This window comes from Gossypium raimondii, chromosome 1 (assembly GCF_025698545.1).
Source record: "Gossypium raimondii isolate GPD5lz chromosome 1, ASM2569854v1, whole genome shotgun sequence".
NCBI lineage: Eukaryota > Viridiplantae > Streptophyta > Magnoliopsida > Malvales > Malvaceae > Gossypium > Gossypium raimondii.
In genome coordinates this window covers 49,786,875-50,075,232 of record NC_068565.1, presented here as the reverse complement: position 1 = coordinate 50,075,232, position 288,358 = coordinate 49,786,875, and the positions used below count along the sequence as shown (strand labels likewise).

The following is a 288,358-nucleotide window of genomic DNA, read 5'->3' as shown; positions in this document are numbered from 1 at the left end:
TTCTTTTTATAAATTACAATTAAGAAAAAGATTTATTATTGTTGTTAATTTTTGTCCTATTATTATTATTAATTTATGGCGTTGTATTGCCGAAGAAGAGAGGCTTGACATTAGAATGAGGCAATGAATGACGAGAGTGTTACGTAGCTGCTCAGTGCTCACCTGGCATTATCAATGTAGATAAGGCCCATTGACCTTTATAATGTTTCCTATCAAACACCTTATCTGCACCCACATTTCCACAATTTAATTCACATCTTTTTAAACATTTTTTTTTTCGATTTAGAGGTGAAAAGAGATTATAGGTGAAATTAATTTTGTGTATTAAAAAAATTATCCAATTGGTGATATCTATTTAAAGATTTCATTATAGTGATATCTTTTAAACCGTAGGTTAAAATAAAAGGAGAAAAATATCAATTTATCATTAATCATGTCACGTAGGATTTGTATTGAGAAGTTAGAATTTACTTTTTAACCAATTCAAATGGTTTCAACACTAAAGGAGAGAAACGAATTTCTAAAGAAAAGCAACATATTCGATAATCAGTTAAACATGTTTCAGGTCATCAAATGATTACAATCTTTCCATTTCTGTCTTTTGATCACAATCATTAATTTAAAAAATACCCATGGAATCCCAGATATCATCTTAGACTTACTAATTATATACATAAAACAAACTTTGATTTTCTTTTGATGCATGTTTCAAAGTTTCATTGGAGGTAATTAATCATTATTTTAGGCATGTTATTGAAGTATGAATATTTAAGGGTCATCTAATTTTCATAAACTTTCATTTTCGGACGAGGAAATAAAAATCTTGCACTATGGGCACTATCCTTACATTTTTTTTTATCATTTTAGTCATTGTAATCATATACTTGTATTATTTTAATTACTAAGAGATCATGATTATTTGGAGGCCAATCCACTTGTGACATGCTGAGAGTCGTAAGAAAGGGAGGAGTTAGGGAGATTTGAAGAGAAGGTCGTGCGAGTCTAGGTTATTAGGTAGAATACTTGGGGCCACAAAAGAATATTTGATATCTCGTGTGTTAGGGTATATATAGGAGAGGTCCCTTTGTCATGTAGTGCCTGTATAATTGGTTAGGTGGTAAATTTGTTATATGTCAGTTATTGTCAAATGTAATATTGTATAATCCTACTCTGATATTTTTTTTACTGATGTAGTACAAAATTGTTGTACTTTGGTGATCCTTCAATGGTCCCCTTGGAGGATAAAAGTGAGTAGCCATGAGTGGGTGGCCTGTTGGAGACCAAAAGTGGGTTGTGTGAGATGTACACATTATTGGCATGACTAGTCGGGTGGTTACCATTGAGGATACAAGGTAGAGGGCTACTAGAGATCCCCTCCTACTACCATTGTCGAAACCTCTTTTTTTGAAAATCGGGGATTGATTTTGAAAATAAAATAGGAGTCGCCATCCTTTATTGAGGTATGATCGGTTCACCTTTAAAAATAATTTTGGTCTGCGAATTTTGAGAAAATAGGTTCGGGAGTCGGTTACGCACGAGGAAGGGTTTGCACCCTCGTAACACCCATAATTGGTACCGAATCGATTGTTCAATGTCTTAATGTCGAAATTTTTAAAAGATTTTAAAATACGATCCTTTGAAAAGAAAATTTGCATTACTTAATCAGATGATAAGACATACACATTTCAAAGTAATAAACGTCACACTCAGTGAGTTAGGGTGCAACAACATAATCTTCAGAATTAGGTATGTCTTTTAAATTTTAAAAAGAATATTATATTTTGAGAAGGATATTTGGTTATTTGGGTCAATCGAGAAACCAGAATCCAGTAAGTTAGAATTCAATTTCTAGACATTCCTAAACACCAAATGTTGCCTTTATTTTAAAATCCTTAACTCGAGATAGCAAAATGTAATATCCAGTAAGTTAGGATCCAACATTTTGAAATCTCTAAAAGCTTTATTTAGAAATCCAATGGTCTTATCACAGAAAAGGTGCTCGACTATCTAAATTCATCAAATAAATGAAGCCCAGTGAGTTAGGGCACACTTCTCTAGAGAATCATGAATAACGGTATTTTGTTAAAAAGGTGGTTCTAATGCTTTTATCGAATAAAAAAAACAGTAATTAAATAAACAATGAATCATGAAAAATTTGAATAGCAAATACGCTCCAATGGATAACGAATCAATAAGTAAACATGAATAAACATAATAACAATAATTTCAACTATACATTATGCAAATATTATCATCAACATTCAAAACTTATTAATCTAAAAGGAAGATAAAATACAACTCCTAAAACAAAAATGAGAGCAAATAAATTAAGGATTTTAAAAATGTAAAAAATATATAAAAGAGTAATTAATATAAAAATTTGAAACCATTTTATAACCTAACTAAAAATACAATGTTTAAATGAATTTTAAAGAGAAAATTGTAAGTAAAAGAATAAAAGTGAATAAATCTTAAAATTAATATGTATATTTTCGATCTAGATAAATAAAAATAAAAAATTAATGTAAACAATAGTATATGTATAATAATGTATATAAAAAAAGGATAGCAAGTTTAGAAAGAATAAAATATTTGTGTCTAAAAAATAAAATTTACGATTTGAAGTTAATAACATTATATTACGTACATATGTGCAATAAAATACTTTTAATATAAATTATATATACATATATGAAAGGATCATGAAATGTTTCTATGTGATTTTAAATCCAAACGAATATATATATATATAAAGATCTAAAATAAAACATTTGCAATATTTCAGTAATAATAATAAAATAAAATATTGTACATGTATAGAAATAAATAAACATGTAAACTAACATAGTAATACCAATAATAACGACAGTAAATAGGGCACTTAAATAATTTTAGCGACAATACAAAACAAAGGACTTAATTGACATTAAAACAGTAATTCAGGGAGGAAATCTAAAATAAATTAAAGGTTGGGACCAAATTACAAAGCACGAATAACATGGGGGACCAGAATAAGGAATATCCTATCTCCCAAAACGCTTCATTGCATAATGGACCCAAATGAAATCAATGACAAATTGCATTGCTCGAAATTAAAGAAATTCAAAAGACCAAATAGAAATACAACACAAAATGAGGACTTTGAGCGAAATTAATCCCTCCCCACACCAAACACGCGGATCTAGCCGCAGTTGGACCGGGTCATCGGGCATAGCTCTATACGGCGCCGTTTGACCATGGATTTAAATGAAAATGAGGTTAAGTATGCGATACAAATTAAAAAAATGAAAGAAATCCGATTGAAACTGAGCAAAACATAAAAGGACTCTCAGCGCAAGTAAACCGATAGGTCAGAACGCGCGAATCCTCCCTGGGTCAGGTCACCGCACGCATTTTGGCCTTCAAATGACGCTGTTTTCAGAGCCATCAAATCGGCCTTAAACGACGCCGTTCATTACCCCGCTTATAATCCCAAAAACCTTAACAGATAGCTATCATTTTCTAAAAAAAATAAAGATAAAAAAAAACTAAAGAACCCTAAAGGTTCTCTGCGTCGCTCCATGCCTAGGCTAACCGAAGGCCACTTTCTTCCAACTGACCCCGATTACGACGGAGTAGAAGAAGAGTCGGCCACCAGGTAAGCTTTGACCCTTTAACTCCTATTTTCTTTTATTTTTGCACCGAATATGGAATAGGTATAAAAAACGAAGCAGAAGAAAGAAATGAAAAGAAAAAGGGAATCTGCAATCACCTTTTAAGTTTTTTGATTTTTCTGAATTTTTTTGTATTCAATATGTCCCCTAAAAGGGTACATCCCTGGGGTTTTTATAACCTAAAAGAAAAATAATAAAAGAATACAAATTTTCTTTCTGTTTTTCTTTTTTTCTTTTTTCTTTTTGCTGCCGATTTCTGCCCCTCCTTTCGTTTGTTGTTTGCTTTTTTGCTGCGCGTTTGCTCCTCTCTTGCAGGTACGGTGTGCAGAGTGCAGGCGTGCACGTCTGGAGAAAGGCGCCGCAGCGTCTGAGGCTCAAATCACGTCGGAGGAGGAGCGAGGACATCTCTGTTGTGGCGCTAGGAACCCTTACTGCTAGGGTTTTCGGTGAGGAAAGTCTTGGGCCGAGTTGGGTTCTGGGCTAGGTTAGCGTTTGGGCTTGCACTGGGCCATTTGTAAATGGACTGTTTTTTTGGACTGCTTATTGGTTTTTATTTTATTTTTGGTTTATCTGTGTTTGTGCTTTTGGGCCTGGGCAAATTGGGCCTATTACAACCATCATCCATCACCTCTGCCCATCTTTGGTTTCTTTTCCATTTTTTTTCTAAATAAAAATACATGAAAAGCTCCAAAGCCAGCATCCATAAACACCAAACACATTAAAGGAATCAAAGACCGCATAAAGCCATGAAAAAACAAAGCATAAAAGCAAAATCAAACAACATCCTTGAAGAGCATTAAAAACGTGTGGCCTCACATAAAAAACAAAATGAAGCAAAAATGCCATGCATTTCCAAATCGATAGACATAAAAATAAATCATTCAAACACCATGATGCCTTCACCAAGCCATGACCCACAGCCACCAATAGCTAGTAGCAAAGGCTACCCAAGACACACCACTCTCACCCTTCATCAATCACAAAATCAATCCCAGAAAAATCAAAACGCCTTAACATTTCCTCTGCTTCTAATCTTAACAGCCAATACACCTAGAACATGGTTTTCAGTCCTATCACACAACTAAACTTACCACCAAATTCAAGTTCTCCAACAATGCCGAACTCACCTGGCAAGGCTGAAGATCCATTCAAATGATCATAAAACAGATCAACCAGCATCCATAGATCAGAGATTCTCAAAATGACATAAATTTGGCTTGAAGCTGCTTTGATCCCACAATAATAGAAAACAATCAACAAAAAATTACATTTCTTTCTATTTCTTTTGCCACTCTTTTGGCCCTTTAGGTTTCTTTGTATTGGAACTGAACCAAGCCTACAATTTGGAACAACTTAAGATTTACCTAAAATAAAATTTAACCTAATCATATACTTCAATATCTTAACTACCCCTCCAATATGACTTTAAGACCAAACTTAGGGATGGCAACGAGGCGGGGTGAAACGGATTTTTTTGTCCTTTTCGACTTCAATTTGAAGCTTGACCAATTCGTTTCGATTTTGATTTGACCCTGACTCTTAAGAAAAAAATCCGTTATAAATCCGAACTCAAAATTTAATAGGAGACCTAATTTCGACCCGACCCGACTCGACTCGACTCGAATTTAATTTAATTATTTAATTATTTTTTATTTTGAAGCAAATAAGATTTATTTTTTTAAGTTTAGACTTAAAACTTAATATATTTATTTATTGAAAGTAAAAATTTAATATATATATATTAAGGTTATTTTTGTAAATATTTCGAGACAGGTGGAGCAAATTTACTTTAAACCCGATCCCAACCTGACTAATTTTCTCCTAATTTGGTTCACCCCGAACTTGATTTTCTAAAAAATTCTGATCATAACAGATCAAGTTGGATCGAAACCCGTCAAATTCAAATTTTTTTTGCGATTCACAGCTATGACCTAAGCATGCAGTCTAAATCTCAAATTAAGCCATGAGCTGTGGCGAAGCTAAGGGGAGTTGGCAGGCCTCGCCCTCCCATAAAATAGAAAATTTTCTATTTAGGCCCTTTATAATTTATAAAATTTTGAATTAATAATGATAAAATTGCATTTTGGCTCCCCAAAAATAATAAAAATTTGATTTAATCCTCTAAAAATAATAAAGATATAGACTATTAAAATGATAAAATTACATTTTACTATCGTAAAAATATACAATTTAATTTTGCCCCAAAATTTTTTCTAGCTTAGCCACTAGTCATGAGAATGCATTACGACAACTTTTAAGAATTATATAGATTCATGTATATATTGTAAACAAATGTATATATAATTTTAAAATGGTATTTTATAAATTTGAAATTTAATATATGTAAATTTGGAGCAAAATTATGCTTCAGATTAAAGGAAGTGAGATATATGTACTATTTATATATATAAAAGAACAGACATTATTGTTGTTGATTTTTCTTCAATTATTCTGATTCTGTAAAAATGCAAATAGTATGGCAGAATCACGTGAATGAATGGCAAATACTTATTTTTTTTGAGGGGGAATGGGGTAACATATTGCAAACCCGACATAATTTACATATTTTAGAGCTTCATCGTCCTATTGAAAATTTTTTGGCATAAGTTCATATGTGACATCTATGATGACAAAATTAAAAGTCATTTGAGATTTGGTTACTGTCTCAGAAAGAAGATGAAAGCATTCCATTAAATATATTTTATGTTATTATGTGTGCTTATCATCACTAAGACAATTTGAAGATATGCTTTCTGGGATAATTTTTATTAAGGATTGTCTCTTTGAAATATTTGACAAATTTATTTAAATTGAGACATGAATTTGATTGATGGAGTTCGAGATAATCCAGGCCAGAAATACTAAAAACTATCTAGCATGAAGTACAGATTTTCATAGTCTGACAGAAAGGGGTGTAAATACATAGCAATAGATCTCGATGAAAATGAAAATGTTGAGGCGTTGATATTTAGGCATTATGCAAGTGGATCAAGGATCCCTATGCATATATATCGACTATATATTTCATCATTGCTAGACAGGACTATTGCTTTCAGCTCCGTGATGTCGGATAATCTAAAAATGCTGAACATTCCTAGCACCTTTCCCACTTATTAAACTCTAGGGTTTGAAACATTTATCTTGATATTTACATTAATAAATTTGATCAAACTATAGTAGTTGGGTTGTGGGCCAAAGGGAAGTCTAAATCTAGAAGAATATTTTACATGTATGATGGGATTCACTTTTTTTTTTCTCAATCAAATATAATATTATAAGGTCCAAAGCAAAGTACAAGTAGAGACCTAGGCCAAAAGTACGAGGTGGAGATGAATCCATCAGTTAGTCAATTAGTCTCCTTTCCCGTATGAATGAAACTGACATCTTTTATTTCACTATGAAACGCGTCAATATCGGAAAATAACTTTCAAAAGTTCTAAGGCAAAATTCATTTAACAAAGTTTAAAGAATCAATCTCAGTAATAAGATGTGTCTTGCCAGTCCAAATGCAAGGCAATTGACACTACCATCAGCTCGACTTTAGCAGGATTCAATGCTGCAAACTGCCTATAAAAACACGCCTCGAACCAGCCCCTCGTGATTCCTTAGTACACTCCCTACACCAGCATAAATAGAGCCTGCCCTTCAAGCACCATTAACTTGAAGGGTTGAAATTTTGTATTTTGAGGTATATAAGATATTTAGCACTAAAGCCCGAAGAAGGAAAGGGCGCAACCAACGAAATTCCAGAAAATTTATATGGTGAGCCAAATCTGACACCACCAAAATGGTTGCAATAGGAGTAATTCGACAAGAAACATTAACAGTTTAAACCATATAAAAGGTAACACAAACAATCACTGAAACTATTTTAAACAATTAAGCAAGAAATTTGAGAGAGTGCAAGACATTGCTTTTTTTTTTTTCTTTTTCTCACTCCATATGAATATATTAATAATAGAAAAATGTTGATAAATATTGACCTCTTTCTTAAAAAAATATTATAAAACACTCGGATAAACAATATATTACAAAACGACCTTCACCTATGTAAACTACTAATAGAGAAAAAAAATATATATATATATATATATATCACCATCAAGCTTTAAATACCACTTATTTTCTCACCCCTACTATTGCCAACGCTGCAGCCATACTATTACCTTGCCTATAAACCAATGTGAAGTGAATACTAACCAGCTGGTTAATACAACGATCAATAACTATGAGAAAATTCTGGAACAACCAAGGTTTAGAATTCTTATTTAACAACCACTCCAAAACAACCTGAACTAAATTCAATAATAAAAGGGACTTTCACATGCCACCCCATGCCAATATACATTTCCAAGGCAGTTTTAATAACACATACCTCTGTTGCTTCAGACGCAACCACATCAATCGGCCCAGAAAATAATGAACGAGCCACACCTTCCTCATCTCTCAACACCCCACCGCATCCCGCTTTGTCCTCCTTAGCTACACCTGTCACATTGAACTTCGCCCACCCGATTGGAGGTGGAGCCCAGTGAATAACAGCCTCATTGACTTGCATTTCACAGGGCAAAACCACCGTGAGCCCTTCAGAAATTGAATGCCATTATACACCGTACTTGCTCACATAAGTGATCTCAGTTTGGAATGAAAGAATGTCATCAATGCAAGACATTGCTAATTTACCTAATTGAAACAGTCCCGGAAGTAAATTCATTAGGGTAAGGGATAAACAGCCAGGCTGACTACGAGAAATTAAATTTTAAAAAGAGAAAATGGGTATTAGGGTTTAATATAAATGAGTCAGGGCTTTTACAAGTGTTAAAATTTAAAACCTCAATAGTGATGGGTTAAATAAAAAAAAGTCCGGTATTTTATTAAAAATAATTTCAATTTAAAATGATCAACCATTAAAACAAATATTTTTTTTTAATTTATCTTATACCAACGGTAGAAACGAAACTGTCACTATATATAGGTAGTTCTATAGTGACAGAACAAAATGTGTTGAGATAAACTCACCATATATTGATGGATAAGTAACTGTCGATATCAACATATTTATACTGACGAAATTTGACGGTCGACAAAAATAAACCATCGCTATATGGCAAATTATTTGCATTGACACCTTGATGGTATGATTTATTGAATTGAGTAGAATAATGTTTCTTTTTTTTCAAGAGTGATTGCTTGGATTGCATTGGATTTTCAATCAACTTTTGGATTTGCTAGTGAAGAGACTTGTACCTGATTGGAATGAGTTTTCTCTACTATTTTCTATAGTTTATCATTTGTTCTTAATTATGTTTATGTTTGGTGTTTATTTGAATTTCCATATGATAAGGAAATCATAGGAAGAAAATCACTACAAGTCTCCAACTTGCAAAAGGAGAAAGGACAAAACGCCTCCAAAAGAACATAACAAAGTATGAGCAACCTGACTTACGCAAAACCAGGACGTATCTCAGTAATGTCCTCAACACTCCATGAGTTCCAACATAACCCCAATGGCGCATTAGCTCCTTAACAACTCCCCCAACTTGGGCTGACGCATTAACCATATTATCCACAACCTGCAATCGGCTCACGTCACATGAATAAATGGGCTCATTACGTCTAAACCCTTCACCACCATAATGGCCACAGCCCACCTCATTAACATCATTGACCTTCATAGAAACGTTCGAAAAATTAGCAATGCTTGTACAATTATTATCCACCTCATCCCTTTATGACAAAATCTTTATGACTTGAGAGATTTAGTTCTTATTACCAATGTTAACACTATTTATGAGTTATATATCGGCTTGGGTAGTGATGATGAATGAGAGTGATGGTTGACAGTTTAGTTGATGTCTATAAATTATACATCTAACTTATAGTATTTTTTAAACATTAGTAAGTTATATACAAATTTAAATGCCATACCTTAATATCCATTCTTATTAGGGGTGGATTTGGATGATGGTTCGTTTATTTGCGACTAGTGCAAAAACAACGGTGACGGTGAAATTAGATACTATAACGATACTGTAGTATGAAACAAAAAGTAAGCTAAAGGTACCACACCGCATCCCACCACCCATCGAAGCCCACCCTAGATGGTTTGTTAGTTGAAATAAATTAGTAAGTTATTAACTGAAAATTTACCTAATCACTACATCATTGGATATCCAAATATCTATTTCTTGTTTTGATTTAATTTAATGTTCTATAATTTAGTTTAATTAGAGTAATTTAGCTATTAAGTTCTCTTTCTTATCAACTAGTTAGTTTAGTTTAGGGTTTAGGGTATTCCATACTTACACACCTTGTTGTTTTTAAATTTGATTCTTGAAATATATTTTTATTAACACCAATCCCACGAAAACCAGTAGAAAAGAAGGTTATAAGCAAGGAGTTAATGAGAAAAAGACTTGTTGAGCTAGATAGTTGGAATACCATGTAATATTCATTGGAGTTTCCTTGTGAATGCATTATGCATGGAATACTATGGGTTTGGGTTTAGGAGTGAAAAGTGGGGTTTTGAGGCAATTGATTTGTCAATTTAGAGTTGTTGTCTGGGCCAAGTTGATTCAATTAACCTCCCAAACAATGCCTATTTTTCCATTAAAGAACCCAACAAAAAGGGTATAACAGTGGTGAAGAACTTCCATAAAATTGAATGGACAAGGAGATCATAAACATTGTAAAGTCTCAAAGTCAGTCAATAAATTGCTTGAGAGTGTTTTGGAATGCAGGCGTTGAATAAATAGCTCGCCATCCTTCAGATGTAGGGTGATTTCCATCCCAAAATAATTTGGTTTTAGGGTTTGAGCAAAGTGTGTACTTTTTTCCCCCATTTTCATCCACACTTCCACAAAAAAACCCTTCAGTCACTCCAAAACAACATGGCTCAAATGGGTTCTCAAATGTTGGACTTCCTGCAAGAAAACAAAGAGTCAAAGATTAGGGCTAATTTCACTAGACATCCCTAAAATATAACCCAAATTTTAAATTGATCCTAAACATCAAAATGTTATAATTGACTCTTCGAATTATTGGCATTGTACTAGTATATATGGTCATTGAATGCTATTTTGAATATGAAACTGGGTATTTAAAATATGTGATCAATATTGCATTGATAATTCAAATTTGATGCATTAAAAAAAACGGTTATCAGAGTTTAGGGTTAATTCCACTCAACATCCTGATCCAAATCCTAAATTGATCCTCAACATAAAAATGTTATATTTGAGTATTTAAAATGAACATTAAATGCTATTATCAATATTACATTGACAATTCAAATTTAACATGATCCGTCAAATTACTTATCTAATGAAAATTTTAAATAAGTTCTATATCGTATTCAAATTGGCAAGATAAAAGTGAAGATCGAGTTTTATAAATGATTTACCTTGATGAGTTTCAGTCCCATTGAAAACGGTTAAAAAGGCATTATGAAGATCAATGATAAAGAACAGGGTGCTATTGGTTTGTTGGTTCAAAGTGTCGACAGCTTGAAGCAATAAATTGTTATGGAGCATAACAAGGTCGTTCTCAGTTTCATTGCAGCGTTGAAAGGAGGATCCGGCGGTGTTTTGAGGGGTACAACCCAATGATATCAGTGACATCACACCTATTTTCCTCACTCCTAAGTCATGGATGCGTTTCATGTTCACCATAAGTTGGTTCACTACACTTTGGATGAAGCCTGGGAAAGCCTGTAATTTCAAATAAAAACAAAAGGAGGATGTGAATTTATCTTTGATATCCACCACACGTAACATTGAGACAACACAAACAACAAACACAAAACATGACTCAATTGTTTTCCTTTTACTAAAGACAAACATAAATGGCGACAACAACTTTTATAACACTTGTCTGTTTTATAATCAAACAGAGACTTGGTATTTTATTATCTAAATTACCCCAACAGCTAAAAAAACACCTTTTTAACTAATCATTTTGTGAGACACATATCATGAGTGTATCTCAAATTTCTTAATAAGGGATTATAACGAGCAATGAGAAGAAGGGACTTAGAATGGAATGTATGAAATAAAAGTGCTGGCTCGGATTAGTTGGTCTTCTTCTTATCTTTTGATATTTGGTTCTATTGATTTAATGAAAAATTTTAATTTTTCTAACAGTTTCTTGAATTTTATCACCGAAATTTTTGGGTGGAGAAACAAATGAAATAAATGTTTCAAGGAAATAATTATTAAGAGACTTCTTTTAGTGCTCAAAATGACCTAAGGTCTATTTTTATAACAATGAATATATTAAATTGTATATAAAAAAAAGCAAGTAGAGAAAATGCAAATGTGTTTTTATTACCGCGGCAGAGCCATTGGTTTCAAGGTAATAGCTGTAGTCATTGCCTGCAAGACTGACAAGTGCCACTGAAGTTCTCAGAACCCTTTTAGTATAGACCGAATCATTGATTAGTTGTTGTAGGAAATCGATTTGGGTGGTCATATTTGGTTCCGCAACCAACGTGTCGAAAACACCTGTTCCTCCATACGCAAAGTTCAACCCATATTTCACTCGACCACTTAGTTCTTTCCTCCATCTGTATGGTATTGGTGTCTTCATTCCCAAGAACCCCGCTGTTTGTCGAAACCAAACCAAATTTAGTCTTGAATTCGTTAATCAGTAACAATGATATTTGTTTTTGTTCTAACTTTTGCATGGAATTTGAGGTTTTGTATTAAAAACAATGGAATGGAGAGGAACCCCTCACTCATAGCTTGACTAATAGAAGAACTTATCCAGTTCGAGGATTAAATTGAAAAGTATTGTTGTAAATTTTAAATCAGACTAAAATAATTTTACATAAGAATAAAACCAGAGAAGGATGAGAAGAGAAGGGATAGAAAAAGAGAGGTATTTCAAGTTTATATTACCAACAAAATCAGTGGACACAAACCCATCAGAGAAACGACCAGAAGGTTTTCCAGGAAATGTAATTCCGTAAGGGAAATGCCAAGATCTTGTCACTGCTATCTTAGTGTTCCCTGTATCAGCATAAGAATCTCCAAACGCAAACAACATCTTTGGTTTGAAACCAAAAGGTGATGATGTCCACGACAACCTCGTACCTTCAACAACTTGTGGTTCACCTACAGTATTCCATCATTTAACATTAAAAAAAAAATGGTTGAACACACTTTCCAAATGAAGCAGAAAGAAAATGGGGTTTATTTATTCTTTTAGTACCTGATAGAAAATAGAATAAGAAACAAAATACTGAGAAGAGAAAGCTTTGGGTGTCCATGGAAAAGAAAACTTACGTAAAAGGAAGGAAAATTTTTTGAGAGATAAATGAGAAAGTGATAATCTCAATAGTTCTGTGTTTTGGGGGGGTCACCAATCTCAATTGTTTATATAGTTGAACGTGCAGCTTAATTAAGAGTTTAAGCTTATATTTCTCTTAATGTGAATTACTTAATTCGCATAGATATTGAATTTTTTTCTGTATTTATTTACGTTTAACAATTAGAATTAATATTTTTTTTTAAAAATAAGGTTATTTGTATTTATTTTTAAATCATTCAATATTTTTTGTTTTACACAAGTGACGATGTATCATCTTATTATTAATTGATGATGTATGAGACCTAAGCACCGATGGTGCATCAAATATTCTCTCATATTATAATAATAATAAATTGAAATCATAATTAAAAAATGGGTAAACTACAAAAATAGTCACTTTTGTTTGTCTCAGATTACATTTTAATCACTTATGTTTGAAATATTACGTTTCAGTCACTTATGTTATTATTTTGTTACGAAGTAGTCATTCTACCGTTAAGCTCCGTTACCTCCCTAACGGCGGTCCTATGTGGCAGTCCAAATGGGTTTTAAATGCTAACTTGGATGTCGTACGTGGTAGTCCAAATTAAATTTATTTAATTAAAACTTATTTTCATTCCAGCAACTGGACATCCAAGTTGGCATTTAAAATCCATTTGGACTGCCATTAGGGAGGTAACGGAGTTTAACGGTAGAGTGACCACTTCGTAACAAAACGATAACGTAAGTGACTAAAACGTAACATTTCAAACATAAGTGACTAAAATGTAATCTGAGGCAAACAAAAGTGACTACTTTTGTAGTTTGCCATTAAAAAATTGAATAGGGCTTCACCTGTTGAGAAGTTTTTTGGACGCAAACCTGTTACCAGCAGTTGCGTATGTTCGAGTGTCTGTATTATCCTCTACTCTGACCATATAATCGACATAAGCTTCAATAATAATCAGCACCTTGTACTTTTCTTGGTTATGCTGCTAATCACAAGGGCTACAAATCTATAGATAACTCTGGTCGGGTGTAAATCTCCCGGCATGTTAGATTTGATTAGGAGGTGTTTCCTTTTGCCAAAGCTTCGATTCCTAGTGTTTCATCTCTCTCCAATAACTCCAGCTCTTATATATATTATAGATGAACGAGTGAAAATGGGTGAGGGAGAATGTCACGGGCCGCGATTCAAAACTGGTGACCAAAGCACGAAGAGCATCTCATGGAAGTCAATCTATTAAATGGGGCTCATTTGACTCACGTAAACTGACCCAATTCGAAGAACAAGTGACGGAGCCCGTTTACTTGAATCCTTGGTGGCCCAGTGGTGCACTTATGGAAAATTAGGACTACCTTAGTAAATAGAGAAAGTAATCTTAGAAGATTTGCAATCTAATAAGATTTGATTTTGTAATCTTGGAGATTATGTAAATCTCATAATTATAGATAGGCTTCAATCTTGTTCGTCGATGTAATTCAATCTACACTGTTGGTTTTGGGGGAGCTCAACTATAAATAGAGGGTCTCTCTCTCATTTGTAACCATCCATTGTATTTCATTCTTTAGCAATGAATACTAATTGAGAGCATTTACTCAAACACCTTGTGAGCGTTACTTTTTTGTGCCTTTTCTGTTTTTTCAAGCTCTTGGCTTTAAGTTGCTTCCGCTTTATCTTTGGTGTTTTGAAAATTTTCTATCGAGAATTCTCACTTTACAATAATTAGGTTGACTTAAGAGCATTTGAAGCAAAAAAATCACCTAAAACTACACAAACTGCGAGACTAAAATTCTAGCCCGTGACATAAAAACTTGAAATATTTGTTTGATATAAAAATATATTATAAATTATATTATATTTACTCTTGTTTTGATCAAGAATTTGAGTTAAATTTTATATGTACATTTCTTTCGATAAAAATATAAAAAAACATATCATTATAAAATGAAGCTTTCACATTAAACAATGTAATAATAAAATTTTCATCAAAATTATTCTCAAGGAATTACCCTCATTCTCCCTACATTGTTAATGAGAAAAAATTAGCATTAATACTTAATTTAATCCAAATTTCATTTTGGTAACTCGAGATATTTTTCTCAATTTGGTATATTCCATTTATATTTTCCATTAAAAAGAAGATAAAGGTGGAGTTGAAAGCCAATGAAAACTTGCCATTTAGACAGCAAAGTCACAAGGATATTCCCACATGTGTATCATGTTTTAATTCATTTCCTGAAAACTTTTATTTTATTAATTTCCTTTTCTTTTCATTTGTCTCTATTCTTCTTCTCTTTCTCCTTTCTCTCCAGAGTTGAAAAAAAAAAAAAAAGAGGAGAAAATTCTGATTTATTTATTTTATTCATCTATAAACTTTGGTCCTTATACAATTTTCATTTTAATATATTAAGACTTTTTTTATCAATTTTATCTGTACTTTTATTCCGTCCACTACGTTACTTCACTTAAAGATAAGTGGACTTAAAACTAATGAAAACTTGTCATTTGGAACGAGGATATTTCTAAACGTGTATCCTGTTTTAATTTCTTAAAATTTTAAAATTTTTTAATCAATTGCATGTATAGGGACTAAGTAAAAAAATTTAAGAGGAGTCAATATAAAATTATAAAATTTTAAAGGAGCCAAAGTTGAAAAATTTTGTTAAAAGAATTTAAATTGAATTACTAATCTTTTAGAGGAGCCAAAAATGAAAATTTTCCTAGGTTGTACTAGTATCTTGCATGCTTCATAACTTTAATTATAAGTGGAATTAAAATGATCCATAATTCGAAGAGTACATGGAAGAAGAAGGAGATCTTGATAATTTTAATGATGCAGATTCAATTTCAAATGATGATTAACTCGGTCAAGGACCAACAGATGATGATAAGGAGCATATGTTAAATATTAAAGAGGGAATAATCGAACAAATATACACTAGAGCAATTAGATAAAATAGCATATCATGTTTATTTGTTTTCTATTTTATTTCTAACATAATACATATGCAATTTTTATCTGATTGCTTTAGTGCATATTTGTTGGGTCATTCCTTCTTAATATTTAACATATGCATCTATCATCATTTGTTGGTCCTTAATCGAATTCATCATAATTTGAATTTGAATCTATATCATTAAAATTATCAAAATCTCCTTCCATATACTCTTTGAAGTATGGATCATCTCAATTCCACTTATGATTGAAGTTATGAAATACACAATATGCTGGCATGATTCGACATTGTTTTTCTATGTTATACCAAGTTGATGTTGTTAATATGATAAATATTTTTTTAGAACAACAAATGTGTTTTCAACCACATTTTGAAGTCTTGAATGTCTCAAATTAAAGAGCTCACAAGCTGCCTATAGTGCTTGTGTTTGGCACCATTCTCTCAAATGGTATCATACCTTACAATATGGTGTAAGAAAACATTATCTATTTGCATAATTAGCATCGACCTAAAAATATTTGGTTTCACAGTTCAAATGTTATGTATTTTTAATTATAAAAACTTATTAAATTTAAATTGGAGAAACACTTATGCTGGGTTATATTGTTTTTTATAATACGTAAATTAAGTAAAAATAATATAAAATTTATAATATATATAACCTTTATAAGATAATACTTGAAAAATCACCTATTATTTGGATTTGAGTGTAATTGCTTGTAATTATACAACGATGACATGTTTGAATAATTATTGTAATGGATGAGTCTCACGAATTGGGTGATAAATGAAGCATTGCAATTTCTAATTTTTAAAGAAAGAGTGAGAATTTGAGTAATTATGCGGTAATTATAATCAAATCTAATTTTAAAAATTATTTTATATAAGTTATAAAATTATATTAAAAGCATAAACCTACAGTGTTTGTGATACTTATGACAAAAATTCTTATATTATAAATCCTAAAAATTATATTACAAAAATATTGTATGTATTTTATAAAGCTATAACAAGAATACATATTATTTAAATCCTAAAAGTTTTTAAAGTTATAACTAAAAATTTTATTATAAAAATAATTCACATGCTATAAACATGATATAATATATTTATTTATAAAAGTTACGACTAAGTATGAACATAACTTATTTATATGTTCATACTATCTATTATAAAAAAATATTAAAATCAATAGAATTATAAAAAAAATATATAAAAAATACAGAAAATATTAAAAATATAAAAATAAGAGACGGTAGGAGCCCCTCGACAATCCGAAAGGCCATGAATATATCCTCTGCTTTCTACTCTCCTTAAAAGATGATTGAGGCCTTTAGTACACAGAATGAATAAACAAGGCGAAAGCGGATCACCTTGTTGAAGACCCCGCTTTTGAGAAATCGGACCAAGTTCACTGCCATTAAAAGAGATGGTGTAATTGACCGAAGAAACACATAACATGAGCTAATCAACCCAACATTGATGAAAATATGTCCCAACCAAAAAATTTCAGTCAACTCTATCATAAGCTTTTTTAATGCCAATTTTGAGTGCAACTTCACCAACAGAGCAACGCCCTTTGTTCTTCATATGATGAATAACTTCAAAAGCCACCATTACATTAATATCTGTAATAAGCCTCCTGGGGACAAAAGCTAATTGAGACAAAGAAATAATTCTTGGTAAAAGAGCCTTAAGACGGTTTGCAAGAACTTTGGCCACCAACTTCTGGACGACATTACACAACGCAATCGGACTCAGATCATTCGTTGAATTCGACTTTTGCTTCTTTGGAATCAAAGCAATAGTGGTGTCATTGACAGTAAGAGGAAATTCACCCCTATTAAGCCATTTACAACAATGAGAGAAGATATCATCGCCAATGATATGCCAACACTTCTGGAAAAAGGTAGCATTCATACCATCGGGACTTAGCGCCTTTTCCGGGTGCAACTTAAACAAAGTTCTCCTATTTTTTTTAGAAAGGAAAGGAGTTAACAAGGCATCGTTATCCATAGTAGTAACACAAGGAATCAAGTCCGAAAAAAGCATCAAGCTGAGCAAGCCGAAAATAAAGGATTGAAATAATCAAGGACGATCGAATGCATACTCGGCTCATCTGGGCATTGTCGAGCTTCATCATCAATTAGCATCGAAATGTGATTAATTCGTTTGCGCTCACTAGCCTGCACATGGAAATATTTGGAGTTTGCGTCACCATAGCGGAACTGAAGAACTTTAGACTGTTGCCGCCAGAATACTTCCTCTTACGCAAGTAGAAAATTCAACTTATTACGAAGACTGGATAATTCACCATCATGACGCCCAGCAGAACAGGATCGAAAAATATCCTCTTTAGCCGCAACAATTTTGGATCGGAAGTCACTGCCAAGCGTGGTTTTCCATTGAGCCAACTAAGACACGCAAGTGGACAGCTTGGTAACAAGAGGGACATTCGGATCACCAACCCATGCACCAGTAACAATGTCAAAAAAAAAAATTGCCTCTCCAAACCAAGTATTCTCAAATCTGAAACGTCGAGACTTAGGAGTGAAAAATCCCATTCTAGCCACAAACTTAATAGGCGAATGATTTGACGTGGAGCTAACAAGATTGTAATGCTTATGATATGGAAAATAGTGAGCCCATGAAACATTCACAAAGCCACAGTCAAGACTACGCACACAAATTTTGAGTCTGTAACTGGACTTGAAATTTTGGAATCATGATAACTTTGAAATAAAGTTACAATCTTCAAATATTTTTCTATAAAGAAAAATTCCTTTGATTTTTTTTTCCCTAGTTCGGATTTGATCCTGTTGGGACAAAATTGAACCTGACAAAACAACATAGAAGCAAAATTGGTGTTCTTTCACTCCCAATAAATCAATTTGGTAATTGTGACAAACTCAATTACACAATATATTAAAAATCAATGCAAATCAATCATAATATCACAAGTAAAAATAATAAATTAAGATGTAATTTTTACGCAAAAAATCCTAAATTTTGAAAGTCCACAAAAAATTCCACCATAATCAAAATCTTGCTACAAGATCACAACCAAGCCACAATAAAAAAGTATACAACTCAAACAAGGCTATCAAGAAATAATCTCAAGCAAACTTTAAGAGAAAAGTTGAGAATATCACTAAAAAATGTGGACTTTGAAATCTGGAAGCTCGACGCCCAACAGATCCAAGGGTCATCTGACTTATCTTGAATGGATGTAGATTGCTTCAAGTGTCGTGACAGCCTGCTCTTGAAATTTAGTTTAAATGGTTTGAAAACCAGTCTCCTTCATAAATAGATTTTGACTCCCTTTCTGAGGTTGAGATTTTTTGAGCTAATGTGCTTATGAATGGTTTTGGGGCTCCTTTTTATAGTGTCAACTACATGAATAAAAGAAAGTTCTTATAGAATTTAAGTGCATCATTTGATTGTTCTACAAGAATTTATTATTTATTATTTATCTCTTATTAATTTAATTAGTTAGAGATCATTATAAATAAAATAATAATTTAATATTATCACTTAATATATTTTATATTTAATTAGTGATAATATAAAATTTTATTATTCAACTCTTAATTTATTTAAGTTAATTAAATAATAATAATTATGATGCAAATATAATATCATTTTTACTGCGACCAAAGCCACAAAAAATTTCTTCGTCTACAAATACATTTCTGGACAAATGAATCCGACCCTCACCCACGCTCCCAAGTGAATGGCGAGCCAATGAGAGGGACTCATGGTGGGTTTGGATGGGCGATTGGGTGCGGTGCGGTGCGTTTAGCTTACTTTTTGTCTCACGCTACAGTATCACTACAGTATCTAATCTCACCGCCACCGCTATTTTTACACTAAACGCAAGTAAAACGCACCGCCAATCTAAACTCACCCTCAATCAGGTTGCAATCGCAAATGCATTCACGATAACCCTCAAACCAGGGCATAGGGTAATCCGCCCCTCCCTTTTTATCATTAATAGATAATCAATTAGTAATAGATGCTTTGTGTCTAATCAGTTTTGGTAATAGGCGTTTTACCTAATTACCCATTAATTGACGACAAAATTAGTAAACATAGGTTTAAAGAAATTAACGAAAAAAGAAAATGGGGGATTTAGAGCACAAATGTTCCAAAAAGAAAGATCCAATCCACTTTGTTTTTGGTGTTTTTTTTTTTTTTGGTTTTTATTGATGTTTCATGCTAAATTAGTCATATATGCCAAAAAAAATATCAATTGACTAAATAGGTCGATATTTTGAAAATTTAGGAAAATAGATCGTTTTTAGAGAGATTATGTGAAAGCGCAACCAGCTGGACGCGTTTTCTTCACAGTAGTGTGAAAGCATGTCAAACTAGAAGAGCTTTCCTGATGACATGTCAAGGAGAGTGTGCCCAGTTGGACGCGTTTTCTTCACAGTAGTGTAAAAGCGCGTCCAGCTAGAAAAGCTTTTTTGATAACATGTCAATGAGAGCACGCCCAGTTAAACACGTTTTCTTTGTACTTATCGAAAAACGCAACCAGTTGGGTGCGTTCTCCCTAACATGTCAGCATGAAAGCTCGTCCAGTTGAATGCACTTTCACACACTCTCTCCAAAAATGATATATTTTTCTCAATTAAAAAAACCTATTTAACCAATTAACTTTTTTTTCGACATATTCAACTAATTTAACCAATAATTTTATGTTTTGTAAGGTATTGATTGCTTAATTGATTTAGTAAAGGAAAAGCCGAATTGATAAAAAAAAATCATTACAAAAAGGATTTGGACTAATAAAAAAACCAAAATGTAAATATTGCAAAGTGCCATAGTCAACTAATAAATTGCTTGAGACTATTTTGAAATGCAGAAGTGGAGCATGCAATTGGGGCAAAGTCAGAAAATTTTTTTAGTGTGCAGAAATTAAATTGTAATTTTTATGATAATAAAAATATAATTTCACCATTTTAATAGTCTCTATCTTTATAATTTTTAAAAGATTAAATCAAAATTTTATCATTTTTAAGGAAGGCAAAGTGCAATTTTACCTTTACTAATTAAATTTTTAAAAATTTCAAATGGCCTAAATAGAAAATTTTTTATTTTAAGAGGGCCAAGGCCCGCCAGCCCCCTAGTTTCGCCCCTGCATGTAGCTTGCCATCCTTCTTGTATAAGGTGAACATCATCCCAAAAGAATTTAGATCTGGTTTTCTCCATTTAAATCAACACTTCCACAAAAAAAAAACCCTTCATCTATTCCAAAGCAACATGCTTAAATGGGTTCTCAAATGTTGGACTTCCGGTAATGAAAAGAAGCAAATCATCGGAGGTAAAGTCAAAAAATTTTTTTGAAGGGGTCAAAATTAAATTAAATTTTTTATGAGAGTTAAAATACAATTTTTTTTTTTCACTTAAGCTTAAACCATTATAAATTTTAGAAAGATTAAATCATAATTTTGTGATTTAGTGGGCTAAAATAGATTTTTACCATGTATTAATTTATATATATATTTTAAATTTTAAAGAAGTTAAAATACAAAATTTTCATTTTAGAAAGGGTGAATCCCTTAGCTGCCACCCTCTAATGCTGCCCTTGTGAATCATGTTGAAAAAAGTCAATTAAAATTTAGGGTTGATTCTTCTAGACGTCTACAAACTATGCCTTAAATTTTAAATTGGTAAAAAGATTCTAATTGAATCTTTTTATTATCAATTAAGTCCTTATGTTAACTTAGACATTAAATGTTAGTTTAAATCTAACTGATGAACATGACATACCAATTCGAATCCAAGCTATCCATGTAATAGGAATGCATGTTTAAAATTTGATCAATTGTTTTAAATATGCTCCACATTAAATCTAACTGAAATTTAAGATAAGTTCATTGTTACTCATAGAAAGACCTAAAGATATTGGTACGTTAAAGACTCGATTAAAATTCTTTAAAATTTGGGATCAAATTAGAATCTGAATCATTGTAGATACATTGAAGACTCGGTTAAAATTCTTTAAAATTTATAATCAAATTAGAATCTAAATCATAGTTGAAAAAATGTATAGTGCAATTAATCCAACATTTAAGACGGTTATGAACTATTTGCCTTGATGAGTTTTGGTCCGGTTGAAAACGATCTTAAAAGGCATTATAAAGAACAAGGAGCCTTTGGTGGTATCGATTTGGTTGTTCGAGGTGCTGACAGCTTCAAGCAACAGCATCTTATGAAACTTGACGAGGGAGTTCTGAGTTTCGTTGCAGCGTTCAAGAGGACCGGATAGTGTATCCAAGGACATAACCCAATGGTAGCAATGGCACGATACCTATTTTCCTCACTCCCAAGTCATGGATGCGTTCCATGTTCATCGCTAGATGGTTGACAACGCTACGTAGTTTGGCTCCTGAATTTGTCTAAAAGTATCTAGTTGGTACTTAAATTTTTTTTATTTAATTTATATCTGAACTTATATTTTATTACTTAAATTGCTCATTTTTTAATCGAAGAGATAAAATATAATCCGACTCTCCATAACATTTTTACCAAAAATATTACCATCGGAATGCACTTTTATTCCATCTTGAATTGAATTTATATAAGGCTACAAACTATCAAATTTGTAGGGAAAGAAATCACATTTTTCAACTAAAGAAACAAACTAGCTAGTCTAAAAATAGATCCCATAACATGAATTTAAAAACATTTTTAATCATCCAATAGCAGACATTATCAAACTAAAAACATAGTACGGCATTTACAAATATGGTTTAGTAATTTTGAAACAAGCTCCAAGCCATGATCTCATATACTTATGTTTGCCTCTTGGAAGTGACTGTTAATTTGTGTTGTTGGAAACTTTGATATGAAAAATATTTTAGTTTACAACGAAATATTATTTTTTTCATAAAACAAGACTTGATATTTATAATAATAAATTTAATTTAATAAAGTACATGTGATTTTGAGTTTATGGTAATGTTGACATGTAGGAAAGTGTTGGATTTGTTGAATGATTCATTAGAATCCAAATATAGAATCCAAATCATGCGTTACTAACATCAATAAGAAAGTTCAAGTTTATCGGCCTGTTAGGATGCTTCAACTGCATATATCACAACACTCACTTGACACCTATCTTAATGATAAACGGTTTGTCTCGTCGTGACCTTTTTTTAAATTCTCAAAATTTTTATCACCCGATCCCTGCAGAGATAGAAAACCCTTGTCGTCTCGGAGAATGGTTTGTGGATTCCTAATAACAATATCGGCGGAACCTAATAAAATCGTAATTACAACCCAAAAAGTAATAAGTACTCAAACTTCGGACTTAATTATTTCTTTTATTGTTCTTGAACTCTTGAATTCTTATAAAATAGGTTACAACTCAAACAATCGAATACAGGACGAAAGTCGATACATCCTAAGGTTAAGCTCATTCCCTCTTAATTCCAAAACCAAATTTCAAATTTTAAATTTGGAGTATAGTTATCAATAAAATTGTAATTATAATTTTACAAATTTAAAATTAAGGTAAACTAGAAAAATAGAATTGATACGTCTATAAAAACAATTATTCAATAAAAATCGAATCCTTCTAAATCTTCTCAAATGAAGGGCTTACGAAGGAGATCCATTAACCAAAATTGATATATTTAATATGGATATAGACCATAAATCCAATTTCTCTATTTGAACCAACCCAATCTTTCCATCACCGTCATACGAAAAAAAAAAGCCTACTCTCTTTGTTTATCATTTATTATAAAAGAAATAGCGTTTTCAAGATTAAAGTATCATAAAAGTTTTTGTATTAGGAGTCAAATTACATTTTATTTTTTTTTAAATGGGCAATTAGTCCCTATACGTTAGATCAAAAAGCAAAATGGTCTTTTTTGTTAAAAATTTCATCTATTTCTATTGTTAAAAACTAGCATGACTGATAGAATAACTAGACAATTACACGTGACATGCCATGTATACCTCATTCTAACATATATTGACAATTTTTTAACAGCAAAAATAGATGGAGTTTTTAATAGATAGACCAATTTGCTCTTTAATCTATTGTCCATTATTTGAGTAATGAGGTCAAAATGCAATTTAACTCCTAATACAAAGACATTTGTAATATTTCTACCCATTTTCAACTATTTGACAATATTCTAAAAACAATTTTTTACAGCACCCTAATTAAGGCTAATAGGCCTAAACTCATTCAAAGGACTAGGACAATAGTACACCTTGGAAAATGGAAGAATTTTTACCCCTTTCTCTTGTTAGAGTTGTGTAACCCAAATTCTAAGAGATTGCTTGCAAGTCAAGTTAAACAAAATATATCTTCTTTCTAGAAGATTTAGTATTTATGAGTATAATATATTTAGCATTTATTAGCATAATATATTTGACTTTGATTAGAATTAGGTTTTTTCAACCTATAAATAGATGTAGTCGAAACTTCCTTTGTAATCATTCGAATTTGACATAGTGAATTTTATTTTCCTCTGCCCGTGGTTTTTTTCCCAAAAGGGTTTCCACATAAAAATTTGTGTGTTCTTTACTTTTATTTCTCTTTTCTTTGCGATATATTATCATTACCGACGTTCTATTTTGACAAATTGGTATCAGAGCTTCCGGGTTGTTCATCTCGATCACGGTAATGGCGTCTTTGAAGTATAAAATTCCACTGTTAGATTGCAACACCAGATTTGCATTGTGGCATATTAAGATGCAAGCAGTTCTTGCACAGATTGATCTGGAGGATGCCCTGCTAGGGATAGATAAGATGCCTTCAACATTAACAAATGAAGAGAAAAAGCGTAAGGATCGAAAGGCATTAACACAATGACATCTGCATTTGTCTAACGAAATTTTGCAGGATGTGATGAAGGAAAATACCATCGCTGCATTATGGAAGAGGCTGGAACAAATATGTATGTCGAAAACTCTAACCAGCAAGTTGCATATGAAGCAACATCTTTATGCTCATTGTTTGGAGGAAGGTGCGTCTGTGCACGAACACTTAACAGTGTTTAAAGAAATTCTCTCAAACTTGGAAGCCGTGGAGGTTTAGTATGATAAGGAATATCTAGGGTTGATTCTGCTTTGTTCGTTGCCCCCATCTTATTCAACCTTTAGAGACACAATTTTATATAGCCGCGAGTCTCTCACAATTGATGAGGTTTATAAAATCTTTGACCTCATATGATAAGTTGAAACATCTTGTGGTTAAACCCGACGCTAAGGGAGAGAGTCTCATTGTTCATGGGAGACAAGAACAGAATGCTGATGATGATCATGGAAAGACACAAGAATGAAATTCTTGCGGTAAATCGAAGGGTAGATCGAAGTCTTCAAACAGGGGTAAAACTTGTAACTTCTGCAAGAAGAAAGGACACATTAAATCTGAGTGTTATAAGCTACAGAACAAGATCAAAAGGGAGGCTGCAAATCAAAAGGGAAAACAACCAAAAAATTCTGGTGAAGCTGATGTTGTAGAAGACTACAACGATTGTGAACTTCTTGTCGCTTTTGTCAATAATTCTAAAATGAGCGATGAGTGGATCCTTGATTCGGGTTGCACCTTCCACATGAATCACAATCGGGATTGGTTTACAACTTACGAAACAGTGTTTAAAGGTGTTGTTTTGATGGGAAATAATACTTTGTGTAAAATTGTAAGTGTTGGAGCGATTAAAGTTAAGATGTTTGACGGAGTTGTCAGAACACTTACTGACGTGCGACATGTTCCAGAATTGAAGAGAAATTTAATTTTGTTGAGTACTCTTGATTCAAAAGGGTACAGATACATAGTTGAAAGTGAGGTTTTGAAGATTTCCAAAGGTTCCCTCGTTGTGATGAAAAGGTAGGGAAAGACTGTCAAGTTATATGTTTTGTAGGGTTCTATTGTTACTGGTGATGCAGCTGTCGCTTCCTCTTCCTTGTCAGATGATGATATTACTAAACTTTAGCATATGCGCCTAGGGCATATAAGTGAGAATGGCATGACAGAATTGAGCAAAACAGGACTTCTTGATGGGTAAGGAATTTGCAAACTAATGTTCTGTGAGCACTGCGTTTTTGGGAAGCAAAAGAGAGTTCGATTCACTAAAGAAATCCATAACACGAAAAGAACGTTGGAGTATTTCATTCTAATCTGTAGGGGCCATCCAGAGTGCCTTCTAGAGGTGGAGCTAATTATATGCTAACTTTTATTGATGATTTTTCTAGAAAAGTTTGGGCCTTCTTCCTGAAGTAAAAAAATGATGTGTTTTCCGCATTTAAGTCTAGGAAAACTATGATTGAAAAACCGACGGGAAAACAAATAAAATACCTCCGCACAGACAATAGCTTAGAGTTCTGTTCTGACAAGTTTAATAAACTGTTCAAGTCAAAATGGATCGTGAGACACTTGACAGTTCGTTATACTCCATAGCAAAACGGCGTTGCAGAACGAATGAACAGAACGATCATGGAGAATGTTCGATGTATGTTGTTAAATGCCAACTTACCAATGTCGTTTTGGGCCAAAGTAGCCTCTACTGCATGTTTTTTAATCAACCGATCTCCATCCATTGCCGTTGAGAAAAAGACTCCACAAGAGGTATGGTCTGGTAATCCTGCTAACTATTTTGATTTAAAGATATTTGGGTATCCTGCGTATGCTCATGTTGATAATGGAAAATTGGAATCGAGATCCATTAAATGTGTTTTTCTTGGTTATAAAGCTGGTGTAAAAAGGTATAAGTTATGGTGTCTTGAAAATAGAAAAGTTGTGATTAGTAGTGATGTTATTTTTGATGAAATTTCCATACTACCTAACTTATTCAGAATAGGGTTGCTTCTTTACCACAATACTCTATCGCCAAAAAATAGAACTAGAAGAGAAATTAAACCTCCAAAGAAGTATGCCGAGACTGATCTAGTTGCTTATGTTTTAAATGTGGCTGAAGATATAGATGCAAACCAAGAGCCATCTAATTATTCTGAGGCGGTTAGCTATGAAGACTCGAAAAAATGGATGTTTTCTATGTAATAGGAGATGGAATCACTCTACAAAAATAGAACATGGGATCTTGTGAAACTTCTTAAAGGTAAAAATGTTGTTCGTTGTAAATATGTGTTTAAAAAGAAATAAGGGGTTCTAGGAGTTGAAGAACTCAGATATAAAGCAAGGCTTGTTGCAAAGGATTACAATCAAATTCTAGGAGTGGACTTCACAGATGTGTTCTCTTCAGTTCGATTCAAGCTTTGCTTTTCTCCCCAATTGTGAAGCATAGTTTGATTCGAGCTTTGCTTGGTATTGTGGTCATGCATGATTTAGAGCCTGAGCAGTTAGATATAAAAACTGCATTTTTGCATAGAGATCTTGAGGAGGATATTTACATGCAACAACCAGAGAGTTTTACAGTCTCAGAAAAAGATGATTATGTTTGCTTGCTAAAAAAGTCCCTTTACGGTTTGAAACAATCACCAAGACAGTGGTACAAGAGGTTTGATTTGTTTATGACTTCTCATGATTTCAAAAGAAGTAGTTTTGGCAGTTGTGTTTACTTTAAGAAAAATAGTAATGGTTATTTTGTGTATCTACTCATTTATGTTGATGACATATTGATAGCAGCAAAAGATAAATGAGAGATAAGAAAAGTCAAAGCCCAACTAAGTGAAGAATTTGAGATGAAAGATTTAAGACCAACAAAGAATATACTTGGTATGGAGATTCTCAGAGATAGAAAAGTAAGTAAATTGTACCTAAGTCAGAAGGGGTACATTGAGAAAGTTCTTTGCAGGTTCAATATGCAGAGTGCTAAGCCTGTTAGTACTCCTTTAGCAGCCTATTTCAGACTTTCATTGGCTTTGTCTCTACAATCATATGATGAGATTGAGTGCATGTCACATGTTTCATACTCTAGTGCAGTGGGATCTCTCATGTATGCTATGGTTTGTTCACGTCTAGATTTATTATATGCAATCAATGCAGTTAGCTGATACATGGCAAATCTCGGTAAAGAACATTGAAAAGTAGTTCAGTGGATTTTAAGATACTTACGAGGTACTATTGATGTTTGCTTATAGTTTGGAAGAACTAGAGATGGAGTCATTGGGTATGTTGATGCTGATTTTTCTAGATACATTGATAGAAGAAGATCTCTCACAGGTTATGTCTTTACAATCGGAGGTTGTGCAATCAGTTGGAAAGCCACTTTGCAAACTACAGTCGCTTTGTTTACCACTGAAGCTGAGTACATGGCGATTACTGAGGCTAGTAAATAAGCTATTTGGTTGAAGAGACTCTTTAGTGAACTCAATGAAAACCTTCAAATCAGTACAGTATTTTGTGATAGTCAGAGTGTCATATTCCTTACAAAAGATCAAATGTTTCATGAGAGGACAAAACACATTGATGTTCGGTATCATTTTGTTCGTGATATTATTGCTCGTGGTGATATTGTTGTGAGAAAAATTAGTATTCATAAAAATCCTGCAGATATGATGACTAAGTCACTTGCTATAACCAAGTTTGAACATTGCTTAGACTTGGTTGGTGTTCATTGTTGAAGTTAAACCCTTAGGGGGTTTTATGGAAGAGGTGAAAAACTTGTTCGTTGAGAATTCGTGTCAAGATGGAGATTGTTAGAGTTGTGTGACCCAAATTCTAAGAGATTGCTTGCAAGTCAAGTTAAACAAAATATATCTTCTTTCTAGAAGATTTAGTATTTATGAGCATAATATATTTAGCATTTATTAGCATAATATATTTGGCTTTGATTAGAATTAGGTTTTTTCAACCTATAAATAGATGTAGTCGAAACTCCTCTTGTAATCATTCGAATTTGACATAGTGAATTTTCTTCTCCTCTGCCCGTAATTTTTTTTCCTGAAAGGGTTTCCACGTAAAAATTTGTGTTCTTTATTTTTATTTCTCTTTTCTTTGCGATATATTGTCATTACCGATTTTCTATTTTGACATCTCCAATTTACCTTGAAGCCCAAAATCACCCACATAAAATTTTTAGTTTTAACCAAATTCCAAGATTTCTTTGAAAAATATTCAAGTTAAAAACTTTTGATCCATGTCGAGTAAGTCTTAGTTTGATTGGTATAGACATTATTGTTAATGCAAGAGGATGTGGGTTCGAGTGCGCTGAAGCATATTATCCTCCTATTTATGAGTTAGAGAGGAACTATAAATAATTTTAAATATTACGTCAAAAAGAACAAATATGATTCAAAATTATAGTGAGATTATTTTAAAAAAAAATTGACCTTGGAAGGAATCCAAACCAAGGAGGACGGTGTAAGGTATAGGCAATATGATGGTGACCTTGATAATGACTACTTGGATGTGTGGAATGTTATTTCGTCTAGGAAAGGAAAATTAAACCATATTACTACCGAAAATGGAAAACAAGATCCAACTATAAATGTCACTGGAAGAGAAATTGCAATGACTTTGGAATTAGTTCAATCGGATTTTTAATTCAATTTATGAATTAATCCATTTTTTACTTTACTCTAGAAATTATTATAGAGAATAATAATTGGTTAAATATACTTTTAGTCTCTATCTTTTCATATATTAGAAACTTAGTCCTCTATTTTTATTTTTAAGAATTAAACTCTTTACTTTTTAGATTTTAAAATGTAAGTTCAATTATTAACACTGTTAAATTTTTTTGTATTACAATATTTTTTGTCACATGGTTACTAAATGAGAATTTTTTAAATTTTAAAATACCATATCATCGAATTTTACTGAAGAATTTTAACAATGTTAATAACTGGACCTAAATTTTGAAATTTAAAAGTTAAGTCACTAAATTCTTAATAAAACTCAAAGTAAAAAGATTAACTTCAAATATATATATATATATATATATATAATGATCACTTTAAGCATATTTTAACCATGATAATTTAAGTTGGGCCGAAAGAACTTTGTTGAATTTAATTTGGGAATTAATTAGTATGGGAAGAATCCCTCATTTATATCTCCTTTCAAATATTTATAATTTATTTAAATTCTTTTAACATATATATATATATATATTTTTTTTTTTGCTTTTAACTCCTTAAAATTTTATAATTTCATCTTGTTCCATTTACAAAATTCCTATCTTCGTTTTCAGTGGTAAGTCATTTTTTATAGTGACCCAGATAGAAAAAAATTAAAATAGAAAATTGATTAATCAATCATTAGATTAACAAGTTTTTCATCCTTACTCCATATTCAAATTTAGTGAATACTTGTAATGGATGTTTTGTAAAAGGCTCTCAAGCTCCATGGCATCTCATATGGGTATGTTGCCAAGGTCAAACGTGAGAGCCTCTTCTCACACCCACTCTAAAGAAAACCTCAATCATGGTTTATGGCATTGGAAGATAATCTCAATACTGGTTGCTTCCATTATAGATCATGTGTTTTGATTATATGGCTTTTGAGTATCTTCCTATTTAAACTTTTTTTATGAATTATGCATTGTATCATTACCGGTAAAATTTTAAATGATAAAGCATAGTGATGGTATTTATAAAATTAGAATTCCAGATGGTGAGGAGGATAGGTTATCTAAGATTTGACTTTTTGCGTACATCTCTTGGAGCTCTTAGCAATGATTTCTTGGTTAATCTAAGTTAATCATAAGGTTGGTCTAATAACGGCGGGCTAGAATTCAAATTTCAGCAGTTTATTTCTGAATTCTTTCAATGTTGCAATTACTATTAGTTTATATTTCTTCTCTTTTGGGATTATTCAATAAACATGACATTTGTGTATCAATTTGTAATGTCTTATTTAGCGTTTGTACTATGTTCCATCTCTTTATATCATTCTTGGTTACTATTAATGATAATATTTTCTTAAAATTATTTTTAAAAAGTAATTTTAAAATCTTAAACATTTTTTTCATTTTTATTAAAGTTCCATTTGCACTAAAAATATAAGGACAAATATGCTAAACATAAAGAATAATTTGAAAATGACAAAAAAATCAGATAAAAAAGAAGACGGGGGGGGGGGGGGGGCCAAAATCATGTGCTACCCACCATTTTAATTTATCAAAAATAAAGAAAATGTAGACTATTTTTTGTTTAATAATTGAAGATTGGGACACTGATATTTTGATTCCCTAAAAATAATCATCTTCCATGCCTTATCTTCTTATAAAGCACTTCAAATATATAAACAATATACATAGGAAAAATGCCAAAACATGGAAAAGAAATTATAGTTAATCTTAGACGTGAAGCAATTTATTCTATGATAAGTTGATGGCCGAAGTCTCCTTTTCAGCAAGTTTTTTTTTTATTATTATATAATTTTCACGTCCGTTTTACCGTCTATGTTTGGAGTTCGTTCAAGATTCGAATTTTAATCTTTCCAACAATATCATTTTCAAAATTAGAATTATCCCTTTGATAGTACAACATGCCTTGCCATTACAATTAACATTGATTCGGTAAATTTATTTTAACATTTGTTAATATAAAGTAGAAAAACAATCACCATTAATGTAAAATTAAAATATCATTTTCTTAATAATAATTTCAAGTTCATACCTTAATCATTCACATTATCAATCCAAATTACTATATTTAAATTGTACCAAAGAAAATTAAGATAATTTTTATTAATTATACAACAACTGAAAACAAATTTTGGGTAGGGAATAATCTTAAAATTATACATGAACTTTGATTTAATGTACATTTTGTGACTGTGTATGTGTACTTGTCATTGTACTTATAAAGTTGTTTTAAAAATTCAATTCACAATTAGTGAAATAAATAAAAATTACAAGCGAATTTAGGATGCCATCAAGTATCTTTTATTATTATTATTATTATATTATGCATCATAAAGACACAAAGCATCATTCTAAACTCGCTTCTGGATTTTTTTTTACTCTACTAAAAGTGGACATGATAATGATCATTCATGTCGACAGTCACTTAAGAAATTTATTATATGTACCTTGCTAGAGGGGACCTCGTCAATTGCACCTCAAGTCATCTCACCCTCTAGCAACACCTCGCCAAGTATGATCTTCGCTAACGCATGCACGCTCGACATGTGATAAGTATCAAGCCTCCCTCTTGCATAAAACACAAGTGGAGCTTCATCAAGTCTATACTAGTCCAATCACAGTCTAATCACCAAATCCATTAATCTTGATGCCTTCTATTTAGAAGGCTATTCTGTTCTTAAGGAGCTAACCATGACAAGACCCACATGGACATGTCTCAAGGTCAGAAGGCAAAGGGTAACTGGGCTTGCCTATAAATATCCATTCATTCACCTTAAGAAGGGATTTCCTTCTTCTAGTTAGAAGTGGCTCTTTACACACCTTTACTACGCGAACCGCCATCTCTCTTCTTCTCCCCATTTTTACTATCAATAATTTGGTGTAGTGAGGGGGGACTACATGGTCCACCTTAATGAAAATATCCCTAAGAATCCTGAAACTATAACCAGTCCTACCACATATGGCCTTTCAAACTAGACAAGCCTACAATCTTCAGCTAGGTACATGCCCATCCATTAATCCCTATAGTGAAACATAAAACATGCTCATGTACAAGAGATTTAATCAGTTGAAACTAATTGGATATTTGAATTTAAATTTTACTAGATGTCTTGATAGTAGAAAACCCACTTTTGACTATTTATTTTTACTTGCTAAAGGAGGCATATCATGGAAAATTGCTAAGCATTATGTCATTGCATCATCTTTGATAAAAGTAGAGTTTGTGGCATATTTTGATGTCATTATTCATGCATCATGGTTGTGGAACTATATTTTAGGACTTGGGGTAGTCGACACCATTACCAAGAAGCTAAAAATTTATTGTGACAATCTATAATAGTATTTTTCTCCAATTATGCCAAATATTCCAAAGTTGCAAAACATATGGAATTAAAATATTTTGCTTTTAAGGAGGAAGTTCATAAACAAAGAGTGTTATAGAGCACATTATAATTGATCTTATTATCGCATATCCATTAACTAAAGGCTTACAACCAAAGACATTTAAAAGATACTTGTACATAAAATAGGTCTTTGTTATATTGATGAATGAAATTTTATGATAATGTGACACTTTGAGCTCAGTTAATGCTTTTGATATAAAATTGACATATTTCTTGTTTTGTTGTGATTGTGTTCACATAATTTATATATAATTATTTAAAATAATAAAAATATTTATAAAATATTATTGTGATATGTATGTGTAACACCCCTAACCCATATCCATTGCCGGAACAGGGTTACGAAGCATTACCGGAGTTTACAGATCAATTAATCAGGCATTTCATATAATATAACATTCATATCAGAAATCAATCGAAATCATACATATTGTCCCTTATACGAGCCCTCGGGGCCTAAAATACACGTTAGAAACAAGTCAAGACTAGATCGGATACTAAGAGAATTTTTCAGAAAACATCAAAATTTTTCAAAGTTTCAGGGGACACACGGCCGTGTGACTCACACGGTCATGAGACACCCCCGTGTCCCAGGCCAAGTGGGCATTCGAAATAGGGACACATGACCGTGTCCCAGCCCGTGTTCGTGTTCGTGTAACTCCCTGACTTGGGCCACACAGCCAAGCCACACGCCCGTGTGCTAAGCCGTGTTGAGCATACTGACTTGCACAATTTAAAAGATACAGGGGACACACGGCTGTGCCACTTGGCTGTGTGTCACACGCGGTTGAGACACACGCCCGTGTCTCTGCCCATGTGGACAAAAATAGGTCAATTTCCAAGCCACATTTCTCACCCAATTTGACACCAACCTAACTCAACATTTTTGCACATTAACAAGGTATAAAAGGCATTCAACACAAGCCAAAATCAAGTTTTAAGCATGAAATATCGCCACATACAACCAATATGCCCTTAGGCACCTCAAATGACAATTTAAAAACATGTCAACCAAGTATTCATACTTACCTAAATGACCAAATACATACATGCATATTCAAACCACATTTTACTTTCTTTCATTCTACCATATCAAACACACATCAAATATGATAAGGCCACTTATATACACATCAAAGTATACCAAACACAAGTCATTCAAGTGGCTAGTCTCAACACAACATTTATATGCCAACATTGGCCGAAATAACCTATACATGTCATTATATCCGAGATTAATTTACTGAAAGTACCAAAAGGACTGATGGATAGTGTGAAATAACTTCGACTAGCTTTCAACCCGAACGAGCTTCCGAATTACTATAAAACATTGAAAAATAACATAGAGTAAGCATTTAAGCTTAGTAAGTTCGTATAACACGGAATTTAACTTACTATATATCCATACAAGAGGTAAGTAAACATAACATTGTACAGCCTAATTTGCCCGGGCCCACACCAAAACAAAACCCACCTAATCTAAAAACCCCATCAGCCCAACTTAAACAAGTCCAATTAACCCCTAAACCCAACTGGCCTAACCCAAACCCGAGGCCCAAATTCGGAGCCCAATTCCCCCCAAAGGTCAAGCTAAGGTTTCAGAAAAAAAAACCCTAGCACCGTAGCCCTCTGCCCCCTAACTCTGCTGGCCGCCGCATATGCCCCGTCCCATCTCCTCCTCTGTCACCGCCACTGTTTCACTCACCTGCTCTACCTGCAAAAACAAAAGGAGAACACCCAAAGACAGAAAACAAAAAAAAAGAGAAGTAAAAATAGAAACAAAATATTATGAAAATCGGTTATAAAGAGTCGAATACCAACATTGTAAGGCTCCCTTTTTTTTACAACACCAGTGAATAAAAAAAAACAGATCAAAAATTAAAAAAAAGGTTGATTCTGGTTCTTTTTCTGTTCTTGCGTTTTTGTATTTTCTTTATTTTCCTTTTATTTTATCTTATTTTTGTTTGTTTTTATACAATCTTTCTTAACGAAAACGAAACTAAAAAAGAAAGTACTTGTTGGTTACGGAAGCCGGAGTCGGAGCCCTCCTTCGCCGTCACCGGGGTCGAACGGGGAGGAAAGTCTCTTCCTTTTATACTCGGTCCCTCGGTTGAGAAGGCCTAGCCTTCGAGGACACTGAAAGGAGGGCTGAAAGGCCCATTTCGCGCAACTCCGACCACCGGCCGTGGAGGCGGTGCGACGGATGCCTGAATCTAAGGCCAGAAGTCGTGAGGAGAGAGGGAAGAGGATGAGATTCAGTTTTTTTTAAGGAAAAGGCAGAAAATGAAGCAAAAAAGAAAATTTTTTATTTTTATAAGCGTTTCAAAACGGCGCCGTTTTGCGCCATAGCCCCAGGCGTTGAAACGACGCCGTTCCAACCTGACCCGCGCGGTGACCCGACCCGAGGGGAGGATCCGCGTGTTTCCGCTGGATGGACTATTTGCGCGCTCAGTCCCTCCAGTTTTAAAGCGCGTTGCAATTCGGTCATTTTTGCTATTTCCTTTTATTTTTAATCTATCCCTATAATTTTAATTTTATTTCAATCTGGCCCACTGCTGCGCTACGTTTTGAGGCGGTTGGGTTATTTGCCCATTTGATCCCTTCGCTTTTGGCGCGCTTTGTAATTTAGTCCCTTTCACTTTGAATTCGCCCAGTTTCTTTTGTTTTTATTTCGATTTAGCCCATATTTTAGCAATTTTATGTTATTATTATTATTATTATTATTATTATTATTATTATTATTATATATCATTGTTATTCTCATTATATGTTTTCATTTATATTTACTTATGTAATTTTAAATATGTGTCTTATTATATTAATATTATTATTATATATTTGCTTATATATGTATATACATATATGTTTATGTATTTGTTTCTAACTTATTTAATATATACATAAATGCTTTTTCTTTTATATATGTATATCTATATACTTTCCATTTTCCTCACGAATATACGTATACATATTTATATGTTTTTCTATACGGTTTCTTTTATCTTATTTTATTTTTTATATATCTCACATGCACATTTTTTATATGTATATATTATATATATTTATATAATATTTATACGCATTTATGCATTTTATTTACATGTTACGGTTTATTATTTCGCATGTTATCGATTTGTTCTTTTTCTTTATTTTATTTTAGTATTATTGCTCGTATTATTTTTATACTTTTGTATTCATTATAGTTTTGCCATGCGTAATAATGTAATTTGCTTTCACATTTTTACTACGATTTCGTGTTTTTATTTCACTCAATATAACAAAATTTGTTTTAAAAAATGGCACTTCGTGTTTAGATTCGAGAAGATCGTACCCTAACTTACTGGGTTTCGATTTTCACAATAGATCTAAATATACGAATCTTTTTAAACTTAAGTTTTTAAACAATCTCGGGAATTTTTAAAAAAGGATCGTGTCCTAACTTACTGGTCGTGATCCCCTTTTTATCCAAGATAGTTAAATATCTTTTAAGCATTTTTCATTCAAGTATCGTGAATTCGAGACATTGTGTTCTAACTTACTGGATATGATTCTCTTTCTCGAATAACGTGAAATATGCCCATTTTTCTGAAATTTTTTTAATATTTTAATACAAGGATCGTATTTTTAAAATTCTCCAAAATTCTCAATTTTTGACATTAAGACATTAAGTAATCAACTAGGTACCAATTTTGGGCGTATCGAGGGTGCTAATCCTTCCTCGTGCGTAACCGACTCCCGAACCCATTTTTTTGAATTTCGTGGACCAAAACCGTTGTTTTAATAAAATCAAATCGTTTATTAAAAACAACTACTTTTCAAGGTGATCCAATCACTCCTCATCAAAAAGGATTGGTGGCGACTCCCTTTTCTTTTTTTCAAAACCCAAGTCGACCCCGTTTTTCATCCAAAAAATGGTGTCAACAGCTTGGCGACTCCACTGGGGATGAATACGAGAGTCGAGCCATGTGTTAATTACTTTTTGTCTTTTGTCAAAGACTGAAAACTTCACACGATCCTTGTGTTGCATTTCATTTGTTTTTATTTCAGTCTTAGTAATTTTGTTTATAATTACTGCGTTTAGATGTATACTTTTGCACATTGCATTGCATGACCGTTGGTCACACCCTTTTAAGTGGGAGTGAAAAACTACGCATTCGTGAGGTTTTCACCTCCGCATGGGATAGTGAATCGCTTCCGGGATACATCCGTACCTATGTCTTCGTGAGATTTTCATCTCCGCATGGCCATAGGGAAATGTATCCCCCTGAACCGAACTCAGTCCGTATGAGCCTATAACGGGTGAGGATCGAGGAATTTGCTGGTTCAGGTACCCTTACTTTAGAACCGAACCGCATATAATGAGCCTTAAGAGCCTACCCTAGGTAGAACCACACCGAATGCCTAGAGGTCACCCAAAATTTTGGTTTAAAATTACGATCATTTTGTTGTATTTTGTTTGTTTTTGTTACGATTATCATTCATTCGATTTGTAACTGCTCTATTGGTTTGAATTTTGATGTATTCCTCCATATTGCATTACATAATCGCTCGATTATTCCCTTTTAAGTGGGAGTGAGAAACTAGTCCTTCGTGAGGTTTTCACCTCAGTGCAGGATAGTGGATCGCTTTCGGGATACATTCGTACCTATGTCTTCGTGAGATTTTCATCTCCGTGCAGCCATAGGGAAATGTATTCCCTTGAACCGAACTCGGTCTGTATGAGCCTATAATGGGTGAAGATCGAGGAATCTGCTGGTTTGGGTACCCTTGCTTTAGAACCAAACCTCATATAGTAGACTTAGGAACTTAACCTAGGTAGAGCCACTCCAAACCCCTAGTATCTACCTGATTAGGTACTTTTTGTTTTCCTTGTTTGCTTCTGTTTTTTTACTAACCGATCTTGTTGTGTTTTGATTATGATTGCATTGCATTGCATTTGCATCTTAGGAAAGAGATATGGATTCAAGTTCGATTACTAAATTAGAAAGCTTGTCATGGAATACGAATTCCTTGATAAGATGGAAAATAATACGACTTCTCGAATATATTCTGAGGAACGCGAGAAGGGCGATGGAAGAGTTCGTGACCCTACTTCGTGGCCTGAGGATTCAAGGCGATTGTCTAAGAGCCTTCGACGTTTCAAGAAGCTGACGAGCGTTATGAAGATGGACAGATGATGGATCGCGACCAAGATCAAAGGAAGGAGCTAGCAATGGCATCTACTGGCGAGATTACCTCAAACATGCGGATGAAGAAAAATACCGATGTTGTTTCTTGGAATATGAGGGTGAGGCCGTACATGTATCCGTTTTATGTAAGGGAATTTGCTTTCTAGAAAAGTTTTCTAAATGTAATTGAATCAGAATCAACGTCTCTTTAGGCATTCATTTCATGCATTTGCATCACATTGCATTACATGTATTAAAATCCATTGAAAGAGTCTAAACGAGTAAATTTATTTCAGCTAACCTGGAAAACCAACCAACCAAACACCCTTACGATATCCAAGCAAAGACTAGAGAAATGGAACGAAGGTTGGAAAAATTAGAGCGAATGTAGATTCAGATGCAGGAGTAATTGACTGAATTTCAACAGGAGATGAGAGATCAGATGCTAAAATTACGAAGAACTATGATAAACCAGTTCAACCGATTGCTAGCTGGAAAGTCAAAAGAAGTGAAAGACCCGGTAGTTTACTTTGGGGTTGATAATGAGGATTTTGTCTATTCCTTAGATTGTACTCCGACAAGTGTCCAGGTCCAGCCAGATGGGCGTCCACAAAGAACACTTTTTACTATCGGATCCCAATATTATCAGACTGGTACATCGGCACCAGTGAATTGCCTGACAGGCTTAGGATCCAATTTGAGGAATGATTTAGCTAATCCTGTTGCTAATCTAGCCGAAATAAAGAAGATGAGGGTAGAGCACCCAGATACTATAAAGGCCCCAAGGAAGAAGGGGAATAAAAGGGATAATGTAAGTAGATATAACAAGGGCCACTCAAAACCAATCACTATGGGCAGGCCAAAGACGGAGACCACCAGCCATCAGAGCCCTTTAAAGCAAGAATCTCGAGTGAAACAAGGCACTGAGAACCTCCAGTTCACGCCAATTTCGATGTCATATAAGGAGCTGTATCAAAGCTTGTTCGATGCGCATGTTGTTGCTCCTCATTACTTAAAACCCATACAACCCCCGTATCCCAAATGGTATGACATGAACGCACAATGTGAATACCATGCGGGAATTACGGGGCATTCAATAGAGAATTGCATTGCCTTCAAGAAGCTAGTCGAAAAATTCGTCAACATGGGTATTGTCAAGTTGGGTGATTCATCTAGTGCAAAAAGCCATCTACCCAATTATGTTGACAACGGGATGAATGAGATATATGATGCAGTGTTGGGAAGCGTTCACATCCATGCCATAAATGAAGACACAAAGGAAAAGAGACCTTGTTAGATACCTGCCCTTATAAATCTGAAGTGTTTTAAGCAATTAGCTTGTGGAAGAAATCCCTGTAGTTATCAGGGCTTATTTAGAGTAATGTTCAGAACATTTTTGTTGTTTTTAGCCTAAAGCGATAGAAATTCCTTTGTGAAATAGGCTAATGTCTGAACGTCATTATTCTAATAAAATACATCTTTGCATTCCTTTTTGAGCTAATATTCTTTCATTCTTTTTGAATAATTATTTCTGATTCTTTCATTCTTTTAAATTTTCTTCCAAACCATCATTCATTCATTCATAATTATGATGCAAACAATTATTCACGAATTTATACATTCTTTTGTATATTCTTTGGTACTTGCTATGGGTCTCCGGATATCAATTACGTGAATGACTCTGCTACAGACCCAGATTTTCTTCTTGAGCGAGGCATGTGTTTAGACGGATCTCATGACTTTGAAAATGACAAAGATTGTAGTTTATCACCTGACTTGTTAAGGATGGTTGAACAAGAGGATAGACAGATCCTACCTCACTAGGAACCATCAGAAATTGTGAGCTTGGCGAATATTAGAATTGACCTGACCGCAAAAAATGAAGTGAGACCTCATCAAGTTACCTCTAGAGTTCGAAGATATCTTTGTAGGATCATACCAGGATATGACCGGGTTAAACGCCGATAATGAAATCTGCACAACAGCACGATGTCAGAAATTTGCAGTATGAACGATGTAATTCTTTGCCGGGGCAATGCCTTTCACGTGGAGTCAGCATAGCTTTGCCCATTTGAAGTCAAATTTCTATCTCTTCAAGTTGTTGTTGGGTCCATCCTGATTAAAGAGGAAGATCCAAAGTTTTCTGTCGAAGTTGCCCACCAAAAGGCTCAGATCAAAAAGGGAAGAAAAAGAAAAATCAAAATTAAAGTCAAAATGAAAATGAAAATGAAAAAAAATCAAAAAAAAAAGAAGAAAGAAAAAAATCAAAATCAAGATCAAAATGAAAATGAGAAAAATAAAGAAGAATGAAAAAGAGAAATCTGGATGAAAAAATCAGAATAAAAAAGAAAAAAGGAGAGGCCAAAGCGAAAACGTGCAAAGGGCGCTTTGTGACCAAATGTGGTTTTGAGTTGAAAACCCGAAAAAGGCGACTCAAATTTCGAGCACAATGGGGCATGGACATCACCATTATCGAAGACTTCTAATGGGCATTGATTCATTTTGAGAGGCTACTTCATGATCCAAAATTATCGTATACCGATACACAATTTCAGAGAAGAGGGTATTGGAGAATGCATTGAGCTTAAACAATAGCATGATAGCTGAGTTCTCAAATCAACTCAGAAGTGGACTCCACGATTCGTCACTGAATTGCCTAGAGTTGAACATCGAAAATTGAAGGAAAATGACAGAGACTGGCATGAGAAATTACTATTTGCCTTCCTTGCTTGTCGAGCATCTATACCGAGGCAATACCTTTCTCTTTGGTTTGCAGGGTTTAGGTAGTTTTACCTATTGAAATCCTTTCTCTCCGAGTATTAGTTGAGCTAGAATTGGATGAAGCAGAATGGATTCAATCGCGATGCGATCAGTTGAACCTAGGAAAAAGGTTAAAAGCTATTCTTCAAGATTGGATGTACCGGAAACAAATGATACGAGCCCATAACGAACAGTATCATCTCAGAGAATTCCACGAAAGGGTTGGATGTCAAAAGATCATTCCTCTCCAAAAGGATTCCACAGGGAAATGAATGCCAAACTGGGAATGTCCCTACGTTGTAAAGAAGACATTCCTCAGAAGAGCGCTGATCCTGAGTGAGATTGCTAGTCCTATAAACTCGGATCCAGTCAAGAAATACTTCGTTTAAAGAAGGAGAGATGACTAATGTGAAATCCCGCAAAGGGCACTCTAAGTCAAAAAAATGAAAAATGAAAAATGAGAATGAAAAATGAAAAATGAAAAATGAGAATGAAAAATGAAAAATGAGAATGAAAAATGAAAAATGAAAAATGAAAAATGAAAATGAAAAATGGAGAGGCTAAGGGAAAAACCCGAAAAGGGCGCCTTAGGCCAAAGGGGATTTGAGTTGAAAACCCGAAAAGGGCGGCTCAAATATTTGTTCAGAATTGGGTATGAGGCGATCAGAGCGATTCGAATTTTGATCATATTGGGGCATGTGGTGATCTTGCTGTGCCTGAATCAACAAGAAAGGATAGGCGACATCTTGGGGCATCGACAGAGCGCTGTAGATCTCCTAAGCACATGTCCAACTCAAAATGGTCTTCAGAAAGTTCGTACAGAGAAGTTCAAGCTGCGATGTCTGGGCACCCAATTATCATATTATCTATATTAAATTTGTTGTTCTTGGAATACCTTTTTCTTTTCCAAGATATACATTCCCGATCAATTTCTTCATTATCCTTCTTTATTATTTTTGGTAATTTTTTCTTTTCGAGCTATGCTCAGAACCAATTTTATTCTTATTCATTGTTATGACCCTTTTTGCAAAGCATGTTGCATTAGAATAATGATTAATGGACTAATAAAACTTTCACAAAGGAAGTTTTGCATATTACTCTGAAAAGATTCTAAATAATAGAGGAGCCTAAAGCATGACTATTGTTTAGAACACACCAAATTTAAAGTTGGAAATTTGGGAAGGAATAGTCTAAATTTAGACTTTCTCTTTAGATTTTTTGTTGTCAAATGCGTTGATTGACAAGACGCCATGTTGGTGACAAAGCTTGAATAAACAAGAAAGCAATGATCATCAGGTAATAGGAAGAGGTTACCTCGGGGAAGAGAGCCCTCATTTGCACATGAGTCTTTGATACGACACCCTCGGAATGGTGTAAGGGACCAGAAGGATTTAGATCTTGTATCCTTGAATTGCGATAGGAGAAGATTGAGAAAAGCCACATATTTCTACGATTGGATTACAGTGGGAGAATGATGGTACAAATTTTGTGTCATAGTGGATTTCACAGTGGGGGCAATCTGACTAAAGTGATTCTTTGAAGGAGTCGATCAAGTGAGAAGACGTTGTAGCACGTCAGTCACAAAGCCTTAATAAACTTCGAGTAACGACAACCTAAGCGGGATCATTCTAAAAAATTTTGCAGTCATGCAAACACCATTTACATATGTCTAGTTAGGAGCATTTGATTCATTTTGATCATACCATCCTAATCATTAGGCATAATTAGGTTCATTATACAGGCCATGTTCCCCAGAGAACAGATCAGTGAAAATCGAAAACAAAGCCTTGCCTCCATCGGTTGCAGTGGAACTGGTTAAAGATAGCAGATCTTGCCTTCCTCCGTTAACAGCGAAGCGGATCGAAAACAAAGCCTTGCCTTCATTGGTTGTAGTGGAGCTGGTTAAAGAAGCAGATCTTGCCTTCCTGCATTGACAGCGAAGCAGGTCGAAGACACAAACTTTGCCTCTCTTGGTTGTGATGGAGCTGGTTGCAGACAAAAGATCTTGCCTTCCTGTATTGACAGCGAAGCAAGTCGAAGACACAAACCTTGCCTCTCTCGTTTGTGATGGAGCTGGTTGAAGACAAAAGATCTTGCCTTCCTGCATTGACAGCGAAGCAGGTCGAAGACACAAACTTTGCCTCTCTCGGTTGTGATGGAGCTGGTTGAAGACAAAAGATCATGCCTTCCTGTACTGGTAGTGAAGTAAATCGAAGACACCAGCCTTGTTTTCCTGTACTGACAGCGGAGCAGAATGAAGATAGCAGATCTTGCCTTCCGTCTCGACAATGAGCGGTCGAAGAAACCATAGTTTGCAATTAAAAAGATTGAAGCTACAATAGCGGATCTTACTTTCCTAGCATTGCAGTGGAACAGATTGAAGCTACAACAGCGGATCTTACTTCCCTGACATTGCAATTAAGAAGATTGAAGCTACAATAGCGGATCTTACTTTCCTAGCGTTGCAGTGGAACAGATTGAAGCTTCAACAGCGGATCTTACTTCCCTGACATTGCATTTAAAAAGATTGAAGCTACAACAGCAGATCTTACTTTCCTAGCGTTGCAGTGGAACAGATTGAAGCTACAACAGCGGATCTTGCTTCCCCGGCAGTTAAAAAGATTGAAGCTACAACAGCAGATCTTACTTTCCTAGCATTGCGAAGGAACAGATTGAAGCTACAACAATGGATCTTACTTCCCGACATTGCAATTAAGAAGATTGAAGCTACAACAGCGGATCTTACTTTCCTAGCGTTGCAGTGGAACAGATTGAAGCTTCAACAGCGGATCTTACTTCCCTGACATTGCATTTAAAAAGATTGAAGCTACAACAGCGGATCTTACTTTCCTAGCGTTGTAGTGGAACAGATTAAAGCTACAACAGCGGATCTTGCTTCCCCGGCAGTTAAAAAGATTGAAGCTACAACAGCAGATCTTACTTTCCTAGCGTTGCAGTGGAACAGATTGAAGCTACAACAGCAGATCTTACTTCCCTAACATTGCAATTAAGAAGATTGAAGCTACAACAGCGGATCTTACTTTCCTAGCGTTGCAGTGGAACAGATTGAAGCTTCAACAGCGGATCTTACTTCCCTGACATTGCATTTAAAAAGATTGAAGCTACAACAATGGATCTTACTTTCCTAGCGTTGCGATGGAGCAGATTGAAGCTTCAACAATGAATCTTACTTCCCGACATTGCAATTAAGAAGATTGAAGCTACAACAATGAGATCTTACTTTCCTAGCGTTGCGATGGAGCAGATTGAAGCTTCAACAATGGATCTTACTTCCCGACATTGCAATTAAAAGATTGAAGCTACAACAGCGGATCTTACTTTCCTAGCGATGCAGCGGAATAGATTGAAGCTACAACAGCAGATCTTACTTCCCTGACATTGCATTTAAAAAGATTGAAGCTACAACAGCGGATCTTACTTTCCTAGCGTTGCAGTGGAACAGATTGAAGCTACAACAGCGGATCTTGCTTCCCCGGCAGTTAAAAAGATTGAAGCTACAACAGCGGATCTTACTTTCCTAGCGTTGCAGTGGAACAGATTGAAGCTACAACAACGGATCTTGCTTCCCCGACAGTTAAAAAGATTGAAGCCACAACGGCGAATCTTACTTTCCAAGCGATGCAGCGGAACAGATTGAAGCTACAACGGTGAATCTTGCTTCTCCGACATTACAATTAAAAGATTGAAGCCACAAAGGCAAATCTTACTTCCCAGGCATTGCAGCGAAACAGATTGAAGCTACGACAGCGAATCTCGCTTCCCCGACATTGCAATTAAAAGATTGATGCCACAACGGCGAATCTTACTTTCCCAGGCAATGCAGCAGAGTAAATTGAAGCTACAGCAGCGAATTTTACTTCCCCGATATTACAGTTAAATAGACTGAAGATAGCAAATCTGATTTCCCTGAAGTTGCAGTGGGATAGATGGAAGTTAAATTACAGATCTTATCTCTCTGAAGTTGCAGTAGAGCAGATCATATTAAGCTTCATCTCCCTGAAGTTGCAGTGGGGCATGTTGAAATTATGAGTCTTATTCCCCTGAAGTTGCAGTGGAACAGACTGAAGATAGCCAATCCTATCTCCCTGAAGTTGTAGTGGAGCAGATTAAAACTACAGATCTTATCTCTCTAAAGTTACAGTAGAGCAGATCGCATCCAGTCTTATCTCCCTGAAGTCATAGTGGAGCAGGTTGAAGCATCAAGTCTTATCTCCCTGATGTTACAGTGGAGCAGACTAAAATCACAAATTTCGTCCCCCTAAAGTTGCAGCAAGATAGTGGATTGAAGCTACAAGCCGTATCTCTTTGAAGTACAGTAGAGTGGATTGAAGCAACAAGACACAGTGGATTGCGATAAGGCTATCTGAAGAAGAAAGGCACCAAGAGGTCAAAACTCTGCGAGACCGGGCAAATTTGGTCTTTCTTAGTCTTTGCTCTGTTCTCGTTACACGACAACGAGCAAAGAGGGGCAGCTGTACAGCCCAATTTGCCCGGGCCCACACCAAAACAAAACCCACCTAATCTAAAAACCCCATCAGCCCAACTTAAACAAGTCCAATTAACCCCTAAACCCAACTGGCCTAACCCAAACCCGAGGCCCAAATTCGGAGCCCAATTCCCCCCAAAGGTCAAGCTAGGGTTTCAGAAAAAAAAACCCTAGCGCCGTAGCCCTCTGCCCCCTAACTCTGCTGGCCGCCGCATATGCCCCGTCCCATCTCCTCCTCTGTCACCGCCACTGTTTCACTCACCTGCTCTACCTGCAAAAACAAAAGGAGAACACGCAAAGACAGAAAACAAAAAAAAGAGAAGCAAAAATAGAAACAAAATATTGTGAAAATCGGTTATAAAGAGTCGAATACCAACATTGTAAGGCTCCCTTTTTTTTACAACACCAGTGAATAAAAAAAACAGATCAAAAATTAAAAAAAAAGGTTGATTCTGGTTCTTTTTCTGTTCTTGCGTTTTTGTATTTTCTTTATTTTCCTTTTATTTTATTTTATTTTTGTTTGTTTTTATACAATCTTTCTTAACGAAAACGAAACTAAAAAAGAAAGTACCTGTTGGTTTCGGAAGCCGGAGTCGGAGCCCTCCTTCGCCGTCACCGGGGTCGAATGGGGAAGAAAGTCTCTTCCTTTTATACTCGGTCCCTCGGTTGAGAAGGCCTAGCCTTCGAGGACACTGAAAGGAGGGCTGAAAGGCCCATTTCGCGCAACTCCGACCACCGACCGTGGAGGCGGTGCGGCGGATGCCTGAATCTAAGGCCAGAAGTCGTGAGGAGAGAGGGAAGAGGATGAGATTCAGTTTTTTTAAGGAAAAGGCAGAAAATGAAGCAAAAAAGAAATTTTTTAATTTTTATAAGCGTTTCAAAAGCAGCGCTTTTGCTTATGCCATAGCCCAGTTGAAACGACGCCGTTCAACTCGACCATGCGGTGACCCGACCCGAGGGGAGGATCCGCGTGTTTCCGCTGGATGGGCTATTTGCGCGCTCAGTCCCTCCAGTTTTAAAGCGTGTTGCAATTCGGTCCTTTTTGCTATTTCCTTTTATTTTTAATCTATCCCTATAATTTTAATTTTATTTCAATCTGGCCCACTGCTGCGCTGCGTTTTGAGGCGGTTGGGTTATTTGCCCATTTGATCCCTTCGCTTTTGGCGCGCTTTGTAATTTAGTCCCTTTCACTTTGAATTCGCCCAGTTTCTTTTGTTTTTATTTCGATTTAGCCCATATTTTAGCAATTTTATGCTATTATTATTATTATTATTATTATTATTATTATTATTATTATTATTATTATTATTATTATTATTATTATTATTATATATCATTGTTATTCTCATTATATATTTTCATTTATATTTACTTATGTAATTTTAAATATGTGTCTTATTATATTAATATTATTATTATATATTTGCTTATATATGTATATACATATATGTTTATGTATTTGTTTCTAACTTATTTAATATATACATAAATGCTTTTTCTTTTATATATGTATATCTATATACTTTCCATTTTCATCACGAATATACGTATACATATTTATATTTTTTATACGGTTTCTTTTATCTTATTTTATTTTTTATATATCTCACATGCACATTTTTTATATGTATATATTATATATATTTATATAATATTTATACGCATTTATGCATTTTATTTACATGTTACGATTTATTATTTCGCATGTTATCGATTTGTTCTTTTCTTTATTTTATTTTAGTATTATTGCTCGTATTATTTTTATACTTTTGTATTCATTATAGTTTTGCCATGCGTAATAATGTAATTTGCTTTCACATTTTACTACGATTTCGTGTTTTATTTCACTCAATATAACAAAATTTGTTTTAAAAATGGCACTTCGTGTTTAGATTCGAGAAGATCGTACCTAACTTCTGGGTTTCGATTTTCACAATAGATCTAAATATACTAATCTTTTAAACTTAAGTTTTAAACAATCTCGAATTTTTAAAAAGGATCGTGTCCTAACTTCTCGGTCGTGATCCCTTTTATCCAAGATAGTTAAATATCTTTTAAGCATTTTTCATTCAAGTATCGTGAATTGAGACATTGTGTCCTAACTTACTGGATATGATTCTCTTTCTCGAATAACGTGAAATATGCCCCTTTTCCTGAAATTTTTTTAATATTTTAATACAAGGATCGTATTTTTAAAATTTTCCAAAATTCTCAATTTTTGACATTAAGACATTAAGTAATCAACTAGGTACCAATTTTGGGCGTATCGAGGGTGCTAATCCTTCCTCGTGCGTAACCGACTCCCGAACCCATTTTTCTGAATTTCGTGGACCAAAACCGTTGTTTTAATAAAATCAAATCGTTTATTAAAAACAACTACTTTTCAAGGTGATCCAATCACACCTCATCAAAAAGGATTGGTGGCGACTCCCTTTTCTTTTTTTCAAAACCCAAGTCGACCCCGTTTTTCATCCAAAAAATGGTGTCAACAAACATATCTCAACCAATTTGGCCAAATGCCTAAACACATGATCACCAACATATTAGCCATGAAAATCTCATATAAGATCCAACACACATGGTTGAATTCATCAAATAATCGCATTTCATGTTTTTCATATAAATACCAATAATAGTTCATATCAAACTCATATAATCTCATAATAGAATTGTGCCCATTGAACCATTTAGAATCTTGTTGGATATATGGGTAGTACACACAAAGTGTACTGAACTGTAATCTGTCAATTCATATACATGTATGCTCATATGAGCTGTAAACAGTAAGCTCTTTCGAGCTGAATAACGGGAAGCTCATGCGAGCTGAATAACATGAAGCTCATAAGATCTGAATAATGGGAAGCTCATAAGAGCTGAAAACGGTGGCCCTAATGACATGTTTTGTATCCTACAGATTCCTAAGGTTCAAACGGGGCCCAGTAATTGTCGAATATACAACCGGTATTTATTCATGGGAATTGTACAATTCACAAACAATAATTCAATTTAACACATATAAATATACAATTTAATTATACGAACTTACCTCAACGAGTTTACGTAGATACGAAGGCAACTAATTTGATATTTTTCCTTTGCCTCGATCTAACTCCGTACTAGGTCTAATCGGATCTATACGAATGAATTTAACTCAATTCAATATAATTCATATTCAATTTAGTCCAACACACATTTTTGGTAAAATTACTATTTTGCTCCTATACTTTTAATTCATTGCAATTTAGTCTCTAGGCTCGGAAAATGAAATTCATACAATTTAATCCTTACTCAAGCCTAGTCAATTTTTATACATATTAATAGCAGCCCACATAATTCACAACTTCACAATTTTTACCATAAATTTATCATCTTTTTCAATTTAATCCCTCATTGATATTTTCATCAAAATTCTTTTTACAAAAGTTATTTATCTAACAACAACCATTCATTTTCTATCATCAAACTTCAAAACTCAAGTGTGTTCATCAATAGCAAAACCCTAATACTTTAACAGTTTTGCAAATTAATCCCTGAGTTAGCTAGATTAAGCTACCACGATCTCGGAAACATAGAAATCATTAAAAACGGGACAAAAATACATACCTAGTTGAGCAAAATAAGCTTTCTAATATTTCAAGCTTCCATGGTTAGGTTTCTTCTTTTTTTTTTTTGGTGGAAGATGGTGATAATAATTTAATTTATTTTTTATTATAACTTTAATCATTAATTTCCAAAATTAACCTTAATATTTCATGAAATTTCCAATGATGACTATTCATACTTATCCACTAACCACCTTAATGACTTATTTACTATATAAGGACCTCAAATTTTCAAATTCTATAGCTATTTAATATCTTTAGCTATTAGAACTCAACTTTTGCACTTAATGCAATTTAATCTTTTTTATCAAATTTGACATAAACGGTAAAATTTCTTAACGAAATTTTTATACGGTATTTTATCATCTTGTAGACCATATAATAATAATTTTTTCAATTTGATTTGTGGTTCCAAAACCACTGCTCGATTTCACTTGAAAATGGGTTGTTACAAGATATTACTTAAAGACCTATTTTATTGAATTGTAGTATCATAGTGTATGAAAGGAAGTATGTAACTTAAACTACATAGAGCTTCCATAACTTGCACTTGTGATTCACTATAAAATATTAATAATGTTGAATTTTATATTTTGTTATACACATTCAATATTAGTTCTATTAAAGTTTATGTTCCATCACATTGAGTCAAGTGTGAAAATATAAAATTTTTGCCCATGCTATAGACTTAATTTAAGCGATTAAGCTATTTAATCTAATGAAAATAAATTATATCTATTCATTCGGTTATTTGATGGCGTTACTAGATTAAAAGTTAATTATTATAAATTGATCATCCTTCTATGTATTAGCATTACATAAAAAATTAATAGAAAACTTATTACCTCAATCATTAGAGTTTGTGTAACAAAAAGAAAATATCAAAAGGAAGAAATCAATCTATCTCAATGTCCTTCATAAAATCTAATGGTCAACTCCGATTCCTCGTTGGGCAATACTATATATTTGTGAAACTTATATTATTCTAAAGATATTTGAGTTATTATTTATGCAATATTATGTTTTGTTTTGCATAATAATATGATCTTGAAGTAAAGTAATTGTCCATGTGCCAATGATGCCTAGGTTGGCAAGGTTGAGGCCTAAGACTTTGATAGTTTAGGTTTGAGCCTCACTATGCACAAATGTCAATATCATATATGGGTTCTCTCCCAAATTATATTTCAGAATATTCTAGAGTATTTCATTTATTGTATATTTTGATTTTTTTTTCGCTTTCGTAATTAAATAGAGTGGCATCAGACTTAACCAATCACTTTATATGATATAAATAATAGTGTATATATGATATTATGGAATTTAACCCAATGATGCTTTGGTTGTATTGGTAAAGTTCTGGCCCTAAGTCTTTGAGTAGTTATATTGTGCTTCACTATCTGTAAATATCATGCATGGTTTCTTCTCTATATTTATTTTAAGTTTAAACCACCATATGTGGGTTTCATCGAAATATATATCAAACTTCAATTTGATTGTATTTCGTATTAGTTTCATTTTAATTATAATGGTTTAAACTAGGGGTGAGCGTTTAATCGAATTGAGTGAAAAAATTTCGAGTTAATCGAGTTGACGAGTCCTATTTTATCATCCTAACTCGATTTGATTTTTTTTCGAAATGAGTCGAGTCGAATCGAATCGAATCGAATCGAATCGAGTGAAATTTTTCGAATTAAATTAAAAAATTACCATGTCAAATTAAAATTTTGTTACAATATAACTGATTCAATGTTAGAGCACATAAATTTGAAACCATGTATATTTAAAAACTTTTTCAAAGCAAAATAATAATAAATACTTTAGTATGATAAACTTAAATCATTAATTAACTTGTTTAGTTCTCAAAAATTATTATTTTAGAAAATTTTTAATTTTTTATCCCCGATAAATCAGATGCCGCCGCGGCAATCTCAAACAATTTCATTCCAAACGGATTCGAGGTGTCATTTTCAATCACTTTCATGTTAAGATTTTGGCGCGCCCTTGTGTTATCTCGACAAGCATCCAAGGCCCAAAAGATTCAAACTCGACCCATTGCACCACTCCGTTAACCAAGATCTGAGAGACTAGAGGTTTTCCAAGATTGACACACATAACCTTTCGAGCAAATTTCCCTCTCGAGCCCTTATCTATCTGAAAATCCAGCTTTGCTAGTGTGCCTATCAAGCTCTCGATTTCTTCTAAATTTTGTCGTTTGTAGAGAAATCTTGGAAGGCCAGGTAACCTAACCCAAACCATTGAGCTTCTAGGAAAAGCCTGAAGGGGACTAAACTTCGAGGTCCATGGTTGCACCGTGAGGTGCTGGCCAAGCACGATCCACAACCCTTGGCTAAGCACCTTTTCGCAATCGTCTCGACTTTGAAATTATACCAGGAAGTATCCATTTTCCACTTCCATAAACTGGAATTGTTGGAAGGGTTTCCAAAGGCTATGGATCTTGTTTTGTAGTAAGGTATACGATAAATTCCGTCCCAATATTTTTTTCGACCACTGTGGCTGCCATATCTCTAACTAGAATTTGTTGAACCCTCTAAAAATAAACTAATCGCAGGTATTCCATTTACAGTAGACCTTATGATGTCTTTCTAAAAATTCAAAATCTTCATCGCCATTGAGAAGTCCCTCTGCCAAAAACTTTGTCCTTCCATGAAATACCCGACGCTGGGAAAGAGTCCCCGACCATATCATTATCCGCATTTGAATCAAGGCCCTTGAATCAGACTTTTTTAATGTTACGATCTCGGATGGAACTATCGCCTCCACCGTCCTCAGCCATTCTAAAAAATACAAAAGATTTTATAAAATGTTGAAATAAATGTGAATCGAATTGAGTTTTGTTCACCGCTAATTTAAACCATATCATACCTATTAATTATTATACGTGTAATTATGGTTGTAAAACACTCCTTCAAACATTAATTTAGTTTGAAAATCAATGATTAGGGGGTGAACCATGCCCCGCAAATGATGCACCCCCAACCGCACCACCATTCGTTTCACTCCCTAAATCGCGCGACTTTCAGACACGCAATATCCGACCAATATTACTCATTCCAGCTAAAAGCCAACCGCCCAATCCCCCACCCCCACAACATAACCACCCAACACACTGTTCTTTTTCAATAATTATCCATTTGTATAAATAAAGCTCTTAAAAGTGGCAATGTCTCCATTCATTTGTCATCTTCTTACAAATAAATAACCCTTTTTATTACATCATACAGCTTCCAGAAGACCCACTTACTATCCCCCAAAACCACTGTCCACCTTATCCAAACCCCTGAATTTCACATTTACTTTACTTAAATTTAATGATAATATTTTTTATGTTAGTTTGGATAAACATGTTTAATTTAACAAAAACTGTCTAATTAATAAAATATGTTAATTTATATAATATGTAATAAACAAATTCATAATTTTTATGTTACATCCCACCTAGACAAAGCATTTAAAAAAAATAAAAGCATTAGAGAGAGGAGAAAAAAATAATAAACCAAACATCAGAAGCCACGTGTTAAATAAACAAGTTGGACAGTAGCACGCTGCTGTCGTTTTAATTCTCTCTCTCTTTCCTACATTGTGCATGAATTTCCGTGTTCCTTTTTAAATACAATAAAGGTTAAATTTTTTCATTAGTCCCTGTAATTTTACATAATTTGATATTTAGTCTATATACTTTAAAAGTTAAAAAAATCTAATCCTCTTACGTTTTTCAATTTCAAAATAGTAATCCAATGATTATTGTTTGGGTAAACTACAAAAATAGTCACTTTTGATTTAGTTTTTTTATGTTTGAAATGTTATGTTTTAGTCACTTACGTTATCATTTTGTTACGAAATGGTCACTCTACCGTTAAGCTCTGTTATCTCCCCAACGGTGGCAATCCAAATGGGTTTTAAATGTCAACATGGATATCCTATGTGGCAGTCCAAATTAAATTTATTTAATTAAAAACATATTTTTATCCTAGCAACTAGACATCCAAGTTGGCATTTAAAACTCATTTGGACTGCCATGTAGGACTGTCGTTACGGAGGTAACGGATTTTAATAGTAGAGTGACCACTTCGTAACAAAACGATAATGAAAGTGACTAAAATATAATCTGAGGTAAACAAAAATGACTATTTTTATAATTTACCCTTATTATTTTTATTTTTGGTAGTTTTTGTTAGAATCTGTCAATTTAACAACATCCTAATTAATATATTGACAAGAATTATTAACAAATTTAATGATTAGACTGATAATTTTAAATTAGAAAAGTATGAGACCTAATTTAAAATTTCCAAGTATAGGGACTAAATATTAAAATTGATCAAAGTACAGGGACTAAATAAGATTTTAACCTACAGTAAACCAAACTCGGATTAGCTGGAATTCCCATTTTTGGCCTTTTACCTGCCAGCCTGTCCCTTCAGATATTTCTACTTATTATTGAATGTTATATACTCGGTGTTTTTTGGTACCCTTTTCGTCGTTGTTTCCTCCTTCCCTTCTATCCTCTCATCCCCTCTTCCCTTTAATAAGAGGCTTCTTTTCTGATAATTCTTTGCTTTGTTCATATTTTCCCTTCAAAATTCAGAGGTATTTTTTTAATTTTATTTTGAATTTCTGTGTGTTGTTTTTAAAGTTCGTTTGATTTTTATTCGTTTTGTGTGTTTAGATCTTGCAGATCTGATTTTCAAAAATCAAAAATTAAAGGCAAATATCAAGAGATTTCGAAGAAAAACAAGAAAAGATGGCGGAGGAACATAGATGCCAAGCGCCGGAAGGTCACCGTCTTTGTGTTAATAACTGTGGTTTCTTAGGAAGTCCGGCGACGATGAATCTTTGTTCTAAATGTTACAGAGATTTCCGTCTTAAAGAACAACAACAAGCTTCTTCGGCTAAATCGTCTATCTCTACCTCTCCTTCATCTTCGTCAACGGCAGTCGAATCTGTTTCTCAGGTACCTCTCCTGACTCTCCCTCAAGTCAAAGGAGTTCCGCCGGTTGTTTCGGCTGTCGCGATCTCTCCGGTGACGGAACAGAAACCACAACAGCAACAGCAACAACAACAACAACAACAACCGACTCGGTGCACGGTTTGCAGGAAACGGGTCGGGTTGACCGGATTCAAGTGCAAGTGCGGGATTACGTTTTGCGGGTCACACAGGTACCCGGAAAATCATGGATGCACGTTCGATTTCAAGAAGATTGGGCGAGAGGAGATTGCACGTGCCAATCCCGTGGTCAAAGCGGAGAAGATCGTGAGGATTTGAGAAGAAGAAGATGGAAAGCCGATTGATCCTTTGACTTTTAATGAGTAAAAGAAAAAGAGAAATAGAAATTGTCAAACTCGTTAAGATTGCGACACGTGTTTCGGTGTTGGTCCCCATACCTTTAAAAATTGGGCTTGGATAAAAATATTTTATCTTATAAAATAAGTCTTCTATTTTTATTACTTTTCCTTTACACAAGTCTTCTATTTTGTTAAAATTATCATGAATTTAGCCTTCGAAAATAAATTTAATTAATTTACTTTACATGAAAAATGAAATTCTTATGACCATGAACTTCATTTTTTATATGCAAAAGAATAAATAATCCTTTTTTCATATGATAAAAGTCAAATTCAGATTCACGAATCAATCTTTAAAATGTCGACATTAGCAAGTTGGGTTTTGTATGAGTTGTTTTCAACTTCAACCTAAATTATTTATTTATTTAGATATTATAATTTTGGACGGTAAAAGTGTAATTTTATCATTATTAATTTAAAATTTTATAAATTATAAAAAGTCTAAATGAAAAAATTTTCCATTTTGGGAATATAAATAGATAAATAACCAAGACATGTTGTAGAATCGCAACTTCACTTGTGGAGTTTAAAAGTTTCATCGCTTATGTATTAAATAATTATTCAAAAAATAGACATTTATCACATTTTTAATCCTGCTTATGGTAGATGGATGTGGGGAATTGAAAGAAACATCGATAGATGTAGTGTACTAAAATTTGAACTTTGGACTATTTATGATGGTCTCCAACTAGCGTGGAAGGCTAATTTGGAAAATGTTATTGTTGAGATTGATTGTGCGCTAGCTATCAACATGATGATATCAGAGGACGTTCAAAACGAGACTTAGTGATATGAATTCAAGAACTGTGCAGACGCGATTAGAGAGTGGTCTTTAAGCAAATACCACGAGAAGCGAACTATGTTGTTGATACTTGGGTTGACTTGATGAAAGACTCTCCCATTAGTACTCGAATTTTTCATGTGACTCCTTCATTAGTTGATGATTAGATACGGTTGGATAGACACTTTCTAATATCTAATCCTACTGCTAATTGATTTTCCAAACAAATAAAAGTCCAAGAATATTAAATATTTAATGATATAATGCACATGATACAATGCATTTAAATACTATCATTAAATATTAATCTGATAGTGTAATATATAATTTATAGTACAAACAAAGGTATTAGCATCCCCTTCGGAACACTCAATATCCGATGTATATACATAATTACTTTGTAGTTCATCATTTTTAATGTATGAGCCGTCTTTATGGACTGTAGACAGCCAACACGGTTTGATCGTAGTTAAACTTAATTTGTAGCCAAACCTGGTCGGCAACAAGTGCTTGGGAGTCATTGTTGCGGTGCCATGACCAATGTGCTCGACTTTCATCTATAACCCTTAAATACTATCATTAAATATTAATCTGATAGTGTAATATATAATTTATAGTACAAACAAAGGTATTAGCATCCCCTTCGGAACACTCAATATCCGATGTATATACATAATTACTTTGTAGTTCATCATTTTAATGTATGAGCCGTCTTTATGGACTGTAGACAGCCAACACGGTTTGATCGTAGTTAAACTTAATTTGTAGCCAAACCTGGTCGGCAACAAGTGCTTGGGAGTCATTGTTGCGGTGCCATGACCAATGTGCTCGACTTTCATCTATAACCCTTAAATACTATCATTAAATATTAATCTGATAGTGTAATATATAATTTATAGTACAAACAAAGGTATTAGCATCCCCTTCGGAACACTCAATATCCGATGTATATACATAATTACTTTGTAGTTCATCATTTTTAATGTATGAGCCGTCTTTATGGACTGTAGACAGCCAACACGGTTTGATCGTAGTTAAACTTAATTTGTAGCCAAACCTGGTCGGCAACAAGTGCTTGGGAGTCATTGTTGCGGTGCCATGACCAATGTGCTCGACTTTCATCTATAACCCTTAATCGACCATGTCCAAAGCTTGGTTCCCTATAAAGTGAAAGCTCTGAAGTAGGACCTTCAAACCTGAAACATGGGTTATCAGATCAAGTAAAGAAAATTATACTCGGTTTCACAAAACTATTAATAAGTTTATATTTAAGGGTGAAGCCAAAAAATTGCTTTAAAAGAAGTTAAAGATGAATCATAAATTTTTTAGAATGATAAAAGTATAAATTTACTATTATATTTACTAAATTGTAGTTTTTAAAATTTTAAAGGGACTACAATGCAATTTTACCATTTTTGGGGAGGGGGGCAATCCCGCGTTTAAGCTTTAGTCACTCAACTTCAAAAGTTACAAAATGGTCACTGAATTATTCGAAAGTTTTCATTTAAGTCATTGAACTATTCGAAAGTTTATTTAAGTCATTGGCTTGTTAAGATTTTTTTTTTTTTAAGGTTTGGCCAATAAGCTCCAAGCGACAATTTGATGATTTGTATGGTGGATCAATACTCATCAACAAGTAAAAAAACATACCTTAGATCCAAATCAATTTGACAGTCAATGTTGGGAATCAGAGAAGAAAGTTGTTTAGATTTGGTTCACAGATTCGTGACATTCAAAGTTGTTTCATGAAAAAAAAAATTTGAACTATAGAAGAGAAAAGGAAAGAGAGCTTTTGATTGGTACAAACAATGCAAATAGAAAAGGCTATATAGCAGCAATTTTAACAATCTTGTGATTTAAATTAAAACTTTCGAATAGTTCAATAATCATTTTGTAACTTTTTGAAGCCGAGTGACTAAAATGTAAGCTTACTATTAATTTAATAACATTGGGTGTAGTTTAACCAAACATTTTATTTGTTTAGTTTATAGTTGATGTTTTGTTCCGTATTGGATCAATTGAATTTCAACTTTTCGTTCCATTGGAGTGTCCTAAAGACATGGCAAATTATGCTCGATTCTATGGCCATTGATCTGTGTTATGCTCCCTTTATAAGGATTGATTAAGCCCACCAAAAGTAAGGTGTGTAATTTATGAGCCTATAGCTGGTTCAATATGCATTGTGTCTATATTGGGTTTATTAATATGTGTATAGTTGGATTAAAATCGAATTAATTGATCGAATTGATGTAATTCGATTAATCGGTCAGTGGTCGAATTTAATTTGATCGAAAGTCGATTAATAATTTTTTGAAATTTCGATTATCGGGTAAATCGGTTTGAAACCAAGTAATTAACCGAAATAAATCACATATAATATATATTATATATAGCCCACCCCAGTATATAAATAATATATATAACTTTTTGTTTGGTTGTTAACTTTCAAGACTTATTTAGTATTTCTAATATCTTATTTGTTTTCACTTCTATTTTAAATCTTTTGAACTATTAAATAAAGAAAGAAAGTGAACATGTCTTTTTTTATTATATGTTTTATACTTATTTTAACTAAAAGACAAAAACATATAAATTTCAGTTAATTCGGTTAACCGATCGAATTATCCGAAATATTTCGATTGGTTAATATATTTGAAAAAAACTTCAATTCGATTATTTATTAAAGATTTTTATATTTTAGGTAATTCAGTTTGAGTATTAACCGGAACCAACCGTTTCAGCACCCTTAGTTAATAGAATAAAAAGCTCTCCAAATATTTTCAAAAAATCAATTAAGTCTCTCCTGATTATTTACACCCAATTGAGCTCTTCCACTGATAAAATTAATCAATTAAGTTTTTTTAATTGTTGACAGTTAAATCCTAATGGTATTACTAACATGGTTGTTATTGGTTGCTGAGTTAATCTCGTGATGTTTACATGGCGATCCGTGTTTAAAAAAAAAAAAAAGAATCAATACTCATCATTTTTTTTTTTGCTGGCATGAATCGGCATTTACCATCATGATGATTGACCCAATAATTATTAATGATCACATCATAAAGACAATTAAAATTTAACGGTTAAAAGGCTTAATTAATTAATTTTATCAATGAAAATATTCAATTAAGTGAAAAATATTCAAAGAAACCAAATTAATTTTTAAAATACTTTGAAAATTTGTTATATCATTAATCATTTAATTTAAATTCTAAAGAAAAAAAACAAAAAATAAAAATGTAGTCTTAGGACCCCTTTGGATGGGCAGTACGTTTATTTGTGATTAATGTAAAAACAATGATGACGGTAAAATTAAATAGTATAACGATACTATAACATAAGATAAAAAGAAAACTAAACGCACCACACTAAATCTAAACGTTCATGGCTACCTTTAATCTAGTTTTCTCCACATTTTTAGCTATTATTCAACTCTTTTTAATAGAATAATTCAACTCTTTTTAAAAGGTTGATGGTCAAATTTGATTTTCTTTGAAATGTTGAGAATCGAATTTAGCTCAAACAAAAATAATAAAAGTCAAATTGATAAAAGATGTAAATGTTGAGGACTAAAATTGACATTTTGATTAATAATTTTTTAAAATGACACTTAAAAAGACGAGAAAAAATAAAAGAAAAAAGTGACTTACAAATCGTTCATATGCATGAATATGTCCGACGAAAACAATATCAACTCGTGCTTTATACAACAATTCTTCCATTGCTTTCCTCATGCTTTCCCCTTCACCTTTATGTGCCGAATTAGTATTATACCACGACACATGCACCACTACCACCACCTAAGGCGTCCTCGTCCGATTAACCTTACCCAAATCCGCTTCCACCCACTTGTACTAATCAGAATCCTCCTTAAAATCCGTATAAGACCCCAACATCACGGTATGTGAACTGGCAATGTCGAAAGAATAGTATAAGGTGGATCCACTCTCCTTGTATGGCATTAGCCAACAAGCGTTATAGGCTTTAAAAGTGTGACGACGAATCCAAGGGAAGAACTCAATCTCGTGGTTACCTTCCGTCGCCATCCAAGGGCGTCGGTTGGCATATTGCTCCACCAAGCGACCGAATGAATCCCATAGTTTTTAGTGTGTATCAGCATATGACAGATCGCCTGGTAATAGAAACACACCGTAGTCTTTGCTATCGACATGTGCTAAAGTTGATCTTATCCATTCAGGTTGTCTAAGATCGCCTGTTAACAAACATAAGCTATTATTAAAATTGACGTGGCTAATGAAATAATCAAATAGTTACACTAGCATGCCACGTATATCTTATGTTGACTTATAAGGACCAATTTTTAGCAATAAAATGGACGGTATTTTAAACATAAAAACCAAATTACTTTTTTAACTAACATGTAAAGACTAATTTATCCATTTCTTTAGTAGAGGGGGTAAAATGCAATTTATCTCTTTCTATAAGGGTCTCCATGATACTTTTACCAAACTCGAGTCGATCTGGTATGAAGTTTAGCTTATCCAAGTCAAGTCCAAATTGAGCCAGGCTAACGATCTTAACAAAAAACCCAACTTTTGGACAAGTCCAGTGGATCCATATTATTTTCATAGGGTTAATGCACTATTTAGGACTTGGATTTGACAATTGTTCCCACATTGAGGCCTTAAACATTTTTTTGTTCCTGAACTTGACAATTGTTCCAACACTGTGACCTGAAAATTTTTTGGGTCCAGCTTTTTGTTAAGGAAATATCAGAGACTAATTTGGACCAAAAAAGTTTAGACCCCAATATGGAACAGTCATGAAGTTCAGGGGCTAACTTGGATAAAAAAAGTTCAGACCCCAATGTGGAAATAATCGTCAAGTTTAGATACTAACTTGGACAAAAAAAATTCAAGCCCTGGAAACAATTACTAGATTCAAGACTAATTTAAATAATAATAAAAAAATTCAAACCCCAATGTAGTGTCAATTGTGAAGTTCAAGCGCAAATATTGCATTAAACCCATTTTATACTTTTAACATATAACTTTGACAAACTAGTGTTTCATACTTAAAAGTTTGAATCTTTGTAAAACTAAATACTTTTGTTTTTGTACGTGAAACTTTGATGGGTCTTACGTTTTTGCAATATTTGTATAGCAACTTTAACTTTTTAAAGAGAAAAAAAAAAGTGTTATATATATATATATATATTGCTTGATTTGTAGTAGTGTACCCATAAAAGAAAACTTTAAAAAAGCAAGCCAATGCAAACAAAGGAGAAATAGGTTTCCCAAGTTATTACTACTCCTAATTATTTATCTACCTAGTTAGTCCAAAATCTAACAATGATCAATGTGTGCACCTTTGGATTTCCTTCCTTAATAGGACTTTGCTTTCGCTCACTAATTTAAACCAAAATTACAAGAAGAAACATTCTCTCTCTCCGATTGAGTCTTAACTCGATTGATATGAGTATTGTTACCAATGCAGAAGGGCGTGGATTTGAGTGCGCTAAAGCACATTATTCTCATATTTATGGGTTAAGAAGGGGTTATGAGCAGTTCTACACATTGGATCAGAAAAACAGATATAATCAGAATATATAATGAGATTATTCAAAAAAAGAAAAACATATTCTCTCAATATAAACCTTTAAAAAGAAAAGAAATAGTGCTAATCCATTATTTTCTCCTTTATCAAAACGATTAGTGATGTTTTAATTTTGGACTCATTCTTTTAAATACATATATTTATGAAATATATTCTTAGAAGAATAAAAGATATAATCTTTTATATATATATATATGAAAAAATTGAAAATTTTCCTCACAAATATCCTATGTTTGAATTATCATTGCACCTTTCAATTTCAAATTTTAAATATATTCGTGTTTAACACTCAATCAAATCCAAATAACATATTAGTAGAAGTCATTCATCAAAATTTGCTACCAATATATACCAACTTCATAAGTAAATCATTATAAACCTAGTATACAAATTTGATAGAAGTAAATTTAGAGAAAATATACTAATAATATTAATGAAAAGATTAGAATTTTTAAATGGAATAAAATGTAAAATTTAAACTGAAATATAAACACAAAATAAAAAAATCTTTACTTACCAACCACAACAAATTCAATAGGAAAAGTTGAAGGAGGTGTCTTGAAGGAAAACTCACCACACTTAAAATACATTGTTGAAGGCTCCAATGGTCCAATCTTAACATGATGTATTTTTTCTGAACTGTAAAAGAAGTATCGATATCGAGTACTATCTCCCTCAATAATGTCATTGTATTTTCCTGAAATCTTCCCATATTTCATTATCAATGGCACGTCTTATCTTCTGTTATTCAAGTCACCCTCATGTAATCTTTTCCCGCCAAAGAAATATGTACCTGGAGAAAGGAGATGAAAAATATTAATATACGAAAAAACATGAGAAAAAAATGAATAATAGACAACATCAACCTGTTGAGGGTCGGATTTGGATCGACGATGCGGAGTAATATCGATTAATTGTCGAGGAGGGTATTGAATATAAAGGATTTGTAATGTGTACGTGGTCTGAGAGATGAAGAAGATCATTGTTAAAAGGAGATGCAAGGAATGCTTAGGCCATGGTATTGCCATAATCTTTTAGTTGTTTAAGGTAGGCTGTTCCTGAATTGGAGTCTACAGATTTATTATTACAAGGAATCATTGAGCTGGTTATATGTATATATATAATACACATACATATGTATGTATATGTATAAGATTTAGATGGCGTCAAGTAAACCAATTGGAAAATTTCTCAATATACTTGCAGCAAATGACAAGTGTAGAGCCGGTTCTTCAACTTTGATTGTTTGTATGTATATATATAATATGTTTGTATGTATTATTTCCATTAAAATTATTTTGTAAAATTGAAAAAGTTGAAAATAAGGGTTTTTTTTTATAACTTTAATGAATTGATACTAGTTCGAAATTCGAATCCATACTGAAAAAGTATAGGTCAATTTTTATTTTATGGAGTCGGTTGTCGTGATATAACAAATGAAAGCACAAAGAAATTGTTTACAAAAGACAATCAAGAACTGCCCCTTGAGGATGTCAACAAGCATGGTATTTATAGGCCATCTTCAAACAGGATCATCAGCCTGAGATCATTTGCACTAGATGAGACTGTCAATCCTTTCTTCTATTCTTTACCCAAATTCCAACACCATAAATTAGGAAGGGATAAAACACAGCCTGAAGATCATTGGTTGATAATTTAACACATTATGAAAATTAAAATAAAAAATGTCAACTTTATATTACAATTAAACTATTCTGAAAGTATGTCTAGAGTACTGCTATCTAGACAGGAAGAGAAACTTCATATACAAGGACAAATAAGGTTTTAATGCACACAAACCTATTTAAATATCAAATCTTTAGTATTAGTTTAAATCCATATAAAGGTAAAAATTATTTTATTTTATTTTTCATTATTTGCGAAAAAGGTTATATTTTTATATTTTCGTTACAAAAATTACGGGATCAAATTAAATTAGTCTCTTTAGTATTGAATGTATTTGAATTAGTTTCTAAAGGCTTCTCCTTTATTCTTTGTTTTAAGCCCCCCTGTCGTTCTCCATGTCTGAACTTGTCTTCTTTATCTGATTTTTTACTTTCGGCCCCTTCTTTTATACCAACTGGAACCATCATTCTACTTGAATACAGCTAAAAAGAACAAATCTATGTCTAAGAATAACATAAGCACATGTAGCAGCAACCAACATGTTCAATCTGCAGTCGACCTTGTAATAACCTTTATCCCTTTCTTTCATGTATAGGCCAGCCGAAAGAGTCTTGGACAGCTATTGCCCTAATTATAATCCCCTATATATAGACCATACAGGGTTGCTCCTACAAAATATTACTCACAAAACAAGTATCACTTGCCATCATCCACCTGCTTGTTTCTCCACTAATAAGATAACCAGTTTTATAGTGTAAGTTTCTGTTCAATTAGTGATCTTTAATGCCATGCATATAATTTGTGTCAATTACAGTGGTTTCTTTTATCCTAATACCCCATTGATTTTTTAACTGGGTTTCGGGGGGCCATTACAGGCAAGTTGAAGGAAGTTTTGATAGTCATGGAAAAGCTGAACTTAGAGCTATACATAAAGAACTGTTACATACTGAAAGAGAATGAGAGGTTGAGGAAGAAAGCAAAGCTTCTCAACGAGGAGAATCAAGCCCTATTATCTGAGCTTAACCAAAAATTCTCCAACCCCACCTACTCTAAGCCAAAAAATTCAGCCATTACCATTACTGACCACCTCAACCTCAGCTTCAATTCTAACCCAAGTTCTTCCTATTATAACAATGGCGAACCCTGATTCAGCAGGACATATAGACATCAAGACCCCAGACATGGACCCAAGTTCTTCCTATTTCCATCATCTTTGTCATATAGTATTATCATTGTTCTCTCTTTAATTGGATAATGGATCCATTAATGTTGATAGTTTACAGGGGGAAAAAACAAACTTAATGGTTCAGAATCACTACGAGTTACTAGTGAGTTTCATTAAATTATCATAGAACACTATATATTCTGGACTAACAACTCAACTATCTTCATGAATAGATTTGAAAATGGAGACGATACCCAAAAAGTATTAATCAGACATAATTTGAAAGTACAGCTTCTTCATCGCTCTTTCTCTGAAATCGAGTTTTCAAATTGAAAAAATATTCGCCGTTGCCGGGGATCGAACCCGGGTCACCCGCGTGACAGGCGGGAATACTTACCACTATACTACAACGACCTTGTTGTTCTTGAAAACAAGTATAAGGCTTTCGTGAATAAATTAAGGGTTTAGGAACTTCTTTTCACGTATCAACTCAATTAACTCGAAAATTTTTCATTTAATTCAATCAAATGTTCACCCCTAGAGATGAAATTATTGGAAGGGGCAGTCACGAATCTTGAATATAAACTGTAAAACGAATATGAATAATATAAAAAAAATAGAATAGTAATATCTCATTTGGTACATTGACAATGTACGCTCACCCTCTAGCATTACTTGTCGAGTCTAAAAACTTTACTCGTGGTGTAGCAAATATTTTCTCATATTTAATATGTTTTTATAATTAAAATTTAATAAAAATGTTTATTAAATTCCCGAAAACCCGGCAGGCCGGGCCGGGTCTAATCAGCGCCCAATAAAATCCATTAAGAAGCTTAAAACTTGGAAACACAAAAAGATTCCACGGAAAAAATATAGTAATTTCTAGATACTCACAAAACAAGTCTCTGTAGCTTTAACAAGAAATGGCGAAAGAATTCACGGTGCCGCCGGTGGTCTTCCCCTCCGGCAGCGGAGTCAACCCTTCCGTTGGAAACATCAACCAACGCCGCGTACCCACTGCTCCATTCCAACCCTCACGCCCTCCTTCCTCCTCTTCCGCTTTACCCTTCATGTCTTTCGATATGGGTTCGGCCACATCGTCGTCGGTATCCTTAGGCGGTTCAATCTCCTCCTCCGCAGCAACCGGATCCGCTTCATTCGAAGACGAAGAGCCCCTTCTCGATGAACTCGGTATCCACCCGGATCAAATCTGGTACAAAACCAGATCCATCCTCAACCCTCTCCGGGTGAACTCGACGGCCCATAAAGACTCCGACTTATCAGGCCCTATCTTTCTCTACTTAGCCCTCTGCTTATTCCAACTCCTCGCTGGCAAGATCCAATTCGGCGTCATCCTTGGCTGGATCGTCGTCTCCTCGATTTTCCTCTATGTTGTTTTCAATATGTTAGCGGGTCGCAACGGCAACCTAGATCTTCATACGTGTACGAGCGTGGTTGGTTATTGTATGTTGCCGGTGGTGATCTTCTCGGCAGCATCGCTTTTTATTCCCCAGGGGACTAGCGTTGCTAGGTACGCTGTGGCAGGGGTTTTCGTTGTTTGGGCCACTAGGGCTTGCACCAATTTAATGGTGGCACTTGCTGATGGAGGTGAAGAACATCGCGGCCTTATATCGTACGCTTGTTTCTTGATCTACACTTTGTTTTCGCTTCTTGTTATATTTTAATTGAAGCACAATGTGCTTGTATCTAGGGTTAGGTTATTTTAGTGGATACTAATTGCTATGTATTCTAAAGAGCTTTTCTTTTTTTTTTTGGTTGAATTTTGATATCTACAATGTTGAACTGAACTGAAATTTCATAGAAATTTGCCTTTTCTAGCTCAAAGTTATTACTCGGTTTGTATTGAGCTCTTTTTCACTTGACAAGGATATCTATATGATCTTTCAAATGTATCATAAGTTTTTTAGAAAAAATTATTGAGCATATTTGTGTTTGACATGAACCCGAATCCCAAGTCCGAATAATATAGAAAAATATAAACTTGTTTGAGGACTTGAAATAGGCTTTTACCTTCTTCATTATTATTCGTTTCGTGAATTTTGGATTTAATTCATGATCAAGCTACCCGAATCCTGAGCCTGAGTAAGATAGAAGAAGATAAACTTGTTTGAGGACATGAAATGGGAATTTACCTTCTTCATCATCATCTATTTGCATGAATATTTGATTTTATTCATGATCTAGCTATTTGGATGGTTCTGTTTTATCGAGTACAAGCATGTACCCTAATCACAAATCCACTTAAGGTAGTTGTTTGAGGACTTGAAATAGGCTTTTTCCTTCTTCATTGTCATCTCTCCACATGACTATTAGATTTAATTCATTATCAAGCTATCCAGATGGTTCTGTTTTATTGAGTAGAAACACGGGCTTGAATCATGGGTCCACATAAGATAAGATAAACTTGTTTGAGGGCTTGAAATGGGATTTTACCTTCTTCATCGTCACCTATTTGCGTGAATATTTGATTTCATTAATGATCAAGCTAGTCAGATGATTTTGTTTTATTGAGTACAATTATGTATCCTAATCAAGAGTCCACTTAAGATAGAAGATAAACTTGTTTGAGGACTTGAAATAGGCTTTTTCCTTCTTCATTGTTATCTGTTCGCTTGACTATTAGATTTAATTCATCATCAAGCTATCCAATGGATCATTTTATTGAGTAGAAACACGTACCTGAATCGTGGGTCCGCATAAGATAGAAGATAAACTTGTTTGAGGGCTTAAAATAGGATTTTACCTTCTTCATTGTTATCTATTTGCATCAATATTAGATATAATTCATGATCAAGTTACTCTGATCATTCTGTTTTATCAAGTACTATATTGTTGGAGGTGGGTTCTGAGAGATCCTTGGTGTTAGCCATTCTCTTCAATAAAACTATTTACTCGTCCTGGCAAAGCATATTAAGGCAATAAGGAGAAAACATCTCTTTGGGCCTGAGGAAAGATTGTTTTTCACTTTGGTTCCTTGATTCTCTTGAGAATAATGATGATTTTTATCTCTTTTTACGGTTTTACAGGCTAAATATAAATTTAGATCAGTTTTTTGGTGTGGAAGTTTAGTAGGCTTTTAAACTTGAAGCCAAGAATTTGAGGTATCATTTTATAATATAGACTCTGTGCATTAGTGCTTGTATTTACATCATGAGGCTAAATATAAATTAAGTTCAGTTTTAGGGAAATCATCACAAATTGAAGCCAAAGAAGTTTAGGTCATGTACGATGTTAAAGAAAATAAACTCTAATGCTTATGTGATTGAGTTGCCAACAGATTTGCATATCAGTCCAGTTTTTAATGTTTCTGACTTGTGTGATTGAGTTCCCTACAAATTTAGTAAGCTCTAATTCTTATGTGATTGAGTTACCTACAGATTCATTTTAGACAGCAAAGATTATTAGTTTTCTTCAGGGTTTAGGGTTAAAAATAAAATTTTATTTGCAGGAAAGTCTAGTAACTTCGCTTGCAAGAAAGTCTTTTATATATGTATGTATATATATGCTGTCCCGACTTTTTTCTAACTAGTTTTACAAACCTAATTCTCTTGATTGTTGCTGTTTTCTTCCTTAAACCTCATATATCTTGCTCGTTTCTAACATGGGATGTTGTCACGTTGCATTCATAAGTTCTGAATCTTGGAATACTTTGTATGACTCCTTTTAAGTATTGAATTCTCAGAGTACATACGCAAGACATGCAGGTTTCTATGGTAGGCATGGGCCCGAAAAGCATAACTTTTAGTTCAAAGGGCCTTTACTCCGGGCATTAGTGCTTAATGTTGTCACAATACTTTCACAGGTTTTCAATCTTGGATATATTACATGCTTTAAGTATAGAATTTTAAGAGCGCGTAGGTAGGACTGCAGGTTTCTATAGTAGGCTTGGAACTTAATAGCATAACTTCTAGTTCTAATAGTGCCCTTCAAAACTGCTATATGCGTAGATTACATCTGCAAGTTGCAAATTTACCCTTTTCTTTTACCTGCATTCGTATTGTTGGTGGGATGTGTAAATATGTATTACTATTTCAATTTGCACAAGGGAAATAATCCCTTTCATCCTTTAACTATAGGTGATATATAGGTTTAATATTCAATACTTTTTAAGCACCAAGGGTCCTAGAGCATGTATGGGGTATGCCCAAGCTGAAGCTAAAGTCTTTTTCAAGATTTTATTGAATTAAAAGCATGTACGGGGTATAAAATTATATGATTGTTGATTTTGTTGGTTGGCCAATAAGACCATGAAGGACTAATTCTAGTCTTAAAAAAGATTTAATAATAAAATAAAATTATAATTAATTGTTTGTATTCCTTTAATTTTCCTTAAAAACACAACTACCATTGAACTAAACAAAGAAATGCTGTTTTTGAGTTTGGTTGTTGAGACAATTGGGTTTCTTAAATGTTGCTTTCTATTTTCTAATTGTTTCCTTTCCCTTTTCGATTAAAAAAAAATTCAATATCTTGTGTTGTAGCAGTTGGCTGCCTCTACTTCTCAAACCCATCACTTCACTTTGACAAGTTTTATTATTTTAAAACAATATTATACGATTAAAAAATAAGAGTTAATCAGTATAATTGATGACAATAATAATCTTCGTAATGATTAAATTTATTAATTAACTCTATTAAAATATTTTAAATTAATAATTATTTATTTCAAGTTGGATCCAATTCCATTAAACCATCTAGAGATTCTGATTTTATTCTTTTTAGAAAGTGGATGTGGGGTGAGACGGGTTGGAGTATTCATCTTGTTACACTATATGATTTTTTTTTGGAATACAAGAACAAGGTAAATCCCAAATAGCAAATATGATTAATGCAACTTGAATTCAGGTCACACCGAGGGCAGTGAACATCCCGTCCATCAGGCTATCACATAGGGTTCACTATATGAACATTTTATCCTTGTATATTTTTAATAATTAAAAGAGTAGAAATGTAATATTGTGGTATAGAAAAATTCACTTGTTTTATATTTAATTTTTTTAAAGAATTACGTGTAAATTGTGAAAAAAATATATTTAAATATTTATTTGCGTTTAAAAAATTAAAAATGTTTTGAGACAAGTAGCAAAAATTAAATTGAAACGGAGCAGAGCAGGTCCATGGTGGAGCAAAGTGGGTTGTGAACTAGAGCATGCCAGCTGTGGAGCGGTGGTGGATGCAACATCTCTCGGCCCACTCCAAGTAACAATACAGTGACCGGTACGATGAATTAGTGCCCGTCAACAAGTAGAATATACATTATGTTCAATTCAGTTTAATAGTCAATTTCGAAGATAAAAAAGAAAGTTATTTAGATTTTGATTTGAAAATTCGTGACATTAAAATTATTTGATGAAAAAAAATCAAACTATAGAAGAAAAAAAAAGAAGGAGAGCTTTCGACTGACGTAGACGGTACAAACAGAGAATGCTATATAATAATCATTTTAATAGCTTAACGACTCGAATAAATACTTTTAAATGGTTGAGTGACCATTTAATAATTTTTTGAAATTAAACTACTAAAATAAAAATTGACTACTGATTTAGTAACATAGGTGTAGTTTTCCTTAAGAATGACATATCCATTGTCTTGGAAGAGTACGATTTGAGTTTGACTTTACAAAGTTCCCAATTAGTCCAACATCCTTTGTTTTTTAGTCCTAATTTAGGAAGTTATTGGAAAACTGATTTGTAAAAATAAAGACAGAATATTTGTTCAGTATGGATTACATGTATGTCATATTAAGAACAGTTAATTAGGAGACCAACCCCCAAGTTTAATTGACACAACATTTTTTCTTTTATACAATTTCTTTTTGGGAAAAAATATTTTTCCACCTTATATGTTAAATAATTTAAATATTTACTTTTAGTGAAAAAATGAGGTTAGAGACAAAAAAAAGAAAGATAAATATTAAAACTATATAAGAAGTTTGATTTTGTATAATTTTATACATAAAATTTTGATTTAATTCATTTTTCAATATTATCGAATTGGCAAGGTTTTATGTTGATAGATTGCATAGGTAAATAATTATATTAATCCAATATGAAAATAAACTTGTGTATTCATTTATTTAAATTTGTATACTTGAATTCAAAATCAAAGTTTCGTACATAAATATGAAACACAGTTTAAGTTTCATGTGTATAATTGCACCAAATCAAAGTTCATTTATCAAATTGATATTTATCCCAAAAGAAATTGCTATGGTAAATGTAGTCGTTAAAGGAAGCTTAAATATATCAACAGGTAGCAGATATAATGGTATGTCACGTTACACTTTCGTAGAGAGCTCAGATTGAAGCCCTGAACATGACATTATTGGAAGAGATAATTATAAATTTTGAAATGATTAATCTTCATAAATTGTAAAGCAAATATAAAAAGTAGTTTAATTATACGAAAAAAATTGATTCTTGTACGTCAGCATTTTTACTTATGACATGCCATGTGTTAGTATCTGATTATTCTATTAATCACGTATAAGTGAATAAAAATTTAAACGTATGATTAATTCACTCTTTGATATTTTTATGACAAAGATGATAAAATAGGTACTTTTACCCATGGGAAAAGCAACGTCAAGAGTCCGAAAAGTGATGTTTGATTTTGTCGCTTGTTTTGACCAAACTTTGTTGTGAATTTGTTGAAGAGCGTTCTACTTCCCACCTATTCCCTCAACCCCACTAACCCCAAACCCCCCATCTCCACATATTTAAACACAAGCTGGATGCTCCAAACTTTCACAAACTCAACACTGAAATCAATGGCTTCGTTCAGTATCAAAGATGAAATTGTAGATCATGGAGGAAAGAGCAGCGAAACCCAGATTATAACAAAGATGAAAAATGAAGATGAAGAAGGAGACGAAGAGCTTTTCGAGATCAATATCGAAGCTGTTAATAGTATCCCTCCACCACATTATTGGGAAGCTTTTTTCACTGCAACTAGCAATGCTTTACTTGCTAATTGCTTGTTACCTATATCTGATCTTTCCACTGCAATTCCTATGGTATCATCTAATGCTTGTACCACATGTTCCAAGGTGATGGATTGAGTTGACCTATATAATTTCATGCAGGGAAGGGTTTTTCTTTTTTAAGGATCTAATTTATGAAGCTTTATATCCAAATATTGGTGTGTATGTAATGTGATTGTTTGTCAGTTCCTACATGGTTCTTTTGTAGTTTCTACATGGTTGAATTAGATGATGTAGTTATTAACTTACAGAATTTAATACAGACAATAGATTTTGGCCATTTTTTAAAATTATTTTCTTATAAGTTTTGGCCTTTGCACCCAAAGCAGATTAAAATAAGGGTAAATTACACCCAATGTCAGTAATTTATTAGTAAATTTACATTTTGGTTAATTTCAAAAAGTTATAATATGGTCATTGAACTATTTAAAAGTTTTCGTTTAAGCCAATGGGCTGTTAAAATTGTTGTTGTATGACCTTCTCTATTAGCGTTGTCTGCATCAATCGGAAGCTCTTCTTCTCCTTCTCTTTCACAATTTTTTTTCTTCATGAAATAACTTTAAAAGTCACGAATCTACAAACCCAAACAACTTTCTTCTCTAATATCTAATACTGACCGTTAGATCAACTTGAATTTAAGGTTCTTCTATTCATCAATGGATATTGATCCACGCTATGAATTGTTGAATCATTAGTTGGAGCTCGTTACTCAGATTTTAAAAAGAAAATTTTAACATCCCAATGATTTAAATAAAAACTTTCGAATAGTTTAAATGACCAAGACACAAACTTATTAATAGTTAATTAACCTTGAATATAATTTACTCTTAAAATAAGCAAGGCATCTCATTAATACTTTCCTTCATTTATGGTCATTGTAATTTATCCATCTTATTCCCTTAATCCCACATTTTGGAATAAAGCAAAGTGTTATATTTTCTGTAGCTATGATCTTCAAGAAAACTAGTGTTGTTTAATAGAATCAAAGATCACAATAAGGGATATTAACAAACACAGCCCTTAAGGATTATCGGTATAACCAATTTGGCAATCTCTCTCTTTCTTTTCCATAAAGAAAGGTTTTCATAGCTTCTATAATGTACACCACCTACCTCTGCCTTATCAATAGTAAAGATCTTCCCATACCTCATATGTCACTTGTAAGGTAGATTAACTTATCACTATAAAGATTTTAAAGATCCGACGAGGTGACACGTGACTCAAGGGATATATACTAGCACACGCTTTAGCAAAGTCACTGACACATCCCATAAACATCAAGAAAAGAATAATTGTCGAAAAGTATGCACAACTAGCTCCCGCTCATTAAAAGTAAGAAGAGACTATCTTTAAAGAATAAGACTTTCGACACCCTATACTGTGAACTTCCCACCATTATTCTCTTAATCATGTCTTCCAGTGTTGTTTGAATCGAATCAATTAGTTAGATCGAGAATTGATCGAGGGACCATTTGGAAAGTGTCTTTGAACCAATTAGATCAGGAGCCAGTTGAATCAGGATTTTTTAATATTTTTAAATTTTAATAATTTTTAATTGAACCAACAAACCAATAACCTAATCAGTTCGACCACTGATCTGGTTTAAAAAACATTGATCTTCCCCGCCTCTTTTGTTTCTCTCTCTTCCCACTTAAGCAACATCAACAAATCTTGGGCAAGTGTCGGAACTTTAGAAAACCTTTTATTAAATTCTAGAATATGTATACTGATAGGAGCATTGCAAAATATATACATTCATCTTTGTAAATGAGCCAAAAAGAAATGAAAGAGCTGCAAATTCCCTTTTCTCAATATTGTTGGAATTAGACCGATTGGCCGGATCTATTGAATAAAGAATTGATCGATACACTAATTCAGAGAAAAAGACTAAATCGGTTACTCGCTTCAAACATACTTTTCATCTTGGTATCCAGCATGTTCATTTTACGATTCATGTTCGGGATTCGTGACTATCCTTTCCAATAATATCGTCTTTTAAGGTTCGAATTTATGTTTTCTTAGAAGCACAATGTGTCTCACCATTGCTATCAACAGTGCGACATTCGTTGATAGCTTCAAACATACTTACTACTATATTCAGATGAAGGATGCATTTGAGGGTGGTTCGATCTTATATGTTTTCAAAGAAGTGGAAGTAAATTTCTTCCTTAAACATCTGAATCAAATTTAAATCTTAAAGTCGACATTAATGAGAGAGTTTTATCTGAATGTTGTTCCAAATTCAATAAAATTAAACTTAAATCATAAAATGAATGCAAAAATAGCCAAAAGCAGCCCCCTAAAACAGCGACCTTATCAATCCCATTCCCATATTCCAACGAACCCACCCATGATGTTGTCGTCCTTTTAAATTCTAAACCCATATTTTCATCCTTCACTTTTCACACTGTCCCACAAAAATAAAAGTGCACGTGCCTCACATGTCTAACCATAACTTTGTAGTATCACATTTGAATACATTTTAATTTTTTTTTTGGAAATATATTAAATATTACTGTTAGAATTATCAATAGTCCCTCCCTAATCCATAAATAAGAGGATAATGCACTTCAATGCACTTGAACCCACATCCTCTTATATTAAGGATAATACTCATTCCAATCGAGCTAAGATTCATTTATCAATAAACTAAAATATATTAATATAACTCAATTGGTATTATTGTTATTGTAACAATCTAGAATATATTATTCAAGTACGACTAAATATATTTTCGTTTGATTTAAGGATCAAGAATAATTATAAATAAAAGTAACTTTGTATCAAAATAGGGTTTTGCTTTGTATACTGACGAGTTCTTGATGGACGTCAATAACTTTTTATTAGGTTTTTGTGTACTAAGTACATCAATTTCATCGTATTTGATAAATTATTGAAATAGCCAAACTATTTACTTATGGAAATATACAATTTTCATCAATTATCTCTACATTAATATGTCCTCGGTGGGTTTGTATGTATAACCTAATGATATAAGAAAATATGGCTCATTGATACCTTTTAATTAATAAAAGTTGCATCACAAATATTATTTCGTATGTAAAAGACAATTTATATTAATTGGTATTTTAAATATGCTCGAGATTAAAGGGTTACGAGGAACAAGTAACTCACGAAAAAATTATTATCTTGTTTAAATTATGATCGATTTGAAGTAGTATATAAAATTTAGTTAAAAATCATATTCAATTAACTTTAAAATAATATCAATTGTGTTCTTGATTATTACAGAGGCACAATATTATTGTCAAATAATAATTAAAATATATATATTTGTATGCATAACAAAAAATTGTTTTGTGGATTTGGTCTCTTTTATCATTTTAGTCTTTTTTAGTTTTTAAAGTATTGATTTCAAATATTATAACTGCATATTTATGTCATCAACTTCGGTTAGTAGCAAGAGTATTATGTTATAAGTATGAGATTTTGAGTTCGATTCTAAATTATTTTATGTCAATTTTAATCAATGTTTCTTATACCGATTAATTAAAAAAATTTAAAATTTTTAAAAAAAATTAGTTCAACCAGTTTTTAACTGGTTTCGTATCGATTTTTGGCCTAACTAGTTTAAAGTCATTTTTAGATTAATTTCCCAATCAATCCCGATCCAAACAACACGGATTACAATAAACTTCATGGTCAATTCTTTTTAGTGTTTTCATAATTGAACCAAACCGGTTGAATTGAAAATAAGTTGAAATATGGTCCAGACTCCGATGAGAGACAAAAACAATTGCAACTAGTATGAAACACGTTAAAAAATTGATTGAATCCGATTTTAAAATTTTTAATTTTTTCTAATTTTGTAAATTTTTATAATTTATTTGATTAGAATCATATGTACCGATTGACTAATCAAATTAATAAGATGATGGATTTAACCTATGTTCTTGTTTCAGAAGCATTCTTCCTGTATTTGATGTAGAATAGGAATATTTTAATACCAATAAGAAGTAGTAGAATGGGAGGTTTAGGTTGCTGACGGAGAAGGGTTTTAGTTTCCGTCGACTTAAGATGAGCAAAAGAGGCAGCAGCAGCAGCACACGCGTTGAGCTAAGAGCAGTAAAGCAAAGCAGAGCAAGCCACATGGCCGAAACGTGTCGATCAAAGCAATGGCGATACCATTTTGGAACTGGGGAGACAGCACAATTACCCAATTTTTATTAAGTTTTCCCTTCCTTTGGGTCGATTCCAATTGACTTTTTTGGACCCCACTGCGCCGGGAAACTTTAAACTCACTTTTACACCCTCTACGTTTTTGTTTATATTCCCCACTGCCTAACCATTTTCTTCAACCACAATAACCCTCCTATTTTCTCATCTTTTTTCAGCTCCAATCATATCTCCTTTCCTTTGTTGAAACCAGGTATGTTCATACATGCTTCTTCAGTTTCTTGCTTTGCTTCTTTTATGGTTCAAGAAATGCGTTAATAGGGATCCCTTTATGTGTTCTTTCAATCCTTGTTTTGAAGCTATAGTCTCTCTATGGCTTGTCCCATTCCATGCATATATATTATATTTTGATAAGGGTTAGAGAAGGCATGATGAACATAAGATTTATCTTAATAGTAAACAAAAATCACTTGTCACTACATACATCAAACACTACTATCACCCTATTTATTTATCAACTCAATTACTTAGTCATTAATTTAACTTAGGGTGAGCCTTTTAGCTCCTTTATGTATCCTTCACTTTGCCTGATCCATATGTCGTTCAATTATCTATATATCATGCAACATTTTTTTTCCCAATCGTGTGACAATATATACATATGTATTAATCTTATTATATTTAAACTTATCTTATCATTACATCGACTTTGCAACACCAAAAGTCGATGTAATGGTAAGACATATCCAAAAGTAAATTGTTCAAATACATATTTACACTTTAGAGAAGAAATTATTGAATAGTATAGTAGGTATTTTTGTTCGGTAGCTCGCCCTTTTTTATCATCTTATGAGAAGGGAAAAAAAAAGTATTAAATTTTAATTTAGCGGTATTTGATTAGTCAATGGATGTTATCATCTTTTCCATAGTAGGAAAGATTCTTTGTAGCTCCCTTCTTCGCCCAGCAATATCTTTGCTCCACTATATAAAGATCATCTTCTTGGTTCTGCTCCTGCTATGTTTTCTTCTTTGTATTTAAAATATTTTATATTTATATAAAGTATAATTTTTATATTGAATATTATCTTTTAACCATTATGAAAAATTTAGAAATCAATTAGGTGTAAAGGAATTCATGGTTAGGAGTCACAGCTTGAATCTTAAAAAGGTTTGATTTGAGTTCAATTATTGTGGGTGAATTTTTTAAAAGATTAGGTGAAAAGTCACAATAACCTAAAAATCATAGAAATTATTAGTTAAGTAATAATTACCTTTTAAAAATCATTATTATTAAAGAAATTGAGAAATGCAAATAATTATCAATAAAGAAATAAAATGCTAATAGTTTAAATAAAATGATAAAATTGAATAGGAAGGTGAAAGAAAAATAGGAATTTTAATTTTTAAAATTAAATTACTTATATATCTTTAGTATTACTAATATAGCTTAATTATATTATTTTTAGCTTAATTGGTGTCCGAATTAATAATATATATTTTATAATTAATTTTAAATATTTTAATTGTAGCCTGACCTGTTGCCTAGATAGGTCATAGATTATAATTTGTATTGGTAGGTACCATTATTGTTCTAGTTTTAAAATTATATTTACTTATAATTATTAATTTTTCTACATGTGAGTTAATATTAAACTAATCACAATTGATATAGTATCCAAAGAAAATTGACATAAAATTTTAAATAAATATCGAAAATATAAAGCACTTGTTATATCTTCTGACATGATAAACAATATTTTATTTCAATTCATGGAGGGTGGTGGAGTGAAACAAGATAAGCTAATAGATTCCCATTGTTCACCCACTTTTGAAGCTTTTTATCTTTTACATTAAAAAAATGCACTACCCCATTTTATCTTTTTCTTATTTATTTTTCTATTTCCTCCATTGTTAAATCAACTTTACTGAACTTAAACTCCCACTAGTACTTCAATTTATTTACTTGACTGTTCTAAGTGAAAGTCTAATGCACCCTTTTTTTCCCTTAAATTTTACTTTTTGCTTACATGTTGGGTTGATATTCAAGAATCATGCTTTGGCCCCACCTTTAACAATCTGCTACAATACTTATTTATCGATTATAATCTCGTTTTTTATAGTTTAAAGCAAGATTTCATCGCAAAAATGGTGGTTGAGGACTCTGAGGTTGGCGAGGTCGAGTCCACATTGAAGGAGGTGGACCAGCAGCTAAAGAATCATCCATTATCGGCCCTTGGAAGACAATCCTCAATCTATTCCCTCACTCTCGATGAGTTCCAGCACACGTTATGTGGGAAGAACTTTGGGTCGATGAACATGGACGAGTTCCTTACCAGCATTTGGAATGCTGAAGAAAACCAAGCTACAAACTCCATTAATAACAATCATCACAACAATGGTGTAAATGAACAGGTTAGCAACCATGTTAACTTATCTTTGAATGAAACAGCAAGCAGTAAAGGTGTAGCTAGGCAGTCTAGCTTGCCTCGACAAGGCTCGCTTTCACTTCCGGCACCATTGTGTCGGAAAACTGTTGATGAAGTTTGGTCTGAGATACATAAAGTGCAGCAAGGACAAGGACAGAGTAACAATAGCAATGTGCAGAATGCTGAGAATACTAGTACTCGACAACCGACTTTTGGGGAAATGACCTTGGAGGATTTCTTGGTTAAGGCAGGTGTAGTTCGGGAACCATGCGTACCACCGGCAGTACCGCCGCATTCGCAACATCAACAACAGTTCGGGTTGCATCAGGCTAGCAATAACCCTGCAGTGGGTCCGAGTTTTGTTCCCAGGCCAATTATGGGAATGGGTGGCAGTGGTGGCTTTGGTGGGAGTACATATCAAACAATGCCTCCAAGTGGAGTCCTTGGTGATTCATCACGCTATCTTAATGATGGTAAGGGGGGTGGCGGCTACCAGCCAGCTGCTGCCCCACCGTCAACAGCCATCTGTTATAACGGAAAAGTAGGTGCAGCTGGTGGCTTTGGACCGGGACAGGCAATGGGAGTGGTATCACCAATAAGTCCGGTATCACCAGATGGGATATGTACCAATCAAGTTGATAATGCAGCCACTCAATTCGGGATAGAGATAGGTGGACTACGAGGAAGGAAAAGAATCATTGATGGTCCAATAGAAAAAGTAGTCGAGAGAAGGCAACGCAGGATGATTAAGAATAGGGAATCAGCTGCAAGGTCTAGAGCTAGAAAACAGGTACTACCAACAACTACTGTTTGCTGGAAGTGAATGCATATATATGCATGTGTATACAACTATACATATATATTTACTGGTAGAGAAATAATCTTCTATTGTGTAGGTCATTAGTATATAGGCATAATACTTCAATTCTTAAGGTTGGTTATATTTAACAGGCATATACAGTTGAGCTAGAAGCAGAATTGAACCAATTGAAACAAGAGAATACTCACCTCAAGCAGGCTTTGGTAACATTCGTATTACTTTTCGCATTTATCGAAATTTCAGATCTTGATGTAGCTTTTATCATATATAATATGGCAGCTCAATCTCATTTTACTTGCATTTCAACAGGTGGAACTCGAGAGGAAAAGAAAGCAACAGGTAAATCATTCAACTGATTCCATGTGCTTTACAATGCACCATATGAAGTAGAGAATAAAAAAAGATGATCAGAAGGGGAAAAGTTATATAACTTTATGATGGGGGCAACATGCATAAGAGTAGGAAATATAAGCATTGATGGCTACAAGCATCATACTAGATTCATTTTTTTGCTTTGTTCATCCTATTTTTGGTGTTTTTTTGTCCTTGCAGTACTTTGAGGAATGGTCAATGAAAACACAAACCAAAGCCCAGAAAGTTAAAGAGAAACTAAGGGTAATGAGAAGAAATCTAAGTGGTCCATTATGAGCGAGAAAAGAAGATGCATGCTCAAGGCAAGTATTTTAGTTATATTTCTTTTTTGGGTAAATATACATTTAGGTACCTAAACTTTGCTTCAATGTTCCTAAGGTTTTTTTTTGTTCCAATTAGGTACTTGGCTTTAAGATTCAATTTGGCACCTAAACTTGGCTTTTTAGTTTGAATTGGTACCGACATTAAATGTCTTATTTGGACCAATATGAACTATAAAGCGAAGTTCAGGTATTCAATTGGGCCAAAATAGTTTAGTTACTGAATTGAACCTTGAAGCAAACCTTAGGTACCAATTTAAACCTTGTTCAGTTACGAAAATGGATATTTACCCTTCTCTTCTCTATTTGTTTCCCTCATCATCTTAGATCAGTAATTGCAATGCTTATGCTACAAAATGTAAAAATCCATGGAATATGATGCAGGCATTGACGGTGGAAGCTCTCAAAACCAATGACATAACCTCAAGCTGAAGAACATCATCAAAACACGTTTAGACACATGATAGTTGGTGGATATTTATAAAGAAGACTTCTGGGAATATGATTTTTATGAATAATCAAATTTCTGAAGTCTAAACTAATGATATATATATGTATGTATGTATATGGTTTTAATGTTCACACAAGTCATGGAAAGGTATGTCGTTGCTTGTATATCATCTTAGTCTCAAATTTGGCCCCAAGATTTTCGTGGGGCGATAAATTGTTTCATCGATAATGTTTGATTCCTAATTTTTGAGAATGTAAGTATACAGAAAGTTTAGAATTCAACACGTGTTGGATCAGCTAGACTAGACTGAATTGGTGATTGAATTGAATTTTTTTAAAAATTCGTATAAATTGTTAATAATTTATTTTATTAAAATTAAATCAGCTGATTGAATTAAGTCACAAATTGATCACGAATATGTTAAATTTTTTTTAATTTAAATATTGTTGTATAATTTTTAGAACGGGTTAGGTAATTGGATTGATTTAAAATATTTGAAGTAGTATTGATTCGAATAAAGGAGATTTATGAATGGATATAAATTTTATTTATTTGATTAAATCGAATAAAGCGGTATTGATGGAATCAATATCATCGAAGTTTATTTGGAGGGGTTAATTTGAGCAAGGAAGCATCAATTCGTGGGCTAGAATCTTATCTTATCACAAAGGGTCTTGAAATCCACAACTAATATTACAACAGGCTAGTGAAAATGGAAAAAGCAAAGATTGGGTGGGGAATTGGGAGAGAGGCCTTTGATGTCGACTATTGGAAACTCGGACCTTTGTTTGGATTGTGAGAAAATGAAAAATGGAAACTTTGGCTATCATCCCCACTTAAATGAAACGTCTTATTCTTTCATTTCTTCCATCTAAAGAAAGAAAAGAACTTTTGTTTGTGACGAGCCCCCAGTCCCACCAGTGACAATCAAGACAAAAACAAAAAAGGGTTTAACCATTTTTAAGGGCTACACTTAAACCCTGGCCGATAAGGGCACTATTCATATTTCTCATAAATTATGGCCTTCTTCTCTTTACTTCACTAGATATTTTCTTTATGTTGGGGTTTGTAATTTTGTTTTTTAACAACAACCTGGCGAAGGAAACCGCATTGCTAAAATCCAAAAACGAAAAAACCTTGCCCCCATTTCCACAATCTTTGGGCTTTTCAGCCACTCAAATGCCCTGAGGGAACTTTGCTGTTTCTGGTTTAGTCCACTCTGAATCTCTTTCAGGTTCTTTCTTTTCTCCTTTTAATTAATACCCAGATAAAATTTTTGATGCATTTTGTCTTGTTTGTACACTTTATCTTTGAACATTTTACTTTGAATTGTAAATTTGGTTTGCTGTGAACTTCAAAGTTGAGGCATTTTAGGTAGTGTGCGTGTGCATATGGTGTAATTTCTGAATGTATATTGGCAACTTGTTTGATGTTATACTTCACTTTGATGCTCTTCATTTGAGAAAGTTATAGCCCTTTAGTGATTACTTTTAGTTTTAAGGTCAATCTGCAAAATGGACACTGATAGTGTTTTAGCTAATGGGTTTTACTAGGTGTTTGGGAATATAATTTTGATTTAATTGTGGGTTTTATGCAGGTATTGAATGAAATTGCAAACTTGAAATTTAAGCTGTTTAGGCTTCTAAATTATCTGGCTTGTATCATAAATTTGATTCCTAGTGCTGCCTTATAAAATGACAACTGCTTCTGATATTAGACCAATTGGGGTACTTAATGTTCTTGGAGGGAGAGTGTTATTGGAAAATCCTACAGGTAGACTTAGCTGCCTTAAGCTCTGTGATGGGAAAATTGGGTTTTCAAGTGCCGGCCTAAGGTCTATCATGCCTCATCTTAGATGTTCCACCAATTCTCACGGTGTCAGTCTGTATCAAAACAAAGACCGTTTTCTAAACCTACATCATGAAGTTCCAATGCTTAGAGGTGAAGGGAACAAAATGATAACCAATCCAAGAAAAGAGAGTTCTAGTGGAAGTGTCACCGAGATCTTAGGAGACATGAATGGTTCAAATAATAACAATGAAGCTAAGATCAAAGTTATCGGTGTTGGTGGTGGTGGGTCAAATGCTGTTAATCGTATGATAGAGAGCGAAATGCAGGGTGTAGAGTTTTGGATCGTTAACACTGATGTTCAAGCTATGAAAATGTCACCTATCTTCCCCGAGCGTCGTTTGCAAATCGGTCAGGAGCTAACTAGGGGTCTTGGTGCTGGTGGGAATCCAGAAATTGGCATGAATGCTGCGAAAGAGAGCAAAGAGTCAATAGAAGAGGCTCTTTATGGTGCTGATATGGTTTTTGTAACTGTAAGTTCCCAATCTACAGTTTTAATCATTTGAGTAGAGTTTGGATTATTACTGTTAGTGTTACTAATCTGATTTCATGAGTATCTTGAATCTAAACCGTCACCATTTTGTTGCTTTTGTTTGTAATAGTATGCAAAATTGAGCAAAACATGCTATGCAACAATTTTATGTTCTGTTTATTACTTTTAACCGGACTCCTCGTGGAGACTAGTGAATGATATTCCTTGAAGAAAATATTCCTATCGTCCTAATTAAAGTGATATGCATTAATCATATAATAAATACAATTTGGCTGCTGATACATGGTTTCCTGTTTCATGAAATCCATTGAATCAGTTGAACCGTTAATGAATATCCTCGAAGTCTAGTGTCAAGGTGTGTAAGAATTATATATTGTTTCTCCGGGAGCTAGCTTAACGGTAAAAGTACCATGGAAGCCCTTATACTAGGAGCCGAATTGCATTTTGCCCCCTCTACTCAAAAAATAGGCAAACTAGTCTCCATACATTAGATCAAAGAGCAAACTCGTCCTTTTATTAAAAATTCCATCCACTTTTACTGTTAAAATTTGGTCCCTATACGTTAGCATGAGGTGCAAGTAGTACGCCACGTATAACTATCCGGTTATTCCATTAGCCATGCTAGTTTTTAACAAATTGTAGAAATGGATAAAAATTTTAACAGAATGTAGTTTACTCTTTAATCTAACATACAGGAACTAATTTGCCCATTTTTTGAGTAAAGGGAGCAAAATGCAATTTGACTCTTAGTACAGGGGCCTTCACGGTACTTTTACCCTAGCTTAAGTTGTTATTATGAGGTGAGCACCCAATATGTGTTGCTAGCATTTAAGGTAAAAATCCATAAAACTTTTGTTGTATATCTGATCATGCTGTTTCCTAGAGTCTGATCTGTCTTATATTTGATGATTCATATTAGTTCATAAAACTATTTGTTCTCTAATTTTCCATTGGAAAAATCGTTTCTTCTGGTAATGTTACACATGGGGTCGTGATAAATTCATATTAGTTCAAAGTTAGGACCAACACTTGGGATCTTGGCTTTCATTTGTTTTCTAGTATCTTTCTTTAACATTTTACATAGGATTTCAAGTTTGCATTTGCAGGCTGGAATGGGCGGAGGAACTGGAACCGGGGGAGCTCCTGTAATTGCAGGGCTTGCGAAGTCCATGGGTATATTAACTGTCGGTATTGCCACTACCCCTTTTTCTTTTGAAGGAAGACGAAGGACTGTTCAAGCACAGGAAGGAATTGCAGCTCTAAGAGAAAATGTTGACACGCTAATTGTTATTCCAAACGACAAGTTGTTGACTGCAGTTTCCCCATCTACTCCAGTAACAGAAGCATTTAATCTGGCTGATGATATTCTTCGACAAGGTGTTCGTGGTATCTCTGATATAATTACGGTATGCAAACCTCCCAATCCAACATTCATATGTGAAATGTTTTGGACGGCACAGAAGTTGAAGTATTAGAAGCTTGGAACCATACTTCTGGATCCTAATTGCTTTTGAATCTCCTCATTGCAGATTCCGGGGCTAGTGAATGTGGACTTTGCTGATGTGCGAACTATAATGGCAAATGCAGGTTCTTCACTAATGGGGATAGGAACTGCAACTGGTAATTCAAAGAGATCATTAGCGTTTATAATGTCGAAGTAGGGAGAAAATAGGAGAAAAAAATAGAGGTTTCTCAAGCTTATTGCATGGTTCATTCATACCTTAATGCAAAGAACTTGGACCACCATCATGTTACATGTTTCTCAGTTGTGTTTCATAAATGATAAAGACGGTACGGATTGGACTTTCTTTTTTCTCAGAAGATAATGCACCAAAGTTTCGACTATGAATGCATGAAGTTTCTACCTCTTTTCTTTTCGCCATGTAACAAAATACAAGTGATTGTAGATTATCCATTTTCTTTCCTTTTTCCTTTTATTGGCAGTACTTATTGATGATTTTTCATGTCATATGGTCGTGATCTCTTCCCATTGCAACACTTAAGTTTATTTGTTGGTAATTATGTATTTAAATTGCCTTTCTATTGACAAGTTACTTTGTCTGGTTTGTAGGAAAAACAAGGGCAAGAGATGCTGCACTAAATGCAATCCAGTCACCTTTGTTAGATCTTGGTATAGAAAGAGCCACTGGAATCGTGTGGAACATAACTGGTGGAAGTGATCTAACATTGTTTGAGGTATTCCTTTGCTACTAACTCTCTCACTCAAGCAATACAAGTGAGTTACTTTATTTCTCTTCTCGTATGCATCATTTGACATGTGATCTTTTTTTTTTTTCTGTAGGTCAATGCTGCAGCTGAGGTTATATATGATCTTGTGGATCCTGCTGCCAACTTAATATTTGGAGCAGTGATAGATCCATCACTTAGTGGCCAAGTAAGTTCATACTTGTTCTAATTTAGTGATACCAAAGTTTTAGACTTGGTAACAGTCATTTGCATACCTATAGTTTGATCACCATAATTTAAGTATGTCATCCACTTCACTGTAGTTCTAATCAAGAGTATGCCATTACAGCACTGTTGTTGATTAATGCCAAGTCAAAGTTGGTTGCATTGAAAGCCATCAAAAAAGCCACTAAATTAGGCTAGTAGTTGCAAGTTGGAAAATTATTAAAGGGGTAATTATTGTTTTAGCCTCTTACATTAATGGGTTATTTATAGTTTGATCCCTGAAGTTCAACTATAAATAGCCTAACCATTTTAGCATTTAAGATCATCACAATCCGAAAATCATTCCACGGCCATAGAAGTTAGAGAGTGTTGTTTCTCCTTTTATTAAGAGAGAATTTTCATTGTTTTCTCCTTGTTAAAGTGAGAGAAGTTGTAATTCTTAGTTTCCTCATAGTGAAATTCTTCTATCCTTGGTCGTGGTTTTTTCCCCTTATACTAATTAGGAATTTTTCACATAAAACCTATGTCTTCTTTATTCTCTCAAATTATCAGTTGCAATTTTGTTTTATTTGCAGCAAATGGTATCAGAGCCAGGTTTGGGTGTGTATATCTACTTATCCCATTCTCTATGGTTGCCACTGAAAGATGGATCCTCCACAACAGAACATAAGTTAGATTATTACTTACTCATCGAAGTTGGGTACTATTTACATCAAATAGTGAAATAGTGGAAGTTATCTATTATAGAAGCAATGGAAACAACATTCTCTAAAACTCTGTAACTTTCAATCTCAAATTTTGTTTCCATTGCTTCTATAACAAATAGCTCCCACTATTTCACTATTTGATGTGAATAGTGCCCAACACCTTAGGTGAGCAAGTAATAATCTAACTTACTTTCTGTTGTGGAGGATCCACCTTTTAGTGGCAACCACAGAGAATGTAAATAGTAGACATACACATTCAAACCTAGTCTGATACCACTTGTTGCGAATACGGTTGTCGAGTAGAGGGAAATTGTGAAAGAATAACAGCGAGAATAAAGAAGACAGATTTTACGTGGAAAACCCCCTAATTAATATAGGTGAAAAGCACCATGGGCAAGGATAGAAGAATTTCACTATAAGAAAATTAGGAATTACAACTTTTCTCACTTTAACAAGGAGAAAATAATGAAAATTCTCTTTTGATAAAAGGAGAAACAACACTCTCTAACTTCTCTGATTTTGGGATGATCTTAAATGCTAAAATGGTTAGGCTATTAATAGTTGAGCTTCAGGGACCAAACTATAAATAACCCATTAATGTAAGAGACTAAAACAACAATTATCTCTTTAATAAGTTTCCAACTTGCAACTACTAGCCTAATTTGGTGGCTTTCAATGCAACCAACTTTTTACTTGGCATTAATCAACCACAATCTCCCACTTGAAGATTTGATTGGGATAATCATATCTTACACCATTCTTTCTACCTTGCACTTTTCATGTTGCTCACGTCTCTATCAGGCCAAAAGAGGATTGACACCAAACAAACTTATCAGTATTCATTACCTTTGTCATGAAATCTGCTATGTTGTCTTTGGTATAAATTTTCTTTATATCTACCGTTCCACTTTCTCATGAACGAAGTGATACTGGACCCGGATGTGTTTCGTTCTTGAGTAAAAAGCAGGATTCGTACAAGATGCAAGGCACTCTGACTGTCACAAAATAAAGAGATGTACTCTTGTTCGTGCTTGCGTTCCTCCAATACGTTCATTGAATTAACATTCTGAGAAGTAGGGCTAAAATTTGGACTTTATTGGTGAACTTTACTGTGTACGCATTACTTTGCATACGCCTTCTGTCTAACTGTAACTATAATGAAAGCATATGTTACAAGAATAACAATGAAATTATTTAAACATTCAGAAAAGCAGGAACATGTTGGTCCAATAAGAGATGCCTTGCCTTTGTGTTTATTGTCAGTGGCTATTGGCTAGTTCTAATGTATCTAATTCGTGTTTCCTAGCGAAGTATCTCAGCAATGAGATTGGCAATGGGATTGCATCTCTGCTACCCTGGCTTATTTAGTCATTCGTTTCTTCTTGATATTTAAGGTATGGAGAATAAGGTCAAATTTAGATAGAGTGCACAATGATTTTAATTCAAGCTCTTGAATTAACAATGAAAACCATATAGGCCGCTCTTCTCTCTTGGTTCTTCATTTAGGTAATAAACAAGGTCATGTTTACACATTGCCTGGTAAACATCATTCATGGTCCTAAGTATGAATCACTAATTTTATGGCAATCGTTACTGTGGTCTTTCTTTTAGGTCAGTATAACTCTAATCGCCACGGGATTTAAAAATCAAGAAGGTGAAAGGTCTCAGGTAACTCTCTTGCTCTCTCTCTCTCTCACGCACTCATGCACACACACATATGCCTGTTTATACTAGATTTCCATTAAAATGCAGGCAGGTCGACTAACACAGGGAGATACTGGTCTTGGAATTAATCGGCGGCCTTCTTTCAGTGAAGGTGGTTCAGTGGACATCCCTGAGTTCCTGAAGAAGAAAGGCCATTCACGCTATCCGAGAGCTTGAATGATTTTCTGCAGTGTCTCAACCAATGTACTTATGCTTCACTCTGAAAGCACTGCTTAGTTTCACATACTGGTTTCCATTTCTGGATATTACTGCAAATGCTTGTTCGAAAATAGAGAATGCTAGTAGTTGGTTCTATATATAGTTTGTTGCCTTAGAATGCAAGCAGCTACACATCCCCCCCTTCAAGAAGTTGTGTAAATTTCACAAATTTAGGATAGAACTTGTTTCAGTACCCCCCATGTTTAAATAAAACTTAGCTTGTACAGAGTGCATTTGATGATAAGTAAAGATGAGTTTACTCGATTTGTTTTATTCAGTGGTAATGTTAACTGAATAATTAAATTTGATATTGCATATTGGCAATGCAATGCAGTAGAATGCTGTCAAAGAAAAACATGAAACCGAGCATCCGTAAGCTTATAATGTGGCAAAGAACAACAGGAACATGCAGACGAATACCGTTAAAGAATACATGAAACCAAACTTCGGTAAGCAGATTAATACAGAAAAATGTAACAGGAATATGCATGATGTTCCCATTTCTTAATGATAGACAGGCACACTGTTTGAAGTTTAAAGAATTTGCAATGGCATGTACCTTCAAGCTCTTCTGCAGATTTTCCAGCATCCAAAATTGTTCACCTCTAAGAAGTGATGAAATATATATATTTCCTTAATGTTAACTTTAAGAGGTCAAAAACCTTACCAAAAATCTCCACAAGAACACAATCCATTTGAGAAATGATGGAATCTACTGTTGTCCCTGACAATAATTTTTCTTCCAATCACCTTTGATATGTACTTAATTGCAGAGTGACAATCCGAGCAGACCCTTAAATTTTTCTTTACAATAATTGGCTTCCCACTTGGAATGCTTATTAGTGCAAATGCAATGGCAAGTCTCTCACTGTGATGTTGAAGTATCTTCTCTTTAACACTAACATCCACATCTAAGGGAATGGAATCTGTGCAAGGGACATATCCGGCCACCTTTATCTGACCCGAAAGAGCATTAAGCTTATCATAAATTGCTTTCATTTGAGGATGAGACCAGTCTTCAACACCAAAAATATGGGTTTTGTTTCCAACATCAACCCAGCTATAACCTGGTAGTTTCTTAACATTAAAATCTTGCATCATCTTCCTCAATGTTCTCACATCTTCCCATTGTTGCTCCTTAGCATAAATATTTGAAAGCAAAACAGGAGCTCCACTATTTTCAGGTTCAAGTTGCATCAATCTTTCAGCTGCAAGTTTACCTCTTTCTTTATCACCATGGATTTTGCAAGCTCCAAGGAAAGAACACCATCCAAAAGCATTTGGTTCAAATGGCATCTTGTTTATCAAATCTTCAGCTTCTTTAAGCTGTCCGGCACGACCAAGTAAGTCAATAACACAGGAATAATGCTCTTCTCTAGGCATAACTCCATAAGTCTTCTCCATAGCTTTAAAAAAGCTTAACCCTTCCTCCACTAAACCAGAATGACTACAGCCTCTTAGAAGACTGACAAATGTTATCGCATTTGGTTCCACTCCTTCGTTCTTCATCCTGTTAAATAGTTGAATAGCATCTTTTCCTAAACCATGCTGAGCAAACACACTTAACATTGAATTCCATGCAAATTCAGTGGCATTTTCAATCTCATCAAATACTCGAATAGAGTCATCAAGCAACCCGCATTTTCCGTACATATCAACAAGAACCGAAGAAACAAAAGGGTTACCATCAAAATTGAATTTAATCACTTCAGCATGAAGCTGTGTACCTTGCTCAAGTGTAGCTTGACTGGAACAAGCCTTGATCAAGCTCGAGAAAGTGAATTCATTAGGTTCAATTCCTTGCCTCCGGAGCCGAACATAAACACTTAAAGCATCCTCTATTCGATCCATTTCAACATATCCATCAATCAATGAAGAACAAGCCACAATATTTCTACAATCAGAGTCAATTCCAAACACATTTGAGGCGCTTTCCATATCTCCCACTTTTGAGTACATATCAGTAAGAGCATTTCCCACTGAAATCTCCAACTCAAATCCCTTCTTCAACATAACTGAATGGAGACATTTCCCAAAATTTAAAGCCTTTAATGCTGCACAAGCACCTAAAGTGCTACAAAGAACAAACTTATCAATACCAATTCCCTCTTTAACCATGTTCTTATAAGCTGACAATGCATCCTCGAAAGGACCATTCTTTGCATATCCATCAATCAAAGCAGTCCACAAGACCTCATCTTTACACTCCATTTCTTGGAAAACATTATAAGCATTAACCATAACTCCACACTTTGAATACATGTCAACCAAATTGCTAACAACAAAAATATCAGACCCAAACCCAAATTTCAATGCGAGGCAATGAATTTGCTCCCCAAACTCAACCAACCCAACGGAAGCACAAGCCTTAATAACACTCGAAAAAGCAAACTGGGTCGGATTTTCCCCAGCAATTCTCATTTCACAAAAAGTAGATATGGCTTCAAAATAATGTAAATTCTGAGAAAACCCGGTAACCATAGCAGTCCAAGAAACTAAGTTTCTTTGAGACATTTTATCAAACAGTTTAACTGAGTAATCTAATTGACCACATTTTGAGTACATGTTAAGAAGATGGTTGGTTAAAAAAGTGCATAATGGATACCCAGATGAGATCAGCTGAGAATGAAGTTGTTTTCCTTGAAGTAATTGTCTAGTTTGGGCTAAGTTTTGAATTATTTTTGCTAAGGATTTTGAGTCCTTTAGTCTCGGCATGAGCTTGGCAAAAGTGCATGGCTTTTGAAAGTTCATGGGGGAGAATTAAAATTTAAAACTTTTCACAGCATACTTCATTAGCTTTTCCAAAAAATTAGTATTCAACCCCAGCCAATAGTTAAGGCTGTTTATTGTTCTAAATGTGGTCTGGATTTGAGTCGTTATTCGCGTTTATTGTTCGGGCTTCTCACATGTTATTGTAATTTACCAAAAAAATTTATAATTACCAAAATATTTGGATCTTCTTCACAATTTTAATTTCTTAACTACAAAAACATAAATTAGTATTTTCAAAATGAAAATTTATTTGATATATCATCAACTCGTTTGTGGAATTGGGTGAATTAAATAATTACTCTTTCAAAATATCTTAAAACTTAATATTAAATTTAATATTTTCTCTATTTAATTGTATTTTGAAGTATTTATGATCCACAAGTTGAGGACCAATTTTAAAAAGAAAACTCTAGATTTGGACTTATTTAGCTCCAACAATTAAAAAATTTACATTATCATTTAAAAATAATAAAATATTTTATATTTATATATTTTATAATTAAATTTGAATCAATATATTAAAATTTATTTGATTTAAATTTAGTTTGACTTAATAATCTAAATACGTCCGAATGAATATAAACATGATCGTATTATATATTTTTATTTTTATTTAAAATTATTTAAATAAATGTGATTGTATTATATATTTTTATTTTTATTTAAAATTATTTAAATAAATATATCTTATATTTTTAATTTAAAAATAATAATATAACAACATGATATTTTATAAAATAATTTAAAATATATAAAATTACTAAATAATACATCCGGAATGAATTTGCATAAAATAATGTATAGGTTTATTTGAATTGGATATCTATTTGTTTGTGTTCATTCTAAACGTGAAATAATTTTTATAATTTTAAAAATATATATATTTCTTTAAAAATAGAATTTTATTTTTTTATTAATGCATATGTATCATAATGCAAAACTGTCACAAGTCATCATATTATTGGTTGTCAGTGCTACATCATCATATTTTAACAATATTACAAAAAAAAAAGTATTAAAGTGTGATGTAATTCAAATTTGAGTACCAATTCAATTAAAAAAGGTTTATGTGACGAACTAGGTGCAAGTCATCAAGATAAGGAGAGAAAGCATACGTTAATCTTATCAAAAAATGGATAAATCTCAAAACAATACATGAACTTTGATTAATGTGCAATTTTACTCATGAACTTTGAGTTTGTGTAATTGTATACATGAAATTTTGATTCGATCCAATTCTTATTAATATAACATCAGTTTAAGTTTTATTTATTACAATTTATTGAATATAAAAATAAATTGACATTTATTTCGTTAAATGTGAATGATTGAATCAAAACTAAAGTTTGATGTGTACATTTGAACCACAATCAAAGTTTCATGCATGCAAATTGCATCAAATCAAAATTCATGTGTCAAATTACACAACAAATCAAAATTCAAGTATAATTTTGAGATTTATCCCTAAAAAACTACCAAAAAAGCAAAAGTTTTGTTTTTTTTTATGGTGAACTACACTATTAGTCACTAAACTATGGGTATGTTTATGTTTTGGTCACTTAACTAAAAAAAATTACAATTTGATCACTGAGCTATTCAAAAGTCTTCATTTAAGTCACTAGGCTGTTAAAATCAATGTTATATGGCTTTCTCTATCTGTACTACCAGCACCTATCGAAAGCTCTCTTTTCTCTTCTCTTTCATAGTTTAATTTTTTTTTCATAAAATAACTTTGAACATCAGAAATTTTTGAACCAAAATTTAAACAATCTTTTTTCTCCGGTCTCCAATATTGACCATCAGATCAACTTGGCTCTAAGGTATGTTCTTTTACTCATCAATGGGTACTGATCCATAGTACCAATTGTTGAATTATCGCTTCAACCTCACTAGCGGAACTTAAAAAGAAACTTACCAACCCAGTGGATTAAATAAAAACTTTCGAATAGTTCAATGATCAAAATAAAATTTATCTATAATTTAGTGATTAATGATAGAGTTTATCTTTTTTTTTAATGATATTAATAAAGCCAACCACAACTGAAAATAAGGGTCTGTTTGATTGACGTAATTGATTTTCCGGAAAATCATTTCCAACTTTTCCAGCGTTTGATTGGCGGAAAACATTTTCCATTTGGAAAATGAACTCCAAAACAAGGGAAAATGGGTTACATTTTAGGGAAAATGTCTTACCCTTTCAATTTCGTAAGACATTTTCCGTGCTCTCCTCTCTATCGCCTCCTTCATTCCTTCCTTCATTTCCTGAAAAACTGCTTACATTTATCGATTTTCCAAGAACTTGTTTTTTAATTATTCAATATTTTTAACACAATTACAAATAATTTATTTGATATTAGTTTTTTCAATTTATAACGATTAATATTGTAGCTTAATAATTAAGTATTATTATAAATAAATCATTGCAATATATGTAAAAATAATTTAAAATATAAAATTTATTAATATATATTAATATATGTAAAACAACTTTTCCGAAAAATATTTTCAAAAATCTGCCAAGCAGTAAAAATATTTTACATGATTCAATCAAACACCGAAAAATATTTTCCAAGAATCATTTTACAGAAAAGTAAAACATTTTCCAGAAATCATTTTACGGAAAATATTTTACTGGCAATCAAACAGACCCTACATAGAAAAAGGGGGAGTTGACCCATCTTAATCACAGGGAAAGGGCCAACTTATAACGAAATGTGATTGTCACATAACATAGCCCACAACATTGGCAATGGTGGTTTTTGTTCCCTAAATTTTCCCGAAGAACAAGTTTCAACCTGATTCATTATTCTAGCCTAAGGTAACCCACATGAGGTTTTTTTTTTCAATACTTTCGATTATACTCCCTCGTTTTTACACGATAGTTAGAGTTATTCATAATTTTTTTCTAACTTAAGGTAATGCGTTTCAATGCACTCAAGTCTATATTTTTTTATATTGATAGCATTACTCATACCAATTGATTTTAATAAAAAATTATAATTTAAAATATTTAAATTTTAAAATTTATTAAAATATTATTGTTTTGAAAGTGATTATATAAGTCATTAAATCTGAATAATTTTATTTGATAAGACAAGACTAGGTCCAAAATTAAGGGACATACCCACATGGAGAACAAGCCCTACCACTTTTATGTGACAAAAGAAAATCACTTCTTGCCTTTTTTCTCTCTAATTTTAGGGTTCAAAAAATATGTAAAAAGAATTTTAATTTTTTTATATTTTAATTTAATTGGTTTTGATAAAACAATGGTTGTGGTTTTGAGTTTGAAAATTTGAAATTGAATAGTGGATTTTATCAAATTTTATTTTGGTTTAAGTTCGAATATATTTTGGTTGTTTGTTTGTTCTTATATTATACTTGATTTGATTTTGATTATAGTTATTCGGATATTTATCATTTGTGATTATACTTATAATTTTATTTTTATTTTTAAAAATTAATAATTTTAATTTTAATTTTAATATTATACATAAGTTTTACTAACTAGTGTTCTTACGATATCCTATAATAAATGTGCTGGAAAAAATATATTTTTGGAAAATTTGAGGCATATTCTTGATTGGTAAAGGTGGAGAGTTGAATTATAAAATTGATACTCAAAGTAAGCTACTTGTAAATTATGTTGAGAAAAATGAAAAACATTAGTCCCACGTTGATTGGAATCAATTGTAGAACTTGCATATATATGCAAACCAACTTAGTAGTTATTGAATGACTAAACTAATGCTATCTCTCGTGTGCAGGAGGGGTTGCGAATTCAAATCTACCAGGGTGGGGGTGCACTTGCATGACTAAACAAATATCTTGATTTGATTTTATTCCAATCAGATTGATTTTCAATTTGATTTGATTTTATTCAAATTAATTTAAAGGCTTATTTAATGAATATTTGTATCTTTATTCATAGAAATTTTCAAAATTCCTCCATACTAAATGCCTATAAAAGCCCAAAGAATACTGTAGAATTCTTAACAAAGACACAACAAACTTTTTCACTCTACAAAATTCTTTTTTTTTCTCTCCAAATTTTCAAACATTTTGGTGATAGAAGAAGTCAAGGTATGTTTGTTGATCGCAGCAGTGCAAAAGTACTACTACAGCAATCATTTTTGTTGTTGTATCCTAGGAGAAATCGACCAACGTTTCTCCAAGTACCATAAGAGCGGTCGAATCTGTCTTAATGAAGCTATGAAAACAGACCTCAACATCTAGTAAAATTCGATTCTCTTATTCCATTTCTGGATTTTTAAAATTCTTGTTTATTTAATTATTTTCAAATTTGAAGTTTTAAATAAATATAAATATTTATTTAATTTTTCTTGTTTTAGATCTGGTGTTTTACATAAATATAAATTTTTGTTTATATTATTTTTCAGATCTTGTATTTAATATAAATATTTATATTTATATTTGTTCGCTAACGTATTTTATCCAACAAAATGTTTGTTAATATATATTGTTTATCGTAAATCTTAATATTAAATGTAATAATTCACAATTTTATTGCTTATAAGAAAATTATAAAGCCGCCAAAGCTTAGTTCAACTTGCTTTGAAGAAAAAATTTATTAAAAAAGTCGATTGAGTCTTAGCTCGATTCGTATAGGTATTGTTGTCAATGTAGGAAGATATGGGTTTAAGTGCGTTGAAGCGCATTATCCTCCTATTTATGGGTTGATGAGGGATTATGGATAGTTTTAGATATTATGTCAAAAAAAGCAGATATAATCAAAACATATAATGAGATTGTTAAAAATTAAAAAGAAAAAGAAAAGAAAAGAGTGAAATACATATTAGTAACCAAACACAATATATTGAGTTTTTAAATATAAATATATTTATTATTAATACATTGGTGTTATGTTTTACCCAAAAAATGTTTATTTGATTCACTAATATATAAATTTATACATCGATAATATATCGATATAAACCCAATTATCTAACAAATGAAACATTTAATTATACAATTTTAACTACGACAAAGAAATAATTTTTATATAAAATTTATTAGTAAAATTGACAAAAGATTAATATTCTTTAACCACTCATTTTTAAATTGACAATAATTAAATTATTTTAATTTTTTTAAAAGGATTAATTTGTTTAACATTAAAATTAAGGGCAAAAATATCTTCTACCAAAGATGTTAAAATTTTTCATATATAATTTAAATAAAATATTATAAAAAATTAAAATTATGGATAAATCCAAAAAATAAATGTACGCTAAATTTTGAAGAAAGCTCCATATATAATTTCCCAAAAGTGTAGAAGGACTTGTTCTACAAAATTAATTAGTGTATTGTCAATTTTGTATTTTGTGTCATAAAATACTTATTTATATAATCGATTGAATCTTAACTCGATTGGTATGGGTATTTTTGTCAATGCAGGAGGATGTGGGTTCGAATGCGTTGAACTGCATTATCCTCCTATCTATGGGCTGGGGAGAGGGTCTGAGTAGTTCTTAGGTATTGTGTCACAAAAAGTAAATATGATCAGAATATATAATGAGATTACGTATATACTAAAAATATACATATAAATGAAACTTGGGATTTTTTTTATTTTTATTTTTGAAGGGAAATGAAAGTGAGGACACGAACAAAAGAAGAGGAGAAGGTAACACCAAGGAAAAAAGATCTTTAGAAAAAGTCTAAATCTCATTAAATGAAAAGAATAATAGTACTAATTTTTAAAATTTATTTATTTATAAATTTTATTTTATTTAATCAAATCAAAACCAACAACATGATTGGCCAATGCCATATCCCAAAAATCAAGGATTTTTTATAAGAGATTTGAAAATTCTAATATTTAATAAAAAGAAAATTAAATGCATCGATTTGAAATTCAACAATAAATTTATAAATAAACTTTTTTAAAAGAAATTTGACTATCAAAACTTATGAGATAAAAAAGGATTGTTATCTGGGTTGAAGGAATATAAAATATGTATTGAATTTATAGAAGTAAATTACTCTAAAATGTAATTTATTGGGATGGTGTTTATTTTCTTCAAAATTAATTTATCTAAAAATAACGATAGCAGTAAATAAATATTATTAATAACATAAAATAAAGAAAAAATATTTAGTACACTACCAATGGAGCTTTTAAACTCCACAAGTAAAGTCAAGGGTTACTAAATGTCCTATAAAATAAATAACGGTAGCAATAAATAAATATTATTAATAAAATAAAAAATATATATTTTGTACACTACTAGCGGAACTTTTAAACTTCACAAGCAAAGTCAATGGGTTACTAAATGTCCTATAAGGGTATTGTAAAATATTAAAAAAATAAACATTTTTTTTAAAAAAGGCACATGGTAATTTTTTAAGGTTGTTTGTGGAATAAAATTTTTTTACTACCAATGTACCAAATAGTAACCCTAAAATAAAATATGAGTTAGTATTTGGTACACTGACAGTGCATTTTTTTATTCCGCAAGCAGCCTCAAAAACTTGCCACGTGTCTCTCTTTTTTTAAAAGAGAAAATATTTGGTATACTAACAGTGGAGTTTTTAAACTTCACAAGCAGGATCCGAGTGTTAACAAATATCTTATAAGGGTATAGTAAAATTTAAAAAAAAAGTCAGATGACAATTTTTTTAGGGTTGCTTGTGAAATAAAAAAAAGTACACATCAGTGTACCAAATACTAATCATTTTTAAAATATTTATTTTTTAATATTTTACCATACCTCTATAGAAAACTTGTTAACCCCTAACTCTACTTATAAAGTCTAAGAACTTCATCGTCACTATTCCAAATATTTCCCCATGAAATAAATTTGTTTACCTCATTGAGAGGAGTGTAGGGTGAGGGCTGGTTTTGGGTCAATAAGAGCAATTTTATGAAGAAGTAGGTGATTATAACAGGGCCTTTTTGCATTCTTGCGATGTTGATTGCATGAGAGTACACGCGTAGGCCTTTTGTTGATCTTGCCTTATGACTTATGGGAGGTACTATTTGTTGATTTGACAGTAACTTTTTACTTGCATACTACACGGCAGTTGTCTTACCTTATAGAGCTTGGGCTTTGTGTTTTGCCGATTTACTTAGCTTTAAGGCATATTTTCCTGGGTCTGGGTTATATTTTCTAAGGCTAGTATAGCAGTACATCTCCTTTGGGTTCGAAACTTGTTATAAAGTAACCTAGTGCCTAGTTGATGTCGCAATTAATTTTTAGCTTGAAGGGAAATTTTTGGTAATTTTGTGAAATTAAGAGTATGAATAGGGAGCATATAGAATGATGGTAATATGCGTAAGGTGTTAAGGAATTAAGGGTTATAACAATAAGTAAGAGTGGGAGGTGGCTAACTCCGATGGAAGTAGATGTAGCGCTGAGGGGTTAGTGAGCTAAGCTGATGTGTGTGGACAAGTTGGGAATGTTCAAGCTAGATCCTATAGCACGTTAAGGGTTTCAGCATCATAGGAGCAATATGGCTAGTTCCGACGACATTAACAATGCTCAAAGGGTTGTTCTCTTTGTTGATAGGGTTGGTTTAGATATCGGTATGGTTGCTCTCAATGGTAAGACCTAAGGCTTTTCGCTTAGTTCCTACAGCGAATGCCAAATGTTTATGTCATTGAGAGGAGAATAGGTTAAGAGCTAGTTTTCGACTGGTAAAAGAGTTTTATGCTTACAAGACAAAAGAAAATCTATGAGGTGTTGGAGTTTATGCTTCGAGACACTCTTTGATGCTTATGCTAGTGAAGGAATAAGTGATGATAACTTAGGAGAATAGTTTATCAAAGTGACGTGGTTCTTGTGGACGTACCTCAAGGTTATTACCATACCTAGCCCTCTTATTGCATGAGAGTGCATGTAGGGTGGAAGCCATTTCTTGTATTCGGTTAGAAAATTGTGTTTTTAAACTCTTTAATAATTATTGTCTTTAACCTATAGTAAGTACCGTTTTTCGATTTCATAATGACTTATTACTTGCATACTATGCACTAACTAACTAACTTCTTATGGAGCTTAGGCTTTTGATTTTGCTAATTTACTTAGGTTTGATGTATATATTTTTCTTGGCTTGGGTTATATTTTTTAAGGAGGAAATTAAAAAATTGAGAAATAATTACTCTTTATTTCTTTTACCAACAATTAAATTTTAAGCCTTTGAATAATGCAAGTTGAAAGTTTGGTTTATGTAAAATACTATGATTTATTAATTATAGTTAGTTATTGAGTGATATATTGATCTAATGCTTAATTATGAATTTTTTTATAATTATAATGAAGATAGAAATTTTTAAGAGGAAGTTGAATTATAAAATTTTAGAGACTCAAAATTTAATTTTATTATTATATTAATTTATAATTTTATAGTTTTTTTATAGGAAAGCTTTTTGGATAGAGGCTAAGAGTTCTCATACAATAAGATAGAATCTAAAATCAGGGTCAACTAAAGATTTAAATCAAGTCTATTGGTTTCTTTAAAAAGGGTAAATTATAATAGAGGTCATCCAATTATTAAAAGTTACAAAATAGTCACTCAATTATTAGTATTTTTTTTGTTATCCAACTATAAAAAATTATAAAACAGTCACTTAACTATTTAATTTTGTCTTTTTTAGTCACCAGCTGGCTAACGTACAAATAGAAACACCCAAAAACTCAAGATAGTTGGGTGATAAAAAAAGATAAAATTAAATAGTTGAGTGGTCATTTTGACTGACTACTGATGTAATTTACCCTTAAAAATTTATCATTACTCCACCTATGCTTCCACCTAAAAGGTTACTATTTCAATCCAAGAAGAAGCATCACATCAACCTCACAATCTTTACAAAAGATCCACTTAAATGAAATTATAGTTTCTGATCATATTTTTTTTCTGACACAATGCTTAGAACTATTCATAGTCCCTCCCAACCCATAAATAAGAGGATAATGTGCTTCAGCGCACTCAAACTTGAACCCTTCTGTATTAATAACAATATCCATATCAACCGAGCTAAGACACAGACAAATTCATTGGTTTTCTTTGAATAAAGAAAAGAAACTCTCTATTTTTTGTTTTGGGTTTATTTTTTCTTTTGGATATTAATATTATCAAAACTTTCAATTAAAAACCACAAAAAGCCACGCACATATAAAAACACGTACTTTTCTCACTTACCATACAAACCAAACCAACCCCAAATGTTTTCTAAACCATATATTCTTTTTGAATCTTTCATCATCACCTTCTTCTGTAATTCCTTCTCCCACACTTAATAAACCCTTCTGAAATCTCTCCATCTTCTATATAATCTTCAATCTTGAAAGGGCTCAACCATTGAAGCAAAAAAAAGAAGTTTTTCATTGTCTTTTTTTTTATCAACATGAATATAGAACCAACAAAAATGACCGCCACCCATTATCAAAATCCATCCCAGTTTTTAGATCAAGCTAATGAAACTCAGCAGCCTGACGAGGAAAGCTCGTTAAAGGGTCGGTGTTCGGCCAGAGTTGATGAAGTTGCTAAAGAAGGAACGGTGAGGGGGGTTGAAAAGTTAATGGAAGAAGATAATGGACGAGAGAGATTGAAGAAGCATAGGATTGAAATGGGAAAAAGTAAGGTTTGGATACCGGATATATGGGGTCAAGAAGAACTTTTGAAGGATTGGATTGATTGCTCTGGGTTTGATGATTGTTTGGTGCCTAGTGGGATTATGTTAGCTCGTGAAGCTTTGGTTGAAGAAGTAAGAACAGGTTCTGGTGGGGTTAGAATAGAAAACAGGTGTTGAATAGTTATCATCAATATATCTTTTCATTTCTTTATCTAATGGTTTTAATTATATGGTTTTTCGCCATGTACTAATTATATTTCATACACTTCAATATTTTAATTTCGCATTATATATTTTCATTTAAATCACTAAATTATTTTTCGACTAATTCAACTTTACTATATATCAATGCCCTTTATGAGTAAAGATTATATATTTTAAATTCGACAATTAATATTAAAGATCAAAGAAAAAAATTATTTAAATTTTGATTCGTATATTCTTTACAAAGTTCTATCATTAAAAAAATTAAACCGTACAAAGAAAAAGGAAATAAAACTTTTGCAGTACAAATAGAATTCCAATAACTTAAATAAAAATTTCAAATAATTTAATGTTAATTTTATAATTTTTCAAAGTTGAGCCTTGATGAGTGCTTTCTTTCATTTCATTTCTTTTGTTTATAAAATGAATATATATATATACAGTTTAGAGAATTACAGGAACCAACAGAGTAAGGATCCAAGCTCATCAAGAATTTCATTTTTGCTCTTAAAATTTATACACAGAAGCTTCTGCTTGACAATTATTTCAACTAAGTTTTCTATATAATATTTTAATTCATGATTTCTCAAAGCCACAACCCAACTTAAAACAAATTTCTGAAACCATAGAAAAAGTAAAATCCCCAAGGTTAGCTAAAGTCAAAGTTTTGATCAAGGCAAAGTTCCCAACTCCCATATCTTTATGGTTCCATCATCACTTGCTGAAGCAAGTAGACGTTTCTCCTGTTATTTTCGACAACACAGGAAGCCGAATATGTTAGCTAAAGTCAAAGGAATAATCTCGAGAAAATAAATAGAGAGATGCAGTAATTCAGGAGAAAATGTGAAAATTATAGGAAAATTCTAGCTCAACAAAGTAGTTTAAGGTTGCTAAGGCTAAGTGTCATGCATGGTCCAATTGATTGGAACTAGATTTAGAAGGACTAAATGTAGAATATAAGGACAATTTAATCCCTCTACTATTAAATGGACCAATTTAGTCCTTGTACTATTAAAAAGAATCAAATAAGGCAAAATGGAACATAGTTAACAATTACTGTTAAAAAAATGACATGAAAATTATTATTTTCCTTTTACAGTTCAACACCGAACAAAATATTTTATTTGCAGAAGCTTAAGAAGCTTTCAAAAGATAACTCTGTTAAACAACAAATGACATTTTTTTACCGTAAATATTTAACTCTGTTGAAATTTGACCTCATTTGATTTTATTTTATTTTATAGTACAAGGACTAAATTGATCCAATTCTTATAATAGAGAGACCTTCCAAGCGCATTTACCGAACGAAAATAGTTTTCACTTTTCTCTTCTATCATCTTTTCCTTCCTACCAAACATAGTATAAAGCTAATGATATGGACATGAAACCACAATTTCTACATTTATTATGAATCCTTTTTAAGGGGTATTGTCACCGGTTAAAGCAAAGACTAGCAAATCAATCTTATCGGCTCCGAGTAAAGACAGAAAGAAACCAATAACTTAGCCAACCACTAGACTCTACTATGCCTAAAGAAACTATTTGTATTTGTCATATTATATTCATTTCTGCTTTTATGTACTGCATGTGAATGCAAGCACATATAGTAATCCTCATTAAATTCCAAGAAAGGGAATCTTACCCCAGGGCACCATTGTACTGAATTTACATCCATGTCATGAGCCTTCTCCTTCTTCAATAGCAATTGATATGAAGATCCATTCATCTATTGTAAAACCACAAAAATTGATTAATATTTGCCACTTTCAAAACCTAAACAGCATAAGAATTTGCTTAAGATAATATATATTTAACACAACAAGAAATCCACAAAAAAACACCAGGACTTAACAATATAAGCTCATATAGATGTACAATCTATGAGGATGAACAACCTCAGAGGGTAACAATATAACGAAATTTGGACTCTGATACTGCGTTAAGCATCCAATGGCAATAGGTGGAGAGATTAAACTTGAACATAAGACCACAAGCAATTAACATAACAAAACTTGGATTTCAACACCAAGTTAAGCATTCAACCTAAAACCAATTGGTTATAGGCGGAGCACCCAACTTGAATACAAGATCATTGGAATCTTTAAGACTTTTAATGTACTTACTGATGACATCGGCAGGGAATGATGTGGATAATCTTATATGCAAGAAATGAAATAATAATTGGCCAACTTTTAAAGTGACATGGCTGCAGGGTCTAAAAGGAGAAATGGTGGTTGACTAATGGGTTAGTCGGTTAAGGAGGGTTATGCATTTCACCCCAGAAAGAATTACATACCGAACCATCTTTGCTCTCTACAAACAACCTTACAGCATCATCAGCAGCTCCACTGGCAATAATTGCCTCTCTGTAACATGATAAGCCAGACAATCAGTTTTAGATAAAAACTTGAAAGAAAGAAAAAAGAGATTCATATTGTAAAAAATATCAAAAGTAGAGGGCTGGAGCTACTTGTTTTCTGACATTAACTAACACTTATAAAGTAGAACCAGATAGGCAACAAAATCAACCTCATTTTAACAAAATCAGACTGAACAATTACAATAGTAACATACATTTTTTTAATGGAACACACTTCACTACTTCAGTCAGATAGTAGTTATATCACTTAAATAAATTTCAAACTGAGTGCTATTAGATTCCATCTGACATAGGTTCTCTCACAAAGTTGCTACTAAATTCTTGAATACAGAAAGCTAAAAGTATAAGCATGCTGATGAGTTAATAATCAGCACAAGAGCCATTTCCTTGAGATCATGACTATAGCTAATGTCCAGGTCACTTGGACATTTAAGCTTTAGAACATTTTCAGCCATCAGAAAATGATACTGATGATGCAAATCAAGTTAATCTGCCCTTCAGATCTTTCTTTGTATATACAGGTATCATCCAATTTCTTCTTTTTTAAGAGAAAAAGAACAAATAGGTAAGCACTAGCGTATCCCAACAAAAATAACACAGAAGCAGTTTAGTTGTAATTAGAACTTTCAACCATTTAGACAGAGAAAATAAAAGGATACATGCTAGAAAACCCAAGGAGAAAATAGCTATTACAATAAAACAAAAGTTAATACCTTGACCAGTGAACTGAAAAGATGGTTCGATCATGATAACCTGAGAGTGTGCACAGATGATTCCTGGACAACCATTGAAGTGGATCGCATTATTTTATGCATCGCAGGGTCTTAAACAAGAATAAAAGAACCAAAATACCATATACAAATGCTGAATAAGTTACTTTTGATCAACTAAATATTTTATGCATTGTTCAGTTCACAAAGATCATGCATGTTAGCGACAATAATTTGGCTGCTATTTCTTTGCTAGGGGAGCAGTAATACCAAGCCAAGACTTGATGTTCTTAAGTTTCAAACAGCAAAAATGAGTCTCTTGACATTAAAATGTGCATTAATAGCTATCCATGGAAGATCACAGGCCATGAAATTATCTTCAATTGATTTTCCATTGTGCAAGCAACTATTGCAAATAGCCAGTCTACACATCATAAACAAATGGAGAAACGAGATTCAAGGACATTAACCAAACATCTATGTCCTGATTTATACAAACGAGCCTAGAGATAGATTTGGTATGACGACCAAGAGCTAGCAATTGGAAAAATTCAACATAGAAAAAAGAAGGCGCAGCATATTTCTCACCAGGGTGCATAACCATCACCAGACTGCATCCTTATGATGTCTGCTTCCCATATCTTCATGGTAAGATCATCACTGCAAAATCAGCAATAATTTTCAGCGCTTCTTCTGCAACTTTGTGAGCGTGCATGTGTGTTTGAATGTAAATTTTCTGTGATGCCATCAGCGAATACTAAAATTCCAGTTACTGCAGGCTATAAAGAAAAATTTGTTATCATACCTACAAGTCACCAATTTGTCTCCCTTAGCATTAAAAGCAAGCGACCAGACGGTGGAAGAATGACCACTGACCACAAGATATTGAAATAAGGAGTTCTTAATAGTCTGATAAATTCATAAACAATTCAAAAGAAATCTTCAAGGTCTATAAAATTTAAAAGCCATCATCACAATGCTTCATAGGATGATATAAAGAACAAGTACAAGTCAGGCAATATAATAAACAAGAAAATGAGCTGAAATAGCAAACATAGAAGAGTTTTAGGCATAGTACTTGCTAGATTCACCTAAAGTTTGTACACAGCTCCAATCACCATCAGCATCATCTGACCACCATACCTACAAGGAAAAGCAAAAGTATTACAACTTCATTACATTTCTCAATCTTGTTGGTGTACAATGGAATTAGCAAAAGAACAAGGATTTCTATTCTCTTGCTAAGACACAGAGCTCAGTTTAGCCGAAACAGTACCTTCACAGTGTTATCGTAACTACAGGAAAACAAAATATCCATAGTCGGATGCCACTCAACCATTTTAACATCTTGAGTATGACCTTGCAAAACTTGAATACACTCAAATTCATTCCCTGGCATCACTTCCCAAATCCAAACAGTTTTATCTCGCCCACATGTTGCAAGAAGAGAACCTGATGCATTCCAAGACACACTTTTCACTTCATTTTCATGACCCTATAAAACGCAGAAAACAAATAAATAAATTATTCCAATGTTTTACCATATGAACCAGATATTAAAGAAAAATAAACTAAATGCTAATAAATGGCATATTCGATATCTCTCTGAATGCACTACATTGTTTACGCTCAATCCACTTCTACATGGTAAACCATTTCCATTAACTCATAAGTTCAATGAAACTATAATTTTGCTTAAAACAGACTGAAAAACCTTAAGAAATGAAAAGAAAGCAATAAAAGAATAAAAATATACCTCCAAAGTAGAAACACATTCAAAGTCACCCCCAACATTTTCCCATATGGCAGTGGTTGCATCAAAGCTAGCAGTGGCCAACAATCTCCCAGATGGTGACCAAGCACAGGATCGGACGGTTCTAGTGTGTGTTTCTTCCAAAACAGCCTGCAAAAGAGTGCGCTCTAACATCACTTGAGCTAATATTTCGACACTTCTTTTTTTTTTTTTTTTGAATTAAAAAGATAGAGATTTTCCTCATTGAAAAAAAAAGACTTACAGTAAACTTCAAATGACTTCATCAATTTTTTTTTTCTATTTATGTTAACTTCAAATATAAAAGGCAACAAAGATTCAAAATTTATATGTTGCAGTGACCTAACTTAAATCATTTTTTTACTTTTTCTTTGCATTCTTTTTAAGCAAAAACAAAAACGAGAAAAATAGAGTAAACCTTGCAGTCCCAGGAGCGAGTAGAGGGGCTCTCTTCCCAGATTCGAACGGTCTTATCGCCGCTACAAGAAGCGAAAACCTTGGGAACGTCGGCAGCGGCGGTGGCGGGATTCCAGGCGAGGCTCCAAACCCTATCGGTATGACCTTGAAGCTTTTGAATCTCTTTGAGCTCTAAGTTTCCATCTAACAACTCCATTTCAATCAAATATCTGAGAAAAACAAATTAATAGTAATAATTCAAAGAAAAAAAAAGTATGCTTTTAGTTTAAATCGATTCGATTTGAGCCTTTTTTGTTTGAGTGAGGGATTTGAAGTTGAGAGAGTAAAAGTGTGGAATCGGCGAAGCGGAAGTTCGAAGTTTTCTTCTTCTCTCTTTTTTTCTTTTAGGTTTTTCGGTGAAAAAAGAAAAAGGCAGGTGTTTGACACGCGCGCAGCCTTCAGACCCGTGATTACCGGAGGGCCGTGGCGTGCTCGTGGCAACTATTTTAAGGTCAAATTATGATTTTCATCCTACTATTTTGCTTAATTTAAGAATATAGCTTTTATGTTTTAATTTAATATAATTTAGTCTCTTATAAGATAAATCTCAAAATTATACATTACCTTTAGTTTAATATATAATTTTATACATGAATTTTAATTTGGAATAATTTTAAACATGAAATCTTAATTTGCTCCAATTCTCGTAAATTATTTAACGTAAATTTTGACATTGCTTCATTTTATGTTTATATAATTATATTTATCCACTATAAAATTAAATCAATGTATTTATTTCTTTAAATGCGTATGATTGAATCAAAATTAAAGTTTTATGTATACATTTAAACCACAAATTTTCATCTATATAATTGCACTAAATCAATATTCATGTATCAAATTGCATATTGCATCAAAATTCACGTATAATTTTGATATTTGTCCTTTTATAAAACAATTTTTATTCTAATCCATTTACTTTTTTTCTTAAATAAAGTTCAAAACTAATTAAAAACATTTTTTATTAATAGTGAACCAGTAGATATCATATATGATTATAATCATAATTATGGTTAGTGTTGCAATCACTTTTCATGAATTATTGTAATTAGGATTTATAAATTTATTTCTATATAATATATTTACTTGTTACAATATAAATTGTAATAAATTATCATAATTTTATGGAAATTGAGACTAAAAATATTAAATGAGCTAAACTTGTTTAAAAAAAACATATTTTATAACAATAACAATTGAGTAAAATGTGATTCTAGGTAATCTTGTGCTTCTTCAACCAGACACCTGAATCTTACATTCTAGCCAAATGAACAAAATAAAGTAATCTCACATTCCACCCGTAATGTTACATTCCTATAATATTATTGCGGATCATAATTTAAGATTCAGATAACCAAACGCCCCCCTAAACACTAAGTTTTTGTGCTGGTCTTGTTACCATTTATTTCATTAAATTGTTGAGATTGTTACTGTTTTTTTTTTTTTTATAGATTAAAACATGTTGTTGTTAGTCTTTCTATATTGATAAAATTTGAGATTTAGTCTTTACACTTAAAAAAATTTGAAACTAAGTCCTCCAACTCTTTTGATTTAAAAATTCCAATTCAATCATTAAAATCGTAAGTGTCTTTTGGCAAATTTGTCAAATTGGCATGCTGATTAAGTTGCTTAATGTGACATGTTATATGATTGACGGAAAATAAACACGTTAAGTTAACAAATTTTAATGGAAATTACCACGTCTATAATTATTAGATTAGGATTTTAAATTTGAAAAAGTAAGATAATTGATTTTTTTTACTTTTAAAGTATAAAGACTAAATATCAAATTCTATAAAAGTAATCACATCGAGGACGATATTATGAATCATTTACGAGACTTTAGTAACTAAGAGTGTTTAGAAACATGTTGAGGTATAGGAATGCAATATATAACTTATTTACTTCACTGAAGTAAGTGTGAGATTGTTAGGATTTGTGTATTTTATGCAATGACTTCGCATAATCTACTTATAAAATATTTCTATGTGGTTATTTAATATTCATATACGATACTTTTTTCATGTAAAGCGGAATAAGTAAGAAAATAGTATAGCTAATATTTAACTAATATTAAGTTGAATTATGTGATCCAATTATAATCCAGTTATTGTCAACTTGTCATTCCCTTTTATTGAGCTTATTTTGCAAACAAGGGCATTTATTAGTTTGTAGGGCATATTTCTTTAAAAACATACAAAAATAGGAAATAAACTAGCGTGATTATCTGAACCGAATCAGATCAATTGGAGTACTAATCCAGAGAAAGCCTTTAGATCAATTGAACTAGGAATAAATATGCATCGATTCAATCGAGTTAAAAAACAATTGAACCAATTTTTAATATATATTTTTAATAATTTATTTAATCAAATCGTTCGAAAAAAACTTGTGAATTAGCAACAGTCTTAAATGGTAAAAGGGCATTGGCAAAGAGAAGGCCCAAAAACTGACCTATTGGGCCCATAAACAAAATCAACACATTTCGGTTCGACCGGAAAACCCTTTCTGTAAATTTCTTTGTTACAAAACACAAAATTCCCCCAATTTTTTTTTTTATCTTCTCTGCATACCCTAATAGCAGATCCCAGCAAGAGCCACTCTCTCTACCTTAAGAATCGCCATGGACTACGCTTCTCGAAGAAGTCAAGGAGGCCTATTCGAAGGTCTCTACAGAGTCATCATGCGCCGTAACTCTGTCTACGTCACATTTGTCATCGCCGGCGCTTTCCTCGGAGAACGGGTATGTTCTAACTCTTTGTTTTCCCGATTGAATCTCTCTTATTTCCACCCTTCATCCACTTTGTCGAATTGAATTTTATTGTTGATTTTAGGGGAAAATAATTTTTTTAACGTACTGATTGGAATATACTTGGTCAGGGATTGTTAATTTTTATTGATTATTTGTTTTTTGATTGTAAGTGACGGTTTTTTTCTATTAATTTTACTATTAATTTTTTAATGTGTTTTATTGTAATTGATTTGACTTCTGTAGGCTGTGGATTATGGAGTTCATAAGCTCTGGGAATACAACAATGTTGGGGTAAATTTCTAATTCTAAGAATCAGTTTTTATTTTGTATTTTACTTCACAGTTGCTTATTTATTTGCGGATTGTTTGGACTCTGATTTGCATATTCGGTAGTTATTATTTCACTGTCACTTTGCACAAGCACACTGGGATTTGTATCTGAATGTATTGAAGAGACGATAGCCCCTTTTCTCTGTTTGTCAAGATGTTTAAACCTTTGTAGTAATTAAGACTGCCGGCGGCAATACTTTTTTATTTGCTCATTCCAATCTAATTATTATCTATGTTTGCTTCGCCTCTTCATTTTTATTGAAGCACCTGTATCCAACACCTATTCTCATACGAGTGCAGAGATATGATCCTCCAAGGATCTCCAAATTTATCAAAAAACTTTGTAAAAATTGAACTTACCTATGTTGAACACATACCCATATCCGATACCCTTTCTTAAGTGCTAGTAACATAGGCTATAATACTCCTACCGGTCTTTTTTTTAATGGTATTTTACAACTAAGTACATTCCATGGTGGACTTTGTGAAGTATCTGTAATCTTTAGGTATTGTCAGTTTTTGTTAAAATTATGACATCATTACACTTCCATAGTCTTGCTAGCGATTGAGAAAGGATTGGGAATATGTTTGATCTCGTTTATTTTGTGATCGGCTTTATTGAAAAAGGATCTAGGAAGAATTGAACTTGGAAAATTTTGGCTTTACAATGCAATAATATCTCATTTACATAGAAGGCTACAACACCTGTTCTATAATTGCAGCTCTTTATATTGGTGTTATCGAATTTCAGGTGATGTAACTTGTTATACGCTACATTTTCAATCTCTTGGGTGCATTGACATTATTTCTTCTCTCAGTTGTGTGCATAGTTAAGTTTAGTGCAAAGCAAAGCATTTTTGCTTCTTTGTGTCCTCTCCTCCCCCCTTAAATAATGTGATATAATCAAGCCTTCTCTAAAGCTATGATTTTCTCTTCTTGCAAGTGTTGAGAGGCTATCAATTTCATAATGATTAACCAGTGTCCATTAGCTAATCTAATTCAGTTCACCCTCAAAAATCGTTCATATTTGCTGCAGTAATCGAGCTTACGAGGTTTGTCTACTAATTTGTATATTTGATTTTGTTTGCAATACAACAGAAACGATACGAAGACATTTCTGTGCTAGGACAGAGGCAATCAGAGGAATGAACTCATCCTTTTCTTTCTCTTTGTGGATGTTTTGAAGTTTTTATTTGAGGAATGGGTATGAGCATATATCTATGATGTAGCAATGCTCATTGTTGCAATAAAATGTCACTTTTTTTTTTGGGGGGGGGGGGGGGAGGGGAACGTACATCTTTATTAACAATGAGTCGATTGATTGTCTTTGAAAATATTGAATGATTCAGAATCGTGGATTATATGCAATGTATACTGATCTACTCATTGCATCACCAAAATATACCAGATTTGGATATCTTGAACTAGAATACTGTTTTGGATAGTAATATTTTGATAGGTAGATGGTAGAGTTTTTTAATATTACAAATGGGATTAAAAAACTGTCAGTGCAAATGAGTGATATATAGATTCGAGTATTTAAAAGTACTAAAATTTGCAGATATTCAATACTCCTAACAGATTAAGCAGTAGCAGCAGTGCCTCAGTACATTATGATGTTACAATCTTTGAATCAAAATAATTTGTTACGACCATATAGAAAAATGGTAGAAATATGATTTACCAACTGGTTTGGCAAAGCTGAAAATCACAGGCTACTGTTTGACCATGAATGAACTTTTACAACTGCACCCTCCAACTGCACTTGGGTTTGTTGTTACCTGCACAATAAATTCCAAAATTCACCCACTGCCCACACAAATAAGTATTGGATGCATGTACGTATATCCGATTACATTGAATTTTCTTTTCAAGTTTTGGATGCATGTATATATCCATTGACAAATATGTGTTGGACACAGATACTAGATAAGTATTTTAATGAAATGAAGAGATCGGTTTAACATAGCTTGGAAGCATGCATGTATATATTCACCCATGTCTAACATATAATGGGAAACCTTAAAAAATTTGAGTTTACTAGTGCCCGGGACGCATATCCGCATCCCACACTCACCCTATCATCTTACTAGCACAGTACTAGTAATCCACTGTAATGAGCTAAAACATCAGGAGTGCATAACAACATAAAGCTGCAATATATTTTGATGGTTAACATTCTATGACTTAAATCAGAGATATGTTTATATATCAAACAAAGATGGCTTACGAGGAATGCCGAACGAATTAACTCCTCAATGTAATCGACTGTTGCTCCTTTTACAAAATCATAGGATATGTTATCAACTATCAATTTTACTCCACCCCTTTCAAAGACCCTGCAAATGGAATCAAATGCAAGAAACAAAGGTTATGGTAGTCTGAGAGAAAGCATTATGCATAGTTTTCGCCAAAAGAAAATTGAAGAATGGCAATAGAGGAGATGAAACCTGTCATCTTGGTTGGTTTTGTCATCCAGATCGAAAACGTATTGGAACCCAGAACATCCGCCTGTTTCCACGCTCAACCGGAGCATCTTTTCCTCGGATAATTCTTTACTTGCTTGCAGTTCTTCGATTCTCTGCAAAGCATATCCCTAATGTTAATGAGGAAATTATCAAACAACAACCAAATGTAGATTCCTTCAATTATTTTGGGCAACATATTTGTTGAGGGGTCTACTCCTTTTGGAGAAGTCTTCTAAGTTTCATCCATCAAACAGTCGACTGGTCCTCCAACAATTGAAGGTATTGTCCCTTGAGAAAGGTTTTGCCTCTATGGCTTTGCCGCTTTGCCGAGAGCTAATGTGCCCTCAGCAGTTGCCCTAAGGGTCTAGTTCACAGAGCCATGAGTGCCTCAACTGGCTCAAGCGGTACCCTTTCCCTAAAAGGTGACCTATATAGGCCAAGGGTTCAAACCATATTAAGGGCGAGACACTACCGTCCCTTTGCTGGGTGGCCGTGCACCCACATATGGTTGAGGTGCTCTTAGCTTTATGAACCAAGCACTCAGGGCATCCACTTACGGCAGGCAGGCAGGCTCTCAGTAGAGCACAGGAGACAAAACTCTCCTAAGGGACAATAACTTCGATTATTGAGAACTGGACCAAGTGCCTGGCGGACTATAGTTGGAAGACTTCTATTAAAGGAGTTGACCCCTCAATAATATTGATCGCCAACCATCAATAACACTAATTCAGAGAGATGAAGAAAGGTTCCTCATTCAAATTTCATTGCAATGCATAAAAAGGAATAAGATTTGTACTTTATATTGCTCCCTAAATTCTGCAACTTTGTCACAGAATATCAGACAATTCATTCAGCAATCTTTACAAAAAGACAAAAAAAAAAAAAAGAGACAATTTTTTCATAATTTTTTGTTTCAATTTACAAAAGAAAAAACAGATAGAGTTACATAACTTTAGATTAAATAATGAAATTAAATGAATGTATTTGATGGTATTCCAAAATATAGCTATATTACACAAAATGAAATCAAGATAATTAAAAAAAAACACACAACTTTTCCTGCACTTTCTCAGCACCCAAACAGAACGGCAGAACCACCTTTCCCCAACCCGCAATCAAATTACAGAACACTTGCAAGCAAAAAAAGAAAAAGACAAACAAACCAAGAATGCTGTATTACCATAGATTCCATAAACAATACTCAGAGAGCAATATAAATCACACATAGAAAAAAAAAAGGGTTTTTTTAAATTGAATTCGTTTACCTTAACGCAATTATCAGTCATGTGAATAGCATCGAGAGAAGGAGAAGATTCAGAAGAAACCTCATGAAGAGCTGAAGAAGAAGAAGAAGAATATAAAGAAGACTTTAGAATTTTATGGTTTTGTTTGATTCGAGCTATTAAAATTGGACAAAATCGTCGAATCAATGATCTCGACATGGGAAATTTGATTTTCTTGTTGTTTATTTACTGATCAAATGTCATGGTTTAATGGCTTAAAAGCTAAGCTTGAGGGAAGATGAGTAAATAGGTTTAATTCTGCTTTCGACTAGAGTAGTTCATGGGCCGGGTGGCCCAACCCAGCCCGACAGCCCGCCCAAAATATAGGATGGTTCGGGTAAAAATATAGGCCTGAAATATGGGTTTGGGCAAGAAAAGAGGCCCATTTAAAAAACAGGCCGGGCCTCGGGCACCACTTTTATAATTAAAATATATTTTTAATTTTTTAATTTTAAATATTTTTAAAATATTTTTTATTTTTCATTTTTAAAATAAATTTTTGGTGTTTATTAAAAAATGGGCCGGGCTGGGCTCAGGCTTAGGAATTTTTTCTCCGGCCGGATCTAAATAAAATTTTAACCCATATTTCGGGCCGGATCGGGCCCAGGCCTAGTACGTGGGCCAAACTTTTTTATGGGCCCGGCTTGGCCCATGAGCACCTCTGCTTTTGACCCTTGTACTCTTTTATACCTTTAAAATTAATCTTTTTATTTTTTTAAGAGTTTTTTACTAAAATAATATAAACCCAATTTTATTTGCAAAAATGATATAGATTGAATCGTAAAAAAATATTTTTTCCATGCCCCAAATCAACATAGTTGATGGCAATTTGGGTAGGGCATAAGTAGAGGTGTTAAAACTTCGGTTAAAACCGAATTAACAGACTGAACTTATCCAAATCGGTTAATCGGTCAGTTAACTGATCTAGTTCGGTCAAGTGAACATTATCAATTTATTTATTTTTTATATGTTTTATACTTGCTTTAACAAAAAAAATATAAATTTCGGTTCAGTTAACAGTTAAAGGATTAAAAAGTTCGATCAATTCGATTAATAATAATTCGGTTCAATTAACCATCTGAACACTCCTGAACATAAGAGCACATCAAAACGCAATTAGTTTAGCCATGAATGCATTCGGGACGCTATTTATATGCAACAAAGCGAAATCTTTTTGTTTCGAAGTTTAAGAATTTAATTTCTCTACTTGTTTAATTTAAAAATTAAAGTCTAATTGATAATATCGTAAATTAATTTATGTTAAATTCAAATATATGTTTTCAATTAGATTTTGATTTTTAAATTAATCATTTGAATATTAAAATACAAAATATTCAATTTTAATAGAAATCTCTTAACAGACCTTAGCTATTGCTTTAATTTTCAAATTAGTATAAGGACTAAAATTTTAAATTTTAAATAGTATAGGGACTAAAAAGTAAAAACATAGGGTAAATATGTTTTGTGTCAAAGGCGAACTTAGACCACCCAAAGACGCACGTTCCGCCAGTTCTTTCTTGTTCCATTGAAGTTGCAATTACAACCTCTGAAAAAGGGTATAATCACAATTAATCAAAGATCAAGGGATCAAATTGTAATTATATGACATGACTACAATAAATAAAATCATCAGTTTCTTCGTCGGTGCACAATATTCCATCTAGTGTAGGATCATAATTAAACTAAACGAGTTGATACGATCGATACAAATTAAAATTTTCAGCATCAAGAAATAAAGTTGATTATTCTAATTTTTTACTGAAATAGTACATACCAACCGTGCAGCCAAAACCGCATTGGTTAAAAATTTACGTTTTAACCATGTAGAGAATGGGAAAAAAAACGAGTGTATATTTATTTCACTGAAAACAACTATCGAAAAATTATTCTGAAAAATAAATTAAATTTTAAAAAGCGATATATTTTTGTATTGAATGATTCGCTTAAAATATTTTCTACTAATTGATAAATTTTTGAAACATAAATTTTAAAGCAATTTAGTAAAACAAAGAATAATTAATGTAGAATATTAAATTTATCAATATAAAAATATGATAATCGTTCAATACATATTTTATATATAAAATCAGCCCTATTTATAACGATTTGCCGCTATAACAGATTAAGTTTCTAGTGGTATTGATTTTTATATTTAGTTTAATCTTTTATAACTACAATAACTGTGATGATAAAGTAGATGTTTTTTATAACAACATATTGTCTAAAATTCTAAGTAAAATTATAGTTATTTCATAAAATAAACAATTGTTGGGCTCAGTGTTAAAATATATTGCGCTCTAAGAAGAGAACACATGTTCAAATCTTGGAATAGACATTATTGGAAGGGGTAGCCACGAACCTCGAACATGGATCGTAAACCTCTCTATAATAGTATGTTGCTAAAGTGTAGAACAATCACCTCTTTACAATAGACAAAATATTAACAGACAAATAAGACTGTTTTAAAGAGGATTAACTCGACTTATATATTAAAGGCTATTATAAGATAATGGCTAAATTGCATTGTGGTCTTTTATATGCTTACATTTGAGATTTAATCCTTATATTATAATTTGACATGATTTGATCTTTTACTTTTATAATGACATTATTTAATTGAAATAGTTAGCACCCTTATACGTAAAATTTTATTTAAAACACTTTTCTAACACAAAAAGAAAAACTATTTCGACATGATAAGTCGAAACTAGTTTTTAAGAAAACAATTTGACTTCAATATTTTAATCAAAACAATTAAGGGTACTAACTATTGAACAAACTAATGATATTATAAAAGTACAAAAATCAAACTATGTCAAATTAAACTATAGATACCAAACCCTAAATTTAAATATAAAAAAGACTATCATCATAATTTGACCTAAAACAATTTATGCTTAATACGATCAGTTCGATATATATATATATATATATATATATATATATATATATATATATATATTAAATATCAATTTCTAAAAGCTATGATGAATTGAAATGATTCTATCTATGAAACTTCCTTTTAAGAGTGGCAATGACATGGAACACATATAATGTGATCAATTCAAATTTAACTTTGCTTTTATTTTTCCCATTTCAAAATATATGGTTTTAGATTCTACCAAGCAAATTGAGATTTTGATTGGTGTTGGAATTATATATTATTTGGGTCTAATTTTGCTCTCAGTCCTTGTATTTTTGAATTTTTAAAATTTAATCCCTTTCACTTTTAACTTAAAGGAATTATTTTGGGAATTTAGTTGATCTACTTAGGTTAAATTTGAATATATGTTATGAGTTGGGCTTTAAATGAAGAATATTTAAATTTAATGGAAATTCATTAATAATGTTATTAATTGAATTTTAATTATTTAAATCAAACAAGTAAATGAAATAAATTTCTAGAATTAGAAGTAGATAATTTTTTAAATCCAAAGAGTATAGGGACTGGATACAGAATTAAACCTATATTTTTGCTTGGAATAATTTAGGGATAAATATCAAAACTATACATGAGCTTTGATCCAATGTGTAATGTCATACATTAACTTTGATTTTGCGTGATTTTATACTTTAAATTTTAATTTGATTCAATTTTTAGAAACCACTAACAACATTATCAAATTAGTACCATTTTAAATTGTTATATTCAGTGGCGTATCTAGGGGCTGGTAGGCCCCGACCCCCCTAAAATGGAAAACTGTCCATTTAGGCCTTTAGAAATTTTAAATTAGTAAAGGTAAAAATGCATTTTAACCCCCCTAAAAAAAGTTTCTGGCTTCGCCCCTGGTTATATTGCATACATAAACTATTATATTAATCCAATATAAAAATAAATATACATATTTATTTCTTTAAATGCGTATAAAAGAATCAAATCAAAATTTTATTTACATATTTAAATTTGATGTTTATAATTACACCAAATTAAAATTCATATATATCAAATTGTATATTAAAATAAAGTTTACGTATAAATTTGATATTTATCCATTAACATCGTAAGAATATGAAGATTCATGCGTGAGACACACCAAAGCTTAAGCATTTCCTATGAACATTTTTTTACTGAGTCAAAGTGGACTTTGTCTTATCAGTTTATACGATAATATTGGGTATTAATTATTAGCCACAAGCCACCATTATTATGATGGGTGGAGCAGTAAAATGGCACCAATATAAACCTAATAATTACACATGCAAACTATAATTATAAGTCTTTTTAGTGTGATTAAATATTTGAATCTGAATAACGAAAGTTAGATGAGATGGTAATGATTTTTACTATTTTAATTAATAGTCGAGGTTTAATCTTCACCTTGAGTATGGAGTAATTTTAAAATTAGTTACAAAATGTAAAAAGTTTGTTACTATTGAACTCGTTCTGATAAATACATTGAAAAATTAAAAAAATTGAATTTAAGCGTGTTTAGACTCCAAAATATGCATATAAGTTCATTTATTTAGGCAAAAGATTTAATGGATTAGATGCATTATTTAATCGTGGGTTGAAAAGACTGTGAGGTGAAGTTAGAAATTTTATTAGGGTTGATTTTAAGTTATATATTTTTATGAGAGTTAAAATATAATTTTATTTTTGTATTGAATCATATTTTTATAATTTTTAAAAGGATTAAATCGAAATTTTAGCATTTTGAGAAATTAAACTATAATTCTATCATATATTAACTTAAAATTTTATAAATTTTAAGGACTAAAATAAAAAAAAAAATTCATTTTAAGGGCCAACCCTGCGAACCTCCTCCCTCCACCCCTATTGAACTAGAGATCAAATTGGTTGAACTTCCGATTTAACGTCTAAATGGTTGAACCCCATAGATTTAATTATATTGAAAATTTTAAAAACATAAAATAATAATTAAGAAAAATTCACAATTTTTAAAAATATTTGGACAAAATAAGGAGGAAAAGAATCAAAACACAATTTAAAAATAATAATTTTTTTGAAAAATCCAATATTAATAAAAGTTTCAATTTTTACTTAAAAAATAAAAATTTCGATTTCACCAATTTTTATCTCAATTTTTAATAGTTCAACAATGACATATATTTAAAGATCTGTTTATAGGATTCCATGAGATTCTTTTAAATTAATGGTTGAAACTAAAAAAAAAAAACATCAATCCATGATTGGTCATACCACATAGGATGCATTGAGAAACATACGTTTACCTTTTAACTAATTCAACCGATTTCAATACTAAAAAAAGTGAAATTGATTTTCAGGAGAAAACCAATGTAGGTTCCAAATAATGTGACTTGATTAAACGACTATAGTCTCTTCATTTTTATTTTTAACCATAATCGTTGATTTAAAAACGATATCATGAAATCTCACTATATAATAAAATCTCACTTTAAATGTTATCAACTTCTAATAATAATAATAATAATAATAATAATAATAATAATAATAATAATGGTTATAGGTATTTTCATAAATAAGAAAAAGAAACAAAGGCTTTTATTCATTGTAACTGTTGTATTAACCCTAGTTAGGAGTAGGGGTGAGCATTCGATCAAATTGAGTAAAAAAAATTTGAGTTGACGAGTCAAATTTTATCATTCTAACTTGATTTATTTTTTCGAATCAAGTCGAGTGAAACAAAATTCAAGTCGAATCGAATCGAGTGAAATTGTTCGAGTTAAATTAAAAAATTAAACATGTCAAATTAAAATCTTGTTACAATATAACTAATTCCATATTAGAGCACATAAATTTGAAACCATATATATTTGAAAACCGTTTCAAAGCAAATAAAAAATACTTTAGTATGATAAAATTGAATCATTAATTAACTTATTTGGGTCTCAAAATTATTATTCTTGAAAACTTTTAATTTTTAACTTTCTTTATAGATTTTTTTAGAATTTTTAAAATATATAAATATTTTAAAATTTTGAAAATTATTTTGTACTTTTTGTCGAGAGAAAGACCAATTTGTTCATTTTAAACTTGACAGAATCAAAAATGTATTTACACTAATTTGTTATTCGAATTGTAAAATTCAACTCAATTCGAACTCGAAATACAAATTAATTATTTAAATTGACTCGAATAATTCGAATAACTCAAATCGATTAACTCGAAATTTAAATTATTTTTTGATTTTTTCGAATCGAATTGAATTTTGTTCACCCTAGAGCTTCTTACTGGTTTATTGAATTATTAGCTTATTTTTGCTTTCTTTAATTAAGTGGTAGATGACATTTAAATGATGAAAAAAACATGAAAAAGAAAATTTAATGGACGTTCACAAGGATTGAAATTGAAGCATCTATTTTCTGCAGATTTTCATAAATGAAAACAAGCATATTTGTTACAGACTTACAGTACTATAATATATATATGTATGTATATTCTTTACTAGTTTACTTCAGCTATACTCTCTAATGCAGGCTTCCACTTTCTGCAACTATCATCATCACCATCATCATCATCATCAACTCCATTTATGCTTTGCTTACTTTGTATCTTCGACACCATCTCATGAACTGAAACTCCATCTTTTTGAACCAACTTTTCTAGTTCCTTTTTACTGATTATCAATTTAATCCTCACAACACCATGGCTTCCTTCTTCATCATCCTTCACCTCTGGTGTACTCGAAAACCTCACCTTCTTTTTCTTACTCTTTATCGAGGGTGACGGAACAAGGTAATATAACATACCCGGTAACAACTTTGTGTCCGGATGAAGATTCCGGCAAGCAGAAAATGATTCCGACAAGGCGTGATCGGAGAAATCGGATAAAACTTGTTGTACTTTGATGGGTCGTCGGTATTCAAGGATTTTGCCATCGGTTTTCATCACTCTGACTACTTTCTCTTCAAGAACTAAGCAATTCCCCATGGTTTTTTTCTTTTTGTAGATTGCTTGCAACAATATACAAAGAAAAGTTATTGAAGTTTGTAAGTGTGAGGGTGCTTTTGAAGTGTAGTGGTGGTTGTGTATATATATACATATAAAAGAATGTGCTTGTGGGCAATGCCCTTATAATGTATAAAATATTACCACCCCAAATGCCTTTTGCTTTTGTCTTTTGGACCCCATTTGTTGATTTTGTTGGTGTGTAAGCTCTACTTGGAAAGTCACTGTTCCTTAATCATTATTTTTTCACTACTTTTTATCTTGGGTAAAGTATCAAAATAGTCACTTTTGTTTGACTCAAGTTACATTTTAGTCACTTATGTTTGAAATGTTATGTTTTAGTCACTTACGTTATCGTGTTGTAACATTTTAGTCACTGAGTCGTTAATTGTCGACAATGGTGTAACGTTAAGTTGATGTGGCACGTTAAATCATTATTTCAAACTAAAATTTTAGGTTAAATTCTACAATTGGTTCCTAAATTTTTTTTTTTTTTAATTTTCAACAATTTAAAAATTTTCTTTTATGTTCTTCTAACTTTCTTTTTCCATTCTCTTATGATTCTCCCTCTATTTTCCTCCTTTCTTCATTTATTTTAACATAGTTTTTTTATACTTTCCATTTGTAACTAGTCCACAAGCTCGCCTCACTCGAAAAAATTAAATTGTTCAAAAAAATAAAACATAGAAAAACTATGTTGAAAGAAATGGAGAAGGGAGAAAAACAAAGGGAGAAGCATAAGAGAATGGAAAAGAAAGAAAGTTAAAAAAACATAAAAGAAAAAAATTAAATTGCTCCAAACGAAAAAATATGGGGACCGATTGTATAAATTAACCTAGAATTTTTGTTTGAAATGATGATTTAACGTGCCACATCAGTTTACCGTTACACCGTTAATGGAAACTAACGGCTCAGTGACTAAAATGTTACAATGTGATAACATAAGTGACTAAAACGTAACATTTCAAACATAAGTGACTAAAATGTAACCTGAGTCAAACAAAAGTGACTATTTTGGTAGTTTACCCTTTTATCTTTTATAATTCATGAAAAATAAAATTTTTAAATAGACTTATTAATTATTTAATAACATTTCATATTAACTTCCTCTATAATTCTATATCCATTTTCAATAATTTTTTCATATAATTGATACATAATTTTAGTAATTTTTAAATCGAATATGAATTGAAACCTTGAACTTTAAACCTTAAATTCAAATCTTGGACCCTAAATCGTAGACCATAAACTTTAAATTTAACCTTTTGGTTCAAGATTTAAGGTTTAGGTTCATGATTTTGGGTTTGAGTTTAAGGTTTCAAATTTCGAGTTTGAGGTTCTGGTTAAAAAAGTTATAAAAATTATGTATCAATGATATGAAAAAAATTATTAAAATATCATTAATAGAAAGAGATACAGGATGATGTGACACTCATGTTTCATACAATTCTTTCTCTGTTATTCAGTTGGTGTCACATTAATTTATGAAGTTATAGAAATATCAATTCTTTTAAATTATAATTAATATTATTATACACATTTAACTTTTTCATACTTTTATATATACTTTTAAATAAAAATATAAAATGCAAACCAAGAATCCATGTTAAATTAGTTAAAAAAATATTAGTTGAACTTAAATTTCAACATCTAGAATAATTTACCCTATACCTATATGTATATACATAGGCATAGGCAAACAACTTGCTCTCTTGGGAACTGAAACATGATAGTTACTCGTTAAGTTTTGTGGGGGGTTAAAACACCTTAAGTTCTTTGCATTTGGACAGTAAGTGGATTGTGACCAAACCACATCTTTGTTCTTTTTACAGCATAAGATCTGGTTGGATCCTTTAGGACCATTCCTAAACCCAATAAAACTGTTTTTGACCACATGATTCCTTGGACGGGGCTCTGTCGTTGACCATTTCTACATATGTAAGACATTCTCCATTTTCATTGCAGCCGTTTCTTTAACAACATGCGTGTTTAATCTCTCTAAATATGTCATGTGGTCGGTAAAGCATGAAAGCAACCTTTTCTTTCTTTCTTGTCTTGTCTTCTTCATGCCTTATTTTGTAATTCACCAACTGCAAATTTTCATTACTTGCCCGAGCTTGTTATGGTTAATTTGTGCTTGTAATAAAGAGAGATTGGTTGGGTAAGTGGGTTTTTTTTCTGTTGTTGTTTATTTGGAATGAATCTATGATTTTCAAGTAATAAAGCAAAACCCTTTTATAGAAATAAGGAAGTTAACTTTGTACATTCCTTGTACTTTGAATATATAAGTATATGTTTATGATATTCGAATATGATATGTATTTAGATTCGATTATACAGATATGATCCTTTAAGAACTCTATAAATTAAATATATTTATGTCAAACATATGTATATATCTCACACTTGCACTTGAGTTCAATTAAGGTAAAAGTATCATGAATGCTCTTGTATTAGGAGTCAGATTGTATTGTCTCTTTTATTCAAAAAATGAGTAAATTAGTCCTTGTACGTTGATTAAAAAGTCATTTTCGTTAAAATTTCATCCGTTTTTACTGTTAAAAATTGACATTACTGACGGAATAACTAGACTATCACATGTGGCATGCCACGTGTACCTCATGCTGACGTACAATGGACTAATTTTTAACAGTGGAAATGGTTGGGATTTTTAACAGAAAGACTAATTTGTTCATTTTAAAGTAAAATAGACAAAATGAAATCCAGCTCCTAGTACAAGAGCCTCCATGGTACTTTTACCGTTCAAGTAATATAATATGTTTCATATGCAAGTTATTCAAACCCTAATTTTCCAAAGAATTTGATAACAAAGTGGTTAGGAATAGCAAAACTCAAATTGGCTATTGGTGTTTTTTATTTGAAAAGTAGATGCAGATCGAAACAATTATGATAATTATTTATCTCATCTCATCCCATTTATGTAAAATATATATTAAACTCACTATAAAAAAAATTTATTGTACGACCATGGTTCAAAATGCTGTTTAAAGAGTACATGTTACCTTTTAAACCAATTTTTTTGGGGTCGCAATCTATTGAATAATTTTTCATAATTTCCCACATTTACAATCATGAAACTTCAACTTCAAAGTGTAAATTCTAACCATTATTTCTAAAGATTTCCATTTGCATTGTGTCCCCGAAGGGAGAGTTGAACTTAGAAACATTGTATTTTCAAGTCAACCAGCATTAGCTCTATTTTTAGCCAATTTGGGTCAGCTTGCAACGTTTATTTCAACCTCTAGTAAGTTCCATGGTGATGGGATTTTAATGGAAGAATTGTAATAATTTTTTTTTTGAATAATTTCATTATAGGTTATGATTATAGTTGTTTTTTTACACAATGCTAGAACTATCCATAGCTCCTCTCAACTCATAAATAAAAGGATAATATGTTTCAGCGCACTCAAACTCATATCCTACTGCATTGATAATAATATCCGTGTCAATCGATAATTATAATAAATCTCTTAAATATAAAATATGGTTTTTTGACTAAAGGAATGAAAATGATTGAGACTTAAGGAGAAAAAATGGTCTAGCTAGTGGTAAGGTGATGGTGTCAACACGCATGCTTTGGCAAAGAGAATTCATGGAGTAACTCGTTGGAGTTGAAAATCGGAACCCCACTTTTGGAAAATTTCATGGATGAAGTATTGGAAAAATAAGATGAAATTAGCCAATAGAATAAATCAATAGTGACTTAACCAAGGAGGTAACCAGAGCAAAATAGATTATTATTTTTGAATAATATTATTATAGGTCTTGGTTATATATGTTTTTTTTGACACAATATCTAGAACTAACTATAGCCTCTGCCTAACCCATAAATAGGAGGATAATGTGCTTCTATACACTCGAACCCACATCCTTTTGTATTGACAATAATGCCTATGCCAATCGAGCTAAAATTCAATAGGTCAAAATAGACTATTTTTAAAAGACTTTGCTTAGAATATATGTAATTTTTAGATAAAAAGACCTTTCTGGTCCCTCTCAATCATGATATTGAGTAAATTGATCTTTTTCAATTTAATTTTGTCAATTTTAAAAGTGAGCAAGTAAAGATAATTAATCCCAACTTTAATTTTTTTAATCAATTGTACATTATTTTTTATTGGTATAATAAATGTAGCCCTCAAAGTTTACACATTTTGTTAAATTGGTCATGATTTAACAATTTTAGCCTATAACATTTACACATTCATCAACATTTAAGCGAAATATATAAACATCGAAGTCTAAGTTTGTTATTATATAAATCAAAACCATTTACAATTGATGAAAAACATTAATGTTATAATTAATTATCCTTAGTTGCTCGTTTTTGAAATTGATGACTTGAATTGCTCCAATTTTTATTAGAGGGACAACTTGCTCAATATCGAAATTGAGATGAGCCAAAAGGTGTTTTTACATATTTTTATTAACACTAAAAATTATAACTAAATTTACATTTGATGTACTAATAGTTTATAATCCTAAATTAGACTATCGCACACTCATTATGTGGATGAAAAAATTAAATAAATTTATAAATAAAATTGATATAAAACCAAATGTGACTTTAGTTGAGATGGTAAAATAAAGATGGTGAAGATTATAATATATTGGGTTTAAATCTCGTGGTTGTCATTCTGTATACATTTTCCAGACTTATCAAAATATAGAAATATAAAAATATTTTCAAACTAATATTTGTTTTATTGTAAAACGAATGAACTTCGATAAAAGTTGACGGGTGGCACCATCTCAACTAGTCCTTAATATATAATATTGATATTATCATTCAACCATAACACATCACTCGTTAAAAAATTTAACAATTATATTCACTTCTAGTGAAATTTAAATAAGTTTATTAATTATGCATCTTAATATTACGTGAGTATAAACTTACAAATTACATACAATTCCTTTTAATATATAATCACAAGAGTTAGATGAACGTGAATTTTAGCGTTTTGCCTTTTTGGTCATGGATGTTTATTTTATATAACTCATGTCATAAATTTGAATTACGATAATTATTTACTTATAGTATATGCGTAATAGTAATTTACTTCTTTCAAAAATAAAATTGTAAAAAATAAAAAAATAAATGTGTTGAGTAATTTTCCGTCGTATCTTATTGAATGGAACAATCAAGTATTTATGCATGTTGTTATTGTTCATAAAACTGACGTTCTGAACGGGCTCTGGGCATGCTGAACACGTGTACCGATCTTTCTGCCTACTACACTTCGTGGCCCTCACCGGCAAACTCTTTGGCATATGCGAATTGGGATTGCAAACCATGCTTGTGAGCTCTCTTGGCGAACTCCCTCTATGACACCTGCGTGCATCCCACTGATAGGGTCCTATCAGGTCATGGGTTGACAATCATAAATCTCGAAAGAATTATTTTTTTATGAAATATAGTCTATTTTTCATTGTTGCTTTAAGGATACTTGAGATCCATTTAGAACCAAAATGCTAAGCTATGCTTTGCATTTATTTCATCTTTATTCAGCGTTTCCTAAGAAAAAATTTGGTGTCATTAATTACATCATCCTTATTAATCCTACATTAGATTTTATCATAGCCGGGTTGAGTCAAGTTTGGGTCAGGTTAACATAAAATTTTAAGTTCTTTTTTAGGTTTGGTCAGCTTAGGAAGTAAATGCCTCTAAAATAAAAATAAAAATAACAATAAAACAATAGTTCTACAATATCTAAATAATAAAATAAAATAATAGCAATATAATAATAAAATGATAGTAAAATAACAGCAGAATAGTTTATTCGAGCCGAACCCAAGTAAAAGAGTCTTACCCAATGCTCGACCTGTTTAAAAAATGAATTTTATTTTTTTATCCAAACTCATTTTTTTAATCTATGTTTTTACTCAAATCTTTTTTATTTTTTTAAACAAATCTTCATAGTTGGACGAGTGTCCCGTCCCGTCAGTTTTATTCTACACCATAAAGTCGTAGAAGTACCATATTTCAAGATCACCTATGATTTTGAAGGTCATGATGGCAAAATTAGCCCATTTTTAAATCCATAAAGGCATGGAATTTGAGAGAGAATGTGATATATGTCATAAGACATTAAAGCTGAGAATAATATTATATTTAAAAGACGAAGGTTATACATTTGAGAAGAATAGTGCATTCATCATGGCAAAAAGCAGCAGCCCCCATAGAAGTAAATCTTGGAAATTCAGATTCCTTTTTCATTGTTTTTCTCCTACAAAACAAAGAACACTAACTTTCATGAAAGTTACATGACTTACATTGCTTTTGTCATCAATGGAAAATGTTGGAACAGTTGAAATTAATAAAGAAGCCCCTTTTTTGTTTCTTTCATTGTTTTCCTCCACGATTTATTCATGCTTTTCCCATTGCTTTCTGAAACAATTTGATGGAAAAATTATCTTATATGCCCACGAATTATCATCTTTTGAAATTTATTTACGCATCTCAAATCTAATTATTCCACTTTTAATTCTAAAATAACATAATATTTTTAATTTTTTCTATATAGTTTGAGGTGATTTGATAAAAAATATAAGTTTAAATGCTAAATAAAGCGAAAAATTAAATGAAGGATTAAAATGAATTTTTTTTTTAAAATTAGATGGAAGAAAACATTATACCATCTAAATTGTTACTTAAAATTTTAAATTAAAATATCAAATATGCAAAGAACAGAATTAAACTTCTTTTACGTGGTTTCTAGATGTGGTCCAAGGCCAGAGCAGAGAGGGCAGCATGGTCAGCTGACATGGTGCACGGGCTTATGACTTATTACGACACTTTATGACTCAATGGCTCAGGCGCCGTTCAGCGACACCGCCATGTGGAATTCTCTTCTTCCCTTTGTAGCCGATTATTGTGGACTCCATGAAACCCTTTCGGCTTAATTAATCTATTATTATTATTATTATTATAATTAGCCTTTTATTCGATACGTGTACTATGTATTTAATTGGCACGTGGAGTCATATTTTTGTTCTTGGTTAAAATAGGTCATAGGTGCCCGTACTCTTCACAAAATTAAAATTTAGTTCTTGTATTTTATTGGTTAATTACATTTTGAAAAAAAAACTAACTTCGTATCCATGTTAAAGGTGATATCGGCTCGGTATGGTCGGATTTTTTGGATTTTCTTGAATCGTTCATCATAATTTGGTTCTAACCGGTTTGATTCTCAATTTTCTCAAATTTTTTTTTGATTCTTAGACTTATTTTGACAAAATGAGATTTGTTTTACCGTTTTTGAATATTATTTGATAAATTTTCAAAACCCTTTTCATAAATATTTCGAAAAAAATAAATTTTTTAAGAACTTTTAAAATATTTTTACTATTTTAAATTTAAACTATTTATTCTTATATAATTATAATTAAAATTAATTATATTAAATAAAAAATAGAATTCAGTTTGATTTCAGGCAGTTTTTAAATTTGCATTTTACAAATCATCCAAACACCTTAATTCGGGTCACTTTTTAGTTTTTTTGGTTTTTTTTTTTGCTTAGCCCTAACTCATATAACAAAAAAATCGACGTTGTAAAAAACCCAAATTTAACAAAATATTTTTAACAATCTTAACAATTGGACTTGAATTTTGAAATCTAAACAGCAAAAGAACTAAATTCTTAAAATTAAAAATAGGACTAAATTCTAAATGTATAAAGAGTGCAAGAAGTTATGGTGGATTTTAATCAGGAACGAAAATGATGACTCCACGCTTCAATTAAGTGTACACCTTTCAAATAATAGGTTAACCTTTTGTTTTCCTCTGGTTTTTGGTGTAGTTACAGTAATCAGTGTAAATGAACTACTCATAGTCTCTCCCAACCATAAATAAGAAGATAATGTGCTTCAGTGCATTCGAACTCACATCATCGTACATTAAAAAAAATATCCATACCAATCGAGTTAAGACTCAATCCACATCTTATTTTATTTTTCAAATGCCCCTATCTATGAAATGTATATAACCTATAATCCTATATAACCCAAGTTATTTTTAGCATAGATGAACACTAAGTCGAGACTTGAAGTTTTGTTTGATATTAATTTAAATTTGAGTAAATAAAAATTTTAGAACAGTTATAGAGATTTTATTTAAATATTATATTTTTTGTATTTATCTAGTTGATGATTTTTGAAAGTAATTTTCAAAATTGGGGATGGCAAACAAAAATTTGAATCTGACAAGTTTCAACCTGACTCGATTTATTAGGATCATATTTTTTTTTTAGAAAATTGGGTTCAAAATGTGTGGTGTGAAATTAAAAAAAAATAGTTAGGTCAAGTTTGAGACAAATTCATTTCATCTCAACATATTTATAAAAATAATCATAATATATATATATTAAAATTTTATTTTTAATAAATAAATATATAAAAATGTTAAGTTTTAAGTGTAACCTAAAAATTAATAATATTTTTGCTTCAAAATAAAAAAATAAAACACGGAGGAACTAGGACCGCAAATGTTGCAACATCCATCGAAGAAGCTGCTACCTGTGATGTAGGAGGATAGATAGGTAATTCTTACTTGTTCAATTTTCTGCTTTCTTAAAAGAAAAAAGTAATCTTATTTACTTTAAAATAAAACAATTAAATTATATTCAGGTCGGGTCTAATTTAAATCGGAATTAAGTCCTTTATTAAAATTCAAATTTAAATTAAAATTATATTTAAATCGGATCGGATTAAAATCGAAATCAAATCTTTTATTAAAATTCGAATTTGATTTCAAACTAGATTTTTTCTTAAGAGTTAAGATCTCCTATTATAGTTGGATTGTAGTAAAGTCATACTGTTCCACCCCACCATAATTTGAAATTTAATGTCTTAAACGAGCAAATCGAAGACCAACTATGAACAATTCGTTTATATACGATATCTAAAATGAAGTACTTCAAAATTATGTTAAAGTTGTTTGTCACCTTAATTAAGAGATAGGTAAAAGACCCATGTTGGCCTGATAAATAGGGTGCTCATCGTCCTCGATGAAGTTTAAGTTTGAGTCACCCTAGTCACATTACTGTTAAGGCTTTATCCTTTTCTTATAATTCAAAAAAAAAATAGAGATAAAAGACACCTACTTTATTGACAACATTTTCACTTGATGTACTAGCATCAAATTTATACTTAGTTTTGGCTTGTTTTCAGGTGAAATCAATATGTTTAATATTGTTTTTAGTATTTTAAATAGGGTAAGCGAAATTTGATTCAATTTAAATTTTTTTTTCAAATTTTGAATTAAATAGAATCGAGTTATTTGGTTTTTTCGAATAAACTTGACTAAGTAATTCGAGTTTGAGTCGAGTTAAATTTTACAATTCAATAGTTCAAATAAAAGATTGGTATAAATACACCTTTGGTCCATGTCAATTTTGAAAATGAGCAAATTGGTCTTTCTCTCAACAAAATTACAAAAAAAATCAAAATGTTTATAAAAATCCGAAAATGTATATTTTTAAAAAATTACAGAAATTTAAAAATATTAAAATTCTAAAGAATATATAAAAATTTTAAAAATCTAAAATAATAATTTTGAGACTTTAATAAGTAAATTATCAATTAAAACTGAAGTATCTTTTTTCCCTCTTATTTTGTTTTGAAAGAGATTTAAAAATATATAGTTTCAAATTTAGGTGCTCGATATATAATTAGTTATATTATAACAAGATTTTGATTTGACATGTTTAATTTGTTTTAATTTAACTCAAACAATTTCATTTGATTCAACTCAACTCAAATTTCTATTTACTCAACTCGATTCAAACTTTTTAAATCAAGCTAGGATGATAAAATGAGACTCGTCAACTCAATTCACTCGATTTGATCTATCATTTACCCTTATTTTAGATTTGAATTAGATAGAATACTGTTATTTGTTTAATTCTAGTTAATTTTGCATATTTCTAGTTAATTCTACTTTAACCATCATTTGTAATTTTTACTCTGTAGTTCCATTAAATCGGAATTGTAATTAGTAACATTTAAGGGCACGTTTGGTTCGATAATAGAATAGAGGTGTAATGAAATAGAGACGTAATAGGTAATCCATTTGTTTGGTTGAACGGAATGGAATAGAACTGTAATAGTATTCTTGTGTTTGGTTGAATGGAATGATGTTGTAATAGTATAAGGGAAAAAACTAAAATGACTAGAATACCCTTAGCATAAATTTTTTTAGGTAAATGATTATTGTTATTGTTATTAATAAGATTATTAATATGAATAATAAATAATTTAATCATATTTTAACATAATTATTATTAAATATAATTTGATAAAATATATAATTTAATAAAATTCTTAATAATAAATATTCTTATATGAATTTACTAAAATCATAATATATAATACTATAAAATATAATTTAAATTAATTATTATTAAATATAATTTAATTAAAATATATAATTTAATAAAATTCTTAATAATAAATATTCTTATATGAATTTACTAAAATCATAATATATAATACTATAAAATATAATTTAAAATAATAATTATTAGATATAATTTAATTAAAATATATAATTTAATAAAATTCTTAATAATAAATATTCTTATATGAATTTACTAAAATCATAATATATAATACTATAAAATATAATTTAAAATAATTATTATTAAATATAATTTAATTAAAATATATAATTTAATAAAATTCTTAATAATAAATATTCTTATATGAATTTACTAAAATCATAATATATAATACTATAAAATATAATTTAAAATAATTATTATTAAATAACTTGAGAATTATATTTTGCATAAACATAATTTTCATATATTAACAAAAGGTTAGATGAAAATGAAATTTTACATCATAATCCATATGTTATACAGTTTTACAACATCAAAAAGTTTGAACATTGTAGTGACATACCATCCCAAATATTACAAACAGAAAAAGTTACGAAAATATCATCAACAGAACCATGGTTTCTAATGGTCAGCAAGAAATCTTCTGACCCATTCCAACCGCACATCAGAAGGCAAACTAAAGAAAAACGAGCATTTGAGTTGGATGATCTGAAATTTTACTCAAAGCTCGATACCGCTCATCCACAGTTAAACCTTCTATTTCACATAAGGTTGGATATAAATTTGTAGCTTTTTCTTAGATGATTTGGAATTCTTCTGACTTCTGTTGAACTACCACATCAGAGGCAATACTCCTACTGATTTGTTCGCCAATGGACCGCATGTTTTCCGCCAATAAAGTGGCAGCCTCATGAAATGAAGAAGAAAGATTATCACTTGCATCAGAATTCTTCTTTTTCCTCTTTGAAGATGAGGAACCCCTTTGGTTTCTATCTGGTTGCGGCTCCATAGCAGAAACATCTATGTCATCCAAAGAGACATCAGCTTCGCAGTCATAGAATTCGTTTCTTTCTTCCTTAATATTTGTAGTAGGTACATCCTGAACATTTATTTCTTCAATAACATCCGCGGTTGTTTAAGCATCTTTACCAGTCGCTCGATCTCGTGCGTAGATGGCAGTAAGTTGGTCGTAGTAACGGAAACTATGATGTCTAAATTGACCGGCTTCTTTATGACTCTATAAAAATGAGGAAATCATATTAGTTATAAGTTTGGTAAAAATAAGATAATAAATACTTGAAATAATTCTTACATTTAAATAAGAGTTCCAAACCGCATCTTCAGCAACAACGAGCTGCCTATGCTCGTCCCAACCAAAACCGCTATTGTTTTGGCCATTAAGCATGTCATACACAATTGACCAATCCCTTTTTAGTAACCTAATCCTCGATTCAATATTAGATTTAGCCTTCAACATTGTATTGGGTAAAGCATTTTCTAACATTTTTTCCAACTCGTTTAAATAACCGGCTTTGAACCCCGTATCAGCATTAAAGGTTCCAACATTGTGCAAGTCCACTATGCAGGAAACCAATGATGCATCTTCTTCTGGAACCCATTTCCTTTTGGTTCCCCGAGAAGCTTGGGAAGAAACATTTGATTCTGAAACACCTGACATAATTATCTTAAGAAAAAAACAAATTAAAATTAAGTTTAATATCATGAATCAAAAGGTGAACACTTTATAAAATTAAAATTAAGTTAAATATCATGAATTAAAAGCTCAACACTATATAAAATTATAACACATGATGAATGAAAAGAAATTAAATTATAATTCAACAAGTTTAGTACAATACAAAAAACAATTCAAACACCACCAAAGTTTCACAAACTAGATACATAAAATAACATAAACAAATTAACTCAAACTCATTTTGTCCCTAAACCTAACTAATTTCTAGATGCTTGCCATTCATCGAACATTTGGTTTGCTAGTTCCATCCTCCAAGTAGCCCATGCATCCGATGGATGAATATTTACGATATTCGGTTCATCGTCATCTACCACATTACTAGGTAATCCTTCTCCCACCTCCGCTTCAATAGGATCAATACTCATATGGGTTCGAATAAAATTATGGAGCAAACAACATGCAATAATAACTCTATTGTGCACCCTTACAGGATAGAATGATGGACTCCTAAGTATTCCCCATCTAAGTTTTAATAACCCAAAGCATCTTTCAATATCATTACGTGCTGAGGCATGTTTCATATTAAAAAATTCTTGCGAAGTACTTGGCTGATAACCCTGACGCCACTCATTCAAATGATATCGTTGTCCTCTAAAAGGTGTAAGAAATCCCTCACAATTTGTGTATCCAGCATCAACTAGATAATAACAACCTATAGAAAAAACTTTTTTTTAAATGATTAATTCCCGAAAAAAATTTGATCTTAATGAATAATTCAAAGTCCTATAACTATCCACTTTACCATGAGGAACTTTTAGTCCATGTCTTCTACTAATGGCATATCGAAGAACTCGTCCATCAGCAACAGAACCTTCCCAACTAGGAAGAACATAAACAAATTGCATATCAGGTGTACAAACACCTAGCATATTTGTTGATATGTCACCTTTTCGCGTTCGATATCTAAGTTTATCAACTGTTGGAACCCTAATCTTGATGTGGGTTCCATCAAGAGAGCCTAAGCAATTCTATATCACATGATATAAAACCTTGAGTTAGGATACTAAATTTAAATCTAAATAAACTAAATTATGTACAAGCTATATATAAAACTCAGTCCAATACCTTAAACCATTACCACCTTGTGTCAGAAGAATTAGCTGTAATTGGCTCTGCCTTTTTAAATAACACATCTTGTAAGCGTATGACAACATTTAAAACACTATGAAATGATCTGCTAACAGTTTCCCCGGACCTATTAAAGTGATGCTTGATAACTCGATTTTTTAGGTGATGGGAAATGATATGTAAAAACATTGACACTTGCTCATCAACAAACATGTTTCTTGACGACTTCAACCCCCCCTAGCGTTTGTAACATCTCACATAGTTTAAAAAGGCAATTCTATTAATCCTAACTTGTTCAATACAGGTCTCGTCACTAGCATATACAACCTTTTCACATAATTCCGTTTTGCATAAAAATCTAAAATATAGGACCTAATCCTTGGTCTCTAAGTATGTAGGCCACGGCTGGCACCCAATGTAAGTAAGAACCAACTCGCAATTCTACAGATTTGCAACCATATTGTCAATGCAATACCAATTCTTTTACGCCTCACACTTTGTGCAATTAAAGGCAGACGAGTCATTACTGCAAGATATTAAAATTAGAACACACTATCAAAGAATTGAAGTTGCAATAACACACTATCAAAGAAAAATAAACAATACAAATTTAGAATCTTTACGAAGCAAAAAATAGAACTTAAAATTATCTTTGCAACTTTAAATTCATTTCTTTATCAATCACCCAAAATTAAAGAAAGAAAATATATTTAAATATATTTTGCATAAATTTGTGAGGTGAACACAATACAAATAGTCTATAGCAATTTGCATAAATTCTTCGTCTTCAAAATTAAAATTTGTAGGTATATGTATAATTGAGCTAAAATTAATTGTTGGTATATGTATAATTGAGCTAAAATTAAAATTTCATTTTAATAAATTGAATTAAAAATAAATTTATATTTATACAATTGCGAAAAAAAAACTATGTCATAATCACATTCTACATCAAATTAAAATTTAATGTAATTTTAGATTTATTTCAAATTTTGTTGTTTCCATATTTATTATTAATATTCATTACAGTTAATTAAATTTTGTAGGTATATGTATAATTCAGAACAAATTAATTGTTGGTATATGTAAAATTTGTAGGTATATGTAAAAATAAATTTATATTTATACAATTGCAGAAAAAAAATATAATTTTGAAATCACATTCTACATCAAATTAAAATTTAATGTAATTTTAGATTTATTTCAAATTTTGTTGTTTCCATATTTATTATTAATATTTATTATAGTTAATTAAAACAATATTTTGTTAATTAAAATGAAGACTTTGTAATTATTAAATGGTATTTAATAATTAAATATATAATTTAATTTTTTCATTTTAATAAATTGGAATATTAAAATAACAAAATTAAAAATTAAAAATATATAATTTAATTATTTTAATTAAATATATAATTTAATTAGTTTTATGAATTTAAATATTTTATTTTAACCGATGTTGCATTATTTAAAAATTGGATAATTAAAATAAAAATATCCAAACTGTACTTGAATTACAAAAATAAACAAATGCATTATTTAGTAAATTGAAAACAAATGCATAAAACCAATCCATACCAATTAAATTAAATCTTGAATAATAATTGAAAATAATAGTTAAAATAAAAAATAATAAAAATATATTGTTTTGCACTAACCATTACAATAGTCACTCAAAACTGATTTGCTAATTATTACAACCACCTAAACAAATAATCGAACAAGATATGAAACAAACAAGCTAGTCAAAACAGTTGTTGCGCATTTTCTCAGTAAAAATCAGCTCTTAAAATTGATCAATCCCAATTAATCATCTGCTAACAGTTTCACTTTCATGCTTATCAAACAGTTTACTACTGTTTACTAATGTAGATATATAGCAACATGACATAACCTCAATTAAAATAGTATCCTAACTTGTTTGAGAAATTCAATTATCCTTAAAAAACAACACACTATAAAAAAACAGTATGACTTTCATGCTTATCAAACTAGCTCAAGGAACTCATTTAAAAGAAAATAGTGCAGAGGCAGAGAGTAGATAACATTCGGAAACATCTACGAAACTCTTTACACATGAACCTCTACGAAACTCCTTACACAGGTAGAAGCAAAGGTAGCCTTACAACAGTTTTTTTTTCTTAAAATAAGGTAACTTAAAATTTGTATTCCACCAGGGGCATACACTGATCTTTCTTATTCCTTAAATGGTATACCAGGCCATAAGTTGATGACTTTAATTCAACTATGTTGCTCCAAGTCTTAATTTTTCTTGATGTACCCATGTTGGACAGATATCCAAACAAAGGTATGGGTGTATGACCATCCAAAGGCACTCCAAATAAATTGGAAAACTTTAAAGAAGTAAAACATACCAATGTCGAATACACACTTATATCTAACACTCACATTAGTCCGAGTAACATAGATAACTTTTTCCTTTGACTTCCCTTTTTTACTTTGTTTCTTCTTTTTTATATCCAAATGTCTTAATCTCTGTCCAGCAAACTCTCTATTGCTTCCGTGTTGTAGGTATTCACATGATACATGCAATTAAGAACAAACTAAGAGCCCTCTTAAAGCTTCACCATCGCACACTAAAATATGATAAGGTTATACAAGTTGCTTTGGAAAATTCCAATTCATGGCTTTTTAAATATATTGGTATGCAGTTAAATAACTGAAAACTAATCCCAATCACAAAATGCATTCCACTTTATACTTCAGAATCACGTTCTAAATTTCACTTTATCGCCTAAATTCAGGGCATTTCAAGTGCTTCAATAGATGTATTTAGGATAGTTGCAACAAAGTTAACACAAAATATACCACTGATTATGCCACTTCAAATGCTTCAACTGTAATCAGCATAGTTGTAGCAAAGTTAACACAAAATAACCTGAGCATCCTTAATCATGCTAAATTAGAAGCAGAACCACTGATTATGCCATTACGTAACAGCAATCAGGAGCAAAACATAACAAGCAACCCATAAAACTTTTACTTTATCACAGACAAGCAATCTATAAAATGGATTTCATCACATACTATTAGCTTAAGAGATGTAAGCAGAACATAACACACAACCCATAAAACCATTTAGCTTAAGGATTGAACAATTTTTTCAATCGAACATGGAAAACTAACCTGTAAAATAAATCGGGGAAGAGTGCGAGCTGCTAAAATACCTCTGGAAAGAAAAGGGAAATCGATTTTAAGGAAACAGTGAAAATACCTCTAGAAATCAGTTTTTCATTCTTGATAAAATGAAGAAAATAAAAGAAATGAACGACAAGAACCGAAGGAAGGGAAAAGAAATTACCTCTGCAAGGAAACATGGGAGAATCGGAAGCTTGATGATGAGGGCAGAAAATGGAATAGGAAAGATGAAAAGAGGGCAGAATACCTAATCGGCGCTGAGGGGGCGTAATGCCTATTACGGGCAATGAGGGTAATAGGCCAGTAACCGATTCGAGCTGTAATCCTTTTACAGCGAACCAAACACCCGTTTGGTTGTGGGCCCGCTGCATAGGGGAACACGCATGCATTCCCCCCAACCAAACGCCCTCTAAGTTTTCTTTACCTTCATTCTCAATTTTTGTCCGACAGGTCAAGTCTACGAAGGATTTAAGGGTCTTTTTGGATGAGCGGTACGTTTATTTGCTGTTAATATACGATGGCAGTGAGATTAAACATTGTAGCTATATTGTAGCGTAAAACAAAAAAAAAAGAAAAAAAAAACTAAACGCACTACACTGAAGGTAAACGCACATTCAACGAAACCTTAAATTTGGGTTTTCAACATCTACATTTAATTAAGCATTTTTAAACCTTGATCTTTTTATAATTTGTAATTTATAATATTGATTTCCATTGTTGGATGTTTTATTTGTGTTATCCATGTGTAACTAATTTGTTATGTGATTAGTGATGAATATTGGTGATGATAAGATTAAGTAATGAATTTGGTGTGAGGGGTTGTGTTGTTACTTGATTAGATTGGTTAATTTAATGCATGTTTATGATTGATATTATTCTAATTAGTCATTCCAATCTAGTTCGTTAAGTACTTTTCAAGTGAGAGCTACAATCTAGTGGCGAATTCTAAATCTAGAAGTGAGTAAAGAGACCGAGAGGGATTAAGATTAGTGGCAATAGATTTAGGATCAACAAGTTTAAAATGTAATCATTAATTCGTCAATTGAACTCACTAATCACTAAGAAGGTATTGTATGAAACTGTGATTCCATGTCATTCCTATCCCTTTCAATTAGGAGCATTACAAATCAGATTTTTCCTCCTGATTTTAAACATTTTTAGTTGGTTTTGAATTTTTCAGGAGAGAAAATCTGATTTGTCATGCTCCTATTTGAAAGTGATAGGAATGACATGAAATCACAGTTTCATACAATCCTTTCTCCCAATCACTTGCTTTTTATACTTTTGAAAAGGTTAAAATTGAGGTTTCTAGTTTAATTAATCATTAATTACCGGTTGTATAATACGAGTCTATATGTATGAATCGGACTTTGTTAATGTGTTTACTACTTAAAATGATATATAGCTTTGTATGTATTTTGACACTCAAGCATAGAGCTCAGGGGCGAAGGAAGAAAATTCTTTTAGGGGGCCGAAATTTAATTTAATTTTTGTGATAGTAAAATGTAATTTCTCCATTTGAATAGCTTATATCTTTATAATTTTTAAAGAATTAAATCCATTTTATTATCATTTTAGGGGGTCAAAATGTAATTTTACTTTTATTAATTTAAGATTTTAAAATTTTAAATGACCTAAATAGAAAATTTTTCATTTTAAAGAAATCGGGGCCCTACCAGCCCCCTATTATTGAATAGTTGAATAAACAATCCAACTGGTTGAATTGAAAATTGATATTAGTTTCCCAAAAATTTCAATTCATAGTAATAAAAATAAATAGTATTATAAAATTTAATTGGACTAAATTAGAGGTGTTAATGGGCCAGGTCGGGCTCAACTAAAAATTTAGGCCCAATTGCTAAGCCCAACCTGAAAAATTGGCCTAAAATTTTGCCCGAGCCCTACCCGGATAAAAATGCTAAAACCCGGCCCACTACCAGTATTAATTTGTTATATTATTTTATATAATTTTTAAATATATATAATACATCAAAATACTAAAACTTCAAAATAAATATTTCCCAACAAATTGAAAATAAATTTTAAAAATATGTATACTTAAATAACACTAAGATAGATGCAACTTAACAAGCAAATGCCTCTAAAATAATAATAAAATTAACAAACGTCTTTAAAATAATAACAAAACTAACAATAAAACAGTAATTATACAATATCCAAACAATAACAATATAATAATAAAATGGTAGCAAAATAAGGAGAAAACAACAAGAAAATAGCATTATAAAACAAACAAAAAATAGAGTAGATTTTTTGTCCTTTAGTTAATTTGGGTCGAGCTAGGGCAAAAATGCCTTACTAGAGGCCCGACCCGTTTTTTAAATGGGCATTATTTTTTTGTATATGCCCATTTTTCGAGTCTATATTTTTGTCCAAACTCTCCCACATTTCGGGCGAGCCTTCAGACCAGGCCAGGTGGCCTGACTCATGAACATGTTTAGGCTAAATTCTTTTTAATAAAACTTTAAGAATGGTTAAATTTAATTTAGCCATAATAATAAATTTAACACTGAACATTTTTATTTTTCGTCAATTTGGTTCTTATATTTTTGAGTAAAATTTGATAACTAAGCTTTTAAAAAGAGTAATCGCTTTTCTTTAACGAAAATGCTGACTAACATATTAAATTTTTTAATAATATTGACGTGACAATCCACATGTACTACATGCCGATATGACATTATTTGTTTTATGTATCATGTTAATAAATAATTTAAAACTTGTTTAAAAATTCAAATTTCAAATAAAAAATTAACATAAAGTAGATGCAAATTACCACGTGGATTAACATATTTAAAATTTTAATTAGTATTTCGGTTAAAAAAATCAAATCAATTTTTTTCGGAATGTTAGATGATCAAATTAAACTTTTTTTTAAAAGTCAAGGATGAAATTAAAAAAAATAAACTTTAAAGACTAAATCTATTATTATCTCTTAAATTTAGTACAATCAATGTCGCGTCCTTGTTGCCTTACCCGTCACAGTCTATGTCTTGTCACAACTGAAAACAAGGACAACAATGGATCCCCCGTTTTCCTGGTTTCACAACAACCACTCCCCAAAGAAAACACAAGCTTTCATTCTCTCACACAAATCTCTCATCAAGCAAAAACCTTAGGGAGTAAACATGGCGGTGGCGGGAATCCTTAACATCCCCAAACTCCCACTTTTCTCGTCGCTTCCTTTGCGTAAACAATCAAGGCAACTTTCCATTTCCATTAAAGCCTCAAATTCCCAAACCAGTACCAAAGAAGAAGAAAACCCAAGCTTTTCCTCTTCTTCTTCTTCTTCTTCTACTACTACTACTACAGCTACAACTTTTGCTCCTCCTCCCAACTTCAAGCCGCCAGAGCCAAAGCGATTTGCAATTAGACCCGACAAGACTTGGGATATTGTTGGGGCATCTCTTGCTTTGTTCTTTCGGTTGGGAACTGGTGTTTTTGTTTCTGGGTATGTATGATCCCTTCTTTTGTTTAGTTTAGTTTCTAAGTGTGATTCTTAAGGGTTGAAAAGAGATGGGATGATGACTTTAGTTATGTGGAAACAGGGATTAGTTTAAAATACTTCTAAATAGCAGCTTTTAGATATTATGAATAAGTAAAATTAATGATTATCAAGTTGAATTACTTGGAAATTTTGTTAATGATAATCAATTATTATGGGCATAGGCTGTAATTGTGCCACTTCATTTGATGAAATTTGTATCTTCTTGTACTGTGGCAGCTATTCAGCATCTTTAGTTTCTGAGAAGGAGATTCCACCAGGCCAATATTCTTTAGAACTAGGAGGTATGGGGTTCAATTCTTTCGTTTCGTTTCCTTCCTTCTCTGTGACATTTTGTCAAACACCTGGTGCAAGTTAAATAGTTCTCAAATCGAATGGCTAAATGTTGATAATCATAGCTATATTTAACAGGCTCGAAGGTGAAAGAGACATCGAAGATAGGCCCTCGTCCGGAGAAGCCTATCGAGATATATGAGTTTGAAGGGTAACTTACCCTTCATCATTTTTCAATCTGGATAGCTTTTTTACCCTTTATTCTTGAATTTAGTTTTTCACGTTTCATCTGATGAAGATTGACTCTTATGTGTTTCTTTTTTCCATAAAATAACGGATAATGCGGACTGCCTGCAACTTCAGTTGTCCATTTTGTCGAAAGGTAGTATATAATCGACATCTATTAATTCTTCTTTTCACTTCTATCGCATTGAATAGTCGGGTTCACTTCTTACACCACCTAGACGTGTCCATTTAACATGACCGGAGGATTACAGGCATTAACATTTAGTTATTGATGCATAGCATCATCCTTCTAATTAGTGATAGGATAGCTATACTCCCCGAAATACGACCTTTTTCTCCTTTTTTTTCCGTAATGAAGCATTAGTTCAAACTAGGGTCACTAAGCTTCATGTATGAGGTTCATAATAAAACTTTGGTTTTTTCCTCTGAACATATTACCGAAATCATAATCCGTGATATTCTTTGTGTTTTAGACCGACAAATTTTATTAATACGCAGGTTAGGGAAATTGTTGCAGTTTTGGACATTGATGTTCTGTTTTATCCTTGCCCCAAAAATGGTCCGAATTTTCGTCCCAAAGTTGCTCAGATGGGTGGAAAGCAGCAGTTCCCTTACATGGTTAGATATCTTTCCTCTGCTCCACTTCTTCTCACTTCATTAATCCTTGGTTAAATTACAAAACGAGCCCCTGAATTTCACCATTTTCTAAGCAAGTCCTTGTGCTTTTATTGTACTCAAATGAACTCTTGGCTAAATTACTTGTATTTAAAAAGCCATTGAATTGGTACTGAAAAGAGTGATATAAAGTGGGAGTTCAGCTTTAATATTTGTTTTTGGGTTTCAGGTGGATCCGAATACAGGAGTTGCTATGTATGAATCAGATGACATAATAAAGTATCTGGTCGAAAAATATGGTACGTGTAGTTAGATCTACGTACTACAGTTATGTTTCTTCTATTTCTTGGTTAATGTAAGGATCATAGCTGTGGATATATCTAGACTCGATGCATATACGTAGTCTTCCGTTTCTGTACTAATGTAGTTGCTTTCTGTTTTTCAATTGGCATTTTAGAATATTCTAGAAAATGAGTTTCCTTACTTCTTCTAAGGTTAACAGGTATCCGTGTAACATGTCTTGATTCTCATCTCTTCCAGGCTAATTTGTATATAAGATATCTCGAAATTATTGTTTTACATTTTAGTTTCTTAGCAACATTGTTACATCTACATACTACGGTTATGTTCCTTCTATTTCTTGGTAAACCTATGTATTAGATTTTCATAAATCTATGCGCAATACATACATGTATTCTTCTGATTTTATACTGATCGAGCTGTTTTTGTGTTTTTGATTACTACCTACTCTAGACTGATCTGTATAAAAGATACCTCGAAATTCTCAGCTTACGTTTTAGTTTCTTAGTAACTTAGTTCGCTATAGTCACTGACTGATCTCTGTGTGTTCTCTCGTGTTTTAGGTGATGGAAGTGTCCCTTTCATGCTATCACTCGGTCTATTGACGGTCAGTAACTGTTCTTATTATAATTTTTGTCGCTCTCAATGAAATCTTCATAATTCTTTTTTGTTGGTTGCAGACATTGACAGCAGGATTTGCAATGATAGGTCGGATGGGAAGGGTAAGACAGATCGTAAAATTCTTATTTTATTACATTTTGAAGATATAGGTGAAGAAACTCTTTTTTTATTATTTTCCGATTTCTTATGCGTCATCAACTTGCTTATTTGTCAAAGAAATTATGCTAAAATTACCACATAAGTTTGCTGCTTTTCGGCAGACACTGTAAATCTGAACTTGTTTTACGCAGGGAAATTCCTACACCCTATCAAAATTGCCTCCCAAGCCACTCGAGATATGGTCATACGAGGTATTAAACTATTAAAAAGAATCTTGATTTTTTCGCTGATATTTATGTTTAGTGATTCAGTTCCTTCTCTAAAATGCATGGCAACTACCATTTCTTTTTATTAGTTTAAATACGTAAACAAGTTCCTACTCTTTCTTTTTGCCGTTTAGGGTTCTCCATTCTGTAAGATTGTACGAGAAGTGCTGGTAGAATTAGAGTTACCGCACATTCAGCGCAGGTAAATTCCCAAGATGTCTCTCAACTCAATTTGGTCAATCTTCTTACAACCATCGTATTTTCTTGTATGTTAATGATCCATGAAACTCATCATGTTTGTTTACCTAAACTCTAATTTCAACAACAACGGCATCTTACCTGTCTGAGCTGCTTGCAAATGTTTACCTTGAGATTTTTCATACAAGTCTAGTAAGAACAGACAAGCCACTGTGGATAGGTTTTTCTTGTATCACAACTGTTTGATGGATAAATCATGATGATGATCATCATTTCCATTGTTCCCATGCGAATTTGATCGACATGCATGCCCTTTATTCATTTATGCATATGCATTAAATGAGTTGCACCAAGACATGGTACCAGACAATTTTTACTAATTCATCATTTTCTATGGAAACTCACCATGTTTGTTTACCTAAACTCTAATTTCAACAACAACGGTGTCTTACCTGTCTGAGCTGTTTGCTCTATCGATGCTTTTGTTATATATATATAAGGCCAAATGTTTACCTTAAGATGTTTCATACAAGTTTAGCAAGAACAGACAAGCCATTGTGAATAAGTTTTTCTTGCATCACAACTGTTTGATGGACAAATCATGATGATCATCATCATTTCCATCGTTCCCGTGCGGATTTGATCGACACGCATGCCCTTTATTCATTTATGCATATACATTAAAATGGTTGCACCAAGACATGGTACTAGACAATTTGGTACTAATTCATCATTTTCTCTTCAATCAGTTGTGCTCGAGGCAGCCCGAAACGGCAGATCCTCTATGAGAAAGCCGGACATTTTCAGGTATCTTTATGATTTTCTCAACAAGTTTCAACATCTATAAAGCTCATTTTTCATGATTTGGCAATGTGTGTATATATATATATGGTTGGCAGGTACCTTATTTGGAAGATCCAAATACTGGAGTTCAAATGTTTGAAAGTGCAGAAATAGTGGAGTATTTAAGAGCAACCTATGCTCAATAATCATCGGGTCTTTTGAATATGTTCTTTCAAGTTCGGTTCATTTATGGTCCTATATAACAGCATTTGCTTAGCCTTAATTCAAGTAAGGCCGGGCGGTGTCGGATTTTACTAGAGATCTTAGGTTGGAGTTATGTGACTCCCTTTGTATCAAATCAAAAGGAAAATGAAGTTAGTTAACTATATACCTATTTTATTATTAATACGAAAAGTGCTTCAATATATTTATTCTTTAGATCTTAATAACATCGGGTATTGATCAGTGACGTTAAAATTCGAGGATCAAATTAAATTTTTTTAAAATTTTGGAGAATTTAATGAGAATATTTTAAAATTTTTAAAAGGTTTAATGAAAATTTTCGAAAGTGTCAAAAGCTTTCGCCTCTGATTTCGACAAAATCCAATCGACAAAATTCAAAGACAAGTCAAATCGAATGCATTGAAAAACTTTTTTTTTTTATGTGTTAGAGAATTGAAAGAAGTGAAAATATTTTAACTTTTAACATGAAATGTCGTTTTCGAAATTTAAAAAGAAAAATAAAGTGAAAAATGGGACTCTGAATAAGACATTTAAGGTAGTCAAAAGAATATAAACCATTTTCCTAATGCCATCCACTTTAGCAGTCAACAATTTCCACATTGTTCAGATAAGAATTAAATGAAATTTAGAATATATATAGTAGTCATGTTGTTGTTTTTTTATTAAGAAAAAAGATTTTTTTTTATTTGGGTAAATTACACCCGGTTTTAGTTTTCCTCATTTAATTTCAACAAGTTACAAAATGGTCATTGAACTATTCGAAAGTTTTCATTTAAGTCATTAGACTATTAAAATTGTTGTTGTATGAATTTCTCTATTTGCACCATCTGGACCAATTGAAAGCTCTCCTATTTTTCTATAGTTCAATTTTTTTCATGAAACAACTTTGAACGACACTATCAATTGAACTTGAATGATCAAAACATAAACTTTTACGAACATTTTTTTTCTTTTTCAGAGTATTTTTTAACCGCTTTTTTTCACTAAATTCAAACATTTTAATATTGCATAACTATCTTTAAAAAAGCTACTCATTGATATTTTTTAATAAAATCTATCTATTTATAAATTAGGTTGTAGTCTTGTTGGTATTATTATTATTACAATAATTAAGAGAATATGAGTTCGAGTGCATTTCAACGCATTTTCTCTAAGCCTAATATTAAGGAAAGATTACGAGTAAAAATAGACATTTTATTAAAGGGTTAGTATTCATTGGCAGTATACTTTTTTTATTCCACAAGTAGCCTTAAAAATTGTCAAATATCTCTTTTTTTAACTCTTTAACTCTACTTGCGAGTTTAAAACTTCACCGACAATATACCAAATATTTTCCTCTTTACTAAAAATACTCATTTATGTATGAAGTTAGCTTTAAAACTAATAAAATATAAACATTTGAATTCAAACTAATATAATTTCTTAGAGTACTAATATTTGACTTATATTTTGTTTGTTTCTTTCACTTGATTCTTGATATCAAACTATTTATTATTACTATAACTTTTTTAGAATAAATTAGAATTACAATATAATTAATAAAATTAGACTAATAAAAAATCTAAAAATCACAAAGACATTATAAAACTTGAAGCTTATTTATTTATTATTATTAAACACAATTTTCACTTAAATACTTCATCACTCATGTGTCTTCAAAATATTTATACTTATATTAAATTTTGATTAACAACAATTCAGTTAAAAATTAGTAAAATAAATATTAATTTTTATCTTTTCATATTTTTAATAAAATCAATATTATAATAGAATTTGAACCCAAGACATAAATTTTGAACTTTCACTTAACAAGTTAAAGTCAACTAAGAACTCAATTTTAATGTAAATTTTTATAAATATATCTTGGGGTGAGCGTTCGATCGAATTAAATAAAAAATTTTAAGTTAATCGAGTTGAGGAGTCTTATTTTATTATCTTAACTTGATTTGAAATCTTGTTACAATATAACTAATTTCATGTTAGAGCATATAAATTTGAAACAATATATATTTTACAACTTTTTAAAATAAAATAATAATAAAAATACTTCAGTATGATAGACTTGAATTATTAATTAAGTTATTTAAATCCCAAAATTATTATTCTAGAAAATTTTTAACTTTCTTTATGTATTTTTTAAAATTTTTATAATTTTTAAAAATATAAATATAAATTTTTTTAATTTTGTTGAGAAAAATCAATTTGCTCATTTTCAAACTTTAACAACAGAGACCAAAAGGTTATTCAATTATTCAATTCAATTAACTCCAAATTTAAGAAAAATTCAAAATTTTAAATTGAATCAAATTTTACTCGACCCTAAATATAAGTTGATATACCATTATTTTCACCCATAGGGTGTGCCATAAAACTAGTAATCTACATGCCCTTAAGGATGTAAAACTCTTGATACTTCCTTTGCCTTTTCCTTCGAAAATAGATAGTTAAATATACTATGCTATAAATGAAAATTTAATTTTATATTTATGACATAATTCAATCTCTTTAAATTAGAATTTATGATAAATGATAAAAAAAATATTCAGAGAATATAAAATTTTACATGGTTGTTTTGAAGTTTTATTAAAATAGCAAAAGGAAGATTACAGAAAAACGCTTATGAGCATCATCCCAGTGACAGTACTATAAAATGAAATCAAACCTTTTCTTTTTTCTTTTTTTTTTTTTTGGTTTTTTAGAGAGAGAAAAGAGCGTGGAAATTTTGAAAATTAAATCTGTTTGTTTTGGTTTTTTACCTTCAAAGGAAACCGCTAATTTATCATGCCACGCCACCACGAAGGAAGTTTAGCGCATTAGGCGGGACCAGCAAGTTACCAACTACGACCAAAAACCAAACCCACGACCTTAGCTATGGCCCACCACTCAGGGAACCGGTTCTCCACACGGTTCAGATTAACGTCTCCGATCTCCTACCCGACGAGAACCGCTTCATTCCACCTAGACTGACCGGCTCTGCAACCGGTCCACTCTCCGCTATTTCAGGAGCTACATTCAATACGTCATCACCATCATGCGGCGGCAAACGAGACCTAATGTCACTGTCTCGCGGCGGCGACAGTGTTAATGGCAGAGCGTGTGACTCACGTGCTTTACTATTGCACCGGAAAATAGCACGGAAACTCGAGAAGAAACCGCTCCCTGTCCTCGTTGTTTTCTTTTTAACTGTTTCGGTTCCGGCTGATTTTTGGCGGTTCTTTTTTAATCGGCGATTACGGTCTCGTTTCGATCTGACTCTTCCCATGCAAGAAACTTTAGGCGAAGAAGGTTCAATGACGGGCGGATCCGATTTAACCGAACCGGATCGTTTAGGAAACAATCTGGTGTTTCCAGGCTTCCGGTTCTTTGTTTCAACGAAGCAAGATTTCTGTGGTTTCGGTAATCCGAGGATCGAAGCCTTAGATTTTCTCAAAGAAAAGCGTTGAGAATTCGGAACTGAGTTGAGATTAGGATTAAGATTTGTAGAGTTCGAAACGGAGTTCCGTTTCTGCGAATCTTTCCGTTCTAGAAAAGCGTTGCTATCGAACCAGACGAGCTCAGCGTCTTTGGATAACAAAAACGATTCTGGAGGAAAATCCGGAGGGGTTTCTTCTTCGAGAAGTTTCTCCGCCGTGTGGAGGCAGTCGTCGTAGTCGCCTTCGGTGGTTGTTAAAGTCTCGCAGACAATTTTGTTGTCGCAAGAGCCGCAAGCACAGGCGGAAACGAGGGTTTCCAGATTGCCCTGTGGCATTATACGAACACTTTAAACCTTGAAAAATAATAAAAGAGAATTTGAGAGAGAAGCGGGTAGTTTTGAGGAGATTTATATTTTAATTGTGGAAAATTTAGAGTGAGAAACTGAGTTTTGGAAGGAGACTCTTCAACGTTATCGACTACTCCAGTTATATTTTATGAGATGGAAAATATATTTTTTAATTGCTAGCGGAGTTTTTAGATTCGATAAATAAGATTAGATGTCGACAAATGTACTATAATAAATTATTAAAATTAAATTTATATTTAAATTAAAATACGGGTAAATAATATCAAATGTCAGTAAGTTTACGTTTTGGTCACTTAACTTCAAAAAGTTACAAAATGGTTATTAAACTATTTGAAAGTTTTCATTTAAGTCATTGGATTGTTAAAACGTTGTTCACACCGCCTGCACCAATCACAAGCTCTCATTTTCCGTCTTTTCTACAGTTTAGTTTTTTTTTCCATGAAATAATTTTGAATGTCACGAACCTATGAACCAAAATCAAACAACTTCCTTTTTCAATCTCTTATGCAAACCGTTAGATCGACTTGGATCTAAGGTATGTTCTTCTAGTCCTTGATGAGTATTGATCAATCAAATCAACCGCCGTCATCGCTTGGGACTCATTAGCCAAACTTCAAAAAAAAATTAACAATCTAATGACTCAAATAAAAGCTTTCAGACTAAAATGTAAATTTACTAATAATTTAATTACACCCTTAAAATAAAAATGGACTTATGGGAAAAAATGAGAAGAAAAAAAAGGAAATAGGGAGTTCCCACTTCCCACTTTTTTTTTTCTTAATTTTATTAAAAATTAATTATTAATCATATTTAGATTTTTATTTATTATTAGGCTAAAAATAAAATATATGAAAGTACAGCTAAAATCCATAATATGCTAAACTTATACCTAACATATTGAAAGATGAGATAATATAGTAGTAATTGATATTAATTTCAAAGTCAATACTTTCACTAAAAGGAATTTCTAAGCATTAAATTTTATTATAATTTATCATTCAAATCTCAATATTTAAAATTATTTTCTCATTATGAATCACAAAAATTGTCTTTATTTCAGAAAAAATTGTTTTCATTTTATTTTATTCAAAATTAAAATAAATCAAATTTAACAAAATAACTGAATAATCTAATCCTTAAAAAAATTTAAATTATAACTTACCGTTGATTGAGTTTTAACTCGATTGATATAGGTATTATTGGTAATATAGAAGGACACAGATTCAAGTGCGCTGACGCGCATTATTCTCATATTTATGGGTTAGGAGGGACTATAAGTAATTCTAAATATTATATCAAAAAGAGTAAATATAATCAAAACGTTGATGAGATTATTTTAAAAAAAATAGATAACTTACCCAAAAATATTATATATCGTTTGATTTGGTTGATGGGATTCTTATGATTAAATTCACAAAATGTGGTCTGGCCACGTGTTATTGAATTCAACCTAACGTATCATTTTAGTTGGAGACTTACTTATCTTGCAATATAAATAATATGGTCAAATGAAATCTATTTTTTATTAAAAATTTATTTATTTAGATATATTTTGATAAATGCTTCTCTTCTTTTCTTTTTCTTTTTTATAAATGTCATATCAAATGTGAATGAGAAAATATTTTTATTGGTGTAAATCACGTTCAAGGTCATTAAACTATTAATAAGTTTACGTTTTGGTCATTCAACTTTTAAGAGTTACACAATCGTTATTGAACTATTCGAAAGTTTTCATTTAAGTCACTGAGCTGTTAAAATCATCGTTGTATGGCAATTCTCTATTTGCATCGTCTACACCAATCGAAAGCTCTCCTTCCCCTTCTCTTTTATAGTTTTTTATTATTTTTTTGGCATGAAATAGCTTCGAATAACCAAACAGTTTTTTTCTCCAATCTCCGATATTGACCGTCAAATTGAATTTGATCTAAAGTATACTCTACCTGTTGTTGGATACTGATCCACCATACTGATCGTCAAACTATCGTTTGGAGCTTCCTGGTTGAACTTTAAAAAAAAAACTTAACAGCCCAACAACTTAAATAAAAACTTTTGAACAGTTTACTGATTTAGATGAAAAACTTCGAATAGTTTAATAATTTAAATAAGAACACCTAAATAATTTAATGATAATATTATAACTTTTGAAGTCGAGTGATCAAAACATAGATAATTATTTTATTTCTCTCAACAATTTAATGTAACAAATTGGTTTCATTGTTTAAAGGATATTTTATATTAATATAAAATAATAATAATAATTTGGACTGAGATAAAAGGGCTTTGTACTTGGAATTTGATTGATTGCTTGATGTTGGTTGCAATTAAGAAAATAGGTAAATAGGGACAAAATCTATTTTCCATCAATGTTTGAGCTTTTCTTATACATATAATAATATCATCTAAAAGTTAGAGATAATTATGAACCAAATAATAAGTGAACTTTGGCTTTATCTTTAGAAGTTTCTCCTTTTACATTGTTTTCAATGAATTGTTGTTCTACAATGTCTCTATTAAACTTTAGATTAAAAACAAATACACATTTAATCTAAAGTAATTTGGATTTAATAATATTTTTTATATGTAAATATTTGTTATTATTAAATAGTGATTTGGGTTGGGTTGTCGATTAATGGCCATTTCTTCATTGTTTTTAAAAGTGTTGTGAAAAATACTTTTGAAAAGTTTAGTTTAAAATTTGAGTGTTTAGCATTCTTTGTCAAAAAGTGATTTTGAGAAATAAAATGTCCATTTTAAACATGTTATTATCAAGTAACAAATATGCATTTAAATAATATTTAAATTAGTTAATATTATTATATTTTAGTAATAATATAAAAATTATTATAACTTCTTGTTAATATTTTATATATGAAATATAAATTGTAAATATTTGTAAGCAATAAATATTAATTATTTATATAATTTAATTAGAATATATAAACTATATTTTAAATATTTAAATATAACCATTAAATATTTGTAATTAGTATTTTAAAAATATTTTTTATTTTTAATTAATGATTTTAACACAATTGTAATTAAGTACTAAGAAAAAAAAAAGAAAAATACTATGTTATTAGAAGGGTGAAAAAGTAATTAAGCACCAAAAGTGCTTTTGAGAGAATAAAAACTAAAATTTTTAGCTTCTCTTTTTCAGCTCATTTTCAAAAGTACTTTTGAAAAGCACTTCTGAAAAATTAAAAATTTATGCCAAAAGCAGCTTGTTCTTCATAGCTTTTCTTTCAAAAGTGTTTTTGGAGTCAGAAGTGCTTTTTTTAAGCAATGAAGAATTGGGCCTAAGTCATAGCTTGATTGGTATGAGCATTGTTGCCAATGCAGGAGGACGTGGGTTCGAGTGCGCTGAAGCGCATTATCCTCTTACTTATGAGTTGGGGAGAAACTATGAGTAGTTCACATTGTGTCAAAAAGAGCAGATAATGAAGTGTGCTACGCGAAGTTAGTACGTATTTTGTTCAGATATTAGCAAGCTTTCTAATGAAAACAACATTTCCCACTGAAGGTAATTTATCTCATCACTCAAAAGGGGAGAGTTTTGGCAAAAATATAGGCATGGAAAATGAGGTTGGGCAAAAAAATAAGGCCCGTTTAGAAAATGAGTTGGGCCTCAGATAAGGTTTTTTTAAGCTGGGTTGGCCCGAATTTGCAATAAAAAAATCCTGTTGTTTTTCCATGTTTTGTTGCTGTTTCCCACTTTTTGCCACTATTTTACTGTCATTTTACTATTATGTTGCTACTATTTTATTGTTCATCTTTAGATATTGTATAACACTTGTCTTATTGTTAATTTTGCTACTATTTTAGAGGTATTTGCTTGTTAAGTTGCACTTATTTTAGTGTTATTTAAATATAATGATTTTTTAAAATTTATTTTCAATTTATTAGGAAACATTTATTTCAATATTTTTAGTGTATTTGGTGTATTATATTTTTTAATTTTTATATAAAAAATAAAAATTAAAAAATTAATACGGGTTGGTCGGCCCAGACTCAAATTTTAATATTTTTATATGAGTCGGGCTAGATTTGGACAAAAAATTAAGCCTATTTTTAGGCTGAGCCGAAGTAAGAACAATCAACTAAGTCTAAAATTTTATTAGACAAATTGATACAAATTAACTTATCGGACAAGTAGCTCAAATCTTGATAAGTGTAACAAGATTACCAATTTTATTAAGACTAAGATTACTAATCTAATAAAATAATTAATTTTGAAATCACAAGAAAAGAATATTCAAATCCACAAATTATTATAATTTTTGTATTACACAAAACATTTACTCAATTATACCAATTATTATAACATTTGTAATGTTTTGTGTTACATAAATTATAAATTTTTCTACATTGAAAATATAAAAAAATTCAATTCTTAAATAAGTCTATTACAATTATTAATATGGTAAAAATATTAATTTTAAAAATCACAAGAAGTATCCATATTATATTTAGACTTGTCCATAGGTCAGGTTGGGTCTTGAAAATTTTAGGCCCATTTGATAGGCCCAGGCTTGGCCCGACAAAAAAAACCTAAAATTTTGCCCAAACTCGGACCAGATAAAAATGATAAAACCCGAGCCCAGACCGGCCCGCTCTTATTAAAATTTTTTATATAATTTAAAAAATGCAATACATCAAAAACACTAAAAAATTAAAATAAATGTTTCCCAACAAAATGAAAATAAATTAAAAGAAATCTTTATATTTAAATAGCACTAACATAGTTACAACTTAACAAGCAAATGCCTCTAAAATAGTAACAAAATTAACAATAAAATAAGTGTTATACAATATGTAAACAATAACAACATAATAGTGAAATAGCCACAAAACAATAAGAAAACAACAAGAAAATAATAGATTTTTTTTTTCTTTTTGCAAAATCGAGCCGTGCCTAGGCCGAAAAAGCCCCACCCAAGACTTGACCCATTTTCTAAATGGGCTTTATTTTTTTTTTACCCAAACACATTTTTTGAGCCTATATTTTTATCCAAACTCTCTCACTTTCCGTACAGACCTCGACCGACATATGAACAAGTCTAATTATAATTGATACCCGTATTTTTTTATAAATAATTAGATTAAATATTGGATTAAACTTTAAATTTACTTGATACTATCTCTTATAAAAAAATATCCCCAAATCTAACAATTGGATCTCATCTCATGTTCTTTGTCGATGCCCTTTGTTGCCATCAGCCAAAAATATCTTTCCAAAAATAAATATTTGAGGATGGGCATTACATCTACTATTATTAAATCTTTGACTAAAATAGTATTAATAGTTAATTTGATATAAATTCGAGTAGTAAAAATTAATATCATTTAAAAGTATTTTTGTTTTTCATATAAAATTTATTAAAAAATAAAATCTAATCGATACGTGATATGATTTAAAGTTACGATACAACTTTTAATATTTTTATTTTATTATTTCAACTAAATGCTATCTAATTTTTTATAAATATAATTTTTACATAAAATTTGTGCCTACATTATTAATATATCATAATCTAATTTAAAATAACATGCATGCATGGAAGAACGAACTAATTAATTTGAGCTCTTTATTTTAACCATATATCCTTGAAATAGATGTTACTCGACATTAAATGTAAAGCAAATGACAAGCAATGCAGGCATGTGATATGTCCTTTCTTGCAGGTTCAACATTATTTGGAAAAAGACACATCTAGCATTTTCATTCATATATCTCACTTCTTTGCATTAATCGTTTCAATGCTTGTCTCCCTCTACTACAAATATTTAATAGGTGAAATTTTACGGATGATGTTATACGTTCTGATCATATCTGTTTTTCTTTTAAATAATATTTAGAATCATCAATAGTCTCTTCCCAACACATTAATAGGAGGACAATACGCTTTAGTGCGCTCAAACCAACGTCATCCTGCATTGGTAACAACGCTCATGCTAATCGAGTTAAGACTCAATCGACTTCAATTTTAGTAATTATTAAAGTGTTAATGAATAGTCAATATATTAACTAACTGATGTTAAGGTTGAAAATTTGAGAATTTTGAAATTTAAATTCGAGTTTTATATGTATACATGATTGAATTAGTTTATTAAAATAATTATTTAATACAATGTTTATAATAATTGGTGCTAATAGAGGTTGTTGAGTTAATTTAAAATAAATGTAATAATTTTGCATAATATCATATTTTTTATATAATTAATATTTATTTAATTCAATCATAGTATTTTATATTATATTTACCTAAAATGTATATGTTTAAAATGTTTAATTCAAAATAGGATATATATTCTCCATATATAGTAGAAATATTGGATTAATTTCAGGCTTTGCTTGCATGATTAGCATAATTATATTACTAATTTGGATATTATTTTTATTATAATATTAATCAATTAAATATTTATGAAAATATGTAAAAACTGTCAATAGAAATGTTATGAAACATGTAAAATTAAGGGTGTTTTACGTTCTTGAATACTCGTAATTAGCCCGATGGTTAAGGGATGTTCTGTAACACCCCGTCACCCGATTCGGTCTTCGGGTTCAAGTTACGAGATGTCACATATGTTGTCAAAATAATCACAATCAAAGTACGAGCAATTCATAGCAATCAATAATTAAAATTTAGTTAAAACATACATTCAATATGGAGTAAGTCAATTTTAGGTCTTACACGAGCTTACATAAGCTCTAAAGCTAACTTGAGATAGGGATAGGACTTAATTGCAAAGAATTTTAAACTAAGGGTCAATGTCGTGACGTGAGGGAGTTCCTCGTCACGACATGACTCACTGTTTGGGTCTCATCACACTGTGGCCTGGGCTCAGGCTCGTCTCGACGACATGTATTTGGAGCCGCAATGTGATTGACTCGTCGTGACGACATTTGAACGACATCACTATCTGTTTTGGCAAAAAAAAATTACCAAAAGGTACTCAATGCTATCTCAACATTTCAATTATAATTTCATGCCTATGTCAAGCATGATTTACCTACATTAGACACTTCAAAACACTACCCAAACATGCATAGATGATTCACATTCATTCTCCAAACACTTACCAATTCATATCTATCAAGCTCAAACCATGTTCAAGTTAACATAAACATGTCAAATGCATATCCAATTCACTTCCATCAACTATATGCAACTTATTAACCTATTTCAATTTATATAATCCATTCAACCAATTATTAGATAGCTTCTTACCAATTTATCATTTCAATTGCCAAAACATGCACATTAAAAGCATACAACCCAAAATATGCCATCTTCCAATGTGTGTTAACTTATCCTGTATCAACATTTAACATATATTCAAGCATACCAACTTCAATGCAACTCTTGCAAAACATAATTTCATGTCTTATCAACAAGTACTAACCTTTAATGCCATACCAATTCTCGTAAAAGCCTATTCACCAAAATGCCTTCACTTGATCATAACATACTTCATTAGTATAACATGGATACAAGCAAAAAAGCATAATTTATACTAAATTGATCCTAATAGGTACATGCCATTAACTAACAAAAGAAACTTCACCAACTTGAGTCTGGAATTTCAGCTAGATATTGATGTAGATAAAATGAATATGATCAAAACCTAATTTGCGCACAGAAAATAAAACATACGCTGAGTATAAACTCAATGATATTTTTGTAATTCGAACATTATAAACAACATAAATAAAATAAGTTTACATAACCAAATGCCATACAATTCAATTCAATGTCAATAAATATGACATAGAGCATCATTTTGTTTTACAATTCATTTCACTTATGTTAAATCAAGCTAATATAAGTGTATCATATATATTTATCTTCCATATCTCAATCGAATTGATCCACTTGTTTAGTATAACATTAGTTCTTCCAAACTTAAATTCAATTTTCAAAATCATCCATTATCTCAGTTCATACATATACTTTTACGCATTTTACATTTTAATTCCCTATTAACTTGACTCAAACTCGAACGGATACACGGATCCTACCAATCACACCAAATTAGCACCCAATGCCTTATCGGACAAATCTGAAGTATATAAATTGCGCCCTATGCTTATCGATATAACCGAAGTGATTTGACACCCACTGCCTCATCGACACATAGTCAAAGTAACTCGTACTCTACCTATCCTATGACATGCCAACTATATCCAACTCTACCCGAACAGTTAATAGGGTAACAATTTATTCAATTCCGAATATAGTTCAATTTATACATCATCACTTTTTATTCATCAACCAATCATCATTTCGTATATATGATATCACGAATTAGCTCAATTCAAGAACAATCTCACATTTTCATCAAGATTCAATATTTTCAATTCTTTTCAATTTAGCTCTCTATATCTCTAACCAAATCAAAACTGTATCAATTCAACTCGATTTATCAAATTTAGCTCACCTCATAATCTTATCATGCAAAGCAATATAGAAATGCAACAATCGAAATAGTTCAAATTATAGAAACACAAACCGAGAACTTCGAGCTATTCGTCAACGACTTTAGCTTTTCTTTTTCTTTCGAGGATTTCAAGTCGACGTTAGCTACAAATTAAAATAAACATACAATGCAATCAAGAATTAATCAAGATCAGATTCAATTGTCAATTTACAGAAAAAACTTGCATTTTGTTCAATTTAGTCCCTAAAATCGAGACTAACATAACTTTCAATTTAAAACTCCAAATTTTAATCCGATTTCACTATAGTCCACTTAGGACCTCCTATTTCTCATCTCTACAAGAAATTTCACAATTTATTCATTTTAGTTCCTATTAAACAAAACTATCAATTAACTTTACAACTTAGTCCTTTTTCACTTCTAAGCTTAAAATCTATCATTCTAATACCTAAAACTTCAAAAAATCATCAATGACATCTTTCTAAAACTTTAACAATTTTACAAATTGATACATGGGCTAGTTAGATTAAGCTCTCATGATCTAAAAAACATAAAAATTACAAAAAAAAAGAGAGACTAAATTGAACTAACCATTTGAAGCTTTAAAATTTTACAACCCTAGGTCGTACGTACTTCCTCCTTCTCCTTATAAGTTTTGACTATTGAGGAAGAAAAGAGAGAAATGTTTTCTCTTTCTTTCCAACATCTATATTTTTTATCATATTTTATTACAATTTTAACTATTTAAATAAAAACTTTATAATATAATTTATAATGCTTCCTCTCACCGTCAACTATTAATATTAGGCTGGTCTAATTGCCATTTTAATCTTTAGTCCTTGTTTCTAATTAAAAACCTATAATAATTGGACTTTTACTACTTTTACAATTTAGTTCTTGTATCTTAATTAAACACTAGTTCAACTAAATTAGCTATCCAAAATTTAATTTTCTTATACTATTCCGAAACCGTATTTTCCGACACCACTAACTTTCGGATCATTATATGTTCACGCATAGAATTCACTTGAATTTGAGTCTCCGGGGAGCAAGTAGTAGGCTTTTATTTGAGTAGATCCCTTTGGATGTAGTGTGTGCGTGTATGGTGTGAGTATGTCCTTACCTAAACATGTTAATGGGTCGAGCTACTAGCCCAAGCCTGAAGACTCATCCAAAATTTAGAAGGGTTTGGATTAAAAGATTAAGCTCGAAAAATAGGATTTGACAAAAAAAATTAGGCCCATTTAAAATATAGTTTGGGCTTGAGCTTGAACATTCAAGGCTCAAGCCCAGCCTAACCATTTTTTAAAGTTTATAATGTTTTATATTATGTTATTTTTATATATTATGTAATTTATAACACATACAAATTAAATCGATAGTAATATATAATAATACTATAATATAAATATTAAAAAATGTTATGATTATAAAAAATAATAAATAAAAATAATATAAGTATTTTAAAAAAATAATACAGCCAAGCTTAAAATGGGTTTGGGTTAACCATTTATAAATATGGATAGTTTTGGCCAAAATTTTAGGCCCATATTTCGGGCCAACCGGATTTAGGTAAACATAAAGTGTATTAATATTATGAATAGGCTTGGCCATGAACACCTCTAGTCTCTACCATGTGTGTACTAACCCCTTCACTGTTCAGTTAATAAAAAAATCATTTTATTGCCTTGAAAGTAAATTTCTCTTTACGTATCATCAAACATAAACCTCTTCAACAGCCAAGTGGCTCGTGTGGCTAGGTTGGCTCGACTCATTTTAAATCGATTTTGGAAAATATTTTTCATCTCAAATTAGCTTATCTCGTCCCGAATTCAAATTAAATAATTTAAAATTTATTTATTAATTATATGTTTAATTATAAAACATCTAATTATTCATATAAATTTAATTTTAATTTTATTATTATTTGTAAACAATAAAATGGACCATTTGTATAAATCGAATCAAACCGAGCTTTAATTTGATTTCTTTTAAAAAATTAGTTTCTAATGGCACATCTATTGCATGTGATTTTAAGTGTTTAATTTTAATTATTATAATTAATTTTTAATTCATTACTCGAATTGTTAAATATAATTAAAATATATTAATTTATATAAAATTTAAATATAATAAAAAATTCATATACTATATTAAAAGATTGATATTTTGTAGATATATAAACTTTTTAATAATATTAAAAAATCAAATCATAATTAAAACATTTGCACTATTTCAATCATAGGACAAAATTTTACTTTATATAATCCTTATTTAAAATAATAACTAATAAATTCTTTTAAATATATTAAGTATTTTGATAATTCTAATATAGTAGTAATAAAAATTATTATCATTAAAGCATTTTTAAAAACAATAAAATATATATATATTATAATATAAACTCTTCACTATTCAATTTTATTTTTATTTCCTTTATAGTTAATAAATTGACTATATTAATTTGTAAATAATATAATTAATATGTAGCAAAAATATCAAGTAAAAATAAAAATTACAAAAAAACTTTTTAAATCATTGTAATTGTAAAACTTTTTAAGTAACTTCTACTTCAATTAGAATTATTTTAACTAATTTTTTAAATAATGAATGTAAATTAAAATATAATTATTTTTAATTGTGTAACTATAACAACTTATATAAAATTATAATTGTTGTTAAATGTATAAATATCACAAATTTTATTTATACACCAACTTTTTTAATAAATAATTATAAATTATAAATATTTTAAATGTCAATTTAATAATATGATAGAAAATAAAGGTATTCTCTTGATTCAAAAGTTATTTTTAAACTTGTGCCTATATATATATATATATATCAGTTTTAATGTTACATACGTTGCATGAGATTTTATGCGTTTAATAATTAATTAATTTTTAAAATATTGTAATATTTAACGAGATTAATAATTTTTATTTAAATTATTGAATATAATTAAAATAATTAACCTATCAATCCAAATATTATAATAGAAAATTTTCAGATCATAATTAAAGCGTTTTAACATAATCAACATACAATATAGTTTTACTTTATATAATTAATGCAAGTAATATTATTCAAAATAATAACTAATTAACTCTAATAATAATAAAGTTATAATTAAAGGATGAGTATTTGGGACACTAACAGTATATTTTTTTATTCTATAAGTAACATTAAAAAATTAACATGTGGTTCATTTTTTAAAAATATTTATTTTTTAAAGTATTTTACCATACCCCTACAGGACATTTGTCAATCACCTGACCCTGTGGAGTCTAAAATATTTTATCTCAAGTTGATACTTAAATTTCTTTTTGTTAACTAAATTTGTATCTTTTTGTAACACCGTTAAGTTTAAGATAAGTGGTAGAATAAAATTGTGACACGTGACGTTAATGACATTATGATGATGTTATAATCTAAAAAAATATATTAAAAATCAATAAAATTGTTTTTAAAATCTATTTCCATTTTTATCCATTTTTCTTCTTATTTTTCCCGATTTTCCTTTCTTCTTCCCAATTTCCCTTTTTTTTCTTCCCCCGAATGAACCCTAACCGCCTCGAGTACAGCTGACGAAGCTTCGATTGGGCACCACCAGAACACTTCTCTCCACCACCTCTCTTCAAATCGTCTTTTATCTGTGCACCATCGACCCCGGCGTTAATCGTTCTCCAGTGGAAGGATGAGCTCTTTGCCTTCGCCTTGTTCTTGCAGTAGCAATGGTGAGGAAGAGAGGCCAAGATTCTTCGATTCAAAGGCAAAGAGCAAGTGCTGGGCCAGTGCTGAAACTGTTCCCGGTCGTCATCCCGAGCGATGGCACAAAGACGCTGCCGATAACATCGTCTGCAAGTGTTTCTGTAACTGCCAAGGTTGCATTTGTTTCGAATAAAACCACATCGTTCCTTTTCCCAAAGGTCTATTTCTCATCAACCCATCCACTTTTTCACCAATTCTTTGCTCCTTGCTTTGTTTTTTCATTTTTTTTTCGTTCTTGAGATTTTAATTTTAGCTGATTTTGGAATGGATTTAGTGTGGGCAACGTTAATTTGAGCTTAATTTAACGATAAAGGGGATTTTTATTTTATTTTATGCTTTGTTTAATTGTATGAGGAAAAGGAAATAAATGCTAAGTTTAGTGAAGTAGACATTATAAGAACAGTTGAATCAAAAGAGGAGCAAAGAGTAATGAATCATACAGTGATAGGGTCTTGTATAGTGAAAGGCTCGAGACAGATATAGCAGTCGTCTTCCACACTGTCGTCAAGCACTCCTTCGATAGAAGACGTCAGCGATGAACATGAAGCTGCCGTTAACGCAACCGGCTTTTCGAGCAAAGAACAAGCAGCAACAACAACAACAGAAGGTAAAGAAGAGGAATTAAAATTAGCCATTGAAAGCAAACCTGTTTAGCAGAGCAAAGAAGAGAATAAAATTGGGAAGAAAAAAGGAAAACCTGTTCATCTATTTTTATAATTTATAAATATTATTTACACATATTTATTTCTTATATTGTTCATTATATTATAATTTTTTTTTATTTTAAGTACTTTTACCTTTTGAAAACTTCAATTAAATGAATTTATTTTGATAATAAAATTTACCACTTGTATATATCAATTAAAATGTCAATACCATGATAATTTTTTAGAAAATAAATACTAAAACATGTTAAATAGTATTTTAACAATTAATTAGGAGTTGAACTCTTAAATAATTAAATATTATCCAACAATAATTTTTAATTATTTTTATACTAAATTTCTTTTAACTAACATGATGACATTTTGACGTGTTATGGAAAAGTAAAAATAAATGATAAAAATTAGAGTGTATTTAATATTTTTATATATTTAATATTCTTAATCTAATGTCTTTGCTTATCTAAATTTCTTTTACTCACAATCTAAGCTATTTTTTCATTTTATTCCGTACATTGTTGGATTGCGAGACCTAAAAAATAAAAATCTAATTGAAAAATATAAATTAGTAGAAAGAGACAAGTAGGGTCATATCCATAGAGATCGATGATAGTTTTATTTCTTTAATAAATAAGTAAAATGGTTTAAAATTAAAAATTAAACAAAGTAAAAAGAGATCATAAAATAAATCTTTACTTATTCGGTAACCAAGAAGCAACTCGTTTGAAATTACTTCTTTAACCAATAAATAACCTCACAGCTTAACGTCCAATATTTAACTTAATTACTGGCAACATTATGAACTAGAGAGACCTAATTCCAACTAACAAATTCACCTCAACGGGGTTCATTTAAGCTAGATCAAACATACACACCTTATAATCGTCCACAAACAAGTTATTCAATTTGTCACTAGTATTAGAATGAATTAAACAATTACAGATTTAATTATCCTAATTGACTCGACAACCATTCCAAGCTATTGAATATTGGTCACCTATTAAACAAACCTAAACAATTGTAATTAAAACAGAAAATGCACGAATGTCAAAGAAAAAAAGAATTAAAGCATAAATAAATCTTACAAAGCTTTAAAACCCATAAAATAAAGGAAACAAAATAAAATTAAGAACAACTAGGTCTAAATCTCTCCTAATCTTAACCTAATAATCTCTATTTATAGGAAAAATATATAATAGAGAAAATATAAAAGTGCTCTTAATTAAATAAGTATAATTTTCTAGGTTATTTTGATAATTTTTGCGTCAAACTTTCAAGCTATTTTGGACATCCTTTTGACATTTTTGGGCTTCACCTTTGAAATAAGTTTAGCTAGACCTTTTAAATCATTTCGAATCGATATATTATGGGTCCAAAACAAATGTTTGTATCTCAAGTTATGGCCAAAATACTAAAACCGCATTGTGTTGAAAGCCTAAACTGTAAAAACTTGCCAAAAATAAACTTTAAGCTATTTTTTCTCCAATTATTCCCTAAATCGATAATAAATAAAATATTAGTATAAATAATATAATTGAGAACATAAATAGCATAATTCAAGGAGAAAAATATCACAATGTTGCATATGCATTATATTTATTTTGAACAGACATATGTGTTACTATTACTAGTACGGTTTCCACCCACATTCCGCGTTGGATTAATTATTTATTTCTTAACTAAATTATAGTCTAAAAATTTAAAAGTTAAAATTTGCTCAAAGTTTTTGTACACTTTGTTTTTTGGAATTTAAATTTCATATTTTTATTTTAGGAATTTAGTCTCTCTATGTTTTGAATTTAGAAATTTAGGTCAATTTATTAACTCTCTTAAAATTCTTTTGTGTTGGTGTGATATTTTGAAAAAAATACAATAAACTTGTTATCCATGTAACAAAAGAACAACATTGTAATAGACCGAATTTAATAAATAATTTTAATAAAGCTAAAAATTCTTAAAATTCACATCACCATTTTAATTGCAATAAAGTATTAGATTAACTAATGCCATTATAAACGTTGAGGTATCAAATTATGTCAAAATTAAAATATATAGATTAAATTTCAAATTTGAACAAAATATAAATATCAAAATTGAAATTTAACCATTCTTATAATCTAAAAAGTAAAGGGATTGGAATTGAAATTTACCCATAAGGTTCTCATGTCAAAAAAAAGAAGAGAATAGATAAAATGGACAGGTGTCCATTGTGAGGCCTTCTTTTATATATAGTTGTATAGGTAGTTTCAAATGATATTTATTTATTGGATGTTATTTTTAAACGTATATAATGCTCTAAATTCATAATTTTCGTATGCATACACACGAGATAAAATTACTAGACATTAATATTTGTTGGTAGGGTTGAGTTTCGGTTTAATTTGGTTGAGTTTTTATTATAGATTTCCAAATTCTTCATGATAATTTTGTTTAGTTATCTATTTTTATATTAATTTTGAATTTTATTTTTATGTTATAAAATTTCAAAGTCTTTTATACTAGTATTTCTTAAAAATAAATTTTCAATTAAATAAAATTTTAAATTTGTTTTCATATAATATTTTTAAATCATTTTTATTATTTTAAATATAAAATATTTATTTTTACATCATAATTTTTAAAGTTAATTATAAAGTTGCCAATTGTTGCCCGCCCAACTTCGTGAGGTCTGGCCACGTGGCGCTAAACTAGACATAAAATTAATAATTTATTTATTTATTTATTTATTAACTTTTAGGATTTAGAGTAATTAGCAAATTCGAATTTTTGGATGTGCGGCTGTTATAGTAAATTTTAGTCTAATTTATTAGTTCATTTATATTATAATAATTTAATTTTTAGTTTAAACTATCATTTGCAGATACAAAAGTTTTATTGCTCGCTTTTTTTTCAGTTTTACTTATAAAAGTTATGCAGTAATATTTGAGTTTTCTTTAAAATTTTCACGTTAAATTATGTTATAAGATTTGACATGTCATTTAACGATTTTAACAATTGAATGATTTAATTGATGTAAAATGTAATTAAAATGTTATGAAATTGAAGGACCAATTTGAAATTAATAAACAAAATAAACGTTACATTTTCAATTTTAGAGGTGAAAAAACCATTGACCAGGTGGCAAAAGCCTTCTCTGCCGTTACTTTCTGCTTACCATATAAATCCATAGGATCTTCTGTCAATATTTTTTTCACATCTAAACTAAACCATTAAACACACGCCACGTCGTCAAAGTCAATCAACCTAACACCAATTAAATTACGTGGCATCCATGCTTCGCTGTCTTTTGTCCTTTTTACGAAGGAATCAGCCACACTTGATTGCACCCTTAACACATTTTCACTACTTCACTTTGAGCTTATGTGCTTCCTTTTATATATAATCTCATATCACACTCCCTTTGAGAATACACAGTAAAAACTTCAGGTTTTTTTTTTTTTTTTGCAGGATATGGCTGAGAGAAAGAGAAGGAAGCTTAAGTTGTAAGTGTTTTTATTTCTGGGTTTTGTTTTGTGTAGCCAATTTGATAAGTTTAACATTTGCTTCTTCTTCTTTTTTTTGTGTGTGTGTGTGTGTGATGAAAATGAAACTTTTAATTGCTATGCTAGGGTTTCATTCAAATGAATTGGAGTTTTCTGTGTCCTTGATATGAGATAAAATGTGTTATTTTTTGAATTATGTAAAATTTAATCAAATCTGATTTTTTTAAAAAAAATTCTGATCTGAAACAGTTGGGGTGAATTGGGTTTTGCTTTGTTGTCGTTTAATGACTGTATTTGAGAGTAATTAAAGATTTTTAGTGTTTAGAATAGCTTGTGGGTTTTAATGAATTTTTAATTTCTTTAATTCCTCAATTTGGGTTTTGGGAATTGGGTTTTTCTTGGTCATGCTAAAAAATTATTTGAATGTCTAGGGTTTCTGGTTTAAAACCTAAAATCCAGTATTTATGTAAGGAGATTATGTTGAAATGAATGAATGTGGGGGTATTTCAGCCGTGTCACTGAATTTTGGTAGTGTCTTTTGCACCACAAGGTTATGGGTTCTAAAGGTCTGTCAAAGAAGGGTCTTTGAGTTGTTACCGCTTGTTAAGTTCTTGAGTAACTCATTTGCATGCAGAGTACTGTTAATGGAGGATTAAAATTTAAGATTGTTTTACCATCTGTGGCTTCTTTTGGTGGACTTTTGTACTACCAATACGCGGTTACTTAACAAAGCCTTAGATTTTCATTGAGGTATCAACATTCTTCTAACCAAGATCTTAGTTTTCACTGTTTGATCAATGTTTTCCGTTATTTGAGATAGCCAAATTTATAGAGATCAATCTTTCCAAAGAAAGGTTTTAAAGAAAATCGTTTTAATTATGGTGCATATGTTATTTGCTAATTTTGTTTTAGGCTATACAACAAATATACCGTTCTTAAATAGGAATATGACTTAAATGGTTAATACAGTGACTTCTAATAGCTTCAAGTGTAACCGACGGTTGCATGTTTAAATTCGTTTTACAATGTGTGACTTCTTTTAGTGGACTTTTGTACCATCAATAGGCAGCTACTTAACAAAGCCTTAGATTTTCATTGAGGATTTGATAAAATATCAACATTCTTCTAGCCAAGATCAATTCCATTTCATGAAATCATGATGGAAATGGTTATCCTTGTGTTTCTTGAAATCGTCAAATTCATAGAGATCTTACTTATCACTTTTTGATCGATTTTGTGTTATTTGAGATAGTCAAATTTATTGAGACTGATCTTATCAAAGAAAGGTTCTAACAAAAATCTTTTTAATCATGGTGCATGTGTTATTTGCTAATTTTGTTTTAGGCTATACGACAAAAATCCCTTTCTTAAGTAGGAATATGACTTAAATGGTAGATATGGTTGCATGTGAATATGAAGCATTTTGCATGTTTAATACAGTGACTTCTAATAGCAACAAGTGAAACCGACGGTTGCATGTTTAATGTCGTTTTACGATTTGTGACTTCTTTGGACTTTTGTACTACCAATAAGGGGCTACTTAACAAAGCCTTAGGTTTTCATTTAGGATTTGATAAAATATCAACATTCTTGTAACCAGGATCAATTCCATTTCATGAAATCAGATGGAAATTATTATCCTTGTGTTACTTGAAATAGTCAAATTTATCGAGATCTTACTTATCACTGTTTGATCAATGATTGTGTTATTTGAGCCAAATTTATAGAGATCTTACTTGTAACTGTTTGATCGATGTTTTTGTGTTACTTGAGATGGTGAAATTTATAGAGATTGATCTTATCAAAGAAAGGTTATAAAGAAAATCTTTTTAATCATGGTGCATGTGTTATTTGCTAATTTTGTTTTAGGCTATACGACAAATAATGCCTTTCTTGAATAGGAATATTGACTTAAATGGTAGACACGATTGAATGTGAATATGAAGTATTTTGTATATTTAATACAGTGACTAATAGCAACAAGTGTAACCAACGGTTGTTGTTTCTTTCCTAACTGTACGTACTGTTGCTTTAAATTTTCCACTCGGGAAGTGTTTATGGTTAAGTCAAATAAGTACCTTTTCGGCGTGTACCATTTTAGCATGCAATATGTAATGAATAGAAGATAAAGATATGCTCTTTTTCAAAACTTGATCAGTTGTAGGTTCAAGAAACAGCAAGCATTGCACACTGAATTTGTTCTAAAGCATGATAAGCTGTCCGACATAATGGAGCAATTTAGGGTTCTTCTCTGGGTTTCTTTGCCACCCTTTTCTTTTTAGTAGTTATAACTGATAATGGCATTTGAATAACAATAATCCTTTTGGCTGTATAGGTTAGCCGAAACAATAAATTTGGATGAAAAAAAAGCAACCGAGGAGGAGGAGAGTTTGAAGCTACAAACGTGGGCTGATCTTCCTGTGGAACTTTTGGAATTGATTCTGTGCCGCCTAACACTAGAGGACAATGTTCGAGCTTCTGCTGTATGTAGGAGGTGGCATAAGGTTGCAGTTGCAGTCCGGGTGGTTAACCAATCACCGTGGCTTATGTACTTTCCAAAATATGGTAGCTTGTATGAGTTCTATGATCCAGCAGAGCGTAAAACCTACTCTCTCGAGCTGCCAGAGCTACAAGGATCCAGGGCTTGTTACACCAAAGATGGTTGGTTGTTGCTGTACCGACCCAGAAATCATGGTGTGTTCTTCTTTAATCCCTTCAATCGCCACATGATTAAGCTTCCCAGATTTGAGTTGACATATCAGATGGTTGCCTTCTCCGATGCCCCAACATCTGACCTGTGTGTGGTTTTTACGATTAAGCACATCAGCCCTACTGTTGTCGCTATTAGCACATGTCGTCCTGGGGATTCTGAGTGGACCACTGTTAATCACCAGAACCGATTGCCATTCGTTAGTAGCATTTGGAACAAAATGGTATTCTGCAGTGGAATGTTCTATTGTCTTAGCCTCACTGGTTGGTTAGGGGTCTATGATCCGCTGCTGCGCGCTTGGAGTGTTCTTCATGTGCCTCCTCCGAGATGCCCTGAGAACTTTTTTGCCAAAAATTGGTGGAAAGGAAAATTTATGGCAGAGCACGATGGAGATATCTTAGTTATCTATACTTGTAATACTGAGACCCCCATCATATTCAAATTGGATCATTCCGAAATGGTATGGGAAGAAATGCAAACCCTTAACGGTGTGACACTATTTGCTAGTTTCTTGTCGTCTCATTCAAGAACCGAACTCCCTGGTGCAATGAGGAACGTTGTCTACTTCTCTAAGGTTCGTTTCTTTGGAAAGCGATGCATATCATACTCGGTTGATGACCGTAGATACTACCCTCGCAAAGAGTGCCATGACTGGGGAGAACAAGATCCGTTCGAGAACATATGGATCGAACCACCCCGAGATGCATCCTTGAATTGAACATCAACACTGGTAGTAGTAGTCCAAGTAAGTATATGTTTAAAGCTGTTACAACATATAAACCTAGTTATATTTTACAACATCCATGAAATGGTTGTTGATGCTTTCTATAGAATAATTGCTTATGAATGAGTTGATCATGTAATGACCATGTTTGATACAAACTCCATTGGTGCTCTTTGCTTTTTAGGGAAGAACATTGTTATGCTCTTCAGAGATTTCAGTTAATCTTAATTTACCTTTTTTTGTTATTTTACGTATGAAATGTCTTTTCAGTGTAAAGTTATTCAAATACAGCACCTGTTGATCATATGTAATTTAATTTCTTATTCATCATTATCTTTATCTTTATGTGATTGTTTAGGGTTTGTGATCCATGTTTATTGCCTTAATGAGAATGGCTTTGAAACTCAAGTTTTATCCATGGAAGAGAATGGGGGTTTAATCCATTTGCCGAATTAGGTGTTTTTTTTCATGATTTTCGAGGATATTATATCAAAATCTGCGGATACAAGAACTGACATTTTTTAAGAATATTTTACACATTATTTTATCTATACTATATAAACATATAATATCCTTTTTAGAAAAGTGACCCTATAATTTTAAAAAAAATTATAAAAATGACCCAACTTCCAGATTAATTATGGGAATGACCTGAAATTTATAGTGTAATTCGGTGCCGCCACTACCCAAGGCGGCACCACCTTAAAATTCCACCAAATCATAACTCAATCAATTTTTCACAACTTTTTAAATTATTGGGTCAAAAAAATAAAAGACGGTTATATTATTATTTTTTTCCTATACCAACTATGAATATAAGTCTTTTAAGTTGAATAAAATTGTGCCTTTCTACTCCTTTTAGCAAACAAAGTCCGATTAGCATTTAATTCATGCTTAAAATTCCATTAGAAAGAACTTCAAGAAAAATTTAAGAAATAGCAGTAAATCAGATTTGTTTAAGATGGATGCCTCTGATTTGAGTTTCCGCAAGTCAAAGATGGAAGCTTTTCTTGAAAGGGTGAAGGAACATATGGAAGCTGATCAATATACGCTTTTGTTGCAATGTGTCGATGAATTCAACAATGGAGGAATCACCGTTTATCGTTTGAATGAGATTGTAGAAGTTTTACTTCGTGAATACCCAGGTTTTTTTACTCAGTTTCAATTCGTTTTAAGCTTAGCTAATGGCGTAACTCGTAGAGTTCAATCAGCAGATAGTAGTAACAAAGGGAAGAGGAAGCTAGCTTCCGATGAAGATAGAAAAATCGATGGCTTGAATGAAACTAAGGATCAATTGGCTGAAGCAATGGAGTTTTGTGAAAAGGTAATGAAGCAAACCGGTTACGATAAGTATTTGGATTTGTTGAAACATTTATATGCTTATGGTACTGGGAAAATCATAATGGTTGATCTGAAAACCGCCATCGCTGAGAATTTTCATGCTTTTGGGGAAGAATTTGATCATCTTTTTGAGTTTTACACGAATATAAGCCGACCAACATCATCATCATCATCGGAGTCTGAAGGAAAAAAACGAAACCAAGAGGTGGACATTGTTAAAGAAAGCTGTAAACCTCGACAAAAAGGGCCGTCATTAGAATCGAAAATCGGTAACAAAAAAAAGAAACCTGAAGAAGAGATTGAAAAGGTGACGGAAAGCTATAAAGTTAAACGAGAGGGACCATCGTCATCATCTTTAACGAAACCCAAAAAGGAGATTAATAAACCCGAAGAAGAAGAGCTTGAAAAGGTGACAGAAAACTATTATCTTCTATCGGAAAATCTATCGGGAGTTTATAATACTGAGATTGATGAAATTGGGAAACAAGTGTTGAATTTCAGTACTTTTTCAAAAGGTGTATACAATACTAATAAACAGAAACGTCCCGAGGTTACGAAACAAGAAATGGTGATGAATAAAATAGAAGATGAGGTGTTTGTAAGGGATATGCAGATGGAATGGTTGCGCTCCACGAAGAAGAACGCAATGAAACTATTTCAAGATATCAGTGATGGGAAAATTAAGGAACCAACAATGGCGGACGTGGATGAGTATTTCACAAGTTCTAATTATAGATACCTTGTGAAAATGTATAATGGATTTGGGTCATGGTTAGTGGATAGGCTCCGTCAGGCACCGGAAACTATTTTGCCGGTGATTATTAAGAGATTGAAACAAAAGGATACTGTTCCGGATTGTGAACTTTGCCAACAACATCAACAAATGTTGGAGGATCAACAATAATCTTGAAGGCAATGTTCAAACTCAAACTTTCCAAGAAATAATATTATTAAGAGTGGTAATCACGAATCCCAAAAATAATAATCTCTGTAAATTTTACTTTTATTCACAATAGCATTAACTAGTTTTCTATGGATGAATAAAACATTAGTATTTTTCTAAATCTCAAATTTATTTATTTTAAGTTAAATTCTCTTCTTCTTCTCTTTTTTGAAAGATGTGGATTTAATTTTTGTATTTTAGTTTGATCGGTCTTTATATTTTCTAAAATTTAAAATTTCAGCCATCACCAAACCATTATTATTAAATTTATTAAATTAAACTCTGTTATTTTTAAAATATGATGTGCCAAACATATTGTCATATATGTGATGATTTATCATCTTATTATTTCTACATATTACTTGTTAAAAATCTAATTAATAGATTAATGAGGTTCATTTGCATCAAGATTAAATTTTTAAAATTGAAAAGTATAGGGACTTATAATGATTCAATTTGAGAATATGAATCAAATCTACGATTGTACACATAATATAAGACTAGTAATTAAATTTAACTAAATAAATTTAACTACTATTGTTTAGGTGAGGACTAAAAATTGAAATTAGAATCATACAGGAACTAAGGTTGACCAATCTAAAAATATAGGGCCTAAAATTGATCAAATTAAAGTATAGGATTAAATCCAAAACTTTCGCAAAGTAAATGGATTTATAGCAGAATTTAACTTTTATTTTGAACGTGACGAAAAGAATACGTTTTAGCATGACATGAGCAAATTCGTATAAAAAGTAATACAAACCGAACATAAATTGGAATGATGATGAATAATGCAAATTATGATATTTATGGATTTAATTAATATTTAAATTCAAATATTTTAATTATCATCAACAATATATTCAAACTAAATATTGGTATTAGTACTCAAAAATCTTTTATCCGAATTTCTTTATGTTTATGTTTCCGGATAATATAAAAATTTAAGTATTTTTACTTTTTTAAAAAATTGATAAACGAATTTAAACACTTGTTTTCAACATGTTTGATAATTAAATCTTTATGATAAAAAGATAAAAAGAAATTACATTTATATGAATTGGTACAAAATATCATATTTTATATTTACATCGATAGGAGCCTAACTTTTTTAACCTACTAAATTCAAACATCTGAAGTTATTTATTTAATTTGAACTCAGATTATAATAAATAAATTTAACTAAATTTTGGCCTAATTATGTCCATTGCTGAGCCAAGTTGTGGCTAAAATTCTTTATTTTCTTTGCTTTGGCCTAGCCAGATTAAAAAAAAATATTAAAAGAATGATTGATATAAATATATAATTATAATTTAAAATAAAAAATATAATGGGCAATTTTGATCACTGGAATTGGCATCAGCCATCAAATAAATATCAGTTATGGTTTTACAGCTACATTTGCCATCAAATTATGTTAAAACAGAAACTAATTGGGTAATCCTTACTGCTTAGCCTCAAATACAACTCAAGCAGATTCGTTCTAAGCTTCAGACCGTGAAAAACATGAAATTGGGAACTAAACTAATATGGATTATACCTACGCCGTCCTCGGCTACTGTCATTGCTGCTCCGCCTTCCACCACTCGAACTGCTACCACTAGCACCACCTCGGCTGCTATGGGGCTGTGGTGGAGGGGTGTGTGGTTGCACTCCAGGCTGTTGCCTGTACCAAAATGTAAGCAATTTCTCAAGTGAGCGTCATCATGGACTAAAACAAAATAAGAAATGAATGGGTAGCACATGCACCAGTCATGTCAAAACACACACGCATGCACACATAGAACAATAGCACAGGCTCACATGATCAATTGCACCACAAAAGCATTGTTAGAACTTACAAGACATATCCAATCCTTCCATCAGGTAAAAGCATTGGCATCATTGCCATTCCTGCAGGGGTTGGACCTTGACCGTAGATCAATGGCTGCAAGATTTTAACATAAATATAAGTAAAACATTATAAAATGGTGCTAAAGAAAAACAAAAAATCAAGTACACGCATTCAAAAGGTCAAAAATTAATAGTGGCACCTTATTATAGGCAATGTCTAACGGTCAACTCGCATAACAATGTCTACCATAGGATATTCACAAACTTATTATAAGAAAAGAAATTTTGATGTAGGAAAGAATGGTGCCTTTCTTATTCTTTATCAAGTGCAATGTTCCTTTACATTCCTGAAGGGAGTATTAGAGAAATAACAGGATACAACCAGTGCAGACTTATGTGCCAATTTTAGATTAATCACCCAGTATTCACAAATAAAAAACCCAAGTTCAATCTAAAAGAGATCTGAGCCCATTCGAATTGTTTCCCTTAAAAAAATGTCAACTATTTCACTTTCCAACTTTTTCCAATTACAAATGAGCATAAAAAGGCTGAAGTCTGAGAAGACAAAGTGAAAAAAAGTATCTAACCTGTCCAAAGCCAGCAGGACCAAATCCTGTCCCAAGACCACCATATGCTCCCCCAACTAAACCATATCCGAGAAGAGGTGGGAAGCTTGAATCTAGAGATGACTTCTGGGAGCCAGATGCTCCAGACTTCTGATCCGCTTGTGGTTTTGCAAGAGAGCACTCCAATACGTGACCTTCAATAACAGAAAACCCAATAAAATAACATCAATGATGCCCTTAATCTCCATGGAAAATACAGAAGTTAATAAAATCTGTAAGGTACAAGATGTATATCCTACCATCAATCTCATATTTTTCAGTGTTCTTCAATGCTTTCATGGCACTTGACCTCTCCGCAAAATGCACAAAACCATATCTGCTGTTCTCCTTTCCAACTTTCGCAGGTGGAACTACAACTTTCAAGATCTTTCCATGATGTTCAAACAGCTTCCTTAGGCGATCCTGAGTTATATCTTTTGGCAAATTCTTAACATACAAAGCCTTAACCTGCAATATATCAAACATTATGACTAGACAACTCCCTGTGCACATTATTCTGCAAATAAGGCCAAGCATTAAAGCCACAATGCATTATTCAGCAAATAAGATTAAAAAACCTGAGTATTGGAAAAAGATTCTGCACTTCTTGGGTCTGCCCAACTCACGGTTGGAGCATTATCATCAAGCTTAAATGTTGGCTTCATCATTTTCTGTCTTGAGTATTCAGCACATGCATGATTATAGTACTCTATGAAAACAAATCCACGGTTTCGGCTAGGGTTCATTGGATCCTATCAATGTCAAGCTCATTGTATCAATAGCTGATATAAATTGGCACATAAGACATGGAACTTTTAATTGAATTACATCAGTCTCAAAAATCTGGAAGTGACAGACAACAAATGCACTAATGCACAAACCTTCAACAATTCAATACTATTGACTCCAGGACCAACATCTTTTACAACCTTCTTCACATCTTCCTCCCCCCAGTTTCTGGGAACATTACCAATAAATAACTTATTCTTTGCTTGAGATGTTGAACATTTTATCTTCTTCCCCTGAAGAAGGCAAAAAGAGTAAACAAGAAAACAGAAAAAAGCTTCAGGGGTGAAAATAATTGGAAAAAAACAAAGCCACTATTCGTCTACTTAATTCATAGGAAGCAAAAAGGAAGACGAAAATTGGATACAAACAAATAACAGCACGTATTTAATGTTAAGCCCTACTAGAATCTGCAGACCATTCTTTCTCACCTTGAATTCAGAACCATTCAGATTTTCAATAGCTTTGGAAGCCAACTCTTTGGATCTGAAGGTCACAAAAGCATAACCCTTGGCCTCCCCTGAATCTTTCTCCTTCATTATCCTAACCTATAATCATGACCTAGTCAGCCAAAATAAGAATAATACAGCCAGACATTGTGAAATTAGCAAAAGTTACCTCTATGACTTCTCCTATAGATTCACAAAACCTCCTCAAGTCCTCATCAGAAGCATCATGAGGAATGCCACCAAGGTAAACCTCTGACCCATGAGGAGGAAGTGCAAGAAGCTCCGCATGCATCTTTTTCTTTTCTTCCTCTGTTTCAAAATCATCCATCCCCTCATTAGCATCAGAGCCTTTCTGGAAATCAACAAGCTCAGCATCCTCGTCCTCTTCTTCTTCTTCTACTTCCACTTCCTCTTCTACCTCTTCCTCAACTTCCACTTCCTCCTCTTCCTCTATTTCTTCATATTCAACCTCTTCCTCTATAGTCTCCTCAGGATCATTGTCTCCATCAAGGTCCACCTGCTCTTCAATCTCTTCCCTTGTCCTTGGCATTTTATGTAATCTAATAAACCAAGCTTGCAAAGCAACTGTGAAGGAAGCACAGAAGCCAGAAGCATTGACAAAAGAAAAGAGTCCAAATGTGGAAAGGAGGAAACAAAAATGAGAGGCCAAATGGAGTTGCAGAATAAGAATTTTGTTTGAATCTGTGCCATGAAGATAATATGGCTTTCACAGGAGTCGCAACTTGAATGACTCTCAAAAAAGGGAATTACAAAATAGTACAAATAGTAATAGAGACAAGAAAGAGAAAGTTCTGAACGATAATCAAGAGGATTCAGATGCTCAACAAAGTGAAATTCTTGAAAGTTAGATAATAGATTGCCCCCAAAAAAAGACAATGGCCAGTTCTACCGTTTAATTATATATCTGGGAAATGCATTCACCAAAAGGGCAAAAGGGAAAGAAAAACACAAAAGGCAAAAAGTAAGGAATAAGAAATTGAACTAAACTAAAAGGGAGAATATAAAGAAATTGAAGGGATACAATACGAGATTCCAGCAAAGGAGCAAAAACATTATTTCTTTCATAAATCTATTGCTTACGACGCTATTTCAACAACAAATTCATGAAATTTTACACAAACAGAAATACGAATTCCATTGTTTTTCAAGACTTCATGTTCATGGATTATCACTTCAGAATAGCTTAACGAATTTAATCAAAATATAAAAACAGTAAGCCTACAACAATTTCGAATTCAATAAATGGCTAACCGAAAAGAGAGAGAGAGAGAGAGAGAGAGAGATTAAACAATCAGCATTAAGCACAAAGAAGAGAATCGAGAACAGTGAACATGAACTTAGAAAGAGAAAGCAAAGAGAAATTACCGAGCAGGAAAATTTGAAGAAAAGGAGGGAAATCTAGCAGAGAATGCTGAGGGATTTTGTTAAAGCAAACCCTAATTTTGAGTTTTAAGAAAGAAAGTTAGGGGACGGGCGCTTTACTTTCGCCGGCCTTTATATTCGAGTGATTTTACCACATCATTATTATTAGGGTAAATTTAACTAGTAGTCAGTCAACTATTAGTAAATTTCTTTTTTAGTCATCTAACTATGAAAAGTTACAAAATATCATCCAACTATTAGTAAATTTCTATTTTGGCCACCTAAATATGAGTTACAAAATGGTTATCCAACTATTCAATTTTATCTTTTCGGTCACCATCGACTAACAATGGTAGCTTTTAGAATTAGCATAATAACAACTTTAACTCTCAACATTTATAAAATATGTCAAATTTAATATTGATTATAAAAATTTAACTCTCGATATTTACGCATTGTGTAATTTAGTTTTTGTTTGTTTGCTCTTCTTTATAATATTGGGGTAAATTTTTTTAAAATGAGATAATATGAAATTTATTATCTTGAATTTTTGGTGTTTCCATTATATTGAGTTTTGCGCTTCTTTATAATATTGAGAGTTAAAATTACTATTATGTCAAATTTAAAAGTTGTCTGTTAGTCAACTAGTGATAATAATAATAAGACAAATTTGAATAGTTTAGTGGTAATTTTGTAACTTTTCATAGTGGAGAGAATATTCAAGGTCCAAGTCCGGACCGACTCTTTCTTTAGTTTGTAATATTTTATATCATGTAATTTACAACACATAAAAATTAAATATACAGATAATATATAAATATTACTATAACGTAAACATTAAAAATGTTAAGATAATTACATATAATTTTTAATAAATAAAAATATATTAAATTATTAAATTTAAATAATATAAATATATTTTTAAAATTTTTAAAAAATAATAATATGAATGGGTTTAAGAGGAGCTTGAGTTAACCATTTATGAATATAGACAAACTTTGGCAAAATTTTAAACTCATATTCCGGGCATAAAATATATTAATAATATACTTAGACCCATCCCGGCACGGTCCATAAACACATTTATTATCTCTTACGTCACTATTGGTTTCAAAAATTTGAAATAGTTAGTTTTATTCTAATTTATTTTAATAAAATATTTAAAATTTATACAAATAATATAAATAATTATTATTGAAAAAGCACTTTGATTTACCTTTGTTTCAATTTAAGGTCTAAATTGATTTTGCAACAAGTGTTTCGATAAAACTAACATGGATAATTACAATCTCACTATTGCCCAACTATTTGCACTCACTTTCCCTTAAATAACTTCATTTACAAGTATATTATTTCAAACAAAGAAAGGGTAAATTACACCCATGGTCACTTTTGTTTACCTTAGGTTACATTTTAGTCACTTATATTTGAAATGTTACGTTTTAGTCATTTATGTTATCATGTTGTAACATTTTAGTCACTTAGCCATTAATAAATCGTTAATGGTGTAGTGATAAGTGACGTCGTTAAATCATCATATCAAACAAAATTTTAGGTTAAATTATACAATTGATCCCTATATTTTTTCCTTTTAAGTAATTTAATTTTTTCCTTTTATGTTATTTAAACTTTCCTCTTTTTTTCCATTCTCTTTTGTTTCTCCCTTTGTTTTCATACATTTCTCATTTCTTTTAACATATTAGGAAGTCGAATTGGTAGTGAAAAAAGAAGTAGGAAGTCGATTGTCATCATTTGCCTATAACCAAAACCCTATAACCAAAACCCATAAACCCATACTATGCTTCTTTCTTCACTACCAATTCGACTTCCTGGTATGTTAAAAGAAATAAAGAATGTAGGAAAACAGAGGGAGAAGCATAAGAGAATGAAAAAAAAAGAAAAAAAAAAGAAAGAAAGTTAAAAGAACATAAAAGAATTAAATTGCTCAAAACAAAAATTTATGGGGACTAATTGTATAATTTAACCTAAAGTTTTTGTTTGAAATGATAATTTAACGTGCCATCAGCTTACCATTACACCATTAACGACAATTAACGGCTCAGTGACTAAAATGTTACAACACGATAACGTAAGTGACTAAAACGTAACATTTCAAAAATAAGTGACTGAAATGTAACCTAAGGTAAACAAAAGTGACCATAGGTGTAGTTTACCCAAAAAGAAAATGCTTAAAGTAACAAAAGTATGAACACCCAACATATACCATCAAGTGTAAAATTTTACTATCTTATATAGGTTACAAGCTAAACATTTCATAGTTTGACTAAAATTATTAACTCGAGAAAATTTGTGATTTACCTCTATAAATAAGTAAATAAAAAGTTAACTATCTTATATAAAGATAATCTGAGATATATAATTCATATTAACAGAGATAAAATGAAAAAAAATATAAAAATATAATATTGAAAATATATATATAAAAATCTAACAAATTTATTAGAGCAATGATTTGACAAATTTATTCACCAACACATTATCAACCACAAAGGAATAGGTGTTTGAACTCTCCATTTGCATGCTGACAAAGCTGATCATAGCTGGACACATCTACCATGATTGAAAAATTAGAGAAATAAATAATATGAGTGCTTAATGATAGAACAGGTGTGTAGGATACTAAGGATGCGTTCTTTATTACTTTTCAGATGAGCTTTTGCATGTAAAAATGTTTTTTCTTGAAAAGTAATAAAGAACAGACATTATCTCAGAAAAATTTTCAACTTAAAAAAAGCATTTTTTTTAACTTCTCCATATGCTAAAAAGTGCTTTTGGCTTCTATTTACATTTTTAACCTTTGTCTTCCCCCAAAATTTTTAGTATTTATATTTGGTATATAAATATTATCCCTTTTAAAATTTTAATCTAAATATATGTAATATTTTAATTTGTTAGGTTTATATTTTCCATGTTATGTTAATATCTAATATGAGTTATATATTCAAATACATTTTAAAATAAAAACAATACAAATGTGTTAAAAGCATTAATTAAAAATAAAAATAATTTTATAATAATACAATTGTGTCAATATCTAATTATTATATTTAAATATTTAAATATAGTTTATATATTCTAATTAAATTTAATAAATAATTAATATTAATTACTTAGAAATATTTAAATTTAATATTATATATTAAAATATTAACAATAAGTTATGATAAGTTATTTTTATAATTTTGCTAAAATATCATAAAATTAACTAATTTGAACATTATTTAAATACATATTTGTTACTTTATAATATCATGTCTAAAATGAACATTTTATTTCTCAAAAGTACTTTTTGACAACAATACAAAACACTCAATTTTTTCAAAAGCACTTCTCAAAAATGTTTTTCCATAGTACTTTTCAAAAGTAATAACGAACTGGCCCTAAGTAGCAAGATGTGACTTGGCAAAGCAATAACTAACTATTGGAATGTGTACAAGCTCTGTTGCTTTGCCTCTTATTTTTTCCTTAAAGTACTTGTGTCTAATATAGATATGAAAAATGACCCTCCAAATATATACCAATGTTCGAAGATGATAAGATCCGAATAAAGTGGACGCAGAATGAGGTGGGTGAATTTTATTTTATTAGTGATTACTTACCCCACTCCATTATATTAATTTATTATTTGACGTATATATATATTTATAACAATTAAAAGGCAAAAATATGTGATATAACAAAATTTTCATATTTTATATTTAAATATTTACTTGTTTGTAAAAAATTTAAAAATAATTAATAAAATAAAATTGAAGCAAGGCAGTGTGGAATGGGAATAGATGCATCCAACATCTATGAAGATGGTAGTAAATTTTAATATTACACATTCATAGTGAAACAAAGTAGATAATGCAACAGAGCATGCTAGTTGTGGTGCAGTAATGGATTTAACATCAACCACCTCGCTTTGCTCCATTATCATCCTTATATGTCAAATATGTATTTGTCGAAACCTTTTTTGGTAACTCGACTTTTATTTTAAAACGAAGACGGAGTCGCCACCAATCATTTTTATTAGGTATGATTGGATCACCTCAAAACTTAATCATTTTTAATAAAAGGTTAAAATTACTAAAACGATAATTTTTTGTCTACAAAATCCAGGAAATGAGTGCAAGAGTTAGTTACGTATGAGGAATGGTTAGCACCCTCATAACGCTCAAAATTGGTACCTAGTTGATTACTTCATGTCTTAATGTCGGGAATTGAGATTTCGAAGAGAATTTAAAATGCGATCCTCATTTTGCATGATATTATTCGATAACATTAAAAATATCACTATCTAAATTAAATTTCATGGGAATGGCTTTCTTATTTTGAGTCGATCAGGACGAAAGAAGTCATGTCCCATAAGTTAGGGCATAACATCTTGAATCCCCAAAAATAAAAATGTTTATCGCTTAATTTATTGTCTAGACCTTACATATTTTCAAATTTAATAGAGATATTTAATTATTTCTAGGAGAAAGTCATACTCCGATCCCAAAATAAGAAAACATCACCTTGGTTTTAATTACTTCTTTTGTGTTGTGCAAACATGAATATAACACTTATTGATATACGATTAATTTATTAGAATGTGATATGAAAATGAACAAGTGTTTCAAGGAATAATATAAATTATGATGATGGCAAAATGAAATAAAATAGCTATATAAGTGAAAGTGGAATAATACTATAGTATATAAATGAAAGTAATAAAAACACAACTATAATAATAACATTAATCAATAATAAATCAACATCATATTTAATTAAAAGTGAACACAAAAAAATATAATCACTTAAGGATGAAAATGGAAAATGTATAATTTAAAAAGGGGGAAATGTAAATAGCATGACTTAAGAGTGCTGGAAATTAAAAAAGCAGAAAGTCAAAGGGCCAAATTAAATAAATAAAAGGCTAAATTGAAACTTAAAAAAATTTAAGGCCTGAATTGCAAAAACAACAAAAAAAGGCAAATAAATGACTAAATTAGCATATGTGAAAAGGTACAAGGACTAAAAGGGCTATTATCCCCACCATTGCACACGTGTCACATCCAAAGGGGTTGCCTGTGAGTCAGGGAGACTAAATTGCACAAAAATAAAATAAAAAGGATAGAAATAAAAAATGGGACGAAATTAAAAGACAGTAAAAAAACAAAAATGCTTAAACAACAATTAGCCCATTCCCCTCAAAAACACTTAGATCCTCTAAACGACGTCGTTTTGGGCTTTTGAAGCCAAGCTTGAATGACGTCATACCAGAGGCCCTATATAAATTAAAAAAATCTAAAAAAATCATTTTTAAACCTTTTTTTTCTCTTTCAAAACTTCCCCCTGGTCCGACCATATGGCTACTGCAACTCTGTCGCAACCACCGATCATCGGCGATGGCAATCGCCACATCTGGTGGCTGAAAATTAAAAAAAAAGTTTTTAGAACCTTTTCGAAGCCTTGGAAACGGATCCAGGGCTAAAACATCCCAATAACTAGCCGGAAAAAAAAAGAAGAAACTTTTCAGTTTCCTCATTTACTTTTTGGAAAAGGGCGAACCTTAGCCTCTCCTATCAAACCAGAGAGGGGCTGTCTGTCATTGGAGACAGTGGCCTCATCCATCCACCGTAGGGAGGCGAATCGGCGTTCAGGTAAAAGAAAAAAAAAACTAACTTTCGTTTTATGTTATTGAAATTTAAACTGAAAAAATGCCTTTTTAATCTGTTTTTGTTCTTTTTGTTCTCTATTTTCATTGATGGTTAAAAATGTTTACAAAAGATTTTGGGCTTTATATTCGAGTTATAATATTTTTTTGTTTCTTTTCTCTGTTTCTCTAATGTTCTGCTTCTGTTTCTTTCCTTTTTTGCAAGTTTTTTATGGTGGTGGCAAGGGGACCTTTGGTCAACAGCGGTGGGAGTCACGCCCCTTGCCATTCCAGTGAAATGGTAGCAGAGAAAGCATCAGACCTTAGGCGACATGCTTGCTGACCTGGCGAGGGAAACAACATTGATGACTTTAGGGTTTTAAGGTTTCTAGTTAATTTTTTAGAGTGTTGGGCTTGGGTTTGTATTTGGGCTTCTAGGTAATTTGGGTAATTGGGCTAGATGGGTTTTGGGTAGTATTTGGGTCTGTAAAATGGACTTTTTATTTAATGGACTTGTCTATTTATTTATTTATGTTTGTCTATTTTAGTTTGGGCCGGACAAAATTGGACTATTACAGTTGCCCCTCTTTACTTATTCTCAAGTAACGGGAAGGAAGTAAAGACTTTAAAGGAGGACCAATTCTGTCCGATCTCACTAAATCTCAACTTCTTTGGTGCTTCTCTTTTTCAAGTAACCCACTCTTTCTATTCATTGGTTACTCTACTCCATTGAATCCGCTTTGCTACAACTTTAGGAAGGCAAGATTTAGTGTCACAACTTCTTTTTGCTCTAGTGCTACTTTAAGGAGATAATGTTTGCAATTGTAATTTCATTCCAACCCACTGCAACTTCAGGGGGATTGGAATTGTTGTTTTATCTGTTTCACTGTAACTTTAGAAAGACAAGATTCAATGTTGTAGCTTTATCTTACTCCTCTACATCTTCAGAGAGCTAAGCTTCGCTACTATATTTTCAATTCGATCCTCTGTAACCTCAAAGATATAGGATTTGTAGTTTCATATTGCTCAGTTGCATCTTCAGGGAGATAAAATTCACTATTGTAGTTTCAATTCAGTCCACTGCAACTTCAAGATGTAGGATTTGTAACTTCATCTTGATCCACTATATCTTCGTGGAGATGAGATTCATTGTTTCATTGATCCATTACGTTGCTTTCTGGGGAATAAGACTTGTAGAATCTGTTTTATAGGCCTATATTTTTGCCAAGCGATTAGGATAATATGATTGGAATAAATCAAATGCTCTTAGCTAGATGTGTATGCATGGTATTTGTATGAATACAAAATTTCATTTGAGAATGATCTATTTTTTCGTGCTTAGACCGACATTGCTCGTTATTCGTCCAAGTGCTATCACTGATGTGTTACCATGCCTTCCATTCAAGTCTGGTATCTTTGACAGGAAACCCGAAGAGGTAATCACAATCTGGACTATTCGTTTCAAGACCTTTCCAACTTTCAAATTTGGTTATTTCTAACTAGTGGTCCTATTTCAGGTCCCTGTACTATGTAGAAAATTTTCAGAGTGATATGCAGAAATCCTTTTATACTTTATAATATTGTTAGTCCATTAATCATTATTTCAATGCAAAAATGCTTGAACAAGGTTGCAACATGGAAAAGACTGAAATTTATTGAGGTAAAACTTTAGTAAAAAGATTAACTAAAATAACAAACATTGCTAGAACATAGAGTGAGTAAAAATGAAACTAAGTGCTCCAGATATCACAGTATGAGCTTTTTCGAGCTAACTTGTTGAGGAGCATTCTAAGCCTGATATGTGTTTAGGAGATCTAGATTGGGCTAATTGGGCTAGATGGGTTTTGGGTGGTATTTGGGTTTGTAAATTGGACTTTTTATTTAATAGACTTGTCTATTTTATTTATTTATGTTTGTCTATTTTTAGTTTGGGCCGGACAAAATTGGGCCAGTACAACAATCCATCTTTATTTATTCTCATGTAACAGGAAGAGAGCAAAGATTTTAAAGAATGATCAATTCTATCCGATCCCTCTGATGAAAGCATCGTATATTCATCTTCAAGTTGAGTTTCGTATGGAAACAAAAATGAATTACTAAGTGAAATTTAGAAAAAAAAAATAGCAACATTAACTTAGGAAAAGGCAGCAAATTGAGTTTGACTCTGCGTTACTTCTTAAGAAAAGCGTTAACGTTAATCTACAGGTGGGCTGGAAATTGGACTGAATTAGTTTCCCTGTTTATGGATATGCTCTTAGTCCGACTTATTATTTGTCCAAAACTATGACGTATTATAGTTTAATCTATCTCCTTAAATTTTATACCCGTGTAAGTAAGTCTTAAATATAGAAATTCAAATATCGTGGAGACATTGACTCGAGAAAATCTACTTTGAGTTAAATGATCACTTTTACGAGAGAAGTTGTAGCTTAACAATTTAAATTGTAAAAAATTGTTGTTTTATCCGCTACTGAATTTTTTGATAAAAACGAGTCAGAAGGAAAAAAATGTGACAAAAAATAGTTTTTGTTTGAAGGAGGACAAATTTCAAGCAAAAAAAAAAAAATACTACTCATAACCTAAGGAATCCCGTCTAAATCGATTGTTTATACAGCTTTTCCAGCAAATATTTATCAACAGTCGTTATTTCAGTTGATTTGGATGTATTCTTTCCAAGTCAAAAACTACAAAATACAGAAAAAAAAGTTGTGACGTAGAATGTACGGTATACCAAACTAGTAGTGAGTTGACTGCCGAGAAATCTGGAAAAAAAAGGAAATTCTGTAAGATTTTATCATCGATTTTCTCAAGAAACAGACAGGGTCTAGGCTAGAAAAAATTCCTGAGCAACGAGAGAGTTCTTTATTGCTATTTTTGGGCGCATGTAATTATAAAATTATAGGGAAATGGATATGAGAAAAGGAAAATGCTTCAAAAACAGAGCGCGGGTTTTTAATGGCGGCAGTTGGATTGATATTTATACAGTGAGGCCATTAGCTGCACCCTGCTTTAAACGACAACTTTGGTAGGCCTTTTTGAAATAATCAAGAATCGGGGGTATATTTGAGATTTACTCCGAAATAGGTAAAAGGATCTCTCCAGTCCCTCTCAATTTTAATTTCGACCAAATTGGCCCCTCTCTTAATTTATGCCAATTTCAAAAGTGAACAACCAATGACAATTAATCGCATCGTTAATGTTTTTCACCAATTTTACATAAATTTGACCAACATAATAACAAATTTATCTCTCATAATTTACACATTCTATCAATTTAGTCATAATTTAACAAATTTAGCCCGCAATATTTTTGCAAAGTGTAAATGTTGAGGCTAATTTTATTGAATTTTTTTAGAACCGAGATCAATTTAACTAAATATGTAAATATTGATAGCTAAATTTGTTATTATACTGATTAAATTTATGCACAATTGACGAAAGACATTAACGCTATAATTAATTGCCGTTAATTTCTCACCTTCAAAATTAACAAAGATTAAATTACTCCAATTTTTTTTGGAGGGACTAGAGAGATTTTTTACTGCTAAAATAAGTTTCGTTAAGGTCAAATTCTAAATTTAGCCCTTTTACTGTCATCAAATATAAGATTTTATCCTTTTATTTTATTTGTTTATTTCCGACTCTTGTTGTTTATGGTGCTAAATTTTCCATTAAGGTCAATTTATGAATTTTGAGATGCATCATGTAACGACCTTGTTTTTATTGGTGTCGAAAAATATGGTCTCGGAACCTCATTTTCGTAAACCAAATCCATAAATATTAAATATGAATATTTACAGAGTTAGTGTATAGATGAATTGAAATTTGATAAAATAATTTAGTAAGACCTAGGAACTAAATTATAAAAATTTAATCGTTATAGATTTTTAATTAGCTAAAGGCTTGACGAACTATATAGCAATTTCCCAAAGTATTAAATGGTTATAAAACTATTAGTTTTCATCTTGTAAGTGGATGATGATGAATCCGCTAAGTTAAATTAATAGTTTGATTATCGTAATTAAATTAGATTAATTTAAGTTAAACTAGATTAATTAAGCTTAATTGAACTATAAATAATAAAGAAAATGGGAAAGAGATTGATAATCGTCATCTTCTTCGCCAATTAACGGTCGAAAGAAGAAAGAAAAACCATTTAAAAGCTTTCACATTCAGCCATTAAATTGGTAAGAAATTCAAGTTATTTTCTTGTAATTTTTATAGATTTGAGGTCACGGGAGCTTGATTTAGCTAGCTAATGTACCAATTTGTAAAACTTTTAAAGTTTTAGAAAGTTACCGTTGCTGATTTCTTGAAGAATTAGGTGTGAATTTGATAGAAATTAAACTTAGTTTAAGAAAAAGACTAAATTGTAAAGTTTAATTGTTGATTTCGTATATTAGGGATCAAATTGAAAAAAAATGTAAATTTGTCATGAAATTTTGGTAGAAATAGTAGGTAGATGGTTATGCTTGTCCCGAGTTATGTATGACTTTGAATTTGAATATTATTTGGGACTTTGACACTGTGTTATTATGGAATTATTATTCGTAGCTAAAGACGACACAAGATTGCCGAGAGAGAAAGGAAAGGCGAGAGCCGACGATGACTGATGTGAGCTTACAGTTTGTATTTTTATGACCTGAGATCAATCTAATTGTTGCGTACTCGTGTTAAACTATATGATTTAGTAATAAGGTGAGTATATAATGCTTGTATGAGCTAAATTGTAGTGATTGATATAGTAAATGAAGATAGAGAACTAAATTGAATATAATAGAAAAGATTATGATTTAATTGATATGTGGTACATGTTATATGTTGTACTGGAATTCGAATTAATGATGAATTGAGAATGATAAAATGTGAATTGAACTATGCGATGAAATTGAAATTTGGTTACCTTATTAACTGTACGGGTTATACTTCGGTCTATTAGATGATGCACTTATGTGTCAGTATGATTGCTTCAGTTTATCCAATGATGCGCCTCGTGTGTTAATATATTTACTTTGGTACTTCCAATTATACACTTATGTGTCAGTATGATTGCTTCGGTTTATCTGATGATGTAGCTTATGTGTCAATATATTTGCTTTGGTAAATTCGATGATGCACTTATGTGCCAGTATGATTGCTTCGGTTTATCCAATCATGCACTATGTGTGCCAGTATAACTGTTTCAGATTGTCTGATGATGCACTATTTGTGCCAGTATCTTTCTTTCGGTTATCTAATCATGCACTGCTATGCCAGATAGAGATGCAAATTGATTAATTCATATATCTATATTGAAATCCGAGTCAGATCATTAGGATTATATAAACATGATTTGGCTAGGTTATATGGTGGATTGAAATGAAATGTGAGTTGATTTGGTACAATTACACACATATGAATTGTGATATTCAATGACATGTGAAAGATCATGCGAATTGGCTAGAAACGAGCCCTGGGGGTGATTGAGCAATAACGTGTCAATAAGCTGAGAAATGGTTGAAAACTTGATATAAATTTAAATTTAATAAAATGATTTTAACAATGTTAATCGTTGGACCTAAAATTTGAAATTTGAAAAGCAAAAGAACTAAAATCCTAAAAATAAAAGTATATGAACTAAATTCCAAATGAAAAATAAATAAGTGTTATCATAGTAATTCAATTAAATACTAAATCTTCTAAAGAAAAAAAAAGGCATAAGAAAAAATAAATAAGTGTTATCATAGTAATTTAGACCGAGTATTGCTTAGGCAAAAATCTAGTCTTCTATAAAGAAAATCCACTAACACAAATATAAAATTTTACTTATTCTACATGTGAGTTTGAGTTATTTAATACTCATATTCAATATGTATACGAGCATAAAAATATGAATTCGAAGTCTTACCTCAATTGGCATGAGCATTGTTACCAATACAGAAAGACATAGATTCAAGTACGTTGAAACTCATTATCCTCCTGTTTATGGATTGGAAAATGATATAATTAAAATCTATAACGAAATTGTTAAAAAAAGAAAGAAAAAACATCCGAAAGGTTGAATATATACAAGTCGAGTATTTAACACACTCTCGAATTGAATGATAATTTTAAAAAATAAAGATGCCAAAGAAAAAAAACAATAAGAATTAAGAAATACACAATTAACAATGGACTGCAACAAATGCTTCAGTCTCAGAGGATTAATTCATCAAATCTAGATAATGTTTGAAGCCTAGAACCAAAAAAGATCCAGACATGCCTCTGCTAAATGCACATTGCGAAATTTGCCAATTGCATCCCATATATCAATAATCTATCAAAAATAAATACCGCCCAAGTTTCAGCTATTGTTCAATTATGCCACGTAGGGGTAGAACTGCATCAGTTCCGGAGACGCAAACATCTTCAACAAACGGAATGGTTTTCCGTACGGTCAATTTCATTGGTGTATTTGCTTCACCTAAGAATGGAACATTAACGTTTTAGCAACCATGTATTCTACAAGCAAACCGACGAGAATCAGAATCCAACCTCTAACAATTTCATCATTTTCTACACAAATGGCGGCGTAATGAGAACCGGCAACTTCCAAGAGCGCAAATAGGCAATTGTTTGTGAGGTTCCCGGGATCATTGGATGATTCAACAATAACCTCAGATGCCTGAAAATGTTACTAGCGTTAATAGAAAAAAAAACAAGATATAATTCAGTTTAAAATACACGGAAACGATCGAAAAGCTAAAAGCTTTGTGTACTTCTATTCGGTAAAAGTATTTTGGAGCTTGTTGTACTAAGAGTCAGATTCCATTTTGCCCCCTTTACACAAAAAATGGACCAATTAATCCGTGTACATTAAATCAAAGAGCAAATTGGTCTTTCTTATTAAAAATCTCATCCATTTCTACTATTAAAAACGAACATGGCTAACAAAATAATCAGACAGTTACACCTGACGTGAATGATTAATTTGTTTTTTTATCTAACGTATGGGGACTAATTTGCTCATTTTTTGAGTAAAGGGGGCAAAATGCAATCCGACTCCTAGTATAAAGTCCTCCATGCTACTTTTAGCATGCTACTTTTAGCACGTCTCTTCTTTTACTCTTGTTGTTAAACTTCCGATCGAAAAGCTCAGCAATAAGGTGAAATGACTAACTCAACGATGCTTTTAGTTTTAGTTTTTACAGGACTAAATAAGTAATTTCAATTTATAACTCCCCACATTCATATTGTGACATAGACGATGACGTTTGTGGACTCATAAAGTTCGGGTACAAACCTCGGAAACTGAGTTCCCTGGCAGATGAAAACACCTTAAAGTTGAAGTCCTAAACTGAATGGTAAAGGTCTTGAAAGGCATAGCTGAGAAGCCTTTTCCCAATGCCTTTACATATGCTTCCTGAAAAAGATATCGGGATTCTCGAACACTTGAGAAAAAACATGTATGCAATACTTATTTTATATTCCAACCATGATAGATCTTGTTTACCTTGAGAGTCCATAGTTTAATAAACTCCTGACGCCGAACTTCAGGGTCTGATATAGAAGTTAAAAGTTTTACTTCATAAGGTGAAAAATAGCGTTGAGCAAATGCTATAATATCGTTCTTTAGTTTTCGTTGCTTCTCTTCAACATCAATGCCAATCTACAATTAGGTAAGAAATTTGCACCAAGTTTGATTACACAAAGTAGCAAAACTTACAACAAAGACAAACTGACACTCATCATGTAAGAAGAAAAAGAATGGAAATCAACTTACCGGCGCATTGATTGTCACACCGCAAGCAATCATCGAAGATGTGTGTGAGATATTGAAATGCAAAGGTGGTGGGCTGAAGTTGTCATCTCTATGCCACTCCACCTATTTAGATGCGCCAAAAAACACAATTACGAGCACGCGAGAATACAAAATGACATTCGAAAAGATGAAACGGAGGGATAAGAAAGCAAACAAAAGGGTTGCAAATGCTTTACTAATCCAAGTTGGAACTTACCTCAGGTTTCCCGTAGATATTCTTCCTAAACTTCAAAGATCTTGGATTGATTTCACAATTTGTCTGATCTAGCAATACACAGACTATGTTAGTAGTCTATGCAGAGCATGTCATATAGGAAATCTATAGTCTTTAAAATACAAATGCCGAAAACATGCTTTGCAGATAGGCATTTTCGCATTGCTAGAAGGCCATTACATTTTACACCACTTACAAAAAGAACACATGAAGCTTAAAAATAATACTAAGAACAACAAGCAAGACTATTCCTTCGGTTCGAGATCATGAATCCTAATCGCAATTCTAAGTAATATCTTGAACCTTCACGTGTTAAAGAGAAAATCAAAATCACATACTAGGATTCTAGCAGTTATTTTCACCCCTAATAAGATGGTGAATGCAACATTTATCTAGACATCACGGTATATGACCTTCCGATGATCTTCTAAAAGGAACATAGAAAAACTTGAGAATCCCCGTGATGAAAACATATCCGTATCCTACACTAACTCTCTTAAGCCGAGTAACATAGCACACATTGATATATTAAACAGGAATTGAGTAATTTTAGTTACATTAAAACCAATAACTTGATCTAATTCTGACTAAACAAAAGCATACTAGCTTTTTTTCTTATCAATTACAACACATTCAAAGATAAAAGAATGATATGAATAAAATAATAAGCAGAAAAAAGAAAAAGGGAACCTACATCTGGCAATGGTAGTACGAACCAAGGCTCTAGCAAGCAAGGCTCTTTTCTTGAGCTGATCTCCACTCATACGATTAACATTCTCTCTTTCACATGGCGATAAGAGCTCAGAATATCGATTTAGAAGAGCCACACTTTTCACTTCGTCAGGCAATATATACCAAAAATGGGTTTCCCTTAAAATAAAATAAGAATCAATGAAAAGAAAGTTCAGAATTTTAGCACAGATGTTAGAGCTTGGAACTCCAACTAGAACCCATGGAAAATCACCAAAAAAAAAGGCAAATTTGGGAGGTACCCATATTAATTGAGTGCAAATATAACATAAATTCTAAATTAAAAGTAACAAATTGGGGAAAAACAGACGGACAGAAAGAAAGAAATCGTTACCTTGGAGAAGGAAGTTGAATGGGAACCAGAGGCGGCAAAGCAGAAGAAAAATTTCTCTGACAGCATCGTATATTCATCTTCAAGTTGAGCTTCATATGGAAACAAAAACGAATTCCTAAGTGAAATTGAGAAAAAAAATTAGCAACATTAAGTTAGGAAAAGGCAGCAAATTGAGTTTGACTCTGCGTTACTTCTTAAGAAAAGCGTTAACGTTAATCTACAGGTGGGCTGGAAATTGGACTGAATTAGTTTCCTTGTTCATGGATATGCTCTTAGTCCAACTTATTATTAGTCCAAAACTATGACGTATTATAGTTTAATCTATCTACTTAAATTTTATACCCGTGTAAGTAAGTTTTGGATATAAAAATTCAAATAACGCGGAGACATTGACTCGAGAAAATCTACTTTGAGTTAAATGATCACTTTTATTAGAGGAGTTGTAGCTTAACAATTTGAATTGTAAAAATTTATTGTTTTATCCGCTGCTGAATTTTTTGATAAAAACGAGTCAAAAGAAAAAAAATGTGACAAAAAATAGTTTTTGTTTACCTTGAGCAGTTTTGATCAACTCTTCAATCCAAGTTCATATGAGGTTGGCTTGAATTAACTTTAGGGCTTGACTAGTAGATTTAAATATTTTGATCATGTATGGTTCGATTTTTCATTCGGGTGTTGTAGCTTAAAGATTTTAATTTCAAATTCAGCCTTAGAGGTGATGTTTTTCGACTTTTCTCATTTGTTTGCTTGAATTACTTATTGTTAGCCTTGTTGGAGTTATATGCTCTTTATCATGACTTTATATTGTGATGTAGTAATAAGAACTTTAAATATAATGAATCTTTTAAGTGAACTCTCAAGTCTCGTAGCTTTTACATGTTTTAAACAGGATTTTTATATGTCTCATTTATTTTCTTGTTTTATGGTTACCATGGCTGATTTTGCGCTAATTGAAGATGTATTATCTTATTGTATTTGCGATAAGTGTCAACTTGTATACATTGAGGAAGAAAGAGCAACAATGGCGCTTTCGCGATTTTGCACTGGTTTGGATTAACTTTTATATAAAAATCTAATAAATATATTGATTTTTTTGTTATCATAAATATAAATTTAATTATTATTTTATATAAATAATTTTAAATAATTTAATTCAAAAAGAGTCATTTTAATTTATTATTAAAAGACCAATTTATATTTTATTATTTAATATAAATATTTTTATAAATATATTTTAAACTAACATCTCTAATATTTTAAACACTTTAATATTTTTAACTTTCATTTAACATTAATATAAATTTAATTACTTTATTATTTAATACAAATATTATTTTATTTTTTATTATATATACACTTGCTTTAATTTAGTGCTCTTATGATTATTTTCTACTTTCATCCCACCGTCACCGCTACAATTGAATCAAAACACACATCCCAACATTGTTTTAATGTCACCGGTACAATACTAAATTTCATTTTTACAAGAACTATTTTCACCGTCATCATTGATTTAAATCTCGCCGTCCATCCAAAGCTATGCAAACTTTTGGCAATCAGACAGTCACAAGAACATGAAAAATCATGTTTGGGGTCAGCAACACAAAGAATCTTTGATTGATTATAAACTGTAAAAACAAAGGTACCATGAAACAATACATGTTAGAAATTAGTAGAGCAAATGTCAGAATGATTCTAATGAAAATGGTTAAAAGAATTTCCACCCAAAGTCGCATTTTAAGACACATGAAACCCAAATACACAATAATTCCAAATGTAAATGAAACCAAAACACATCATTACCGACATTTATCGGTCGGCATTCCCCGACCCCCCCTCCGACTACGACCTAGCATTTAGGCCATTCACCTCCAAGCTTCGCAAAGCTCAGCTCTCGAATTTACGAGGTTGACAATCCGTGTTCCCTTGCTCTTCTCTTCGAGTCCTGATTCAAGATCCGCCATGGACCGTTCATTCGCCTTCTTCGATCCTTTCTTTACGCTTTCAGATGAACTCCGGAGACTACCTTCTCGGGAAACCATAATGCAAGGGCGGTTATCAACTAGAGATCGATTTCCAGCACTAATGTTCTCTATCGAAGCTAAACTTTGAGAGTTTCTTTCTGTAGTTGGAACAAATGATTTCTCTCCTTCACCTTCGTTTTTAACCTCATTATTGACATCGTTGCATAGTTGTGAAGAGCTTTGCGGTCCATTCTTATCGGAAGGCTCTAACGGAAAATTGGAAGTAGAGTCTACCATAGAATCTTGTCTTGCTTTTAGAGTCCTAATAATAAGTGTCTTGAGAAAATTCATCACTTGGACCGCATGCATCAATGCAGTTAAAGGATCCGACAACTGCAATGAACAGCAGTAATATCAGTATCCGATAATTGAACATGAAACCCGACATTTAAAACTACTGAAAGATATTAACTCACTTGTGTCATGTTTGGAGCAAACACCATGGCGACATTACGTGCATTCATCTTGTTTAGATGTTCCAGTTCCACGACATCGGCCATCAAATTTATTGTCCAATCGAGTAGAGCAGCTTCTGTCGGAGGAAGAAGCCTTACAAGCCGAGCACACTCTTCCTCGGACTGTGATTTTATTACCAGTTCTGGAGGAAGAGAGTCCAAGACACCACTAGGAAGTTCCCTAAACCAAGCCTGCAGATTTATAAACACATCAACCATATGGCAATATATCACAGTCCAACATGACAAGTTCTTGATGACATCTCCGAATACAATACACACACGCATACACATACATATGTACATACATATATGCATACATACATGCATACATACATACATACATACATACATACATACAGCTGCTTTTAAAGAGAAAGAAAATACCTTTATAAGACCAGCCAAGCAATGCACGCATTTATAAACACATCAACCATATACAACATATCAGTTCAACATAAGAAATTCTTGACAGCAACTCAGCATACAATACACACATACATACATACATACATAAATACAGCCGCTTTTAAAGAGAAAGAAAATACCTTTATAAGACCTGCCAAGCAATGCACATCTATTCCATCTGGTATTACTCCTCTATTTAGTTGTTCTCTAACATACTCCTCCTGACTGTTCTCGGCATTAATTCGGAAAATCCCTTCGGCCTAAACAAAAAGAATTGGATAATCCAAGCAATTTTCATAGCAATAGCAGAGTAAAGATAGATATGATCACATACCTGGAGGCCACCTTTGTCATATAAATGCCTTTGCATCAATAGTAGGATTGTTGGCACACTATTTCCTCTACAATCGAACGAAAGCTGCATAGACTCTGTCGAAACACCGAACACATTCGCACTGCACAACAATGTTGTCTTAGTTAATGAAATGAATTCAGCCACACACACACTGTTGATAAAGTCTTTGACATCTATGATCACATAGCACGGTATCAACCATGGATTTAAATAGCAGCCACAACACGATATTCGCACCGTCGCCGATATTCAATGCAATTGACAGTCATTTAAATCCTTTATAAACAAAGTTTAGAAAGGACTCTAAAAGAAATCAAATCATCATAGAAAGCTCCTAAAATGAATTGATGTTTACATTTATTTACAACAATAGTTTCTTCATATTTAGGTAATAAAAACCGGAAATATTCCAATCTTAGCATCAGCAACCTTCAACAAAGACAGTATAAAAGTTAAAGCATAGTGAATTATATGAATGTGAAACAAATATCAAGAAAATAAGCACATTAACCAATATATAACCAAAACCCCAGAAAATTTTTCTTTATTGACAATCAAAAACAATTTAATCAAGACAGAAAGACTCAAAATTGAAACAAACCCAGATGATAAATTTTCAAGAACCAAAAGAAAAGAAGAAGAAGAAAAAAGGAATCTTTACCTAGCACTAGGGGCTTTCCTGGGGACCTCAGGTTCAAACTCAACCGGCAAACCAAGAAAACCATGGAACCTATCAAAAGTCACATGAGCAACATGCTTAACATTGGTGGGCAACCCAATTTCCATTGCACAAAGCTCTTTACTTCCAGAAATGCTACAACCAATCACAGACTTCCTAAAAGCAGTCACCAAAATCGTTACCAAAGGCAGCTGCTGTTCACCTCCTTTATCCCTTCCTCTCCTTTCTCCCACTTGCCTGTTCTCTTCTCCTTGATCACTTCCTTGGGCTGTAATGCTCATTGAGGTGTTAATAAGGCCATGTTGTGTGGAAGTGGGGCTTGAAGATGAAGAGAAGTGAGATGAAGATGATTGGAGCACTTCAGTCATTGTGTTTTCTTTATTGGGGACAAGGATTTACACCCAAGAAACAAATCCCAAAAAGAGTTTCTTTGAAAAAACTTAATGCAATAATAAGATATCAAGATTTGGTGTCAATGTAGAGTTTGATTCAAGGCAAGATTTTGGATGGTAACAAGCAACCATCATCATTTTTCAAGGTTTTTTTTTCTTTTATGCTCTTTTCAACTTTTTTTTAAAAATGGAAATAGATTGAGGATTGAATAAGCAATGTTAAAAGATTGAAAATTTTAGTTGAAGATTAATGAGAAGTGGTTGTAGGCGGAAAAGGAATTGAAGAGGTTCAGAGAAGAAATAGAAGAGAGAAAAAGGATACCACCTTTCATTTTAGGCTTTATTATTCTATAAAATAAATTGAGGGGGTGATTCTCTACGATTAACTAAATTGTCTTTTTGTTTCGAAAGCCAATCAAATATCGAAACGTATGCTTTTAAGCTTTGACAGTAGTTGACTGGTCATTAGTGGGCTCTTTTGGGTAGTAACGGTTCCTTCGGAAAAAGGATTTAGTTTAGTATTTTTTTTAATTAAACTAAAATCGAATAAAACATTATTTAGTTGGAATCCTTTGGATTTATTAATTTTAAATATATTTTTATATAATATTATTAGACTTCTTAAAAACTTGAATTCCGCCAAAACATAAAATTTTTAAATATCCTTTTGTAATTCATGCTAGCTTTTTGATTTTTTTATGTATTTTTAATTTTTGAATAATTTTGTAAATTTTAAATTATTCGTGGCATATGACCCAAATGGTGTCATATCAACATCAAATATGCATGAATTGTAACACGAGTTATTACGCTAATATTGTTAAAAAATGACTTAATGGTATAAAAGACCCTTGAGTTTTTTGTTTTTGTTTTTGTTTTTTTTGAAAAAATCAATTAAGCTATTGCGACTTTTTTACACCTAATTGAGTCCTTCAACTAACATTTTCTATCAAAAAACTCCTTTGACCAATGTCGACCGTTTCAGCAATAACGTGACACTCCATGTCAGCGACAATCTCGTCAAGAAAAAAAATCAAAAAAATTTTTAAAAAATTAAAAGAAATGTTTATTTTTTATTGGAATGAGCCTGAACATATGATTGTCCAGGTTCATTCATTTTGAAGCTTAATTTTTAAAAACATTAGAAAAGTGTTTTTTTTTTAATCTTATAGATTTAGATGTATTCATACATTCTAAAAAAAACTTTACAGTTAATACAATTAAAATTATTTATATTTATTTTATAAAATATTTTTATTTTTATACATCCTAAAAGGTATCGATACAATTAAAATATCGATACACATATTAATTTTTAAAGAAAAATATTTTAATATTTTTTAAACCTTATATAATTTAAAAGTTGTTTTGAATGAATATGGAAATATTACTGTTCAAATTTCATGCAAATTTGGACAATCATATATCTATATTTATTATGGACTTAACTTCTTAAATGATTTTTTTTTGAATTTTTGAACTTTATTTAATATTTTTATAAATTTTAATAATGTTTTAAAATTTTATAACAATTTTAAAAATATTTTTTAAAGAAATTAAACTTTGAAATGAATCAACTTGAACAATCATATGTTCAGGTTCATTTCAGTAAAATAAATAAATATTTCTTTTAATCTTTTTATTTTTTATCGATGTGACATTACCACATCAGTAATTATTGCTGACACGAAGCACCACGCTAGTGCTATTAACGGCCACATTAGCGTTATAACAATCGATATTGGTCAAATGAGGTTTTTTATGGAAAATGTTAGTTGAAGGACTCAATTTTGTGCAAAACTGTTGCATAGGTGTAATTGATTTTTTTCAAAAAAGTACGAGGGCCTTTTATACCATTAAGCCTTAAAAATTTTAATTTTTTTAGTCAATATTTCCGTTAAAAACTTATTTAACTCTTTTTAAAAAGTTAAGGGTAACTAAATAAATAAATAAAAATAATTGCCAAATTGACAAAAAAAATGCAAACATTGATAATTAAATTTATCATAGATATACATATTATAAGGAAAAGAATTAGAGGACTATTTCATAGAAGTGCATTTTGGCATGAGATTAACAACAGTGGGTCTTTCATTGGAAATCCCGACCTGGTAGGTGTAAGAGCTATTATTTTATTTTTTGGTGAATTATAAGAGGAGAGTAAAGCCTTAATAGCAACACAACTCAAACTCAAATCACACCTAAAACAATGAACACTCTGATCATCAAGCTAACACACGGGATTTCAAGAGCTATTATTCTTTGGTTGAGTTACATTGTAGATGAAGCAATCAATACATGAATAAAAAGGAACCGTCCTCTTTTCAAAAAGGGTGTTTGATTGAGGAGCGTCGTCCGTTTGTGCCTTTGTTCTTTCAAATTTGAACCCAACATAGTGGCCATCGGAAATAAAGATGGCTGTCTTTGCGGCGGCTTTGCCTTTTTTTAGGCCTTTCTTAAGTGATCGTTAATCCCCCCCACCAACGGGATGAACCCTTTTTCTTTTTTGCAACCAACGGGATCAACTTTGACATGGGATAATATAATTTTTTACCCTTGAACTTGATAATTAAGTTCATTTTGGTACTTATATTTTTTTTTACACTTTATCATTTGAGCTTAACAATTAGATTCATTTTTATCTTTAAATTTTTAAAATTTGATGACATCACTTGAAAATTTATATAAATTTTAACGTAATGATATGGTACAATCTTAAATTATTATGTTTAATGCTTAAATAATTCGATCGTTTTAACTATGGACCAACAATAATTAAATAAATAATTAAAATATCATTAAAATCTAAAAAATATTAAACCGGTTCAACTTATTTCATAAAATCACATGATCTATTTCATTTTTCATACAAAATTCTATCAACATTTGATGAATCAAATATAAAATTGAGAATAAAGAGAGAAATGCTCGTAGGTAAATCAGAATAAGTGCAAGAGTCTTGAGTATTCTTCAATCGCAAAGCTTTAACGTCGAAAATAAATAAAAAAATCCACAAATAAAAATAAAAATGAAGATCTAACCTAACTTTTTAAGAACTAGAAAATAGAAATCTACTCGAATCCATCCCTAAGAAAAATATCATCTACTACCTATTCTCCTCCCTAAAATAAGAGTAAAGATTGGTTACTCTTTGTAAATGTAGGAATTATTGTTGTAACAACTTACAAATGTTTTTCAAGATTTAATGAAAGATGCATGCATCATTTTAATGCATATTGTATGCTGTAAAAACTGTCGATTTTTGTCTCGATTTTTTATTTTTACCAATTTTAAGTATTTTTCGAGTCAACCGGTTCAACCCTTTTGTTTGGACCATTATATCGACCGGTTCTCAGCCTGTTTGATCCGATCTTGTTCCAGTAACACTGATCACATCATTAAATCTTAATAGAATTCAAATTTAAAAAAAACCAAAATAGATCTACTTGTTAAGTTCAATTATGAAAATGGAGAAAAAAAAATATTCTTACCTTTTATAACGTGAATAATTCACATACTTTAAGCCAAGTTAGTATAATGTCACTTATTTAAAAATGCAAAATTATCATGCTTATATGGATTTACGTGAATTAACTTTCTTTACAAAATATCTTGAAACACCTCAATTTGGAGTGAAAATCTCATTAACCTTTCGTGTTAACTGCTTTAGCTATTTGGGTCAAATTACTCACGTCACAAAGTAGGGTTAAGGGCCCTTTGTATAGGTGAAGCATTTACTTACGGTTAATGTAAGTATAACAGTAGAAGTGAGATTAAATGTTATAACGATACTGTAGCGTAAGATAAAAAAATAAACACATCGTATTGAAGATACGTTCATAAAAAGGGTCCTAACTTGCATAAAGTTAAAGTGAAAAGTAGAGGATCAAAATTAATGGACCCTGCCCCAAAATCAGGTCAGGTTTACGAACGTTAACGGAATAAAAGTTCAATAATAGATTTTACTTTATAGCCCTATTATAGCTACCTAATTGACAAAAAAAGTGTAATTTAGGGACTAAACAGAAAGTTAACCCATATATTACTTCACGTAATGTTTTATTAGATATTAAAAAAGTCCCTCAAAGTTAAAACCAAAAAACAGATTTACCTTTAATAACATTGCCCCCAGAAATTTAAGGTTTAAATCTCATTACTTAGTTAAATCCATATTATATATATTTTAAATTAAATTGAGTTAAACATTCACTCTCATCTAAACCCTAAATCCCAATTTCACTAGAATTATAATATGAATTGGTCACGTGGCTTTGTTTTACTCCAACTTAAACTCCCCATACCAAAATTATAAATATACAGTGATTGATTATACATTAATTATTAAATTCCAAATTCAACCCTTTTTTAAAGAAAATATTTTAAATACTTCAATCGGGCTAAGCTCTGTCACACGCACGACTATATAATCTTTATTTTCACCTTTTACTCAAATTTATTTTAATCCAAAATTGTTTCCAGTTTGTTTTAAATGTTCCATAAACTTGAGTTAAGTCTAATTTTGATTGAATAGCATGGAAATAGTTGCAAATGAATTATTTGGTTATTTTTATTAAATTGTGAATGATGTCAAATTTTTATAATTATGGTATCTTATAGTTTATACCGGACGACTGGATCGAATCTAGGGTGTTGCATTTAGTGATTTACCAATGGATATGATGTTATCCTTTTGAACTTGCCGATTCAAATCGGTTTGCAAATCATGGTATGCTCTCTTTAGTGGCAACACCTTCATAACCATGCATTTGGATCGAAGCCGTCAACACCGTTGTCACAAGGAAGATATCTTCATTATTAGGAGAGGATCGACGTCGAAAGTTTCCTTCTCAATAATCTCTAATAATGATTCTTTTGATCGTAGCTTTGATTTGTCTTTAGATTTCTTTGACGGGTCCTGGAGATATAATTTAAATGATGTATACCATTGTGATGGTCTTATATCTATTTGCCAAATTATAATGATGTATACCAAGGAAACTTTTATCCTCCTGATTTCGAGTCTGAAACCCGAGATTAAAACTTTTTTACTTTTTTAGTTTCGGATATAATCTCCTAAACCATCGATGTGAAGCTATGCAGATAAGTAGTAGAAAACTCGGAAGAACCAAATATAATGTCAGCGGTAGCTTCTATGTTGGATCGTACAATGTAGAAGTTTACACATTAGGAACTTATTCATGGAGACAAGTAAAACGAGGCAAGTTCAATAGCATAAATTCGGGAGACATTTGCAGTTATACTACTAAAAGCTTTTACAGATTGATTCATTGGAAAGGCGAATATCATGATAGCATAGGTTTTGACATCATATCATTCGACTTGGGTGATGAAGAGTTTCGAAGAATACGACTACCAGATGATGTAGTTTTCGATTTCAATTTTCTAATGTGGGATGGAAGCTTGGGTATAGGTGTAACTAAAAGAAATCATATGAACATATTTGTGAAGAAAGAATACAGTGTGACAGATAAAAGTTCCCAATTTCGAATTTGAAAAGCATGGGTGTAGTGTAGAAGGAGCGCATTGACAGTTCGGGAAAACAATGAAGTTATTATGGTGGAAAACCTAGGACTCAATAATGAAATGGTGTCTTACAATCCTGGTAAACACGAATTTAAGAAGTTTAAGATTCATAGGCATCTGATATTTGATGGTTTTGATGCTTTCGTTTACTTGGAGAGCCTTGTTTCCGTCAAAGTGATAATAGATCAAAGGATAGCGAAAAGAAAGAACAGAATCCATGGATATCAATCTAACAACTTCCTACGAATTCTCGATCATGTAACATATGAAGCCCGAAGCTAGCAGGCTAGACACAAAGAGTGAAAGAGATACAGAAAGTGAAATCCAAGTTTTGGAACGAAAAACCTGAATTACTGCATCCGGCCTACGGGCTCAAGTGCTTCAACAGTAACAACGCTATTTCCTCTGATCACCTGCAACAAATTGATACCACTTAAATGAGGCAAATGATCGAAGTATTATATCTTTAGTGACGGTTTAAGCATTACGAGACTCACCACCATGCCTATGTCAGTTTTCTCATTGCCATTCACCTCAACGGTGTTGTCAACTACTAGGTTCATAAACTGATCAAATCCGCGAAGTGTACCAACAACCAACCGATTTGCATTCAGCTTAACTGCAGTTTTAAGCATGATAGAGTTCTTAAGATTCAAAATTGTAATATAGAATTTATGTAAACCAACAATCTCAAAGCTCATAAGCCAAACATTTACTTTTGTTATCTCATTTATAAATATTGTATTTTACATATTGCGACCTAACACAACTGCAACTTACAAGAGCGAGTAAAAGCATAAAGCAAAGAATTCCTGACTCACTAAATCAAAGAGGTATTAGAAAATACCGTAACAATTCATAGCCAAATCTACAACCAACAGTAGCTCATGAATTATTCAATCTCTTTTATTTTTTCTTTTGATGACAGAATGCTTCAATCTTCAATTATGGTCAATACTATGTTCTCAAGGATGCAATTTTATGACTATTAACATCCAGAAGAGTCCAAAAGATTGAAAAACATACAGAAAAACAACCACAATTTTTATTAAACGTGAAAGTACACCCCGAGACAAGGGATTAAAATCTTATGTATGTTGCTCCGACTCTTTGTTTTTGTTGAGGAACCTGTGTAGCTGTGTCCAACACATGGATCTGGAGCCTCCAATGATACTCCAAATAAATAGAGAATCTTCGAAAAATCAGACCATAACTGTTTTGGACACATACACATATCCGATACTCGCACCCGTGTCAAAGTAACATAGGCTCCGACTATTATTTTTTCCTTAAAATATGAGAAATACTTGGACTTGTGAGCGAGGACATGACCCTCTAAGGATCTTCCAAATACATTAAAGAACCTCAAAAGAAGTTACAACATATCCGTGCACAACACCCATACGCTAATTCGAAGTAATCTAGGTCTTGATACCTAAATGTATGCAATCTAATACCTAATCAAATGTTGCATAACATACAAATTCTTTAACTATCACAACCCAGAAACAGGCATTCTAATGAACCAAAAATATGAAATTCCATATTGCAGGGCATACGCAGGTCTCAATTCTCAAATACTCGTCACAACTGAAAAAATAAATGTAAAAATGGAACCAAGAGCCATTTATCATCGTGCATGCGAAACTTAACAAACGGAATTGCGGCTTAAGCGAGCTACTACCGGAAACAAGCAACAAAAAATGAATATAAACTAACTTCAACTAAATTTTAGTATGGAATTGAAATAAGTAGAAGCAAAGCATAAAAAAAAATGAAAAACTTACTCTGGAGCTTCTTGTCCATGTACCTGTTATAAGCAAGATAAAAAGAAAATAAAAAAACAAAAAATCCAGGGAAAAGAGATTCAAACAAAGAGAAGCATTGAAATAGGAGCGTGAAAAAATAAGTTACTTTTTGAGATCTGGAGGCTGGCCGGATCTGCTCATTGTGAAAGAGGTTTGCTCAACTACTGATTTAGAGCGTAGGGCTTTAGGGGAAGACGAAGAGTTTAATGTTTTGATTATTGGAGTCAAAAATGAAATCCTTACAAATTGTTGGACGTCATCAAGTCTCCCTCCATTGATTTTCTTGAGTAAAATTATTCGTTTCAAAAATTAATAATAAGTTTTTGAATTTATTTATGTTTAATTAGTATGATTAATATTTATTTTTAAAATATTTTTTAAACCTTTCAATATTATTAAAATTATTTGATGGTACATTAATGCATCAATTATATTTTCAACATATATAATATTATTAGAGTCTAAACCTTAATCGAAGATGGAGTTTATTAGATTTTTTTTTTGGTAAATACACATTTTCGTGCATACCAAATGTTTATACGAGGGGAATGCATTTATTTATAGTTGAATTTTTCTAGATTCAGCGGTACAGACCAAATATATTAATTGTTGAGATTAATGTTTATCTACAATATGAGTGTCTTAAGAGATTTAAACACTAAACAATTCTATCTCTACACTTGTTCATGGGTTGGGCTACCCATCTAGGTCTAAAAGCCCATAAAAATTTTGGGAGGGTTTGGGCAAAAATATTAAGCCCGTTTAAAATATGAGTCGAGCTCGAGCTTTAACATTCAAGGCCCAAGCTCGACCTGTCCTGACCCATTTTTAAGTTTATAATATTTTATAGTATGTAATTTAGAACACATTAAAAAATAAACATATACTAAATATATAATACTACTCAAATGTAAGCATTAAAATAATGTTAAAGATGACTATATAAAAAAATTTAATAAATAAAAACTGTATAAAATTATTAAATATTAAAATAAAATAAAAAAATATTAAAAAAATAAAATGGGCTTTGGTCAATCTTTGCAAATATGAGCATGTTTGAGCAAAATCTTAAGCCCATATTTCAAGTCGGGCTGAACTTGGGCAAACATAAATTATGTTAATATCATGTTTAGGCCCGGCCTGACGCGACTCATGAGCACCTCTACTTATTCCTCAAGATTTACGATATTTACCCTGGCAACTCCAGTTTTACTAGAGTGTTTCATTAGGCTAGCAAAGCTTCAAGTAGACGGGTTTCTCCACGTGTTCCATAAATTAGGTCAGTTCAAGTGAGTTAAATGAGTCTCATTTAATTAGTTGACCTCTATGGGACTCTTCATGTGTATTCATCTCAGACTTTGAACCGCGACCCATAACACTAGTATGATTGAATAACAAACTATGCTAAACAAGAAGTTCACTAGTCCAAATATATCATTATATGAAATTTATGAAATTTGAGCCTATTTATTCTTGATGTGAAACATATTATTATATGATTTTGATAGATGCATCTATAAATCTACAAGATAGTCACATGTGCATTATCAACTCACAATCCATCGTTTACAAGATTGCTTATTCAAATAATTAAATTAAGAACAAAGTTTTTAAATTATAGAATTAAAATAATTTATCTTGCTAATTTCAGTGACATCATATCTTAAATTTTTAATGATTATTTTGTCTAATGAAATAATTGCTTATAGACTTTGATATTTATACATGGTTTAGCAAATTTATTGTTTAAATTCCTCCAATCAATAGCTAAATCATTACTTATGATAGCAAAATTTCTCATAAATGTATGAAAATATGATATTTTACTTGCAACAACAATTGTACGCATCAATCCAATAAATTGTAACAATCTCATTATAATTTGCTTTAGTTAGAGTAAATTATTTTCCATTTTTAAATTTTTGATGTGCGTATATGTTCAAAGTTGATCCAACACAATTAACAAAAATAAGTTTTGAAGAAATTTAAGAATATATATTAATTAATTTATCCTTTCTATTATTAAATATTTTAAGCAAATATTCAATGACATTATTTATTGATTATTATATTGATTATACTAAATACATTATTTATTATCTCATATGAATTAGAAGTTCATAAGTGAATGAAATTAGGTGCTCCAAATCAACACCAAATAATTTCTCCGACCTAACAAGAATATTTAAGGGTGAGTTTAGATGGGCGGTGCGTTTACCGGCGGTTAGTGTAAAAACAGCAGTGGCGGTGAGATTAGATACTGTAGCGACACTGTAGCGTGAGAGAAAAAGTAAGCTAAACGCACCACACCGCACTCAATCGCCCATCCAAACCCACCCTAAGTCTCATAGCTGAAAATGTTCGAATATGAATCAATGTCTTCGTAAAATGACTTATTAGAACAAATAAAAGTAAGACATGCCTAAAAAAAATTTAGATTAGTTAGTTTTAAAGATGAAAAATCTCGTAAAAGAAAATAACAACTCAATATAATCATATCAAAAGAGACTTAATACATAACTAATCATAAAATTTCAGAAGAGATTCATGTGCTTGAAACTTTAAATAATGAACATGAAGAGATATTGATAAGTCATGTCACAATAAAAAAGATGAAACTGAATTGAATAATTTATCGACAACATTTATACATATAATATTACTATTTAAATGGCGACATAAAATAAGGATATTGAATATAAATTTTTCGAGTAATGTAGACATAGAAAAACATTATTGAACTAGAATTAAATTCATTTTCAAAATGTGAATTTTTTTATCTGTATCTCAAATATCTAAAGGTATAAAGCAATGTGGTAAAGCACGATTTTTGAGATTGGGAGTTTTCACAAATGTCTTAACATTGATTATGTAAAAATTATAACTTTATATACGTATAATAGTTATTGTTACAACTTTTGGTAAAGATTACCATATAGTGCATTTTATTTGTAAATTGAAATATACAAAGAGGTTCTTAAATTGGTTCAATAAGAATAAAATGATTTCGTTGTGTACTCAATAATTGTGAGACCACCAAATGTGAAAGGACAATCTTTCATCTTCAATAAAATTATAAAGAAATCTTTGGTTCGAATAGTGGTGTTCATGGTTGGGTCGGGATTAATCATGATATTAATATATTTTATGTTTGTTTATGTTTAACTTGACTCGAAATATGAGTTTAAAATTTTATCTAAATCCAATTATATTTGCAAATGGCTAACCCAAGTCTATTCTAAACCCGTTCATATTATTTTTAATTTTTAAATATATTTAAATTATATTATTTTAATATTTAATAAATTTATACATTTTATTTATTAAATTTTTATATAGTCATCTTAATATTATTTTAATGTTTATATTAGAGTAGTATTATATATTCAGTATATATTTATTTTTTTAATAAGTTCTAAATTATATAATATATAAAAATACCATAATATAAAGTATCATAAATTAAAAAATAGGCCGGATCGAGCTCTGGCATTGAATGTTCAAGCCCAAACTCAAGCCCAACTCATATTTTAAACAAGCTTAATTTTTTTGCCTAATCCCATTTTTCGAGCTTAATATTATTATCTAAACCCTCCTAAATTTCGGGTGTACCTTCGGGACTGGACAGGTTGCCCAACCCATGAACAAGTCTAATTCAGAAGCACATCTTAGGGCTATAGAAACACTATTACGTCTTGGTAATAGCACACAATTTGATAACTTGTATGAAATATATTAAAGAAGCTCAAGTGAAATATATTTTCTCAAAATTCTTCCTTATTCATGATCTTTATATAATAATTGTGAAATATATATTCCGCAAATCAATTAAAGTGACCAATTAATAGATCAGTTTATAAAGCATTATTTACTTCAATATTTGAAAAACTTGTATTTAAGATTAAAATATATAGACTTTAAAATTTTATGTGTTGTTATCACGAGGAAAGAAATAGGCATTGTGCTATTTTTTCCTTACTCGAGATTTTATCTTATTGAAAGTTTTTAATAAAATAACATCTTATATATATAAACATGTGTAATTTTTTTATTCACTTAATATTTTTGTGCAAAGTTTTTATCACAATAAATTTGTTTATTCTAAAGTAAATGTTCAATAGAATAATTTATTGATAATAAAACCATACATATTTCTTTAGGGTGGGTTTGGATGAGCGATTGAGTGCGGTGCGGTGCGTTTAGCTTACTTTTTGTCTCACGCTACAGTATCGCTACAGTATCTAATCTCACCGCCACCGCTGTTTTTACACTAACCGCAGGTAAACGCACCGCCCATCCAAACTCACCCTTATTCCCTTATCTACTTTAATTTTGCAAAATAAAATTGACCAAAAGTATAAAAAACAATTTCTATAAATATAAAAAATGAATATATGTATATTTAAATCCACGTGCTCAAAATGTAGAGGTTGATTGCGATTAGAGGTGGTCATGGGCCGGGCTGGACTCAGACAAAGTTTTAGACCTGTTTTCTAGGCTTGGGCCCGGCCCGACTTGAAATATAGGCCTAAAAATTTGTCCAAGCCCGGCTCGAAAGAAAATAGCATATTAAATTTTAAAAAGTATACTTGATTAAAAATAATAAAAAAATATATTTAATATATAATTCGAGCAGGGCCGGGCCCGGGCCAAAAAAGTTTTACCCGAGGCGCAGTTCGTTTTCTAAACGGGCCTCGTTTTTTTGCTCAAACTCATATTTCGGGCCTATATTTTTATCCGAACCCTCTCATTTTTTGGGCGGGCCGTCGGGCCGGGTCGAGTAGCCCAACCCATGATCACCTCTAATTGCAACAGTGCAATGTTAATTGATACTATTTAAAATGAGTTCGCATCAATTAATAATATTAGAGAAGTTCAATTAATATATGAATGGTGCAATAAGGATTAGAAAATGAAATTTAGACAGGTATTAAAAGAGAGTAACAACATGGCTGACTGCTTGACCAAGGCAACAATAGGGCAATTAAGGGTGAGTTTAGATGGACGGTACGTTTATCTGCGGTTAGTGTAAAAACAGCGATGGCGGTGAGATTAGATACTGTAACGATACTGTAGCGTGAGACAAAAAGTAAGTTAAACGCACCACACCGCACCACACCCAATCACCCATCCAAACCCACCCTAAATCAATTAGTTATTCCCAATATCCACCACAGTATATAAGAAGACTACTAGAAGAAGATGTTCATAGCTCTCTACACGTGGAGAATTCTACCTATACATTCCTAATTTTTAGGCTATGTATTCTTTATTTACTAATAGAAAAACGTAGACCAACAAGAAAGGCTTGATTGGGCCAAGTATAAGTGGGCCAGGCTCAGTCACGTTAAAAAAAACTAAAATCACAAGGCATTATAAATAATTCATAAGGGCAATGCAGTCCAACTGATTTAACTAATCTAGACCGTCCGATTAACAATCCAACAAAGCATATAAACCCAACGGCTCCCCCGGAGCGCCTCCTTTCAAAAAATTCAAATCTCATTCTAAAGCCCGCTCTTTCTCCCTTTCAGATTTATTTCTCCAATACACAAACCCACAAAGGCAAAAAAAAAAAAAAAAAGGAACCAAATTCAAAAACCCGATCTAAACAGTCATATAGATCAACAAAAACAAAGCAAAAATCATATCGAAAATAGTTTCCTGCGATTCTTCACCTCTTCAACGATTTGAAAAATGTCCGGTCGCCACGAAAGAGAGAAAGGCGTCAACGTTCAAGTCCTCCTCCGTTGCAGGTTTTTTCTTCATTTCTTAAATCTAATTTCCACTTAGGGTTTCTTAGGTCCTGTAATTTCATTTCATTTGATTTGATAGATTTTGATTTTTTTTTTAATCTGTAAAAATTCAGGCCATTTAGTGAAGATGAGTTAAGGAACAATGCGCCGCAGGTAGTGACTTGTAATGAGTTCCAACGAGAAGTGGCTGTTTCGCAGAACATCGCCGGGAAGCATATCGATAGGGTTTTCACTTTCGATAAGGTTTCCTTTTTTGTGATCGTAAAATTTTAATTAGTTAATTGATCAATTAATATTATAGTTGGATTTGTTTTCTCCGGTAAATGTTCAATCTGTCAGGGATTTTAATTTTTGAACAGGTATTTGGGCCAACAGCCCAACAAAAAGATCTATACGAACAAGCAGTGGTTCCGATTGTGAATGAAGTCTTAGAAGGTTTTAACTGTACTATTTTTGCTTATGGGCAAACTGGTACTGGCAAAACTTACACTATGGAAGGTGAATGCAAGAGGGGAAAGGTAATATAGATCAAATATCTGTGTTCTTGCTTACATCTGTTTCTAATTTTAGGCCTTGTTTAATTTATACACTCTAATTTGTTAATCTTATTCTATGCAAACGTGACAGGCGGGACATAATGGCGAGTTGCCAGCTGATGCAGGGGTTATCCCGAGAGCAGTTCAACAAATATTTGATACCTTAGAGGGTCAGAATGCAGAATACAGCGTAAAAGTTACATTTTTGGAACTATATAATGAGGAAATTACTGATTTACTTGCGCCTGAAGAAATTTCAAAAGTTGTTTTGGAGGAGAAGCAGAAGAAGACGTTGCCACTTATGGAAGATGGGAAAGGTGGAGTTCTTGTGAGAGGTTTAGAAGAAGAAATTGTTACAACTTCTAGTGAGATATTTACTTTGCTTGAAAGAGGGTCTGCTAAACGTCGAACTGCAGAGACTTTGTTGAATAAGCAGTCAAGGTAATTGTTATTTGATTTTATGTTTGAAAGTTCAGCTTTTTTCTCTTTTTGTTTGATTGAAGAATTCTGGTTTATTTCAGTCGGTCGCATTCTTTATTTTCTATTACAATTCATATTAAGGAGGCGACACCAGAAGGTGAAGAGCTTATAAAGTGTGGGAAGCTGAATTTGGTTGATTTAGCAGGATCAGAAAATATATCTCGATCTGGTGCTAGGGATGTATGTCTTTCTAGTACAATTAATGTTCTGGTCGAATGTTGGATCTTAATTCACCTATTAGAAATAGTTAATGTGTTGGTTGATGTTGATATTTACAGGGTCGTGCAAGAGAAGCTGGTGAAATTAATAAGAGTTTGCTTACTTTAGGACGAGTTATAAGTGCTCTCGTGGAGCATCTTGGGCATGTTCCATACAGGTTTGAAATTGCTTCTTAGAGTTGATTTAATGATCATTGCATGTTTTTTTCTAATTATTTAGTGTAATTGGAATTTAGGGATAGCAAGCTTACTCGATTACTCCGTGATTCACTTGGGGGAAGAACAAAGACTTGCATTATAGCAACAGTTTCTCCTGCTGTCCATTGTCTGGAGGAGACCTTAAGCACACTTGATTATGCACACAGGGCAAAACACATAAAAAATAAGCCTGAGGTGTGTGGCACATAATCTTTATTGAACAAATCAGTTTCTTTTAACTGAAAGTTTATCTTCCTTGAAACTTACTATAGTCCAACCTTTCAATAGTAGTCTGAATTATTTATATTCCAAAACTGGCCTGTTATCTTCACAGTTACTTATTGTCTTGAATAAATTACAGTGATATTCCAGCAAGTAAAGTAATTGTCGTGTAGTATATTTATATCTTGAATGTCTAGTTAACCATGAATTGCAGTAATATGGCATTTTCTCTATAGCAATATTGACTTGTTCTTTCGAATTGAGAAAAAAATTTTAACTAGTAACTTATTGATAATCTTATGTAGGTTAACCAAAAAATGATGAAATCAACTCTTATAAAGGACCTTTATGGTGAAATTGAACGCCTAAAGGGAGGTAAGATTCTTCTTTATTGGAGGGGTGTTAATAAAATTAATAGTATGGGGCAATATTGTATTCCTTCATAAACTATGTTGATTAATATACATTGCATTTTTATGTTGCCCATTTCTTCAGAGGTGTATGCTGCTCGTGAGAAAAATGGTGTTTATGTTCCAAAAGAGCGGTATTACCAAGAGGAAAGTGAAAGGAAGGTGTGCACTTTGGCTGATACTACCCCCACTTACCTTTAGGGTGTATGTTCATGTGTAGAAAGAATGATTTCATTATTTCATAATGTTCTTTGATGTCATTTCTTAAATGTGTTAATGCTTTCCTATTATTCTATTAATTTTCCCCTATATAAATCAGTTCATTTATGAAGTACTCGGGTTATACTGAATGTTTTGTTTTCATTTATTCTTATTAGTGTGTTTGTATGACATTTTTTAGGCAATGGCCGATCAGATTGAAAAAATGGGGGTCCTTCTCGAAAACCATCAGAAGGTTAGCTTTTTTTTTTTTTTTGGTATCATTTTGGGGTGGTTGGACGGATGAGATGCTTGCCGTCTCTGTTTGATTTTTGTGGCTTATGTTTATGTCTTTTGCTTGGTATGTTACAAATCAGCAACTTGAGGAATTGCAAGACAAATATGTTGCTCAAGTTCGACAGTGCTCAGATTTGAGTGGCAAACTTGAGAAGACAGAGGTGAGCTGTCTCAAAACTTTCATCTGATTCTTTTATATTATAGATTGATGCTAAGTAATTTGCTGAATATGCAGAAAAACTTGAATGAAACCAGCAAATTGCTTGTCAACTCCGAAGAAGAATTGAAGAAGTGTCGTTATGTGCTGAAGGAGAAAGAATTTATCATATCTCAGCAGAAACAAGCAGGTAAAGATTAATACGTATTTACTTGAATTTTAGCTTATATTCAGATTTATTTTCTGCTGACATTATTTTTGGATGGTCAAAAATAGAAAATGCTTTAGCACATCAAGCTTGTGCTTTGAGGTCTGACTTAGAGAAAGCTGTCAAGGATAATGCTTTGTTGTTCCTAAAAATTGGTACGTTCAATTTAGTTTTCAGTAAATAGAAACATATTGTGTTTATCAGTAAACAGAAACATGAACCTGAGTATGATGTTTTACCTTATAGGAAGGGAAGACAAGCTGAATGCTGATAATAGAGTAGTGGTTAACAACTATCAAGTAGAACTTGCCCAACAAATTGGTTCTATTTGCAACCTGGTGTCCTCATTAATGTCTCAGCAAAACGAACACCTTGAGAGTGTTGAGAAACTCTGTCGTTCTTTTACTGATACACATCAAAAGGTATTAAATGGTTATGGCATTCAGGATTCTCACTTTTTAAGTGACCTCATGTTTTACATTTTCCTCAGTGTGGGAGTTGTTTTGTTTTGGAGTTCATTGGTTAGCAGTGGCTGACCTTGCATACATAAATATTGCTTTTAGGCAATCTTGGATATGAAGAAAAAGGTCACTGCCGCGAGGACTTTGCATGTTTCCCAGATGGAGGCAGTCCAAAATATTGTGCGTTTGCACAAGGGTAGCTCCAATGCTGCCCTAGATGAAATTTCAACTCTGGCTGCTTCAAACGCACATTCCATCGAAGAGGTAGGTGCTGATATTCTGAGGTTGGAATAACTTAATTTATTTGGAATTGAGCTCATTTTATTGTTTCCCTTTTGATTAACTGTGGATCAGTTCCTCAAATCCGAGGCTGGAAAAGCAGCTTCAATATTTAATGATCTTCAGGGTACTCTTGCAACTCACCAGGGAGAAATGGCTCTTTTTGCAAGGGAGCTACGGCAGGTTTGTGCTCGAATTTTCAACTTGCCTCTAATGTAGTGATCTCATTGTCTCCTTGCATCTCTCCCTCTCTCTTTTTTTTTCAGTATTTCTTTTCTGTAATTGTTTGGCTTGTACTATTTATTTTAGCATAAGTTCCCTTTGATGGGTTAATATGTAGATTTCTTCATTCGGTTCATATTTTAGTTTTCTTTTCATTTCTGATTTACTTTTTTCTGCGTCTCCTTTTGATTAACAGAGGTTCCATGCTAGTATTGAGCAAACAAAAAACATTTCTGATTACACCAATGGAATTCTTGATAAGCTTTCTGAAGAGTCTGTGAAGGTTCAGAATCATGCAGTCCAAGCTGATGAAGTTCAAATGAAGAGCATCGCTAGCTTCCAGAAGGTTTATGAGGTATAATACATACATTCCTGCCCAGAGATATGCTGCTGAAATTTCTTTACTCATCAAGCATATGCTATGCAGGAACAATCAAAATCTGATTCCGAGAAGCTTATTGCTGATATGACAAATCTTGTGTATAACCATGTTTGTCGGCAAAAAGAGCTGGTTTGTCGATTCTCTATTTGTTTTCTACGTATCCCTCTCTTTTTTTCAAGATTAACTTATGGTTTTTCTGGCAGGTGGATGCAAGGCTTCTGGATATCAGAGAAAGTGCTATGGCAAACAAAACATTTTTAGATGGACATGTTTCCTCCATGGTGGGTATTACAACAGATGCAAAACGAAAATGGCGAGAATTTGTTATGCAAGCAGAGAATGATGCTAAAGACAGTTCTGATTACTCGGCTGCCAAACATTGTCGCATGGAGGCACTTTTACAGCAATGGTAAAATATGCTATATTTGTACTCTGAATCAGTTTCTCTTGTCTTTGCATCTTTAGACTTAATTTCTCCTTATCTTTTACTTTCAGTGTGTCGACTGCTGAATCTGCATTCAAGCACAGCAAAGATGCTCAGGAATCTGTAAATGAGATGGCTTATAAACATGTTTCAGATATGGCATCACTTATAAGGTCAGTGGTAAAATATATTTTACAGCCTTGTTGCCATATGGAACATGAAGTTAACAATGCCGAGATTCTTCTATTTATATTTCATTTATTGTTTTTCTGAAGTTAATTCGTTTCTTTCAGGAATGCTTCTGATGCAAATGAGCAGCATGACGCCGAGATTAATTGTGCCAGGATTTCAGCTGAGCAAGATAGCTTGAAGAGTACTGATGATACCCTTAAATACATTGATAGTAAGTTTCTTCTGGACTGTATATATTCATACCATGCAAGGTGAAAAATCGTTCAGTTTTAACTAGAATGGTACGATTGGTATTTATACCATGTAATTCTATACAGGTATGTCAGAGCAGGAACATGGAATTAAATCCAGAATCTTGGATTCCGTTAAAGCTCATGGCAAAACCCTCAAGATATTCCACGATGATCATTCAAGTCAAGCTACATCAATCAAACAGAGAGCAGAAGAAACATTCCAGCAGACATATATGGTATGTTGTTATACAGCTTATGAGCCAAGTAGTAACATAGATTGCATTCAGATAATTTAACGATTCGATTTCTTGCACCGTTTTACAAATAATGTTATAGAATTATGAGCCGAGTGGGACGACTCCATTACGAAGCGAACAAGATGTACCGACCAAGGGGACTATTGAATCATTACGAGCCATGCCAATGGAAGCCTTGGTCGAAGAATTTCGAGAAAACAACTCGTACGAGTCATTTGAACCAAAGTTGTTAAAGTCATCAGTAATACCAACACGCTCTCCCCTTACCGAAATCAACTAAAATCCAGTGTGCTCTCTCTTACATTCATAATATTCTTTTCAAAAATTATATTTGTATTTTGTATGATTAAAGTCACACCTGTCAGTCATCATTCGTCATCATCATTGGATGATTGTAAGGTTGCAGTCAGTAAATGGAGGTGAAAGGTGGTATACTACAAGTTACCAGAGGTATCACTTGGTAAGAAAAATGGAAAAAAAGGTAATAAGTTTTTTTTCTTTCGTTTTATTGATTTTTTACATTCTCTATCAAGTAAAAAAGCTCGTATGAATAATCCTTTCTTAGGATTTTGAAGTTTTTGAACCTCTGGATAGAGTTACGTAAACACCCAATACCCAGGGTGAAATTTTATTAAGCAGCTTTGTAATGTATGCCATTTTTGTATACTCGAAATTGAGAATTCTACTTTTCTGAACTATATTTACGTATATTATTGCAAAGATGGCCGTATGTATATTTCAGCTTCAGTATATTCCCCCTTATTGCACCACCATGTTCTCATGTTTCTTTATGATAAAAAGTTAAAAATCCAACTCATCGATTAACTCGAATGAAAAAATTGAAATGATTTAAATTTAAAATTTAATTAAAACTTAAAATGATTTATATCAATAATAAATTAATTTAAAAAATTTAAACATCATTCTCAAATAATCTAACCTAAAATAACCTAAAAATTTTAAGGGCGATTGACATATTTATACAGTAAAACGGCCGCCAACTCGAACCGCTGCATGTTCCCTCGTCTCTGAGCCGACAATGATACGGTCAGGTCGGGTTAGACTTAGAAGCTGTTGGCAATAGCATTAGGGAGTCTCTAACGTATTCTTCCCTTCCTCGTACCATGTTAAAGCTCACGAAAACTCAGACCTTTCTTACAGCAAACCATGAAAGATTTCGCCTTTTACCTCTTTCTCAACTTGCTGCAACTGTAGACACTCAAGAAACCTCCCTCAAATCCCAAACCCATACGCAAAAACCGTTGGAATCACATCCTTCACTCCATATAGACCCCAAGTATTTCGTCTCTGTTTTGTTAAACTGCAAAAACATCTTTCAAATAAAACAAGCTCATGCGCAAATAGTTGCCAATGGGTTATTAACTAACCTCTTCGTTTCAAACAAACTCCTTTACATATACGTTCAACACAAAGCTATAGATGAAGCTCATGCTTTTTTTGGTGGAATGAGAGAGAAGGACCCGGTTTCTTGGAGTGTTATGGTTGGTGGGTTTGCTAAAGATGGTGACTTTGTGAATTGTTTTAGAACTTTTAAGGAGCTTACTAGGTGTAGTGTTCAGCCTGATAATTATACTTTGCCTTTTGTTTTGAGAGTTTGTAGGGATAGGATGGATTTGTTAATGGGTAGTTTGGTTCATGGTGTTGTTTTGAAATCTGGGTTGTCTTGGGATCACTTTGTTTGTGCAGCACTTGTTGATATGTATGCAAAATGTAGGGTTATTGATGATGCTCGTAAACTGTTTGATGATATGCATAAGAAAGACCTTGTTACTTGGACTGTTATGATAGATGGGTATGCCGAGTGTGGGAATGCTAACGAATCGTTGGTTTTGTTTGATTGGATGAGAGAGGAAGGCATTGTTCCTGATAAGATTACAATGGTGACTGTGGTTAACGCTTGTTCAAAATTGGGTGCCATGCATAAGGCTAGATTTGTTCATGATTATATATGTTCAATGAAGTTTAGTTTGACTGTAATATTGGGTACTGCAATGATTGATATGTATGCAAAATGTGGTAGTGTTGATTTTGCGAGAGAAATATTTGATGGGATGCGAGAGAAGAATGTAATATCATGGAGTGTGATGATTGCTGCTTATGGATATCATGGTCAAGGCAAGAAAGCACTTGATTTGTTTCCTATGATGTTGAATTGTGGGATAATGCCAAATAGGATAACTTTTGTTTCACTTTTATATGCTTGTAGTCATGCTGGTTTGGTTGATGAAGGTTTTGAGCTTTTCAACATTATGTGGGACAAATATGGTGTGAAACCAGATGTGAAGCATTGTACTTGCATGGTTGATCTGTTAGGTCGAGCCGGGAGACTTGATGAAGCCTTGAAGTTAATAGAGAACATGACAGTTGAGAAAGATGAAGGGCTATGGAGTGCTTTTCTTGCAGCATGTAGAATCCATAAACATGTAGAGTTGGCTGAATGGGCTGCAAAATCACTTCTCGAACTGCAGCCACAAAATCCGGGTCACTATGTGTTACTCTCCAACGTTTATGCAAATGCCGGTATGTGGGAAGATATGGCAAAAGTTAGGAACTTAATGACAAAAGGGAACTTGAAAAAGATCCCGGGTTGGACCTGGATCGAGGTTGACAACAAGATTCATCAGTTTAGTGTTGGGGACAAGTCTCATCCTCTGTCTAAGGAGATTTATGGATTGCTGAAAAGTCTGATCGAGAAATTGGAGCTAGCTGGTTATGTTCCGGACACAAACTTCGTGTTACACGATGTTGATGAGGAAGTTAAGGTTGGAATGTTGTATACACACAGTGAAAAACTGGCTATTACGTTTGGTCTTATTGCCACACCTGAGGGAACTCCTATCAGGATCACAAAGAATCTTAGAGTTTGCGGTGACTGCCACACGTTTATAAAGTTCGTATCAGCTATTACAAAGAGGTCGATTATCGTCCGAGATTCGAATCGGTTTCACCACTTCATTGAGGGGGCTTGTTCGTGTGGAGACTACTGGTAATTGGCAGGATAGTTTTCTTCCTACCAGGCAGTCTCGGGTTTTCGAGGACATTGTAAATGATAGAATTCAGACTAATCCCGGGTTTCTTTTAAGGTTTACGAAACTAAAACATCAATATCTTATCAACAAATCACATGATCGTTGACACCCAGATCGGCTATTACAAAAAGTGGTCGATCATCGTCCGAGATGCGAACCAGTTTCACCACTTCAATGAGGAGACTAGTGGTAATTGGTTTACTTGATATATTGGCAGGTTGTTTTTGTACCTATAGCTACAATTCTTAGTCATTGTTTTTGATATATATAGCTCCTCTAAAAGGGACAATGCATTTCAAGGCACTCGAATCTACGTCCTTTTGCATTAACAATAATATCGATGTCAGTTGAGCTAAGACTCAATCGACTTTAACCAAAGAATTTTAATGGTGTTAATAATTAAGTTTTCATTTTTAAATCCGAAAAGTAGATGAATGGTAAAAAGACCTCTCCAGTCCCTCTCAAAAAAATAAAAACAATTTAATCTATATCAATTTCGAAAGTAAGCAATTAAAGACAATTAATCACAACGATAATGTTTCTATCAATTGTATATGATTTTGATTGATATAATAATAATTTTAGCTCTCAAAGTTTATAAATTTTATCAAATTGGTCATAATTTAACAAATCCGTCCTGCAACATTTGTGTAAATGTTGATGTTGAATTTATTAGAATTGAGGTTAACATGACAAAATATGTAAACATCGAAGGTTCAATTTGTTGCTATACCAATCAAAATTATGTACAATTGACGGAAGACATTAACACCGTACTTAATTATCTTTAGTTGTTTACTTTTGAAATTAATACAAATTAAATTACTCTAATATTTTTGAGAGGGACCAATTTGCTCAATTTCAAAATCGAGATCTTTAACTAGATGAATTAAAATTCTTAATACAATCTTGAAAAATCTTATATCTGATTATGTAAAGATAATGTATTTCTATATATAGGATAATATACTAATTAAGTTATAAAATTATATAATTTGTTACACTAGCTTTGCATGAGTAAACCAGGTTTATCACTAATTACGTTTAAAATTCAGTTATTTAAAAAAGAAAAAACGAAAATCAAGAATTGTAGATTTAATGTTGATATTATAAATTACTGGTAAATTCAAATAAAAATCTATCTTATCTAAACATTTAAAAAATTATATATATTTTGAAATTGTTAAATTTCAGTCCTACATAAATGAATCACCATCCTATTTCAACATTCACTTTAGAAATTTCAATGGAGTTTACGAAAATATTTTGTTAGTTTATTTAATAATTGGGTGTTTTGTGAGATAATAAGTAAGATTGGCGTCGTTGAAGCATTTCATAAGGTTTATCCACATTTACAATCTAAAACTGGATTAACGGTAATGTTTTTTTATTTTATTTTTTGGAGGAGATGGAATTAAATTGTATGTTTTCAGGACATTGAAAATATAATTTCACCATTTTAATTATATTTTATAATTTTTAAATGATTAAATAAAATTTTATCATTTTAGGGGTTAACATGAAATTTTACCATTATTAATTTAAAAGTTTATAAGTTATAAAAACGCTTAGGTGACAATTTTTTCATTTCAGGCCTTGGCTTCGCCACTAATATATATATATATATATATATATATATATATATATATTGCTTTGTTTTTATTAGCTTTCGTTTTGTTAACATAAAATTTATTTGGCCTTCTAATTTTGTGAAAAAAATTATATTAGTTTTTTATTTTAAAATTAATTAAATACTAATGTGGTATCTATGTTTAGTAAAGTTAATAAAGATTAACTTTTCCCATTTATTTTGGACTGGTTTGATAAATAATACAAGTTTAAAAATTAAAAAAGATAAAAATTAAATGAAGGTTATAATGATTTTTTCGTAAAGATAGAGGGCTAAATAAATTATTCTGTTTATTTTATTTATATAAATTTTTAAATAATAATTAAATTAGTTTAACACGTGATGCCGCCTTTTATTCCATATATATACTCTAACTTTTCAAATTGTTTTGGCATTGTTCAATGGGGGATTGCTTAATCGATAAACGCCGTGGCGACAGATCCAAATGGTAAGTCTTTTTTTTTTTAAAAAAGCACTGCAAATTTCAATTTTCATACACTCCTTTTAACTATGATTCTTTTTCATTTTAACCCCATTTTTTAGAAAGTTGTAATTGTTTATGTTATTCTCACACGCATTTTATCAAACAGGTCCTATGTATTACAATGGGATTTACCATTTATTCTATCAATACAACCCCAAAGGTGCAGTTTGGGGCAACATAGTTTGGGCTCATTCAGTATCCAAAGACATGGTCAATTGGGAAGCTCTCGAGCCTGCAATTTATCCTTCAGAATCTTTTGATATCAACGGGTGTTGGTCAGGATCCGCTACGGTTCTTCCGGAAAATAAGCCTGTAATTTTCTACACAGGGATTGATCCTAATCAATATCAAGTGCAAAACTATGCTGTTCCAGAGAACTTATCTGACCCTTATTTGCGTAAATGGGTCAAACCGGCTGACAACCCTATCGTGGTTGCCGATGAAACCATGAATAAAACCGCTTTCCGTGACCCAACAACTGCTTGGAAGATCGGTGGGCATTGGAGAATGGTGGTGGCTAGCCGAAGGAACAGAGAGGGATTGCTTATTTGTATAGAAGTAGGGATTTCAGGAAATGGGTAAAGGCCAAACATCCTTTACATTCGGTGCCCAATACTGGCATGTTTGAATGTGCAGATTTTTTCCCAGTGTCATTGTCTGGGGACACTGGCCTTGACAACTCTGCTTTTGGCCCTAATGTTAAGCATGTTTTGAAGGTAAGCTTAGATCTTACAAGGTATGAGTATTATAATATAGGTTCGTATTTCCCAGAAGCAAGGGATAAATATGTGGTTGGTAAGGGGTTTGTTGATGGTTGGAATGGGCTTAGATTTGACTACGGGAATTTTTATGCTTCAAAGACATTTTTTGACCCTTCAAAGAATAGGAGGATTTTATGGGGTTGGACCAATGAATCGGATACTGCTAAAGATGATGTTCAGAAAGGATGGGCTGGTCTTCAGGTAATGTTGTTGATTGATTTGTATGATAATGTTTTGATTTTATGATACTTTGTTAAGTAACTTTCATGGCGCTTTCTCAGGCAATTCCAAGGAAGGTGTGGCTTGATCCTAGTGGGAAGCAGTTGCTGCAATGGCCTATTGAAGAAATAGAGACTCTTAGAGGCCAAAATGTTCAATTGAGCAATCAAGAACTCAAGTCGGGAGAACATATTGAAGTCAAAGGAATTACTGCTGCTCAGGTGTGCTTCTTTAGATTGAAACCCTTTTTTTCTTTTTAATTAATTGATTTGAATTAAACCAAGTTTTGAACATGAGTTTCACTGGTTTGATGATCTTCATAGGCTGATGTTGACATTACCTTCTCCATACCTAACTTGGACAAAGCTGAACCGTTTGATCCTAGCTGGACCAATGCTCAGGATCTCTGTGGCCTTAAGGGTTCAACTGTTCAAGGTGGCGTTGGATCGTTTGGGCTCCTAACATTAGCTTCAGAAAAGTTAGAAGAATATACCCCTGTTTTTTTCAGGGTATTTACAGGTCTATACAAGCATGTTGTTCTCTTATGCTCAGATTCTGGGAGGTTTGTTTTGCCTTTGCAAATCAATATTTCTTTTTTCTTATATCAAACTTTTAGATATATTTTGATCAATTTTGTGTTACATTGTGGCAGTTCATCCTTGAGGAAAGAGGGGCTATACAAACCATCTTTTGCAGGATTTGTAGATGTAGATTTGGATGATACATATAAGATTTCACTTAGGACTTTGGTACATACATGCCCTTCAAATAACTTTTGTTTCTTCTAGGGTTGACGCTAAACCATTTATGACCATAGAGTTGGTCCTAAACTGTCTTAGAAATCTAAGTCAACCCATGGTTTAAAACATTTAGAACCAACCCTACATGGATGATAAGGGGTTCTAATTTCAGGACCGCTCACCTAGACTATGCTCACCCATAGACTTTCTATGGCTAAACTTGTCCTTATAATATTTCTTCTTTCTCTCACTCTCTCAGTTTTTCTGTTCTCTGCAGATTGATTACTCGGTGGTGGAGAGTTTCGGGGCCGGGGGAAAAACATGCATCACTTCGAGAGTATATCCATTGGTAGCAGTGTTTGATGATGCTCACTTGTTTGTCTTCAACAATGGGACTGAGACAATCACTGCAGATGTTGAAGCTTGGAGTATGGCAAAGCCTGATCAGATGAACAATTGAAACATTCAGGCAAGGATGACATATATGGCAGATTAGGTTTAGGGTTGAGAAATAATGAAGTATCTAACAGTTGCTGAGAAAATGTACTTTGTTATTAGATACTTTCTTTAGGCCATTATTTTACAGTTTTTTTAATATAAATGTCAAGTGTTCGCTACCCATAAACAAGAGTTGAAAATTTGACAGTCTTATATAATTTATTTTGAAGTTGACAAAATGTGGATGATGATATCAATACATCCAAACACTGCCTACTGCAAAAGCAATGGTTAATGTGAGTTTTTAAGAGAGCATTTAATAAAGCTGTTTTATATTTTATTAACTAAATAACTGAATTTAAATAGAGAAAAGAGTTATAACTTAATTGGGAAAATAATTTTTTATTCTAATAAACTACTAAAAGATAAGGAAACTTGCTTACAAGAAAATCAAAGCTTGTCTTAGAGAGCCCTTTGGTGAGTATGTCAGTAATCTGTTGTTTTGTTATGCACACTTGGCCTTCTTCAATTTTCTCCTTGATAAAGTGTCTATCAATCTCAACATGTTTAGTTATGTCATGCTGGACTGGGTTGTGAGCAATACTAATGACAGTTTTGCTATCACAGTACAACTTTGTTGGTGAAGTTATTGGTTTCCTCAGCTCTTCCATAATTCTTTTTAACCACATCATTTCACAAATTCCTTGAGCCATTGATCTAAACTCAGCCTCTGCACTACTTCTTGCTACAACATTTTGTTTTTTGCTTCACCAAGTCACAAGGTTTCCCCAAACAAATGTACAGTATCTTGATGTAGATCTTCTATCTGTTTGTTCGGATTTCTTGAAGAATAAGCCCTTTCCAGGTGAACTCTTCAAGTATCTCAGAATCCGAAACACTACTTCTTTATGTTCCTCCATTGGGGAGTGCATAAATTGACTCACTAAGCTCACTGCAAAAGCTATGTCTGGCCTTGTATGTGATAAGTAAATTAACTTACCGACTAATCTTTGGTACTGCCCTTTATCAACTAATTGACCTTCTTTATTTCTGAATTTTACATTTGGATCAATTGATGTGTCAGTTGGGCGGAAACCACTCATCCCAGCCTCTTTTAAAAGATCAATCACATATTTTTTCTGAGAGACCACAGGACCCTTCTTTGATTGAACAACTTCCATTCCAAGAAAGTATTTCAAAGGACCCAAGTCTTTGATCTCAAACTCCAATGCTAGATGCTCCTTGAGACGCCTTATTTCATCCACATCATCTCTTGTAAGAATGATATCATCAACATAAACTATAATAATTGCTATTCTACCTCTTTGTGAGTGTCGATAGAACATTGTGTGATCAGTTTGCCCTTGTAAGTAACCTTGTTTTTTAACAACTCGAGTGAACCGTTCAAACCAAGCTCGGGGAGACTGCTTTAGACCATACAAAGATTTCCTGAGCTTACATACTCGAGTTCTAAATTTTTCTTTAAAACCTGGAGGAGGATCCATGTAAACTTCTTCTTCAAGTTTCCCATTTAGGAAAGCACTCTTCACATCTAGCTGCTGAAAGGACCAATCAAGATTAACAACAATTGATAAAAGAACTCTAACTGAATTTAATTTGGCTACTGGAGCAAATGTTTCAAGATAATCTATCCCGTATGTTTGAGTGTACCCTTTAGCCACTAGTTGGGCTTTGTATCTATCTAAAGATCCATCCGGTTTGAATTTGGTTGTGAACACCCATTTACAGCCCACAGTTTTCTTCCCTACAGGTAATTTCACTATTTCCCATGTACCTATTTTTTCAAGAGCGCACATCTCCTTTAAAATAGCCTCCTTCCACTCAGGAACTTGTAAAGCATTTTTTACATTTTTGGGTATTTTCACAGTATCAAGACACGAAACAAAGGTTGAGAATGTTGAAGATAAGGCTTTATAAGACACAAAGTTAGACATGAGATATTTGACAACATTTATAACACCTTTTCTTTTAGCAATTGGAATATCTAAATCAGAAAATTCATTGGTTGGATTATGAGCTTTACCTAAACTTTTAACAAGATCTTGCGGGTCGGATTCTTGGTGATGAATCTAGTGGATTCCACTTTCTTGATTTCGATTTCTTCTTGAGTAAACAATTAACTCATTTGTTTGTTCTTTATTCTCATGATCAGACTCTACACCTTCATACTCCTTTTCATTAACAAAATTAACATCATTAATTTCTGCGTTAATCATAAATTCACCTTCCCCATTATTAGAATCCCTATGTTGTATATTCCTAGTGTTTTCTTGATCAATTATAGAATCTTCCTTACTATAATTCCCTCCCTGAATATTAGAATCAAAGTAAGATTGCGTTTCAACAAATGTGACATCTATGGTAATAATAATCTTCCTATCAATTGGATCGTAACATTTCTAAACCTTTTTATTAGAAGCATAGCCAACAAAGACGCATTTTTTTTGCTCTAGGATCTAGTTTACCTTGGTTGTGAAGATGAACAAAAACACTACACCCAAAAACTCGAAGGGATAAATCTGTGATCAATTTAGAGTTAGGAAAGTTATCTTTAAAGAGACTGAAAGGAGCTATAGTTTAGAGTTTTACTAGGCATTCTATTAATAAGATATGTAGCTGTTAACAAGGCTTCACCCCAAAGATAATGTGGTACCTGACTAGTGAACATCAAGGCTCTAGTTACTTCCAAAAGATGTTAGTTTTTTCTTTCTGCAACCCCATTTTGTTGTTGTGTATTTGTACAAGAGCTTTCCTGGATTATACCATGTTTGGTTAAGAAAACACCTAATTGGTCACTAAAAAATTCCCACCATTGTCACTCCGAAGTACTTCTATTCTCACACCAAATTGTGTTTTCACCATAGCATAAAAAGATTGAAACACATTTTTAACTACAGACTTATCTTTTAATAAAAACACCCAACAAATACGAGTATGATCATCAATAAATGTGACAAACCAACATTTTCCTGAAAAAGTTAGGACTCTTGAAGGTCCCCAAACATCACTATGAATTAACGAAAAAGGTTTAGAAGCTTTATAATTTTGAGGTGGGAAGAATGACCGAAGATGTTTAGCCAATTCACAAAATTCACAGTGATATGAAGAAGGACTTTTATTTTTAAATAGACCAGGTAACAAATATCTTAAATAGTAAAAATTAAAGTGTCCAAGCCTATAATGCCAAATCATAACCTTATCAAAACTAGAAGCAGAATTTAAACATAAAGTAGTTGTTGGTTGACTTAGATGGTCGTCGTCAAGAAAGTAAATTCCACCAGATTCTTTAGCATTGCCAATCATCCTACCCGAGACTATGTCCTGAAATTTACACATAGAGGAGTCAAATATAACATGACAATTCGAGGATTGGGATAATTTACTGATCGGTATGAGATTACAAGCTAGATTTGACACATGTGAAACATCATGTAAAACCAAGGAAGGCAAAATTTTAACAGTGTATTTCCTGGCTATTGCCGAGAATGACCTATCTGCTACTTTGATTTTTTTCCTGCACAATGTGTGTAATTTGAAAAAAGAAAATGACTACTAGTCATGTGATCACTAGCTCTAGAATCAACGATCCACGTGTTTGTTTTACAAGGCTTGGCACTGAAAAAAATAGAAAAATCAGTACCTGATTGGGCAAAGGAGGAAGAAGGATTATTGGATGAGTTAGGAAGATAAAAATTCATCTGAAATTGTGGTGATTGAAAAAGCTTGTATAGATGCTCTAGTTGTTCCTTAGTAAATGGAGACCCTTCTAGAGAACTTTGGCCCTCATAATTTTCATTAGTTGTTTCAACGGTAAAACTTTCTTCCTCTGTTTGATTGTTGGATCTCTTATCTCCAATGAAAGCTGTTTTAACCATGATGCTACTAGAGATAACCTAGCTCTGATACTATGAAAGTTTTCAAGAGAGCATTTAATAAAACTGCTCTATATTTTATTAACTAAACAATTGAATTTAAATAGAGAAATAACCTAATTAGAAAAATAATTCCCTTATTCTAATAAACTACTAAAAGATACGGAAAATAATTTCCTTATTCTAATAAACTACTAAATGATAAAATAAAATATTCTTAGAATATCTCAAATGATTTATTCTAAGATTTATCTACCTAAATAAGATTTATCTACCTAAATAACTTTAAAATATATCCCAAAATATATACCAAAATATATGGGTTTCACATATTTCAACATAGTGACCATCAATGATCTCTATTCAAAAGCTCTTTTTTGGGAAACCATGGAATTTTCACCTCAAATATTTGTCTTAAATAAAAAAAAAGCTATTTAGTTCAAAGTAATCTTCAACTTCATTTGTTTTCGCCTTCTTTTTGTTTCTAAAATGAACAATTGGGAAGTCTTTTGTTTCGGAGACTATGAATGTTTCCTTCCAAACCAACTCCAGACATAGCTAACCTGTTAATCTTTGGCCTGCATTGCAACAGAAGACTAGTAGCAATTCATCACAACACCAGTAGCAACACTGTTTGAAGTGCAGAAATAGAGCTGATCCGAATGCAACAACATATTTTGATTAATTTGTTCCTATGTAACCTTGTCTAGTTCCCATGTAATTTGATAGCAAAGTTAGTAGGATATGTTGTTTGATTTGAATTAATGTAATAGCTGATATGTCATCTTACTTTTGTGTACAAGTTAGGCTAGCTCTGATACCATGCTTGAAAGACTCAAAAGGTATGAACAAATGCAACTGAAGAAGAAAACAAACTAGAGAAAATAGAATGGTATTAGTCTTATTCCTGACTAGCATCAATACACGTATTTACAGTTGAAGTACAACTGTACAACTGATTATTAACCAGCTAACAACTAATTAACTTCTTGATCAACAGCCTAACAACCTCAGCTTACTCATACTTGACCATGTGCTGAATGAAGCTACTGACTGCCATGGCATCAAGTTCCACCACAAGATTTAATGTAAAGGGAGACAGCAAGGTTTAAACCATCTCTACGTGCCCCAAAGCTGCTTTGATGCTAGTAATGTGTGGGATGTGCCTGAAGCAACCAGTAACCCAGTTCCTTCATCCTCTCTAATAAGAACCCAGCTCCACCGACACTTGGGGTTTTCAATGGATGAACCTTCGGAGTTAAGTTTATACCAATTTGCAGGGGGATTTTTCCATGTTCTTCTTATAACAATAGGCAGTAGCACTCTCTTTGGATCATAGGCAACACTGCAATAGCAAAGAAGTTGACAGCTTTCAACAGCTCTATGGATGATCTCATTGCAAAGCTGCTTGCCATTGAAGAGAAGGGAATATGATACCTTATATTGCGCAATATGATTCCTTCTTTAAGCCATTATTTTATAGGGTTTTATGTATGACACTTCTATAATTTTGAGCTTTAAAGAGTTATAGTATTTAATCTTTTGATATCGAGTTGTTTTAGCTTTCTCAAAAAGTTTCTGCACTTATCATCATAACATAATCCCATTATAAAATTCCCAAGAAATCCATTAATGAAAAATAACCATTATAAATTGTAGAAAATTATTAGAATATGCTCTTGAAAATTTGACAATGTCTAACGTACTTTGATTTGAAGTTGAGAAACTGTATAAAATGACAACCAAATATGAGGTACTGCAAAAGCAATAGGTTATTGACCATCCATGATCTCTATTCAAAAGCTTCTTTTTTGACAAAAAACATAGAATTTGCACCAATTCTAATCTTCACAAAAAGAAAAGCTATTTAACGGGAGATTATCTGCCCTGTTACACAAGCTTAGACACTTACCCTTTCAATTCCTTTTCTACCGTACTGGTAAGCCTTCTGTTTCATATACTATGAGTGTTGTTGTCTCCAAAACCAACTCAGAGCATTGCTGGCCAGAACTGGTGGACTTATTCGACACCATGCCGCCATTAAAAACTGTTCCAGAACTTCTAAAAAGCTCAACTTAAATATATGACAGCACCAGTGTTGCAGAGGATGCTTTAGTTCTTGGTAGAGCAGCTTTGGAGCAGACTTCCAATGAAACTGCAGTTCTTTCATTGAAGTTTAGCCACTAGTTGCCAAGCAGGTTAAGCCAACAAAGGCTCATCACAGGACGAGAAGTTTAGCCACCTAGTTGCAAAGCAGGGCCAAGCAGGTTAAGCCACCAAAGGACAAGAAGTTCAGCCACCTGGTTGCAAAGCAGTGCCAAAAAAAACCCCAAAAGCCACTAGTTGCAAAGCAGTGCAAAATGACAGCTCCCTTTCGGACCAGAGCCAAAAATGGCGCCTTAGACCACTTGGCCAAACTATCTTATTGTTAATACTCTGGCAAATTTTTATTCTTATTAATGTCTTTTTAACACAGTACTGAATGATGATACCATGAAAACTAATAATAAAACCAAGAACAAGACTAGCAAAGGTGAAAACAAACAACTTTCAGATCCTCCATAACCACGGTAAGGATCAGCAGCCCAATCCAAGGCTTCTTTACCGTCTTTCTTTTCCTTGTTAATCATTACTATATCTTTCCCTTCTTCACATAACCTTATGTGAGATACGATGTATGGGAAAACTTCTTTACAAGACTCTTCACCAATCAATAAATCTGAATGTCCAAAACCATCCACAACAACCCTTTCATGTCTAAAACCAGGTTGGTGCAACTTCACATACTTATTAGCTAAAAAGGTAGTCTCTGGAGTCACCAAAAGACTTCGTCCCCCGGAGATGTATAATGTCGACACGGCCATTCTCTCTGGATGAATCAAATATGAGTTGTTTCCTTTGCTATCGACAATGAATCCGGATTTGCAGATTTTCCTTAAGTGAGGAAAGGCTGCCATTGGAAGCTTTGTTGTACTTTGCTTGTTTAACCAATGGTGCATTGTTGGGGTCAAGTTTTGATGCCAGAATGTATTGCCAAATATGCCAGAAAAGACTTCACATTCATTGCAAGTACATCTCTCGTATCGAGGTATCCAACGAGCTATATACATTAGGAGCCGGTGTCTCAAACTGGCCTTTGATGTGTCTAAGAGAGTCAGGGTTTTGTTCTTGCCTAGCAAAGCCATTGATATCTGCAGGTTGATTAAGCTAAAGCAATATCAAGTTGACATCAAATTGTGTTAAACCATATAGTTTTTGTTGTAAAGGAAAACTTACAGACACCAAAGGAAGCCACATCTTGACTGTGGCTAAAGTACTAAGTTTGAAGAACATTGAAGAGTTGGTGCAACACAAAGAAGCAATTCGAGTTGGAGAGACATGTCCTCCCATAACAGCTATATGAATGGCTAAGCCTCCAACACAATGTGCAACTACATGTACCTTCATGCTTGGACCATGAAATTCACAGATCTTGCTGATTACTACAACAAAATAAGTAGATGAAACGTAAGTTAATTACCACTCAAAAGTGTAAGCATTGCTACTTTTTTATAACTTTTGTTACCAGCAGGTATGTCATATCTTCCAAGATCTTCAATGGTGAAGTTGTTTGAGGGATTCAATGGATGCAATCTTGGTTGGAGTAACCATATTTCATGCCCTTCTGTCAATAAAGTCCTGATTAAATCATTTGGTTCAGTTGGCAGACAGAAACTCTCAGTTGAATGTCCATTAAGTAGAAGAACTGGATGCTTTTCCTCATTGAACTTCAACCTACTATGACCGCAGTTCCACCGCCTACAGCTTATGATACATCCATCTCCTGCATCATATACAAAGATTCAGCTTTAACTTCAGAAGATCTTTAACAAAGAATTCAGTCCTAGTTCATGTATACCTGTTTCTAATTCATGGAAAGTGCTGATTGGATATGAATTGTTGTAAGAATCTGTGGGGGTATACTCTTTATGAATTCCTTGTGGTATTTGTAATATGTAAGTTCTAAGGAGATGTAATAAGAAAAGATGAAGAAATCTTCCTTTTCCATTTCCTTCAAGGCTCAACAGTGTTTTAAGTAGCTGAATCATGGAAACTTTAAGCTTTCCTTTTAAGTTCAATCCTACATGATGATCCTCAGCAAAGTTTCCAGAAACCCTTTTGAATGTTACATACAACGTTGTTGTCTCCTTCCGAGAAAATATTGCAAATAGATAAGGATTCATTATCTTCTTTCCCTCAAGAACATATCTGCATTTGATTAATGTTATAAGTTTTGTAGTAAAAAAGAGCGAGATAGTTAAAAAGGACTGAAAATAGATGCTTTATTGTACCTTGAACCCGAAGCAGCTGCAAGGAGAAGACGATAGTGCATATATTGTGTATACGGTGTTCTGTAATTTACTTCAAACATTTTTACTTCACCATCAATAACATGCAACTTATCCTTTTCAATGGCTCGAAAAACGACATAACCGCCGACTTTCCCTTTCAAAGTTAGAAGAGATTTTCGCATAATCGAATAATTCCAATCATCAAAATCGTTCGAGTTCTGCAAGTTTATCTTCATTCTGAGAGTAGCAGTGCATGGCATACCTCCTATATAACCTCTCAAGGTTTCTTTGACTGACACATATGATGTCTCGCTGCTCTTTAAAGTATCATGTGTTTCAATAGGTGGATTTTGATCAACCACTTTAGAAACAGAATTTGTACAAGTTTTGGTTTTGTACTTGAGAACATTATTCACTAAGTCCTTACATACATGCTCAGCGGCTGCTGCGATCGTAAGGCATGGATTTACACCAACAGAACATGGAATTAGTGAAGCATCACAAACATAGAGACCTTGGTGGACAAGACCAGGGACCTCTGGATCAAAAACCTGACCATTTGGATCACAGACACCATCTGAAGAATCTGATGATGCATTGCAACCACCTAAAAGATGTACCGATGCGCTTCGGAACCTTGACATGAATAGAATTCCACCTAATTTCCTAGTGATCTTCTGAAAGGCCTTAACTTTTTGGGGAAGTAAAGGATCATGGGGAGGACTGAAGATAATTTTATTTGTTTCCTTATCTAATATGATTTTTCCATCACTCTTGTCATGTCCCATAGCAAGGAGCACCATTGCTTGGCTGGACTTAGAACCTATCAGATGTTTCAGCTTGTCAATAATGCCATGAAAAAACCAGTAACCAGTTGGCCATCCAAATGTTGTAATCCCTTTAAACAACAGGTAAGGATAAGCTGTAGGAAGTACAGCACTCTGCACCAAAAAGAAAAGAAGGTCAATGAATGAATACAAAGTCAATGCAACAACTCCATAATTTGCCATTTAAGGCCTTTTGAGAATAATGGTTGGTGTCAATGTATATGAGTTGAATACGAATACTTAAAAATGAAGAGTCGAAGCTATTTAGTACTCGAACCTGGATTGTAAAACCCAATGAAGAAGAGTAAGATGATGAGATGGATGGTCCCGGCCGTGCTTGAATAGGTATCTTTGACAGTTGCTTTTTGTCTAGTCCATAACCATTCAAAGGTCCATTGCTTCCACAAAGATAAGCAACAGTATTTCCATTACAGCTGAAACCAGAACCAAGTGCTTTTGAGATCTTTAATCCTCTCATTTGTGAGTTGAAAAGTATTGCAGTTGTGCCAAACACTCCAGCTGTGGAACATAAAATTTAAGCTTTTAGAAGATTTTGAAAACAAAAATTTTGGATGTATATCTAATAATTTCACCATTGATTGATACCTGACAAGATCACAAAATCAGCTTTTATATAGTCCATATCATTCAAGTAAACAAGCCACCTTCTTTTTCCACCAATTTCACCATTTTGGTCAGTTTCATATGATTTTTTAACTACATAATGAACTTGACACCCTGTTTTAACAACACATCCTGCCTGCATCACAACAAGTTCTAATTTTAGATAAAATGAACAAGAATATGTGTACATTTTGACATGATGTTGACCTATATTAATCTGATTCTTCCAATATCCCAAGTTGAAGAGCACATGCCTGAATTGCTGATGCAAGATAGTTTTTGTCAGTAGAATTCTTGGCATTATAAGGACATCCAGCTAGACAGTTTCCACAGCCTATGCATGTATCCATATTTTGATGCTTAGGTAATCTAGATGAAGAGTCTTCAATATCAAAATTCATGCTTAGTTTAATAGAATCCTGAACCATATGTTCAACCTCTCCCACATCGATTTGTTTCATGATTTTGGCAATGGGGAACTGGAGGGGAACACTTTGTATTCTCATCATTGTAGCAGCAGAAGCTTCACAGCTATCCCAATCAGTTTCCCATTCCTTTGGCCATTTTGAACTTCTTCGAGTTCGAACTGGGGTTGGCACCATAACTCCTGCATTCACTAGTGACCCTCCACCAACTCCACAAGCCATTGCTGCCAGTGAATCATTTTGTTCATAAACCTGTAATTTCAATAACAAGTTTTGTTCATACAAGTTTCAAAGCCATGTTCATAACAATGAAAATGAGACTGACCTGAAACAAAGCATCCTTTGGTCCAAAGCTGACACCCAAATTTTGACTCTCCATCCTCAAAGCTGATATGATGTTGAAACTATTTGTTGGAAAATCCTCAGCTTCCCATTTTTGACCTTTTTCAACGAGGCATACTTTGACTCCAGCCATTGATAACCTACAAGCAGCAACTGAACCACCATATCCAGACCCTACAACAACAGCATCATATCCATCATGTCCATTAAAAACCATGTCTGGTTTCTCCATTTTGTTTGAAACCCAGAACTGAATGAACCTTAGAGGACCTTCTAAACAATGAAAACAACGCATGGGAGTGTACCTCAGTTTCATATTAATTTATAGATTAAAGACTGAACCCTGAGGAAGTATCTGGAACAAGAATCCAATGCACTCATTGCCAATATCGCCTACACCTATCCTCATTGCCAATATCGCCTAGACTATGCTCATTTGACAATATATATTACAAACTCAATGAACAGGCAAACGATCAAACATGTTCTCTTCTTGTCTGCCATTTTTCGAAGTACGGAAATACTGGTAAAATGAAGAGAATTATACTCTTAGTTGTGCAGCATTGTTCTCTTATATGAATAAAGAAAGGATCAAAATTATTCCTTCACATTTCAATTCATTAATGTGCAGCTTCCAAAGAATGAGCATAAAATAGATATGAAACTGGAATAAGATCTACTGATAATGACAAAAATCTTTGTTCATGCTCAAGCAATTTCAACCTTTTTGCCAAGGCTTGAAGAAGGATTTTCTCATAATCATTGGCTAACCAAGGGGAGACTGATCCTTTAAAAGCTTATTTCTAGTTGCTCGATAAATTGGACCTAAACCTTGCATGATACATGCAAATGAACTTCTATATAATATATATAATTTTAAAATTACCTGTAAATTACAATAAATTTGAGAATATTACATATTTTAATGAACTCAAAACTACAATTTGTGAAATACTATTAGTAGCTAATCAAATTTGGTCTTCAACCGTCTTAAATACAGGCTTGAATATATATATATACGCATATGGTAAATGATGAATATACACAATCTAATGAAACTTTAAGGGCAAACTCTGGAAGTGGATGATCAAATTTTATTATACTCTCTATATATTTCTCATAAACCCAACCTTGTGAACAATTTTAAATTTAACTAAGTATACCAAATATTTTTTAACGTCAATTTTCCATACATTAAAGAATTTAAATAACAACAGTTGTACTAAAAGGGTATTTGTGTGGTGGAAACCGAAACTCGAAGTGTCCATCTAAAATATTTTATGGTTAAATGTGAATTAATAATTGAGTGGTGCAAAATAAGTTTAATTTAGGGTTTTTCTAAAAGTATTTGAGTGTGTTATCCATATAGACAGCAACATAGTTAAATTTGGAAAATGAGAATGATTGTTAAAACAATGGCCATATCATATTATTCTTTTGTTGTTTTTTGCCCCGAAGGATAAAATCATGTCTGAACTTTAGATTATACTTCAAAATAAAAATTAATATAATATAACATGTCGTATTCTTTAAGTGATATTATGTAATTTCTATAATATAGTATTTAAAACAATTTTAAAATGCATTAATTTATGTGGGTAAAAGTTTCATAGAAACATTGAAAAGAAAGAATTAGCTTAGGTTATATATATAATTATTTTTTCGACCAAGTGTTTTTATAAGATAATAGTAATTTTCTTTTTAATATATATATATTTTATAATGTTAATAATTTTACGTTGTCAAATAAAATAAAATAAAATAACAACTCGTTCTAACGTAAATATTCAACTTGCATTAAAGTATCTTTCAAAATAAAATATTTTTCAATGAACTGTGCTAAGTTTACTTGTGTACATAAACTATTTGCAAACTGAAAATGTTATCAACGTATGCTTCCAGTGCAATTACTGGGTCACGACTTTAAACCAATTTAACGTATGAGTCATATATGGAGTATTAATTTGTTGTATATTGACATGTTTGAAAATTTCTTAATATAATGACTTGGGTTGATAACATAACTATTACTATGCTTCTTAATTTTTTTGTCCGGGATTAATTTCGTGTTTAAAAAAAAATTTATTTTTAATTTTTTTGTATTTTAACCCTTAAACTTTTCTAAAATTGCATTTTAACCCCTAAACTTTCTTAAAATTACAGTTCAACCCCTAAACTTTTCTAAATTACATTTTGACCCTTAAACTTTCTTGAAATTACATTTGAACCCTTTAACTTTCTCAAAATTACGTTTCGGCCCCAAAGGTTTTCCTGCCATTACATTTTGGTCCCTCTGGCAGCCACTGACGCAAGTTGCACCTGCAACGCGCGGCGGCCGACCTAGGCCCTCCCTACCACCTGCAAAAAGAAGCAAAAATCAAGCATAAAAGGGGACTTTCTCCCCAAAAAAATAAAACCCCCACAAAATAAAAAAAAGAAGCAAGGGAGCAACCAAAAAAAAATAGCAGAAGCAAAAAAATAAAAAAAAGGTCAAAACAGCAGCACCTCCGCCGTCGCACCAGCGCCACCATGCCCACCGCCACAACGCCACCATCGCCAACACCTAGCAAAGCAAGCAAAAATAAAAAAGAAAGAAAGAAAAAACAACAACAAGCAAGAAAAAACAAAGAAGAAAAAAAAGAAAAGAAGAGAAAGAAAAGGGAGGAGCGTCGTCGGCCGTCGCACGGCAGGCGGAGGAAGCGCCGGCAGCAGCAGAGAAGTTGGTGGGGGGGCTGAACGGGGAAGAAGAAAAAGAAGAAAGAAAAAAGAAGAAAAGAAGAAAGAAAAAAGAAAAAAGAAAAATAAATAAATAAAAATTCAGTCGGGTCAGCGACCCAGCAGCTCCAGGCCCGAAAAAAAGGCAAAGCCCAAAAAAAAGAAACAAAACAGAAAAAAAGCAACAGGCCATTTCCAGCAGCCCAAGTGCAAGCCCAATTGCAGCAGCCCACCACCAGGCCCCCAGGCCAGCCAGCAGGCCGCACGCACCAGCCCAGCAGCCCCAAAAGAAGCAGGCCAGAAAAAAAAAAAGAGAAGAAAAAAAGAGAGAAAAGAAAAAAGGGAAAAAAAAAGGTTCAATTTGTGGGACCCGTTCGACGAAATTCGTGTTTCGAGATCTTTTCGGTAATTTTATTTTTTAATTTTAATTTAATGCTCGTATTTTTTTCATTTTAATATTATTAGTATTTTGTGCATTTTTATATTTTTGTATTTATATTTTTAATTTTAAATTTTAAATTTAATTCAATTTTAATTTTATTTTATTTTGAATACTTTTAATAAATAAGGCAACGAATCGATTTAACATAAATTCGTTGATTTCATCGCTATGTTGGGTGAATATCACCGGTTCGCGTTAAAATCGATACGCCCTTTTAAAAATTGAAAATATTCAAAAAAAATCTCATGATTTCAAAAATTTTTCTCGTGTTTCAAAAAAATATTCGTGTTTTCAAAAATAAGGCAGCGAATCGATTGGCACTAATTTGTTGATTTCATTGCTATTTTGAGTGAATATCATCGGTTAGTGTTAAATACGATACTTGCTTAATAAAAAATCGAAAAGTTTATGTAAAAATTTTTTCTCGTGTTTCAAAAATTTTCGTGTTTTAAAAAATTCTCGTGTTTTCAAAAATTTCAGTGTTTCAAAAATTCCCGAGTTTTAAAAATTTATGTGTTTTCAAAAATTTTCGTATTTTCAAAAAAAATTCGTGTTTCAAAAATCCACGTGTTTTCAAAATTTTCGTGTTTTCTAAAAAATTCTGTGCTTCAAAAAATTTCGTTTTTCACAAATTTCCATGTTTTCAATGACTCTAGTGTTTCACAAATTGTCATGTTTTTTTTTAAAAAAAAATTTGTGTTTTGAAAAATTATCGTGTTTCAAAAATTGTCGTGTTTTAAAAAAAAATTCGTATTTCTAAAATTTTCGTGTTCGAAAATTTCGTTTTTTTAAAAAACAAAAAAAAATTGTGCTTCAAAATTCTCGTGTTTTAAAAAAAAATTCATATTTCAATCGGATTACAATTAAATATTAAATTGAACTTGCATTTTGAAAATTAAAACAACATGTGTTTAACGAGATACCAATTTTGGGTGTTGCGAGAGTTCTAATACCTTCCTCGCGCGTAACCGACTCCCAAACTCTAATTTTCTCTGGATTTTCACGTAGACCTAAAATTACCTCTTTTTAGGAAAATTTAAAATTAAAATTTTCTTTTAAAAAAAGAGAATTTATTAGGTGTCCGATCACACCTAGAAAAAAGATCGGTGGCGACTCATTTTTCAAATAAAATCGAGATTCTGTTTTCGAACTTTCAATAGTTACTTCGACTAGCGCCCATGACCAAATTTTTAGGTCGCTACATAAACAACGAAGTTACATCAAATTAAATTGTTCGAAAGCACTGCTAACTTTATCTTGTTATAGATAGGGGCATCTTTCATCCTAAACTTAGTTAAGCTAAACAGTCAGCAACTAGATTAACCTCCCTAGGAACATACCTAATCCACCACTGTCCTTCAGTTCTCATAATCTGTTAGACCCTCCTGAGTACTGTGATTCCTGAATCCACCATCATAATATCTTGTAAGGCTTTGACCATCTCCGGATTATCGGTCTGAATCATAACTCTTTTAAAACATTTGCTAAGCAAAATAAGTATACCATCTAAAATACCCCATAGTTCAGCCTAAAAAACTGTGCATTTTCCTAGGGAGTGATTATACCCCAAGATCCAATTCCCATTCTTATCACGCAACACTCCACTAGCAGAAGCACTACCAAAACCTCTATCCACCGCACCATCAGTGAATAAGTGTACCCACTTACCTGTCAAGGGTGCTCAAATATTAAAAACCCTAAAAAAAGTGCAAAGAAAAACTAAAGAAACTTAGAGAAAAGTAAACCTAAAACTAAGTTAATGTGTGTCTCTATCTTCCTCAACAGTTTTTGGTTGTTTTAAAGTGTCTTCTGGTGATTTTTTGTTGCCAAAAATGCCCCTACATGGGCCTTGATTGATTGGTGGATCGGCTAAACAAAGACTACCCTTTTTGTCCAAGTTTGTTCCCCTAACGAAGGTGATATTGTGATACCTAGAAGAGGATATCGCGATACCTCAGGCAGTATTGAACCTTGGGGTCTTCCTTGGAAGGTGGATATCGCGACACCCAAAGTGGATATCGCAATACCACTGAAGGGAGTCTTCAATCTTCTATATTATTGGAGGTATCGTATTCCCAAAGAGTGGATATCGCGATACCATTTCCCTTGATGTTGTTCTCGCTCGTTTTTGACCTCTAACACGTCCCTACATCACTCAATGACATGTTAGACCTCCCAATGGTGATATTGGCTAATTTGGGTTACAAAATGAGCAAAAATGAGACATTCCACTTATTAACTGAAAATATAAAAATAACGAAAAACTATGTTAAAGATGCTATTTTGCTCGAGAAAAAGCTCCTTAAGTACGTCGAAAAAGCCTAATTTGCCACATCGATTTGTGGCAGATCAATTACCAACAACATCCCATCGGTTCTGAAAAAAGAGGGCATGAAAACCATCACTACCCGGAGCCTTCAATGGAGCCATATCAAATAATGTCATAATCTCTTCATTCAATATTGACTATTCCAAAAAATCAACATCCGAAGAACTAAGCCGTGAAAAAATGCCAATCGGGAGTCCCCTCATGGGTTGCGAGACTTCTCCATATAATTTTTGAAAAAAACCAACCGCCTCAGCTTGAAGGACATTCTGATTAGAATTTAACTCACCATTATCAAGCTGTAAAGCAATAATACGATTAGACTTTCTCCATTGAATCGTACGACTATGAAAAAAATTTAGTATTATAATCTCCTAAATTAAGCCAATCATACCTGGCCTTATGCTTCCAAAGTAACTCCTTATGATTAAGAACACTCTCCAAATTGTCTCGAACATCCATCTCAAGCTGAGCTAAGCGATTAGAATCAAAACGTTCCATCTCCCTTTGAATATTAGAATCTAATCTAATTTTTTTATTTAATTAAAATGTCATGTGTCAGACTCTAATTGGCTTTATATTATTTTTAAATGAAGTTAACGATTTGAACCCAAATTAGTAATTGAATTAAAATTTAGGTACCACTTTTGACAAAAAAATCAAATAGGGAGAAAAACACTACAGTTTGAAGCCAATTTTTCATTTAAACATTTTTTTCTCATCAATAATAGGTTTTTTTTCAAAAATAACCCAAAATAGTTCATTAATTACGAAAATGACTCAAGATAAAAATTATATACGTAAATGACCTGAAGTCCACAGTGCCCACGAGTGCCGCTAGTGTATCAGACAGCACCGCCCCCTCATTATTAGCCAATCATCGACTTGTGAAAAAATAATTTTTTTGGGTGCTATCACTGTGTTAGGCGGTACCAATATGTGTTTTTCGAAATACTCGTGAAAAATAAGGGTATTCACAATTGAGACAAAAAAAGGAAAAAAAAACTTTTTAATAGGTGTCATCGACGTGTCAGTCGACACCGAAAAGTTAAAAAAAATTATTTTTTAGTGTCGTCTGTGTGTCAGGCAGTACTGATATATATGTTTTTTTTTATAAAAAAATGGCTTGAAACGAAAAAAAAACAAAAAAATTTATAGGCTGTTAGAGGTGAAAGCTCATGACTCCGTTCGATGATCCGAACGGTGAGGTGACGTGTTTAAATGAGGAGAACAACATATCTCCAATTGGTGACGATTTGGTAATGCAAAATGGAGATCGAAGAAAGAGTAGTTCAAAGCTTTGGTCATTGTTTTAGAAGATATGAAGCTTGCTACTCAGAAATCTGAATCGTAGAAGTCAACAAGAATGAGGAAATCTCTTCTTTGGTGTCGAAATCGACACGAAAGGTCACCATAAAAATTAACATCGGCGACTATTGAATACGATGACTAGGGTTCTCAGTTGAGAAGAAGAAGAGAAAGAAAAGAAATAAAACAAAAAACAAAAATGACGTGAAAAATTAATAAAACGAAAAGTTATGTGAATTTTAATGAAGATTAAATGAGAATTTGAACCAAAAAAGAGAAGCATTTAATTTCCATAACCCAAGACATAAATTTAAAGGAAAAAATATTTAATATAAATTTTAATGAGAATTAAATGAAAATTTTAAAGTTGGTGACAACTTTTAAAAAATAAATTTTTAAAAAATATTTAATAGGAATTTGAAGGGAAATTAAATGTTGTTCCCCTCCCAAGGGCAGGTTCTTACACGTTATGCACCCGTCCGCAATTGGAAACACTACTTCCTGTTCGACTTGCATGTATTAAGCATGCCTCCAGCGTTCATCTTGAGCCATGATCGAACTCTCCATAAGATTCATAATTACATTACTTATAGCTTACTTGATCGTAGACAAAGTCAGTTCGGAACTGCCTTTCATTCTAAGGCATAACATTTATCCATGTGCTTCATATTCGCCTGGAGTTTGCTCCCCAAAATATAACCATCCCTACCCCCTCACGTCAATCCCATGAGCCTCTTATCTATTCTTATTCGATCATTGCGGAGGGCAAGGGAAAATAGAAAAACTCACATTGGCTTTAGGGATAATCAGGCTCGAATTGATGATTTCCACCACGTCAAGGTGACACTCTACCGTTGAGTTATATCCTTTCCCTGCCCCCATCAAGAAATAAAACTGACTAATCCTAAGTTAAAGGATCGAGAAACTCAACAACGCAACTATTCTTGAACAACTTGGAGCTAGGCTTTCCTTTTGCACTATTACAGATACGTAAATAATGGAAAAGTTGGATTCAATTGTCAACTGCTCCTATCGGAAATAAGATTGACTATGGATTTGAGCCATATACACATGGTTTCACAAAACCGTACGATTCTCCTGATCTAAATCAAGTAGGTTTTACATAAAGAATGTTTGCCTCAGCATGTTCTATTCAATACAAGTAGGAGAAGCGGTATTCTTAAAAAATTAGAGAAATTAGAACCAAGTCAAGATGATACGGATCAACCCTTTCTTATTGTGCCAAAGATCTTACCATTTCCGAAAGAACTAGAGTTACATCTCTTTTCCAGTTTCATTCAAGAGTTCTTATGTGTTTCCACGACCCTTTAAGACCTAGAAATTTTGACAAATTTCTTTTATTTCTTAGGAATACATACAGTATTCTTCACTACAAACAGGATAATGTTACCTTACTATTAATTACTTCATTTATGAATTTCATAGTAATAGAAATACATGTCCTACTGAAACAGAATTTGTAACTTGCTATCCTCCGTGGAAAAGATGATTCATTCAGATCCACATGAAAGCCCAACTCTATTGCATTGCCAGAATCCATGTTGTATATTTGAAAGAGGTCGACATTGTTTCTCTCATGGTACAATCCTCTTCCCGCTGAGCCCCGACAACCAACTTCCACGTATTTATTTTAAAGTTGGTGAAAACTTTTTTAAAAAATATTTAATGAGAATTAAATGAGAATTTTAAAGTTCATGACAATTTAAAAAAATATTTAATGAAAATTTCATACTTTTTTTTACTTTACAAAGTCCTCCTACATTTGAAAAGTAAGAAACTAAATAATATTATTTTATGCAATCAGTGCATTCCCATAAATCTCTCAAACCTTTATTTTAAAATAATATTACTTTACTATCTTTTCCTTTCTCATTTTTACTTTCCTTCTCCGTCGCTCTATTTTTCTCTCATATCTCTTTCTTTCTCACACTATCTCATATCTATTTCAACGGTTGCTTTTAGCTTTTTTTTATTTCACCTATTTTCTTTTAAAAAATTCCTATCAATGGCGATATCAAAAAATTATTTTTAAAATTTACTGATTGGTGCCACCTTTAAAATTCCCATTAAATATTTATTTTTACAAAATTATCACAAACTTTAGAATTCTCATTTAATTTCTATTAAAATTTTCATTAAATATTTTTCCTGACCAATTTTTTTAAGTTAATCATTAGCACCGTGTGTCGTGACAATGACAAACACAATAGATTTCAAGTTATTTTTATATATAATTTTCAGTTGAGCTATTTTCGTAATTAATTAATATATTAACATACTATTTAAATTTTAATATTGTATTTTAATATATCAAATAATTTGTTATTATAATAAATTATAGTAATTGGAATAATATATTTACAATCACTTTTTTTTCAGTAAACAAAATTTTCTCGAAACAATCCCTAAATTGTAATTATTTTTTTCAAGTCTTGATCCCCTAGTCTTTTAGGGTTTGGAAATTTGATGGTTCATTATGATACAATCCAGCTGCCGGAACCTCAAAAACTTTCTCAACTGACTGACAAATTCAAGTTTTGAAGTCAAGCCACACACGATTCAAAGTCTTTAAAACCATCAATGTGAATGAGAAACCTATGCAGGAAAATAAAATAGAACAAATAAAAGTCATTCATTCTTTGAAACAATGGCAAGTCAGACAAATTCTAATGCCTCGAAAGTTTGAATTCAAAATGGGAAATGTTAAAAGAAAATAAATTCAAAACCCCCATTCACACATCTAATTGATTCATCACTCTTGCCAATTCAGAGAAAAAAACTCAAAGTCAAAATCAAAACAAATCGCTTTCATTTGTATCAGTTTGTCTCCTCACTTGAAGTAACTGAGACATCTAATAATTGTTGATTGGCATTTAGACTCTTTTCCTCCATAACTGGAACCACACTAAGAATTATGCTTAATGGGTGGCAGATTTTAAGGGGGGGCCTCAATAACAAAAAACCCAGAAGGGAAAAAAAACCAAGGGGAAATCTAAAGAGGAAAACCCTCAAGAGAAAACCCAGGAGAATGGTTAATGTTGCGCAGCTATGACTCGAAGCGCTTCCATGGATTTAAAACGAAAGGCGACCTTAAGGAGCTACGCTTTTGTATTTTATCAAACAGCAAAATCTAAGAACGTAATGAAAAATGCAACGAAACCCTAATTCAATTTGAAACAGCCATGGATCAGCGGAGGTAGGGGTGTTTAGTCGGTTAACCGACCCGAAACAACATTAACCGAATTAACCGACATTTCAAAAGTTTTAACTGTTAACCGAACCGAAATTTTTTCGGTTAATTCGGTCGGTTAACTGAATTAACTGAAAATTATATGTTTTTTATTTTTGGTTAAAAATTACCCGAATTAATCGAATTACATGAATTACCCGAATTAACCGAATTGAATCACTATATAATTAAAAACATTACATAAGTCTTTGAATCACTAACATTACATAAGACTTGAAATTAACACATAATTGAAATTTTATTTTTATTTATTAAATTATTTGTAATTTTTATGATTGGGTTGGGTTAGGTAATTGGGTTGGGTTGGATAATTGGGTTAGGTGAATAGTGGGCCTATTTATATATTATAATTTTATTTATTAATTTTTTCTGTTAAGCCGAAAAATTTTGGTTATTAACCGACCGGTTTCGAACCAAATTAACTGTTAATTGAAAAATCAAAAAATAATTAACCGACCCCTGGTTGAAAAATTCGGTTAACCGACCGATTAACCGAATTCGGTCGGTTAACCGAATTTTTTCGATTTTACCCGAATTTTACACACCCCTAAGTTGAGGAGAAAGGGGATTTACATACATAGCAACCACTGGTTATGGTGTGGGGATATTGGTCTGGATTCCAGTAAGAGAGGAATGTTGGGGCTTTGAGAGCTTGGCGGGCTTGTTGAGAATCAAAGGGTTAAAAGAGTAAACTTCTTTTACGACCACCCAACTATTTAGTGCGAGTTTAGATGGGTGGTGCGTTTACCTGCGGTTAGTGTAAAAACAGCGGTGGCAGTGAGATTAGACACTGTAGAGTGAGACAAAAAGTAAACTAAACGCACCGTATCGCACCCAATCACCAATCCAAACCCACCCTTAATTTTGTTTTTTTCATTAATTGGTGAATTATGATAGCTTTTAAAATTAGAATAATAAAATATTTAACTCTAAATATTTATAAATTATGTCAATTTAGTCTTGATTTTTTAAAAAAATTAACTCTCAACATTTACACATTGTGTAAATTTGGGGTTTTTTTGCACTTTTGCTTTCATTTTTGTGACATTAAGGGTTATTTTTAAAATATTGAGAAAAGATGAAAATTATTATCTTGGATTTTAGAGATGTCTCCATTTTTGTATATTTCAATCAAATTTAGCTGATAAATTTTTTTTTAGCTTTTTAGGTGAAAGGGTTGAAAAGAAAAGTAAAATTAAAACTAAAAAAACCCAAATTACACAATGTATAAATGTTGAGTTTTTAAAAAAACAAAACTAAATTGACACAATGTATAAATATTGAAAGTTAAAATTACTATTATGTTAATTTTGAAAGTTGCACCATTAGCCAAGCAGTGATAAAAAAGACAAAACTACATAATTGGGTGGTCATTTTGTAACTTTTCATAGTTGGTTGACCCAAAATTTTTTTACTAATAGTTGGGTGACCATGTTGTAACTTTTTGTAGTTGGATAATAAAAAAAATACTAATAATTGAGCGACTACTAGTGTAGTTTACTCAAAAATGTTAATCTAATAAAAACTAATTTGTCATGGTAACAAGCTTGGTTGATATCTTTCAGGTAGAAGCTAAGGCAATGCTTGAAGGGTTGAAACTAGCTTAGGAGCGGGGATTTCGAAAGGTGGAAGTGGAAACCGACAATGCTCTCTTACTGAAAATTTTGCGTTCTGGTTTTGCTTGTGTAAACAATATAGCGAAAGTCAGATTGCTCCACACTTGAATTGCTAAGGATTGACAAGTGAAGCTTAGACTTTTATTGAGAGATGGCAACAGAGTCGCTGATTGCTTGGCTAAGGAAATCTTGAACCAATTGATCATTCTTGATGAACTGTCGATCTATATAGGCGACGTCTAGTAAAAATTGATGTTTATCACGTAATGTCTGATGTAATCGATGGAAATTAGACTAGTTTTGTTTTAGTCTAATTTTTTTTCTTCTACCAAAAAAATTCAAAAAATATCAGCAAGGTTTTTGTTTGATGGTAAAATTATGGTTTTCAAAATTTTGAGATATTATATTCAAATTTCATCTTGTGTAAATAATATGTTGATTATTAATCTAAATTTTATTCTGATTTAAATTTTAATTTTTATATTTTATTTGAAAATATTCTAATTATTATATCAACACACTTTATAATATTTAGTTGGGGTGTATTATTTTTATATTCCGACTGTGAATATACTTATACTTGACTTCGAATGCAATTGATTTTTTGGATTCATAGTGCCCATACAAGTTAACTCTTTGAGGAGGAAACAAGAAAAGTCAACCACTTGTTTGACCAGAGTAAATTCATTTGAACACTTTAAAATGTGGCATTAAATCATATTATAACATTGATGTTAAATAATATAATGGGTATAATTCACGTTATAAAAGACATAGAGACTTATTAGAATGGAGGTGATTCACACTGTAAAGGATGCGGAAAGTCATTAGAATGATAGTTTGAGAATGTTGAGATTAAGTTTTAGCAGAGTATAGATTATGCATGCCTCCTCTTCCTTGCATCAGTATTAAGGAGGAGTATTTATAAAGGAAGGTTGATTGAGCATTGTTTCTAGTCATTAAGTTCTTTATTCTATATATGCAGTGGTAGGATGGCGCATTTCAATTGAAAATATTATAAAGGTGGACATGAAAGGACTAGGCAAAGTGTTTATTAAGTTAAGATATGACATATTGATGTGTGTCATCAAAAACTATTTTTCATATATCTTCCAAGAGTCATGTCGCCTCACTTGGTATGATGAAACATTAAAGAGAGGTTTGCTTGATGAGGATATAAAGCCAAGCTTCACCAAATTGTGTGTTGTTCCAATGGCGATGCTATAAACAAGGGCAGAGAGAAAGGGTAGGTAGCAACCTTGACCTCGAAAATGAAAATGAAAACCATTCAGCCCACTGAAGGAGTTGGGGATGGGCATGTGAGTATGAAGATGGGATATCTGAACTTAATGGGTCATAACAGCAGGTATGCTATTTCAAAACAAAGGCCTTCTCCTCTTGGCCACTTAAACAGGCACTGCCTTTTAGTTGTTAATACAATTAATTTAGACTACTTCTTCAAACTCATCTAAGCTTAGTATCCCTGGTCTAAGCTTAATTTCTGATGTGCAAGATCCATTGTATGGCAAGCATAGAGCATTCTCTTAAACTCACAGGAGATTTTCTTTCATAGATACATCATAAGCAAGCAGGAAGAGATCAGAGAGATTTAGTAAGACATGATTTAAAATACTCTGATATCTTATTTCTGGCTTAAGGTTTCTATATCTTACAACTAATATCCTCCTTCCCTATATAGAGAAGGAAAAGTGAACTAGCAGATAAGAAGGAATCTGTCTTTTACAATGACTCAGCTAACAATAATTCATAAGGATAATGACTCAACTAGCAGATAAGAAGGAATCTGCTTTTTAATACAATGACTCATCCTACTTTTATAAAAGTAAAAGACAAAAGTTGGTGACTCATTACAAGTTTTAAATAAAGCAAAGGACAATAATATATATATCAGGACAAAACACTCAGTCTTTAGTCAGTATCATAGTCTGTACTAATGTCGGAGGTGATGTTGAGCTCCTCTATCTTTCTTTTCTTTTCCTCTCTAGCTTCATAGTATTTTAGTTCTAGTTGTTCAATTCTTTCTTCTAAGTCATCAGGGGGTTTGTCTTTATGTCCGTCTTTCCATGCCGATGTGTCTTCCATGATTTGACTGCAAAACATTGGATACTCTTGTGACCACTCATTTGGATCTGATATGTTAGAGTGATATTCTTTTAAGGCTTCTTTCAACTGTTGTTGATAAGGTGTCGGTGGATCTTTTTCTATGTCCCATGGTGCCAAATCTTTCTCTGATGGCCATATCTCTGAGGGAGTAACTTTGTTAATTTGACACAAATACTTTTGCAAATCTTTATAATCATACTTGTTTAGGCTCACTTCTGAAAAATACGTCTTGTGAATCCATGCACTAGGGAAAGCTCCTAGTTGTGTGGCCGAACCATTTTGCATGAAGTATTGGGGTTTATAGAAGATAATTAAGATCCATTGGACTCTGGTATTTTTGAGAAATTCGAACATGATCATGTCAGCCCATTGCTCTAAAGGATAGAACCATTTGAAAAAATTTGCCAGGTTTTTCATTTCAGGACTGATTTCATCTTGGATAGCCATGGTCAGAAAATGTTGGAGATCTGGGATGAAGAACTCAACTCCTATGTGGAATAAATGAGTCAAGTACAAAAGCATCCATTTCAATTCTTCAGGAAATTCACCAAACTGGAACTTGAGAGGATGAATAAATGGATATTCAGGGTGAAGCCCTAAAGGTTTTAGAAATAATCCTCCGAAGTCTCAAAAAATGCTTAACTGATAGGAAAGCATCATGTTCATGGCTTCTCTGTGAAATCCTTTTTCTAATATTAAGCTTAACACTTCTGGAGGATGATCAGGATGAGAATTTGGTTGACATGGTATAGAAAATGGTGAAGGTGGATTTTGAAAGAGTTTCTTTTTACCTTTTCCTTTGGAGGAAGATGAATGTTGAATTTTTACCCCAAAACATTTCCTAACTTCACCTTGGTTATAAGGCTAAACCATGTTCTTGCAGTTAATGGATAGTTTTGACGAGCCATGTTATGATGAAGCTATAACAAATCTAAAATTAAAAGGTATAATGATTTTTTGGGCCCTCTAACTTTACAAAATAAGTCAATTTAGCCCTCTATTTAATTATTCACATCTTTTAGCCATTGAATTTACATTTGTTGTCAAATCATCTCAAAATAGATGAAAAACTTAACGTTTGTTAACTTTGTTAACATAACATACAGGATGATTGCGACGTAGATGACACGTCAATATTTAATTAATTTTTTAAAATTTAAAAATATTATATCATTTTTAGAATTTTTAATGATTTTAAATTTTTAACAATATTTTTTTATAATTTTTCTAAATTTTAAATTTCAAATAATTTAATTAAATGCTTACGTATCATCCATGTGGCAACCGCATGTATGCAACGTCAACAAAGTTAAAAAAGTCAAATTTTCTATTTATTTTGGGATAATTTAACAAAAACATAAATTTAAAGATTAAAAGAATGAAAAATTAAATGAATAACTAAAATAATTTTTTATTTTTAAAATTAAAGGATAAATAAATCATTATATCAAATTAAAATTCTCTAAATTTATGAAATTACATCCTGATTTCACTCGGAATATTTCAGCAACATAACTGTCTATGCCGTCTCCATAGGAACTAATTGACTACACCTAAAAAGCAAATTCGTCCTTAAATTTTCCATTTATTGTTCAACTTTTATTTTGTTTGTTTTTCCTTTTATGCCTAAAGCACATTGAATGAAAATGCTCGACTATTTTTTTTGTTGAGTGACACATATATTCTTGAGGTCTTTGTGAGGATACAGCTCAACCAGAGGTATTTCTAAGATTTAGCAATTAATGTATTAACATTATGTATGTGTATTTTTTATATTATTATTTTATTTAAGTTGATTTATATTGAAAAAAAATTATGTAAAAAAAATAAAATTTTAGTTGAAACTATAAGTTTAAGGTTTTGAGAATATTTATGTCTTTAAGTTTTAGTAGACCTATTTATGAGCTAGGTTAGAAAGTCCGTCCAAAATTTAAGAGGGTTTGGGTAAAAATACTAGGCCCGAAATATAGGTCTAGACAAAAAATTAAGCTTGAGTCTCACTATCTATATTTTTTTAGATTTAATTTTTTAATTCATTTTTTAGATTTTACATAAAATATTTCTAAAAAAATACTTTTAGAGTAATATGAAACTTAAACCTAGCAATCTTTTTTTCTCAAAAGAAATATGTTTTAAATGATTTTTAAATCTTCTTTAATTTAATTTTGGTGTCTAGTTGATTCGTAGTATCAATCCAATCAAGACTTAAAATTTCCCTTTAATAATTTTCATTATAACGATTTTGGTATGTATTTGTGTTTCTTTTTAGTGTTGTGTTTGTATTATATTGTGTTATAATTTTGAACAAAACTTATATTGAGTTGTACCTATAAAATTGGAGGACATAGAAAAGAGGAGTGAAAATATTAATTTAATTAATGCATTATTAAAAGAAATTAAATTAAAGAGAATTGTTGAGACATATGTTCAATAAGGGAAGGAAATAGGAGGAGAAAGTGGTGGATTGGTGACAAGGAGATTAATTCATCTAAATAAGCGCAGAGTCAGAATAAAATGATAGTAAGGTGAAGGTAGCTAGGAAGTAAGGAAGGCTAAGTGATTGGTAGTGTCGTTCTTCTTCGTTTTTCAAGGTATTTATAGGGGGAACGTCCCGTGCCTAGTAGTGCCATATCACCGACAGTACGGGTGGTTGCCCGCTCATTTGGTTGGTCAAGTGGCAAGCCAGTTGTCCTCAAGTGTGGTACTGCTCTAACATTCCCTTTGTTTAGGAAATATAAGTCATTTTCGTTTTATTGTAAAATTGAAAGAATTGAATACGTGTTTGGTTGAAAATTTTAAAAATAATTTTTGAAAAATAAAAATTAAAAAATAATAAAAAATATTTTAACTTAAAATGTTTTGTAAAATTAATTGAAAATAATTTTTTTTAAATTTAAATGAATTGACCCTAAATCAAACTATTCGAAAAAGAAAGATTTGGATTTATATTCTTTAGCTGGATTTTTTTTAAAAAAATCTTACCTTATTTGACGCGGCTCTAAATTGTGGAAAATAATATATGAGAATTATTGATAGTAGTAATTACGGTAGAGACTGATTTTTGTTTGTCACTGTTTTTTTTGTTTTATTTTTTTTCTTGGGTTTTAATATATTTTGATTTTGTTGATTGAGTCTTTGATTAGTATGAGTATTGTTGCTAATGCAGGAGGACGTGTGTTTGAGTGCACTGAAGCGCATTATCATTCTATTTATAGGTTGAGATGAGCTATGGGTAATTTTAGACATTGTGATTTCTATGAAGAATATATATGATTAAAATCTATAATGGGATTGTTCAACAAAAATATTTTTTAGTTTTTAGTATGATTTTTCTTAATAATGATTTGTTCAATTTTAAAATTATGAACGTTTAGGTTTATTCGTTTAAGTTAAATTAATTTGTTTGTGAACATTAAATTATGTTTATAAGCAATGTTTATAAACAACGAATAAATAAACAAGCAATAAACATGTATCTTATTTTTCGATATAAAACAATAAAATATAATTTTTAATAATTATATTATAAATAAAATTTGTACACAAACTATAATAATATTATTAAATTATACAATGATTGAATAATAAATAAGCTTTAAACTAACTTTAAATTATTAAATGAGTTTGAAACGGGCGTAAATTAATTAAATCATATTTATGTTCAATTTTCTTAAAAAATTAACCTTAAAATATTATTTTGTTAATTTATTTAATTTAATAAATGAATAAAACCGAATTTAATTACAATCTTACTTTTTCATCCAATTAACCTTTTCATTGTAGGTTTTATTCACTGATTTATTTATATTTCACCACTATATATTTATTTATATATTATTAGTTATTTAACTGATTTTATTTATTAAATTTTTTGAAAGTAAATACAAATTTAAATGTTAAAATACTATTTCCCCCCAAAACTAGCTCAATGTTAAATAGAACGTCTGCTGAGCAGTTGCATAGTGATGAGGATCAATTAGGCAGCTAGCAATATAGTTGTTATCTTTATTACTCGTTCTGTTAAAGTTTTTTAGTTAGCTTCTCTGATGAGCTGTGTGTATAAATTCATAGTCTCTGTATTGTTGATGATATGAATGATTTCTATCTCTTTTCAATCTTTCTAATATGGTATCAGAGTGTATTTGAATGTTGTGACAACAATGGAGTCAATTGTTGGCTCCACCGAAGTAGCAACTGAAAACTTCTTCAATCTAGTGGCTTTCGCTTCTCAGAAAGTTGTTATGCTTGTTGATGATAGCAATTTCTTAGCATGGAAGCATCATGTGCTACTTGTGTTCAAGACTCATTGGTTACTTCTGTTTATTGAGGGTACAATTGTCGTACCGTCACAACTTACTGTTAGTGAATACGGTGTTTCTCTTAAAAATCTGACATGTGCTCAATATGAATAACAAGACTCGACGTTGTCAGCTTGGCTTCTTTTTACCATAAGTTTGTCGTTGCACAACCGATTAATTGGGAGCTCCTCCTTTGTGGCTGAGTTGTGGGAGGCACTATTGCAAATTCTTGGAACTCAGACCACCACCAAAGCCATGAGGTATCGATCTCTTCTCCATCACCTTAAGAAAAATAATATTTCTATGTCAATGTATCTAGCAGAGATTAAGCATCTATGTGATTCCTTAGGTGGGTGTGGCCATCATGTATCTTTAGAAAAACAAAAATCAGAACTTCTCAATGGCCTTCTTCTAGAATTTGATCACGTTGTGTCAATTATTACAAAAAGTCGTGTTCCATTTGATTTGTACGATATTACTACAGCTTTTCTTGATGCTGAAGCTAGATAGTAAGCCCATCTGTCATATGGCTTATTTTCAGCCAATCTAGCTGAGGCCAATAAGGTTTCTTCACCAGCTTTCCTATCATATTCTGAACAACCGTCGCCTTAGGTGTTTCGGTCACAACAAACGACTGGATCATTTCGTGGTTGTGGACGAGATCGGTTTGGTGGTAGAACGCGATTGTAGTGCCAAATCTGTGGTAAATTCAGTCATCTTGCTCCTCGATGTTTTTACAAGTATGATGCCAACGATGATGTGAATACAAGCATAAATTCTAATTCGGTTATTAGGCGTATCGGCTTTTCTTTCCATGGGTTGAATTCTCACGTGAGCCGTAGGCCTAAATCGGCTTATTTGTGCTGCACTCATCATGGTCATCTGATTACACATACTCTAAGCCTTACTTGCGTCATTTTGAGACTGGTTGTCTTGTTGGGAAATGTACCCATATTGTAGTAAACATGTAACTATTTTCTATTTATTTAAACGATGAATAAATAAATAAAGTTAATTTCACATTTCACTATTATGTCTTTTGTATTTATGTCTTTTATATTTTGCATGCATAGTAAAATTGTGACAAGCAAATATTAGCTCATTGATTGTTTAAGTTCAAACTGAAGATAAGTAGTATTGTAAGAACGTTTACATTGCGAGAAAGACAACTTACTTCAGTAAATAATCTAAATGAGTTTGTAATCCTATAAAAGAATAAAAGTGAGCATTTGATTCAAATACTAAGAATGATTATTATGTCGTTGATAGCAAGATAAATTTGTGTTTTTAATGAATTTATTTTTGGCTAATTATCAAATAAGATGCTACTAAAACTTCAGTTTTTCTTATTAGAAATGAAATTGGGGTGTTGAAATTCAAAATCATACAAAAACAACTAAATTGGAACAAAAAGCAAAGAGGAGGGCCAAATTGACCTTCAAGACACATGTTGAGTTACAAATGGGAGTCAGGCTCAAACAATTATAGACTGATGGTGGTGGAGTGTTTAGGAGATTCGATTCATACCTTAAATAGTTAGGCATAACTCACTGTGTGACTTGCCCGCATAGTTTCAAAAAAAAAAAGGATTAGTGGAATGTCGACAGCAACAAATTGTGGAAACAAGTCTAGTGTTACTAGCCCAAGCATCTTTGCCACTGTGGTTTTGGATGGATGCATTCTATACAGCAATTCACCTTATCCACATACTACCTACAAAAGTGTTGATGGGGTCTCACCAGTTAAGAAGCTTTTTGGCCAACAACCAGATTATGGATTGTCCAGGGTCTTTGGGTACCTGTATTACCCGTTACTACGTCCATATAACCGTCACAAGATTCAATGTGCCTTGTATTTTTTGGGGGTATGCTCTTAATCATAAAGGGTATAAATGCTTGAATCTGACAGAGCGATTGTATATCTCTCAGCATGTGCGTTTCAATGAAAATGTCTTTCCCTATGCCAAGTTCCCTTATTCCACTCCCACTACTTCATCAGAGGTTTTAAACACAGTGACTACACTTCCAGCTCTGGTTTCAGATGCTAGTAATAACCTAGCTGTGCAAGTGCCATCCAGGTGTTCCTTGTCGTCAACCACTGCTAATTTAGCCTCTCTTCGATCTACAGCAAGGTTCGGTCTTGTTCGAAGTTTAGGCTCAAGATACTCTATCTTACTCAGCTGGTACCGATCTACCAAGTGCAGCCACTATTCAAAATTTCCTTTCTCCTATTCTAGAATAGATTGACCAGAGTGTTGCTGCTAGCAGCATCCATCCCATGGTAACACAAAGCAAAGTAGGCATATACAAACCAAATGTGTGTATGGCCACTGTTAGCTTAGACACACTAGTTGATATTCATAAGGCCATGGCCATTCCGTCGTGGCAGGTGGTGGTTCATGATGAGCTATATGCTTTAGTTAGGAACAATACGTGAGAGTTAGTGCCAACTTTGCTTAATTGAGAACTCGTGGGCTACAAGTGGCTATTCAAAGTCAAGAAAAACCTGGATGGTAGTATCACTCATAACAAACTCCGACTGGTAGCTCAAGGATTTTCACAAGCTCCCGGGCTGGATTACCATGAAACATTTAACCCAGTTGTAAATCTAACACTGTTCATACAATTTTGGCCTTAATTGTGTCTTATAAATGGAAGCTATGTCAGGTGGTTGTAAACAACACATTCTTGAATGGTGAATTAGCTAAGGATATCTATATGAAACAACCTCTTGGGTTTGAGGTTCTTGGTGCTGATGGGACCCCCTGACTTGTAGATTGAATAAAGCCATATATGGGCTCAAACAAGCTTTAAGAGCTTGGTTTGAGAAACTACAAGATATCTAACTTAAGATTTGCATTTTCAGTCTTCAAAAGTAGATGCATCACTATTCTTCAAACATACTTCAACAAGCAATATGTTTATTCTTGTATACCTGGATGATATAATAATAACAAGTGATTCTTGTTCCAAGCTTGAAGATATGGTTCAAAGTTTGGATCAGAAGTTTGCCTTGAAAGATCTAGGCAAGCTTAGTTATTTTCTTGGGCTTGAGGTTACTTGGAGTGGAGATTGCTTGCATTTGTCTCAACAAAAGTATACTTGTGACTTGCTTAACTATGCTCACATGAAAATGCCAAGCCGGTGAAAACCCCTATGGTTAGTTCTCCCACCATCAGTTCTCTGATTAGATCTTTTCTTCCAGACAGAACCTTGTATCGGCAGGTTGTTGGTAGCTTGCAATATATGTGTTTAACTTAACCAAATATATCATTTGTCGTCAACAAGGTTAGTCAATACATGCATTTGCCTCATGATATCCACTGGACTGTTATTAAAAGAATCCTATGATACATTCAAGGCATGATTGGTTATGGACTAGTATATCGACCATATTATGAAGTTAACTGGTTTTTCCGACACCAGACTGGGCAAGCTCTCTTAAAGATCGCAAATCCACCTCTGGCCTCTGTATTTACCTTGGTAATAATCTCATCAGATGGTCCTCAAAGAAACAAGATGTCGTGTCTCGCTCCACCACCGAGTTAGAGTACAGAAGACTAGCGAATGCCGCTACTAAATTAACTTGGTATATCCTGTTAATTGATAAGATTGGCATAATAGGTTTTGGTATACCTACAATCTGGTGTGACAATTCCAGCGTAGTGTCGTTGGCCGGGAATCCAATCATTCATGCCAGAGTCAAGCATGTAGAGCTTGGCATGCACTTTGTTTGAGAAAAAGTGCTTCGCAGAGAATTACAGGTGAATCATGTCCTTGGGTGTGATCAAGTTGTTGATGTGCTGACCAAACCTTTAACTATGGGAACCTTTACACGTTGTCAAGATCATATGGTTGTCACTGCGACTGGTTCTTTCTATCAAGCCTTTGTAGGGGGAATGTTAGACAGAATGTCTGTTGAGCAGATGCATAGTGATGAGGATCAGTTAGGCAGTTAGCAATATAGTTATTATCTTTGTTACTCATTCTGTTAGAGTCTGTTAGTTAGCTTCTTTGATGAGTTGTGTGTATAAATTCATAGACTCAGTATTGTTGATGAAATGAATGAATTCTATCTCTTTTCAATATTTCTAATACTCAATTGGTCGAATTTGAAAATTACTTATCGTTAAATTTTCAAAAAAAGTTGAAACAATATTTTATATTATTATTTTGTTTTTCATTATAATATTTTAATAAAATGAATTTTACTAACTAAACAATATTTTAAACTACATCATCTTAGTCTAGATTGAAAAATATTTATTTCAAATTTAAGGTTTTTTCCATATACCAAAGAAAATATTTATTTCAAATTCAAATTGTATTCCTACCTCAATATAACTATCAAACGTACATAAATTTTTCAACAATGCTATGAAACTATTGATCAATTCGTAGGTCGAGGCCGGAGTTTCATATTGCAAAGCTACAAGAGTAAACATTTCTGACATTCTGAATGTCGTCAAGCCTGACTATCGCATTATCATGTGATTCATATATTGCAATCATGATTCGTACATCATCTTCAACAAGAATATCTTATTAGATTATGGCACACGATATATCTATACTTCAAAAAATTAATTGCAACTCTAATTTTTTTAATCTAATTTTTCTAAATTTTTGAATTCCGTGTTCATAAGGTATTGGGACTCGAAGATTACACCAATATCGATATTATGAATTTGTCACAATTGTATCTTTATTTTTAATTTTATTTTATTTACTAAATTCAAACATTTAATGATTCAAATATCTTACTAATAATTTTTTTAAATTTAAAATTAAATAATAGTACTCAAATTTAATACAAATAATATAAATATTGGCACGTATGAAAAGGTTGGAGAGAAACTGGAAGAATGGAGTCAAAAGAAGTCAACGAAAACAAAAATTTGGGCGAGATTTGATGTGAAATTGACGTACGCGCTCCTGTTCAAAACGTATACAACCCGCGCGGGCTCTGCTTCTTATTTACGCCGAAACGGGAAACTAGCAAATGTGACTAAATCATTAATAAATTTATTTTTCGCTCAATATTACAAAATGGTCATTACATTAGTCTATGAATTATTCAAAAAAATTTATTTAAAGTATTAGACTGTTAAGTGTTATTTTTTTAAGTCTGCTGGCGAGCTCTAAATAATAATTTGACAATTAGTATTGTAGATAAATACTCATCAATGAGTAGAAGAACATACTTTAGATTTGAGTCACTTTGACGGTCAGTGTTGGAGATCAAAGAAGAAATTATTTGAATTTTTGTTTGTAGACTCATGACGTTCAAAGTTGTTTGATGAAAAAAATTGAACTGTAGAAGAAAAAAGAAGGTGAACTTTCAATTGGTATAGATAGTGCGAACAAAGAATGCCATACAACAATGATTTTAATAGTCCAGTAACTTCAATGAAAACTTTCGAATAGCTTAGTGACCATTTTGTAACCATTTGAAATTGAGTAACAAAAACATAAACTTACTAATAGTTTGATAACATTAGATATAGTTTACTCAGAAAACATACAAGGCTTATTTTTTTTATGGAGTTTACACGTGTAATACAATTTATAAATAATATATGTCCGATTAATTAAAATTTGAATAAACTCAATATAAATACTCAAAATCTAAATACTCAAAAATCTCTTTACCTATATTGCCAAGGCTTTATTCACTATGTGAGACTTAAATTTGTATATGAATTGGATCAATAAATTTATTTATTTTAATGTTTAAATTTGTTTTAATTAAACTTAATCCCCAAACTATAAATAGGGATAAATCTTAAAATTATAAATGAACTTGATTTTGTGTAATTTTATACATGAAATTTTCATTTGATTTAATTTCCACAAGTCATTAACATAATCATCAATATAAAACCATTTTACATTTACATATTGCATACACAAATATTTATATTTATTTAATATATAAATAAATTGATGTAGTTATTTCTTTAAATGTGTACAATTTGAATCAAAATTAAAGTTTCATGTGCATAATTACACCAAAATAAAGTCCATATATCAAATTATATATTAAATCAAAGTTTAGGTGTAATTATGAGAATTATCTCACTAAAAATATAATTCATTAAATATTTAAAAATAAAAAATAATTTTAATTATCAAATAATAATTTGGATCATGCTAAATTAAATTTACGCCCATAGGTAATTTGATAATTAGACACATTCTTAATCTAAAAAAAAAGAAGAGGCCATCTACGACTCTCTCCCATTAACAAGCGGAAGGTGGGACGTAATATCATTAATTATATATGATTTAAGTGGGATGAATATTAAATTTATACATAAATTTTGTTTTAATATGCACTTTAATATATGAATTTTGATTTAGTGTAATTATACACATGAAGTTTGAATTGTAATTCATATGTATACATGAAGCTTTGATTTTGATTCAATGTACATATTTAAAGAAACGAGTATAATTATCGAGATTTGATAATACACATTTAAAGAGGTAGGGAAGGTATTGTCGAGATTTGAACTTAAAAAAATTAGACAAGTAAACAATTATAATCAAGGAAGAATTTCACAAATATAAAGATAAAATTGAAGTCTGTATAAATATTGTCTTGTGGCATGATTGCTTGAACTCAAATCATGTAACACACTAGCTGGCTCAAGAATTATATATCTTGATAAGTATTTTTGTATATTTGATATGAATGATTATTTTAAAGGAGTTTAAAGGTTTCATAATATATATTTGAATATTTATAATTTGAATCAAAACACTACAAAACATAATCGAACTACAAATTGAATATATCTGAACCACAAATAGCGGAATTTAAATTCATAATAAATGAATTAAAGTTTATGAAAAAAGAACTCACACATTATATTTATTTATGTTAACACTTAAACTTAAAACATTAAAGTTTTAAAATCTCAATCTCATCATATATATATATATATATATATATATATAAATGAATTAAAGAAGTTTATTAGGATCTGTTAGAAGTTGTGTGATTCAAATTCTTGTTAAAATAAATACAAGTGGCAAGATAGGGGGATCTACAAGGGCGAAGGCGAGGGCCAAAGTTTACTTCCTCTATTTGATGTTGATTAAAATAAGGTGTTTTAACCTTACTGCATTACTTCTATTTGACTTTGATTAGAATAAGGTTTTAAATCTATAAATAGATGTAATCGTCTCTCCTCTTGTATCATTCAAATTAGACATAGTGAATTTTCTTCTCCTCTGCCCGTGGGTTTTTCCCGAAAGGGTTTTCACATAAAATTCTATGTTCTATTTTTCTTTCTTTTCTTTGCGATACATTGTCATTATCGACGTTCTATTTTTCACAGGATCGAACCTAAATTCTTGTGTCTAAAATATATTGCTCTTGTTATTGAGTTAAAAAGATGTAAACCGTAAGAAAAAAAATATTTTCTATAAAGGTACATAATTTGGTTCATTCACTCCTTATATCAAATTATGTCTACCTTATTACATTTTCCCTCTTCATAATTCATACTTTCAATTTGACAGTCGAATCTATTCCAAGTTGAATTGTTGATGTTTCCATAAAGTGGTTTTTTGCTTTGCTTTTATTTTCATTTGAATTGTTGATGTTTCCATAAAGTAGTTTTTGCTTTGCTTTTATTTTCATTTGAAAGATTCTGTGTTTCTTAAAGGGATAAATATCAAAATTATACAAGAATTTTGATTTAAAGTGTAATTTGATACAAGAATTTTGATTTTGTGCAATTATACATATTAAACTTTTGATTTTAATTCAAAATATACATAAAACTTTAATTTTGATTCAATTCTACACATCTAAAGAAATGAATACGCCAATTTATTTTTATATTGAAGTATAATTATTTGTGTATGTAATATGTAAATGTAAAATGATGTTATATTGATAATAATGTTAGTTCTTTGCTAAAAAAATTGAATCAAATCAAAGTATCATGTTCAAAATTGCAATTGTTAGAATTAAGTGACTTAAATCCTTATTTAAATAAAATCGTGGTAAAATAAAATAAAAGTAAAATCCTATAGAATTATACTTCTTTTATTTTATTTTAGAATAAGATTTTTAAACCTTATTAAACTCCTTCTATTTGATATTGATTAGAATAAGGTGTTTCACTCCTATTAGAATATGGTTTTACAAGCCTATAAATAGATATAGTCTACTCCTCTTGTAATTAATTCGAATTCGACATAGTGAATTTTCTTCTCCTCTGCCCGTGGTTTTTTTTCCCGAAAGGGTTTCCACGTAAAATCTGTGTGTTCTTTATTTTTATTTCTATTTCTATTTCTATTTTCTTTGCGATATATTGTCATTACAGATATTCTATTTTAACAAATTGGTATCCGAGCTTCCGGGTTATTCATCTCAATTACGGTAATGGCGTCTTTGAAGTATGAAATTTCGCTGTTAAATCGCAACACCAAATTCGCGTTGTGGCAGATAAAGATGCAGGCAGTTCTTGCATAGATGGACTTAGAGGAAGCCCTGCTAGAGGTAGATAAGATGCCTTCAACATTGACGGAGGAAGAGAAGAAGCGCAAGGATCGAAAGGCGTTAACACAGTTACATTTGCATTTGTCTAACAAAATTTACAGGATGTGATAAATGAGAAGACCGCCGCTAGATTATAGAAGAGGTTGGAACAAATATGTTTGTCAAAAACTCTAACTAGTAAGCTGCATATGAAGTAGCGTCTTTATGTTCATCGTTTTGAGGAAGGTGCTTCTGTGCACGAACACTTGACAGTGTTTAAAGAAATTCTCTCAGATTTGGAGGCCATGGAGGTTCAGTATGATAAGAAAGATCTAGGGTTGATTCTACTTTGTTCGTTGCCCCCGTCTTATTCAACCTTTAGAGATACAATTTTATATAGCCGAGAGTTTCTCACAATTGATGAGGTTTATGATTTTTTAACCTTGTATGATAAGATGAAGCATCTTGTGGTTAAAATGACTCTTAAGAAGAGGGTCTCATTGTTCGTGAGAGACAAGATCAAAATACTGATGATGATCGTGGAAGGATACAAGAACGGAATCCTCGCGGTTAATTTAAGGGTAGATCGAAGTCTTCAAACAGAGGTAAAACTTGTAACTTCTGTAAGAAGAAATGACACATTAAATTTGAGTGCTATAAGCTACAGAACAATATCAAAAGGGAGGTTACGAATCAAAATGGAAAACAACCAGAAAATTCTGGTAAGGCTGATGTTGTAGAAGACTACAGCGATGGTGAACTTCTAGTCGCTTCTGTCAACAAATTTAAAGTGAGCGAGGAGTGGATCCTTGATTCAGGCTGCACCTTCCACATAAGTCCCAATCAGGATTGGTTTACAACTTACGAAATATTGTTTGAAGGTGTTGTTTTGATGGAAAATAATGTTTCATGTAGAATTGTAGGTGTTGGAACAATTAAAGTTAAGATGTTTGATGGAGTTGCCAGAACACTTAGTGACGTATGACATGTTCCAGAATTGAAGAGAAAATTAATTTTGTTGAGTACTCTTGATTCAAAAGGGTACAAATACACAGTTGAAAGTGAGGTTTTGAAGATTTCCAAAGGTTCCCTCGTTGTGATGAAAGAGCAGAGAAAGACTGCCAAGTTATATGTTTTGTAGGGTTCTACTGTTACTGGTGATGTAGTTGTCGCATCCTCTTCCTTGTTAGATGATGATATTACTAAACTTTGGCATATGCGCCTAGGGAATATGAGTGAGAATGGCATGACAGAATTGAACAAAAGAGGATTTATTGATGGGCAAGGAATTTGCAAACTGAAGTTCTGTGAGCACTGCGTTTTTGGGAAGAAAAAGAGAGTTCAATTCACCAGAGGAATCCATAACATGAAAGGAACATTGGATTATATTCATTTTGATCTGTGGTGGCCATCCAAAGTGCGTTCGAGAGGTGGAGCTAATTATATGCTAACTTTTATTGATGATTTTTCCAGAAAAGTGTGGGCATTCTTCCTGAAGCAGAAAAGTAATGTGTTTTCTGCATTTAAGTCTTGGAAAATCATGATTGAAAAACAGACAGGAAAGCAAATAAAATACCTCCGCACAGACAATGGCTTAGAGTTCTGTTCTGATGAGTTTAATAAACTGTGCAAGTCAGAAGGAATCGTGAGACACTTGACAATTCGTCATACTCCACAACAAAATGGCGTTGCAGAACGAATGAACAGAACGATCATGGAGAAGGTTCGATGTATGTTGTCAAATGCCAACTTACCAAATTCATTTTGGGCCGAAGCAACCTCTACTGCATATTTTCTGATCAACCGATCTCCATCCATTGCCATTGAGAAAAAGACTCCACAAGAGGTATGGTCTGGTAATCCTGCTGACTATTCTGATTTAAGGTTTTTTGGTTGTCCTGCATATGCTCATGTTGATAATGGAAAATTGGAACCGAGATCCATTAAATGTGTTTTTCTTGATTATAAAGCTGGTGTAAAAGGGTATAAGTTATGGTGTCCTGAAAATGGAAAACTTGTGATTAGCAGAGATGTTTTTGATGAAACTGCTATGCTACCTAATTTATCTCTTAAAGACTCTTCCAATAAAGAAAATCAAAAGCGGGTGGAGCATTAGATTAATACAGAATCTACAACAAAGTCGACTACTGAAGCCAGTACAAAAATTTAAAATAGAGTTGATTCTTCACCATAATACTCTATCGCCAAAAATAGAACTAGAAGAGAAATTAAACCTCCAAAGAAGTATGCCGAGGCTGATCTAGTTGCTTATGCTTTAAATGTGGCTGGAGATATAGATGCAAACCAATAGCCATCTAATTATTCTGAGGCAGTTAGTTGTGAATACTCAAAAAAGTGGATGTTTGCTATGCAAGAGGAGATGGAATCACTACACAAAAATAAAACATGGGATCTTGTGAAACTTCCTAAAGGTAAAAAGGTTGTTCGTTATAAATGGGTGTTTAAGAAGAAAGAGGGGACTCCAAGAGTTGAAGAACCCAGATATAAAGTAAGGCTTGTTGTAAAGGGTTACAGTCAAATTCCAGAAATGGACTTCACAAATGTGTTCTCTCCAGTTGTGAAGCATAGTTTGATTCGAGCTTTGCTTGGTATTATGGTCATGCATGATTTAGAGCTTGAGCAGTTAGATGTAAAAACTGTATTTTTGCATGGAGAACTTGAGGAGGATATTTATATGCAACAACCAGAGGGTTTTACATTATCAAAAAAAGAGGACTATGTTTGCTTGCTGAAAAAGTTCCTTTACGGTTTGAAACAGTCACCAAGACAGTAGTATAAGAGGTTTGATTCCTTTATGACTTCTCATTATTTTAAAAGAAGTAGCTTTGACAGTTGTGTTTACTTTAAGAAAAATAGTGATGGTTCTTTTGTGTATCTACTCCTTTATGTTGATGACATGTTGATAGCAGCGAAAGATAAAGGAGAGATAAGAAAGGTCAAAGCCCAACTAAGTGAAGAATTTGAGATGAAAGATTTAGGACCAGCAAAGAAGATACTTGGTATGGAAATTCTCAGACATAGAAAAGCAAGTAAATTGTACCTAAGTCAGAAGGGGTACATTGAGAAAGTTCTTTGCAGATTCAATATGCAGAATGCTAAGCCTGTTAGTACTCCTCTGCCCGTGGTTATTATCGATGTTCTATTTTCACAAGATCGAACCTAAATTCTTGTGTCTAAAATATATTACTCTTGTCATTGAGTTAAGAAGATATAAACCGTAGGAAAAAAATATTTTCTATAAAGGTACATAATTTGGTTCATTCACTCCTTATATCAAATTATGTCTACCTTATTACATTTTCCCTCTTCATAGTTCATACTTTCAATTTGACAGTCGAATCTATTCCAAGTTGAATTGTTGATGATTCCATAAAGTGGTTTTTTTTGCTTTGCTTTTATTTTCATTTGAATTGTTGATGTTTTCATGAAGTGGTTTTTTTTGCTTTGCTTTTATTTTCATTTGAAAGATTTTGTGTTTTTAAAGGGATAAATATCAAAATTATACAAGAACTTTGATTTAAAGTGTAATTTGATACAAGAATTTTGATTTTGTGCAATTATACATATTAAACTTTTGATTTTACTTCAAAATATACATAAAACTTTGATTTTGATTCAATTTTACACATCTAAAGAAATGAATATGCCAATTTATTTTTATATTGAAGTATAATTATTTGTGTATGTAATATGTAAATGTAAAATGATGTTATATCGATAATAATGTTAGTTCTTTGCTAAAAAAAATTGAATCAAATCAAAGTATCATGTTCAAAATTGCACAAAATCAAAGTTCATGTATAACATTGCAAATTGCATCACAGTTCCTGTATGATTTTGGGACTTTCCCTTCTTAAAATTATATTGAGTGTTTGTTGATTTTGTATTCTTGATGCATATTCAGTTGTAACTAAACTTACTAATTAATAGAGTGAAAATACAAGATGGACACAAAATTTTGGTTACATTGTTCGAAAACTTCCTAAGTCTATGAGGTTTCGTCCAAAGAAGAATCCACTATAAATTTACTTGTACAAGACATGACTTAAAGTCAACTCGCTCACCAAGTTGCAATCTCACTCCTATACATAATCTAGACCACTCTCCCCACTAAGACTTTCACCTTGAAAGCTTAGTTACAAACTAAACAATTGTTTTTCAATAATGCACTAGAATAGGTTTCTCACACAAACAAGATAAGTGCTCACAATCTCGTGCATAAAACTTTAACAAGCCTCTTAAATTTATAGATATTGGCTTGCAAAATTACAAGTAATGTGAATCTTTATTTGCTCTCTATCTTCTTAAATTTAACTCGATGAAGTCTTCAATTTGGAATAAAATTAGCAGAGAGATCTTCTCGGAGTAATCCTTTTGGGAAATCAAATCTCTTCAAATAAAAAAACTTCGAACACATTGAAAGTCTTCATAAAACCCTTGTTTGACTTGATTTTTCTACGTTTTAACTCAAAAAAAATGCTACGAAAAGATGCCAACTAAACTGGAATTGCATCTGGACAATGTAATTGTCGCTAACAATCTCCCTCATTGACATTTTTTACCAAAAACACAACAACACATTTAAAATAGATAAATATGCTCTTCAGCACAACACTCCCCTTAATCCATCCATACAATTATAAAGCATAACTATGGAATCAATCATTAATGAATAGAAAACATACAGCATTAATAATCAACCACATAATATTAGAGCAATAGTAATCATCAATGACAGCTTAAGAATATGCCCAAAAAAAAATCCAAAAAGCAAAAGTTCAAGTTCAGTAGACAAAAGTATAATTATCTTTAGCATATCATCACAATAAAATAAAATAAAATCCCATCATACTCCTCCTTCTTCCTACTCAGACATGTGGAGATAACATGGAATAGGAATGATTACTTTTATTTAAAATTTTATCTATATGACTAAATAATATGCTCAAAAATTTACTTTTAATTAAGACTCGAGTTATTTTAACTATTAATAGTAAGAATGATTGAAAAGGGATCACATGCTTAAAGCATGGTTTGGTCTTCACTAAATCTTTAATCTAAAAATCTCATTAGTATTAAAAGAAATTAGTGTTAAAAATTATGCTTTGAGTTATGTTTAATGAATGGATATTGAAAAAAAGGATAAAATTTTAAAAAACTAAAATAAAAGAAATTTATTATGTTAAATTAAAAATAAATAAAATAAATTAGAAGTATTTGAACATTTAAAATACAAAAAGAAATTATATTTCATCTGTCACATTACGATTAGGACATTGATTGTTTTGTTACCTCATAAAAATAACACTATTAGTGTATTAGAGTAATTTGTATAACATTTGACAAATTTAGGTGTCAAATTATGAAAAAATGTTAAGTTGAGGTACCAAATTAGATCCAAAAAAAAAACTTATGTACCAAATTAGGAAAAGTTGTCAACTTGAGGTACCAAATTGGATAAATTTAGGACCCAAATTAGAAAAAGAAAGTGTTTAATGTTTATATTTTTATAATTTGATTAAGTAGATAATAATTTCATTATTTAAATAATAATTCATGCCCATTTTGCTTGTAAATAATAATCTTGATTTGAGTTAGATCTATCAAAACGATATTAACCCAATCTGTGAATACATCTAATGAGAAAAGAATAAAAATAGTTGTGTACTTAATTGAAGTTTATAAATTTATTTTAATTTTTGGAAATGCAAGACAAACAAAAGTTGTATAAAAAAGTAGTGTTGTGAAAAGGTAGACCAACAGTGTGGGAACTAAAATGAGAGACAAAATTAACTATAAAATCTGTGGCCAAAAAATAATAAAGATAAAGATAAAAGGATTAATAGATTAATTAATAAAAGAATTGCCTGATGCTTTAATGGTCAATTTACCTTTATCTCCGAAAGGGAATTCAAAAAGAAAAACGACAACAAATTCAATGAATTAACGACGTTTTCGTGTCTGCCTTTATACATAAAACAAACAAAAAAAAAAGAAAAAGTACTGCGCGTCTCTACGCAATGTGTTTCATTCACCTCTGAAAAGTACAAATAACTTATCCTACTTACTTCTTTTTAATGCAACCATATATGCTCTTATTAGTAAAGAAAGAGAAAAGTAATGGTAATAAAATAAATACAATACACGATTGTAGGCAAATCGAGAAAAATAATAATTAAAGAAAACAAGATCATTTCCTCTTCTTTGCCCTAGGGACCTTTTCATGCTTATATGAAATCTCATATCACAAATTAAAATGATGAACCAGATCAAATCTGAGAGAATCACTCCTCTACTAGAGAATGAATAAGACCTTCTAGCTTTTCAAGACATCTATTTTGTGACACCCAGCTAAGATGATGGATGTTCTGCCTTCCCATCTCCGCAACCTCCTAAACCACCATTGGATCTTCTTCGATCCACCAGACATCCCGTTTTTGTCGAAATCCTTCCTTGGACAGTAGTTGGGCTACTCGATTTCCTCCTCTCTTTAAATGTTAGAACTTGATTCCTTTAAAGCCTACAAAAATTTGTTTCGCATCCTAGATGAAATATACTAATCACCGTTCTATCAATGCATGTCGCTTTAAGCTTCTTTATCACTACTAAGGAGTCATCTTCTACTTCCACAGTCCGAAAACCTATCTCCTGAGTGAATCCGATTGCTTGGGTTCTTGCTAAGGCCTCTACAGTTAGAACATCATATATGTAATGATTCTATAAGCAAGTTGCGCCCATGATAAATCATTCACTGTTTCTAATGATAATGCATGTACTTGACGCTTCCAAATCCTTGTAGAAGCTCGCATCGAAGTTTACCTAAACAAAAGGCTCCTAAGGAGGTCGCCACCTATTGGCAACCATCTTTGACTTTTCAAAGATGGATGGTGTCAAAAATTTGGCACCGAAAATCTAAGCATTTAAGGCATAGATTTTAGGGTTGAAATTTAGCTTGGGATAATTGCATTTTTGGTCCCTAATTGTATAAGGACTTTGCAAGTTAATCCTTGAGCTTCAACTATAAATGGGCCTAACTATTTCTCATTTTCTACATCCCACATTTGTCATTCTCTACTTAAGGCAATTGTTCTCTCTCCTTATTTGTAAACTTTCACTTGTATTTTGGAGTGAAATATATTTGGTAGTACCCGAGGACGTAGGCAAAATTTGCTGACCTCGTTAAATTTCTAGTGTTCTTTATTGTTTATTTTGCATATTTTGCGAGTGTGATTGTAGTGATTTATTGTGCTATTAAATTAAGATAGAGGGATATTCTGGCTAGGAAAGACCTTGTACTTAAGCAATCCTCGTGATCCACCTCTCTTTCCTGGGAATTGAACTTAGTGTGATTTTTTAGTACAATAATTTTACTCTTTTACACGCTTCCGTGCAACAATTGGTATCGAAGCTAGATTCGTACTTGGGGAATACGACCGTTTACGATACTATTTACATATACGGTATTGTTCATCCACGATACTATTCACGTAGATGGTACTGTTCACATATACAGTAGTTGGGATTAAGGAGAAAAATGGCAAAGGTATCGTCATCAACAAAGACTACTGTGACCAATGCAAAATTTGAAGTAGAGAAATTTGATGGTACCAATAATTTTGGTATGTGGCAGTTTGAGATCCTGGATGTCTTATGTCAGCAAGAGTTGGATATAGCCCTTGAAGAAAAACCTGACAAGATGGATGACAAGGAGTGGGCCAAGATCAATAGACAGGCATGTGGTACAATCCGCCTATGTTTGGCCAAAGAGCAGAAGTACTCTGTCATGAGGGAGACATCAGCGAAGAAGTTGTGGGATACATTGGAAGAAAAGTTTCTAACGAAAAGTCTTGAAAATAGGCTTTATATGAAAAAAAAACTTTTTCAGTTCACATATGCACCCGGTATGTCGATGAATGACCATATGAACTCATTCAATAAAATTTTAGCAGACTTGCTAAATTTGGATGAGAAGTTTGAAGATGAAGACAAGGCATTATTGTTGTTGAATTCTCTTCCCGATGAATATGATCATCTTACCACCACATTGCTTCATGGGAAGGATACGATCACATTTGATGCGATCTGCGGTCGTTAGTACAGATCTGAGACTCGAAAGAAAGATAAAAGAGATCACAGAGATACAACTGCAGAAGTCTTAACAGTAAGAGGTCGTTCACACAACAACAAACCTGGGAGAAGGGGCAAGTCCAAAAAGAGACCCGCCAAAGATGAATGTGCTTTTGTCGTGAGAAAGGACACTGAAAAAAGAATTGTCCTAAGTTACAAAAGGGCAAGGTTATTTCTGATGCATGTGTAGCGGAGCATGATGAGGAGTCAGACTTTAGCTTGGTTGGCATGGCAATGACATGTCATACGGATGAGTAGATCTTAGATTCGGGATATACTTACCATATGTGTCCTAATAAGGACTGGTTTTCTAGTCTTGAAGAACTAGAAGGTGGAGTTGTTTTTATGGGCAATGACAGTGCTTGTAAGACAATGGGAATAGGTACAATCAAATTGAAGAATTACGACGGCTCAATCCAAGTCTTGACAGATATTCGCTATGTACCTAGCTTGAAGAAAAATCTGATCTCATTAGGGGCCCTAGAATCTAAAGAGCTCACAGTCACTTTGAGAGATGGATTACTAAAGGTAGTAGCTTGGGTATTGACGGTGATAAAAGGAACTAGAAGAAATAACTTGTACTATTTAAATGGAAGTACAGTTATTGGATCAACATCAACAGCTTTTGCGAAAGATGCAGATACAGAGGCTACTAGGTTATGGCATATGCGATTAGGACATGCTGGTGAAAAAGCTTTGCAGACTTTGGCGAAGCAAGGCTTGTTGAAAGGTGTAAATTCTTGCAAATTGGAATTCTGTGAACATTGTGTTCTGGGCAAGCGGACGAGGGTAAAATTTGGTTCAGCAATTCACAATATGGAAGGAATTCTGGACTATGTTCACAATGATGTGTGGGGACCTACCAAAGTGGCTTCTTTGGGAGGTATGCACTATTTTGTTACTTTTGTTGATGATTATTCAAGAAAAGTATGGGTGTATCTAATGAAAAGAAAAAATAAAGTTTTGGATGCATTTCTGAAGTGGAAGAAGATGATGGAGACTCAGACTGGTCGAAAGGTCAAACGACTTCAATCAGATAATGGTACTGAGTACAAAAATGATCCATTTCTACAAGTATGTCAAGATGAGGGCATTGTGCGACACTTCACTGTTCGAGATACACCACAGCAGAATGGGGTGGCAGAACGTATGAATCGGACTATACTAGAGAAAGTTCGATGTATGTTGTTCAATGCTGGATTGGGCAAGAAATTTTGGGCTGAGGTAGATACATATGCGTGCCATCTAATTAACCGGTTGCCATCAGCTGCAATAAATGGAAAAACTCCTATGGAGATGTGGACTGGTAAACCTACTACTGATTATGATTCTTTACATGTTTTTGGTTCCACTGCATATTATCATGTAAAAGAATCTAAGTTAGACCCAAAAGCAAAGAAAGCATTATTCATGGGTATAACTAGTGGAGTAAAAGGATACCATCTCTGGTGTCCTGATATAAGGAAGATTGTTTTCAGTAGATATGTGACTTTTGATGAATCAACCATGATGAAGAACAAGGATTCACAAAAGGATGACAAAACCAGTGGCACTTTGCAGCAGGTGGAGCTTAAAAAGGTTAATGATGACTCAACTAATATTAAAGGAACAAATGGTGAAGAAGTTTCGACCCAAGAACTTCTACAGCAACAAGATTCAATTGCATATAGGAGGCCAAGAAGAGGGATTCGTAAGCCTGCTCGCTTTGATGATATAGTGGCCTATGCACTTCCAATTGCAGATGATGATGTTCATTCTACTTACACAGAAACAATAAGTAACCCTGATGGTGTAAAGTGGAAGCAAGCTATGAATGAAAAAATGCAGTCTCTTCATAAAAATAGGACTTGAGAGTTGGTGACACTACCCAAGGGAAAGAAGGCAATTGGATGCAAATGGGTACATGCAAAAAAAGAAGGATTTCACGGTAAAAATGAAATTCGATACAAGGCTAGATTGGTAGCAAAGGGTTACGATCAAAAAGAAGGAATAGACTACAATGAAGTTTTTCTCCAGTTGTGAAGCATTCGTCTATTCGAATTTTGCTAGCCTTGGTTGCGCAATATGACCTTGAACTAGTTCAACTTGATGTGAAGACGGCTTTTTTACACGGTGATTTGGAAGAGGAAATCTATATGACTCAGCCTGATGGATTCAAGGTTGCTGATAAAGAAAATTGGGTTTGCAAACTGACGAAGTCACTTTATGAATTGAAACAATCCCTGAGGCAGTGGTACAAGCTATTTGATCAGTTCATGAAAGGTACACAAGAAGTAAATTTGATCATTGCGTGTATTTTCAGAAGCTACAAGTAGGAACTTTCATATACTTGCTCTTATATGTTGATGATATGCTGATAGCATCTAAGATCAAAGTTGAGATTGAGAGATTGAAGACTCAACTCAATCTCGAGTTTGAGATGAAAGATCTAGGTGAAGCTAAGAAGATTCTGAGCATGGAAATATGTAGAGATAGAGCTCATGGCAGAGTTAGTATATCTCAAAAGCAGTATTTGAAGAAAGTACTACAGCAATTTGGCATGAACGAGCAGACAAAACCTGTAAGTACCCCGTTGGCTTCTCATTTCAAGCTTTCTGCACAACTATCTCCTTCGACGAATACGGAACAAGAATACATGTTACAAATTCTGTATTCTAATGCAGTGGGTAGCTTGATGTATACAATGGTGTGTACAAGACCCGACATTTCACAGGCAGTTAGTATAGTGAGCAGGTATATGCATAATCCTGGAAAAAGACATTGGCAAGCTGTGAAATGGATTCTACGGTATATTCTGAAGACCGTGGATGTTGGATTACTGTGCAAGCAGGATACTACACTTGGTAAAGGTGTTATTGGGTACGTTGATTCTGACTATGCCGGTGATTTGGACAAACGAAGATCAACCATCGGTTATGTGTTTACACTTGCTGGAGGACCAATAAGTTAGAAGTCTACACTGCAGTCTACAGTTACGTTATCAACCATAGAAGCCGAATACATGGCTATAACAGAGGCTGTAAAGGAAGCTATTTGGTTACAAGGTATGGTTAAAACCTTGGGATTGGTTCAGGAGCATATTAGCGTGTATTGTGATAGTCAAAGTGCTATTCATTTAGCAAAGAATCAAGTCTATCATGCACGTACAAAGCATATCGACGTACGATTCCATTTTGTGCGAAAAATTATTGATGGGGGGAAAATTCATCTTCAGAAGATCAAGACTGCAGATAATCCTACAGATATGATGACCAAAGTGGTAACAACAATCAAGTTCGAACATTGTTTGATCTTGATCAATATCCTGCAAGTTTAACAGTTGAAGAAGGCACTATCAAGTATTGTCGTCAAAGGCAGAAATAATTGTGTGAAGATAAGATTATCCTAATCAAATCTTCAAGGTGGAGATTATTGGCAACCATCTTTGACTTTTCAAAGATGGATGGTGTCAGAAATTTGGCACCGAAAATCTAAGCATTTAAGGCATAGATTTTAGGGTTGAAATTTGGCTTGAGATAATTATAATTTTGGTCCCTAATTGTATAGGGACTTTGCAAGTTGATCATTGAGCTTCAACTATAAATAGGCCTAACTATTTCTCATTTTCTACATCCCACATTTGCCATTCTCTACTTAAGGCAATTGTTCTCTCTCCTTATTTGTAAACTTTCACTTGTATTTTGGAGTGAAATATATTTGGTAGAGCCCGAGGACGTTGGCAAAATTTGCTGAACCTCGTTAAAATTCTAGTGTTCTTTATTGTTTATTTTGCATATTTTGTGAGTGTAATTGTAGTGATTTGTTGTGCTATTAAATTACGATAGAGGGGTATTCTGGCTAGGAAAGACCTGGTACTTAAGCAATCCTCGTGATCCACCTCTCTTTCTTGGGAATTGAACTTAGTGTGATTTTTTAGTACAATAATTTTACTCTTTTACACGCTTCCGCGCAACACCACCCCACGGACTCTGTTGGCTTAAGCTTTAACTATTCCCCTACCAGTGTTTCTAATTCTCTAGCATAACCTAATACAAAGGTAGTAATCTCAGAACTTGTTTGTTGTTTGCTTTCATGCACCATCCTATTTTTTGAAAGCCAAATTTCCTATATTGCTACAATAGTAATTAACTTTTGATAGTTGCTCATCCCATTGAATAATTGTCCAACCCAACTTACCAATGAGTTCTCTGCTTGGCTTATCACTCAATTGATTCCCAATTTTTGCCAAACCTGTATGGCTATTGGGCAATCTCAGTTAGCATGAAGGACACGTTCTGCCTCAAGGTGACAATGAGGGCAAATTGCATCAACCATTAGTTTTCTTAGGCACAAATTAGCATTAGTAGGCACAAATTTGTTCGTGAATCATCATACTATAATTTTCATATTCTCTGACGCATATGTTTGCCAAATCTATCTGTAAAGGCCTCAAATATCTTGGCATATAAATCTATATGTGTCATCATCAGTGTCAGGAAAGCCTCTAAGTAATAATATGTATCCACTACGAACTGTGTACTCACCCGAGCTTTCAAGGCACCATCTTAGTCGATTTGTTATCTGATGTTGCGTCAGCTAAATGCTCAAAATTTTCCTTGCCTCGTGAATATCAAATGAGGTCAATATTTGATCCTCCTTCTATTTCCATGTTTGCTCATCAATCAAATCTGTTACTCACTCAATTCCACTCACTTGGGTTGATTGTACTTTGTAGGGTTTGTCGCCAAGGAGCCAACACATATCCCAAATGGAGATTAGTCTCCCACTTCCACCTTGCCAGTCGATCCATTTATCAAGAAGGTCCCTTCTACCCATATACTTCGCCAAATTGCTAAAGGTTGACTTCCTAACTCAACTCTTAAAAAATCTTTGTTTATAAAATATTTAGCTTTTAGCACTCGAGCCACTAGTGAAGTGGGGTTACAAAGTAAACGCTACCCTTGCTTAGCTAATAGTGTGATATTAAATTTAGTCAAATTACGAAAGCCCATACCTCCAACCTCCTTCAAGTCACACAAATCCCCCCATGAAACACCAATGTATACCCCGTTGTGACTGCGATTTTGGCCACTAATACCGACACATAATCAATTTTAGCTGCTTACAATAAAAACTTGACAATAAAAAACAGAACATTATATGCATAAAGAATAGCTTGTAATATCGATTTTATAATTACAAAAAAATGTAAACATAACTTAGAATTAACCATATAAAACATAATTGAAGTTATAATAAAATATATCTAAATTTACATTAAAATAAATTTGATTAAAAAACATATGATTTAAATAAAATAACAATTAAATTTGAGAGTTGAATGATCCAAAAGCTTCCACCTTACCATAAACCATATGATATATTAATTTTACTCAATTTTGGTAATGTGTTTTATGCTATTAATATTTGTTTATTGTTTTACGTTTTATTTACGTAGATTATACATGTTAAATTTTGAATAAATGTAAAATGTTTATTTATTATTTAATAAAATACTTTTCTTAATTAATATGATTTAAAGGAGAGATTCACTTGCATAGATGTAAAACTAAACACCGATGTAAAATTAATATGATTTTACACCATTACGTAATTTTTATACAATTAATATTTTATAATCCAACTATTAAATTTATCAAAGTATTTTTACTTGTAATGCATGTAAATTTTTGAATCGATTTAATATTTCTATCATATCAATTAAAATATTGTTTATATTAATATATATTTAATAGTTTATTTTAGTTAAAATTTTTAATTTATACCGAACTTGACATGCATGATCTAATGAATGGAGCATGAAATATGAAGATTGAATTATTAAAATATTAACCATATAAAAATTATGAAAAATGTAAAATTATTTTAATTTTGCTAAGTAAATTTTACTTATAATTAAAATATTGAATTGAAAACTTTTGGAGCACTATAAATATAATTAATTTATTAAATTAACCGTGAATTTGTTAAGAATATCAATTATATAAAAAATTATACGAAGATAAGCAATATTAATTTAATTTTGCACCAGAAAACATATGTGAGAAGGTCTACTTTTATAATATATACAATTAGTAAAATGTACAAAACATAATATATATATATATATGTATTACGAGATTAAAGAAAATATATATTTTATGTGATGCGTATAACAGTCTATATAAATATACATATATTCATATACAATTAATTATACAAATTTTTAATAGGGTAAACTACATCATTAGTCACTAAATTATAGGTAAAACAATCTGGTTATTGAACTATTAAAGAGTTTTCATTTAAGTCACTGAATTGTTAAAATTGATGCTATATGACTTTTTCTGTTCGTATTGCCTACACCAATCAAAAGCTTTATTTCTCATTCTTTTCTACAGTTAATTTTTTCATAAAATAGTTTTAGATGTCATGAATTTGCACACTAAAATTCAAACAGTTTTTTCTCCAATCTTCGATACCAGCTGTTAAATCGGCTTGGATCTAAGATATGTTCTTCGAGTTGTTGATGTGTATTGGTCTATTGTACCGATTGTTGAATCATAACTGGGAGCTCGCTAGCAGAACCTTTATTTAAAAAAATAAATTTAACAGCACGACGACTTAAATAAAAGCTTTTGAATAGTTCAGTGACTTAAACGAAAACTTTCGAATAGTTCACTGGCCAAATTGTAATTTTTTTAGTTAAGTGACCAAAACGAAAACTTATCTATATTTGAATGACTAGTGGTATAATTTCCCTCTTTAATAATTTACAAATAAGATAAAATTATTATTTGTATGTACTCCAATCACATCAAACACGAATAAGCACTTTATTTCATATAAGAATATATTGACTACTTCCAAGCAAAATAATAATAATAATTATAATGTTAATAAAGTACTAAATAAAATGTGAAATGAGTGACAATTGTATTAATATTTTCCATAGTAAAGCGCGTGGAAGTTTCCAAGGCCATTTCCCCTCCATTTTCTGACTGATTTCTTCTCCCTTGCCTAACTCCACAGTCCGTTGCTGGCCCCCCATTAATCAATGATCGAGAAATTACAACTGTAACTACATGCTTGTTAGTGTATATATAGTAGAAGACTGGCATGAATAAACAAGTATAGGTATACAAAAATGGAGGATATGCCACCAGGGTTTCGGTTCTATCCTACTGAAGAAGAGCTGGTTTCGTTTTATCTCCACAAGAAGCTTGAAGCTAAAACAGATGATGATCTCAACCATGTTATGAATCGTGTTATACCAGTTGTCGACATTTATAACTTCAATCCGTGGGATCTTCCTCGTAAATATATTTCTTCTTCTCTTTTGGATTTAACAATATCCCTTTCTATCACTTCTTTTGACATAAAATTTCTTAGTTTTGTTGAGGGTTGCGGATCCTCAATAAGCTCGGTATTGCTTTTGATCGGAGTCTTCTGCCATGGTTGCTGAAAAGCAAGCTCATGACAAGGCTCAAACTCAACACCCCGAGGATATTGAGAGAGCTGAGATACCACTTGCGTGTGTGCGTGTATATATATATATCTTCAGCAGTAGGAAAGATTAACCAGTATTGTTTTTCTTGAGTACCATGAAACTTGGGGCTCGGTGTTTGAGCTGAATAAAGCTTTTTTTTTGTCAGATGAAACTTACCCATATACGAGAAAGCTTTGAATATGGACTCTAGAGTCTCCCTTTCTTCACTTTTTGGCATAAAATTTCTGGGTTTATTATTTGATTATCTTGGAAATAAGACTAGCAAAAGTTTCAAGGAGGTCGAACATTTTATGTTTTTCTTTTTTTTAAACCAATATAATATATATATATATGTTTCTCATGATCACTGGTGCATTTGATGCAGGATTCTCAGATAACCTATGTCATAAAGACCCAGAGCAATGGTTTTTCTTCATTCCAAGGCAAGAGAGTGAAGCTCGAGGGGGGAGACCAAAGCGGCTAACATCATCGGGGTACTGGAAAGCCACTGGTTCACCTGGTTATGTTTACTCTTTCAACAGTCGCCCCATAGGTGTCAAACGAACTATGGTCTTCTACAACGGAAGAGCCCCAAATGGGAAGAAAACTGACTGGAAAATGAACGAATATAAAGCTATTCAAGACCATGTTTCTTTAGCTAATGCCACTACACCTCCTACCGTAAGTTCTTTATCATATAACCTCGGATTCAAACCTAGACAACCTTTCCTCTATATTTTATGTGATTTTCTCTCTCTCTCTCTCTCTCTCTCTCTCTCTCTCTCTCTCTCTCTTTTTACAGCTAAGACAAGAATTCAGCTTGTGCCGGGTTTATAAGAAATCGAAATGTTTGAGGTCATTCGATAGACGGCCGCCAGGGATATTAAAGATAGGAGAACTGTTTCCTGGACTCGATAATAATCAGTACATTAATCGATTTACTCAGATTGGGATGAACGATAACTCATCGACAAAAAAGGACGTCGTCGACGACGACGAATATGCATTTTGGGATGTTGATGGGTTTTGGAATCTTTAGAGATGATGTGTAGATGGAGAAGCTTGAAGAGATTAATTTCAAAGTTTGCATTAATGTCACCATTTGCATGAAACTATAAATTAGCCCTATTAGAGAACAAGAATAAGATTTGCTCATTAACTTATTATATGTGCTTGATTTGGTGAAAACCAAAGTTTTATTTGTTTATTATTCGCTTTTGTCCCTGTTTTTAGTTTTCTTTCATTTCTAGCTATTTCATAGTTACCAAGCTAGTTTCATGTATCGCCCTAATTTTGTACCATCGATTAGTTGTAATAAAAATAATTAAATTTGGGTTTAATTTGTATGTTTAATCTTTTAAAATTATTACAATGAATTGGGTATTGGTATTGGTGTTAAAAATTTTGTTAAGACTCGAACAAAACTAAATTCAAACCAATAAAAGATATTTTGATTATATTTAAAAAATCGTTAAGGTTAAATTTTGAATTTAGATTATATATTGCGATCAAATTTAACCTATAATCATTTTTCTTTTTTCTTTGATTGTTTTTAGCTTTTATTGTTGTTTGCATTAAAAAACTAGTTCAAAATGTTAACATGTTGAGGGGTAACTCTTTTATTGAGAGAAATTTTTAAAGTGTCATATTTTAAATAGCTGATTAGACCCTTAAATGGTAGATGTATTGTGTCCAGAGTGTCTATGTTCAGTTTTAACCCTGACTTTTTGTCTCTCTACTTTGAGGAGAGCACAAAGGGGTTCATGGAGTTTTGGTGGGAGTGCCTAAGTCCACCTAGAAAATATGTTTTTGTTTAGTGTTGTGATTCCAATGGTATTTGAGGTTTGGATTATGTTGGGGTGTTTGAAGTTTATATATCTTTAGGGCTTCAACTGTGTTTAGGGTTCAATTGATTTTTTCATGTAATTTTTTTGTGTTTTTTTTAGTAAATGTCACGAAAGTTACAATTTTCGATGTCCTTTTTAATAAACATCACGACAAGACATATTTTCAATGACTTTTTTTTTGGCAAATGGTAAAATAAAGGAAGATAGCATAGAAGAGGGCACTTTTAATGACGTTTTTGGGTAATTATTAGTGATGATTTAAAACATCATGAAAAAAAAAACTTTTCGTGATGATTTAAAAATATTAGGCGACGTCTTAAAAATGTCGCTAACGTAAAATGTTTTTGTGATGTTCTTTACATCTTTTCGTGATGCTTTCTAACTTTCAAAATTTTTGTAACTTTTCATGAGTGACGCTTTCCTACATTTCATAGAAAACGTCATGAAAGCTCAAAATTTTAAATTACCTTTTCATGACATTTTTGTGTTGTTTTTGGGAGTTTTGAAAACGCAATGAAAAACCAAATTTTTTTGTAATAAATAAACAAAAAAGGTATAGATTTTGAATTGAATTGGTGTTAGAGTTAGAAGAATTTATGTGTTCAATGTGTGAATATTGGGATTTAAAAAAGAATACATAAGTGTTATTTTGGTTTAAAAGAATTTAAGGATTTGATTGTATGAGTTTAGGGTTCGAGTAGAATCTTGTTTGGGTTTGAAAATTTTAAGGATTTCATAAAATTTAGGGAATTTGATCATGTTGGTCTGGATTTTAGTTAGGGTTGAAGATTAAGGATTTGTCTCAAATACCAACTTGATTACACAGTAATGGTTAAATTTTGTTACTATGTGTAAGCTTTGAATTTAGTCTTTGTACTTTAATTTGTTCATTTTTTGTCCTTATAGTTTTCAAAATTTGAAAATTCGGTCCTAACCAAAGAGTAGTTATTTTTTTTAAAAGAGAAATTCATTAATTTATTCCATGAATGAAATCATGCAATTCAAGGAAAAAAAACAACAAATACCAATCGCAGGTGGTGAAGGACAAGCTCCATCAACACAACAAAGGCTTCAACCTCAACATCAAATGAACATTATGGCACATTGACAATTGGCTTTGTCACAACTCTAGTACAACATATTTGGAGTGATTCCAAGCACTTAATACGACAAGGAAATAAGCCTGGATGGTCCAAAGTGGCAAGCAAAAATCGGCAAAAGAATCGAGCATCCACCAAATTGGAGAGGACGACGACAAAACCATCCCTAAAATCACTTGCAAAAGCAAGACTACATGCATAAGTAAGACTAAAAAACGTGTTACAGGAATAGACAAAACTTCTAAAAGTGAAGACTTGTTAAACAATGGAAAACAAACAAAAACAACATATAAAACTTAAGACAACGCGAGTCCAAACCAACTCGTGAAATCATTTATTATTCTGAAATACTCTCAAAACAGAGAAGCCAAGAAAGAGTCACCCACTTTCCGAAAAAAAAACTACTGGTGGCTGGTGGAGTTTTAGTGACAACAAGCACTATCATTTATCCATTACAACTTGTGAAAGCAACAAAGATACCCACAAAATAGATCTGTAAACTGGAAAGAGATAAGGCACATGAGAATGAAAAGAAAAAAAAAGGGGTTAGTGGGAGGGAAAAAAAGGCAGGCTGGCTACTGCCACTGGACAAATTAAAAGAGAAGAAACAAATGACTTAGAGAAAAAGAATAAAGTTTTTAGGGTCTTTTAACTTTTAACCAAATAGTAGTTATTAAATTCATTAAGTTATACAATTTCTAAACTCTTATGCGATAAATATATTATCACACGTGTAATGTCATGTTAGTTTAATGGATTTAAGGACTTTATTTGCGTTAATACTGAAATTTCAAAATTCGAAAAATATGGAAACTAAGAATGATCATATTGGAGACTGGATCTACAACTTTAGGCATGATACACGCCTAATAGTAGAATTTAACTAGGAACATTTAACTGCTACCATTTTGGGTTTGGCTTGAAATTTTAAATTTCAAAAAGTAAAGGAATTGAAATTGAGCAATTCGAAAAGTATAAGGACTAACTTTATAATTTACACATAGTACTACATGGATTATTTTTATTCCACTTAGGAATTTTACTAAATTTAATAAAATATAAAACTGATTTTACAACAAACTTGTCTCTTATAATAAAATACTATTATAGATTGTGATTGTTATATAATTATATGAAAAAAAAAGTGAGATTTTATTTTTGGACTTTATCAGCAAAAGTGGACAAATTAAAACCAGCCCAATCTAAGCCCAAAATCTTTAAACGTGTCTTTTTCAAGGGTGTTTTTTTTTAATCTTCTTTGACTCGTATGTTCTGTTCTCATCTTGGAAAGTCGAAGTCTTTAAAGACTTTAAACGTCAAAAGTAAGAAATAATTTAAAATAAGATTTTGATTCTCGTTGAATCTTAAATTCTCTTGTAAAATGATAAATTATACTTGGGATTTTATTTAAATTTACTTTTATTACCAATAGTCTTTTCCCTACACATAGTAAAATAATTGTATAAAACTGTGATCCCACGTCATCTTTATCATTTTCTAATTGGAAAATGTCAAATCAGATTTTTCTTCTTGATTTTCAGTTTTTTTCTCTTGAAAAAAAATTCAAATCTAATTAAAAATACTAAAAATCAGAGGAAATTTTTGATCTGTTATTCTCTCATTGGAAAGGGATAAAGATGACGTGGAATCATAGTTTCACACAATCCATTTTGTAAATAGAAAGATAATGTACTTCAGCACACTCGAATCAACATACTTTTGTATTGACAATAATATCCATACCAATCAAACTAAGACTCAATCGGTTTATCTATATTATATTTAATTTATGCTTTGTTATACATAATTGTGTTTGTAGTAATTCAAATACATTATCTTTATAATTTTCAATTTTTATGTTGCAATTGTACCCATTCTCAAAAAAAATCGAATTTCAAAATCTATATTTTATATTTTTCAGAATTTTTAATATTTTTAAAATTTTTAAAACCATGATTAAATTGATTAAATATGTAAATATTGAGGATTAAATTTTATAGAATCAAAATCAAATTGATTAAATAATAGGAACTAAATTTGTTACTATACCAATTTTAAAAGATGCCATGCAACTTTTTTGTTAGTTCGTTAGTTATATTTTATAATTCTTCATAGTTAAATGACTAAAATAAAGTATTAGTAAGGTTAAATTTTGTTATTAGAACCTGTACTTTACGTAAATTATGAATTTAGTACTTATACTTTAATTTGATCAATTTTAGCCCCTGTATTTTTTAATTTTGAAATTTTAGTCCTAATCGATGGTAACATTTAAATATGTTGGTTAAATTATGTCATTAGTCATGTATTATGCCTAAAGTTGTAGATTTAGTTCAGTTCACCAATTGGTTCATTCTTAGTGGCTATGTATTATGCCTAAAGTTATAGATTTAGTTCAATTCACCAATTGTTTCATTCTTAGTGGTTATCTTTTTGAATTTCAAAATTTAATCTTAATGTAAACAGCAGTCTTTAAATTTATTAATTAATTTTTTAGTAATATGTGAAAATAACAAACAAACATAATATTACACATGTGATAATATGTTTGATACATCAAATAATAGAACTTAACGAATTTAATAGTTATGATTAGGTGGGACTAAAATTTTCAAATTCTAAAAATACGAGACTAAAATTGACCAAATTAAAATATATATACTAAATCCATAACTTATACAAAATACGGGTCTAGTAGCAAATTTTAACCTATTAATAATTAGGCTACTGTCTAAATATTTTTTTTAAACATTAATCTCATTATAAGTTCTTATTATATATGCTATTTTTTATACAAAGCTTAAAACTACTCATAGCCCCTCTCTAACATTTGAATAAGAGGATAATGCACTTTAATACACTCAAACTTATGTCTTCCTACACTAATAATAATGTTGATATTAATCGAGTTAATATTTAATCGGCCACCGTCGAAATGTTTAGATCCACTTTTAATTCGATGATATTATACAATTAAATACTAAATTATTTTATAATAAAGTTTTGAAAAGGTGAAATTCCCTCTCAGACAAAGCTAAAATGTTACATTTATGTCAGGACGAGGTTACGGGGAATCTCCAACACAATCTTGCTATCTCACGTGCAAGTATAAAAATACTCTTTCTCCATGAGAGGCTTAAATTATCTCCAATAAATCTTTAAGGTTAGATACAGTAGTTCCTCACTTCATCTCTTAATTATAAAATTAAAAATTCGACGTAGAGGTGTTTATGGATTAGGTTGGGCCTATGCAATGTATTTAGACTAATTTTTTAAGCTTTAGCCCAACCCAAAAAAATAGGCTTACGTTTTTGTCTAAGGCCGACCTACTTTAAGAAAAGTAAACTCGAACCCGACCCGTCTTGCCCATATTTGATTTTTTTAGATTAATTTTTATTTAAAATATAATACACTAAATATACTAAAAAAAGTTAAAATAAAAGTTTTCTAACAAATTAAAAATCATTTATATTGAAAAGCACTATCATAAATATAATAAATATTTTATTATATTAAAACACAAATAAATATTTTATTGTATTAAATATAAATATTAAAATTTTATATCTTAGGTTAGATTATTTAGTTGGGTAAGTTTTTTAATTATTGGGGAATGAATTTAATTGTTATTGAATTACTGATTTAATATAAATATAAATATAAATATGTATAATTACTATTTAACACATATAATTAATTTAACATTGTTTTATAACATAATATTCGAGTAGGGGTCGGGTCCAAATTTTTGCTCAAGGCTCAGTCCATCTAGAAAATGAGCCTTAAATTTTACCCAAACCCATTTTTCGACCCTCGTATTTTGTTCAAACCCTTTCATTTTTCGGGTGAACCTTTGGGCTTAAGAGAGTAACCCAACTCATGAGCAGGTTTAATTTGATCCCGTCTATGAAGATAAATCACATTTTATGACTAACTGTTTACTTATTTAGAGAGTACCCACGACGAAAAATTAACCACTATTATTGATGATGGAAAATTTGATTTCGATCAAAACAAAATAAATAACAACAATCTTAACAATATTTATATAACCATAGAATTATTAATTTGATTTGATTGAAGTAATATTTTATCGGATCAGAATAAAAAATTATATCAGTGTAAAATTAAAATAGTTTTACGTGTTTTTATGGCTGGCTACAATAATATCAATCTTACTTTTAACAATTAAATAGTTTTTTCTTTAAGAAATAAATAAAAAAAACATATAATAATAGAGATAAATAGCCCCTTTGCTTGGTTCTTAAAAACAGATTAACTTATTATTATATATTTAATTAATGGCTTTTTGTTTCGGGTGTTAAAATCAAACTGAAAAGAAGACAATTAAAGAAAATTTGTCAATATCCCAAATCGACAGTGTCTCATAAAACTAGGAAACCCCAAGTGAATAACCATTGACCAAGCTAGGGTTGATTTTTAAAGGGATAATGATTTATTTAGTCCTCTAATTTTATAAAAATTTATTTTAACCCTCTATATAATTTTATGTCTTTTTTAGTCTTTGAGTTTGCATTGTTTATCAAATCATCCCAAAATAGATGAAAAAATTAACGTTTATTAACTTTACTCACATGGCATCCATGTGGCAATCTACATGTAGGTTACATCAACAATTAATTTTTAAATTATTTTTAATATTTGGATTTTTTAAAATTTTAAAAATAATTAATTGCTAATATAGTATCTATATGGCAATCCGCATATTTGTCATGTCATAAAGTTAACAGATGTTAATATTTCTATTCATTTTAGGATAATTTGACAAATATAACAAATTTAAGGGCTAAAAGAGATAAAAATTAAATGAATGACTAAAATATTTGTTTTTCTTATAAAATTGAAGGCCAAATAAATCATTATGCCTTTTTATTTGACACTTATTATTATTATAACAATAAGAGTTAGTAGGTTTAAATATACTTAAGTAAATTTTCTTTTATAATTTTAGGATTAAAAGTATTGTAAAAAAAGTTAGGGTTGATTCAATTTCATCAAATTATATTTGATTTTGATTGGATATAATTTTTATTTATAAAATAAAAATTATTATTATTTGAATGGGATGGAATTACATTTTATTTTTATTTAATATAAATAAATATTTTATATAAATTAATTAAATTAAATTTTTAAAAACATAAAAATACTTAAAATAAATTTCAAAATTACCGATGGTTATTGACCATGCAAAATATATATAAATTTTATTTTGTTTAATTTTATAAACAAAATTTTCATTTGATTCAGTTTCACAAATTATTAATACAATTATTAATATAAAATTATTTTAAATTTACATATTGCTTAAGTAAATAATTATATTTATTTTAAATATTTATAGTTGAATCAAAATTAAAATTTATATACATATATGAATTACACTAAAATTTTAGATCAATTATTACACCAAATTAAAATTTATAAAAAAATTATAAAATCCACAAATTAAATTAATTTGAAAAATATAAATACGATTCGATTTGATTCAATCATTTTTCGTGTTAGAATTTGATTTCGGTTTAAGTGTTTTTTATAAAAGATTAAAATATTAGAAAGTATTTTTTAATAATTATAATAACCAAATTGATCCCAACCATTATTGTCCTAGAGTAAGAATGCAGTATGTAGGGGTAAAAAGATGCAAATATAAAGCAAAAGCAAGGGCTAAGATACAAAATCCTATGTCCCTATTATGCCCCAAAAACGTGTTGTAATTAACGACCAGACCAGACACCATCAGGGTCTCTCTCTCTCTCTCTCTCAGTTTGGGAGACCTCCAACACCCCCAATGCTCTTTGTCTGAAAAACCAGAGCTTTCCCCTTCTTTTCAAAGCTCTCATTTTTTTCCTTCTTTTTTCATTAGACCAACGAAAAGACCATCTTTTTTCTTAATCTATAACTTACCCTTTATTTGTATTGGTTCATTAAACTTGGACTAACTCAGTCTTATTCTTAAACTACGCCCCTTTTTTTTTCTTATCCTACACTCATCTTTACCTTTTTTTTTCTTTTTTCTTTTTGGGTGTTTTTTGGCATCATCTATGCTGTTTTAGTTTGGGGCAGAGTTGGTTGCTCCAAAAAGTAAGTGTTAAATCCCTAATTTTTTTTTTCGTTTGTTTTGTTGGGTTTGTAAAGTTGTAATTTTTTAATTAAAAAAAGCCTTGAATTATTTATTTATTTATTTTTTTTTGTTTGATTGAAGTCTGGGTTTTAAAGTGGAATTGCTAGTTTGTTTGTTTATTAGGGTTTTAAGGTAATATGGGCTTTGATCAGTTTGCTATTATGGAGTGGCTACATGGATCATTTAGGTTTACCTAGGGTTTCAATTTGGGTTCTTGAAATTATTAAAATGATGCAAAGCCATTTTTTTTTCTTTAATGGGTATTGTTTTCTTGAGTTGCAGGAGCCCTAGGTCTAATTTTAATTTGGGTGAGTTCATTGCTAAGTAATTTTCAAAACCATACTTTTTTATTTCCAATTAATGTCTATTATTTGATCAAATTTTGATTTGCATTTGTTCATGCTGTCAGAGAAGTGGTACAATTTATGATTGGACCTGAAAAAGGAAGTTCAGATTTTTAGCCAAATTGGTCAATTACTTAGCTTGTTGCTGTATAGTTCATATGCAATTAATTGCTGGATCAAAGTTTTGAAACTTTATTTGTGTTTCATTACTGAATTAGCTTTACAATATCACATGGTGAGAAAAGCATTCAATTTGTGTTTAGAAACCATAAAAATAGATTTTGGGTTTCACTTATCACATGTAACTTTCTGAAATTTATATTATGATCCATTGTTTAATCATGTTTGTAAATTTCGAGACTCGTACTTGCTATATTTGTTTGATCAACTTTGGTGTAAACATTATCATATTGTATAATTATTTTTGCTATCTTTGATTATATTTGTACAGAAGCGTGAGAATATAGTATTTGCCTAGATGGCCTGGACTGAGAAAGATGTGAATGGGAGAGAGAAGGACCTGATTGCCGAAAATGGTTTCTTAAAAGATCGACAATCTTCTCCTGGTCCGAGTACTTCAACAGTTGATGTGATTCCACCGCCAAAGGCATTTGAAGGGAAAGATGCTCTTTCTTATGCTAACATTCTTCGGTCCAGGAACAAGTTTGTCGATGCTCTTGCAATATATAATAGTGTCTTGGAGAAAGATAGTGGGTGTGTTGAAGCTTACATTGGAAAAGGAATATGCCTTCAGATGCAGAACATGGGAAGGCCTGCATTTGAGAGCTTTGCTGAAGCCATTAAGTTGGATCCTCAGAATGCTTGTGCTCTCACTCACTGTGGTATATTATACAAAGATGAAGGTCGTCTGGTAGATGCTGCTGAGGTATGCTTATGTGATTTTTAACTGTTAATTATTGTGGGATTTCGGCAATTTGAGTCTACACCTGTATATTTTGCAGTCTTATCAAAAAGCTCTGAAAGCAGACGCTTCATACAAACCAGCTGCGGAATGCCTAGCCATTGTTCTAACTGACCTCGGTACCAGCTTGAAGCTTGCTGGCAATACACAGGAGGGAATTCAGAAGTATTATGAAGCTCTTAAAATTGATCCACACTATGCTGTAATCTCTCATTCTCTTTCATTCCTCCATTAGTAATTGTTGTTGCAACTAAAATTTTCTATGTGAAGTCACTCCTTTTAGTTCCCATTTTCCCAAGTTGTTCTTTTATATTGTGTTCCTTTTTACATCTATTATATATATATTTATATCATTGTACCAAATTTTTACAGCCTGCCTACTATAACCTTGGTGTTGTCTATTCTGAGATGATGCAATATGATACTGCCCTTAGCTGCTATGAGAAAGCTGCACTGGAGAGACCTATGTATGCTGAAGCATATTGCAACATGGGTGTCATTTATAAAAACCGTGGTGACTTAGAATCTGCCATTGCCTGTTATGAGAGGTAGCATGCAGTTAGTTGCTTAACCTTGTTGCCTGCTGGTCCTTACATGTAGTTTGTTTATTCGGGTGGTGTCTTCATCTCTGCTGATAGTCTCTTTGCTTGACTATTTTTTTACCAGGTGTCTAGCTGTGTCCCCTAACTTTGAGATTGCGAAAAATAATATGGCCATTGCCTTGACAGATTTGGGAACAAAGGTGCATTCTCCCCCTCGTTATTTCATATAGCATCATCCATCAACGTTTTTCATTTCTTTTACTGAAAACTGACTGGTTAAACATTGGAGGACTATATTGTTATATCCATCTGTGTCCTAGTCTTATACAAACATCTACGCGAGGAATTAGTTCTTTTATCGATAAAAAGGCTTAATAAGTTCTGTAGGAGGCCATTGCATTTACTGGAATGAAGTTACTCTCTTTGTCGAATATGTCCTTAATTGACTCTGAATCGAACTAACCCAACTTCTTTCTTGTTTGGCATCCCGAGAACTAGAAGTGTTTAAACCGTGATCCTATACATGAGACTACTTATTACACAAGAACATTGGGGCTGTAGGTCAAGATGTTTGAAAAGTGCCTTTCTAGTCATGGTATCTTCCTCTAAGATTTACAAACATATACTATTTGCTTGTGACACAATACCGCTGGTTTTGGCATAAGTAATTGTTTGTAAAATCGTTTATCATATCCTGTTCATTTCTTGACCAATGCTTTTGTTAGATCAAAATACTTCTGAGTTTTTCCATCCCTGATTTTGCATTCAGTGATATGTCTCTTCAGGTTAAGCTGGAGGGGGACATTAACCAGGGCGTGGCATATTACAAGAAGGCTTTGTATTATAATTGGCACTATGCAGATGCTATGTATAATCTTGGGGTTGCTTATGGTGAAATGTTGAAGTTCGATATGGTAAGTAATTACATAAGATGTGCTTTCTTGGAATTGCATGTTTCTCTTTGTGGAACTGAATTGTTTGCATCAGATGACAATCTAGCTATCAATTTTTGTTTGTGCAGGCAGTTGTGTTCTATGAACTTGCTTTCCACTTCAACCCCCATTGTGCAGAGGCATGTAACAATTTAGGAGTAATATACAAAGATAGAGACAACCTTGATAAAGCCGTAGAGTGTTATCAGGCAACATTTGACTCTTGTCCAGCATTTTAAGCCTTCATCCTCTATTGCCTTCTGTTATCTTCATATTAATAATATCTTATTTCAGCTGGCATTGTCAATCAAACCAAACTTCTCACAGTCATTGAACAACCTTGGTGTTGTCTACACAGTTCAGGTTTGAAGTGGAATTATAGATCTAACTATTAGACCACGTCTCAAACAGTGATTGACTATGAGCTTTGCTATTGGCAGGGTAAAATGGATGCTGCTGCTAGCATGATCGAGAAAGCTATCATTGCCAATCCCACTTACGCAGAAGCATATAACAATTTAGGTTTTTCTCTTGCTTCTCAGCTATGTTGTTCCAAAGTCTATAACCATTGCCGGGACAGCTAGTACTTGTCATTGCTTCATTACTTCCACAGATGCATAATCTTAAATACCTTTTGGGAAATATTTTTTTTTTGTGGTATGTTAATATATTCTCCGTGTCTTTTTCAGGGGTTCTTTACAGAGATGCTGGCAATATAACCATGGCTGTTACTGCTTATGAGCAATGCCTTAAGATAGATCCTGATTCTCGTAATGCAGGACAGGTACCATTTTATGGATCTTGTATAGTTTAAATCGTAATTGCTTGCTAAGATGCAAAATTCATGCAAGTAAAACAAAAAGAACAAGAGAAAATTCATGCTGGTTCCATACTTGGTGTTGTGCCTGTCATTGTTTGCAGAACCGGCTGCTAGCAATGAACTACATAAATGAAGGAGATGATGATAAACTTTTTGAGGCTCACAGGTTTGACAAGCTCCTATCACCTTAACTTGAATTTAATGTCAATTTTTTATTAGTATTATTTTAATATTTAGTTGTCATTACTAACTTATCACTTGAATTTAATGTCATTACTAACTATATTAGCTGCATCGCTACAAATATTATTCTTGCTATAATTGGATATTTGGATTATGATCTTTGACATATCTTAAAATCAGCTTTCTGAATTGGATTATCTCAAAAACAGGGATTGGGGAAGGCGATTTATGAGGTTATATCCACAATACGATTCGTGGGACAACCCTAAAGATCCAGAACGGCCTCTTGTGATTGGATACATTTCTCCAGATTATTTTACACATTCTGTGTCTTATTTCATTGAAGCCCCTCTTATTTATCATGACTATGGGAAATACCAGGTGGTTGTTTATTCAGCAGTGGTAAAGGTACTAATGCTTCGGATATATTTCTGAGAATTTTTTAGTGATTTTTTGAGCATCATCATCTATAATTCTACAGATATCGTAGTATTTATATTCTTGTTTAGTTGAAATCTTGACTTTTGAAGCTTAAAGATGAGCTTAAATAGTATTTTAGTGCCATATTTGGCAAAGATATCCTAGTATTTATATTCCGGTGCTAGTTGTCGTGGTTGTACCAAAGCTCTTAACTTCATTATAATTATTTTCTTGATGGACTTCGTGGTTATCTCAAAAACGGTCATCCCTTAGGCAGTTATGTATGCTCTCGTCACCATGTTGTCATCAACATTTTCCATGCTGAGACTTTGTTCAAAGTTCATTTTGATGTAGTCAGTATCCAGTTACCTGTCCATAAGTTACTCAAAAGCTCTAGAACTATTGCTTTTTATATCGTATTATTATTACAAACAAGTTGGTGATGGTGGAATCCTTTTTGTTCCCATGATGGACTGTTTTTCTTTGCGAACTCACATTTTTATCGTTATGCAGGCTGATGCAAAAACTAATAGATTTAGGGAAAGAGTCGTTAAAAAGGGTGGGCTATGGAGAGATATATATGGTATTGATGAAAAAAAGGTTGCAAGCATGATTAGAGACGATAAAATCGACATTTTGGTAGAGCTTACTGGTCATACAGCCAACAACAAATTGGGAACAATGGCATGTCGACCGGCACCTGTTCAGGTATGCTTAAGGTACCATATTTATCATTTTCTTTTAACTGTTTCCTGTTCAAGTTCTATCATCGCTGGAACTAAAAGAATCTTCATAATAGAGGAAAGCTTTTAGAGTGGAACTTGAGTTGGTTTTTGAGTGTTCAATTTATGCAAGGTGGTTTTGCTTTTGTGGTAGGCTTGATATGGTAGACTAGGCATTTTATTGTTTTTTCTGATTTTGGCCATTTTTTACCGTAGGTGACTTGGATTGGCTATCCCAATACTACTGGTTTGCCTACAATTGATTACCGAATAACTGATTCACTTGCAGATCCTCCTGGTACAAAGCAGAAGTAGGTCCTGTTTTTTTACTTCAATGGACTGCTTTTTTTTTCTTTAGAATTATTATGGTAGATGAGATATGCAAAATGATTTCTACTCAGAATAAAATCCTACCCAATGGCAGGCATGTTGAGGAGTTAGTTCGACTTCCAGAATGCTTCCTTTGTTATACTCCTTCCTCAGAGGCTGGACTTGTTTCACCAACTCCTGCTCTTTCCAATGGCTTCATTACATTCGGTAGCTTTAATAACCTGGCAAAGGTACTATTTAGTAACTGTAACCTTAGGTTAAACCATATGTTTCCAATCAGTTATGGCATTCATGTTTAACCTTTTATTGGAACCATTAATCAGATAACACCCAAGGTATTGCAAGTTTGGGCGAGGATATTATGTGCTGTTCCAAACTCCCGTCTTGTGGTAAAATGCAAGCCATTTTGTTGTGACAGTGTTAGGCAGAAATTTCTTACAACATTGGAGCAGCTGGGTTTAGAATCTCTCCGTGTTGATCTCCTCCCTCTTATTCTCCTGAATCATGATCATATGCAAGCTTATTCTCTTATGGACATCAGGTAAAATCAACTGCATTCCATGTTACAAGAAAGTGTTTTACCAAGTGTTAGTGTGATCCCCTCCTTTTGGTTCATTTTTTCTGTTGGTTTAAGTGGTTTCTGGTAACTTCCATTTTAGATGTTTTAACTTTTGTTATATTATCTTGCGTAGTTTGGACACTTTTCCATATGCTGGAACAACAACGACCTGTGAATCTCTATACATGGGAGTGCCATGTGTTACCATGGCTGGTTCAGTACATGCTCATAATGTTGGTGTCAGTCTTCTCAGCAAAGTTGGTAAGGAGCTTCTTTTTTTCTTGTCAATATCTCTTATGTATCTGCTTTTGTCGCCATACTGATGTAGAAATCTCGGTACTTTTGGTTCAGGGTTAGGACATTTGATAGCAAAAAATGAAGATGAATATGTGCAGTTGGCACTCCAACTGGCCTCGGACGTCACTGCTCTCCAGAACCTGAGAGCAAGTCTTCGAGACCTTATGTCTAAGTCACCTGTTTGTGATGGACAGAACTTCATCAGTGGTTTGGAGGCAACATATCGGGGCATGTGGCGCAGGTACTGCAAGGGTGATGTCCCATCTTCACGGTATATGGAAATGCTAAAGAAAGAGGGTGTTCCTGAAGGGGTAACTAACGAAACATCCAAACCAGAAAGGGTAACTATGTCAAAAGACACCTCTTCTGTTTCAGTCGAGTCTAATGGATTTAATCAGGCTCCATTGTCTACGCCGAATCTCACCACTAGTGAAGACAACGAGAACCAGTCGAGCCAGACTACAAATTCTGGTAAGCTGAGCTGACATCTTAATTTTTGGTTCATATCACTTTCGTGGTTCCTTAAACTTGGATCCAAAGTCATTAGCATTCCGGGGGACAATCCTCCCATAAGGTACAACTATCGAGATCATATCCGCAAAAGACTAGTGGATAGAGCTATAGGTTGCAACTCCATATTACCATCAAATAGTATTCCAATTTTTTTGGGAGAAAGAGCGGTGGCTAACGTCAGTAAAATATGATTTGAAGAATAGCGGATTAAGAAGAAATGATGCTATCAGCTACCTAAATCGATACCCCGAATTGCCTTTGCATTTCTCCCCCATGAACTAAAGGAACTCTTAGAGATTCAGCCCTGGTTTGTAAATTATACGAGGACGGTTTTAGTTTTTGGATTAGCATGCATGGCTTCTGTTTTTAGTAATTGTGATAGTGGCATTGTTGGTTGGCTTGATTGCTAGAAGGTGGTGTTATAGTTTTCATGTATTAATGTCATTTTAAGAATCCTGAAATTTGATGAAATGGAACAACTTAATCTTTAGGCATTTTTATGATTCAGCAGCAAAACTGAACAATTTTAGGTGGTGTTCTAGTTTTCGTGTATTAATGTCATTTGAAGCTTTGAACGTTGTTTAAATAGCTTTCTTTTTCGATTAATGATCAACTTGAAACTAAATAATCAAGACTAAATAATTGTTGCTCGGAACTCAAATAAAAATTTAATAGCAAAGTGGTTCAAATGAATTTACGTTTAGATTGTTTCAATGTAGAAGTCTTTTACAGAAAATATTGTCTTTTTCAATGGTCAATATAAAAGTTTAAAAATTCTCTCTTTCTAGACCTGAATATCGGGTCAAAGCATCATGATGTTGCGTTCTATACTACATTTGTCACTTATTAAATATTTTATTTTTAATTTTCATAATTTTTCAATGTAATCTCTTTTGTTAATCATATTAAATCAATTTTCTTTCTTGTTACACTTTAATCACATCATTTATCTAATATTTTATCTATATATTTTTCCAAGTTTAACAATTTAGTCCTTATTATAAAAGTTTCATATATTTCCATAATTTTACTTTTACAATACTTTACACATTCATTAAACTTTTAACATAATTTTCTTCTTCATATATTAAATTATTTCACACTTAATTTATTTTTCACTATATAAGCACTTTAATCAAATAAGTCGCTATAATATATTATTTCACATGACAACTTTTCATGCTTTTATTGTTTCAGTTTTAAATTTCACAGCCTTGACATCACAAAGATTCATTATTTACTATAATTTCACTTTAACATCACTTTATAATCAATTCACTTCATTTAAATTCTTTATCATAAATCTAAATGTATGTTTGTCCCATTGAAAACAACTGTAATAAAAAAACTTACAAAAAATCTGTCAAATAATAGAAAATATTTTACATTAATTCATCCAACCACCAAAAAATTATTAATTCAACGACTATTTTGTAATTTTTTAAAATTGACTCAAAACATAGATTTACTTGTAATTTAACCACCTAACTTTCCTTTTTTCTTTTTCTGATTGCTACAAATCCATGCACCCATGCTGACCCAGATGATAGTAAAAAGGCCGAAGGCAGAAGTGCCGTTCTAGCACACAATGAAAGCAGGAAAGATTAATGTGATGAGAAAACATAACTCTAAATATAAAAGAAATGCCGTTCATTAATTGTTTCTGCTCAGTTTATACTAAACATAACTCTAATACAAGGTATATAACACGTTTATGAATGATCCAATTTCAAAATATCCGGGGAAACGATGGGCATTTCATAGAACTACAATTCGCAGTTTCTGAACTCCAGTGCTAGTCTTTGACTGAAGTCCGTAGGATCTTCACATCATGAATGGGCCTGAAATAACAAGTAAAAACAGCAAAACATGAATTACTCCAGATGCTAAGCAATATAAAATAGGTAGTCTGACTGTAATCCGGCTAAAATCGAGAAATTGTCCAACAAGATATACAACACAAGTATAATAACCACTAAGAGCTAGGTCAAACTCAGATGAAATGTTTAGTTAATTCTCTTGAAACGCTTGGACCCGAGCACTACTTATTTATTAAACAGGTAACCGAGTAATCGGAGTTTTATGTAGGTTGTTCGAGGTTGACTTCACGTGGAGATGATTATTTTAAAGTGTTCCATTAATTGAATAATTAGAAATCAGCCTTTGTAATAGTTTATTAGTGGCTTTTGACAATATCCTGCTATAAATATAATTCAAGTAAATTAGCAACTTATTCTTTGAACGCATTCCACAAAATCATGGTTTCAAGTGGTTGACAAAACAATGTTAAACAATCCCAATGATTCCGAATGAAAATTTTATATAGGTTTGACAGGTTACTTGTAGATAGACTAAACCGAGCCAACTTACCTGTCATTGTTGTCAGTTTGGACACTACCAAGCCTCTTGATAATTTCCATTCCCCTACATACTCTCCCAAATATTGTGTGTTTACCTGTCAAAAGAATTGCCAATCAAAGCATTTACACGTGAGGAAACCGATGAGATCATTTAGCTAAATCAGGAAAAATATGCGATATTACATTATGCAAATACAAAAAATTCAGCATAACGGAGAGAATCAAGCTCATAGTTCTCATTTGCTTACTATGTTTCGTATGTGAAACAACCTATTTATCAAAAAGGCTGCAGAAAGGTATATATAATAAGCACGATAATAGCATCAAAATCAGTTTAGGGACTAATTGGCCTTGACACCAGTCCAACCTGGTTCATGGACAATTTTCCACAGAAGTTAACCGTTACGTTAATCATTTCTAAAACAATTTGAGGCCCTGCTCCCAATATTTGCCGACCAATTCACCGTGTGGTAAATTTAGCTTCTAGTAACAGTGACCATTACCTT

The 288,358-nt window shown here is 32.0% G+C and overlaps 25 protein-coding genes, 2 non-coding genes and 1 pseudogene across 33 annotated transcripts in view; 13 read left to right on the top strand and 15 right to left on the bottom strand.

Annotated features, from left to right (window-relative positions):
- Positions 1-10,232: 10,232 nt before the first annotated feature.
- On the bottom strand, positions 10,233-13,061 carry LOC105786353 (GDSL esterase/lipase At5g03610). Of its 2 annotated transcripts, none has more exons than XM_052635376.1 (5): positions 12,938-13,061; positions 12,551-12,766; positions 11,982-12,253; positions 11,056-11,362; positions 10,233-10,576 (listed from the first exon to the last, which is right to left on the bottom strand). In XM_052635376.1, exons 2-5 carry the CDS (start codon positions 12,696-12,698, stop codon positions 10,356-10,358), a joined length of 948 nt encoding a protein of 315 aa, XP_052491336.1. In that variant the 5' UTR covers positions 12,699-12,766; positions 12,938-13,061; the 3' UTR covers positions 10,233-10,355. The 2 variants fall into 2 exon arrangements, with proteins under 2 accessions (XP_052491336.1, XP_012468189.1); XM_012612735.2 differs by having other exon boundaries at positions 12,864-13,017.
- A 40,268-nt stretch (positions 13,062-53,329) lies between these two features.
- On the top strand, positions 53,330-54,323 carry LOC105786352 (zinc finger A20 and AN1 domain-containing stress-associated protein 6). Its single transcript, XM_012612733.2, has 2 exons — positions 53,330-53,465; positions 53,545-54,323. The coding sequence occupies exon 2, from the start codon at positions 53,620-53,622 to the stop codon at positions 54,139-54,141; it is 522 nt and encodes a 173-aa protein (XP_012468187.1). The 5' UTR covers positions 53,330-53,465; positions 53,545-53,619; the 3' UTR covers positions 54,142-54,323.
- Positions 54,324-58,589: 4,266 nt separating this feature from the next.
- On the bottom strand, positions 58,590-61,625 carry LOC105786351 (purple acid phosphatase 22-like; annotated as a pseudogene).
- A 2,087-nt stretch (positions 61,626-63,712) lies between these two features.
- TRNAD-GUC (transfer RNA aspartic acid (anticodon GUC)) lies at positions 63,713-63,784 on the bottom strand. Its single transcript has one exon. It is a non-coding gene; the product is annotated as a tRNA-Asp (tRNA).
- Positions 63,785-64,212: 428 nt separating this feature from the next.
- On the top strand, positions 64,213-65,283 carry LOC105786350 (uncharacterized). Its single transcript, XM_012612732.2, has one exon. The coding sequence runs from the start codon at positions 64,294-64,296 to the stop codon at positions 65,053-65,055; it is 762 nt and encodes a 253-aa protein (XP_012468186.1). The 5' UTR covers positions 64,213-64,293; the 3' UTR covers positions 65,056-65,283.
- Positions 65,284-74,415: 9,132 nt separating this feature from the next.
- Positions 74,416-79,180, top strand: LOC105786349 (protein ABSCISIC ACID-INSENSITIVE 5). The gene is made up of 6 exons (XM_012612731.2): positions 74,416-74,763; positions 76,631-77,726; positions 77,888-77,959; positions 78,066-78,095; positions 78,309-78,430; positions 78,833-79,180. Exons 2-5 carry the CDS (start codon positions 76,656-76,658, stop codon positions 78,402-78,404), a joined length of 1,269 nt encoding a protein of 422 aa, XP_012468185.1. The 5' UTR covers positions 74,416-74,763; positions 76,631-76,655; the 3' UTR covers positions 78,405-78,430; positions 78,833-79,180.
- Positions 79,181-79,638: 458 nt separating this feature from the next.
- Positions 79,639-86,555, top strand: LOC105786348 (cell division protein FtsZ homolog 2-1, chloroplastic). 2 transcript variants are annotated; one of them, XR_001131365.2, is made up of 9 exons: positions 79,639-80,133; positions 80,497-81,220; positions 82,347-82,646; positions 82,770-82,860; positions 83,312-83,436; positions 83,543-83,635; positions 85,671-85,753; positions 85,971-86,027; positions 86,112-86,163. XR_001131365.2 is itself a non-coding variant. In XM_012612728.2 (8 exons), the coding sequence occupies exons 2-8, from the start codon at positions 80,594-80,596 to the stop codon at positions 86,238-86,240; spliced, it is 1,422 nt and encodes a 473-aa protein (XP_012468182.1). In that variant the 5' UTR covers positions 79,646-80,133; positions 80,497-80,593; the 3' UTR covers positions 86,241-86,555. The 2 variants fall into 2 exon arrangements, 1 of the variants encoding a protein (XP_012468182.1); XM_012612728.2 differs by lacking the exon at positions 85,671-85,753 and having other exon boundaries at positions 79,646-80,133; positions 86,112-86,555.
- Positions 82,025-165,328, top strand: LOC105786339 (F-box/kelch-repeat protein At1g57790). Of its 2 annotated transcripts, none has more exons than XM_052635349.1 (2): positions 82,025-82,029; positions 163,885-165,328. In XM_052635349.1, the coding sequence occupies exon 2, from the start codon at positions 164,096-164,098 to the stop codon at positions 164,975-164,977; it is 882 nt and encodes a 293-aa protein (XP_052491309.1). In that variant the 5' UTR covers positions 82,025-82,029; positions 163,885-164,095; the 3' UTR covers positions 164,978-165,328. The 2 variants fall into 2 exon arrangements, with proteins under 2 accessions (XP_052491309.1, XP_012468170.1); XM_012612716.2 differs by lacking the exon at positions 82,025-82,029 and adding an exon at positions 161,409-161,549.
- LOC105786347 (pentatricopeptide repeat-containing protein At4g33170) lies at positions 86,757-89,174 on the bottom strand. The gene has a single exon (XM_012612726.2). The coding sequence runs from the start codon at positions 89,031-89,033 to the stop codon at positions 86,946-86,948; it is 2,088 nt and encodes a 695-aa protein (XP_012468180.1). The 5' UTR covers positions 89,034-89,174; the 3' UTR covers positions 86,757-86,945.
- On the top strand, positions 98,213-98,942 carry LOC105786345 (protein BIC1). Its single transcript, XM_012612724.2, has one exon. The coding sequence runs from the start codon at positions 98,422-98,424 to the stop codon at positions 98,824-98,826; it is 405 nt and encodes a 134-aa protein (XP_012468178.1). The 5' UTR covers positions 98,213-98,421; the 3' UTR covers positions 98,827-98,942.
- LOC105786343 (protein CIA1) lies at positions 99,324-104,560 on the bottom strand. The gene is made up of 10 exons (XM_012612721.2): positions 104,133-104,560; positions 103,700-103,846; positions 103,220-103,438; positions 103,022-103,086; positions 102,749-102,814; positions 102,532-102,603; positions 101,947-102,009; positions 101,150-101,219; positions 100,496-100,579; positions 99,324-99,596 (listed from the first exon to the last, which is right to left on the bottom strand). The coding sequence occupies exons 1-10, from the start codon at positions 104,325-104,327 to the stop codon at positions 99,525-99,527; spliced, it is 1,053 nt and encodes a 350-aa protein (XP_012468175.1). The 5' UTR covers positions 104,328-104,560; the 3' UTR covers positions 99,324-99,524.
- LOC105786346 (cytochrome b-c1 complex subunit 9, mitochondrial) lies at positions 106,701-108,681 on the top strand. Its single transcript, XM_012612725.2, has 3 exons — positions 106,701-106,913; positions 107,166-107,213; positions 108,350-108,681. The coding sequence occupies exons 1-3, from the start codon at positions 106,794-106,796 to the stop codon at positions 108,398-108,400; spliced, it is 219 nt and encodes a 72-aa protein (XP_012468179.1). The 5' UTR covers positions 106,701-106,793; the 3' UTR covers positions 108,401-108,681.
- Positions 108,755-111,209, bottom strand: LOC105786344 (iron-sulfur assembly protein IscA-like 2, mitochondrial). The gene is made up of 4 exons (XM_012612723.2): positions 110,985-111,209; positions 109,702-109,832; positions 109,482-109,590; positions 108,755-109,032 (listed from the first exon to the last, which is right to left on the bottom strand). Exons 1-4 carry the CDS (start codon positions 111,159-111,161, stop codon positions 108,967-108,969), a joined length of 483 nt encoding a protein of 160 aa, XP_012468177.1. The 5' UTR covers positions 111,162-111,209; the 3' UTR covers positions 108,755-108,966.
- LOC105787357 (uncharacterized) lies at positions 117,391-117,876 on the bottom strand. Its single transcript, XM_012613713.2, has one exon. It carries the CDS (start codon positions 117,874-117,876, stop codon positions 117,391-117,393), a length of 486 nt encoding a protein of 161 aa, XP_012469167.1.
- Positions 128,765-130,644, bottom strand: LOC105786342 (uncharacterized protein At2g29880-like). The gene is made up of 2 exons (XM_012612720.2): positions 129,571-130,644; positions 128,765-129,495 (listed from the first exon to the last, which is right to left on the bottom strand). Exons 1-2 carry the CDS (start codon positions 129,979-129,981, stop codon positions 129,394-129,396), a joined length of 513 nt encoding a protein of 170 aa, XP_012468174.2. The 5' UTR covers positions 129,982-130,644; the 3' UTR covers positions 128,765-129,393.
- LOC105786341 (uncharacterized) lies at positions 137,274-141,593 on the top strand. Its single transcript, XM_012612718.2, has 12 exons — positions 137,274-137,713; positions 137,987-138,051; positions 138,179-138,251; positions 138,404-138,422; positions 138,785-138,904; positions 139,131-139,200; positions 139,765-139,808; positions 139,882-139,923; positions 140,113-140,172; positions 140,322-140,389; positions 141,135-141,192; positions 141,285-141,593. The coding sequence occupies exons 1-12, from the start codon at positions 137,391-137,393 to the stop codon at positions 141,372-141,374; spliced, it is 1,032 nt and encodes a 343-aa protein (XP_012468172.1). The 5' UTR covers positions 137,274-137,390; the 3' UTR covers positions 141,375-141,593.
- LOC105786340 (uncharacterized) lies at positions 143,962-145,296 on the bottom strand. Its single transcript, XM_012612717.2, has one exon. It carries the CDS (start codon positions 145,157-145,159, stop codon positions 144,320-144,322), a length of 840 nt encoding a protein of 279 aa, XP_012468171.1. The 5' UTR covers positions 145,160-145,296; the 3' UTR covers positions 143,962-144,319.
- Positions 165,329-168,605: 3,277 nt separating the features above from the next.
- On the bottom strand, positions 168,606-172,464 carry LOC105786336 (heterogeneous nuclear ribonucleoprotein Q). Of its 2 annotated transcripts, none has more exons than XM_012612713.2 (9): positions 172,327-172,464; positions 171,110-171,525; positions 170,923-171,039; positions 170,587-170,727; positions 170,284-170,457; positions 169,966-170,173; positions 169,688-169,860; positions 169,109-169,194; positions 168,606-168,933 (listed from the first exon to the last, which is right to left on the bottom strand). In XM_012612713.2, the coding sequence occupies exons 2-9, from the start codon at positions 171,488-171,490 to the stop codon at positions 168,792-168,794; spliced, it is 1,422 nt and encodes a 473-aa protein (XP_012468167.1). In that variant the 5' UTR covers positions 171,491-171,525; positions 172,327-172,464; the 3' UTR covers positions 168,606-168,791. The 2 variants fall into 2 exon arrangements, with proteins under 2 accessions (XP_012468167.1, XP_012468168.1); XM_012612714.2 differs by having other exon boundaries at positions 171,110-171,865; positions 172,327-172,453.
- An 11,439-nt stretch (positions 172,465-183,903) lies between these two features.
- Positions 183,904-187,291, bottom strand: LOC105786335 (uncharacterized). 2 transcript variants are annotated; one of them, XM_052635326.1, is made up of 9 exons: positions 187,237-187,291; positions 187,046-187,134; positions 186,656-186,831; positions 185,944-186,011; positions 185,709-185,810; positions 185,439-185,594; positions 185,229-185,348; positions 184,481-184,610; positions 183,904-184,409 (listed from the first exon to the last, which is right to left on the bottom strand). In XM_052635326.1, the coding sequence occupies exons 2-9, from the start codon at positions 187,120-187,122 to the stop codon at positions 184,294-184,296; spliced, it is 945 nt and encodes a 314-aa protein (XP_052491286.1). In that variant the 5' UTR covers positions 187,123-187,134; positions 187,237-187,291; the 3' UTR covers positions 183,904-184,293. The 2 variants fall into 2 exon arrangements, with proteins under 2 accessions (XP_052491286.1, XP_012468166.1); XM_012612712.2 differs by lacking the exon at positions 187,237-187,291 and having other exon boundaries at positions 187,046-187,230.
- Positions 187,292-188,632: 1,341 nt separating this feature from the next.
- On the bottom strand, positions 188,633-191,593 carry LOC105786334 (rho GTPase-activating protein 5). 2 transcript variants are annotated; one of them, XR_008198889.1, is made up of 6 exons: positions 190,949-191,593; positions 190,267-190,387; positions 190,073-190,192; positions 189,486-189,716; positions 188,849-189,402; positions 188,633-188,673 (listed from the first exon to the last, which is right to left on the bottom strand). XR_008198889.1 is itself a non-coding variant. In XM_012612710.2 (5 exons), exons 1-5 carry the CDS (start codon positions 191,332-191,334, stop codon positions 188,911-188,913), a joined length of 1,350 nt encoding a protein of 449 aa, XP_012468164.1. In that variant the 5' UTR covers positions 191,335-191,592; the 3' UTR covers positions 188,633-188,910. The 2 variants fall into 2 exon arrangements, 1 of the variants encoding a protein (XP_012468164.1); XM_012612710.2 differs by having other exon boundaries at positions 188,633-189,402; positions 190,949-191,592.
- Positions 191,594-196,982: 5,389 nt separating this feature from the next.
- LOC105786333 (probable small nuclear ribonucleoprotein G) lies at positions 196,983-198,999 on the bottom strand. Its single transcript, XM_012612709.2, has 4 exons — positions 198,817-198,999; positions 198,690-198,712; positions 197,400-197,521; positions 196,983-197,315 (listed from the first exon to the last, which is right to left on the bottom strand). The coding sequence occupies exons 1-4, from the start codon at positions 198,849-198,851 to the stop codon at positions 197,253-197,255; spliced, it is 243 nt and encodes an 80-aa protein (XP_012468163.1). The 5' UTR covers positions 198,852-198,999; the 3' UTR covers positions 196,983-197,252.
- A 5,208-nt stretch (positions 199,000-204,207) lies between these two features.
- LOC105786332 (kinesin-like protein KIN-5C) lies at positions 204,208-210,548 on the top strand. The gene is made up of 23 exons (XM_012612708.2): positions 204,208-204,466; positions 204,580-204,709; positions 204,826-204,984; positions 205,094-205,443; positions 205,524-205,662; positions 205,761-205,858; positions 205,937-206,093; positions 206,426-206,495; positions 206,616-206,692; positions 206,931-206,984; positions 207,106-207,186; positions 207,261-207,372; positions 207,459-207,545; positions 207,637-207,812; positions 207,954-208,115; positions 208,206-208,313; positions 208,549-208,707; positions 208,780-208,863; positions 208,938-209,143; positions 209,230-209,331; positions 209,452-209,561; positions 209,668-209,819; positions 209,920-210,548. Exons 1-23 carry the CDS (start codon positions 204,408-204,410, stop codon positions 210,118-210,120), a joined length of 3,033 nt encoding a protein of 1,010 aa, XP_012468162.1. The 5' UTR covers positions 204,208-204,407; the 3' UTR covers positions 210,121-210,548.
- A 256-nt stretch (positions 210,549-210,804) lies between these two features.
- On the top strand, positions 210,805-212,981 carry LOC105786330 (pentatricopeptide repeat-containing protein At2g33760). Its single transcript, XM_012612706.2, has one exon. The coding sequence runs from the start codon at positions 210,965-210,967 to the stop codon at positions 212,849-212,851; it is 1,887 nt and encodes a 628-aa protein (XP_012468160.1). The 5' UTR covers positions 210,805-210,964; the 3' UTR covers positions 212,852-212,981.
- Positions 212,982-214,910: 1,929 nt separating this feature from the next.
- LOC105786331 (beta-fructofuranosidase, insoluble isoenzyme 1-like) lies at positions 214,911-217,382 on the top strand. The gene is given in 7 exon segments (XM_052635309.1): positions 214,911-214,968; positions 215,111-215,530; positions 215,533-215,966; positions 216,047-216,205; positions 216,308-216,546; positions 216,637-216,733; positions 217,002-217,382. Coding segments are annotated over 6 exon segments (1,527 nt in total). The 5' UTR covers positions 214,911-214,968; positions 215,111-215,115; the 3' UTR covers positions 217,185-217,382.
- Positions 217,383-237,061: 19,679 nt separating this feature from the next.
- LOC128033350 (small nucleolar RNA Z266) lies at positions 237,062-237,183 on the bottom strand. The gene has a single exon (XR_008189531.1). It is a non-coding gene; the product is annotated as a small nucleolar RNA Z266 (small nucleolar RNA).
- Positions 237,184-269,332: 32,149 nt separating this feature from the next.
- Positions 269,333-271,156, top strand: LOC105786326 (NAC domain-containing protein 90). Its single transcript, XM_012612705.2, has 3 exons — positions 269,333-269,643; positions 270,202-270,497; positions 270,619-271,156. The coding sequence occupies exons 1-3, from the start codon at positions 269,475-269,477 to the stop codon at positions 270,853-270,855; spliced, it is 702 nt and encodes a 233-aa protein (XP_012468159.1). The 5' UTR covers positions 269,333-269,474; the 3' UTR covers positions 270,856-271,156.
- A 7,339-nt stretch (positions 271,157-278,495) lies between these two features.
- LOC105786325 (probable UDP-N-acetylglucosamine--peptide N-acetylglucosaminyltransferase SPINDLY) lies at positions 278,496-285,986 on the top strand. The gene is made up of 18 exons (XM_012612702.2): positions 278,496-278,868; positions 279,704-280,138; positions 280,215-280,376; positions 280,547-280,722; positions 280,841-280,916; positions 281,502-281,630; positions 281,738-281,857; positions 281,943-282,011; positions 282,089-282,170; positions 282,338-282,432; positions 282,570-282,634; positions 282,861-283,059; positions 283,585-283,779; positions 284,010-284,104; positions 284,218-284,353; positions 284,447-284,664; positions 284,816-284,943; positions 285,034-285,986. The coding sequence occupies exons 2-18, from the start codon at positions 279,731-279,733 to the stop codon at positions 285,462-285,464; spliced, it is 2,784 nt and encodes a 927-aa protein (XP_012468156.1). The 5' UTR covers positions 278,496-278,868; positions 279,704-279,730; the 3' UTR covers positions 285,465-285,986.
- A 1,135-nt stretch (positions 285,987-287,121) lies between these two features.
- Positions 287,122-288,358, bottom strand: part of LOC105786324 (peptidyl-prolyl cis-trans isomerase CYP18-2) — a 2,410-nt gene continuing 1,173 nt past the window's right edge. Inside the window, exons 5-6 of the mRNA XM_012612701.2 lie at positions 287,863-287,947; positions 287,122-287,333 (exon numbers count right to left, since the gene is read on the bottom strand). Coding sequence (XP_012468155.1) covers positions 287,288-287,333; positions 287,863-287,947 — 131 coding nt within the window. The 3' untranslated portion in view covers positions 287,122-287,287. The remainder of the gene's footprint in view (positions 287,334-287,862; positions 287,948-288,358) is intronic.

Coding starts and splice junctions, on each gene's coding strand:
- LOC105786353 (XM_012612735.2), bottom strand. CDS start 12,921: ATGGACACCCAAAGCTTTCTCTTCTCAGTATTTTGTTTCTTATTCTAT. Junction 12,254..12,550: donor TGTGTCCACTGATTTTGTTG/GTAATATAAACT, acceptor TTCGACAAACAG/CGGGGTTCTTGGGAATGAAG. Junction 11,363..11,981: donor AAACCAATGGCTCTGCCGCG/GTAATAAAAACA, acceptor TTGAAATTACAG/GCTTTCCCAGGCTTCATCCA.
- LOC105786352 (XM_012612733.2), top strand. CDS start 53,620: ATGGCGGAGGAACATAGATGCCAAGCGCCGGAAGGTCACCGTCTTTGT.
- LOC105786350 (XM_012612732.2), top strand. CDS start 64,294: ATGGCGAAAGAATTCACGGTGCCGCCGGTGGTCTTCCCCTCCGGCAGC.
- LOC105786349 (XM_012612731.2), top strand. CDS start 76,656: ATGGTGGTTGAGGACTCTGAGGTTGGCGAGGTCGAGTCCACATTGAAG. Junction 77,960..78,065: donor CTCACCTCAAGCAGGCTTTG/GTAACATTCGTA, acceptor GCATTTCAACAG/GTGGAACTCGAGAGGAAAAG. Junction 78,096..78,308: donor AGAGGAAAAGAAAGCAACAG/GTAAATCATTCA, acceptor TTGTCCTTGCAG/TACTTTGAGGAATGGTCAAT.
- LOC105786348 (XM_012612728.2), top strand. CDS start 80,594: ATGACAACTGCTTCTGATATTAGACCAATTGGGGTACTTAATGTTCTT. Junction 82,861..83,311: donor GGGGATAGGAACTGCAACTG/GTAATTCAAAGA, acceptor TCTGGTTTGTAG/GAAAAACAAGGGCAAGAGAT. Junction 86,028..86,111: donor AAGAAGGTGAAAGGTCTCAG/GTAACTCTCTTG, acceptor ATTAAAATGCAG/GCAGGTCGACTAACACAGGG.
- LOC105786347 (XM_012612726.2), bottom strand. CDS start 89,033: ATGAACTTTCAAAAGCCATGCACTTTTGCCAAGCTCATGCCGAGACTA.
- LOC105786345 (XM_012612724.2), top strand. CDS start 98,422: ATGAATATAGAACCAACAAAAATGACCGCCACCCATTATCAAAATCCA.
- LOC105786343 (XM_012612721.2), bottom strand. CDS start 104,327: ATGGAGTTGTTAGATGGAAACTTAGAGCTCAAAGAGATTCAAAAGCTT. Junction 103,439..103,699: donor AATGTGTTTCTACTTTGGAG/GTATATTTTTAT, acceptor TGCGTTTTATAG/GGTCATGAAAATGAAGTGAA. Junction 101,220..101,946: donor TTTTCAGTTCACTGGTCAAG/GTATTAACTTTT, acceptor ATCATGTTACAG/AGAGGCAATTATTGCCAGTG.
- LOC105786346 (XM_012612725.2), top strand. CDS start 106,794: ATGGACTACGCTTCTCGAAGAAGTCAAGGAGGCCTATTCGAAGGTCTC. Junction 106,914..107,165: donor GCGCTTTCCTCGGAGAACGG/GTATGTTCTAAC, acceptor TGACTTCTGTAG/GCTGTGGATTATGGAGTTCA. Junction 107,214..108,349: donor GGGAATACAACAATGTTGGG/GTAAATTTCTAA, acceptor GCAATACAACAG/AAACGATACGAAGACATTTC.
- LOC105786344 (XM_012612723.2), bottom strand. CDS start 111,161: ATGTCGAGATCATTGATTCGACGATTTTGTCCAATTTTAATAGCTCGA. Junction 109,833..110,984: donor TGACTGATAATTGCGTTAAG/GTAAACGAATTC, acceptor TATGCTTTGCAG/AGAATCGAAGAACTGCAAGC. Junction 109,033..109,481: donor TAATTCGTTCGGCATTCCTC/GTAAGCCATCTT, acceptor TTTATTGTGCAG/GTAACAACAAACCCAAGTGC.
- LOC105787357 (XM_012613713.2), bottom strand. CDS start 117,876: ATGGGGAATTGCTTAGTTCTTGAAGAGAAAGTAGTCAGAGTGATGAAA.
- LOC105786342 (XM_012612720.2), bottom strand. CDS start 129,981: ATGATATTAAACTTAATTTTAATTTGTTTTTTTCTTAAGATAATTATG. Junction 129,496..129,570: donor TTTGGAACTCTTATTTAAAT/GTAAGAATTATT, acceptor TCATTTTTATAG/AGTCATAAAGAAGCCGGTCA.
- LOC105786341 (XM_012612718.2), top strand. CDS start 137,391: ATGGCGGTGGCGGGAATCCTTAACATCCCCAAACTCCCACTTTTCTCG. Junction 138,052..138,178: donor ATATTCTTTAGAACTAGGAG/GTATGGGGTTCA, acceptor TATATTTAACAG/GCTCGAAGGTGAAAGAGACA. Junction 140,173..140,321: donor TCGAGATATGGTCATACGAG/GTATTAAACTAT, acceptor TTTGCCGTTTAG/GGTTCTCCATTCTGTAAGAT.
- LOC105786340 (XM_012612717.2), bottom strand. CDS start 145,159: ATGCCACAGGGCAATCTGGAAACCCTCGTTTCCGCCTGTGCTTGCGGC.
- LOC105786339 (XM_012612716.2), top strand. CDS start 161,518: ATGGCTGAGAGAAAGAGAAGGAAGCTTAAGTT. Junction 161,550..163,884: donor AAGAGAAGGAAGCTTAAGTT/GTAAGTGTTTTT, acceptor TTGGCTGTATAG/GTTAGCCGAAACAATAAATT.
- LOC105786336 (XM_012612713.2), bottom strand. CDS start 171,490: ATGCCAAGGACAAGGGAAGAGATTGAAGAGCAGGTGGACCTTGATGGA. Junction 171,040..171,109: donor CTATAGGAGAAGTCATAGAG/GTAACTTTTGCT, acceptor TCATGATTATAG/GTTAGGATAATGAAGGAGAA. Junction 168,934..169,108: donor GGAAGGATTGGATATGTCTT/GTAAGTTCTAAC, acceptor ATTTTGGTACAG/GCAACAGCCTGGAGTGCAAC.
- LOC105786335 (XM_012612712.2), bottom strand. CDS start 187,140: ATGAAGCTCAACTTGAAGATGAATATACGATGCTGTCAGAGAAATTTT. Junction 185,595..185,708: donor GTGTGACAATCAATGCGCCG/GTAAGTTGATTT, acceptor ACCTAATTGTAG/ATTGGCATTGATGTTGAAGA. Junction 184,410..184,480: donor AAATGATGAAATTGTTAGAG/GTTGGATTCTGA, acceptor TTCCATTCTTAG/GTGAAGCAAATACACCAATG.
- LOC105786334 (XM_012612710.2), bottom strand. CDS start 191,334: ATGACTGAAGTGCTCCAATCATCTTCATCTCACTTCTCTTCATCTTCA. Junction 190,388..190,948: donor AGGAAAGCCCCTAGTGCTAG/GTAAAGATTCCT, acceptor ATTGTTGTGCAG/TGCGAATGTGTTCGGTGTTT. Junction 189,717..190,072: donor GCTTGGCAGGTCTTATAAAG/GTATTTTCTTTC, acceptor ATAAATCTGCAG/GCTTGGTTTAGGGAACTTCC.
- LOC105786333 (XM_012612709.2), bottom strand. CDS start 198,851: ATGAGCAGATCCGGCCAGCCTCCAGATCTCAAAAA. Junction 198,713..198,816: donor CAGCCTCCAGATCTCAAAAA/GTAACTTATTTT, acceptor TGCTTATAACAG/GTACATGGACAAGAAGCTCC. Junction 197,316..197,399: donor AAACTGACATAGGCATGGTG/GTGAGTCTCGTA, acceptor AATTTGTTGCAG/GTGATCAGAGGAAATAGCGT.
- LOC105786332 (XM_012612708.2), top strand. CDS start 204,408: ATGTCCGGTCGCCACGAAAGAGAGAAAGGCGTCAACGTTCAAGTCCTC. Junction 204,985..205,093: donor GTGAATGCAAGAGGGGAAAG/GTAATATAGATC, acceptor CAAACGTGACAG/GCGGGACATAATGGCGAGTT. Junction 209,332..209,451: donor GATATGGCATCACTTATAAG/GTCAGTGGTAAA, acceptor CGTTTCTTTCAG/GAATGCTTCTGATGCAAATG.
- LOC105786330 (XM_012612706.2), top strand. CDS start 210,965: ATGTTAAAGCTCACGAAAACTCAGACCTTTCTTACAGCAAACCATGAA.
- LOC105786326 (XM_012612705.2), top strand. CDS start 269,475: ATGGAGGATATGCCACCAGGGTTTCGGTTCTATCCTACTGAAGAAGAG. Junction 269,644..270,201: donor CAATCCGTGGGATCTTCCTC/GTAAATATATTT, acceptor CATTTGATGCAG/GATTCTCAGATAACCTATGT. Junction 270,498..270,618: donor ATGCCACTACACCTCCTACC/GTAAGTTCTTTA, acceptor CTCTTTTTACAG/CTAAGACAAGAATTCAGCTT.
- LOC105786325 (XM_012612702.2), top strand. CDS start 279,731: ATGGCCTGGACTGAGAAAGATGTGAATGGGAGAGAGAAGGACCTGATT. Junction 281,858..281,942: donor AAGCCGTAGAGTGTTATCAG/GCAACATTTGAC, acceptor ATCTTATTTCAG/CTGGCATTGTCAATCAAACC. Junction 282,433..282,569: donor ATTCTCGTAATGCAGGACAG/GTACCATTTTAT, acceptor CATTGTTTGCAG/AACCGGCTGCTAGCAATGAA.